This window comes from Erpetoichthys calabaricus, chromosome 15 (genome assembly GCF_900747795.2).
Source record: "Erpetoichthys calabaricus chromosome 15, fErpCal1.3, whole genome shotgun sequence".
Lineage (NCBI taxonomy): Eukaryota > Metazoa > Chordata > Cladistia > Polypteriformes > Polypteridae > Erpetoichthys > Erpetoichthys calabaricus.
The window spans coordinates 12542496-12830853 of NC_041408.2; the positions used below are offsets into that span (position 1 = coordinate 12542496).

Below are 288358 nucleotides of genomic sequence, written 5' to 3' on the forward strand. Positions count from 1 at the left end.
TGGAATTAAAGAGTCGCATAGTGTGGGGGAGGAACGATCTTCTCAGTCTGTCAGTGGAGCAGGACGGTGACAGCAGTCTGTCGCTGAAGCTGCTCCTCTGTCTGGAGATGATCCTGTTCAGTGGATGCAGTGGATTCTCCATGATTGACAGGAGTCTGCTCAGTGCCCGTCGCTCTGCCACAGATGTCAAACTGTCCAGCTCCATGCCAACAATAGAGCCTGCCTTCCTCACCAGTTTGTCCAGGCGTGAGGCGTCTCTCTTCTTTATGCTGCCTCCCCAGCACACCACCGCGTAGAAGAGGGCGCTCGCCACAACCGTCTGATAGAACATCTGCAGCATCTTCTTGCAGATGTTGAAGGACGCCAGCCTTCTAGAAGTATAACCGGCTCTGTCCTTTCTTACACAGAGCATCAGTATTGGCAGTCCAGTCCAATATAAATATAAATATACAGAGCATCAGGATTACACTAAAATGAAGCTAAAATAATGAGTTTTTAGCAGTTGTTTAAAGTGCTCCATTGTATCAGCCTGGCGAATGTTTATCAGTAAACTCGTATTCCAGATTTTAGGTACATAACAGCAGAAGGCCGACTCACCACTTCTTTAAAGTTTAGCTCTTGGAATGCTAAGCAGACCCTCATTTGAAGATCTAAGGTTACGATTTGGAGTGTAAGGTGAAAGACATTCCGAAATATACAGTAGGATGGAGCAGATTATTTAAGGCTTTGTGAACCATAAGCAGGATTTTTGGTGGCTTAAGTGGCACCCCACTCACTGAAGCATTTTGAGTACTGTAGTGAGAAATGTGCTGTATAAATGTAAAGTATTATTATTATTAAAATGCTGTAGTAATGGGAAATGCAAGTGAGTTTCCCCCGCTCTTAATCATCTTTTTTGGTAACCACTTAACATTTAATTTCCAACTATCTGAAAAAATGATGCAAATTTTACCTGGCACTACGCTGCCATTCCAACGTCTTCACCAAAGACTTGTTTTTCATTTTCCTCGGCTGCCAGTCGAGTATTTGATTTTACACGGAGGAAGGCCTTGCGAATTACAAAAACAGATTGGGACTACACAGCCACTGCTGAAAAATCCATCTGTCTGCGCCCACATACTTAAAGAACCTGTTGTTTTAGAAAGCTGCACACTCTGCGGGCAGGTTGGCGATCACAAAAAAAAAAAAAGGCGCAAAAAGATTTAATATTTTGTGTTCCTATTCTATCGGCAAGTGACGGCAACACAGTGTCCTGCCCAGGAGATGCAGTCTTAATGGTTCATGTCTGTGATTTCAGAACACTGGACAGTGCAGCGGTGACTTTACTTCACAACAGTCTGAGGACTTGCGAGGAAATCTGCAGAAAGAAATACGGCGGGATTTTACAAGGCGGGTAACGTCTCTCATAAAACATTCAGCGTGCTTACACTCCATTAATGTGTCTGATGTGGGAAAACTAGCACCCTCTAAACATTAAAGACCATTTGACCTCCTTTATCAGCTGTCTTTGCTGTTTGGCTGAATCTCACGTAACCAGAAGAACCGAACTACCAAAGTGCCATCTTGCTCTCCCAGGGAGTCTTTTTGGGCCTCGGCACTTTGTTTCTTTGGTTGAAATTCTGGTTTTGTATAATTAAATCTTGTGTTTTTCCTGATTGTTTTTTTGCTGGTTCACACAATGCTTTAACGCATTACTTGCACTGCTTTCAGCCTGCTACAGAATTCTGAACTTACTTGTGTCTTTTGTATTAGAAAAAATAGCATTAAAGCATAGTATAATACAATACAATTTATTTTAGTGTAGGCCAAAATCACACAAGAAGTGCCACAACGGGCTTTAACAGACCCTGTCTCTTGACAGCCCCCCAGCCTTGACTCTCTAAGAAGATAGGGAGAAACTCCCCAGGAAACAAAAATGGAAGAAACCCTAAAGGTGGTTCAAAGAGAGACCCCTTTCCAGGTAGGTTGGGCATGCAGTGAGTGTCAAAAAGAATGGGGTCAATACAACGCAATACACAGAGCAGAAGACAAGTAATCCTCAATACAGTATAATAGTAAAATAGAAATATAACAAGTACAGAGCAGAATTTAACAGTAGATGATATCACATAATAGGATTTGGATTTGTTTAGAGTCCTGGAGACCTCAGTCATCAAGCTGCCTCCCCCTATTGGCCATTCCACAGCTGAAACCGTGCTGGGCCAGCCAATCCAATGAAAGGGCCCCTCTAACCAATGACTCCTGTTATCCTCCATCAGGGATGACTTTACCTTAGGCAGGCAAAACAACTTGGCAGGTGGGCTGTGGCATCAAGTGCCACATTTGAGTACCGAGAAGAGAAACAGAATAGGTGAGGGTTAGTAACAAAATAAATAACATGATAGTTATAAGTTTTAGTGCTAATGACTAACAACAGAGATGCACTCTGTACAGTTACAGTGCATCCGGAAAGTATTCACAGCGCATCACTTTTTCCACATTTTGTTATGTTACAGCCTTATTCCAAAATGGATTAAATTCATTTTTTTCCTCAGAATTCTACACACAACACCCCATAATGACGTGAAAAAGTTTACTTGAGGTTTTTGCAAATTTATTAAAAATAAAAAACTGAGAAATCCCATGTCCATAAGTATTCACAGCCTTTGCTCAATACTTTGTCGATGCACCTTTGGCAGTAATTACAGCCTCAAGTCTTTTTGAATATGATGCCACAAGCTTGGCACACCTATCCTTGGCCAGTTTTGCCCATTCCTCTTTGCAGCACCTCTCAAGCTCCATCAGGTTGGATGGGAAGCATCGGTGCACAGCCATTTTAAGATCTCTCCAGAGATGTTCAATCGGATTCAAGTCTGGGCTCTGGCTGGGCCACTCAAGGACATTCACAGAGTTGTCCTGAAGCCACTCCTTTGATATCTTGGCTGTGTGCTTAGGGTCGTTGTCCTGCTGAAAAATGAACCGTCGCCCCAGTCTGAGGTCAAGAGCGCTCTGGAGCAGGTTTTCATCCAGGATGTCTCTGTACATTGCTGCAGTCATCTTTCCCTTTATCCTGACTAGTCTCCCAGTCCTGCCGCTGAAAAACATCCCCACAGCATGATGCTGCCACCACCATGCTTCACTGTAGGGATGGTATTGGCCTGGTGATGAGCGGTGCCTGGTTTCCTCCAAACGTGATGCCTGGCATTCACACCAAAGAGTTCAATCTTTGTCTCATCAGACCAGAGAATTTTCTTTCTCATTGTCTGAGAGTCCTTCAGGTGCCTTTTGGCAAACTCCAGGTGGGCTGCCATGTGCCTTTTACTAAGGAGTGGCTTCCATCTGGCCACTCTACCATACAGGCCTGATTAGTGGATTGAGAGATGGTTGTCCTTCTGGAAGGTTCCCCTCTCTCCACAGAGGACCTCTGGAGCTCTGACAGAGTGACCATCGGGTTCTTGGTCACCTCCCTGACTAAGGCCCTTCTCCCCCGATCGCTCAGTTTAGATGGCCAGCCAGCTCTAGGAAGAGTCCTGGTGGTTTCGAACTTCTTCCACTTACTGATGATGGAGGCCACTGTGCTCATTGGGACCTTCAAAGCAGCAGAACTTTTTCTGTAACCTTCCCCAGATTTGTGCCTCGAGACAATCCTGTCTCGGAGGTCTACAGACAATTCCTTTGACTTCATGCTTGGTTTGTGCTCTGACATGAACTGTCAACTGTGGGACCTTATATAGACAGGTGTGTGCCTTTCTAAATCATGTCCAGTTAACTGAATTTACCACAGGTGGACTCCAATGAAGCTGCAGAAACATCTCAAGGATGATCAGGGGAAACAGGATGCACCTGAGCTCAATTTTGAGCTTCATGGCAAAGGCTGTGAATACTTATGTACTTGTGCTTTCTCAATTTTTTTATTTTTAATAAATTTGCAAAAATCTCAAGTTAACTTTTTTCACATTGTCATTATGGGGTGTTGTGTGTAAAATTCTGAGGAAAAAAATGAATTTAATCCATTTTGGAATAAGGCTGTAACATAACAAAATGTGGAAAAAGTGATGTGAATACTTTCCGGATGCACTGTAATCAGCAGCTCTAGGCAGGGTGTGCTAAGCTGAAGTTGTGAGTCTTCAGCTGGGATTTGAAAGCTGAGACTGAAGGGGCATCTCTTATAGTAGCAGGCAGACCATTCCACAGTTTAGGGGGGTCCTGTAACTACATTTACAACATTTAGCAGACGCTCTTATCCAGAGCGACTTACAACAGTGAGAGCGACTTACAACAGCTCGACCTCCCGCTGTTATCTTATTAATCCTTGGAATCATAAGCAGACCGGCATCTTGAAATCTTAATGTGCGCTCTGGTTTGTAAGTCATGATAAGTTCAGGCAAGTAAACTGGATCTTGGCCATTTAAGGCTTTATATGTTAAAAGGAGGATAGATAGTAATGGATAGATTAATAGGAAAGGTCCCTTACGGACCATAGCTTCTGTCTCAGATTAGAGCAAATGCACCACTCCTGCAAGTGAACTATTATTCTTAGCACAATGAGAGAAGTCGCAAGATCAACTAGAATATTCATGCAAATTATAGGAAAAAAACCTGATCTCGTGAAAAGCGGACAGACATACAGACACATCTCGGCCCACTGTATGTTTCTCAGATTCGTACAAATACATCAGAACCGCAAGCAAACTGTAATACTTCGTGCAATGAAAGAGGTCGCAAAATCAATCGGAATGTTCAAGCAAATTATAGGTCCTCCTCACTCACACCCCAGCCTCTGGGTGTACCTTACCTCCGCTTAGCTAGTGAGCAAGAGAACTACTTAACGGATTTAGATCGGGTTTTTCTCTAAAGTTTGCTGGAACATTCCGAGTTGATTTTGTGACTTCTCTCATCGTGCTAAGAATCATAGTTCTCTTGCAGGAGCAACTTATTTGAGCAAATCCGAGAGAGACGCTGCAGGCCGACGGGAAGGGGAAGCGTGATGTCAGGGGTGGGGAGCTGGGCAGGGTCCCACTGACTCACTCACTCACTCCGGTGGCAGCCTCAGGGCGTGTACCCTACCTCCACTTAGCTAGCGAACAAGAGAACTACTTAACGGATTTAGATCGGGTGTTTTTCTAGAATTTGCTTGCAGTTGATTTTGCGACTTCTCTCATCACGCTAAGTATCATAGTTCGCTTGCTATACCGATTTATTTGTGCGAATCCGAGAGAGACGCAGCAGGCCGAGGGGAGGGGGGCGGGAACCTCCTTTCTCATGCGCCAGCCTCAGGGCGTTCCATACCTCCACTTAGCTAGCGAACGACAGAACTATTTAACAGATTCAGATCGGCTATTTTTCTATAATTTGCTTGAACATTCCGGTTGATTTTGCGACTTCTCTCATCGTGCTAAGAATCATAGTTCGCTAGCAGGAGCAACTTATTTGAGCAAATCCGAGAGAGATGCTGCAGGCCGACGGGAAGGGGAAGCGTGATGTCAGGAGTGGGGAGCTGGGCAGGGTCCCACTCACTCACTCACTCACTGAGGTGGCAGCCTCAGGGCGTGTACCTTATCTCTGCTTAGCTAGCGAACGAGAGAACTTCTTAACCGATTTAGATTGTTCCCCAGAATTTGCTTGAACATTCCGGTTGATTTTGCGACTTCTCTCATCACGCTAAGTATCATAGTTCGCTTGCGGTACCGATTTCATTTGCGCAAATCCACTGTTTTAGACAATTGTCATTGTCTTCTTGTTTCACTGGTTCAGCACAATGTGACAAGAAGCTGCCTTTCAGCAATCCTCTCATTGGAAATCTTCTTGTTGTTGCCACCCCAGTTTTGGAGTACCATGAAGTTAATGATAGAAGAAGTTGAATTTCATAATCATCTCATTGGTAATTCCATTTTTATTCATTATCTGCATATTTTGCGCTTCGTCTCTATATATGTAAAATCCAACGTCTGTATGTCTGTCTGTATTTCAATAGAAAACGGATTTAGATCGTTTTTTTTTTTAATAATTTGCTTGAACATTCCGTTTGATTTTGCGACTTCTCTCATTTTGCTAAGTCACATAGATGGGTTGTGTCACCGATTTATTCATGCGAATCAGAGAGACAGTCTGCGGGGTCGAGGGGAGAGGCTGCGGGGCCTTCCGCTCTCACGTGCCAGCCTCCGTTCGAGTCGCTCTACCTCTCGCCACGTGTTGGAGTGCACCTCGCCTCCACTTAGCTAGCGATATCTGTTTGTTCAGCAGACATTATCATCTACAGATTGTTAAGGAGTAACGTTTGACGTTTTTCAGAGAGAGAGATCAGAGCTCCGTGTGTTTTAGATGGTAGCTGCTCATTGGCAGAGATATCACGGCCACGAGCTCTTCTCCCCACGTGGAGGACGCTGAACACAATCAGATACAGTGGTGACGTTTGACGTGGGAGCGTGCCTACCTTCCCCTTGGCCAGAATTACATTTTTTATTTTTTTATTCATTTTTAAAGTTTGTCCTGTTTCACTACTACCTGGGCAGAACTGAAGGGGACAGCTAGTTACATATAAAACTGCCAGACGCTCTTACCACTGATTCAGATTTAACTGCTTTGTCTTTGTGATACAATTAAGACATGCCACTTGCACGGTGCTGTAAATCTTAAAATACTAAATAGAAACCTTTAACATGAGTGTCAGTAAGATAAAAAAAAGAACAGAAAGCAGTCAGATCAGACACAGCCTACTGTACCGTGAGTGTAAAATCATTTCACTACTCATCAAGCATTTTTTGAGCAGAAAAATCACCTCTGGAAGTCATTAAAGTGTCTGACTCGGCTCGGCCTCGAGGATCTGGAAATGCAAGTTAAGAGCCAGTAAGGGGATTATCAATGTAGATACAGTATTCATATTTCTGTGGTCCATCCATCCAGTCAATTATCCAACCCGCTATACTGTATACTAACTACTGGGTCAAGGGGGTCTGCTGGAGCCAATCCCAGCCAACACAAGGTGCAAGGCAGGAAACAAACCCTGGGCAGGGCGCCAGCCCACCACAATTTCTGTGGTCTTGAATATTAATAATAATAACACCACATTTTATTTATATAGCACCTTTCCCTTAAGGTACTTTTTTAATGTTTTTAAGCGGATTGGTAGCAAATAAGGAAATCTGTCTTGTAAAGATAGAGCTTCCAGGCAAGAAGAAAAGAGGAAGGCCTAAGAGGAGGTTAATGGATGTGGTGAGAGAGGACATGCAGGTGATAGGGGTGACAGAGCAATATGACGAGGACAGGAAGATATAGAGGAAGATGATCCACTGTGGCGACCCCTAATTCATCCATCATCCAACCCGTTATATCCCAACTACAGGGTCACGGGGGGTCTGCTGGAGCCAATCCCAGCCAGCACAGGGCGCAAGGCAGGAAACAAACCCTGGGCAGGGCGCCAGCCCACAGTAGGCAACCCCTAATGGGAGCAGCCAAAAGAAGAATTGAGGAATGGAGACTACCACAAACAGTTTTTTTTTCTTTCTATTGTAAAAAAAAAATCTTGGAAGGAGACGAGACGTGATCTTCTCGGAGAGACACTTATATGTCCCATGAGACGAGTCCATGCCCGGGGCTGGAAATAAAAGACAAAGAGTAGATGACAAAGTAGAACGTCGTAAAGAATTTAAAAACGTCGGCGTGGTACACATGCAGAGCAGGTTAGAGATAATGGAAGTACGAAAATTCGAACGTCTCAAAAAAGGATAGTAAAGTATCTATCTATCTATCTATCTATCTATCTATCTATCTATCTATCTATCTATCTATCTATCTATCTATCTATCTATCTATCTATCTATCTATCTATCTAAAGATCACATTAGTGCAAACAAATGGAAATGATTACTCGGTGAAATAACGGAACAGCGAAAAGAGATCGAATATCTTGTTCAGATTTAAACTTTAAGTCGGAGACTTGTAGATCGTCTGATTTGTATTTGCCATCAGAGAAAAGTAGTGTTTCTTCCCAATGAAGAGGAGTATCCACGGGAATTAAAAGATTTGATGCTTGATGAAAGTGAAATCCCATGAGAGAAAATTTCAAGCCCTGCGAGACGAGACTTTTTGCCAAGAGATTTTGACAAGTCGCGCCATCCTCTCAAACATTTACACCCACACCCGCGGTCCACTCACTTCTCATTCGTGTGGATGCTATTGTCAGTCTCAGTTTCTGTGCTCTCGGCGCCAAGCGGGGTTGGAAATAAAAGACAAAGAGTAGATGACAAAGTAGAACGTCGTAAAGAATTCAAAAACGTTGGCGCGGTACACATGCAGAGCAGGTTAGAGATAATGGAAGTGCAAAAATTCAAACGTCTCAAAAAAGGATAGTCAAGATCGCAATAGCGCTAACAAATGGAAATGATTACTCGGTGAAATAATGGAACAGCAAAAAGAGATCGAATATATTGTCTAATTTCAACTTTAAGTCGGAGACTTGCAGATCATCTAATTCGTGTTGCCAGCAAGAATTAAGATTCCAAAAACGATGGCGCGGTATGAAGACCCCGTGAAACGGAGACTTTTAACATGAGATTCTTTCAAGTCACGCCCTCCTTACAACTATTGTCAAACAAGACCACGGTCGTCTAACCTCTCAGTCGTGTGAATGCGCTCTCAGCTCTTATAAATTTTATCAGGACAATAATTTTACACGTTCTTGATGACACGTCAACAACTAAGCGAAGAAGAAAGGGCATGGACAAACATTTTAAAAAAGTCGTTTTATTTATTAGAGAGAATGAAACGATATCCACTCACGGGCAGTTATACGTTGCGTTGTCACAATGTAAGTCCAAACACTGAATCAAAATTCAATGAGATCTTGAAGAAAAGTTAATTCCAAATATTGTTTTACTTTTAAGTAAAAGTGAAAATAATGCATATGTAACAATTCCCATGAAAATAATCTCTTAAAATTGTATATTCGGATAACCAAACCTGGGGACGGAGCCCCCTAGTTTATTTAATTCATTTTTTCTTAAATTGGACTTTTTGCACCAACATCCTGGTATTTCAGCTCTCAACACCTCGCTTTTCCCTCCATGAGGTTTTTTTTCCACTTGGCTGACTTTGCCGGCTCTCATTGTCTCCATTTCTTTGACCTGCCAACCTTCCTCAGATCCTGTAATTGAACACTCTGAACGGGAGATTTTTGCAGTTTCTTCCAGGTGGAATAGCGCAGCTGTTATTCCTTCTTGTCGGGCTTTCAATCCCCTTCCGACGTACAGTCGTCATCGAGCATAATGTCAAATTTTCAAACCCACTTCACACCATGTAGAGTCACGAGGGCAGCGAAGAGCCCCGGACAGAACACCACAGGACAGTTTTACTGTCGGGAATTTGCTTATCCTGACAGTCTTTGGGAATACAGAGACATAGAGAGAAAGAGAGAACCTTATTTAGCTCCAGGGGAAAACTTTTTACAGAAGCTCATTACATAAATAAATAAATAAATAAATAACTATGCACACACACTTTGGTCTGAACAAAGAAGGTATAAAGGACCCCCAGTTGCATTTCTTCACACATCAACTGAAAAATTCCTTGGCTGACAGTCCTCAGTGTTGGTGTCAGAGAGAGGATGTGCAGCGTTGTTCATAATGGCACTCAGTTTGCTACCTCCTGGTGGTCCCGAGTGCGTCCCATAACTGATCAGGCCTCTTTAGATACATAGATATATATCAAACATTTTTTGTCCCCAATGGGAAATTTGACTTTTTACAGAATCTCTTTGAATGAATAAATACATAAATAGGTAGATAAGTAAGTAACTAAATAAAAATATACACACACACACACACTTTGGTCTCAAAGAGACACCAGAATGACTATAAGGCAAGAACATTAAAAAGAAAACTTTGGACCTGGTTGTCCCAGTCCCTGTGAGGTGCTATACACAGGGCCGGCACCACCATTAACGTGAATTAGGCACTTGCCTAGGGTGCAGATCATGTTGGGGGGGGGGGGGGGGGGTGGCACACAGGTTAGTTATCCAACAGTCGCTTGGCACACTAATAAGCTTGGCCTAGGGTGCAAAATAACCTTTCATTGGCTCTGGATATGCAGGCATATTGCTGTTGGTATTGAATGAGCCCTTCAACACACTTCTGCCGAATAAGTCATTGGCTGAAAGTCCTCCGTGTCAGTTTCAGTAAGGGAATGTGCAGCGTTGTTCATAATGGCACTCAGTTTTGTTTTCATTCTCTCCTTTGCTCTAAGACCTGCTTCAGTTTCAGTTGGGTATAAAATTGGACTTACATTTTATTGTTTACATGCCATTCTGTGTTTTGGTTGAATAGTCTGCCCCACTCATAAGTATTGATGACTTACCATATACTTTTTTTTTGGATTAATTTTCCACCGCTTATCCACAGCTGGGTCGTGGGGCCGAAAATCTTAGCAGTGAGGCCCATATGTCCCTTTCCCCAGCCACATTTGCCAACTCATACTGTGCATTCCCAAGGCGTTCCCAGGCCATCTGAGAGATGTAATCCTCCTGGTGAACCCTGGGTCTTCCCTGAGGTCTCCTCCTAGCTGGTTGTGCCCATAAAACCTCCACAGGGAGGTGTCTGTATCAGATGCTTGAACCACCTCGATTGGCTCCTTTTGATGCTAAGGGTCAGCAGCTCTACTCTGTGCCTCTCGCAGATGCCTGTGCTTCTCATCCTTCCCCTAAGGGTGAGATATTTATTTATTTTTTTGCAGCATGATGTTTTATCCACTAGATGGCAGCAGATCACTGTTTCTGAGTGCTGCTTGGACTAGTGAAGAATACAGCTTAACCTGAGAGACACTCGGGCTTAACCATCTTTACACAAAATTCCGAGCCTGAGAGATTCTTGAAGCTAACAAGCAGAAGTTTTATAACGACTTGCTGTTTAGTGAGTGCCCACTTTTTGATGAGTTACAGTGCATCCTCCACAATTTTCTCTGATTTCCCCCTCTGCTTCACAGTTTAAAATTACAAATCAAACAATTCAGACATAGAGATTAAACTTTACTTATTTAAAGAGCATCTGTAAAAATGCCAAATTTCCACCTGGGGACGAATAAAGCTCAATCTATAATATAGTGCCTTTCATATGTATCTGTCTGTCTATCAATAATATAGTGCCTTTCATATTTTTTGTCTAATATAGAGCCTTTCATATTTTTTGTCTAATATAGAGCCTTTCATATGTATCTGTCTATCTATAATATTGTGCCTGTCATATTTATTTGTCTAATATAGTGCCTTTCATATGTATCTGTCTATCTGTAATATAGTGCCTGTCATATTTATCTGTATAATATAGTGCCTTTCATATGTATCTGTCTATCTGTAATATAGTGCCTTTCATATTTATCTGTATAATATAGTGCCTTTCATATGTATTTATGTCTATAATATAGTGCCTTTCATATTTATCTGTATAATATAGTGCCTTTCATATGTATTTATCTCTCTATAATATAGTGCCTTTCATATTTATTTATCTGTCTATAATATAGTGCCTTTCGTATTTATTTATCTGTCTATTTATAATATAGTGCCTTTCATATGTATTTATTGGTCTATAATATAGTGCCTTTCATATGTATCTGTCTATTTATCTGTAATATAGTGCCTCATATTTATCTGTATAATATAGTGCCTTTCATATGTATTTATCTCTCTATAATATAGTGCCTTTCATATTTATTTATCTGTCTATAATATAGTGCCTTTCATATTTATTTATGTCTATTTATAATATAGTGCCTTTCATATGTATTTGTCTGTCTATCTATAATATAGTGTATTTCATATTTACCTATAAATAATATTGTGCCTTTCATATTTGTCTCTGTCTAATATCCATCCATCCATCCATTTTCCAACCCGCTGAATCCGAATACAGGGTCACGGGGGTCTGCTGGAGCCAATCCCAGCCAACACAGGGCACAAGGCAGGAAACAATCCTGGGCAGGGTGCCAACCCACCGCAGTCTGTCTAATATAGTGCCTTTCATATTTGTCTGTCTGTTTATCTATAATATAGTGCCTTTCATATGTATCTGTCTAATATAGTGCCTTTCATATTTGTCTGTCTGTTTATCTATCTATCTGTATATATATATATAATGAAAGAATTAACAGAATGGAACCAGGCAGCCACTGACCTTCAGCAGGGACAAAGATGGGGAGGTGAGGGGCCGAGACCGCCGTGCGTTTGTGAAACGCGGTATTCAGACACCTGTAAGGAAGGCAGAGCAAGAGACTGTACAGTCTTATTAAGAAAAGATATGTAACATGGCATGCAAAGTATAGCAGTTTTATTTATTTCTTTTGGTTTTTAATTATTTCTTTTTAACCAACAATCCTGGTTTTTCTTTCTTTATGAACTGTAACAGATTATTCAAACTGGGTTTTACAGATTATTCTTATTTTTTTTTTATTATTTCTACTAAACATCACAAAGGTAACCACTGTTTGTTGTATTTTTTTTTCCCTCTTTTGCTTCCTTTACAATTGGTTGTGCTTAGTTGCCTTTTGAATTTTATTTTTTGTTTTGTTTTAAAGACACCGTAATACAGTTAAGTGACTGTCAGGTATTGGTGACATACCATTCATCGAGTAATTAATTAATTACACAGAGCTGAATAGATAATTGGACTTGTACATATTTACATCAGCTGGAATGTATTTCCATACTAGTCGATTAAATCAAGTACATAGAGCAACATGATTCACATGAGATCAAATACCTTTAATATGTTATCACTATTTTAGTAAGCGTTTTGAAAGAAATGCACAACAGCACAGGTTGTCTCACTTAATGCTTAACAGTACTATCATTTTGTTTAAATCACATCTAGCACTTACCTATAGCCAATCCAGAAAACAGGAGACAAAAAAGTTACAAGCATTGAGAACAATCTACTATATGCACTTATTCGTCTGCTAATGCATTAGTGGAGAGTAAGATATATTGGTATATATTTTCTTTTTTTTTTTTTTTTTTTTTTTTTTGAAATAGCAAGTTTACAGTATACAGTCTTTGTTCTAGGCAATAGCAAAAAATCCATGCTTCACATAAAAAAGGCATCCACAACATTAAGAAAAATGTACAATTTATGAAACAGTACAATAAATATTAGTATTATAGAATTGTCGCTGTACACAAAAGCAATTTAATTTCACTCATAGAAAAATATGTTTTAGTGCAACCTCACATATATTGATACTATTTGAACTTCACATCATTCAGACCCAAGTGTCCAAAAAAGAAGGGAAATTACATTTATTACAAAGCAGATACACAAACTCTAAATATTTACAAATTTCCTGCTTAATATGCTTATAAGAATATAAGCAAAAGTAAAGAAAAGGCACAAAACATCTGTACATTTAAAAGTACCAGACTGGACAATAAAATAAGTCCATAAGCAATTTTGGTCAGGCTCATGTATAAGTCAACTTTTTTCTGTGTTTTGTTTTTATTTATTTATTTTTTTGTAATAAGAAAGAAAAATGTAAAATAGCAAACCAGGTTATCAAAGGCATGCTATACTTTTTAAAACTCTAAGGAAACTATAACAAAAAAATGGTTTGTTTTAAAGACCTCTTTTGTTAAATTTTTGACACTTCCATTTTGTATCAATGTAGTTCGCCTTTTTCCAAAACCTCTCTTGCTGGATCTCTTGTGCTTGTTGGCAATTCCCTCGAGCCGAGCTGCCCTGAAAGTCTGTCCTCCGCACTTCGGCTGTAAAATGTGGAATGACCTAATGCCGTTTTTGCCACACTGAGGTTGTCTTTGTCGACGTGCGCGTCCGATTGGGTGGCTGAAGCGCAGGCCGCCTCGTGACTGGCCTCGGGTCCACTAAAGTGCTGAATGCCAAGCGGTGCACTTTCCAAGGGCTTCTGAGGAAGGTCGGAAGCCTTTGCGGGCTCGTCCCTTCCCGACAGGGCTCCATCTTCCGCAGCGATTCGAAGCGACGCGATCGCCTTTGTACAAGTCTGTAGGATTTCTTCTTGTTTTTCCTTCTCCATGATTTCAGCCATTTCCTCTTTTGTCTTCGGGCTCTTTTCTTTCTGGGACGAGCTCAAAGAACTTGGGGAAATCCTTGACACTGTTATCTGAGAGGAAGCTGCTTTTACCTGATGACTCGCGGGGTAATCCGAGGCCTTCATGCTGCAGTCCATCATGGGATACGACACTTCACTGGTGCTGGACTCCTCGGATGTACTCTTTTGCAAAGGCAGCCTGGAGGAATGAGCTAAGCCGGTCACAGAAGCAGGAACTGAGTGAACCATCTGAATGCCACCGATAGGAATCATGGGGAACGGGGCCCGGATTTGCTGCTGTGAATGTAAGGGGAGATGACTGAAGAGATAGCCTTGGTGGTTTCCCGTGGGCAGGGATGAATGAGCAGGTTCATGGCCATTAGGATACTCTCCAGAATAACACAACGGTGGGACAGAATCCTTCCTTTGCTCCTAAAATTAAGAAAAAGGGAAAGTTAAAATCATACTTGTTGATTTTGTACAAACGTTGGAACGTTTTTCTTCACACTGAGAACCACAGACACAGAATTGTGCTGGGGAGAGTGGCGGGGAGTGGGAGGTCAAGAAATAAAATTGTGCATGAAAAGGCATCTGAAGCAGAAACTCTGACGACTGTTAAGAAGAACCTGGATAGGATATTGGGACACCTTAGCTATTGGCTAAATACATGGGCTTGATGGACTAAATGGACTCCACTCGTTTGTTATCTATCTGTCTATCAAGTGCATTGAAGACTAAAGCCAGGAAGCACTTCTTTATGCAAAGCAGTGTGGGAACAAATGACGAAACGTGGAGTTGAAGAAAAAAAACCTTGACAACCTTCAAGGAAAATCTGGATGAGATATTAGGGACAACTTGGCTATTAGCTAAACAAACGGGGGACAAACGGACTGAATGGTCTCCACTCATCTATCTAGAGGACAATACAGACAACCAAGGAGTGTGTCTGGGTGCTGAATTGTACTTATAACTGTGACTGTGGATGAAGTGTGGGAAATTCTTACAAGGAAGAGTTTCAAATGAATAAAAATCCTCTTCTTTATGGAAAATGTGTGTCCAAGCCTGTATGTTGGGTGATTAGGGAGCTGCAGTACCCTGTCGATATCTATCTATCTATCTATCTATCTATCTATCTATCTATCTATCTATCTATCTATCTATCTATCTATCTATCTATCTATCTATCTATCTATCTAGTTAAAGATGAAACCAGGAAGCACTTCTTTGCACAATGGATTGGGGGACTCTGGAATAAACTACCAAGACAAGGAGTTGAAGAAGAAACCTTGACAACCTTTAAGAAGAATCTGGATGAGATACTGGAACAGCTTAGCTATTAGATAAACAAATGGGCTTGATAGACTGAATTGTCTCCACTTGTCCGTCTGTCTGTCTATCACGTCCATCCATCCATTTTCCAACCCGCTGAATCCGAACACAGGGTCACGGGGGTCTGCTGGAGCCAATCCCAGCCAACACAGGGCACAAGGCAGGAACCAGTCCCGGGCAGGGTGCCAACCCACCGCAGTGTCTATCACATTTGCAACTGAAACCAGGAAGCACTCCTTTATGCAAAGCATTGTGAAACTTCGGAACAAACCATGAAACATGGAGTTGAAGAAACCCTGACAACCTTTAAGAAGGATCAGGATGAGACACTGGGACAGACTTAGCTATTAGCTAAACAAACAGAGGACAAATGGAATGAATGGTCTCCTCTCATCTATCTATACGACAATACAGACAGCCAAGGAATGACAGAGTGACTGGGTGCTGAATTGTACTTACAACTGTGACTGTGGTTGATGTGTGGGAAACTCTTACAAGGAAAAGTTTCAAATGAATACAAATCCTCTTCTTTGTGGCAAACTTGTGTCCATGCCTGTGTGTCGGGGGAGCTGCAGTGCCCCGCTGAGGTCGCTCTGTCAGTCTATCTATCTAGTATCCTGAAGACTGAAACCAGGAAGCACTTCTTTACACAAAGAGTTGTGGGACACTGGAATAAACTACCAAGACAAGGAGTTGAAGAAGAAACCCTGACTACCTTTAAGAAGGATCTGGATTAGATACTAGGACAGATTAGCTAACAAATGGGCAACAAATGGACTGAATGGTCTCCTCTCATCTATCTATAACACAACACAGACAACCATGGGATGACAGAGTGTCTGGGTGCTGAATTATACTTACAACCGTGACTGTGGCTGAAGTGTGGGAAACTCTTACAAGGAAGAGTTTCAAATGAACAAAAATCCTCTTTGTGGCAAACTTGTGTCCAAGCCTGTGTGTTGGGTGTTTGGGGAGCTGCAGTGCTCCGTTGAGGTCACTGTGTCTGTCTGTCAGTCTGTCTACCTAGTATACTGAAGACTGAAACCAGGAAGCACTTCTTTACACAAAGAGTTGGTGGGAATCTGGAACAAACTACCAAGATATGGAGTTGAAGAAGAAACCCTAACAACCTTTAAGAAGGATCTGGATGAGATATTAGGAGAGCTTAGCTATTAGCTGAACAAAGGGGTGACAAATGGACTAAATGAAGATTCTCTGGCCTGATTAAACCAAGATTAGCCTCATGTCTGAAGGAAACCAGGTCCCGCTCATCAAATGTACAATACCATTCCATCGGTGAAACATGGTGGTATGGCATCATGCTGTAGGGTTGTTTTTCAGTGGCAGGGACTGGGAGACTGGTCAAGTTTTGGAGCTGAAGGGAGCAAAATCCAGAAATATCTTTAATGAAAATCTGCTCAGAGCACTATAAAAATCAGACTGGGCTGAAAGTTCACCTTCCAACGGGACAATAAGACAAAAGTGGCTTGGGGACAACTTTGGGAATGTCCATGAGTGGTCTGGCCAGAGTCCAAACCTGAACTCAATTAAAGATCTCTGGAGAGCCCTGATAATAGCTGTGCACCGACAATCTTCTTCAAACCTGACAGAGGAGGACGGCAGGTATAAAAAGCTGTCTGTGTCAGAACCATGGAGACTCCAGACTGGCATCGCTTCCACTGAATGCTGAGTAAAAGATCTCAATATGTGTGATATTAAAGTCTTTTATTTTTAATAAATTGGCAAGAATTTTTGAGTTTTGTTTAACGAGGGCAAAAATTAATTTCAACTGCATAAGGCCCTGCAACATAACAAAATGTGGAGGCGAAAAAAAAACGAAGGGGTCGGGACACTTTCTAAATCCACAGTAGGCTGGCACTATTACTGTTTGTTGCAAAATTTGTTACGCTATTACATAGCTTTTTTGTTCATTTAGCACATTGGATATGTGCTAATTTAAAGGAATGAACCAACAATGATATACTTCCATCCATCCATTTTCCAACCCGCTGAATCCGAACACAGGGTCACGGGGGTCTGCTGGAGCCAATCCCAGCCAACACAGGGCACAAGGCAGGAACCAATCCCGGGCAGGGTGCCAACCCACCGCAGGACACACACAAACACACCCACACACCAAGCACACACTAGGGCCAATTTAGAATCGCCAGTCCACCTAACCAGCATGTCTATGGACTGCGGGAGGAAACCCACGCAGACACGGGGAGAACATGCAAACTCCATGCAGGGAGGACCTGGGAAGTGAACCCAGGTCCCCAGGTCACCCAACTGCGAGGCAGCAGCGCTACCCACTGCGCCACCATGCCGCCCATGATATACTTTATTTACTATTTCCCCATGTTTGTAGTGATAGTGACGAAAATTTTTTTAATCTCATGTTTTTATGGAGAACGGAAATAACGTTTCTGACACAACTGACTTCAATAATTCAAGTCATTTCATTGTGTTACACGATGACAAAGTGCTTGAACTTGAATAGCGAAAAAACAGCAATTAATATGAAAACGTTCATGAGAAATTCTCAGTTGCGTATATCATATGTCAGAAATCTAGTCAGAGCAGAGCCGGTCAATCCATTAGGCGACATAGGTGGACAGCTAAGGTGCCGTCATCTGAAGGAAGCCATTTATGAAAGTTAAGGAGCACACACTCCTGATACCGAAGGGGGGGCGCCCCCTCTCCCATCCACAGGTCGTTGAAGCCTAATAATACAGGCTTACCCACTATGGACAACGAGGGGGAAACGTCCATTAAGCGCCTAGGGACTTCAACCAGCACTGAGTTGTAGGCTTACAACGCCCCAAACAAATACACTGTGGCTAAAACCTCATTCAATAAACTGCCCCCACGTAATCCTCTCGTGAACGGCTGCAAAATCGAAAACTATCTTCTGAATTATGGAGCGAATGCACCCCCCAAATACACACCCCTTAGAAATCGTGCTGTTCTCCTACTAGAAGTACTGAGAAGAACTCACACACACAGATACTTGGCAGCTGAACGGATACTCTCGGTTTGCGGTGATGCCCACTGAACGTATCACGGTTTACAGTTACAGACTGGCATGGTGGGAAAAGCAGCAGAATAAATGACTTTATTTACAATCTGAAATGGCACTGAGAAGCTGCTCCACAACTTATTTTTTCCAATATGCTTTCAGTTTTGCAAAATATGTTAATTGCACCACAGTAGTGGGCATTTAAAAAAAAAAAAAAAAAACAAGTTGCAAGGAATGATTCCTGCTAAAAGGTTTCTATTGGAAAATTGGATGTGGTTGAAAGGTATTTTCCAGCTCATTTTACATAATTATACTTCTTGGAAAGCAGAATTTAACGAGACTCTTTAAGTAGTAACTTTCAAGCCACATACGCAGTAAAAAGTAGAAGGCCCAGCTTCTTTCCCGGGGGGCTAATCGAAGAACTCAACAGGCAGCCATCTGTATGTCACCAAAATGGCACACGAGGAGACTGCAAAACCCCAAGAGTTGTCAACATTTCAGAGCTGCGGGGCTTTTGGTATTTCACCGCCATTACCTCGTATTTCAGTCACTCTGTATATCATCCTGCCTTGTTACCTTATGGTATTTTGGGCTGGAGTCTCTATTTGTGTTCTAAAGAAGATTTAGCAGTTGGTTAATGTGAAATGTAATATAACATAAAATTCTTCAACCTGTTTAATATAACTTATATTTGGGGCCAGGATAGGTGGTTTGGGGCACCACCTATCCTGGCAACATCCAGTTCATGGCAGAAACCAAACCTGTGTGGTGTGCCAGTCCATTAATAAGCTCACTCGTAATCGCAATCCGCCAACGTGAAATCATCAAATAACCCTAACCCGAGGGTATGTGGAATCACCACATGGATAAATTCAAATCATGGATGCCGAATCTGTGAAATATGGTATGAGAACCACTGATTTATTAACTTCCTTCCTGTGCATGCAGTGCAAAGTCAAATCAACGGCACCCAAGGATTTTCCGGAGAGACACACATGAAGAAGTCGAGTCCGACATCAAACAAAAAACACTTCTTAAAATCTTAGCAAAAGCGCCCACGCTTTTATTTTACGAGTGATGTATGAGACACTTATTTTTTACTTTTTAGTACACTTTTTAACTTAATATAAGCGTGGGTTTTAAAAAGTATTATATATATATATATATATACAGTCGACCCTTGATATACGACCAGCCTGACATGCGAACAACTTGGTTTACGACCAAAATTTTTGTTTTGAATTACGACCAACATCTTGCGTTACGACCCGAATGCAGTCACGTGTATCCGCTTGTGCGATTGTGAACAAACAGCCGAGAGCGTTTGTCAGCGTCAGTCGGAGCCCAGATACATGTGTTTGTGGACATAATTTCGGTCAGTGCAGTGATTTATATAATTTTTTTCGATAATTGCTAAGGAAGGAAGAGAAGGTAACGAAGGTAAAGAAAGCGATCACAATCGAAACGAAGAAGGAAATTGTGCGGAAATATGAGAGCGACATTTGTGTCACTGATCTCGCTAATATGTACAGCATGTCGAAATCCACCATCTCGACAATTTTACAAAGAAAAGATTTGTATAAGGAGGCTCCTTCCAAACAATAACCACCTTCCATTTCATTCTCCTCCTCCTCCCTTCCTGCAGCCCAAAGATGTCAAATTAAATGGTGAGTACAGTATGAAATTGTTGTTTCTGGTAGGCTAGGCACTTTTTATAACTTTTTGGTTAGTACATTAGAAAAATTATTGGTGTTTTGGTAAATTATGCACATTATACAACCCTTTTTTATTATGAAAAGGTTAAGTAAGTGTTGCTGTGGGAGGTTCGGAACGCATTATGGGTATTTCCATTCTTATGGGAAAAATAGTCTTGACTTACAACCAACTTGAGTTACAGCCAGCGCTCGCGAACAAATCGAGTTCGTAAGTCAAGAGTCCACTGTATATAATATTGTGAGCTGCGAAGCTAATCGTACCCCCAAAAAGACACAGACGCCCCTGGGGAAAAACCCTAGGAAACATAGACAGACTACTCTGTCGCGTAATCTGCCTCCCGCGTGGTACTCCGCTTTGTCAAAAAGCCTGTACGGGCTTCTCTCAGTTGCCTAAAACTGATTTCTTGCTTCTCCTTACCCCTCTCCCAGACATTCTCTCCTCCTGGGGAAACTGTCATCTCTGAATTGTCATGGAGGAGCACGTTTAAACTTTTGAAAAGAGACAAATGTTTGTTTGCAGTGTTTTGAATAAAGTTCCTTTCTTTTCTACAACCTCCTGTGTCTCTGTGCAAATCTGTGACCCAAGCGTGACAATATTTATTATTTTCAACTTTTTAGTCTGGGGTTTGTTTTAGTATAATTTTGTAATCAATATTTTAACACTTCGTTTAATATCTCTCTCTGTTACTACCGCCATCTACTGGTGAAATTGTGAACTATTCCTCATATGAAAATTTAATTTCTTAATTAACATGGATTTATTGATCAATTAGTGAAACTAATTACTGATTCGTGTATTGTCATCAGAAATGAGTTAGTGTGCAAAATTTCAAGTCATTTGGACAATAGGAAGTGGGTTAAATATCGATTACAAGATTTGTACCAGACAACAAACAGGTCAAGTTAAAAGAAATGTGGTAATAATAATAAAATATGACCACAAGGCTGCAACTTATGAATACGTGAAAAAAGTGAAGGGGTCTGAAGACTTTCTGAACCCACTGTATGCATTTTACATTTTCTTTTTCCGCACTGCCCCCAGAATAAAAAATAAGAACAGAGTTTATCCGAAAAGGAAAAAACGAGCCTTACCAAGTCCAGCTCAAACTGCGTCCTGAGCCTCTGCCCCAGTGGCACCAATTCAGATGATAGATTAGGCCCAGCAGGCCAAGAGCTGCTCTGGTGATGAAAGCCCCTCCGGGGTGATGCTGCTCGTATCATGCCTCTGTGTCTGCTCCGGGGTGACATCTCTCGCCTGCTGGAAATGTCTTTGCCTGAAGACACCACCTTTGCTAAGGACACTGGTGATAAATGCCTTCTTGGAGAAAAGTCTCTTCTGGGTGAAACCTCCCTCTTGAATGAAATATCCCTCTTTGGTGAAAGGTGCCTCAAAGGAGAAGCCTCTCGACGTGGCGACAAGTGGCCTCGGGGGGAAACATCTCGCCTGGGTGACAAGTACCTTCTCAGAGTGGGTGATGGTTCCCTATACGGTGAGGAATCACAGCCTGGAGAGGAAAGCCTCGAGGGTGACAGATCTCGAGAGGAGGAACTGTTTTCCGGAGAGAACAGGTAGTCCTCGTCCATCGAGGTTGGCACATCTAACCTGTGCTTATATGGCTCACTGAATGTCCTCTGGAAAAGTCTCTGGTATTCTGTCATTTGGGAATCCTCTCGGGTATCGCTGGGTGCCATGAGCTGTGTTATCTGAATACTTGGTAGGGTTACTAAATAGCTGATGACGGAAGGCTTACTAGAGGAGCCCAGAATTTCGGACGTGTTCTGCGTGGGGGATGCAGCAGTTACTGGCAAAGAGGGAAATCTGCATGGCTGAGGGCTTGTGCTTCTGGATCGAGTCTTTGGTGTTGAATCACCCTCATAGTCCTCATCATCCTCTTCATCGTCGTCATTTTCATCCCCCTCTTCTTCAGCTCCATCCGAGTCTTCGGCATCAGAGAACTGGTGATCTGTAATAACTTCAGATACTTCCACCTTTTCAGATTCTCTTTGGGTATCATCTAGAGAAACAAAATGGAGAAGGTTATGTCTGACATTTGTACATCCAAATACGTACTCGATGTATACTTAAAAGAAAAGGTCTAAAGGGGTACAGAAACTCAATGACCAGATATATACGATATAGCATTCATTCATCTAGAGCAGGTGTTGCCAAGTCCAGTCCTGGAGGACCACCAGTGGCTGCAGGTTTTCATTCTAACCCTTTTCTTAATTAGTGACCTGTTTTTGCTGCTAATTAACTTCTTTGGAATTCATTTTTTAATTGACTTGTTCTTGAAGAGTCAGACCCCTTAATTGATTCTTTTTCCTTAATTAGCAGCCAAACAATAATGAGATACATAATGAGCCAAAACAACTGGTGTCCGTCATACAATATCTGAAAATAAAGAAAGGTGAAGGTCTTGGGAATGTCGATCTGCTCAGGGGGGTATTTTCCGTACGTCACTTAAATCATCCGAGATCAGATGCCTCATCTTGGATGAGTTAATGCCGGTAAAACTCATCCGGGATAAGTCGGTTTTTCAAACGCAGCCGTGTAGTAGATTAGCGGAGCTGGATCTAATCATCCGAGATGAATGCGCGCACCCACGCTGATTGAAAAGCCCATATATATTGAGTCTAGAAAACGTGATCAGCAAGTCTTTGATAGGCTGTGTGATGGATGGCCGGAGAAAGTTTCCGGCCCTCACCCCCAGGCCGCCAGGAGGAGCTCTCCCAACAGCATGGACGTGCCCCGAATTCCAGCAGGGCCTCATGGACTTTGTAGTTTCTATGCACAGCCCTGCTGGATACCTTGGGGACCACTGGGAGTCGCTGTAGGGAGGCTTGTGGACTCTTACGTGCCCTATAACCCGGAAGTGTGTCATGATCACATGATAAGAAGAAACGACGTACTTTCGGGTTGAAGAAAAGGAATTTAACCTGGCCCGGAAGTAATAAGGACTTGTGGGTTATGGAACAGGAACACCTCAGGGGGTATAAAAGGACCCTGGGAAAGCCCAGACATTGAGCTGAGCTGGGAGGTAGGGTGGCAAAGTGTCTGGGAGAGGAGGAGTGATTATTATAGTGAGAGAATTGATTTATATGAGTAGTGTGGAGTGGAGGGTGCTTTGTGCATGTAATTATTTAAAATAAAGAAGTCTTGGACTTTTACCTGGTGTCTGGAGTGGTACCTGAGGGGTCAAGAGGTCGATAAGAGCCTCTACGGCTATAGCTGTAACAAAATGACGAAAGAACGGGCGCATTTTTTTTTTCACACAAGCGGAGCAGGACCGTTTTATTCGAAGGACATGAAGAATTTCAAGATTTAATATGCACAAGGGGTAACACTGCAAAAGCACCCCAAACCAGAAAAGACGGCTGGCAAAAAGTGGCCGACAAATTAAATGCTAAGTAGTGTGCATTGTACTTACTGAAAGCAGCGTTTCATTTCCTATGTGTCAGAATAATCATTATTTAATATGTCATAATTCTAGATCAAACGTGAGCACAAGGAGAACACGGGAACAGGTTAAAGTGAAGTACAAGAATATACTTCAAACTGTTAAATATTGGTACATAACTATTTAAAGAATTGTTGACATAAAGAATCATATATAATGTAAAGAACATTAATTTTAAAGCTAATAAGAAGGCAGACAAGCAAAAAACAGGTGGAGGTCCACACGGTCCAGACCTAACCCCTGCAGAAGAGTTGGCTCTCCAGCAAAATGCCCATCGCCCTGTTTCTGAGGGCATTCCACGGGGAAGCTCCTCCTCAGAACCAGTGGCAGGATGCAGTGGTCACTTCATTTCAGGTAATGGATGGTCATTGCATATATTTGTCCTCCATGTGTGCCATAGGTATGTTCCATATAGCCCTCTTTTTTTCTTGGGTCAGTTGCAGGGAATGTCATATCCCTATTATCTGTGTCTGACCAACGAGATATTGACGAAGGTCAAATATTTGATGAAGACACTGTGTCTGATTATTCATCAGGAGGAGAGGTACATTTTCCAAATAATGTTTGATCAAACTCCACTCTGATCAGTCCCATGTGCCCCAATCACATCTGGGTAATGAGAATGTTAGGCTGATTGTGAGATTCTTTATGGAACTGTGGGTGTTTTTGCCTGTGTATTACCTACCTGCAATGGCATGAAACACCTCTTCTATTGTCTGCACATGCAGGTGTCCAGGAAACACAATGAAAACCCAAAGGAAATATTTCAGAGCCAAACAGACTTTACGAATTGCCTGGCAAACTGCACTTTTAGATAGATCTTCCGCATCGCCTACAGTATATAAAAAAAGTGCCGCTTACAAAAAAGCTCAAAGCACTGCATACTGTCTGTGTGGTTGTGAGAGCCCGACTTTGCCAAGTTTGACTTTGAATATAAGGTCCTAATAAATTTTTCAGGTACAATATTCCCCCTCGGCTAAAGCGGTATCTTTTGAAAAGAATTTCTTCCGGGAGTAATAAAGGATCTTGCCGATCGCGCAAATCCCTCTCTATATGAAATTCTCTTCTTATAATTTGCATACCGATATCAATTGGTTGCTCATTCATGAACGGTGAAGTCATGACTGAATGAATTCCATGCACGGACACTGATTAAGTCCATCCATCCATCCATTTTCCAACCCGCTGAATCCGAACACAGGGTCACGGGGGTCTGCTGGAGCCAATCCCAGCCAACACAGGGCACAAGGCAGGAACCAATCCCGGGCAGGGTGCCAACCCACTACAGGACACACACAAACACACCCACACACTAGGGCCAATTTAGAATCGCCAATCCACCTAACCAGCATGTCTTTGGACTGTGGGAGGAAACCCATGCAGACACGGGGAGAACATGAAAACTCCACGCAGGGAGGAACCCGGGTCCCCAGGTCTCCCAACTGCGAGGCAGCAGCGCTACCCACTGCGCCACCGTGCCGCCCCACTGATTAAGTGTGTGAGCTAATCCTTGTTTACATCGAACAAACCTGCTCCGAGCAGGTCTGAGGATTTGGATGTGCTGCTATGACAACAATTCCAGCAAGAGTTTCGAAAAACCGACAGATCCAGGATCAGGCCAAATCGTCAACAATTACATCCAGCTAAACGACTAATCCATGTCCGAAAAATACCCCCCTGGTCCACAAAACATTTTAACAGAAAAGAGAAAATCAGCAATTTCAGAAATGTCTGCTAATGCACCACGAGAGCAGCAACAAGCCATGGAATTAAAGAACGAGTTTATTTAACAACAAGAATCGGCTCCTAGTTAAGTAACTGGTTGGAGTTTGAGACCCTGACTTAGCTGGTCTTCTGTTGGCTCACTCACGTCACATTTCATTTCTGTTTGGGTGCCATATACAGTAAGGAAAGAAATGAAGCAAATCAGAGGAACAAAGAAGAAATTCAGGGGAACAAATCTTAAAAAAGCAATTCAATTAAAATGAATTCACAAGAAGTTAATTAGCAGCACAAACAGGGCACTCATTAAAAAAAAAGAAAAGGGTTAGAATGAAAACCTGCAGCCAAGGTGGTCCTCCAGGACCGGACTTGGCGACCCCTGATCTAGAGCAGCAGCAATCTCTGCGTCTGTTAGAGACAGTTAATTCCGGCCCTCACCCCCAGGCCGCCAGGAGGAGCTCTCCCAACAGCATGGACGTGCCCCGAATTCCAGCAGGGCCTCATGGCCCTGGTGTGTAATAAACTGGTGTTTGGAATTAAAAGCGGAGGTTATGGCCGACCACACCAGAAACCCAATATACCATCTGGAGGAGCCAAACCCTGAAGGTGCTAGTTGGTGGAAGGTCCAGCTTCACTGTAATTAACACTCGTTTCTATTTGGGGTAACAACTTATTTTTAGTATACGTGTGTTTTGAACACGAACTGCAACATTCTCTTGAATTTGTCACTCTAATTATATGGGTCTACCATGCCTTCATAATGAATTATTTTTATAATGTACAAATCTTTTAGAATGTATTACTATTTACCAGAAGGAGTAATTTTGCAGGTCTTGCGTTTTTAAGTACAGGCAGTCCCCAGGTTACGTACGAGACAGGGACTATAGGTTTGTTCTTAAGCTGAATTTGTATGTAAGTCGGAACAGGTACATTATTTTAATAAATGCTATTGTTGACCGACTGTAACCAAGTGCTCTGTGACCTTGTTATTATTTCTACTTTATTTTCCATGGTGATGGTTTTTCTCTTCTTTACTGTATGATCAGATTTGTGTTTCAGAGACATTGTTGAAGGGTGAAGACAAAAGGTTAAGATGACACAGCACTGTACACGCTCTCACAGCAGGAAGGCACGTCTGGCGTACTGAACGAGAGACAACTTCCTGCTATGTAGGCTTGCTATTGAGAATGAATGGGGGCGGCGAGGGGCGATTCACCACCCGCCCACCACACAGTCAACTCCACTTTCATACCGTATGCTGCTTGCAGCGTCTGCCCACTGAGTTACGAACAGGGTGCAGCCAAAGGCGAGTAGTGAATTGCCCACCACTGCCACCATTCAACAGGCAGCCACCTGAGGCACACTACAATGCTGCCACATGCCGCCCCGTTCACCCTCAATGGCCTCCGTTCAGCCACAACTGGGTCACCGCTTGCAGCATCACCAGCCGCCCACCGAGAACGAACAGGGCAACCATGTGTGGTGGGCAGGCAGTGAAACGCCCCCCTCTGTCCCATCTAGCCAGTCAGGAGCAGTAGCAGCAGCGGCGTGGTGGGCGGGCAGCAAACCGCCCCATCATTTCTCCATCCTGCATACGAGCGGTAGCTGTGGCCCCGGTGACTATGGACCCCGGGTCACCGCTTGCCACCCACTGAGAATGAATGGGGTGCATTCATCAACCGGAGCTGCCCGAGGGACACTACACGAGCAGCGAAATCGCCCCCCTCCAGCCTCAATCCAGCCACCGCTTGCAGCGTCCCCAGGCCGAAGATGACAGAGCGGCAGTTACTGAGGCGCCTGCGTCGCGTCCCCCAGACAGATGAAGGAGCAGCTGTGGCCCCGTTCGTTAGTCATATGTCAGATGTCCGTAACTTGGGGACTACCTGTAATTCATAGCCTTTTAAAAACTATATACACTACCAGCCAAAAGTTTTAGAACACCTAATTTTTCTCAAATTTTATGGAAATGCACACAGTTTAATGTCCTAATGTTTTGTGAAATAAAGGCAGAGAGCAAATAAACTTCTTCTTTTGGCTGCTCCCGTTAGTGGTTGCCACAGCGGATCATCTTCTTCCATATCTTCCTGTCCTTGTCATCTTTCTCTGTCACCCCCATCACCTGCATGTCCTTTCTCACCACATCCATAAATCTTCTCTTAGGCCTTCCTCTTCTCCTCTTGCCTGGCAGCTCTATCCTTAGCACCCTTCTCTCAATTTACCCCTCATCTCTCCTCTGCACATGTCCAAACCAACACAATCTCACCTCTCTGACTTTGTCTCCCAACTGTCCAACCTGAGCTGACCCTCTAATGTCCTCATTTCTAATCCTGTCCATCCTCGTCACACCCAATGCAAATCTTAGCATCTTTAACTCTGCTAAGGCAGAGAGCAAATAAACAGTGGGAAATAAAAAAAATAATAAATCAAGGAATCATTAAGTGTATAAAATTGTATTCAAATTTTGGATTCATCAAAGCAGCCCCCTTGTGCTGATCTATAACTGCGGTAACCCTCTGGATTCAGAAATGCGCCATTTTTGTCTAAATCTTTCTAATATTTTTTCCGCCACCATCTTTGTTTTCCCCGATGTTGATGTTGTTATTGCTCTGATCGGATAAAAGGTCATCACCACGCACTTAAGAGGCTGTCCGAGTTTGCGGATAAATCAAAAGAAATCCCCGGGCATGGTTGCTGGTATTCTGTATTAGCGTTATAGGCCCATTTTGTAGTTTGGTGTAAGTGAAAGATCGAACAGGTTCTCTGTATCTTTTTCCCTTCTGGTCACCTCCATTATTTTTAGTTTGCCCTTCCTACATCTTTGGCAAACATAACATTTGCACCATTTAAATGTTTTAAGTGGTGAAAATCTCTACAGTTTCCGTAAATCTGCAAGTTATTTGGTTTATGTAGCCTCCCATTTGAATTTAGGTGTGGATTAAACAAAACCAGGAACTGCACAAGCCTGAACATATGCATCTAATCTAGTAATGAATAATTTATAAGGAGGCAAAATGTTATTTTGTGATACAGCTTGGGACAGAGGCCTAATATTCCTTGGTTATTATGGGTCCAGGCTCGGCCCCCACAATCAAAGTGTTTCTGTCCTTAATATTTTATTGTAAGCCTGCCTATGTATACAAACATGAATTTCGTATATTATTGCCACTCCCAATGAAGCATAATAGGTAAACCACAATGTTTAGAAAACGGTCCAACCATCTGTGAAAGCCTTGAAATCTCGTTCATACGTTTCCAATTTTAAACAAAAAGGTCAAACCATAATATCTCTGGCTTTCATTATGCTAATTTGTCCTCAAAAACCACACGCTTACTGTTTGCCCTGTGAAGCATCTGTCCCAGTTCAAATATGTCTGTGTTTAACCTGCCCAGTAACGTATTCTTACCGGCTTCATCGGCGTCCACATCGTCTACGGATGTCACGGACACTCCTAACTCGAGGCATTTTTTCATATGGGCTTTTGACTTCATATGTTTAGTTAGGTTTCCTAAAATGTAAAATAAAAAGAGAGAAATAATTATTGATTTCTATTATATGCTTTACTCTTATGCTTTAAAATTTCTAGAATCTAAAAAAGACAGAATTATTTATTAATTATTTTTTTCCCCGTGCACTGACTCATTCTGAAATAATTTCAGCGAGGTTGTTTAATAAATGACAGTCCTCCCCCGAAAATCGAAAAGAAAGAAATCCTAACAGGTCTATTGTAGTCCTCCGCATAATAAGCATTTTATGACTCTAATTACAACTCCTCGAAGTCTGACAACTAGAAAAAGGGCTGCATGGCTCTTAGCGTTCAAGATACATTGACATCGATTGTGGGGGGGGGGAAATAACTTCACCGGAAAAAAAAATCATTTCTATATCCCCTTTGTGTAATTATTATTTATTAGATCATATATATATATATATATATATACACAGTGCATCCGGAAAGTATTCACAGCGCATCACTTTTTCCACATTTTGTTATGTTACAGCCTTATTCCAAAATGGATTAAATTCATTTTTTTCCTCAGAATTCTACACACAACACCCCATAATGACAACGTGAAAAAAGTTTACTTGAGATTTTTGCAAATTTATTAAAAATAAAAAAACTGAGAAATCCCATGTACATAAGTATTCACAGCCTTTGCCATGAAGTTCGAAATTGAGCTGAGGTGCATCCTGACTCCCCTGATCATCCTTGAGATGTTTCTGCAGCTTCATTGGAGTCCACCTGTGGTAAAGTCAGTTGACTGGACATGATTTGGAAAGGCACACACCTGTCTATATAAGGTCCCGCAGTTGACAGTTCATGTCAGAGCACAAACCAAGCGTGAAGTCAAAGGAATTGTCTGTAGACCTCCGAGACAGGATTGTCTCGAGGCACAAATCTGGGGAAGGTTACAGAAAAATTTCTGCTGCTTTGAAGGTACCAATGAGCACAGTGGCCTCCATCATCCGTAAGTGGAAGAAGTTCGAAACCACCAGGACTCTTCCTAGAGCTGGCCGGCAATCTAAACTGAGTGATCAGTGGAGAAGGGCCTTAGTCAGGGAGGTGACCAAGAACCCGATGGTCACTCTGTCAGAGCTCCAGAGGTCCTCTGTGGAGAGAGGAGAACCTTCCAGCAGGACAGCCATCTCTGCAGCAATCCACCAATCAGGCCTGTATGGTAGAGTGGCCAGACGGAAGCCACTCCTTAGTAAAAGGCACATGGCAGCCCGCCTGGAGTTTGCCAAAAGGCACCTGAAGGATTCTCAGACCATGAGAAATAAAATTCTCTGGTCTGATGAGACAAAGATTGAACTCTTTGGTGTGAATGGCAGGCATCATGTTTGGAGGAAACCAGGCACTGCTCATCACCAGGCCAATACCATCCCTACAGTGAAGCATGGTGGTGGCAGCATCATGCTGTGGGGATGTTTTTCAGCGGCAGGGACTGGGAGACTAGTCAGGATAAAGGGAAAGATGACTGCAGCAATGTACAGGGACATCCTGGATGAAAACCTGCTCCAGAGCGCTCTTGACCTCCGACTGGGGCGACGGTTCATCTTTCAGCAGGACAACGACCCTAAGCACACAGCCAAGATATCAAAGGAGAGGCTTTAGGACAACTCTGTGAAAGTCCTTGAGTGGCCCAGCCAGAGCCCAGACTTGAATCCGATTGAACATCTCTGGAGAGATCTTAAAATGGCTGTGCACCGACGCTTCCCATCCAACCTGATGGAGCTTGAGAGGTGCTGCAAAGAGGAATGGGCGAAACTGGCCAAGGATAGGTGTGCCAAGCTTGTGGCATCATATTCAACAAGATTTGAGGCTGTAATTGCTGCCAAAGGTGCATCGACAAAGTATTGAGCAAAGGCTGTGAATACTTATGGACATGGGATTTCTCAGGTTTTTTATTTTTAATAAATTTGCAAAAACCTCAAGTAAACTTTTTTCACGTTGTCATTATGGGGTGTTGTGTGTAGAATTCTGAGGAAAAAAATGAATTTAATCCATTTTGGAATAAGGCTGTAACATAACAAAATGTGGAAAAAGTGATGCACTGTGAATACTTTCTGGATGCACTGTATATATATAAATCACCTTAAAGTGCCAAAAATGATAACAACTGACAAGGCTTACCTTTTGTTTTGAAGGCAAAATTACAGAATTTGCACACATAAGGACGGACATCTGTATGTGTGCGGATATGTTTTTTCAGCATGCTCGGTTTTTTGCAGCGGATTCCACATTCTTCGCAAATATATTTCCCTCTGCCGCGTCCTCTCACGTAAACATAGTCCTCGTTGGATTTATAGCTAGAAAGGTGAAACATATGGGATCATTAACAGAGGAATTCAAAATTATTTAAATAAAACCAAAACAATAAAGAGCCATCCATATCGAATGACAGATCAGGTTGGACAGGAACTCATAAACAGGTACCTGTAGCATGATTTCATTTAATTTGTATTATTAAGATGTTCATTTTTAGACACAGTGGTGGTTTGCTCCACTGCTTGACAGATCTGACAATGAAATTTGACTCTTGGCTGCTTTGCAGGTCAACCCTGTGTTATTTCTCAAACTTGATATGAATGACCATGCAATAAACTACTGTCTTCATCTACAGTATATCTTGGGCAGGTACAATCTGACAGAGTCTATCCCTTTCCAGACAAATACGTGGTTGAAGAATCCAGAAACTCTTCAGCCTAGCCGAAGACTCCGTCCAAGGGGCACTTTCAACACGTGGTTGAAGACTCTGGAAACTCTCCAGCCTTGGCGGAGACTCTGTCCAAGGGAGACTTTCAATACATGGTTGAAGAATCTGGAAACTCTCCAACCCGGCGGGAGACTTTCAATTCGTGGTTGAAGAATCGGGAAACTCTCCAACCTGGCCAGTGACTCCGTCCAAGGGAGACTTTCAACATGTGGTTGAAGACTCCGTAAACTCTCCAACCTGGCCGGTGACTCCGTCCAAGGGAGACTTTCAACACGTGGTTGAAGACTCCGTAAACTCTCCAACCTGGCTGGTGACTCCGTCCAAAGGAGACTTTCAACTCGTGGTTGAAGAATCGGGAAACTCTCCAACCTGGCCTGTGACTCCATCCAAAGGAGACTTTCAACTCGTGGTTGAAGAATCGGGAAACTCTCTAACCTGGCCGGTGATTCCGTCCAAGGGAGAGTTTCAACTTGTGGTTGAGGAATCAGGAAACTCTCCAACCTGGCCTGTGATTCCGTCCAAGGGAGACTTTCAACACATGGTTGAAGAATCCGAAAAAATGGGATGAGAGAAACGGATCAGTCTTAAGGTGAAGCTGAGATTATTACATACCCTGGTCCTTTCAATCTTTCTATAGGCATGTGAATCCTGGACCTTAACAGTAGAACTGCAGTGAAAAAATCAAGCGGTGGAGATGAGGTGCTATAGAACTGTTCTGGAAATTTCGTACTTCAACTGTGTCACCAACAGCGAGATCTGTTGCATTATCCAACAACAGCCAGACAACTATGAAGACCTCCTCATGATCGTAAAGAAGAGTAACCTCAAGTGGTGTGATCATGCCGCAAGATCTGACGGCTTCTCCAAGACAGCCTTGGTAGGCACGGCTCAGAGGAAAAGGAGAAGAGGAAGACATCTCCAAGTGGACCCAGATGATGTTTGCTGAAACCCAAATGCTGGCAGACAACCAGCAAATGTGGCGATCACGCTTCCCTGACTACACCCAGGGAAGAGACTAGACCAGTGACGACTTCTTCTCTGCTGGTTCCTTGCTCTTGTCAATGATGGGCTACAGTATATCACGGACTCCCCATAATGAAGGAAAAAAGTTCTGAATATAGATTAATGGCTGGATGGAGAGTCAAAACACTTTATGAATCTCACTGCAAATCTAAAGTACATGTAAACTGCTTTTGCTAATTAAAGCCGAAACTAGAATTTCTCTACTGTACACATGGACTGACTGGAACCAGAGCTACATTCAATAAGAACTGAAAATCCTGCTTTTCATTGGGGCTTATTTATGTCTGATCTTTGGCTGTGACCTTTGTCTATTTTATCTAACTTGAAGAAATCCTGGTGAAGGAGCCAGAGGTACAGCTAAAGTCGTTGTCAACATTTATTAACTATTTGGACCCGTGAACCAAAAATAGATAATGAATAAAAACACATACATGATCATATCCATCCTTTTTCTTAACCCACTTATCCAGCACAGGGTTGTGTGGAAGCTGGAGCACATCCCAGCAAGCATTGGGTGCAAGGCAGGAACAAATACCTCGACAGGGTGCCAGTCCATCGCAGGGCAAACACCACCACGCCAAACACACACTGTGGCCAATTTAGCATCGCTAATCCACCTAACCTGTACGGGGGCCTGAGCCCACTGCAGGGTGAACACACAAACACACACACACAAATCAGGGGCCAATTTAGTATCACATAAAATACATTTTCCAACACGCTTCTTCCAATTCAGGGTGATGAGACCAAAGAACAGCCCTGGACAAAGCGGTAGACCATTGCAGGGAACGCACACAACTCTGAACCACCGGTCAACACAATCTGCACATCTTTGAGGAAAACCGGACACAGGAAGAAGGTACAAAATCCACAATGACTAGAAGAATTTTACCGAACCATTTTCTACAGTGCAAGGTGGCAGGGGGGCTACAGCCTATCCCAGCAAGCATTGGGCGCAAGGTAGGAACAAATCCCTGGACAGGTTGCCAGTCCATTGCAGGGCGAACAACACACACACGCAAGCTATGGCCAATTTAGCTTTGCCAATGTACCTAACCAGCATGTCCATGAGGAAACTGGAGCACCGGGAGGAGATCCCCGTGCATACATTGGAAGAACATGCAAACTCCACCCAGGGGGGACTCAACATGTGAACCCTAGTCTCCTTACTGTGAGGCAGCGGCGCTACCACTACATCACCATGCTGCCCACTAAGTAAATATAATATAATGTAAACCTCCATTTTCTAAACCCACTTATCCAAAGCACTAAGCTGAAGCCTATCCTAGCAAATATCAGGTGCCAGGCCAGAGTAGACCCTGGAAAGGGTGAGGTGGGGTTTGGGGGGGGGCTGCCCTGTCTATCACGGCATGAGCGCACACATCAGGGGTCCAATTTAGCATCAGCAACCCACCTAAACTGCATGTCTTTGGAAAGCTGGTGAAACCCATTCAGACACAGGAGGAACGCACAGACTGCAGGTGGGGAGCACAGGGGACTTGAAGCCCACTTTTCTTGTTGCGAGGGAGTGGCACTGCCACTGCATACATCACAGTGACAATCTTGTAGTCAGAATGGATCCTCTGCTCCTTACATGGCTTTTTTTTTGGTGGCTCACTGTCCTTAATGGGACCACTCGCCTTTGTCACACTAGACCAGGGGTGGGCAATGTCGGTCCTGGAGAGCCGCAGTGGCTACTGGTTTTCATTCCAACCCAATTGCTTAATTAGACACCAATCCTTGCCAGTCTCAGAACTTATTTAATTTTATGGCTTGTTACTCTGCAATGTAAGGTTCTTATATTGTAGATTTTCACTTTCCAAAGATATCATCCAAATGATCTGGATCATTTTCAGTGTGTCACATTTTTCTATTAAGTGTTTTATTAAGACAAACAGTGCATGATGAACACACACAGATGTAAATGGAAACAAGCTAGATGGAGAACTGCTGGCTGCTTTGTCATTTACACCTTATTGCTAAAAAGGAGCCATTAAAACAGTGAATGCAGCTGTTTATGATTGAAATAAGCAATAGGGGTTGGGGACCCTTAACAAGTGAGACCACTAAAATGAAGAATCAAAATGTCACTTCAGCAATAAGTGCTTCATGGGCAATAATTGACTTCTCATTAAAACAAAAACCTGCAGCCACTGCGGCTCTCCAGGACCGACATTGCCCACCCCTGCACTAAACCGAATTCTGGATGCCGCTGGTGATGGATGGAATGCCAGCTCATACTACGGGTGACTCATCTCTGGCTGATGCAACTTTTCAGTGCCACATATGTTCATCCATCATAAGAGCCTGTCCGAGCAAGCATCGGGCAAAAGGCAGGAACGACACCCAAACAGGGTGCCAGTCCATCACAGTGTTCAGAAGCACATCCATCCATACAGACACGCATCAGTGCCAATTTAGCATCGCCAGTCCACCTAACCTGCATGTCTTTGGACCGTGGGAGCAAAGTGAAACTCCTTGGAGGAAACCCATGCAGACATGGGGAGAACATGTAAACCCCAATGCAGGGGGTACCCAAGACTTAAAACCAGTGGCTACCAGTGTGCCACCATAATATACAGCACAACGCAATACAGGTCTTTACCAAGTGTATATGCTCAAGGCTTTCACTGAATCAGGAAAAGACAAAAACCCTCTTTGGAAAAGGATGACTCATTAACAGATGCTCAGTATAGATGAGTGAATGTCACTAAATGGAGCAGCGCTTCCTGTTATTAATCTTACTGAGCGACTGCTGATATTGATGACCTCCAGCAGGTTCACAGGCTTTGGCAAATGTTCTTAAATGTATTAGCGAGCAACTGCTAAAGTAGAGGCTAATACTCTTGGAACCCTAAAACTCGGATCAATGGTGGCTAACAAAATCATTTAGGGTAAAGAAGACATCATGGCATGGATGAAAAGGCTCAACTGCAATGTAAATAAATACTATCCAGGCACCAAAAATAGTGAAACCTCCACCCTACAAGGTTACTTTACATTTAGGGCTCCATACATTTTGAACCAGCTTGTTTAGTTCTAGACCCCCAGGGAGCAGACGTCTCTTCCAGAGTGGTCAGGTACAAGCCAGGAACCAAAGTTGAATGTTCTGCCAGTTTCTTACGGGGCACTGTCACACGCACGCACATCATACCAGGCCAATTAAGAACCGTCGGTTAACCAAACACATTTGTAGATTTAGGAGACAACAAGTGGCCAGGATGAGAACTGAATGAAGGTCTCTGGTGTTGGGGGGGATAGCAACACTATAAATCACGGTCTGCACAGTCAGTCCTGGAGGGCTGTAGTGGCTGCTGAATTTTTGTTCCATCCTAATTTCCTGGTGGTGTAACATTTTTATGTTTTGTTTTTGTCGTCATGCTTTTTAAGATTCATCCATCCATCATCCAACCCGCTATATCCTAACCACAGGGCCACGGGGGTCTGCTGGAGCCAATCCCAGCCAACACAGGGCGCAAGGCAGGAAACAAACCCTGAGCAGGGCGCCAGCCCACTGCAGGGTGCCCACAACCACACACACACACCAAGCACACACTAGGGACAATTCAGAATCGTCAATGCACCTAACCTGCATGTCTTTGGACTGTGGGAGGAAACCAGAGAACCCGGAGGAAACCCACACAGACACGGGGAGAACATGCAACCTTTAACCTTCTTTGGGTAGGACAATAAGTAACAAGCTGGTTAAGTTTGCAGATGATAACCACGCTAGCTGGATTGGCAGATAATCGAGAATCTGTTGACTCATCACAGAGGGTCTTGGTCAGCATACAGGCTTGGGAAGATTTGTGGACGATGAAATTTAATGTCAGGAAATGTAAAGTGTTACACGTGGAAAGTAAAAATGTGAAGTCTGAATACATAATGGGAGATATGAAGATTGATAAGTACACCTCATGAGAAGGATTTAGGAGTCTTAGTGGACTCGGCACTATGAACAGCCAGGCAAAGATCAGAGGCCATTAAGAAGGCTCACAGAATGTCAGGTTATATAGCGCCTTGATGTGTGGAGTACAAGTCACAGGAGGTTCTGCTCAAGCTTTACAACACACTGGTGAGGCCTCATTTGGAGTCCTGGGTGCAGTTTTGGTCTCCAGGCTACAAAAAGGACATAACAGCACAAGAAAAAGTCCAGAGAAGAGCGACTAGGCTGATTCCAGGGCTACAGGGGATGAGTTACGAAGAAAGATTAAAAGAGCCGAGCCTTTACAGTTTAAGCAAAAGATGATGAAGAGGAGACCTGACTGGAGTGTTTAAAGTTATGAAGGGAATCAGTCCAGTGGATCGAGACGTGACTTTAAAATGAGTTCATCAAGAGCACGGGGATATAGTTGGAGACTTGAGGGTAAATTTTGCACAAACATTAGGAAGTTTATCTTCACACAGAGAACCACAGACACCTGAAAGGAGTGACCAAGTAGCATGGAGAACAATAGGACTGCAGGGACCTTCAAAACTCGACTTGGTGTTATTTTAGAAAAATTAAGTGGATAGGACTGGCGAGCTTTGTCGGACTGAATGGCCTGTTCTCGTCGAGATTGTTCTAATGTCCAATGAGCCAAAAAAGTTGAAATTGTTTCAACGAGAAAAAATGTTATTAGGTGTAACAGAAATATATCCATCTATCCATCCATTATCCAACCCGCTATATCCTAACTACAGGGTCACGGGAGTCTGCTGGAGCCAATCCCAGCCAACACAGGGCGCAAGGCAGGAAACAAACCCCGGGCAGGGTGCCAGCCCACCGCAGAGCACAGAAATATATAAATACCAAAATTTCAAAAGAAATGCAGTGGGAAAGGTCTGTCAATTTTTTTTTTCTGCTGAAGGCACATGAGAGGGTATAATGTCAGGGCCTGATTGATATGTCCTTGTGTTATCACCCTGGAATTACTCCCAGGTGTGGTGGAAGCCCAAAGTAGGGGTCTGCAGCTCCCACCGCACTGTGTAAGCTGTGACACAGCGCAAGGTTCAGGGACTTTTACCCTTTCACACACATTTACAGTTACTGCATTGGCGACAGTGCTTAGGTGGCTGACGTCTTTCTTGTCCTTCCTCTCGACTGTGACCATTTTCCCTTTTTGCTTCGTGCCTACTTGCACCACAGTGAACCTTCAGGAGACTGACTTCACCAGGCATGGCATGGCGGTTCGGATGTATGCATCAGTTTCACTATGTGATTCAATGTCTGATGACCAGTTCACACTGTCATCGTCATCGCTTGATTCAACTAATGGTTTAGTTTCTGTCTCTTCTAAATTTAGATTCACAGATTCTCATTTATAGGCCATTGTGTGTCTTCATTGATGGCTCCATTCCACTCTTAAATACTGATAAATTACCATAGAGAGGCAAAATTAATAGACTCTAGCTGCGGACCACCAGAGCTTCACTCCATTGAGGAGGGTGTCTCTTGATATTAAATGTTGGTGATAACCCCTGGTTACACTGTGGTTAAGATTAGGTTTGGGGAGGGTTATCTGGCTCAAGTCAAGTAAAGCAAGTGATGAAAATCTGCAATCCAGTTGACTGTCCAGCAGAGCTGTGGAGGTCTGCAGTTGGACCCATCTCGGCCAAAATCCATTGAAATATTCTAGATTTGTGGGTTTTTTTTGCAGTATAATGTTAATTTATCCACTAGATGGCAGCAGAATACTGTCCCGAGAGTTATTTGAGCTTAACACTTGTGACATACGACACACTAGAAGGACTGGGGGAGGCAGCGTATCCAGAGCATTACCTTCCCCCCAACCCTAATCCTAAGCCTAACACTAACCCTAACCCTAGGTTACAGCGGTGCCTTGGATTCCCGCAGGGATCCATGGGAGTTGGAGTTTGGTGCAGCCCTGTTGTGGTCTGTGGGCACCGCCAAGGGGGTGCCGCAGCTACTGCTGAGCTCTGGGTTTGTAGCACTTCCGTCACATCCGGAAGTAGGTCAAGAGCCAACAACCACTGCTCCAGGAGACGGTGGATGAAGCTTGCAAGAGGAGGAGTGGAGACAAAGAGAGAGAAAGAGGAGAAGGAAAAGAAAGTGCTGTGGACTGTACTTATTGTGCTGTGAGGTGGGAAACAAGAGAAAGTGTTTCCCACATAGACAAATAAACACGTGTTGTGCCCTGGACTTGTGTCTTTGCCTGTCTGTGTCAGGTTGGGGCCGCTGTATGCCCATGGGTGGTCCACACAATGTATGTCGGATCACAGCAGCTTTGTCTGAGAGACCCTCAGGGTTAACCATTCTTACACAGAAGTCCGAGCTCGAGAGATGCTCGGGGTAACGCCAAGGTGATTAATTGCTTCTTTTAGAGTTAGAGAGCTGTTTGTAATTGCTCTTCTTTCTCTAAGTCTCTAGTCAAGTCAAGTTGGGGAGCATGCACTGGTACAGCGCGTTGCTGCACCCACTACACGACAAAACAACTCGGGATCCCGGTTGGCAACCCCCCAGGCAGACACGTGGTCCAGTCCCAACCTCCGGAAATGACCCTCTATCTGCTGCAGCTAGGTGTTACGTGGGTGACCCCTTGGCCTGGTCCAGCCACTCAGGTCCCCAACGATGAGGATCCTACGAGCCGGATCACCCTCGGGGAAATGCGCCACATGGCCGTAGTGCCGTAACTGACTCTCCCTCACAATGCAGGTCATGTGCCTCATTCGGGACGCCATGAACAAAACCGCTCATTCGACGCAAAGTCTAAGTCCTCACCATTTACACCTGTGCGTGTGTTCACCATGAACGATCTGCGAATGGAAAGTGAAGGACTGAAAAGCCGCTTCAGGAATACAAAAAATTTGGATGATATTCTTGGAAAAGAGAGAGAAAAGAAAAACCTCTATGATGTAAGAATTACCTGACATGACAGAATGAAAACACTAAGAAGCCATAAAAAATTAAAAAGCAAAGATTGGTTTCTAATTAAGCCATTGGGTTGGAACAAAAACCTGCAGGATCGACTTTGCAGACCCCCTGCTATAAAGTGTGCCACAGTCTCTACTTCTGCTTAACCCGCAGTTATCATTTTTATATTTGTGTTTACCAAATGATTACATTTGATTCTAAAAAGGATCATGCATACATTAAAGGCCCCTCATGGACCCCGTGATCATCAGAGGTGACTGTGTGCAGAAGGTGCAGACCTATAAATACCTGAGAGTGCATCTGGATGAGAAATTGGACTGGATTGCCAATACTGATGCTCTGTGCAAGAGAGGACAGAGCCGACTATACTTCCTTAGAAGGCTGGCGTCCTTCAACATTTGCCTCACGCCTGGACAAACTGGTGAGGAAGGCAGGCTCTATTGTAGGCACAGAGCTGGACAGTTTGACATCTGTGGCAGAGCGAGGGCACTGAGCAGACTCCTGTCAATCATGGAGAATCCACTGCATCCACTGAACAGGATCATCTCCAGACAGAGGAGCAGCTTCAGCGACAGACTGCTGTCACCGTCCTGCTCCACTGACAGACTGAGGAGATCGTTCCTCCACCACACTATGCGACTCTTCAATTCCACCCGGGGGGTTAAACGTTAACTTTATACAAAGTTATTGCCTGCATTGTTATCACTCTTTAATTTAATATTGTGTTTATCAGTATGCTGCTGCTGGAGTATGTGAATTTCCTCTTGGGATTAATAAAGTATCCTATCTATCTATCTATCTATCTATCTATCTATCTATCTATCTATCTATCTATCTATCTATCTATCTATCTATCTATCTATCTATCTATCTATCTATCTATCTATCTATCTATCTATCTATCTATCTATCTATCTAAAGTTACAGCATCTTCAAAAGACAGAATAGATCATTGCGCATCAACAAAATTATAAGCAAAACAATTTGAATGTTGACCATTCATTCATTCATTCATTCATTCATTCATTCATTCATTCATTCATAATATTCCTGAACCGTAACAGAACTGAGAGTTTGTGTCGGTGGGGTTGCACTTCTCCGTGTATTGTGCTTGTCATGAGAAAAGACCACCTCATAAAACATTTTATTTTTCACTCCCTTAACCTCGTCGCTTCCAAAATACAAAACAGCCGTCAAAAAATAAAGTCGTTATGCTTTCGAACTTGTGGCTTCCTGCCAGCTCCTGGCTTTGAAGTCACCTACATTTGCAGACAGCCATTATGTAACCAGGGCAGAGCTCCATGTTTAACGCTGGATTGTGTTCAACATTTCATTCGTAAGGCGGCCTCTTTGTGGCATCGGGCACACAACCCAAGCAAGTAGTGGCAGATACGCCTTAACCACAAATGAAATAACTTCAATCCGAGCCAAAGTCCACTTTTTATGACTTCGAACTAAATTACCTTTTTTTGTCTGATATACTGTAGAAGAGCCTGAAAATAGTTTGTGAGAAATATTGGGGTATCTGTATGACAAAACAAAGAGGACAATGATGAAACAGCTTATTTTAGACTACAAAATGATAAGAAAAAAAAATGTTTCTGCATTAGGATTGTTCTAAGAATGGCAGTAACAGCCTTTTGTCTTTTGTTTTTATTGGATGATCAGTATTGCCAAATTTCCCCCTTTGAGACAAATAAAATTCGGTCTGTTTGTTTGTCTATCTATTTATCTAACTATCTATTGTGATGGACCGCCCCGTGTGGGCAGGCGCCCTGGCCAGACCGAACAGGAATCCTTACCCGGCCAGGAGGCCATTCTAAAGGAGGAACAGGGGAAGGCAGCCAACCCAGGTTGGGATTCCTACACAGATACCCACAGGGTATGCTGGGCATTGTAGTCCCAGGGGACAGCCTTGTTAGGGGAAGCTGTGGGGATCGGGAATCCCTACTTCATGGGGCTTCAGACTATCCCGGAAATGCTTCTGAGCCACAAGACCTTATATCACTTGAAGTACTCCCTGGTGTTGGATAAAAGAAGCAGCCGCACTTCAATCTGGAAACCAGAGTCCGGAGGAGGAGGAGGGCGAAGCTTGCTGTGAGGAGTGGAGGTGCTGAAAAGAGGACAATAGAGACAACCAAGGGACAACAGAGTGTTTGGATGCTGAATTGTACTTATAACTGTGACTTTGGTTGAAGTGTGGAAAACTCTTACCAGGAAGAGTTTCAAACAAATAAAAATCCTCTTCTTTATGGAAAACTTGTGTCCGAGCCTATGTGTCAGGTGTTTGGGGGGCTGCAGCACCCTCTGGAGGTTTATCTGTCTATCTATCAATCTAGCTAGCTATCTATCTGGCTATCATTTGCATACTTTCATTGATGTTCCTCTAAATCTCATTTTTATTTTGTCATGTGCTTTAGTCTGGAGAGCACAAGACTCAAGTATCTTACATGTCTTGTGAAGGACCACATCCTCTCTGCTTAGTTTTCTCTATTATCGACTGGTTAAGGGTGTGCGTCTGGAGACAAGCATGTTATTGTATATGGGACTGAACTTGCCTCTCATGAAGCTCTTTTTTGAGATACTGTAACCAGGGATCTACCATCAGGTCGTTCTGGGTGTACACCCATGGGCCACCTATATAACCTCCGGTTGTTTGGGAGGTTTGCCAGGAACAAAAAGCACCTGCTATCATCAAACAACAAACTCAGTCGCTTATGGTTTGTCAAACATTACTGGAACTTTCAATGGTTCTGATAAGACAAAAATAGAGCTGGGTTTGGGTGGGTTTCGAGTAGATGCATGAAGAAAAGTACCTCATCCCCGCTGTGAAGTATGGTGGTGAGTCTTTGATGTCACAGGCCCTTTTATGCTGCCAAAGGCCTTGGCCAACTTGTTAGGATTCATAGCATCATGGACTCCACCAAGTTTCATCAGATGTTAAATCAAAACCCGATTGCCTCCACTAGAAAGCTTAAATTGGGTGTGATTATACCTTCCAGAACGACACTAATTTGATGCACACCACAAAATCAACATAAAAATGACCTACTGAGTATAAAATCATTTTTTTTCTGGGGCCATCCCAGACTAAAACCCCACTGAAACTTTGTAGGATGAGCTAAAGAGAAGAGTCCACAAGCATGAATCTGAAAAATCAAGAAAGAAACTGCATGGAGGAATGGTATCCAATACCTTGCCGTGAATTCTCCACCCTTGTGTGGTGTACGGCTGGGGCCCTTGCCCTGTAGGGACACCTCTACGATGGAAGGACCAGGGGAGGGAGCGTATCCAGAGCATTACCTCCCCTGGAGCGCTAGCTGGCCGCCTTCTGGGTTGCAGTTGTACCTTGGACTCCTGCAAAGCTCCATTGGAGCTGGAATTTGGTGCAGCCCTGTTGGGTTCTGTGGGCACCACCAGGAGGTGCTGCAGCCACTGCTGAGCCCTTATTTGCAGCACTTCCACCACACTCAGAAGTGCTGCCGGAAGTAGGTCAACAAGCACCTGGAGCACTTCCGGGTGCCTTATAAAAGGAGCCAGCAGCCACTAAGTCTGGATGAAGTGGACGAAGCTTGCCAGGAGAGGAGTGGAGGCGAATAGAGAGAAAGAGGAGAAGGAAAAGAAAGTGCAGTGGACTGTGCTTACTGTGCTGTCAGGTGGGAAACAAGAGAAAACGTTTCCCACATAGAAAAATAAACATGTGTTTTGTCCTGTACTTGAGTCAGGTGAAAGAGGACGAAGCTTGCCAGGAGGAATGGAGGTGAAGAAAGAGAAAGAAGAGAAGGAAAAGAAAGAAGGGAAGTGTTCTGTGACTGTGCTGTACATGTGGGAAACGGGGAAGGCGTTTTCCACGGGGTGAAGAAAAAATAAATATATAAAAGCGTGTGCCCTGAACTTATGTCCCACGTCTGTCTGTGTCAGGTTTGGGCGGTGGTGCGCTCCCTGGTGGTCTACGCTCGTCACAAATACTAGGGAAGAGGGGGCGGAGCTACAAAAAGTAGCAAATAAAGGGGTGTCAATAAATGTGTTTGATGATGAGAGTTTCTATTTCCTTCTAAGAATTTTTACTTCAATTAAAGGTCTAAATGAAGATCTCCAAATATATCTTGAAGGTGATTAGTTGATTGTGGGAAAGGCGGAGAAGAGAGCAGCGTGTTAAAATGTAAAGCATCTTGTTTTCAGTGAGCCCTTACTGTACTGAATCTTGGCAGATATGCCAGGTACAGTATGCAAATCCAAGAGATTAAATAATATATAAAATAAAGCCTTTTTCTGTGTCCAGACACATCAGAGAGTGCAACAAAAGAAAGATTAATGTCTGAGAACATTGTGTGACAGCAAAACAGCCTGGTTCCAACTACTAGCACCAACATGAATGTCTCCTTCTCAATATTACCGCTAGCATTCCAACTCTTTAAAGGACAAGCACATAGTTGGGGTTAGGGGGCACCCGAGCTCATGACGCAAAAATCCGTCACCGAGTGTTCGAGCAGGTTTAATCTTGTTGTCTAAACTAATATTTCACTTAATCTCGGTGCCCGAGGCCTCTCCTTACCCAAGCATCTAGGCCAGCATTTATCAACCAGTGTACCGCAGCACAGAGGTGCGCCGTCAGAGCTACCCAGGTGTGCCACGGAAACAAGAGATCAGCACACCTGGGTCTGAACCCGACAGGGACAAAATACAGAGTTAGTCTAGATCTGTCTGAGGGGTACAGGACTACCTGGAGAAGCTGGCATTAGAGCAGCTCCACGATTGCTGTGTTGTAGAAACAGCACTTAGAGCACTTCAGACGTGTCTCCTGGCTGCTAGAGTCCATCTGCCTGGATGTGTAGTCGCTAGCGAGTCTCACAGAGCTGGTGGGAAGTGTGGAAAGAGGGGCGGGTAAAGGGTCAAAGCAGCAGGGAGGTGCCACCTAAGTGCTCACTAAATGCCACACCGGCGACCGCTGATCTCAAATCATCCACAAATTCGATGTTGAGATCCCGCATCCGAAAATATCATTTTTGGAATTATGTCTATGTGTGTATGGGTGTGTGTGTGTAAACATGATAACTTGAGTGCGCTTTCACTTAGGTCAACCAAATTTTACATACCAATATTAAGTTGGCTGCATCAGGAATGGGCAGGAAGAGGAGTATAGGAACCTAATCAAAGACTTTGTGAAATGGTGCAACTCAAACCACCTACAACTGAACACCAGCAAAACCAAGGAGCTGGTGGTGGATTTTAGGAGGCCCAGGCCCCTCATGGACCCCGTGATCATCAGAGGTGACTGTGTGCAGAGGGTACAGACCTATAAATACCTGGGAGTGCAGCTGGAGGATAAACTGGACTGGACTGCCAATACTGATGATCTGTGTAAAAGAGGACAGAGCCGACTATACTTCCTTAGAAGGCTGGAGTCCTTCAACATCTGCAATAAGATGCTGCAGATGTTCTATCAGACGGTTGTGGCAAGTGCCCTCTTGTACACGGTGGTGTGCTGGGTAGGCTGCATGAAGAAGAGAGACGCCTCACGCCTGGACAAACTGGTGAGGAAGGCAGGCTCTATTGTAGGCACGGAGCTGGACAGTTTGACATCCGTGACAGAGCGACGAGCGCTCAGCAGACTCCTGTCAATCATGGAGAATCCACTGCATCCACTGAACAGGATCATCTCCAGACAGAAGAGCAGCTTCAGCGACACACTGCTGTCACCGTCCTGCTCCACTGACAGACTGAGGAGATCGTTCCTCCCCCACACTATGTGACTCTTCAATTCCACCGGGGGGGTAAACGTTAACATTATACAAAGTTATTGTCTGTTATACCTGCATTGTTATCACTCTTTAATTTAATATTGTCTTCATGAGTATGCTGCTGCTGGAGTATGTGAATTTCCCCTTGGGATTAATAAAGTATCTATCTATCTATCTATCTATCTATCTATCTATCTATCTATCTATCTATCTATCTATCTATCTATCTATCTATCTATCTATCTATCTATCTATCTATCTATCTATCTATCTATCTATCTATCTATCTATCTATTTATCTATCTATCTATCTATCTTATCCTGCCTACTGCACTAAATTAAAAATCTATCTATCTATCTATCTATCTATCTATCTATCTATCTATCTATCTATCTATCTATCTATCTATCTATCTATCTATGTACAAAACGTACATTTCTACCAACTTTTGGGCTATTTCCACTACCCGAAAGTGGTACTTTACCTTTTATTCAGTCAGCTACACAGTCCAATTTATTCAACTTTACTTTAATAATAATTATTCAATATATTATTCATTTGATCTGATTTGATCATCCCTCAAATATCCATCCCCGTATCTGAATACTTTATACAAGAGAGTCGAGGGGAGAGACCACTCCTGATTTTTTTCTCTTTGTCCCTACACATGGGCTGAGCACTAGCAACATTCGCAGCACAGCAAAGCAGTGGTGTTCTGTGTATTGTATTGTATTTACCGCCGCACTGCATGCCCAACCTACCTTTGAACTGCCTTTCCCAAGGTTTCTTCCATTTTTTTCCCTGCTAGGGTTTTTTTGGGAGTTTTTTCTTGTTTTCTTGGACAGTTGAGTCAGAGAGGCGAGATTGCGTTGGTTTGGACGTGTGCAGAGGAGAGATGCTGAGTATAGTGGGAGAAGGGTGCTAAGGATAGAGCTGCCAGGGAAGCGGAACAGAGGAAGGCCTAAGAGAAGGTTTATGGATGTGGTGAGAGAGGACATGCAGGTGATGGGGTTGACAGAGAAAGATGACGAGGACAGGAAGATATGGAAGAAGGTTATCCGCTGTGGCAACCCCTAACAGGAGCAGCCAAAAGAAGAAGAAAGAAAAAGAGAGTCAAGCCTGGGGTGAGGGGGGGCTGTCAAAAGGCAGGGCCTGTTAAAGCCCATTGCAGCACTTCTTGTGTGATTTTGGGCTATACAAAAATAAATTGTATTGTATTGTACCCATACATCTCTTGGTGCAGCAGTGCCAGCAATGGCTGACAAAAAACAGCCAAAGCAGAAGCCCCGCCACTTCCATCTATGCCTACTATTGAAAGAAAGGACAATGTCGGATGTCACCGTTTACTCATAAACCTGCATCGGAAGGAGATGGCGCCTCTGTGTGTCCTTGGGAGGCCAAAGAAGCTGAGAAGTGGCCAGCATGGCTCTTAGTAAGTTAGCCATCTGCTAAAGGAAAGCCCTGTCTCTTCTGGTCTGCATGGTATTAAAGGGAAACACTCTCAGAAGGTGGCATCTCATTTCAGAGTGGACCACGACAACGTGCAGACCAAAACTAGAGGGTCCTGTCAAGCAATAGCTAATGGGAGTTGTCCCTGACAAAGAGCGCACACAAGGACATCCTTTTTGTTGCTTTTTCTTTATCTTTTGTTCAGATACAATGGGGTTTTGCCCAGGTGGCACCCTAAGCATTTGGCTTTTGTCCTGGCTCATCATTCACTCCACTACGGAACGTAAAATACAGTAAAGTTACCTTAAGATCTACAAGACTGGCACATACTGTATTGTACACTTGTAGCATATTTACTGAAATATCTTATATTTAAAAATGGAACCGTGATTGATAATTTTGCCATACTGGTAAAATTCTAGTATCTCAAAGGATAGAAGCTACTATTTTACATACAGTAACTGGAATAAAAAAGGATATTCAAATATAGTCAGGACTTCAAAGTAGAAGCCAAATTTGAAAAGGAAATCTGTTTGAGATGAAATCCAAAATAATAAAACAAGAGACAAAGCATACACAGTAAACGGTGCACAGGTGAGCAAGTCGGAAGCCTCCACGCAGCATTATAGATAGATAGATAGATAGATAGATAGATAGATAGATAGATAGATAGATAGATAGATAGATAGATAGATAGATAGATAGATAGATAGATAGATAGATAGATAGATAGATAGATAGATAGATAGATAGATAGATAGATAGATACTTTACTAATCCCAATGGGAAATTCACAAATTTATGGAGGTAAGGACACGAGCAACAGCGCTGGGAGAAATGCGATCGCGAACAGCGTCTCTAAGATGAAGCCCACTGACATCACTTCCAGCCCACCTGGCCCCCCAAGCCTCTTCTACCCAGAAGGCTATTTAAAGTGCCGTGTTGCTAGAAGTTGATGTTCATTGTGAACTGGAGAACAAAGAGCACTGAACTCTGCAGTGACGTCCCCAATAATTCACTTGGAACTTTTGTTTTCTTCTCCCGAATCTTAAGTCCATAATAAAAGGAGTAGCAGCTGGTCCCCAACACCTTATTCACCTTACTCCCTCTTGTCCTTTTTTCATTACTACGGATTAACCATAAGCAAACACGTTGTCCCTTTTGTTGCACATGCAATGTAACAGCATCCTGTTTTTCAGGCTAAGTAAAGTGTGTACGTTAGATTTAAGGGCATGACGACTTCTTTCCTTTTGTCGAATTGGTGCAGGTATAAGTAAGTAAATAAATAAAAACCAAACACTTACCCCCCTTCAAAGATTTTAATTCGGGTGGGCTCTGCTGGCTTTCCTGATATGTCTTTCTCCCCGAGATGTTCCCCTTTTTCTCGCTCCCTCGCTGCAATAGGCTTCGCTTTCTTTTCAAACTTCGTCACTTCCAGTTGTGTCAGCTCTGGTTTCACCTGGCAAGAAGAAACAAAGGGCTTTCCACCAATGTGCATCTGCCAGCATTTTTGTTGTCTTCAAATATCTCAGGTGATTCCACCTAAAATATAGCTAATCATATGCCAAATGACACCAGGATAATGAAAATGGTCATTCTATACTAGAATCATTAAAATCTTCTGGCCAAACCATTATTGTTAGTTATGGTTAGCCAAAAAAAAAGGAGCAAATTTAGAATAGTGGAGGCGAACGGGAGAAGAAACATTAAGAAATACAAGCAAAAAAACTGTTAAGAAAGTCATGTACCTTTCTTTAAAACCTAAACGTTATGCAAAAATTGATTGAAGCCAAAGAAAAGGGTCTTTAACAGTATAAATGTGCAAAAATCAACAACCGCACAGAGCTTTTTTTTTAATTATCCGGAACCTCGGATGCCTAGGAATTGAAAGGTGCTGACTTTTTATTCCATCTGAGTAACAGAAGCCGTTCAATGAAATCCATAACTATCTGAAAACAACATTCCAGCAAGAAAACAATGTCAGAATAAAATTCTATGACCTCAAAAACCTATGATAATATAAAAATAACTGTCCCCCGCGTCTCAGTCCGCATAGTAGTGAAACAATCAATTAAAAAATTACTAATTAAAAATATGTAATAATTTGTATTGAGAAGAGTTTATATTGATAGCTTTCGTATCCGAGAGCCTCTTGATATACAATATTTTTGGTTTTACTATCAGTGGCGAGAATGTAGCTGTGATCTCTTTGCCAAAAATGGTTGGCAAGGTATCTCTGGCCAAGCGGAAGCTCAGTACGCTCCAACATCAAACACTGGCACTGTACCTGATCGTGTTCAGCTCTGACGGGACAGCGTCCTCCGCTTGGGGAGAAAAGCACGTGGCCGTGATATCTCTGGTAATCACCAAGTACCCTCTAAAACACACATAGCTCTGATCTCTCTCAGAGACGTCAGACGTTACTCCTTAACAATCACTAGATGGTATTGTCTGCTGAACAAACAGCTATCGCTAGCTAAGCGGAGGCAAGGTGCGCTCCAACATGTGGCGAGAGGTAGAGCGACTCGAACAGAGGGTGAGTGAGGTGGGCCCCGCCTCCCTCTCCCCTCGGCCTACAAGCTGTCTCACGGATTTGCATGAATAAATCGGTGACACAACCGAACTATGTGACTTAGCACGATGAGAGAAGTCACAAAATCAACCGGAATGTTCAAGCAAATTATAGAAAAAAACCCCGATCTAAATCCATTAAGTAGTTCACTCGAGAAAAGCGGACAGACATACAGACGTTGGATTTTACATATATAGAGATGAAGCGCAAAATATGCAGAATAGAGAATAAAAACGCAACTCTGATTACCAATGATAAGATTATGAAGTACAAATTCTTCCATCCATCATTAACTTCATGGTACTCCACAACTGGGGTGGCAATCACAAGATTTCCAATGAGAGGATTGCAGAAAGGCAGTTTCTTGTCACATTGTGTAGAACCAATATAACAAGAAGACTATGACAATTGTCTAAAACAGTGTTCTTCAACCAGTGTACTGCAGAAATAATAGTGTAGCGCATTGGGTCTGAACCTGAGAGAGACAAGCTCTACAGGTGGTCGAGACCTGTCAGAGAGGGATAGGACTACCTGGAAAAGCTGGTGGTGTTAAAGCAACTCTGCGATCACTATGTTGCAGACATAGCACTTAGGGCACTGTGGACGCATCTTCAGGCTGCTAGAGTCCATCTGCCTGGGTGTGTGGTTGCCAGAGAGTCTTACAGAGCTGGTGGATAGTGGCCATGCGAGTCGCCTCAGTGGGGAAGTGCCACATCTGCGACCCCTGATTTCGGAGCTGCTTTTTTTCCGGCTTCTGCCATAGTCCGGTCCCTTTGGACTGCTGAGGACATGTATGAAATATCCCGTGTTAGTGATTAATAAAAGAGTGGTGTACTTTGGGATGTTCTTGGTTATGAAAAGTGTGCCACCACAGGGAAAAAAAAAAGGTTGTGAAACACAGGTCTAAAAGTTTCAAATCAAGGACCACTTTGGGGAGGTCAATGATACGGTGGAGTACCTGCAGCCAGCAGTAATTGCAACACTACAATTACCACGTTTATTTTGCTACTTGCATTTATGTAAATACTATATAGAGAATTAAACAGCAGAGCTAACCAAGATTCCTTCGGTAAATCAAATTCACAAAACGTTCATTAAGAAAATAATAATTCAAATTTTCCCCCATATACATTAACAAATCTTTTTTTAAGAAATTAGATTCAATCATAACCTCATTTATTTGGAATTCGAAAAATCCACACATTCAAAAGAGGACCCTACAATGACTTAAATCAGAAGGTGGCATGGCACTACCTCATTTTTAATTTTATTACTGGGCGGCAAACATACAAGCTATAAAAATCTGGACATTGACACAAGTAAATGAACACACACGGGCTTGGTCTGCAATAGAAATGAAATCCTGCAGCACTTCTTTATATTCTTTGCTTTGTACCCCAGTAAATACTAATTATCGTCAATATACTAACAACCCGTTTGTCCCAGAATATTTCATCTGTGGCACCTCTACATGATAACCACCTTATTCCACCCTCTCGAACCTACACTTGTTTTTAATATTTGGAAAAAGAATGGGATTAAATCATTTAGAGATTTGTATAAAAATGATGTCTTTGCATTCCTATGAACTATTACCGTATTTTTCGCTCCATAAGACGCACCTGACCATAAGACACACCTAGGTTTAGAGGAGGAAAATAAGAGAAAAAATATTCTGAACCAAATGGTGTACTAATATATTTAATAAAATATAGCAGAATAATATTTCAATTATGTAAAGTCAACAGTGGTATTAAGAACCATCATCACTGTCATTAACAAATGAGGAGAGACTTTAAGGTTCACGCACCCCAAGAACTCGTCACCGCTAGTGTCAGAATTTATGAAGCTCAGTTGCTCACTATAACTGATATCACTTTCTTCGCTATCTTCATATATGATACTATCTTCAGTTCCATCTAAGGCATTGCAGCTATAGACTCTTCAGTACGCGAGCGACTCTCCACGTTAGTGTTTAGATCTGGACGGTGCATGTGCCCAAAACATTAACATTTACATGTTACTTACATAAAAGCTAGATCGAATGTTATTTACCTTGATTAATTTACTTACTTCCTACAGTGTAAAGTCACAAGTAGACTGCGGAGTTTCCTGTGTTTGATCGACATGGGCATGCTCAAAAAATACACGTGTAATGCCACGAAAAGTGCCTGCTGACACTTCAGTACGCAAGCAATGGTACGAGAATGCAGTCAGATTTCTTTTTTGGGCACATACACCGTCCAGATCTAAACACTAGCGTGGAGAGTCGCTCGCGTACTGAAGAGTCCATAGTTGCAGGTGGAAGTTGCCGTCGCTGTACTTTGTATATAATTATTTACCTTGATTTATTTACTTATCTTCCTACAGCGTAAAGTCACAAGTAGACTGCAGAGCTTCCCATGTACATATACAAAGTACGGCGATGGCAAAAGTGAGACATGCATTCTTGCTCCGATGTAGAACCCGAGTCATCATCCGAGTCAGGTCAGGTAATACACATCACGGTCTGTGACGCAATATTTGCTCTATAAGACGCACAGACATTTCCACCCACTTTTGGGGGAAAAAAGTGCATCTTATGCAGCGAAAAATACGATATATTCCAAATTTAATATCCCATCAACACCATTTTTCCACTCTTTTCCACTAAAGTCTTTTATCGAGCATGTCTGTCTCGTTTGAAATCATCTAAAATGTTTCCAGGGTGAGATCCAACCTGTGAACGTTGCAATCGAGCTCCAGCCTCACTGGGTCATGTGTTTTGGACGAGCACCAAATTAACAACATTCTAGACCAAAATTTTTAAATACCTATCAGACAGCCTTGGTGTCACAATTACTCCTAACCAATTACCAGCTGTGTTAGGTGGGCTTCCAAGTGGGCTTAAAGTGGAGGAGGACAAACAAACTGGAATTGAATTTACGTCACTATTGTGACAGATGGCTGGGGCCCATGCCTGCCCGGGACACCCCTTCACCACATCTGCCAGGGGGACAACGGTGGGAAGCCCAGTATCTCCCCCTGGATGCTAGATGGCAGCGTCCATGGGTTGCAGCGGTGCCTCGGACTCCCCCAGGGATTCATGGGGGTTGGAGTTCTGTGCAGCTCTGTGGGATTCCGCAGGCGCTGCCAAGTGGGTGCTGCAGCAGGAGCTGCTGGCCCCTTTTGGGCACCGGTTTCACCTTACCCGGAAGTGCAGCCGGATGTTGCCAATCAACCACCTGGAGCACTTCCAGGTAACCAATAAAAGGGAGCCAGCGATGACCACCACTCAGTGGCCAGAATCGGGAGGTAGAGGACGAGGTTGCCAGGGAGGAGTGGTGGAGGAAGAGAAAGTGCTTGGTTTGTTGTACTGTACTGTGCTTGGGACTGTGTTGTGGCTGGAGGGATTACGGGGAAGACGTGCCCTCTAGCTGAAGAAAAATAAATAGTTTGTTTTATTTTACCCGTGCCTCTGTGTCAATCTGTGTCGGGTCAGGCGCAATATAGCGCCTTTCTTACAGCACAGACTTATCTTGCTCAACTGGAAGAATCCTAGTCCACCTCTGTTAAGTCAGTGGGTAACTGATGTTATATACTATTTGAAACTGGAAAAAATCGAATTCTCACTTAGAGGATTGGTGCAAAACCTTTTAAAAACCTGGCAGGATCTGATCAATAACATTTTAGAATAAGCACTTATACTGCGGAGAAAGACTCCTTTCTCTCTTTACTACTCTTAACAGTTTTGCTCGGGCTGTTGGCCTTCCTCTTTTTCTCATGGCTGGGGGTTGAACTGAATGTAGTTTTGTTACGTTTGACTTGATTGTATGGAATGTTATATGCTTTTAATAAATTCAAAAGAAAATAATCATTCAAATTTTTCCAACTCATTCAAGATATGATATCACTGAGCTAAGTTCTGCTTTTCCTACCTGGTCAAACTTCTGCTTCCAAGACAGCGAAGACACCAGTTTGCCACTCCCAGGTCTGTAAAAAGCAGCCATAGTGTAGGTCTCCGTATTCTTCCTCTGTCTTGACCGCAAAAGAGCCAAAGAAGCCTTTGTACTAAGACTGGGAGGATTGGGATTGTAGGAACTGATGCACCACGAGGCATACACAGAAGAAACTGGAGTGGTCTGGGAGTGGTTTGGCTTTGTATAATTGAGGAAGCACCAGCTGACACTTGTGGTTGTTCGAAGACTAGGAAACTGAAAGAGCTGTTGGACATCAGCAACGTCGGTGAGCAAAATTGTACCTCCAACTGCCGCTCCCCCCTGATTGGCCGCCAGATGGACCAGCATGTTAACTGGGACCTTGCTAGTTTGTTGCATTTGGAGGTCTTCCTGAGTGCTACTTGCTGAGAGGAAAGACCGGGGACTTGCGCCGGTCTCTGGCGTGGCTTCGTCAACTTCCAGCTCTTCCGGTGAATCTCTCCCGCTGCTACTTCTGACTAGCGTTTTTTGCAGCAGAGACACGTTATCACTACTGTCGTCAGAATGGGACACTGGTTTTGGGGAAAGTGCTTTGTTTTCAGCAAAATCTAACGAGGAAGAAGTGACCATTCCTTCCTTGAGTGCACCCGAGCCCTCACGCCGTCCAGCTTCGGACTTCTGATATTTGCACTGGTCTTTTGTTACGCCCGAATTGCTGAGCTCCACGGCGCTGAGTTCCTCAACAATCTGCCCGTACATCTTCTCCTCCTTGACACGTTTTTGCTGCTTAGTTTCCATGAAAAGCTCCAGGCTGCTCGCGGGCGACAGCATACGTTTGCTTCCACCGATACTAGATGAGGCATCCGTAACCGTGATGCTTCCGGATGTCAGACACAAAGGAATTCCCGCTTCCAGTCGGCTCGTTAGCGGCTGAGGAACTTTCCAGAGTGGATATCGTAGCAGTCCTCCATGATGGCCCAGTATGTGAGATAAGTTAAAACCTATCCCTTGCATTGCACTCGAAGTAGAAAAGGTGCCTTGGGAAATATTATCACTCACTTTGCATAGCACCGTAGCTGAGCTTGTGCTCTGCGAATGGGATACAATGATCTGAGAAACACTGGTGTACATGACACTACTGTAAGATGGCACGTGAGTCTGAATCCGGACGGGAACTAACATACCAGGGAGCGAGGGCTGAGAGCTGCCAATGTTCTGAGTGGCAAAGACCGGCTGAACCTGCTGCAGCAAGACTGAGCTCGTTGTGTACGTCTGTGACGAGACGTGCCCGGTGTTCTGGGAGGAGGCTCTAGATACATACTGGAAACTGTGGTCACAAAGGCTCTCCAGGGCTTTTGCATCTGGTTGCTCGTGGATTTGCTGCAGCTGGTGAGATGAATGGCCTTTCTGGTGGACCAACGACAGGTTAGGTGGTCTGATATGCAATTTCTGTAGATGTTGAGCTTGGAAGGCAAGATGCTGCTGTAGATGCCTTGGAGAAGACCCGTGGTGGGACTGCCAGAATAAGGCTTGCTGAATAGGGAGGACAGGGAAAGGCGATTGACTTCCACTGGCATGAAAGGATGAATACTGCATAACTTCCCTGCCTGAATGCTCGTGCGGTTGCCCGTCGTTGTCTGGCATGATCTGCCCAGGGTTATAAGACACCTTTGGAACCGAGGAGTGGCCTTCCTGTTGAGGTTCCTCGGCTACCCCATGGTACTGCAGACTTCGCTTGCATTTACTCGAATCTCCAAACGGAATGCTCTGAAGAGCCGATGAAGAGGAGCCATGCCAAACATTGTATGGAGGATAGTGGCCAGCCTGTAACTGCTCGACGTGATCCTGCTTGGCAGCTTGCTCTGGGCTTTGCTCTTGCGCCGCCGTTTCAGGGTAAACACTTAAAGAGGCTTGCCGGACAAGGAAACATCTCTTCCTCTCCTTAACCGAGTTAACGTAAGGATCAGCTTGGGTGGAGGCGGGCGAGAGGCTGCCATAGTCAAATGACTTGCTGCGGATTTCTGGGATTTCGATCGGCAGAGGACAAGGTGCTTGCTCCGAAGAGGAACGCCGCATCTCCCTCTGCTGGTGCTGACTAGGAATAGACAGGACATGCGCACTGCCCGGCACCGTGAGGAACTCTGATGGCTTGCCAAGCTCATCTTGCTTGGTTGGGGAAACCGACTTCATGTTTTCTTCCCTGTCAAAGGACATGGAGAAGCTGGAGCTGTGGGACAGATTACTTTCTTGGCTAGGACTCCTGGAGAGGCTGGTGCAGGTAGACTCGAAACTGGATTCTCCTGAGGAATGCTCCATTTCAGCCAGACGCAGGCGTTTCTTTTTGGGGGGCAGCTTTTCGGCAGGCAGCTGGGAAAGAGTCTCACTTCTTTGTGGCCACTGAAACTCCTCGACAGGTTTCTCCAGTTCCTTCGCCGGGACGTCCAATTCTTTCTCTGGCTTGTCAGGCTCCTCTGTCACCCGGATTTCAGGCACTTGAATATTGGGTTGGCGCACCAGCCTGGGCGGCATATGATATTGCTGGTGATTTGGGGGCAGAGCGCTTTGCCTGCCTTCAGTCTTCTGGCGCTCCATACTTTCAGCCCAAGGAGTGGTTTCAGTTTGCACATCCTCTGCAGTTTCTGAATCCGACTGTTCGGAGTGTTGACTAACCAGCTTGTCTTGGTAGGAAAGAAGCTCAATTGATTCCGACTTTTCAAAAGAGTTGGGTCTGCTTAACGAATTGGTGTGCTGAATGACCGAAATAACATTACCGGCTGCCCTCCTGTTTTCGGTCATTTTCTCCAAGTCGGTCACCAGCAGAACGTCATCAGCAGTCATATTAGACGTAGCAGCTTCAAAGTTTTCACCTTTTAATTTGGGGTCGTAATCCCCCAATACCAGCATTTCTGCAGGAGCCCGAACTTCTGTACCATATTGGCTCGGAGGATCCTCATCGTCCCCAACGCTTTTTTCCTTCCTCCGTTTGCGGGTTGCAGTCTCCGTGGCTTGCCTTTGCTGAAGGAGCTGTGTCTGGAGGACATAATCTGAGTAAGACTCGACACCAGGGTTCAGGTTGAAAGCACAAAACGATCCACGCAACTCCGGACAGGAAAACCTTTTATGATTTTCGAAATCTTCCCATCTTCGACAACTTGTTTCGCACATCTCACATTCGTACAGGCTCCTGTCCACATTTAACATTTTGCCTTCCGGCATCATTTGACCGAGTTCACACAGCTTGCCCCTTGCAATGCTTTTCGAGTGGCAGCTGTAGCTGTCAGAGTCCACGTGGCCCTCATGCGCCGATGACAGCTCAAAAGCAGCTTGTCGCCTTAGCATGGTCCGATGAGACACACCAGCAGTGCCAGGGTAAAAGACGTCATCAGACGTCATCCGTTCATCAAACGAGTGGCTTCCTCTCAGGCCTTGTGGAACGCTAAGGCTGGGTGCCGACTGCGTAGGCATGGAGTTGCTCCTTATAAGCGGCCCAGAATCTGGCAAGGCTTCCAACAGACCTGTATTAGTTTGGCAAGAACCTGCTGGATACTGTTTGGAGTCATGGCTTGTTAGCAAGTGGGAATTATCAGAACTATCAGAAAATATTGTCATCTTAGTGGTGTTCAGCTTCCGGTGGTCCCCCAATGCTTCTGGACCTGTCATGAGCTGTGATATGTGCTCATCAATTATCTTTGTTATGCCAAATTTGGAGGCAATCATGGGCAAAACTCCCGGTTTTTCCTTAATGTCCACCACACTGGAATCCTGGCTCACCATCCCAGTTACCCCGCTCCGAGGATTCAGCCTGTAGTACTTCCCAAAAATGATCTCCTCGTAGGATTTTGCATTTGTGTTTGGGGGACTGATCTGTTGATCCGCGCTTTCGGAACGGGAAAAGTAACCAGAGTCTGTGCTACCTTTGCTGTGCGGACTTAGGAGATTTAGCGTGGGCTCCGAATCACTGCCCTTCTTCTCATTCAGTCTTAATGCCAGTCTTTGTTTGATGGTGTGAGAGTCGTCCACACGGTAGACAAGAGCAGCGCTCTTGGACGTTTCGGTTTCTGTAAAGGGGGGACACTCGTTCACTGGCTGAATTCCGCTTTTTGGGACGATTAGGATAGGCACTTTCATGGGGGTTATGGCCAGGTCCCCTGGTGGATCCATACCAGTCAGATCACTTCCTTTCTCCAGGGGGTTTTTATCAGATAATAAAGAAATCTGCGGTACGAGGCTGCTTTTGTCCAAATACACAGAACCTTCAGAACCTAAAGCTATCTCTTCATCGGTGTCCGTACTCTGCTCGCCGTCCGAATGCACCTCTGCTTCTCCGACAGAAGACGGCTGGTCCATGTCCGAACGACTAGTCGCGAGGTCCGAGAAAGGAACCAGACCTGCTTTAATAGCATGGGCATGGGATTTCCGGTGTTTATATAAGTTGCTTTTTGTTTTAAAAGAAAAGCCACATGGAATACACGGGTATGGACGTTCCCCGGTGTGGGACCGGATGTGTTTCTTCAAGACGCTGGGTTTAGCGCATGCCCTCCCACAATAGTGGCAGATGTATTTACCGGGCTTTTTCGGCTTCTGCTCTTTCTTGTGCACCTCTTCCGCTGGTTCCATCCCTGCTTGTGAATACTGGCTATAAGCAGCAGCTAAACTTGGAGATTTCCTCCGGGAGAAGACCCCTCCATGACCCCGGGAGTGCACGGACAACAAGTCTTCTGAGGCAGTTGACTGAAGCTTACTCGCAAACGGCCAGGCACTGACGTCAGGGCCTCTCTGGGGCTTGGTGTTGTGCAGAAATCTCTGTGGTATGGATTGTTGTGAAAAGGGATGAGCCATCTGGTATGAATAAGGACTTGGGAAATGCTGTGGGTACTGGTTTTCCTGAGGCGGCTGGCCTACTGCAGTCGACATCTGCAGTTTGCCAGGACTATAAGATCCAGTGGAGCTGCCACTGCTGCTTTGAACAATGGTGTCGCGATGCGAGTGCCTTTTCAGTTCCTGATCGGCAAAAGTGCTTCTCTTTGTACCTGCTGAAGGCTCAGAGCCCCATTTCCTCTGCAGCATACTCTTCTCTCGTGGCTGCTTTGTACTTTTTTGTCCCGCAGCAGGTTTAATCGGTTCCATTTTCTCTGTTGCTGTTTTTACTTCTTCTGGATTTGAGCAGGCAAGGGATTGTTAGATTAGCAAAGCATGCCGGTTGGCGCCCACGCGGGTGGGTATTAAACTCCAGACGCTCTCACCCTCTGCGTCCACCACGCCTTTGCCCAGAAGACATTTCTTCGTGTTCACTATTCTGAAACCTCCCTTTCGCTGGGCCACGGCTAACTCTTCCCCCTGTAGCACCTTAAGGTTTTTATGTTCTTCTCATGCTTAGTTGACAAGAGATCGTTTTCTCAGTGAAACATGGTGAGCAGCTGAATCGTTGAGTGTGCAATTCATTCCTTTGGTTGCGTTACTGTCATTGCGGATGTCGGCTACGATCCCAGTGTCAAAAGCTTTTTGATAATGACTCCACCTTTCTTGATGGCTTTACATCTGGATGAGCTCTGGAAAAGAAAAGAACAAAAGTCAACGTTAGTCTGCGTTCCTTAAAAGAGATCTCGAGCATTCAGATAGTACACTTGTACAGACGTTAGTGTGGTCTCTGCATTTGATTTGTATTCTGCTAACTGTCCGTGTGCAGTTTTCATTTTCTGCCTCTGTCCACGTGCGATTCTCTGGATATTCCACTTTCCAACCAAAAAACTGAGAGACACGTCTGTTTCATTGCCAACCATGTCTAAATCAGAATGATAAAACTAAATGTAGCTGTATGAGTGAGATGGACCTGACATGTACTGGTGGTCGCATCCAGAGTTGGTTCCTTCCCCATGCTGTAATGAAAAGGAGGACACTCAGGAAAAGGATAAACCCAAATAGATTAGAGCAGAAGAAAAGAGACACAACTGAAATATTCAGGTAAATGTGTGTGTCCAGTCCCTCTGAGTAATCTGATTGGTCAGTTTTGCTTTGATCTGATTTGTTAGTTTCACTTTGGTTAAGCAGTCAAAAAGCAATCAAGATAGGAAGCACCAGGCATTGGAGGCTGACAGACGACAATTCCGAGGAAAGGTGTAGGAGGAACGCTGGGAGCCGCCTTCAAATCTGGAAGTTGTGACAGGCAGCCGGGATGCCCCTTCTGTATATGTTCCGGGGGAGCAGCTATAGACATCTCACTACCTCCCCTGGGACGCTTGGTGGCAGTCTACCTGGCTGACGATGGTGCCTGAGTTACCTGCAGGGTTTCCTGGGAGATGGAGTTCTCCACAACCCTGTGGGGAGCTGGGGAGGCCACCAGGGGGTGCTGCATGGAGCCAGGAACCCACCTGGACATCTCTGCAGCCCCACCCGGAGGTGCAATTAGCCGCAGGTGATCAAGCACCCGGAGCACTTCCGGGTGGGCTATAAAAAGGGCCAGCATCCACCACTCATTAGCCAGAATCGGGAGGAAGAGGACGAGGTTGCCTGGGAGGAGTGGTGGTGCCAAGGTGGAGAGAAGAACTGTTGTTTTGTGTTGTATTAGTGCTTGTGGAACTGTGCTGTGGCTGGAGGGATTACGGGGAAGACGTGCCCTCCAGCTGAAGAAAAATAAAGAACCTGTTTATTGTATACGTACCTCTGCGTAAGTCTGTGCCGGGTCGGGCGCTATATAGCGCCTTTTATTACAAAGTACACAAATGATGTTTTCAAGGCGGGTGTGTGTGTGTCAAAGGCTCCTATTTTGAATATTGTGTTTGCTTCTGTTGGGGGATTTTTCAACCCTAAGGTATCCATTGGGTTCGTTTTTGAAATATAGTTTGCTTTGGGCTGTTCTGATGGCACTATTGTTAATTCTAGTTGTTAGGACTGCCCTTTGAGGTTGTGGCCTGTCCATCACGACACAACAGGATAAACGGTCATCCAGGGGTATGCGTCCCCATCCGACCACCAAAACGTTTTAAACTTTTCTTTTGAAAACATTTTCTTTGGTTTGTTTCTCTGGTTTGTCATCTCTCCTTGCTCCTTCTGACTCTGATTCTGTCTTGTGATTCTTGGCTTAGATTACTAATAGTTCTTCTCCTGGTTTTGACCCTCACTATAGTTTTTTGACTACGTCCTCGTCCTTCAGTCATCCCCTGAAGTCTCATAACAATGTGATGGAGGCCTGTCTACAATTGGCAGCAGTGAATGAGTGGACCGCAGGCGAGCAATGCGCCTCAAAATGACACAGCCTGAGAAGGAGACTTGACGGGATCACGAACGAGAGAGGAGCTGTTTTTATTGGGGGTTTGATTTAGTGATTTCTTCATTTTGGGCTTTTGGCCCGTTATTAAGTACTAGCGTTATCTGCTAAAGTATTTTTCACAGTGAATTTGCTGCTAACCTTGCTAGCTAATTTTTTCCCCTGAAAATTTGCTGGGTAAATTTCTTCCCCAGCACCCCATGATGCTTTGCAAGGCCAGCGTGACATCACAGAGCTGTATCAGCTAATGGTGGGTGGAGATTTTACTACCTCATCTGCACTACCTGCCCGATTTGCATCATACATGCCCCCCACGTGTGTAGTTGGCTCCTTTAATAGCCCACCTGGAAGTGCTCCAGATGCTTGATGACCCATTTCTGGCTGCACTTCTGGGTGCTCAGGAACCACTGCAGCGCCCCCTGGTGGCATCCCCGGATCCCAACAGGGTCGTAGAGAACTCCATCTTCCATGGAGCCCTGCGGGAATCCGAGGCATCACTGCCACCCAGGGGGCTGCCATCTAGCATCCCGGGGGAGGTACTGTTCATTCCATGCCTGTTCCCCGGGACCATATACAGAAGACACGTCCTGGCTGGGCAAGGGCCCCGACCATCTGCCACAACGCATAATTTGTTGGTACCAGACTACCTGCTTTACAGCAAATCATCTGCATGTGTCAGGCTCTCGTTGATAGATCAGCCAATTCAGCGAGAATGACATGTCTCGTCTCATCTCATTTTTCTGAAACCGCCTCTTTCCTTTGGTGAGGGTTGCAGTGGCAGCAGGCCAAAGCAGTCAGCCCAGACTTGCCCGTCCTCAGCTACAGATTCCAGCTCTTCCCAGGGAATTCCCCGGCACTCCCAAGCCAGCCAAGAGATATAAATCTGTGCCTTTCACAGGGTCTCTATGCAATGGGACATGCCCAGAGAAGATCTAGGATGAATGGCCTGAGGAAGGCAATCCTGACAACATGCTCAAACTACCGCAACTGGCACCTCTCAGTCCGGAGGGGCAGTGACTCTACTTGGAGGCCCTTCTGAATTGCTCAGCTTCCCAAACCTCTTTCTGAGTATCAGCCAAGTGAAGAAACCTCACTTCTGCCCACTGGTACTCACAATCTCATTCTTTCGGTCATTACAGCTCATGACCACAGGTGAGGACAGAGATGTAGATCGATCAGTAAACCAAAAGCGTTGCCTTTAGAGTCAACTCCTGCTTCACCACCATGGACCGGTGCAGCACCCACAGAACAGCTGATGTCGCTCCACTTCACTTGCCAATCTCACATTCTCGTGCATCTCAAGATACTTTGAGAGCTGCTGTTTCCACATCACCTGGAGAGGGCACTCCTTTCCACACAAGGGAACCAAGACCTCAGACATGGAGGAGCTGATCCTCATCCCAACTGCTTCAAACACAAAGGTGCCGAAGGTCACACTCGGATGAAGCAAAGAAGAGAACTTCATCTGCATGAAGCAACGATGGTACCCCTAACCTCCCCAACTGGACACCCTGACCTCCTCGGTTGACCTTGATATCCAGTCCATGAAAACCACAAACAAAAAGTGGATGACAAGACACGGCCTTGACGGGGTCCGACACCCACAGTGAACGAATTTGACTTGTGAATGACTTGTGTGTACAGAACAGATTTGTCATTCAGCGTATTAAGCACAACATTCAAATATGTCTTTTGATATTGTCACTTTTATCATTTATTTCTGCCTTCAGGAATAAATGACATCACTTGTATACTAGTGTGCCACCAAGGCAGAGTCAGGGAGGGGAAAAAAATAAAAACAAAGTACCTCTTCTTACCAGCGGAGGGCAGCAACACACCAAAAAAGGTTTCCTATTGTCCCTGAACTTGTTCACATCAGAAAAACAGAGCCACTCTGACAGCGACAATTAATGAAGACAAAAATGTGACAACTTCAAAAACAGAAAAGTTCAAAGTTTCCAGCAGCAACATGACATCTTTACCTACAGTACATTCGCGATATTTTGCACGAGAGCATTTTTTTTGGCTGTGAGAACTCCTTTGTGAGACTAAAAATAATGGGTTGTAGATTAGTGAGTAAAATAAAAATAAATAAAACAAAGCGCACGTTCTTCAGCACTACTTCCAATAAAAGACACAAAGCAGACCAACCAGCCATTATTATTAACCAGTTGGTACCAACATTATAGCGTCACTATGTGCACAGACAGAACAAGCTGAACATCCAGCATCATTACACACTACATGGCCAAACGTTTGTGGATACTTGACCATCACACCTTTAGGAGCTTGTTGGACACTCCATTCCAAAAATCACGGGCATTAATATGGAGTGACCCCCAGCTTAAAGTAGCTTATAGTAGATGCTACTGGATGAGAAAACCTGTCAGTTTGAGGCACGGGTGTCAAACTTCAGTCCTGGAGGGCCACAGTAGCTGCAGGTTTTCATTCTAACCATCTTCTTAATTAGTGACCAGTTTTTGCTGCTAATTAACTTCTTTTGCTTTAGTCTTAATCAACTTGACACAGGCCCCTGAGTTGTCTCTTTTTCCTTAATTAGCAGCCAAACAATAATGAGACACAAAACAAGACATATCTGAAAATAAAGAAAAGTGAAGGTCTCAGTAAGGTTGATCTCTCAGGTCACACAAACATCTTGACGGTGTTCTTAGAAAAAACAGAACCATTTCTGTAAATGTCTGCTGTGGCAGAACAAGAGCAGCAACATTGGAAGATTTTCCCAACAAAAGACTCCACTGGTGATCGGTAAATTGGACCATCACAAAAAACTATGTGTTTCATCACCTGCTTTACAAAGTTTTGCAATAATTTAGTTTTAGTGCTCCTCTACGTGAGATATTACGGTAGTTGAGTGAGCGCACGTCTTTTACATCTGGTAAACACAAAGCATTAAGGCGAACTACCATAGAAAGAAGATTGGAAAATCAGCCTTTAAATTAAAGAAAGAGGAGTAATAAATTGAGAAAAAGGAATCGAAGGAGTCACAATCGAACCATGAAATCGACGAGATCTAGTGATGTTCTGATCAATCGGTCATCGATATAAATTGGACAATTTTCCCAACAAAAGACTCCATTGGTGATTGGTTAATTGGACGATCACAAAAAACTATTTGTTTCATCACCTACTTTTCAAAGTTTTGCAATAATTTAATTTTAGTGCTCCTCTAAGCAAGATATTACGGTAGTTGAGCGAGTGCATGTCTTTTACATCTTGTAAACACAGAGCAGTATGGTGAACTAACAGAGAAAGAGAAGATTGGAATATTAGTCTTTACATTAAAGAAAGCAGAGTAATAAACAGAGAAAAAGGAATCGAAGGAGTCACAATCGAACCATGAAATCTGTGAGACCTAGAGATGTTCTGATCGATCAGTCATCGATAAAAGTTGGATTATTTTCCCAAAAAAAGACTCTACGTGAGGTGTTACAGTAGTTGAGCAAGCGCACGTCTTTTACATCTGGCAAACACAAAGCAGTAAGGCGAACTAACAGAGAAGGAGAAGAATGGAACATCAACCTTTACATTAAAGAAAGCGGAGTAATAAACAGAGAAAAAGGAATTTAAGGAGTCACAATCGAATCATAAAATCGGCGAGATCTAGTGATGTTCTGATCGATCGGTCATCGATATAAATTGGACGATTTTCCCAACAAAAGACTCCATTGGTGATCGGTTAATTGGATGATCACAAAAAAACAATTTGTTTCATCACGTGCTTTTCAAAGTTTTGCAGTAATTTAGTTTTAGTGCTCCTCTACACAAGGTGTTACAGTAGTTGAGCAAGCGCACGTCTTTTACATCTTGTAAACACAGAGCAGTAAGGCGAACTAACAGAGAAAAGAGAAGATTGGAATATCTGCTTTTACATTAAAGAAAGAGGAGTAATAAACTGAGAAAAAGGAATCGAAGGAGTCATCTGGTGAAGTTAGACAAATGACAGGTAAAGCTACTTTAATGCATTCCGATCCTTTAACGTTGTCCTTTAATTGAAAGGCACGCTACTCGTCTGAGTTTGGACGGTGAGCGAGTTTGTGTTTAGCACAGCAGCTCACATTCTCGATTAAGGAAAGAAGAGATAGGGAAGAATTTTAAATTGCTGCTTAGTTATTTTGTTACCTTGAGACAGAGAGCCAGTTAGAGACAGGGGGGTGATTAGGGGACCCGGATGGATGAGGCCGGGGTGGGCAGTTTAGCCTGGACATCAAGATACACCCTAGTCTTTACGAGGGATGCCCAGGGATGTTTAATGACTACAGAGATTCAAGAACTTGGTTTTACGTCTCATCCAAAAGATGGTGCCATAAATTACAGCACGGTGTCCCCGTCACTGCACTGGGGCGCATTGGGATCCACATTCAGACCACAGGGTAAGCGCCCCCTGCTTGCCTCACCAACACCTCCTTCTAGCAGCAACCCAAGCTTTTCCAAGATGGTCTCCCAATCCAAGTACTGGCTGGGCCTGAATATGCTTAGCTGCAGGTGGATCACCTATTGTGAAGTGCATGTGGTGTGGCAGATAGCTTACTATACAGTTGGTAGTTACTTACTATACTATTACTATACAGTCGTCATTAACTTACTATACAAGTCAAGTCAAGTCAGGTTGGGGATTATGTACTGGTACAGTGTGTTGCCTAACCCACTACACGACGAAACAACTCGGGATCCTGGTTTGCAACCCCCCAGGCAAACATGCGGACCAGTCCCACTCTCCGGAAATGACCCTCTATCTGCCGCATCCAGGTGTTACGTGGGCGACCCCTTGGCCTGGTCCAGCCACTTGGGTCCCCAACAATGAGGATCTTACGAGCTGGTTCACCCTTAGGGAACCGCACCACATGGCCGTAGTGCTGTAACTGACACTCCCTCACAATGCAGGTCATGTGCCTTATTTGGGACTCCATGAGCAACACAAAGTTAAACCAGCAGTACCCAAGGATTTTCTGGAGAGACACAATACCAAAGGAGTCCAGTCTTCATCTCATGTCACTGGATAGCATCCATATCTCGCAACCATATAGCAAGACAGGAAGCACCAGGACTCTAAAGACTTGGACCTTCGTCCTTTTGCAGATATCAGGAGCACCACACACCCTTTTCCAGTGACCTCATGACCCCCCTATGCTCTCCCAATCCATCTGCTGACTTCATAGGAAGAGTCACCAGAGATATAAATGTCACTGCCGAGGTAAGTAAACCTCTCGATGAGGTCGACACTCTCTCCACAGACAGAAACACTGCTGATGGCCGTGCCCAAGAGGTCATTAAAGGCCTGGATGTTGGTTTTTTATCAGGACACTCACAAGCCCAGACACTCAGACACCTCACTCAGTCTCTCGAGCGCCCCGATCAGAGACTCCATTGACTTGGCGAAGATCACAGCATCGTCAGCATAGTCATGATCCGTGAATCTCTCTTCACCAACAGAATCCCCACAGCCGCTGGACCCCCCTGACCTTGACCAACACCCAGTCCGTATAAGCATTGAACAGAATAGGAGCAGAAAACACTACTGATGAACCCCAGAATCAACTGGGAAAAACGCAGAGGTCCTGCCTCCACTCTGCACATCACTCACAGTACCAGTGTACAGGCCGGCCATGATATCTAGCAACCTCGAGGGGATCCCGTGAACCCTCAGGATGTCCCACAGAGCAGCTCAATCAACTGAGTCGAATGTTTTGCGAAAATCAACAAAGGCTGCAAAGAAACTCTGCCGATATTTGCATTTGCGCTCCATGAGAACCTTCAGTGCCATACTATATAGTCAAGTAAAATTAGTTGAGTGGTGTAAATGTCCAATTCAAGCATTAAAACACAAGTCACATTCAAGTCATATACTGTACACCTTCCTTGGATTTAGTACCACATGTAAAAGCAGTCTGAATCTGACCAGAATAGGTTTATTGCATACGAATTTCTGCTGTTTACACCTCCCTAAACAAGACTGGATCTGGATGAGGGAACAAATTATGCCTGAGCTGCAGCCTGAGTGTAGCCACAAGTTGCAAACCCACCCTGGTAGTAAGCCCTTTTTCCTCCACATACACTGGCATGTTGCACATACGTAGTTGTTGGCATTCCACTGTCACCAAAAAGAAAAGGGACAAGTGCATAGAAAGAAACAAAAAAAAATTAACCATCATCTAACCGGGTACGTGAGAAAGAGCTACGGGCTTACAGCAAATCACTCCATACTGAAATTAACAGACAGCACAGACAAGCATGCCCTGTGTGGATCTTCTGCAAATGCCACAATGGCACCAAAAAGAAAAAAAAGCTTTTGACTGTTCTAACTTAAGCATCAGAGACGTCATGTGAGTCAGTGGCAGAAATCGAGCCCACTCAGTTCCTCAAAAGTCTCCAAACGCCTAAATATAGACACACACAATGAATGATGCTCTCACACTTGTGACGTCTTGGTTACATCACAAAAAGTAAAAGCCACCATTTCAAACTACCTTTTTTAAATGTACTTCATACTCTATTGTGTCAGAGAAGACTTTCACCAGTACTGTAATTAGTAAACGTGTTCTTCATGATGATCAGTGGCACGTCTGGCAGCTGGGACATCAAAATGATGTCATTCTTGATAACCATCAACAACTCTTACAAGGGGATGACCTGCAGGGTGGTCCACAGAGAGCAACGTATGGATGGATGCCTTCCGAGTGCGGACGGGAGTTAAGGCAGAGCTGTTTGCTGTCACCCTTCTTGTTGCTGCTGGTGATGGACCTGCTCATGAAGACATCCACAAAGCAGTGATGATAGATAGATAGATAGATAGATAGATAGATAGATAGATAGATAGATAGATAGATAGATAGATAGATAGATAGATAGATAGATAGATAGATAGATAGATAGATAGATAGATAGATAGATAGATAGATAGATAGATAGATAGATAGATAGATAGATAGATAGATAGACAGATAGATAGATAGACTACTTTATTAATCCCAAGGGGAAATTCACATACTCCAGCAGCAGCATACTGATAAACACAATATTAAATTAAAGAGTGATAACAATGCAGGCAATAACTTTGTATAATGTTAACGTTTAACCCCCCAGGTGGAATTGAAGAGTTGCATAGTGTGGACGGTGACAGTAGTCTGTCGCTGAAGCTGCTCCGCTGTCTGGAGATGATCCTGTTCAGTGGATGCAGTGGATTCTCCATGACTGACAGGAGTCTACTCAGCACCCGTCGCTCTGCCACAGATGTCAAACTGTCCAGCTCCGTGCCTACAATAGAGCCTGCCTTCCTCACCAGTTTGTCCAGGCGTGAGGCGCCCCTCTTCTTTATGCTGCCTGCCCAGCACACCACCGCGTAGAACAGGGCACTCGCCACAACCGTCTGATAGAACATCTGCAGCATCTTATTGCAGATGTTGAAGGACGTCATCCTTCTAAGGAAGTATAGTCGGCTCTGTCCTCTCTTGCACAGATCATCAGTATTGACAGTCCAGTCCAATTTATCATCCAGCTGCACTCCCAGGTATTTATAGGTCTGCACCCTCTGCACACAGTCACCTCTGATGATCACGGGGTCCATGATGGGCCTGGGCCTCCTAAAATCCACCACCAGCTCCTTGGTTTTGCTGGTGTTCAGGTGTAGGTTGTTTGCGTTGCACCATTTAACAAAGTCCTTGATTAGGTTCCTATACTCCTCTTCTTGCCCACACCAGATGCAGCCCACGATAGCAGTGTCGTCAGCGAACTTTTGCACTTGGCAGGACTCCGAGTTGTATTGGAAGGCTGAACAGGACCGGAGAAAGTACAGTCCCCTGCAGCACTCCTGTGCTGCTGACCACAATGTCAGACCTGCAGTTCCCGAGACGCATATACTGAGGTCTGTCTGTAAGATAGTCCACGATCCATGCCACCAGGTATGAATCTACTCTCATCTCTGCCAGCTTGTCCCTAAGGAGCAGAGGTTGGATGGTGTTGAAGGCACTAGAGAAGTCCAGAAACATAATTCTTACAGCACCACTGCCTCTGTCCAAGTGGGAGAGGGATCGATGTAGCATGTAGATGATGGCATCCTCCGCTCCCACCTTCTCCTGGTATGTGAACTGCAGAGGGTCGAGGGTGTAGTGGACCTGTGGCCTCAGATGGTGAAGCAGCAGCCGCTCCATGGTCTTCATCACATAGTCACCCGCCGAACCAGGGGTTGGCAATGTGTTCTAATGCCGTCTTCTCTTCATTCCTCTGCAGGACGGAAGACGGACCGGATGTCCATTCCATCTCTGGTATCATTTCTGTTGTCCGCCCCTTCCTGCCTGGAATCCATATGACTGGAAGTTTGGCCAATTTAAAATCAGTTCTGTATTGGACTCAAATATGAAAAGACGTCGTTTTTATTTTTTTTTTACCTTTGTAAAGAGGATCATTTTTGCTTTCATTAAACGGGGTCACGGGCGAGCCCCCAAACCTCTTCCTATGTTGACTTCTTTTCTTACATTGTAATTTATAATATAGTGAAGTGTAACGCACTTAGAAAGAGAGAGAGGAGGTTGGGAGCACACGCGGATTACAGCACGTTGCCACACCCAGATTGAGGTCCGAGTGCAGCCGTGCAATGGGTGACACCTCAGCACCACACTGGAACAGTGCGAGGCTTTTTATGGTGGCTGGAGTGCCAATCCTGCCACCAATCCCAGAGTCTCCCTGTAAGTTGGCGGGCCTGCTCCAGGACCTGAATGCAGATTAACGTCACACCCAGGACGGAGCAATTGCAGGTTAAGGGCCTTGCTGAAGGTCCCAATGGAGTAGAGGCACTTCTGGTGTTTATGGGATTCGAGCTGGCAACCTTCCGATGGCCAGCACAGATCCCTAACCTCAGAGCCACCACTCCGCCCAGAAAAAGATATAGCAAATAATCAAGTTTTAAAAATATATTATGTTTTTCTTAAATTGTCCCTAGTGTGTGTGTGTGTGTGTGTCCTGCGGTGGGCTGGCACCCTACCCGGGGTTTCTTCCTGCCTTGCGCCCAATGCTGGCAGGGATTGGCTCCAGCGGACCCCTGTGACCCTGTAGTTAGGATATAGCGGGTTGGAAAATGACTGACTGACTGTGTTTTCTTCACAAAAATAGCAATTTGTCATTTTAAACCTTCAGCTCTCAAGGAGAAATGCCACACACAAACCAATAAAGAAGGTCTTGAATTTTTGACGAGAGCATTTTATGTTTCTTCTGCAGGCAATGTAATTATTCGATTAAGGAGGGTTGCCTTTCAGTTTTGAAATACGAACAAAATTTGCATGTCTGGAATGCATTGAATAAAGAATGAGACCTCCCAGATACGAGCCTTTAGCTGATGACACTGTGTTGTGTAACAGCAGAAGCGGGAAGAATGAAGAAAGTCTTTGGAAGATTGAGGACTAAAGATAAACAGGAAGAAGAAGACAAAATATCTGAGGTGTAATGATGATCAAAATTCAGAAGTTAGCCTACAGGGTGAGCTACTGAAAAGAGAGGCAGTCAGTTTCTAACCCACTTAGTCCTGAACAGGGTCACAGGGGATCTTGCTGGAGCCTATCCCAGCTAGCATTGGGCACAACAAACCAAGGACAGGGTGCCAGTCCATCGTAGGGTGAAAACACACACACACGTACTCCAACCGCACATTAGGGCCAATTTAGGATCCGCAATTCACCTAACTTGCATGTCTTTGGACTGTGGGAGGAAACCAGAGCCCCTGGAGGAACCCCACTCACACACAGGGAGGACCCGGGACACAAACCCTGGTTCCTCTTACTGCGAGGCAGCAGCGCTACCACTGAGTCGGTACATTTAAACTAGCCGACGCCCGCCGTAGCATACGGTGGTGTAAGAATAGGAATGAAAAACGGTGAGAAAGGAATTCAGAAATCAAGAAGAAATGAATACTTCTTGAAATACGCAGTGTGCATGTAGAATTTCCGGCCAAGCAGGACTACATGTGAAAAATAAATCAGGCTTTCCGAATTTACGTACTATGGCCATGGCATCCTGATAGTTTTGTTGCATGCATCTTGGACTTCCTGGAGATGTGGACGGTAATATGATCATTTTGCCTACACGTACGTTGTTATTTTCAGCGTTTGCTTGCAGTGCATCTGATAGTTCCACGCGCAGATCTTGTTGATGTAATCGGAGATAGTTCAGACGCGCGCCATCTGTTTTAACATACGCATCTACGACGTACTGTTGGAATAGTTTGCCGCTGGTGTGCAAAATACTAAATGTATTCCTCATTGTGCGTAAAATTGGCATTGAGTAAGCCTTATTCGCTTGCCGCTTCTTTTATCGCCAACATGTTGTAAATCTTTGTGCAGGCCAATGTCTCCGTAAGGGAATAAAAGCGGATAGACCATAGGATCACAATTCATATTGAGCGTGGAAATCTGTTTACAGGAGTTGCCTATGGGATAGATGCAAATGTCTCTTTCGGCAGGCGTTTTGCCATCTTCTCCGACGAAAATCTCTGCAATGTCGGGGCATTGTATCGTCGTAAATCCTGCCTAGGGTTTTTCTTGAAAACCATTCGTACAGATGCTGTTGGATTGGACTGTGCGATTTCATGTGATTTCATGCATGTGTTTGTATGATTTAGCGAAGGGGTTGATGGTTCTGAGCATGGAATCTAGCAGGAGAAGTACATTTTCGCTGCATGCAGAATTTGCTTTATTTTGTAAGCGTACTTCAGTAGCTTCCGCTGTGTCAAAAACTGTCCATATCCTGGAGAGGTAGAAGTGTTAGTGTATAGTGGAGAGATTTGGTGATAAATTTGCCCGTGTATTTTAAAACAGTATGGTCCGTGGCCAGGAGGTTGAGTTATCTGTGCACCCATGGAAGCAAACGCTAAAGAAGAGTTGTATTCTCGAATGTGTTCACGATAATTTTTAGCTTCTGATGTTTGCTGTGTAAGAAGCTGTTGTAAAGACACAGGTGGCTCCCGCAAAGGTGGTAAAGCTACTTTACCGTTGTGGCAGCACCTCGAGTACTTGTTGGCTGTATTACGCTCAGCAGGCCAGTATAGTGCATGACATGGAAGAGGACGAATAGGAATCAAGAAATGCCGTGTCGGCTGCGTGTGGGCGGGACCGGTTTTGAAGTGGAAGCAGGACGAACCAAACGAGAAATATATATAAGACATATCATTGGTAGCCCAAGATGGAGAATGAGATTCAAGGATAAACCCCAGAGTGAAGTCAACAGTTGGAAGAAAGTTTCAGGAGTATTGTACGAGTGAAGAATTAAGGTGGAATTTAAAAGTTAAGGTAAGACCAGCATGTGATGCCCTAGGTGCCCACAGCCATGGTCACCCAGGACTTTGGTAGTCACAACCGTGGATGGACAACGGCAAGTGAAGACACAGCGACAGATGAAGATTTGTTTTTGTGCAAAAGAATGTGCAAACACAAAATGTCAGGGCCTAATAAAATTTCCCACAAATAAGGTGAAAATCCCTAGAGCGATTAATCAAACATCAATAATTAAAAGCAGACGAGACTCACAAAATAATGAAGAACCCACATTTTCAAGTTCAATGTCCTTTAAAGGGTCCCGCCAGACAAGTGTCCTGGGGACTCCCTCACACACAACTTCTGTCACCGCATCCCTCCAATTCACCACCAACTTGCACACAGCCGCCGTGGCTCCAAGCTCAGCCATGATGTAGCTTCTCTGGCTTTGCGTACAGTGAAGCCCATACCCTGGACTGCACCCTTCTGGAAGCTATCAAGCCTTCACTGCTACTTGAGAAATAAATGTTCAGCAGATGCGGAAGTCTCCTTGCAGCTTTCCTCAGCTCCAGGACCCCTCAACTTGTCCCAGGCTCCGCTCCCGCTCTGCTCTGTCCTCAGGTGCTCTCCTGTAACTTAAAGCTTTGTCTTTCCTCCAAGACGCTCTCCTGCTGCTTAAGGCTCAGCCTGTGCTTCAACTATATCCAGCTCATTAGCGCTCTCCTTTTCCACAATCAAAACCAGTGCATGAGTTTCACGCCAATTGGCCTCATTTCACACCGGGTCCAGCTGTTTTTTCAATTTTCTCCGTAACACATGCTACCACACAGCCATGATGTATGGAGCGGGGACACACCAAGTAAAGGGGGCACGGAAATGAGAATGCTGAGATGGATGTGTGGAGTTACGAAGAGGGACCAAATAAGAAAAGATACAATCCGAGGTACAACAAAAGTAATAGAGACATCTATGAAAGTACTGGGAAGTGGTATGGACATGAGATGAGGAGAGACAATGACGACGTGCGCAAAAGAGTGATGGGAGTGGAAGTCCAGGGGAGGAGAAAGCAACAGAGACTGAAGCAGAGGTGGATGGGTAGAATAAAGGAAGTTAGTTACGTAGTTAGCCACACTTCCATTGTCTCCTCTTGTTCTAAAGCTTCCTCCAGGTTTCTGCCTCTTGCTTCCTCTATCTCGATATCTTTCCACCTTGCTCTTCTCCTTCCTACCCGATATCGTCATTCCACTCTCCTTGCTGTCCTTGAGTCATCCATGCGCCATATACTGTAAGTCATACCATTCTCAATACGCCTATTTCACTTGGCTTCATATGACCAGCCCTTTTCTCTCAAACCCTCATTGCTAATCGTCCTCGGCCATCTTTTTCTCCTAATCCATCTGAGGCATCTTCGGTCAAGCACGTCCAGTCCTCTCCTAATTGCTTGGCTAAATGTCAGCTCCACACATGGCTACCGACACCACTAGTGCATTATAGACTCTTAATTCTGTCCAAAGTTTGATGTTTCTTTGCCTCCAAAGTCCTCTTTCTAACCTCACAAATAAAGTAAAGGAAAACTTAAAGGAAAATGGATGGCAAGGAAGTGCAGGACCATGCTGAGCGGAGAGGGTTTGAGGAAACCCATTCACCCTACATAGAAGTGGAAAAAGATGATGATGATTATGATGAAGACCAACATATGGATGCCGAGGGTCTCGGTTTCTCGTAAATTTTATTCCAGCCAGTTTTTAATTCAGAATCGAATTCTACTCTCTAACTAAACTCTTCTTCAAAAGATTTCTGAGTATCTTATTATTGAATACAGTAGGTGGATTTCTCAACAGTTGCAATTTCAATCGTATTTCACCACAACCACGGTCTTCAACGAAAAGTTCTTTTGTGGCTTTACTCAGACGGCTTGCTTGCTGGCTAAGCCATCCAGTTTCCGTATTTCTGCAGGTCAGTGGGTGCGGAAACATGAGTCACCTTTGAATTTCCACATCATTTCATAAAGATATACGGCCTCATATCATGAGTACTTGAACACCAGCACTCTACTCAGTGTCCCGTGTCTACTTCAGTAGTGACGGGCTTCCTTAATTTCAGTGTAACCTGCTGAGGCAACTGAAAATGGCATCATAGTGGTGGCTGGTAACGAGGATGTCATGTGAACCTCTCTGTACAGTACACCGGGATTCGGCTTGCATTGTACAGAATGACGAGATTTAAAGCGAAATAAAGGAACGGCCCTATTAGTGGCAGTACTAATGAAACCAAACCTGCTGACTAAAATGAAACTTGCAAAGTCATCGCAGCGGCTATTTTTAAACTGGCATATTGCTTTGATAAACAGAGAAACAAGAAGCCTCATTAAGATATGAGTTCAGGGTGATGGCACAATTGGCATCTTGTTAAAAGCTTGTTTGGAACAACAACAAAAAAAAAAAACAGCAGCTACTGCAACTCTCCAGGAACTGAATCTGACACCCGTCCTGTAGTTTGTTAAAAGTCCTGCCATTAGAAATCGAGAGGAATAAACCAGACCAGTGTTATTCATAGCAAATGACACGCTTTTAGAAGTAAAGCTGAGTCAGGACATGTTTGTGTCAACAGACTGCCAAGAGTTTAGGACATGAGGGCATCGGACACTCCGTGCCTGTTACTGGTGAAGAGGAGAGCAGGTAGGTGAAATTAGGAGACAATTTGAGTCTTTTTCTTTTAGTCACACATTCAATTTTTTCAAGTTTGGGTCGTTTATTTCATTTCGACCATGAACGTTTAGTGTTTTTGTGCACTGTAACATTTCTGATTTCTGCATTGCCTCCATTTCCCCCTTTTGTTTTTTTTAGAAAATGCTGAAAACAGACCAATCAACCAGAGTAAAACTATCTGTTTTCTAAAAATGATTGTTTTCTGTGCATGAATTGTACCTGCTGCACTAACGTACTTTTATAACATTAGAACAATCTGGACGAGAACGGGCCATTCAGCCCAACAAAGCTGGCCAGTCCTATCCACTAAATTGTTCTAAAATAACATCAAGTCGACTTTTGAAAGCCCCTAATCTCCTGCTGTCCACCACACTACTTGGTCACTTATTCCATGTGTCGGTGGTTCTACGTGTGAAGAAAAACTTCCTACCGTTTATGCGAAACTTACAATTAAGAACTTTCCAGCTGTGTCCTCGTGTTCTTGTTGAACTCATTTTAACGTCACCGTCTCAATCCTCTGGACTAATTCCCTTCAGAATTTTAAACAATTCAGTCAGGTGTCCTCCTCATCTTCTTTTGCTTAAACTGAAAAGGCTCAGCTCTTTTAGCTTGTCAGTCCTATCCACTTAACTCTTCTAAAATAACAAAAGTAGAGTTTTGAAAGTCCCTAAAGTCCTACTGTCTACCACACTACTTGGTCAGATAATTCAATATGTCCACAATTCTCTGTGTGAAGAAAAAGACCTCATGTTCTTGCTTAACTCATTTTAAAATAACAGTCTCGACCCGCTGGACTAATTCCCTTCATAATTTTAAACACTTCAGTCAGGTCTCCTCTTCATCTTCTTCTGCTTAAACTGTTGTGATAGACAGCCAGGAACCCTGCCACGCCGGGAGGAAGGAGGAACCAGGAGAGCAGCACTTCTTTTCCCTGGGCACCCGGCCAGTCCTTGATCCCTGGGGGATAGTACTTCCGGGACACCAGGAAGTGCTGACAGACCAGGGATGGTTTATGCCCGGGGTGCTTCCGGGTGCAAGGGCAGCACTTCCGCCACACTGGGGAGTGCTGCCGGAAGTTCATCACCAGGCACCTGGAGCACATCCGGGACGGGATAAAAGGAGCCGCCTCACTCCAATCAGGAAGCTGCAGTCGGGTGGAAGAAGGACAGAGCTTGCATGGCAGGAGTGGAGGTGGCCAGAAGAACCAAGGACTGAGGACTGTAAATAGTGTTTGTAAATATTGTTGGGAATAAACGGGTGTGTTGTGGACACTGCATTGTTGTGTCTGTCTGTGGCCGGGCTACCTCTTACACTGTAAAGGCTCAACTCTTTTAATCTTTCCTCCTAACTCATCCCCTGGAATTAGCGTAGTCGCTCTTCTCTCGACTTTGTCTTGTGCTGTTATGTCCTTTTGTAGCCTGGAGACCAAAACTCCCCACATTATGTATATTATATATATATATATATATATAACTAGGGGGTTCCCCCCGATCGCTTCACTCGCCAACGCACACCTCAAGTCCCAAAACCGGCATACGCTACCCGCCTTCCACTTTGTGCCTCTGTCGCTCACGTTGTGAAGAGGAGGGGCTGAACGCACCCCAAGGAGAAACGGTTGCTCCTCTGAAACTCGCTCTTAAACGGTGATAAAATGGGAAACAAATACAGTTTTTTTTTTACCTCCTCTTTGCTCGATCAGCTGCTGGCTTGCTGCTGCTGCTGCCATGCCGAGTGATCTGCATCTCGCACAGTGCATTGAACATTTAAAAGCCTGTACAGCAGCTGTCTTTGTCATCTACTCTTTGTCTTTTATTTCCGTGGTTAAATCTTCTGGCACAAAGTCTAGTCTCGCAGGACGTGAGTTCTCGATATTTTTTAGTTTATAATTTAAAAATAGTATAAAAATCTGAAAATCTAACATCATTACATTAATGTTCAATAAATTCTGAAAAGAATGATACCAAACATGTACATGTAGGTTTTAAAATTAAGCCCGATTTAAAGCGTGACAAAAAATGCGATATAAAATCTTTGCACTTTTAGGCTTAGGATTTTATATATAAAGAGTGAATATAATATATATCTTATATATAAACATCAATGCGTGCGTGGAAGTGTGTCTGTCTGTCTGTCTGTCTGTCTGTCTGTCGAGCCCGGAAGTGTAAGGCTGCAGCATGAAGCTCAAAGAGCTGGCAAGGCGGACCCAAGTTAACAAGTCAGGAGAAGAAAGAAGTATATGAGGCTACAGCATGAAGCTGAAAGAAAGCAACTCTGTCGCCAAAGTGAAACCACCGAAGACAGACAAACTCGCTAAGCTGCTAATACACAAGCGAGGCGAGGACAACGGCACAACAAAACCTCCGAGGAGAGAGAAACTCGCTTAGCCGCAAATGGACAAGGGGGATGAGCACATCTGCAAAACAAAACAAAATATATATATATATATATATATATATATATATATATATATATATATATATATATATATATATATATATATATATATTCACGGCATTCGTAGTCTGAATCACAATCTGATTGTATGGGTGGCTACCTACCAGGTAACGCTTATGGTTGGCCAGCAAGTCAGCTAACATCCGCCACGGTGCCTTCAGTTGTGAGAAGCAGATCATAGAATGGTTGAAATAGTTTACTGTCAAATAATGCAAAGAGTACGCGACACGTGTTTCGCCCTAATTCTGGGCTCATCAGGCGTACACACTCACTGCACTCCCTTACGGGAATCGACGTTAGGGGCTTCGTTAGGGGCTTCGCCTCTAGCGCTGACGTCCGAGGTTCGATTCCTGTAAGGGAGTGCAGTGAGTGTGTATGCCTGATGAGCCCAGAATTAGGGCGAAACACGTGTTGCGTACTCTTTGCATTATTTGACAGTAAACTATTTCAACCATATATATATATATATATATATATATATATATATATATATATATATATATATATATATATATATTGTAGAAAAGGTGCTATATAGGCACCCGACCCGGCACAGAATGACACAGAGGCACGTATAAAACACACAAGGACTTTTATTTTTCTTCACCCATGGGCGCACGTCTTCCCCGTGACCCAGAGCCAATACACAGTCCCAAAAGCACAATCCTAATCACAGCAACAACACACTCTTCTCTCCCACCACTCCTCCGCAAGCTTCGTCTCCTTCCTCCCAACTCTGGCTTCCTGAGTGGTGGTGGCTGGCCCTTTTTATACCCCACCCGGAAGCGTTCTAGGTGCTTGATCACCTGGTCCTAATTGCATTTCCGGCTGGGGCTGAAGATTCGACCAGCCGGGCTGCAGACTCCATGCAGCTCCCCCTAGCAGCCATCCGAGCCCCCAACCAGGCTGTGGAGGACTCCATCTCCCATGGAGCCATGCGCCAGGTTGGGGAATCATCGTCCGCCAGGGAGGCTGCCACCAAGCGTCCCGGGGTAGGTATTGAAGTGTCCACGGCTGCTCCCCAGGAACAGATGTAGCAGGGGTGTCCCTGCCGGGCATGGGACCCAGCTGTCCTTCACAATATATATACTGTATATTTACAAGAGACACACACACACACACATATATACTGTCCCAGAAGACACAACATAGGTTGCTCCTTATTCAGCCAAGACACTTTTATAATGGAATGTCAGAGATGGATGTTCTGCAGAAGGGAACTTTCCTTCTGTTCTTCCAACCAAAAAAAACAACAAAAAACTAAAAGTAATGACATAAATGAATTCTCTATTATGCAAAACAACAGTACTAAACAACAAAAGAATAGTACAAAATAAAAATTAAATGCTATCATTATGACACACTGGTCCCAGGTTCCGGATCTGCTATAGGGTTGCAACCAACTCACAGTCCAATACTGAAATAGCAACCAAGAACTGTGAAGGTATTAGTACTCTGTGGCCTAATGTTACAAATGAATTAGATATCCATATAGTTTGGTTTTCCTTCTTTCCGAACACTATAAATTTTATTTTCTTTTTGAAATAATTTATGATTCTTTGTTTTTCTCAAAGGGTCTTGCCATTTTATGGCCATGAAGAAAGCGCATCGCTGGGCAACATTCTACACCACTGCAATTGAAAAGAAGGCGGCAAACACAGGAACATTACAACCAAACTCATGTTTCAAATCACAGAAAGGAAAATGCGTTATTAAGGAATGTCAAGCTTCAAGTCCTGTTTTGACATTCTTATTTCATTTCCTTCACCAGTGCAATTTAAGAGGAAGTGTATTTAGGACTGAAGCCAGGAAGCACTTCTTTAAGCAAAGAGTTGTGGGAATCGAAAAACAAACTACCGAGACATGGCGTTGAAGCAGAAAACGAGAACGTTTAAGAAGAATCTGGTTGAGATATTGGGAGAACTTAGCTAGGAGCTAAACAAACAAACTCAATGGTTCTCATCTAAGTCTATCAAATTTCTAATGCTCTTAATAATAATAATTCGTTACATTTATATAGCGCTTTTCTCAATACTCAAAGCGCTATCCACACAGGGAGGAACCGGGAAGTGAACCCATAATCTTCCACAGTCTCCTTACTGCAAAGCAGCAGCACTACCACTGCGCCACCTGTGAGGACTCTTATATTTCTGGTTTGTGTTTCTTGAGGACTTCACGTGCTTTCCGATCCTTCCTTTGCCTATCCCTTTAAGTAAACCTTTACTAATCTCCAGCACGCTCTAAAAATAAATTACTCGCCTGAATGGATGACTCCATCTGTCCAATTCGTGTTTAACATCTAGGAGGCAAATATATAATTCATAAGACAGATTTCAGAAATTCAGCCATACCATATTTGAGAGAGAAAAAAAAAAAAAAAACGAGAAGTTAACACATGAATCCAGCCTTGTAAAAAATTCATTTAAGGAAAATCAAGGAAAAAACATTATCGCATTTGTTTAGATTTTCCATTGCAATTTTTTTTTTGTTCAACAGAGCAATCCAAAACTATTAAAATATTCTTTCGAGAGAAACCTCATTTGTTAACACCAGTGACTTCTATAAATCGGAGCTTCTGAAGAGCTAGAGGCTTTGATTAAGTTTTTTCGTAATTATAGACCCTCGACTCTTTCAAATTTAAATGTGTGACTCACCCGTCGGAAGCATCCTAAAATTCACAGGCTCACTTCTCACGACAGGCATTGAAATAATCATCAAGGCGCACTAAGCAGCCTGCATGCTCTCCAGCTGTGCTCCTGTCTGCTGCTTGACAACTGCTCCACCATGAAGGGTCGTTTCAAAGTGGAGGGTAGCAGGGGGAAAAAAAAAATGATCATCTGGAGCATGAGGTGCATATTTTACGGCCAGAGTTTGGACTTCCTAAGTGAAGGAGAGGTTCGTATCATTTGTAAGTGGCTTCAAAGCAAAACGTGCCTTCAGAAAGTCTTCAATTTCTGCACATATAACAAAATGTCTGAATAAGGCACTGTAATGAGGCGAATGGTTGGACATTTGAATGCATTTTCTTTTCACACATATTAAATTTCCATACACAATGCACGCCAGGTCTGGCACACACCACACTGATATGTCTTTCACAATCGTTTGAAGAGAAACTTTGGAAAATCCCACTTGGTTTGACCGATGAACTACGATAAACCTTAAACTGTGGCCCACTCTTTTGTTGAAAGCCACAGGAGTCTTTGTTTTAGTAAACTCGCCGCTTTCTGCATCTTCTTCTAAAAATATTCCTTGCTAGAGAAGGGTAAACGCGTACAAAGTTAGACAAACAATGTGAAACCACAAGAACGGTCTTGGCGGATATTCTGGGCTGTTTGAGCTGTGAGTAATGACTGCTTAAGCATCTGAAAACCGGCAAATGTGAGGAGAGTGGGCAAGCTGTCTAAGTGGTCTTTTTTTTTCTTATTCCTCATTTATGCAGGGAACCAGATCTCTGTGCATCTCAGCTCTTTTATGCACATGGAGCACTTGTGCGCTCTGGATTTGAAATAAAGCATCTGTGTCGTGGCAGCAGATTAGAGATTGCCTGCTTATTTCCAGCTTTGTGACTAATTACAAACCCCTGTTTGTAGCAAAACGAAAAATCTGATGCCAAGTTTGTTTCCATGAATTTGTTTTGTGAAGGATCATCTCTATAAATATATATAAAATCCAACATCTCTCTTTCTATATGTCTGTCCGCTTTTCACGAGAGAACTACTTAATGGATTTAGATCAGGTTTTTCTCTATAGTTTGCTGGAAAATTCTGGTTGATTTTTCGACTTCTCTCATCATGCTAAGTATCATAGTTCACTTACAGGAGCAATTCATTCGCGCTAATCTGAGACAGCGGCTGCAGGCCAATGGGAGGGAAAAGCATGACGTCAGGAGTGGGGAGCCGGGCAGGGCCCTACTCACTCATGCGCCAGCCTCGAAGCGGACATTACATCCACTTAGCTAGCGAATGAGAGAAGTACTTAACGGATTTAGATCAGGTTTTTCTCTATAGTTTGCTGGAACATTCTGGTTGATTTTTCGACTTCTCTCATCGCGCTAAGTATCATAGTTCGCTTGCAGGAGCAATTTATTTACGTGAATCCAATTGAGAGGCAGTGGGCCAGGGCTCTCCTCACTCACGCACCAGCCTCGGAGCGGACATTACATCCACTTAGCTAGCAAACATGAGAACTAATTAATGGATTTAGATCGGGTTTTTCTCTATAGTTTGCTGGAACATTCCGGTTGATTTTGCGACTTCTCTCATCGCGTTACGTATCATAGTTCGCTTGCAGGAGCAATTTATTTACGTGAATTCGATAGAGAGGCAGTGGGCCGGGGCCCTCCTCACTCACGCACCAGCCTCGGAGAGCACCTTACCTCCGCTTAGCTAGCGAAAAAGAGAACTACTTAACGGATTTAGATCGAGCTGTTTTCTAGAATTTACTTGGACATTCTGGTTGATTTTGCGACTTCTCTCATTGTGATAAGTATCAAAGTTCACTTACAAGAGCGATTAATTTGCGCTAATCTGAGACAGAGGCTGCGGGCCGAGGGGAGGGGAAAGCGTGACGTCAGGAGTTGGGAGCCGGGCAGGGCCCTCCTGACTCATGAGCCAACCTCGGAGCGGACATTACATCCACTTAGCTAGCGAATGTGAGATCTACTTAACGGATTTAGATCGGGTTTTTCTCTATAGTTTGCTGGAACATTCCAGTTGATTTTGCGGCTTCTCTCATTACGCTAAGTATCGCAGTTCGCCTGCAGGAGCGATTTATTTGCGTGAATTCCAATAGAGACGCAGTGGGCCAGGGCCCTCCTCACTCAAACGCCAGCCTCGGAGCGCACCTTACCTCCACTTAGCTAGCGAACGAGAGAACTACTTAACGGATTTAGATCAGGTTTTTTCTAGAATTTGATTGGACATTCCGGTTGATTTTGCGACTTCTCTCATCACGCTAAGTATCATAGTTCGCTTACAGGATCGATTCATTCACGCCAATCTGAGACAGAGGCTGCGGGCCGAGGGGAGGGGAAAGCGTGACATCAGGAGTTGAGAGCCGGGCAGGGCCCTCCTCACTCATGCGCCAGCCTCGGAGCGGACATTACATCCACTTAGCTAGCAAACGTGAGAACTAATTAACGGATTTAGATCGGGTTTTTCTCTATAGTTTGTGGAACATTCCGGTTGGTTTTGCGACTTCTCTCATTGTGTTAAGTATCATAATTTGCTTGAGGTACAGATTTATTTGTGTGAATCCGAGAGAGATGCAGCGGGCCGAAGGAGGGGGAAGCGTGACATCAGGAGTAGGGAGCTGGGCAGTACCCTCCTCACTCACATGCCAGCCTTGGAGCGCATCTTACCTCCACTTAGCTAGCGAATGAGAGAAGTACTTAAGTGATTTAGATCGGGTTTTTCTCTATAGTTTGCTGGAACATTCCGGTTGATTTTGCGACTTCTCTCATCGCGTTACGTATCATAGTTCGCTTGCAGGAGCAATTTATTTACGTGAATCCGATAGAGAAGCAGTGGGCCGGGCCCCTCCTCACTCATGCACCAGCCTCGGAGAGCACCTTACCTCTGCTTAGCTAGCGAAAAAGAGAACTACTTAACGGATTTAGATCGGGCTGTTTTCTACAATTTGCTTGGACATTCTGGTTGATTTTGCGACTTCTCTCATTGTGATAAGTATCAAAGTTCACTTACAAGAGCGATTAATTTGCGCTAATCTGTGACAGAAGCTGCGGGCCGAGGGGAGGGGAAAGCGTGACATCAGGAGTGGGGAGCCGGGCAGGGCCCTCCTGACTCATGCGCCAGCCTCGGAGCGGACATTACATCCACTTAGCTAGCGAATGTGAGAACTACTTAACGGATTTAGATCGGGTTTTTCTCTATAGTTTGCTGGAACATTCCGGTTGATTTTGCGACTTCGCTCATCACGCTAAGTATCACAGTTCGCCTGCAGGAGCGATATATATTCACACAAATCCGAGACAATAAAATAAAATAAAAATAAAAAGAGGAAGAACCTTGGAGGTCAATCTTCACCCCGAAAGCGGATAGTAGACGTCACGTAGTATATGTGTACCAAATTTTAGGTCAATTGGTCAAATGGTTTGCGAGCTACAGGTGATTTCAAATCCTGGACATACAAACGAACAGCCACGGTTGTGTATTATATAGAAAGATTTTTGATTCTTTACTGGTGGTCCTAGACCTCAAAGAGCCACTCCAAGAAGGTTTCAAATGGCAAATTTCAGACATATGTATGTGTGTGTGTGTGTGTGTGTGTCTGTGTGTGGGGGGGGGGGGGATCGTTTTAAACTATGTCAAGGTCAGTGATTATGAATATAATGTCCTTTTTGATTCTTTACGAATGGTTTAGATCTCTATGAACCTCAGTCACTGGGGAAAAAAATGAAAAATTTCTATTGGTGTCGAGAATATTTACATTGAAGCACACATTTTAATATTTCAAATGTATGAGTCGACTCTTCTTGTTCATTATGTACTTCTGTCTCATGAAGTAAATGATTACGTTACTTACGGCGTATTATGGCGGCTCACGTTAATTCGGACTTCTTCATTTTTTAATTTACTTGATACAACATGAGAAGCACCACACCACGTGGACGAGGACACCTGTAAGAAGAATCCCTGCAGACCACCACATCCAAAACTTTAAAGGATAATTTTGGGAGTTGGTGGCGCATAAAGAAATGCCAATTTTATTATTTGTAGTAGTATTATTTTCTTTCAAAGCTGACTGCAGAGTCATCAGGGTAGTCCAGCATTTGGTCTTGAAACAATGAGGTGTAGTTGCAGGTTCTCCACATACACATGAAGAACAGGCTCACAGAGATAAAAAAAAACACAACACAGTGGACTCAAAGAAAGCACCCCTGGCGGCTCACTTCAAGACCACATTCTTCTCTTCCTCCTTCTCCTCCTGTACTTTCAAGTCGGGGAAGCTGCTTTTCATGAATTTGCAATGTTTAGACAGATGCTATGGCAAACAGAAAGCGACGGGCTTTACTCCCGAGTGCATTGCCAGGCAGATCTGCTCACATGTGGGAAGCACTTTGCCGCAGGCAACGCTCGCTGCGCAGACTGACGCACGTCCTCATTGTCTTTTTTCGGTAAAGGGAAAAACCTACTAAATGGATTTTCAAAATACAATAAAGCACTTATGCAATCAAGGGATTAAAGATTTACAACATTTCGACAGTCTACACCCCCCCCCCCCCCCCCCCCCCCCCGCACCCCCCACAACACTTTTAAGTAATTGACTTTCTCAGGATTGTGGGAGTAATGAGCAAACGAGGGTAATTTTCTCAAAGAATGACACTCTTATTTATGCAAGGGTTCATTATGACTTCTCCTGCTGGCGTGATCTGAAAACACTTTTATTTCGGTCCTTCCGCACGCAGAATTATTTGCAAATAATTTACATATCAAATGACAGACAAAGTACTGCCCAGAGACCACCCTGTTTTTAGTTTTACGCCCTGAAATCAGCCATTCATTTTCAAACCCACTTGATATTTGAACAGGGTTGCTGGGTTTAGGGGGATGCTGGAGCCGATCCCAGCTAGCATTGGGCACAAGGCAGGAACAAAAACTGGGCAGGGGCTCAGTCCATTGTGGATACCTTCATGTTACTTTACTAAAAAGGTGAAGAAAATGAACATGGAACATTGTATATTGTATATGATAGATAGATAGATAGTGTAGTTGTCAGGATTAGTTAGATAGATAGATAGATAGATAGATAGATAGATAGATAGATAGATAGATAGATAGATAGATAGATAGATAGATAGATAGATAGATAGATAGATAGATAGATAGATAGATAGATAGCGTAGTTGGCAGGATTAGATAGATAGATAGATAGATAGATAGATAGATAGATAGATAGATAGATAGATAGATAGATAGATAGATAGATAGATAGATAGATAGATAGATAGATAGATAGATAGATAGATAACTTTATTAATACCAATGGGAAATTCACATTATCCAGCAGCAGCATACTGATACGATAAACAATATTAAATTAAAGACTTGATAATAATGCAGTAAAAAAAAAAAAAACAGACAATAACTTTGTATAATGTTACATGTTAACGTTTACCCCCCCGGGTGGAATTGAAGAGTCGTATAGTTTGGGGGAGGAACGATCTCCTCAGTCTGTCAGTGGAGCAGGACGGTGACAGCAGTCTGTCGCTGAAGCTGCTCCTCTGTCTGGAGATGATCCTGTTCAGTGGATGCAGTGGATTCTCCATGATTGACAGGAGTCTGCTCAGCGCCCGTCGCTCTGCCACAGATGTCAAACTGTCCAGCTCCGTGCCTACAATAGAGCCTGCCTTCCTTACCAGTTTATATAGTTTATATATACTGTATATACAGTAGTGTGCAAAAGTTTTAGGCAGGCATGAAAAAATGCTGTAAACAAAGAATGCTTTCAGAAATATAAATAATGATTGTTTATTGTTATCAATTTACAAAATGCAAAGTGAGCAAACAAAACAAAAATCTAAATCAAATCAATATTTGGTGTTACTACCTTTTGCCTTCAAACCAGCATCAGTTCTTACAGGTCCACTTGCACAAAGTCAGGGATTTTGTAGGATTCTAGTCAGGTGTTTGATCAACCAATTCTACCAAACAGGTGCTAATGATCATCAGTGTCACACATAGGTTGAAACAAAGTCATTAACTGAAACAGAAACAGCTGTGTAGGAGGCTTCAAACTGGGTGAGGAACAGCCAAACTCTGCTACCAAGGTGAGGTTGTGGAAGACAGTTTCATGTCATGGCAAGACTGAGCACAGCAACAAGACACAAGGTAGTTCTACTGCATCGGCAAGGTCTCTCCCAGACAAAGATTTCAAAGCAGACTGGGGTTTCAAGATGTGCTGTTCAAGCTCTTTTGAAGAAGCACAAAGAAACGGGTAACGTTGAGGATTGTAGATGCAGTGGTCGGCCAAGGAAACTTAGTGCAGCAGATGAAAGGCACATCCAGCTTATTGCCCTTCGAAATCGGAAGATGTCCAGCAGTGCCATCAGCTCAGAACTGGCAGAAACCAGTGGGACCCAGGTACATCCATCTACTGTCCGGAGAAGTCTGGCCAGAAGTGGTCTTCATGGAAGAGTTGCAGCCAAAAAGCCATACCTCCAACGTGGAAACAAGGCCAAGCGACTCAAGTATGCACGAAAACATAGGAACTGGGGTGCAGAAAAATGGCAGCAGGTGCTCTGGACTGATCAGTCAAAATTTGAAATATTTGGCTTTAGCAGAAGGCAGTTTGTTCGTCGAAAGGCTGGAGAGCGGTACAATAATGAGTGTCTGCAGGCAACAGTGAAGCATGGTGGAGGTTCCTTGAATGTTTGGGGCTGCATTTCTGCAGATGGAGTTGGAGATTTGGTCAGGATTAATGGTGTTCTCAATGCTGAGAAATATAGGCAGATACTTATCCATCATGCAATTCCATCAGGGAGGCATATGATTGGCCCCAAATTTATTCTACAGCAGGACAACGACCCCAAACATACAGCCAAAGTCATTAAGAACTATCTTCAGCGTAAAGAAGAACAAGAAGTCCTGGAAGTGATGGTATGGCCCCCACAGAGCCCTGATCTCAACATCATCGAGTGTGTCTGGGATTACATGAAGAGACAGAAGGGTGTGAGGAAGCCTACATCCACAGAAGATCTGCGGTTAGTTCTCCAAGATGTTTGGAACAACCTACCAGCCGAGTTCCTTCAAAAACTGTGTGTAAGTGTACCTAGAAGAATTGATGCTGTTTTGAAGGCATAGGGTGGTCACACCAAATATTGATTTGATTTAGATTTCTCTTTTGTTCATTCACTGCATTTTGTTGATTGATGAAAATAAATGATTAACACTTCCATTTTTGGAAAGCATTCTTTGTTTACAGCATTTTTTCACACCTGCCTAAAACTTTTGCACAGTACTGTATATATACACACACACACTAGGGCTTCGCCCCCTGCTCACTTCGCTCACCAACACCTACGGCCTGCACTACATGCCAGCTACTTTGCATCTCTGCCGCTCGTATTGTGAACGCACCCCAAGGAGACATGGTCGCTCCTCCAAAACCCCCTCTTAAACGGTGATACAATGGGAAATAAATACAGTTTTTTTACCTCCTCTTTGATCGATCAGCTGTTGCCATACCATGTGATCTGCATCTCGCACGGCGCTTCAAACATTTGAAGGCATCACCAGTGTGTTATAAAGCTTCAGCAGAACCTCCTTGGACTTGGACTCCACATATCAAGGCACTATATAACCTGACACTCTGTTAGCCATCATAATGGCTTCTGAACTCTGCCTGGCAGTTGATAGTGTCAAGTCCACCACAACTTCTAAATCCTTCTCATAAGGTGTACTTTCAATTTTCAGACCTCCCTTTGTGTATTCACACTTCACATTTTTACTTCCTTACGCATTATTACTTTACATTTACTGATATTAAATTTCATCGACCACAATTCTGCCCAAGCCTTGTATGTTGACCATGTCCCAACGGATTCCCGATTATCTGCCAATCCACCTAGCATTGTATCATCCACATATTTAACCAGACAGTTATTTATAATCCTATCCAAATCCATCCATTATCCAACCCGCTATATCCTAACTAAAGGGTCACGGGGGTCTGCTGGAGCCAATCCCAGCCAACATAGGGCGCAAGGCAGGAAACAAACCCCGGGCAGGGTGCCAGCCCACCACAGCCTATCCAAATCATTCATATAAATTAAAAATAGCAGCGGCCCCAACACTGACCCCTGCTGGACACCACTCTTATTTGCAGGCAAGCCTTCAAGGTCCACCTATGTTGGATGGAGGCCAGTTTGAATGATCATTTGGGAAAGCCATGGTAGATTCCTGGCGTACATACTCTTTACTCTGTAGCCTGTCATCCTTGAGCTCAGATGGAATGGAGTCCTGAAATGTGCCTTCACGGACATTTGAACTCCCCAGATGACTTTACGTCTCAACATTTAGGCAGAGGCGCCCTTGTTTTATTGCAAGCCAGACGGATCGTCTTTTGTGCACGAGATGATTTGTTTGACGGCTCGAGGAGACTGCTCATCAAAAGACTATTCGAACTTGTAAAACTTCCTCTTTCATTTCCTCCTAACATGGAATTTCTCCCCCTTAAGGTGGTTAATGAGAAAAGAGGCAATATTTTACAACATCTACTGTATTCCAGCGTCATGTGGCGGAATAAGAATAAAAACTGTTAGATTTATGGCCAGTGCAATGCTGCAGCATGAAATTTATGGGGTGACCTACTGTACAGAAAAGAACGCCTTTGACAAAATATTTCATTTTTTTTCCTTTTGATGTCAGAGACTTACAACAGCAGGATTTGTATGAACAGCCCCAGAAGACCGAAGTGCTATTATATATTCTTCTAATTTCTGGCACTGTTATATTCCTTAAACTAACAAATGTGTGAGATCAGATATAAAGCTTATATCAAAACCGCTCAAAAAAGAATGCTCGCAAGAATGGACATTTCACTCACTTTTCATAGCTTCCTGGATGGTAATTGTCATCGTAAACCGATTTTCAAGATAAGCTTAACGTGCATCCCAGGCAAATTAATGGAAGGCATTATTAAGGAAATGATTGAGCAGCACGTGGCAATTTTACAAAACAGTCAGCTTGGATTCAGACTAACATGCTGGAATTCTATGAGGAAGCAACAACAGGATTCAACCAAAGTGGAGCATACAAGATTATTTATCTGCACTTTCAGAAAGCAGATTGGGCATCAAATTAAAAGAAGTGGGAGTTCAGGGGGTGGAGTGTAGAAGGGTGCCAAATTGGCTCACATACAGTGATGGGTGAGGGAGATGGTAAGAAGAACCTCATCAGAACTGGGTGAAGTTAGGAGTGGTGACCAGCAGGGGGTCAGTGCTGGGCCCATTGCTATTTATAATATACTAGCTGTGTAAGCCCGGGCTCCTAGAAACCATGGATTCTGACACTTCAATCAATCAATCAAACGCATCGGTTGTGCATTACCGGCTAAGCGAGGTTCACTTTCGTCGGCGGTTTCGTTTTGCCGATGTGCTCACCTCCGTTGTCTATCAGCAGCTAAAAGAGTTTCTCTCTCCTCAGAGGTTTCGTTTTGCCAATGTGCTCACCTCACTTGTGTATTAGCAGCTAAGCGAGTTTCTCTTTTTTCTCGGCGGTTTCACTTTGTCGACAGAGTCGCTTTCTTTGAGGTTTGTGCTGTAGCATCGCACTTCTGGGCCAGACAGACAGACAGACATACACACTTCCACATGTAGACATTTATATATAGGATAAGTGGTCTGGATAGGAATATAAATAAGAAGCTGGTTTAGTTTGCAGATGATTCCAAGATAGGTTGATTCGCAGATAATGGAGAATGAGTTGAATTATCACAGCGAGACTTGGGCAGCATACAGGCTTGGGCATATTTGTGGCAGATCAGTAAATGTAAAGTATTAACATGTAGGAAGTAAAAATGTGAGGTATGAATACACAATGGGAAGTCTATAAATGGAAAGTACACCTCATGAGAAGTATTTAGTAGTCATTGCGGACTCGTCACTATCAACTGTCGGACAGTGTTCAGAAGCCATTAAGAAGGCTAATAGAATGTCAGGTTATATAGCGCCTTGATGTGTGGAGTACAAGACACAGGAGGTTCTGCTCAAGTTTTATAACACACTGGTGAGGCCTCATCTGGAGTCTTGGGTGCAGTTTTGGTCTCCAGACTACAAAAAGGACATAACAGTGCTAAACAAAGTCCAGAGAAGAGCAACTCGGCTGATTCCAGGGCTACAGGGGGCAAGTTATGAGGAAAGATTTAAAGAGCTGAGCCTTTACAGTTTAAACAAAAGAAGATTAATGAGGAGACCTGACTGAAGTGTTTAAAATTATAAAGGGAATCAGTCCAGTGTATCAAGTCTGTGACTTTAAAATGAGTTCAACGAGAATACAGGGACACAGTTGGAAACTTGTGAAGGGTAAATTTTGCAGAAACTTTAGGAAGTTTTTCCTCACACAGAGAACCACAGACACATGGAATGAGTGACCAAGTAGTGTGGCAGACAGGAGGACTTTAGGGACCTTCAAAACTCCACTTTGACGTTATTTTTGGAAGAATTAGGTGGATAGGACTGGTGAGCTTTGCTGGGCTGAATGGCCTGCTCATGTCCAGATTGTTCTAAAGCTCATCTAAGGCCGTGGTTACACTTCTACATTTTCATTTTAAAAACCCCAGACATCAGTCTCCGTTTTCCGTCTTCTGTCCACACTGCCACGAGAAAAAAAAAAAAAACAGTACAAAAAAATAATAATTCAGGGAATTCAGTAGCATCCTTACAAATCACAGAATTCAAAATGCTTAGAGCTCTGGAAATAAAAAGTGTTCTTCAATCTGTTGGGGTTTTTTTTTAAGCCCAGGGAACCCAAATCTACCATGCTGAAAATTAATGAAAGTCGTTCTTCGGGTAGCAATGCTGAGCACTAATTCTAAATACAAATTTTCTAATTTTAAATTCAAATTTTACGGCCAGGATGGGATACGATCATGACTTAGAAAGCGAAAGTGTGTTTAGTTATTATGAGCAACACGGCTTTCACGTTTGGGGTGCAGAAAAGCATCTTTGTGCTGCTCCTACAATACCATAAATAACGGATACCTCGCACCTATCATCTGGGTGTTCAGTTGGAGACTTGTTATGGTAAATTTCACAAAAACATTAGGAAGTTTCTCTTCACACGGAGAACCACAGACACCTGAAATAAGTGACAAAGTAGTGTGGTGGACAGTAGAGGGACCTTCAAAAGTGGACTTGATGTTATTTTGAAAAAGAAGTGGATAGGACCGGCAGGCTTAGTTGGGTTGCATGGCCTGTTCTCTCATGTAGATTGCTCCAATGTTCTAATAATATTCACCGATCGTGGCATCAAGAGTGGCATCACACTGCATGTTGATGAGCACTGTATGCTGTGCCTGTGACAAAACAGCGAATTAGTCCAGTGGATTGAGACTGTGACATTAAAATGAGTTCATCAAGAACATGGGGACACAGTTGGAAACTTGTGAAGGGAAATTTAACACAAACATTAGGAAGTTTCTCTTCACACAGAGAACCACAAACACCGGGAATAAGTGAACAAGTAGTGTGGTGGACAGTAGAGGGACCTTCAAAACTTTAGAAGAACGAAGTGGATAAGACTGGCAAGCTTAGCTGGGTTGCATGGCCTGTTCTCTTGTGTAGATTGCTCCAATGTTCTAATAATATTCACCGATCGTGGCGTGAAGAGTGGCAGCACACTGCATCTTGATGAGCACTGTATGCTGTGCCTGTGACAATACAACGAATTAGTCCAGTAGATCGAGGCTGTGACATTAAAATGAGTTCATCAAGAACACGGGGACACAGTTGGAAACTTGTGAAGGGGAAATTTAACACAAACATTACGAAGTTTCTCTTCACACAGAGAACCACAAACCCTGTGAATAAGTGAACAAGTAGTGTGGTGGACAGTAGAGGGACCTTTAAAACTTTAGAAGAACGAAGTGGATAGGACTGGCAGGCTTAGTTGGGTTGCATGGCCTGTTCTCTCATGTAGATTGCTCCAATGTTTTAATAATATTCATCGATCGTGGCATCAAGAGTGGCGTCACACTGCATGTTGATGAGCACTGTACGCTGTGCCTGTGACAATACAGTGAATTAGTCCAGTGGATTGAGACTGTGACATTAAAATGAGTTCATCAAGAACACGGGGACACAGTTGGAAACTCGTGAAGGGGAAATTTAACACAAACATTAGGAAGTTTCTCTTCACGCAGAGAACCACAAACACCTGGAATAAGTGAACAAGTAGTGTGGTGGACAGTAGAGGGACCTTTAAATCTTTAGAAGAACGAAGTGGATAGGACTGGCAGGCTTAGTTGGGTTGCATGGCCTGTTCTCTCATGTAGATTGATCCAATGTTCTAATAATATTCACAGATCGTGGCGTCAAGAGTGGCAGCACGCAGCATGTTGATGAGCACTCTACACTGTGTGTGCCTGTGACAATATAAACCCCGCTAAGATTTCAAATATTTCGCATTTTAGACACACTGAGCTGTCTGCTTAGGCTTGGCCTCATTCACTTCCACCTTAATTTTGTGTGTTTTTGGGCTCCAATATTTAGCACGGCAAAGCGAAAATTGGATCACAAAAGAATAATTGACAACACAACAAATGTGAATGCTAATCTGCCCCCTTAATGTTTTCCTCTTAAAATCACAAGAAAAAAAAACGCCGTGCCGTATTTTTAGCAGCTGCAGATAATGGACGTGTTTCAGTGCGCACACCAGCCTGCGTGGGCGCGATTCTGCGTCCACGGGTGACTGTGCATGTTATTGAGTGGGATGAGAGCTACAGCCGTGTTGGAAGGGGAACAAGAATATGTTGTAGGTTAAGCCACAGACATAGTTAATGAAATGCTCTTCTAAAAGGCTTAGTTATGCAATGAATCCTTTGAATTTCATATTTCTTTAGTAGAACCACATCCTTTTTGGCTAAATACATTTATCTCTGACATACTAGCAGGGCACATCCGAGAAATTTTTTTTACGCTTCCAGCCCACTCAGCTTTAAAATACCAGCATAATGTAAATAAAAAACAAAAAAATGGCAGCAGCTGCTATAAGCATTCAGCCATGCCAGTCTTTGCACTGTGTGTACTCATCAACAGATGGCAAAGCCTCACTTGTTGTATCAAAGCTGCCTTAACCGTCTCCTAACCTTAAAACGATGGAAAGAAATGTGTTATTGTTTGTCGAAGGTCAAGTGGACAGGGCTGCTCACCTTTTCAGAGTTTCAAAGGCCGGTCTCCTGCTATTGTAAAGTAAGGGTGGGCGACCGGGCAAAAAATGTATCGGCGATTTATGATTTATTTAAACATTGTAACACAGAACCCACTTGCAGCTGTTCTTAAGGTAACAAAAAACTCGAGATGAGAAGGTTGGGCTCAGCTTGCAGATTGAAAAGCACAACGTTAGCCTTCCCAGAAACATAAAAACATACGTACAAATGGGTTGGTCCCCTTATGGCTCGTTGAAAACGTGCAGTCTGCCTCATGAAAAGTGATGAAATGACAAGCCATTGTCCCCCGTACGCCCGCACGCCTTTGAGATGTCATCGAGTAAAGCAAAGGACGTGAGACAAGAGATCAACCATTGCTTATCCTACAAAAATATTCTAAAACGGCCTGGACACATTTGTTGGGACCCCTAATAAAGACCCTAAATAATTGGATTTGAGAGTTTTCTCAGATTGAGACGGAGATTATGACCCAACACATCCATAACCAGATCAAAGAGGAAAGGACTTCGAGAAGCCCCCTTGGTGCAGACCTCCTCTAACTGGGATCTCGTCTTTTACCTGAACCTGAGATTTTTCAAACTAGCCTGTTTTTTTTTGAATTCGTATCACACACACGGGTCCCTAAACGTGTAATCAGTCATTCTGGGCCTTCAAATGGAGAAAAGTCCCCACTCTGCTGTTTGGTGTCATTGTGTCCCCCACACTGAACGTTGACCCGAGAAGAGAGGAGAGAGTCGTCTGAGGAGATCAGAAAGAAAACGACAGGCCAGCATGTGAAAGGCCAAGGCTAGAAGACCACCATCTCCATGCAGCTTGATGTGACAACAGTTCCAAATATTATTAAGAAGTTTAAGGTCCATATGACTGTAGCCAACCTCCCTGGACGTGGCCAGAAGAAGAAAATCGACCCCAGTAATGGACAGAAGAATAGAGAGAATGGTAGACAAAAAGCCAAGGAGAACTACCACAGAGATACAAGTTGGGGTCTCGTCTGTTACCTCAACCCAAGTCCTCCGTCCCTCATGCATATCCTGGACAATTCTCACACACTCCTCTAGTCCTCATTTCTCTCTCATGTACCTCCAGACCTTTTGATGTGGCACTCCATCATAAGTCTTCTCTAAACCAATAGACAAAATATGCAGACCTTTCTGTTTTTCTCAATGCTTCTCTGCAAGCTGTCTCAATACAAGGCATGCACCAGGAGGACTGGTCTTTTATCCCATGACTCAACGCATCCATAGCCAGATCAAAGAGGTAAGGACTTCTAGAGGACCCCTTGGTGCAGACCTCCTCTAACTCGGATCTCGTCTTTTACCGCAACCTGAGATTTTTCAAAGTAGCCTGTTTTCTTGAATTCATATCACACGCAGGTGTCCCCAAATGTGCAATAAGTCATTCTGCCCCTTCAAATGGAGAACAGTTGTCACTGTGCTGTTTGGTGGCATCGTGTGTCCCACACTGAACAGAGAAAGCCAAGGATAGAGTCGCCTGAGGAGATCAGAAAAAAAAAAAAGATAGGCCAGCATGTTCAAGGCCAAGGCTAGAAGACCACCAACTCTAAGCAACTTGATGTGACAACAGTTCCAGATATTATTAAGACATTTAAGGTCCATATGACTGTAGCCAACCTCCCTGGATGCGGCCAGAAGAGGAAAATCAACCCCAGTAATGGACAGAAGAATAGAGAGAATGGTAGACAAAAAGCCAAGGAAAACTTCTACAGAGATACAAGCTGGGGTCTTGTCTGTTACCTCAACCCAAGTCCTCCCTCCCTCATGCATATCCTGGACAATCCTCACACACTCCTCTGGTCTTCGTTTCTGTCTCATGTACCTCCAGACCAGAATGGTAGACAAAAAGCCAAGGACAGGACAACTTCCAAAAATATACAAGCTGAACTCCAAGGTCAAGGTCCATCAGGGTCTGATCGCCACCATCTGTTGCTTTTTGACGGTTGGCTCAATGGACAAAGACTACGGTTGAAAGAAAAACATAAAAAAGCCAGACTGGAATTGGCTAAAATGCATATTGACGAGCCACAATGCTTTCTGTTACCCCAATCCGAGTCAACACTAGTTCAGTTATCTTCTTTCCATTTAACTTGAATGCATTTTGCTAAATTCCCTGAAACTGCCGAACTTGTTAACGTTTTCGCTGAACTGGAGGTTCGTTCACCATTAGTTGCCCGCTCTCTTGCATGCAGGCCCTGCCCTTACGACTTAACAGAAAGTCAAACCCGTTTCATTTTTGTTGGTGTGTAACCAGAGTGGTCACTGGGTATGCCGGACTACACGAGTGGTCCGGCGTACCAACATTCAATAAACAAAGTCTGCAACTGAAAATCGCTGGGAAAATCATGTCGTACGTCAAGGCGCTGGTTGTATTTCATACAATACACCCCCCTACCCAAATGTTCACTTAGTCTAATTTCTTTTGTTCTTTTTCATTCTTCCCATTATCAGTCTGATGCAGAGACAGCGAGAAACGAGGTGTTCATGACTTTTCCAAAACTGCGCTACAAAGGCTTCTCTGATCAGGGAATTGTTGGCTCTTCCAGAAGGCGTTTTCTTCATTTTATTTATTAATTCTTTTTTTTTTTTTTTTCCGTTTGACAAGTCCCATAACAAATCTCTTAGTAAAGTGAAGTTAATTTGCAGATTTTGTTCTGGCTCTCTCCGTAGATTCTTTCATGTTTTAGATATTCCCTAGGTTGTTTCCGCAGCCCCAAAGCAAATATCTTGTATCCTCAGCTACATCATCATGTCTGGAAATGTGAAATGAAAAAAGTCAGTGTGTACGGTACAGAGCCATGCTGCCGACGATATATGGGCTTTCCTGTTTTTGATTTCTTCAGGCAGGGAGCTGGGCTTATCCAAAATGACAGTGGGTTTTTCGTTTTTCCGCACTTTCTCAGCGAGGCTTTCCAACAGCAGGAGTTATTGCCAAACTAAACTGTTAAGGGCTGCTCCTACATTAGTCCTCCATCACTCTTCTGCCCACATCTACATTGTCTCTCCTCATCTTATATCCGTACCACTTCGGCCTACTTTCCTGTACTTACTTTTGTTGTACCTCTGAGTGTCTCATTTCTTATTCTGTCCGTCTTTGTAACTCCGCATATCCATCTCAACCTTCTCATTTCTGCCAACTTCTTCTGCGCTCCCTTTACTGTCCATGTCTTGGCTCCATGCATCATTGCTGGTCTTACCACTGTCTTAAAAACCTGACCTTTATCCCTCGCCTTAATTCTCTGATCACATAATACTCCTTCATCCAATTTTTGTATCTACACTGCACTCTGTGGGTTATCTCTGCCTCTACTTTTAGGACTACCAGAGATCCTGAATATTTAAACGTATCAACTATTTTCAATAGCTCTCCCTGCACGCCAACTTCGAAATCCTGATTATCAATGAACCCCTCGTCTTCTTCCTATTTATCTTTGACCCTCTATCTTCCAAAGCTCCTCTCTATTCTTTCAACTTCCTCTCCACTTCCTTTTTTCTGGTGCTACACAACACAATGTCATCGGCAAAAAGCCTGCACCTGGGAGATTGGTCCTTCGTCCCATGACTCAACACATCAATAACCAGATCAAAGAGGTAAGGACTTCAAGAAGACCCCTGGTGCAGACCTCCTCTAACTGGGATCTTGTCTGTTAACCCAACCTGAGTCGTCACTCCTCACACATCTCCTGGATAATCTTCACATCCTTCTCTGGTGTTCCTTTGTCTCTCTTGCACCTCCAAGACCTCCTGACGTGGCCCTCTATGATAAGCCTTCTCCAAACCAATACGCACCTCCTTTTGGTTTTTCTCAATGCTTCTCTACAAGTTGTCTCAATACAAAGCCTGCACCAGGGGGATTGGTCTTTTATCCCATGAATCAACACAACCATAACCAGATCAAAGACATAAGGACTTCGAGAAGACCCCTGGTGCAGACCTCCTTCATCTGAGATTCTGTCTGTTACCTAACCCAAGTCCTCCCTCCCTCATGCATATCTGGGACAATCCTCACACACTCCTCTGGTAATCCTTTGTCTCTCTTGCACCTCCAGACCTCTTGATATTGCGCTCTAAAATCGATAAACCCCATATTCAAGTCTTTCTGTTTTTCTCAATGCTTCTCTACAAGTTGTCTCAATGCATAGCCTGCACCAGGGGGACTGGTCTTTTATTCCATAACTCAACACATCCATAGCCAGATCAAAGAGGTAAGAACTTCTAGGAGATCCCTGGGATCTCATCTGTCACCCTAGCCTGAGTCCTTCCACCCTCCCTTGTGTATATCCTGGAAATCCTCACACACCTCTCTGGTCCTCCTCTCTCTCTCATTTATCTCCAGACCTCTTGACATGGCGCTCCATCATAAGTCTTCTACTAACCAATAGACAAAATATGCAAACCTTTCTGTTTTTCTCGATGCTTCTCTACAAGTTGTCTCAAATGCAAAACCAGCACCAGGGGGACTGGTCTTTTACCCCAATACTCCACACATCTATAACCAGTTTAAAGAGGTATGGACTTCAAAAAGATCCCTGGTGCAGACCTCCTACATATGAGATCCTGTCTGTCACCTCAACCCAAGTCCTCACAAACTTCTCTGGTGCTCCTTTGTCTCTCTTGCACCTCCAGACCTCTTGATATTGTGCTCTATCATAAGCCTTATCCAAATCGATAAACCCCATATTCAAGCCTTTCTGTTTTTCTCGATGCTTCTCTGCAAGCTGTCTCAATGCATAACCTGCACCAGGGGAACTGCTCTTTTATCCATTAACTCAAAATATCCATAGCCTGATCAAAGAGGTAAGGACTTCCAGGAGATCCCCAGGATTTCGTCTGTTACCCCAACTCAAGTCCTCCCTCCATCATGCATATCCTGGAAATCATCACACACCTCTCTGGTCTACGTTTCTCTCTCATGTACCTGCAGACCTCTTGACATGGCGCTCCATCATGTCTTCTACAAACCAATAGACTAAATATGCAAACCTTTCTGTTTTTCTCGATGCTTCTCTACAAGTTGTCTCAATGCAAAGCCTGCACCAGGGGGGCTGGTCCTTTATCCCATGACTCTATAACTTTATAACCAGTCTAAAGATGTACGGACTTCAAGAAGATCCCTGGTGCAGACCTCCTCCATCTGAGATTCTGTCTGTTACCCCAACTCAAGTCCTCCCTCCCTCATGCATATTCTGGAAATCCTCACACACCTCTCTGATTCTCCTTTCTCTCTCATGTACGTACCTCCAGACCTCTTGACATGGCGCTCCATCATAAGTCTTCCACCAACCAATAGACAAAATATGCAAACCTTTCTGTTTTTTGTCTCAATGCATAGCCTGCACCAGGGGGACTGGTCTTTTATTCCATAACTCAACACATCCATAGCCAGATCAAAGAGGTAAGGACTTCTAGGAGATCCCTGGGATCTCGTCTGTCACCCCAGTCTGAGTCCTTCCACCCTCCCTCGTGTATATCCTGGAAATCCTCACACACCTCTCTGGTCCTCCTATCTCTCTCATGTATCTCCAGACCTCTTGACATGGCACTCCATCATAAGTCTTTCACCAACCAATAGACAAAATATGCAAACCTTTCTGTTTTTCTCAATGCTTCTCTACAAGTTGCATCAATGCAAAGCCTGCACCATGGGGGCTGGTCTTTTATTCCATGACTCCACACATCTATAACCAGTTTAAAGATGTACGGACTTCAAGAAGATCCCTGGTGCAGACCTCCTCCATCTAAGATCCTGTCGGTTACCCAACCCCAAGTCCTCCCTCCCTCACTGATCTTCACTAGGTGAATATGACAGATGAATTTGTTGAGCTGAATGGCGTATTCTTCTCACAACTGTTCTAATGTTATGTTATGTTGGAGGGAGAGAACCGGCCTATCAAATTATCAATAACCACCACGCTCTAAATTGTCGACTGTATTGTGTATCGAGCTCATTGTTCCTTTATTTCCGGTTACTGCCATTTTCTTTCATGGTCTAGGGTGAAATGATGGACCCACACCAGATTTCAGCAGATTACCCATCCAAGTACTGTATGTGAATGTCACTTTCCTTTACCGACGACACTTGTCATCCTGTAATTCAATACTAGCACTTGCAGTAGGACACTTTGATCCATTCATTTTTTTTTTATTTCAAACAGCACCATCACAAGACAGTTTACAAAGCAAACCAGAAACACAAGACAGGAAGGCTGATTACAAGATGACTCAGATAGGAGATAAATAACACAGCGCTCTGAAGAGTCTCCGCACAGACTTCAAATATCCTCTCCTCAAATCTGAAGGCAAACCACAAGTCAAAGGTGAAAGAGGGTAAGAGTTGACAGATAACACAGAGGAAATAAAGATGAATTTAAAGGAGGACTAGCAGCCCCAGTGATATTCCCAGACGTCTGCTACAAGAGTGTTCATGTTTCCAGCCGGCTTTGTCTCAGTGGTCCTGGGGTAATAGTGTAATGGTGTGGGGAAATTCGTCCTTGGCATGCATCTGTAATGAACGACTGGGACCCTTACCCGGCCAGAACGTTTCTGTGATGGACATATTTGGGGCAATATTTCACCCGGAACACTAGGGGGCGCCTAGACAGTTCTGGAACCCCGGACTGCAGCACTTCGGCCACACTTGGAAGTGCTGCCAGAAGAGGATCCGGGTGCACCTGGAGTCCTTCCGGGTGCCCATGCAGCACTTCCTCCACACCTGGGTGCGCTATAAAAGTGGGCGCCTCACTCCATTTGGAGAGTCGGAGTTGGGAGGTGGAGGACAAAGCTTGCGTCGAGGAGTGGAGGTGGCAGAAAAGATAAAGGAGAGAGAAGAAGAAGAAGGGACTGGGCAGTATTGTTATAGGGCATTATTGTTGGTGAATTTGTGCAATAAAAGCGTGTGCTTGCACTTGTGTCTCTGTGCCTGTCTGTGTCAGGTTTGGGGCGCTGTAGGCCCCCTGGCTTATCACACATCATATTAACGAATGCTACAACATACCTACGCATTGTGGCTGACCATGGGCATTGCTGTATGGCCACAATCTAGATATTTCTAAATAAATTATTCCAGCAGGATAATACGCCATACCACAAAGCACATGAACAGGTCCAAAACTTCAGCTTACTCCAATGTGCCCAGGTGCTCAAACCAAAGGAGTAAATTTGGAATCTGGTGGAACTGTATTTGCTTAAAGTAGAAAATGTGGCAGACGGGTTAATAAAAGGACCAGGAGAAAAATGGGAGATCAATCAAACCAAGTCATCCAAAGTGTCAAAATACAAGAACAAGAAGGTCAAACCACCTGAGAAATCGGTTAAAGCGTATCCACGATCTTGGACAACCCAGAAAGTACAGAATGCTGACCTTCATATGGTTGAGGTGATGACGTCCCATGATGGGCACTTCTGGCTCTCCCAGGGTAGCAATGCGGTGGCAACGGCAAACAAATGGGCCACAAAATGGTGCGTCGAAACAAGTAAACCGAGAAATCTGAATACCCGTAATATAGCGGGTTGGATAATGGATGGATGAGCTAGTTCAAAATGAAGGCGGAAATGAAAAATGACAGAATAGGATTCTATGACAAACAAAACCCCTAACTGAGAGCAAAACACACACGCAAAGGGGCAACGAGGAACACAAGAAAAACCGAAAACGATGCCCGATCTTAACAAAGGGGAGGACCGCGGAGTGAACGTGTGGCTGCATACTCGCCGATCTGCAGGACCAGAACGCCTACCACGTCTCGAAGAATTCAAGCTATTTTGTAAGCAACTGGTCGGACGGAGCCATTTTTACAGCACGGTGTCCCCATCAATATGTATTGTGGGGGGGGGGGGGGGCATCCATATTCAGACCACAGGGGTAAGCGCCCCCTACTGGCCTCACCAACGCCTCTTCCGGCAGCAACTCAAGCTATTCCAAGGCCAATACCATCGACAAAATATATCAGGAACACAATTAACTGGCAAAACAACAACCGAAATGGAATCGGGGAGGGGATTTAATGGGAAGATTTTTAAGGACTGGCAACTAATCCCAGCCTGAAAACCTCAATTTGTCATCGTCAAAGTCGTCAGGCGGCCCCCCCACCCCGACTCCGCGTCTATAAATACATTAGAGGGCTGCCTTGAGACGGCCTCAACGCACAGGATACATCTTGATGACTGGAAGTCAGCCTTTCAATGGAGGAAAAAAAAGAAATAAAATAAAAGGAGGACGCTCAAGTGTCGTAATGAGCGATCGATCAAAAAGCTCAACTCCGTTTTTTTTTTTTGTATTATAAACGCGTCCTTCCTTTGTGTTCTGCATTTTAAGGAAATTCCTAACCTTTCTAAATTGTTTTTTTTTTTTCTTCTTTTTTCTGCCTGATTAAATGGCTTGTTAAGGAACTTGGGAATCAATTGCTATTTCACATGAATAGCTCATAAGTAGAGGTCACAAAAGACTTAAGAGAGGAAACAGGAATCCATTTGGCCATTTTGCAAGCAGAGACTAGCAATAGCAAAACCGAAAAACATTCGAAAGTCGGGTTTTGTTTTGGGAAGTTGCTTCGAAAGTGCAAAGTGAGATAGAAAAGAGTACGTTTTGGCTCCAAAGACACACACACACACACACACACACGTTGTAAAAAGTAAACCTATAACAAAATGATGTTTCTCTCTTTACAAAGTCTCGTTCCCCCCTTAGAGGTGCACATCAGGCAGTACGACTTTGCCTATAGAAAGAAAAATTTAAAAAGCCTTCATGTTGTTTCTAATTGTCTATGGAAAGACAACTCAGATTTTCCATTGGCCAAGCTTGAAATCATTACAGAGCTAGCCTTCATTAAATTTTCCACAACATTTTGCAAAAAATGTCAGGAAACAGCTGCCCTGGTGCTGATTAATTGTCTTTATCACTGGCACCCTGGCATATTTGGACTCAATTTATTTCATTCTATAAGGCTTTCTCTCTTAACACACTTTTTTTTTCCCACCCAAGCCTTACTTACCAATTCTGTTCAAAAGGCAGCCTCAGTTGTAAAATAGAAAAAGCATGCAACACCAGGCATTTGATGGGGGTAAAGGAGGGCTGCGGGGGGGGTGTGGGACCTCCTAACGGCATCTCAGCTGTGTCTGTCTTGGACGAAGCTTAACACGCGTGCGAGGTCTGCAGGCAATCCACATCAATCTATGAGCCAACTTTTTCTTTTTTTCTTTTAAACCTTCGTCTTTACTATATGTGTAGGCAAATCCATCAAACAGGGCATTGTGTGTTTTTTGGCTCCAGTTAGTGGAACACTGTACCTCATGATATGAAATCCCAGCACGTAAAGGTGTGAAACCGAGCGCTGCAGTCTGGAAAGAAGGGGACATTCGCTGGAGTCCCGGCGAGACTGATGTGGCAACGAATAAAGAGACGCGCAACCACAGCTTTGAGCTGGTACTGTCAAACTTGGAGTCAGTTCACGACTGTACTGTGTGCTGGACTGAGTATTGTGGCCAAAAATGTCACCAGAGCTGTGAGGCAGACGTGCTAACCACTATGCCGCCATGCCTCAAGCAACAAAAGAGACAGACGGAACTTATAAATCACAAACAAAATCCAACAAATAAATAAAAATTAAAATAAATAAATAAAAATAAGCAAAAAATAAAAAAACAAATATATATACAACTGCGGTGGGTTGGCACCCTGCCCGGGATTGGTTCCTGCCTTGTGCCCTGTGTTGGCTGGGATTGACTCCAGCAGACCCCTGTGACCCTGTGTTCGGATTCAGCGGGTTGGAAAATGTATGGATGGATGGATGGATATATATATATACACACACACATTATATATACAGTCGACCCTTGATATACGACCGGCCTGACATGCGAACAACTTGATTTACGCCCAAAATTTTTATTTTGATTTACGACCAACATCTTGCGTTACGACCTGAATGTGGTCACGTGTATCCGCTTGCGCGATTGTAAACAAACAGCTGAGAGTGTTCGTAAGCGTCAGTCGGAGCCCAGACACATGTGTTTGTGGACGTAATTTCGGTCATTGCAGTGATTTATATAATTTATTTTTATAATTGCTAAGGAAGGAAGAGAAGGTAATGAAGGTAAAGAAAGCGATCACAATCGAAATGAAGAAGGAAATTGTGCGGAAATATGAGAGTGGTGTTTGTGTGACCGATCTCGCTAATATGTACAGCATGTCGAAATCCACCATCTTGACAATTTTACAAAGAAAAGATTTGTATAAGGAGGCTCCTTCCAAACAATAACCACCTTCCATTTCATTCTCCTCCTCCTTCCTTCCTACAAGCCAAAGATGTCAAATTAAATGGTGAGTACAGTATGAAATTGTTGTTTCTGGTAGGCTAGGCACTTTTTATAACTTTTTGGTTAGTACATTAGAAAAATTATTGGTGTTTTGGTAAATTATGCACATTATACAACCCTTTTTTATTATGAAAAGGTTAAGTAAGTGTTGCTGTGGGAGGTTCGGAACACATTATGGGTATTTCCATTATTTCTTTTGGGAAAAATAGTCTTGAGTTACAACCAACTTGAGTTACAACCAGCGCTCGCAAACGAATTGAGTTTGTAAGTCAAGAGTCCACTGTATATTTATATATACATATATATATATATATATATATATATATATATATATATATATATATATATATATATATATATATATATATATTCACGGCATTCGAAGTCTGTGTCACAATCTGATTGTATGGGTGGTTACCTACCAGGTAACGCTTGTGGTTGGCCAGCAATCTGCTAACATCCGCCACGGTGCCCTCAGTTTGTGAGGAGCGGATCATAGAATGGTTGAAATAGTTTACTGTCAAATAAATGCAAAGAGTACGCGACACGTGTTTCGCCCTCATTCTGGGCTCATCAGGCGGATGTTAGCAGATTGCTGGCCAACCACAAGCGTTACCTGGTAGGTACCCACCCATACAATCAGATTGTGACACAGACTTCGAATGGCGTGAATGTAATTAGCCCGATCTACATGCTGTCAAATAAAAAAAACGAACCACACGCTGTGGCGCAACGTTAGGGGCATCGCCTCTGGCGCTGACGTCCGAGGTTCGATTCCCGAGAGGGAGTGCAGTGGAGTGTGTACGCCTGATGAGCCCAGAATGAGGGCGAAACATGTGTTGCGTACTCTTTGCATTTATTTGACAGTAAAACTATTTCATATATATATATATATATATATATATATATATATATATATATATCCATCCATCCATTGTCCAACCCGCTGAATCCGAACACAGGGTCACCAGGGTCTGCTGGAGCCAATCCCTGCCAACACAGGGCACAAGGCAGGAACCAATCCCGGGCAGGGTGCCAACCCACCACAGATATATATATTTATCTTATCTTTCTCTATATATCTTTATAAATAATAATAATAATGTTTTATTTAGGGCGGCACGGTTGACGCATTGGTAGCGCTGCTGCCTCGCAGTTAGGAGATCCGGGTTCGCTTCCCGGGTCCACCCTGCGTGGAGTTTGCATGTTCTCCCCGTGTCTGCGTGGGTTTCCTCCGGGCGCTCCAGTTTCCTCCCACAGTCCAAAGACCTGAAGGTTGGGTGGATTGGTGATTCTAAATTGGCCCTAGTGTGTGCTTGGTGTGTGGGTGTGTTTGTGTGTCCTGCGGTGGGTTGGCACCCTGCCCAGGATTGGTTCCCTGCCTTGTGCCCTGTGTTGGCTGGGATTGGCTCCAGCAGACCCCCGTGACCCTGTGTTCGGATTCAGCGGGTTGGAAAATGGATGGATGGATGGATGTTTTATTTATGTAGTGCTTTTCATACACTCAAGGACACTTTACAATTCAATCTATATATATAAAATTCTTTTCGCGTTTGAAACGGAAATTACGTAACAGGAAAAACATTCTTAATAAACCTGATTCTTGCCGAGAGAGCGAATGGTGACATAGCTCTGGCTGTAGTGTCATCGGGAATCGCTTCTACATTATTAGATGGAGGCCGTACAGCACATTCGGCATTGCAATTACCATTAAACCTCGCTCACGACGAAAATCCAATTTGCAACATACACAAGGGCTCTGGAAAGGCAAAAGTCTTGCAACATTCAAAGGTAATAGTTTGGGATGAGTGCACCACGGCACATAAAAGAGCTTATGAAGTCTTGAACCAAACAATGCAAGATCTCAGAGATCCTACCAAAATAATGGGAGGTACTGTTGCTTTACTCGCAGGAGATTTTCGTCAAACATTACCAGTTATTCCACGAGGGACACCAGCAGATGAACTCAACGCGTGTTTAAAATCCATGCTTCTCCCACGGTCAGTTATATGTCGCGTGTTCTCGGGTAGGTACACCAAAAAATGTATACATCTATGCACGTAATGGGCAAACAAAAAATGTAGTATACCCGAAAGCACTGCTGTAGTACTCAATGTATCTTTACTTCTTAAATGTTAATGTATTACTGTTTAATAATTTATACGCTTCTTATATGTTGTTCAAATTCTTTTATCAAAATTACCAGTATCGGCGCACTGCACGATAACATGGAGTGAATACACTTGACTTGAGCATTCCTAGTATTCATCCTGTTTCTCTGTACGTTTAGCATTTGTTTGCTCAGAGGTTGATGTGCTTGCTGTTTCCTGAGCAGATCTTCTGGGCACAGCCCCCAACCGACCACCACTTTATATATATTTATTTATCTTTCTCAATATATCTATATAATAATAATAATAGTTTTATTTATGTACTGCTTTTCATACACTCAAGGACACTTTACAAGTCAATAAACACATAAAAAAAGACAACAGAAATCGCATACAAGAAAATTAATAATACTCATTGAAGAGATGTGTTTTTAACAGGAGTTTGATATGAATAATAGATTTTTCCTTGCAAAGGCTGGGAGGAAGAGCATTCTAAATTTTAGGGGCCATCACACTGAAAACTCTGCCACCCATAGTCACTAACCTGTATTTAGGTACAATGAAGTAAGTTAGCGTCTGATGATCTCAGTGCTGTCTATATTTATACAAGGGGGCTCTGCCCCCTGCTCGCTTCGCTCGCCTACCCCCGGTGTTGGGTAACCCGAAACACATTGATGAATGTATGCGATATGTGCCTGCTTTGCTTGCTGCATTTCAGACGCGCACTGTAGGCGCCTACGTTCATTGATTATATCCAGGCGGGCTCGTATGTGTATCTCCGTCAGTTGTGGTCTTTTGTTTTGAACCCATGCCTGCTTTGCTTCCGCAGTTTCTGACGCACGTTGTAGGCGTCTATGTACATTGTATTTGTCCGTGTGGGCTCGTTTTTGTAGCTCCGTTAGTTGAGCTGGATCGTTTTGGAGCCGTGACCGTGACTCCATTAGTTATCCGTTGTCTACCGTTAGTAATATGGATAATCGCACTTACTGTTAATACTGAGCGTTTTCTGTGGTTGTACCGTTAATAATGCATCACTGTAATGTGATTCACATATGCTATATGGTTTGGACGTGTGAGGATGCCGTACGTTTAATACGGAGAGTTCGTTTATTCTCATTACCCGGACCATACTGTGTAGTGTGGACGTTTAGTTCAGAAGCGCATTGTAGGCGCCTGGGCCTTTTGTACTTTCTCACGCCTTCCGTACTATTTTTGTGGACCTTTGCGGATGCCATAGTGTCTTACGTGTGACTCTGGGGTTCAGTGCAGAGCTATGGGCGCGTTGTTGCTTCTTGTCCTATTCAGAAGCGCGTTGTAGGCGACTGCGCCTTTCGTACTTTCCTGCGCCTTCCGTACTATCTTTGTGGACCTGTGGGGCCTCCGTAGCCTCTTCCGTTTGACTCCGGGGAGCAGCGCAGAATCCTCTTTTTTGTGTGGCTGTGTCGTTAGTTGTTAGCTATGGGCGCGTTGTTGCTTCATTTCTCATTCACGTTAGTTGAGCTCTTTCATTTTTGGGCCGTGACTCCTTCGTTCGCGGTGGATAAAACTTCGCTTGCAGTACGTCTCATGGTCCCATCGCCGTGTACCTGCGTCCATATCCGGTTTATTCTCGGTTAGTAATATGGATCTCTCTATATATCTGTCTATATGTGAATTGTGTATATTGTGAATTTCCCCTTGGGATTAATAAAGTATCTATCTATCTATCTATCTATCTATCTATCTATCTATCTATCTATCTATCTATCTATCTATCTATCTATCTATCTATCTATCTATCTATCTATCTATCTATCTATCTATCTATCTATCTATCTATCTATCTATCTGTATATCTGTATATCTGTATATCTGTGTATAGACACATGAAATAAGTGACCAAGTAGTGCTGTAGACAGTAGGCCTTTAGGGCCCTTCAAAACTCGACTTGATGTTATTTTAGAAGAAGTTAGTGGATAGAACTGGTAGGCTTTGTTGGGCCGAATGGCCTGTTCTCGTCGAGATTGTTCTAACTGGGTATGGATTCAGCCAGCATACAGAGTTAGGGCGAGATCAGTATCATATATTAGGTGGCAGTACTTATAATATTCTTGTTATGGTCAGCTATGGTCATGCAGGGTGCAAATCCAAGCCTCCAGGTAATGACATCACACTTGCATGAAGTAAATCAGACAGCGACGTTAATTGTGAGGTGGGGTACACTTACACTACATGCACATAAAAGTCCTGTGCATGACTGCTATAGGCCTGTGATGTCATGCTGTTCTCACAAAGCATCATGGGGAACTAGGAAAAAAAAAAAAGGTTTGTCTACGCCAGGAAAATATATGGCAAACAAGGTCACCGGTGAACATAGCATATTCACTATGAAAAACACTATTGGCGAATTTTACCCGACTATGACGGGTTGATTCCAACTTCAAGCCTGTGGAGGAATAAACAGCATTTGGTTTAATGTCTTGAATAAATAAATAAATACGCAGTTGTTTTGCTGTTCTTGACTTTCAGAATTCTGTATGAGACGTTATTTTCTGGCATCAGCAGATCTTGGACTTAAAAATGTTTCTCTTTCAGAAAATCATGTGAGAATGAATAACAAAAAGAAAGGGAAAGAGGAAAACATACTGATTTAATTTCCCCGAACGCGAATGGCGAGATATAACAGGGTGTTCACTCAACAGAAATGTTTTACTGCCGAAGCTGGCAAGTTTTCCCAGGTGATACATACAGTATACTCCTTTATAAGCAGGTCTACCTTGAATTTATCCCTAAAGCTTTCACAACAGTCTGTATGCATCCTTGATTTGAAGCTCAAAATGTAGAAAATAGGGCGGCACGGTGGCGCAGTGGGTAGCGCTGCTGCCTTGCAGTAAGGAGACCCAGGTTCACTTCCCAGGTCCTCCCTGCGTGGAGTTTGCATGTTCTCCCCGTGTCTGCGTGGGTTTCCTCCCACAGTCCAAAGACATGCAGGTTGGGCGCATTGGCGATCCTAAATTGTCCCTAGTGTGTTCTTGGTGTGTGCGTGCCCTGCGGTGGGCTGGCACCCTACCCGGGATTTGTTCCTGCCTTGCACCCTGTGTTGGCTGGGATTGGCTCCAGCAGACCAGTATTAGGATATAGCAGGTTGGATAATGGATGGCTGGATGGATGTTGAAAATAAATATGTTACACAGCAAGATTTCTCAAAGAAGTCATCAAAGTAATCGAAAGGCAACAAGGCGGATATGCGTACCAAATTTCATCCCCAGGTGATTAATACAGTTTATCTAATGTAAATCGGTTGAGTTATCCTTGAGTGATGCCTGCATGCTTGTACAGGACCTCACACTTATTGAACTTCCTGGTCGCCTGGTCAGATAAGAGCAGAAAATCCCACCTCCTTCCCAGAATCCTCAGTAGTTCTTGTGAGTCACACATTCGTTCATTGGCTCTTCCCCCCTCCTCAGAATTGTTCCCAAGAATGTCCTAAAACTAAATCAAATATTTCATTCTACCTAGCCACCTGACCCAGCATTGTGTTTTTTCCCCCAATTAAATGCATTCTTCCGTGTTCTGTTTGCTTTCTTTTTTTACTTTTCTTTTTCGTTAAATTCTGTCACCTGCCCTCTTTCTAATGTTGTCACAGCCTTATTCTTCGTAGGAGCGTGGTGTACAGTTGCACTTAGCTTTTGTTGCCGAGTTTATTCTTGTACCGCGCAGCAAACACACACCTACAAGCATCTTATTGTGTGCTTCACAGTGCGGCCCCCTTTACAGAAGTAAACTGGTTGGGTGAGCCGCTCTTCCGGAATGGCTCTTGGAATACGGCCAACTGTTCACCATTCTGCTTTTTCCTCTTTAGCGTCAAGTTTCAGTCCGCTTTGGTGCGAACGTGGAAAACATCTCCTGTAGCAATACATTCTGACAAATGCATTGTTGGCACCGCCAGTTTCTGCAGTTGTATGTGACAGGAGGTAGGAATGAGAACAACGCAGACATGTCGTATACCTGAATGTGTGGTAGGCTTCAACCTGGAAGAACTTAAACTGGGTCAATTGGGTAAGGTGGTTGATGGTTAATGGACAGTACTCTTTACAAAGCAAATTCATTCACATAATAAACCGGCAAAGAACACTGCCGCCCACTAGATAACTGGGTAAGGCAATAAATAAAGCAGGAGAAACTCCTAAGGAAGCCGCCATAGAGTCTGTGGATGTTCTCTACGTCCAATCAGAACATTGAAAAACGTGTGCCGAGTTGACACAGGTGACAAATTTCCTCAGGCGGTAACTCTCTAAAGCCGATGTCACATTACACAGCTTCTAGTCGGAGGGGTTATCAAACCAGTGACTGCCACCTCTGATCTCCTCGCCAGAGGATGTTAGATTACTCAACCTAGAAATCGAAGAGTACGTCAGAATAGATGAATGCGTAGCTTACAGAACCAGTTTCACGTCTCCAAATTATCGCAAGTTCAACTCTTTTTTCCGACACCAATAACGTGATGCAAATGGGGTTTGGGCTACATGGACATACGGTACTTGGGCTACGTGTAAATTTCTCCATTTTCATAAAACGTGTCGACATTAGTATCCGTTTTCACTTTTCTTCCTCATGACCCCCTTGGTGTTGTAGAGTGGATGGGTAAAAAACGAAGCGTTTTGAAAACACAGACCCTTAATTGCACTCTGATTAGTTTGAGCTTATTATGCAGCCCTTTATTATTACACTAGACAAAGAGCCCATTTTGACAACGTAAAATGAAACGGGCACAAGTGGAATAGTAATAAGTATAAGCACCACAAACCTGATATAGGTGTATTGAATGAATGCGTAACTGAATCAGAATGCGTAATTAGGCCTCGAGCTGTAGTCGAAATCGCCTTTCAGGCCTCTAGAGCTTTAATCGAAGTTGCCTTTCTCTTTGAATTTTCGCGGCCGTAAATCCGCCGCCTGCCGCGATGTCGGTCTCGTAAGGTTTTTCGGGCAGCTGCGCAGAAGGCGACTGCGCATTCGGCTTCGGACGGACGTGAGTGAGTGAGGAGGCTGGCGAATTATGTATTAAGATAGCCGTTATTACATATCAAGCAGCCTTACCACGTGCACTTCAGAACAGGTCACCCACCTGAGGCTAAGCAAGTTCTGGACCAGCCAGAACTTGGATGGATGACTCCTCAAGGAAAGGCTTGGGTTTGCTGCTAGAAGGTGGTGTTAGTGAGGCCAGCATGGACTAACTACCCTGAGGTCTGAATGTGGATCCCAATGCCCCAGTGCAGTGACATTGACGCCATGTTATAAAAATGGTGCCGTCAATCGGATGAGACGTAAAACTGAGGGGCTCACTCTCTGTGGTCATAAAAGATCCCTGGGCACCCTTCGTCAAGAGTAGGGTGTATCTCGATGTTCTGGATAAATTGCCCACCATGGTCCGGTCATTATGGCCCCCTAATCATCCCTTGTCTCTAATTGGCTCTTACAACTTCACCACCTAACGGCGTGCAGGCACAAAACTGGCATGTTGGTGTTACACATTGGTGGTGGTTGAAGTGGCTCTCCACTTTCGTTGTAAAGTGCTTTGAGTAGTGGAAAAACATTATTTAAATGTGAAGAATTATTATTATATGTATTCATAGATATGATGACCACAACCACAATCCCTCCTTTTGTTTTGTCTCTGTTTTTGAGTGTGTGTGGGCGGGTCAAGGCTGGGAGCGTCCCTGGGATCCTCTATAAAAAAATAAATAAATCACCGTCATCTTGATGGTGTGAATCTTAGTGGCACCGGACCGCTACATGCGTATGCATCGGAGAATCGACTTCCGGGCTCAGCTATGGTATGCAATACCACTCCAGGAAGAGAGGGGGCACTGTCTCTAATGGAATTACCTCATTTTTGTCCTCCACATTGCCAAGAAAATGTCCAGTAAGAGCAACTGGGCTTCACCTTTTCCAATTGGGCTGGTATAAAACTCAAATTTTTGGCTTCCATTTATATTTAATGAGTTTCTACCTTGTACAGTGATCCCTCGCTATATCACGCTTCGACTTTCGCGGCTTCACTCTATCGCGATTTTTTTCTCATACACGCTTACGTCACTACGCATGTGCTTTCAGAGAACTTTTATCTAAGCCCCACGATGGCTCCTAAACGTGCTGCTTTTTCTAAGCCTTCTGACAATGAAACTAAGCGCCGGAGGAAGATGCTTACCATCCAGGAGAAGGTGAAACTCTTGGATATGATCAAAGATGGCAATACCCTACAAAAGCCTCCTCACGCATATGAAAAGACAGCGCCAGCAACTGCCTATCAAGATGTTCTTCAGCCGCGCACCCAGACACCCACTGCCTATTCCTAGTACTCCTTCAGCGGAAGAAGACAACGACGCACCTGCTGAAGATACTGCACCACCTGAAGACTCTCCTACTGAGCTTGTGCCTTCATAGGTTAGTGGTTGTGTGTAAGAACTGTGTGTGTGTGTAATTAAATGTACAGTACAATAATAATAATATGATATTTGTAAGGTCTAATATGTCTTATTTTCTCTTATTTTGTCTAATATATTGGGTAATACGAGTGTAATGGTGACTAAAGGGTGTTATTTCATGTCTAGAGGGCTCTAATAATGTTAAAAAACGTATTTAGAAGGTCGTAAACAGGTTTTCTATACTCTAACTGCGAAAATATTCAATTTATAAATAAATAATCCTACTTCGCGAAAAATTCATTTATCACGGTAGAGTCTGGAACGGATTAACCGTGATAAACGAGGGTTCACTGTACTCCTGTTGTTTTAACAAATCTGCATTTACTGTGTAGGTGTACCAGTACTGTATTTACTAATTAGTATAAACTATATTTGTATTTGTGATGATACCAGATTCAAGAGTATTTATTGTCAGTTCATCCATATACAGTAGTACAGCATACAGTGAAACGAAACAACGTTCCTCCAGGTCCATGGTGCTACATAAAACACAGGACAACGAAGAATCCACGACACATAACATAAAGACACATAATATATAATAAGGTGCATGTGAGTCAAATGTGCAAACATGTGCAACACCGCAGAACAGAACACGTATCAGATATCAGTCCGGTCCATGAGTGTTCAGGAGTTTCACTGCTTGGGGGAAAAAACTGTTACACATTCTGGTAGTGAGGGCCCGACTGTTTTGGTACCTTTTTCCCAATGGCAGGAGCATAAACAGTGAATGTGAAGGGTGTGTTGGATCGTTCACAATGCTGGTGGATTTGCGGATGCAGCGTGTGGTGTAAATGTCCATGATGGAAGAGAGACACCGATGATCTTCTCAGCTGTCTTCACTATCTGTTGTAGGGTTTTTGTGATCCCTGACCGTGCAATTTCCAAACCAGACAGTGATGCAGTTGCTCAGGATGCTCTCTATGGTTCCTCTGTAGAATGTTGTTAGAGTAGCTGGTGGAAGATGGGCTTTCCTCAGCCTACGCAGAAAGTAGAGCCGCTGCTGAGCTTTCTTGGCTAAAGAGCTGGTGTTGTGGGACCAGGTGAGGTTCTCTGCCAGGTGGACACCCAGGAATTTGGTGCTATTGACGACCTCCACAGTGATGAGTGGTCTCTGGCACAGTGCAGGTGTTTAACTAAATAATTGTGTCCCATGAAATGCAGGGCTCTAATCGGGTGCAGGTGTGCGCTTCACCTCAGGGATGATTGGCTGATCACATATACACATGCAAAGGTGAGCAGATCAGTCAGGTGCCTCATTCACACCTCATGGGTAGTGGCATATGTCACTTAAACCCAATCAGGTCATATAGAAGGAGCCTGCACGGCAGAAAGGGAGAGAGAAAGAGAAAAGGAAAGAAAAAAGAGACTCAGATGTTAAAGAGATGGAAGAAGAGAGCTGGTACAGGAGAATAGAGGCAGGAGCATGTGGCCGCCACTCAAGAGGGGACTGAGGGTCGCTCCTGCTGAGCAACCTGGGGGACATAGGAGTGACGACTGCTCCAGAAAGGCTCTTTCACAAGGTCAAGAATGGCAGCGAGAGTTGAAGCCCATCAAAGGGGAACTGGTGACGGCAGCAGGACGTAGGACGTCTCCTCTTGCTGCAGGATCCCATAGGGGTTAGACGTCGGATTTTAGAAGTATGTGCCAGGGCTCATGTCTGCTTTTAGAAGAACCGGCCTGTGATTTTAACCTCTTTAATGGATTCTTTATTGATCCGTTTTAATCTCCATGTTCACTTGCTTTGATGGGATTGTTTATTCGTTGTGGATGATGTGCTGCACTGCTTGCACTTTCATTTTTTGTTGGTTTGTAATAAAAGCATTGACACTTTTTATACAACACCTTGCTGGATGTGTGTGTCCTCATTTGCTCGGCTCATCTCGGTTCATGACTATGGATGGTTTCAGGGTGAAGAGGCTCCCTGGCAGTGACAAGAGAAGCATGGAGCTCACCCGGAACATCACAGCATTTCAACTGAGAATTGTTCCCATCGCTCTGCACCTGCACTTACTGGGAATTCCACATTCACGGGAACACTTACAAGTCCCAGTCCCCATCACAAATGGGGTTCAACAGCTTACCCAGGCCTCATGCCACTGGTTAGACACACAATAAACGATTCGATGTTGTGCGCATACAACCCCGAACTTTTAAGGACATCACAGACCTGTTGCTGCTCAAACTCCCATTTTGCTGTTGCACAACAGGCCTCTCAGAATTGTTTATCTGCTACGTATGACTGAGAATAGGTAAGGAGTAGACAGCGAGTGTTACAAAATGGAATTTTGTAACATTTGTAACAGCGGTTAAGCAAATCCATGGCAATGGAATCCACTTTAAGTAAGGATTTACTGTGTATACTTTTTAATGTTACATTTTGGGAATTACGTGCCGCCATTTTGTTTTTTTTAATGGTTGTCGCCATTTTGTGAAACAGTGGCCGTTTGCAGGCAACGTGTCCTGCAAGCTGTAATACTATTTAAACCAGCATCTTGATAAACACTCTATCAAAGATTGTGATTATTTGCTAAAAGACTTTACGTGTGCGATAGAATAAAAAGACTTTCAGAACAGCAACCTTCACTGGTGTTAATATTGACTTTTATTTAGGTTTGCTTTTTTGGGTTTTGTTTAAAAGATTGTCAGTCTTCCCGGTTTCATTGCAGTTTTTATTTCTTGGTTCTTTAACATCCGTGGATGCCATCTTCCTTTCTGTAGTAGGAGCCTGTTGGAGTTTTTAACCAGAAACTAGAATGCCACACATCCCGCTATGGCATTTTAAATATCCTAACCACAGTGTCATCACAGATAATGGAACAAGTCAGCAGTGCTTGTTGTCAATAAACAAGATGGCTGCACAACAGGGTCAACATGGCAATGATAAAAAATAAATCAGCTACAGACAAGAATAAACTACATATACCAAAAATGAAAAGGGGGATTCTGGGTAAAAATCTAAGAACTATTCACTATTCAATCTAACAGTACCAATACCAATGGAAGTTCTTTAATTGCTCTGTTTGTGGACATCCTACTTTCTGAGGGCCCTTGTCATGCAGACGTTGTAAGTTTGTGACTGGATACCAGTAATTACCACACTGCAAGATGTGCAAACTGTAACGGATCACGGTGTGATTCCCCAGCAAAACATTTGGCGTAGTTGGCAGGATTTGTGGATGTTGTGAACTGTAGCGGCGGTGGGGATGCACAAAAAGGAGGAGCTGGAAGGGGAGGTCAGATGATGTCACTGGGGTGCGTTCCGCCTGCAGTGATTATAGGCAGTCTCCGTACGACCGAAAGTCGAAGTTGATTAACTCCTCTCACAGAAGAGAAACTGCCTTTGCAGTCCAGATATTGTGAGTTTACAGCTGGGCACCGGCAGTTACCTCAGTGAAAAAAAGAAAAATGTGTGACAGGGAATTGTTCACGGTGTGCTTCCCAACAGAACACTTGGCGTAGTGGGCAGGATTTGTGGATGAGTGAACTGTAGTGGCGGTGATATACAACAAAGTGGGGCCATGTGAGACATCACCAGAATGCTTTCCGCCCGCAGTGACCATAGGCAGTATCTGTACGACTGAAACTAGAAGTTGTTTTACTTCTGTCACAGTAGAGAAACTGCTTCTAAAAGCCTTTGTAGTTCAGATATTGTGAGTTTACAGCTGGGCACTGGCAGTTACCACAGTGAAAAAAAAATGTGTGACAATGGAATGGTTCACGGTGTGCTTCCCCATCAAAACATTTGGCGTAGTTGGCAGGATTTGTGGATGAGTGAACTGTAGCGGCGGTGATGCACAAAAACGTGGAGCTGGGAGGGGAGGTCAGATGATGTCACTGGGGTGCGTTCCGCCTGCAGTGATTATAGGCAGTCTCCGTACGACCGAAAGTTGAAGTTGATTAACTCCTCTCACAGAAGAGAAACTGCCTTTGCAGTCCAGATATTGTGAGTTTACAGCTGGGCACTGGCAGTTACTTCAGTGAAAAAAAAAAAATGTGTGGCAGGGAATTGTTCACGGTGTGCTTCCCCAACAGAACACTTGGCGTAGTGGGCAGGATTTGTGGATGAGTGAACTGTAGTGGTGGTGATACACAACAAAGCGGGGCCATGTGAGACATCACCAGAATGCTTTCCGCCTGCAGTGACTATAGGCAGTCTCAGTACAACTGAAACTAGAAGTTGTTTTACTTCTTTCACAGTAGAGAAACTGCTTCTAAGAGCCTTTGTAGTCCAGATATTGTGAGTTTACAGCCGGGCACTGGCAGTTACCACAGTGAAAAAAAAATGTGTGACAATGGAATGGTTCACGGTGTGCTTCCCCGTCAAAACATCTGGCGTAGTTAGCAGGATTTGTGGATGAGTGAACTGTAGTGGCGGTGATGCACAAAAACGTGGAGCTGGGAGGGGAGGTCAGATGACGTCACCAAGATGCGTTCAGCTTGCAGTGACTATAGGCAGTCTCCGCACGAACGAAAGTGGAAGTTGTTTTACTTCTCTCACAGTAGAGAAACTGCTTCTGAGAGCCTTTGTAGTCCAGATATCGTGGGTTGACAGCTGGGCACTGGCAGTTACCACGGTTAGCTTCCCCATCAAAACATTTGGCGTAGTTAGCAGGATTTGCACTGTCGAAGGGTGGAGCGTAGTGGTGTTGCTGCACAGAAAGGTGGACACTAAGTCAGGGTGCCCAGCTGACATCACTAGGAAGCATTTCCCTTGCTTACATACAGTCTCTGCACTCCCAAGAATGGAAGGTCATTTATGGCCCTCGTTATAAAAAAACTGCTTCTTGTAATCCAGAAGATATGAATTTGGGGCTGACCACTGGTAGTAACCACTGGGATGAATTGCGGTGAGATTCTATGACAAAACACCCAGATTTACCCAAATAGCATAGCAGGAAGGTCCAAACATTTTTACATATTCAAAGTGTCGAGGGAGCACGTCGATAATACTGTCACCCGCAACCTACCTTAACTTAGCCAATAAAGGACAGACTGGTCTCGCCCAGGAATCCATTTTTGATACACCTTATCTTTTCACTAAAGTCACTTCTTTAAAACTTTCTATTCTGGAACATTTGGTTTAGCACAAGCCCTTGCCATCACCCCTACGGAAAAAGAGCGGGCCAATCCTAATCCCCTAAACTTAACTCTTCCCCTAACCCATAAAGGATGGACTCTTAACTCGTTTCCTTCAATTTGCTACTCCTGCTGCAGTCAGTTCAGCACACACCATCAGACGCTTAACAAGAAAAATTTTCTTCTTTTAAAGATTAAAATGTCATCATCTGTTGCATAACTGGAAAGGCTGACAAGAAACCATGTAGAAAGGTGGATTGACAATTTGAGAAGAAAAACTGTCTTTACCTAGCAAACCCACATTATATTGTGCATTGTTAATGTGGCTGCGACGAGTCTCCCTTAAATAACGTGCACTGTGCTGTACGCTGCACGCAGAGGAGTCAAAGTGTAGATCTGCAAGTCTTCTGTCGCCCACTCATTATAAATGTGACCAAAACAAACATTACATCATAAAAAGACAGGACTAAAAGAGATGCAGGCAAGCTTTCAGAGATACACTCTCCACACATTTAAAAATTATCAACCTTTTCTTGCATGAGTCTCTTGTGAGCTGAAACATAACCTCAGTTTCTCGGAAAAAAGAAATAATTTCTATATATATTGTATGTTTTCTGCAAGATTAGCTTACCTGGCAATGGAGAATGGCAGAGGTAAGATCAAGGCTGCAGGACCAAACCACTTCTTCACTGTGAAAAGAAAAGAAACAAACAATGCACTATTAGTTCAACCTGCCCTATAGTTACGTTGTCACGGAAAGCTATTTTATTCCTTTTATTTTTTGCATTTTCACTTTAGTTTTGGCTTGCCAATTTTTCAGACTTGTTAGATTTCACAGCGAGTACTTTTGCCAGCTTTATAGCTAAACAGCTGCTTCATAATCTAAAAAAAGAAAATGTTCTCATTTCAGATATTACTGAATACTGAAGGTACTCAGCTATGCGATACATCAGGAATTTATTTCCTTGAAGAAAAGAAGGAAAGAAAAAAAAAAATATGGCCTCAGTGGCAGTTTAAACCAAGCAGTCACAAGGTGTCAAAATTTCAGATCGGAACCTGTCTTGACTGGATGCTACATCTAGAAATGTAAAGTACCTTTATACAGAATTATTATTAAAAGTGACAATTAGAAAGACTCCAGTGGGAGCAAGCCAAGGTCTTCTGTCTATAAAGTCATGTATAGAGTGCGTCAAGCCAGATAGATAGATAGATAGATAGATAGATAGATAGATAGATAGATAGATAGATAGATAGATAGATAGATAGATAGATAGATAGATAGATAGATAGATAGATAGATAGATAGATAGCGTAGTTGGCAGGATCAGATAGATAGATAGATAGATAGATAGATAGATAGATAGATAGATAGATAGATAGATAGATAGATAGATAGATAGATAGATAGATAGATAGATAGATAGCGTAGTTGGCAGGATTAGATAGATAGTGTAGTTGGCAGGATTAGATAGATAGATAGATAGATAGATAGATAGATAGATAGATAGATAGATAGATAGATAGATAGATAGATAGATAGATAGATAGATAGATAGATAGATAGATAGATAGATAGTTGGCAGGATTAGATAGATAGATAGATAGCGTAGTTGGCAGGATCAGATAGATAGATAGATAGATAGATAGATAGATAGATAGATAGATAGATAGATAGATAGATAGCGTAATTGGCAGGATCAGATAGATAGATAGATAGATAGATAGATAGATAGATAGATAGATAGATAGATAGATAGATAGATAGATAGATAGATAGATAGATAGATAGATAGATAGCATAGTTGGCAGGATTAGATAGATAGATAGATAGATAGATAGATAGATAGATAGATAGATAGATAGATAGATAGATAGATAGATAGATAGATAGTTAGATAGATAGATAGATAGCGTAGTTGGCAGGATTAGATAGATAGAGTAGATAGATAGATAGATAGATAGATAGATAGATAGATAGATAGATAGATAGATAGATAGATAGATAGATAGATAGCGTAGTTGGCAGGATTAGATAGATAGCGTAGTTGGCAGGATTAGATAGATAGATAGATAGATAGATAGATAGATAGATAGATAGATAGATAGATAGATAGATAGATAGATAGATAGATAGATAGCGTAGTTGGCAGGATTAGATAGATAGATAGATAGATAGATAGATAGATAGATAGATAGATAGATAGATAGATAGATAGATAGATAGATAGATAGATAGATAGATAGAGGCACAAGGTAGGAATTAACCATCATTAATCACAGAGCACTTTTGTTGTTACACCACACCAGTCGACCAAACATCGATTTTTCAAACTGTGTTTAGATTTGGAAACTCATAAAAAAACAAAACTCCATGTAAACACCATGACAACATGCTAACCTTACACAGACAAGGCACCTCAAATGGGAATTGAACTGAAGTGCGAAACCCCAAAAGGCAGAACTTAAGTTGTGTTCATCTTCGAGAAGTTCACAAGTCATGCCTTCCCAAGATATAGTAAGGTCTAATAAAGGATTGGTGTCATAACAATCCCCGGCCTGTTTCTGCTCAGTTTCCCCCACTGTATGACTGGGAAACACTGGCTCTGATACAAAATGATCAGATTGGTGTCTTCACGAGATGGCCTGTCAAGCCTGATGAGACATCAAATGGGCTTAACTTACCTGCTCTTTTATTGTGTTCTGTTAAGGCCGCATCACAATTAGTTACCTAACTAGCGATTTTTAGCCATAGCTCTCATTTACACAATCTTAGCCAGCACAAAGCAAGTGTTATATTTCCTCCAAGGTCTCTTACCTGGATGGCGTTCACGTTCTTGTATTTTTTTTTAGTTCACTTTTGGGTCATTATATAAAGTTGGCGTTACTTTTATGCTCTATATGCGTTGTGTACTACGCCTTGCTTATGTTGCATGTGTTTTATGGGTTGTCCCCCAAGGGGCGAGGCCACCTTCCGAATCATCGCTTGCGAATGACTCGGGAGCATCAAGACTACAGTTCAGAGGGGAAACGCGGTCACCGACCACCTCTTTATCTTTCACTCGCCCGTTTCCGATTTGACACTGGAGGCTCCACCCCTTCTGCCCCACAGGCTATTTAAAAAGAAGAATCGGCAGACGTCCGCGTTCGTTCACAAACTGGATTCCAAAGAGCACAGAGCTCTGAAAACTTTTCTGAATCCAAAGTACAGGCAGCAGTACACCCTGAGCGGTACGTTTGCCTACAGAAGGACATGAAAGCCCTGGAGAAGAGTGGTGCACACTCACCAACTTCAAGTACTAAGCCTTTGGTTTGCATTCAATGTCTGAACCAAAGCTGCTATAAACACCACCACATGCATTCCCATCATTCTTTTTTTTTTTTTTTAAAGTCGTACTTTGTTGGGTGGGGTGGCACGGTGGCACAGTGGTAGCGCTGCTGCCTCACAGTTAGGAGACCCGGGTTCGCTTCCCGGGTCCGCCCTGCGTGGAGTTTGCATGTTCTCCCCGTGTCTGCGTGGGTTTCCTCCCACAGTCCAAAGACATGCAGGTTAGGTGTATTGGCGATCCTAAATTGTCCCTAGTGTGTGCGCCCTGTGGTGGGCTGGCGCCCTGCCTGGGGTTTGTTCCTGCCTTGCGCCCTGTGCTGTCTGGGATTGGCTCCAGCAGACTCCCGTGACCCTGTAGTTAGGATATAGCGGGTTGGATAATGACTGAATGACTGACTGACTTTGTTGGGCTTTCTGAGCAGAACTACCTTGGTATCTCGGCTATACGTTCATCTTGCAGCCTGCTAGGTGATGAATCAGTTAAAAAGAGCAATCCAATTCAATGATGACCATTTAATGGGGTGTTTTATAAAGCACAGCCATGCCGCAATTCCTGTACCATTAACGAACAATTACCGTGTCATTCACTATAATTTGAAAGACTAATGAGAGCCCTCAGCTGGACTGATGATGTTACTAAAAGCAATACCTTTAATTTATTTCCGCAGTTTGCATCACATTTAAGCGCGATTAAAAATAGCCCATCGGATGCTCCTACGTTTTTTTCCTTTGCATCCTTTTCAAAGAAAATGACATTTACGGCACTTCCCACACTTGCCAGAGTTACCTTTTCCTATCTAAAACAACTTCCACGAATTTGGCACCCTCCTGGCTTCTTAGCTGATTTCTATTCAGGTGCAGTGCAAGAAATGATGGGAGGGAAGCGAAGAGAAGGAGAGTAAAATTCTGTGCACAATAAAACGTCCAAAAAGTGGATATAAAATTACAGGATCTGGGCTGCTCCTAATGTGAGTAATCATCTAGCCGTTAATGACACCTAATACTCTATTAAGCTAAGCCAGCGGGACATTTGGAGGGGTTTTTCAATTCATTTTTTTTTTTCCTTTTCCTCTTTCCTTTTCGGTAACAGCTGTGATGGATGGCCAGCAGCTCAACCCGCCCGGGATGCCCAAAAGAATAAAAGGATGTGGGAAGGCAGCTACTTGTGGACACTGACTCCCCCAAAGCGCTAGATGGCAGCTTCCCTGGACTGCATCACTGCCCCGGACTCCCGCAGAGCACCATGGGACATGGAGTCCGACGACATGGCCCTGCTGGGTACCGTGGGTTGCTGCCAAGGGACGCTGCAAGAGTCAAGCCTCACCCATAGCCCGGAAGTACTGTCAAGTCACGAGGACGGAAGCTCCGAAGCAAAAAGCAGGTTCTCCATCTGACACGGAAGTGCTAGCAAGTCACGTGGACGGAAGGACAGAAGCACTTCTGGGTCGAGGACTATATAGAGGACTGCTGTGAACCCAGCAAGCAAGCCACAGCCAGGAAGTAGTAGACAATGCTTGCTGGGAGGTGTGGAGGACATATATAAATAGAGAGAGTCTGCATGTTCTCCCCGTGTGTGCGTGGGTTTCCTCCCACAGTCCAAAGACATGCAGGTTAGGTGCATTGGCGATCCGAAATTGTGCTTGGTGTGTGTGTGTGTGTACCCTGCGGTGGGCTGGCACCCTGCCCGGGGTTTGTTCCTGCCTTGCGCCCTGTGTTGGCTGGGATTGGCTCCAGCAGACCCCCGTGACCTGTGTTAGGATATAGCGGGTTGGATAATGACTGACTGACTGTGTTGTGTGAATTTCCCCTTGGGATTAATAAAGTATCTATCTATCTATCTATCTGTCTATCTATCTATCTATCTATCTATCTATCTATCTATCTATCTATCTATCTATCTATCTATCTATCTATCTATCTATCTATCTATCTAATCTTGCCTACTATGCTAATTATCTATCTATCTATCTATCTTTTCTTTCTATCTATCTATCTATCTATTATATAGTGCCTTTCATTTCTGTCTATCTATCTATCTATCTATCTATCTATCTATCTATCTATCTATCTATCTATCTATCTATCTATCTATCTATCTATCTAGCTATCTATCTAAATAATCCTGCCTACTATACCAATTATCGATCTATCTAATCCTGCCTACTACATTATTATCAATCTATCCATCTAATCCTGCTTACTATACAAATTAACTATATCTGATATTGCGTACTATACTAATTATCTATCTATCTATCTATCTATCTATCTATCTATCTATCTATCTATCTATCTATCTATCTAATCTTGCCTACTATGCTAATTATCTATCTATCTATCTATCATATAGTGCCTTTTCTATCTATCTATCTATCTATTACATAGTGCCTTTCATTTCTGTCTATCTATCTAAATAATCCTGCCTACTATACTAATTATCGATCTATCTAATCCTGCCTACTACATTATTATCAATCTATCCATCTAATCCTGCTTACTATACAAATTAACTATATCTGATCTTGCTGTACTATACTAATTATCTATCTATCTATCTAATCTTGCCTACTATGCTAATTATCTATCTATCTATCTATCATATAGTGCCTTTTCTATCTATCTATCTATCTATCTATCTATCTATCTATCTATCTATCTATCTATCTATCTATCTATTATATAGTGCATTTCCTATCTATCTATCTATCTATCTATCTATCTATCTATCTATCTATCTATCTATCTATCTATCTATCTATCTATCTATCTATCTATCTATTATATAGTGCGTTTCCTATCTATCTCTCTATCTATCTATCTATTATATAGTGCGTTTCCTATCTATCTATCTATCTATCTATCTATCTATCTATCTATCTATCTATCTATCTATCTATCTATCTATCTATCTATCTATCGATTATAGGCCTGGTGCTTTGGACACTGTTTTCAAGAAGACAAAGTATTAAAATACTTCTTGGTGCTTTTAATCTGCGTCCTGTGCATCTGTCTGTTGGGTTAAAAGGGGGAAACAGTGCCACCTAGTGTTCACACGGCCCACAGTGCCACATCTCCTATGGGGTCCCACCTGGTTGGCTGGTGTGCACCATCTAGTCCGGCATTCTGTCATTTCTGCGAGGCTCACAGGATCTGTGTGAAGTTTCCATGGCTTCAACCTCAGTTCATTAAAGGTTATTCTGCTGAAATTATAACTTTTTTTTATTTCACCACATTCTCCTTGGTGGATTGTTTTGTTTTGTTTTTTTTAAACACTTGTATAAATCGCAATTCCACTTGTGAGGAGTACTCCCCTAATGCCAGTCCAAACGATGCAGAAAGAAGCAGCCTAAGACCAGGCAGTTGTAGGCAGGTAAACAAAGAGCTTCTTAGTTCACAGAGTGCTCACTGGGTCAGCGTGGCATAGACATGCTTAAGAATAGCATCCAACCAAAGCGACATCTGCAACATCTGACGTAAGCTGACAAGCGCCACGGCCTTGGATTATATAACAGGTCCTGGAGTTCACAACTTCAGTGGCGCGAGATGCACACGTGGATGCGCACAAGGCCCGCGAGCAGGTAGACACACTGGCATATGCTCAAAGGCATGCTTGCTGGCGCTTTGCCACCCTGAAGCTACACACGCACAAGGATGAATGAATGAACAGACAGGCAGATGATTAATTCCGATCAATGCATTTTTCTTTCATTTTGGAAAACACGGAGATCTTCTCTTAGATAGATAGATAGATAGATAGATAGATAGATAGATAGATAGATAGATAGATAGATAGATAGATAGATAGATAGATAGATAGATAGATAGATAGATAGATAGATAGATAGATAGATAGATAGATAGATAGATAGATAGATAGATAGATAGATAGATAGATAGATACTTTATTAATCCCAATGGGAAATTCACAATTAGCTGTTTCAGGAGAAATGGAATGTTCAGGAGATACTTTTAAAAAGATGACAGCACAAAGTCACACAATAAGTGGCACAACAAGCTATTTGAAGTTAAAACCACCGTATTAAAAATAACTCTTACTAGCCAATGTTGACCTCCAGCAGCAGACCCCTGCAGCCCACAGGACACTAGCATTGTCTCATGGAAGAAAACACAATACATACAGTATAACATAAGTGCATTTTTTTTATATTAAATTGTAACATCATCTATTGCCCTGGAGATGGGAAGAACTGAATGCCTGATTGAAATAGAGTGCTGCATATGACTAATTAGGGTCCTGTGGCTGGAGCGGACACAGAGGGGTCTGCCACTGGAGGTTTGCAGCTGGACTCTATTGTGCCCAGCACATGGGCAAGACTGAATGCCCGATTGATATGGAACACTCCATATGACAAATCAGGGTCCAGTGGCTGGAGTGGACAAAGAGGGTCTGCAGCCCGACTCTATTGTGCCCTGAAGATGGGCAAGACTGAATGCCTGATTGACATGGAACACTCCATATGACAAATCAGGGTCCTGTAGCTGGAGCAGACACAGAGGGGTCTGCCACTGGAGGTTTTCAGCCAGACTCTATTGTGCCCTGCAGATGAGAACAACTGAATGCCCGACTGATATGGAGCGCTCCGTAAGACAAATCAGGGTCCTGTGATTGGAGTGGACAAAGAGAGGTCTGCAGCCCGACTCTATTGTGCCCTGAAGATGGGCAAGACTGAATGCCCGATTGACACTGAGCACTCCATAAGACAACTCAGGGTCCTGTAGTTGGAGCGGACACAAAGGGGTCTGCCACTGGAGGTTTTCAGCCAGACTTTATTGTGCCCTGAAGATGGGCAAGACTGAATGCCCGATTGACACTGAGCACTCCATAAGACAACTCAGGGTCCTGTAGTTGGAGCGGACACAAAGGGGTCTGCCACTGGAGGTTTTCAGCCAGACTCTATTGTGCCCTGGAAATGGGCAAGACTGAATGCCCAATTGACACGGAACACTCCATAAGACAAATCAGAGTCGTATGGCTGGAGCAGACACAGAGCGGTCTGCCAATGGAGGTTTGCAGCAAGACTATATTATGCCTTGGACATGGGTAGTTCTGAATACCTGATTGATGCAGAGCACTGCATAAGACAAATCAGGGTCCTGTGGCTGGAGTGGACAAAAGAGGGGTCTGCAGCTTGACTCTGTTGTGCCCTGGAAATGGGCAAGACTAAATGCCTAATTGATATGGAGCAATCCATAAGACAAATTAGGGTCCTGTGATTGGAGTGGACAAAGAGAGGATCTGCAGCCTGACTCAATTGTGCCCTGGAGATGAACAAGACTGAATACCCAATTGATGTGGAGCGATCCATAATTCAAATCAGGGTCCTGTGGCTGGAGCGGACACAGAGGGGTCTGCCACTGGAGGCTTTCAGCCAGACTCTATTGTGTCCTGCAGATGAGAACACCTGAATGCCCGACTGATATGGAGCGCTCCGTAAGACAAATCAGGGTCCTGTGATTGGAGTGGACAAAGAGAGGTCTGCAGCCCGATTCTATTGTGCCCTGAAGATGGGCAAGACTGAATGCCTGATTGATACTGAGCACTCCATAAGACAACTCAGGGTCCTGTACCTGGAGCGGACACAGAGCGGTCTGCCACTGGAGGTTTTCAGCCAGACTCTATTGTGCCCTGGAAATGGGCAAGACTGAATACCCAATTGACACGGAACACTCCATAAGACAAATCAGAGTCGTATGGCTGGAGCAGACACAGAGCGGTCTGCCAATGGAGGTTTGCAGCAAGACCCTATTATGCCTTGGACATGGGCAGTTCTGAATGCCTGATTGATGCAGAGCACTGCATAAGACAAATCAGGGTCCTGTGGCTGGAGTGGACAAAAGAGGGGTCTGCCAATGGAGGTCTGCAGCCAGACTTTATTGTGCCCAGGAGATGGACAGGACTGAATGGCTTACTGTCATGGAGGGCTTCACAAGACAAAATAGGGTCATGTGGCTGGAGGAGACCTAGAGGGTCTGCCACTGGATGTCTGCAGCCAGACTCTGTTGGATGTTGACAGTTTTGTAAAAGGCTGGATGGTCTATTGGGTTAAGCTGTGTCTTGTGCACCACGTCAGCTACAGCTGAAGAAACTTCCTTAATAAACGCTTTGTAACATTTTAGTAATAAGTAACCATTAGTAACCATAATCAGTAGTTAACCTTATTTAATTGATTCAAAAAATGAAATGGTAAAAAATCCATTTTGGTAAATAGCATAAAAAATATTCCAAGGGTATATTTCTCAAAGAAGGTTTTATTTTTGAGTTACACCTGAAGGTGTCAAAGTCAAGGCCTGGGGGCAGGATGTGGTCCTTGGATCTTTTTTAGGTGGCTTCATCAATGTTCAAAACATGTTGCATATAACCAGTCATAAGGGTTAGTTTTCTCCACGATCCTCTTTAATGTGTGTTTATCGTATCGGTATACAAGAACACGTTTGCATTTCCACTTGTGCTAAATGGGATCGCTATTCATTTCTGATCACTTCTGAGAGCCAGAACAGAATGTCATTTATTAAAGTTAAAGCTAAGACGCCTGACATCTGGGACCTTGTTAACAAGCAATCAGTCAGTCACCCTCTCCAGGAAGCCTCATCTGAAACTGTGACAGAGTTGATGCCAGGTGAAGACTCACTCACCCTCCTCCTCCTCCTCCTACTCGCCTGACTTTCACAAGTCAAACTTACAGTACGTGCAGAAGGTGACATTGGCCGCATTAAAGTGGCACAGCCAAAGAGTCACCCAACTCGCCGGTCCAACTCTTGAGGGACTTCATATTTGCTAATGGGACTTCATAGCTGCACATTGATAACCTTACAGTACTTCATCCACTGGATCACCTCATGCTGTCTGTCTCTTCTTCTAATTTTAATGACAGCAGGAGTTCACATAAGGACAGGCAGATTTTAAACATTTATGAAGAACTCAAAGAAAGGATTTATTTTTGAGTTACACCTGAAGGTGTCAAAGTCAAGGCCTGGGGGCAGGATGTGGTCCTTGGATCTTTTTTAGATGGCTTCATCAATGTTCAAAACATTTTCATTTATGAAGAACTCAGCCACTGGTAACTCTTTTACAAGTTAAGGAGGACAGTCATGGACCAGTTATTGATGAGTTTCTTCAGTGGTGAGATTGTTCCTTTTAATGCAGGGGTGTCGAACTCCAGGCCTGGAGGGCCGCAGTGGCTGCAGGTTTTCATTCTAACCCTTTTTGTAATAAGTGACCAGTTTTCACTGCTAATTAACTGCTTTTCTTTAGCTCTGCATTTAAGGATTCAGTCCCCTGAATTGATTCTTTTCTTCGTTAAATGGCAGCCAAGCAAATGAGATCTAAAATGAGGCAACAGCTGACCAATTAAACTGGGGATTCAAACTCCAACCAATTTCACTAAAGCCAGTTTCTTAGCTAATGTTGACTTTTGTCGAAATTCAGGGGTAGAGGGCGGTAATCGGCTGTAAACTACGTCAAAACTCGCCCTTACATTTTAGTTCGACTCTCTTTGCCAGAAGGAAGGTTAAGCAGCTTTCTTGTATTGACCTTGATTCCTTGTGTGAGTAGCGCAGAGCAAACAATTTCTAAAATGGCATTGACATCTGGCGAGAGACTAAAGCGAATGTGCAAATTAAAATACTCCGTGTGTGTTTTACATATTATCGCTGAATCGGACTCTGACTTGTCGGACTTGGAATTTGATGCAAGTGATCAGGAGATGGATATCGAAAATGAAAGTGAGGTACCAGCATTAGTTGATCAGTCCCCAGCTGATCTCGTGGTGCTGAACACATTTGGGTAGCTGATGCGCCTACTGAGGACCACCACTTATGATGATGACAATAGGTACAAGCCATATTGCGTCACACTGAGACTGCCACCGCTGCCCCATGCATTCCTGCTGGCCATCGAGGTGCCCCCGCGTAGCCACAGTGATGCCAAACATGTGCAGCCACAGTACGTAGCAACAGACATTTTAGGTTGATTTATGTTTGAATCCATTGCTGTGTGTGCTTTTCAGAGTTTTTTGGAAAAAATTTACAGCCCTCAAAGAGTTAAGAGTGCTAAAGATAGATAGATAGATAGATAGATAGATAGATAGATAGATAGATAGATAGATAGATAGATAGATAGATAGATAGATAGATAGATAGATAGATAGATAGATAGATAGGGCACTATATAAAACAATGATAGATAGATAGATAGATAGATAGATAGATAGATAGATAGATAGATAGATAGATAGATAGATAGATAGATAGATAGATAGATAGATAGATAGATAGATAGATAGATAGATAGATAGATAGACTAGATAGATAGATAGATAGATAGATAGATAGATAGATAGATAGATAGATAGATAGATAGATAGATAGATAGATAGATAGATAGATAGATAGATAGATAGATAGATAGATAGATAACAGTTAACAAGAATGTTCAATAAATCATGTCATTTTCTAACCTGCTTAATCCAGAGAAGGGTTGCAAGGGTCTGCTGGAGACTATATCCCAGCTGGCATAGGGAAGGAGGCAGGAACACACCCTGGACAGGGCGCCAGTCGATCTCAGAGCAAACACACACTAGTGCCAATTTAGCATCACTAATTCATGGAACCTGCATGTCTTTGGACGGTGGGAAAAAACTGGAGCACCGGGAGGAACCCCATGCAGACATGGAGAGAACATGCAGACTTTAAGCAGGGCGGACTCGGGACGTGAACCTGGGTATCATTATTGTGAAGCAGCAGCCCCACCAACATGAATATAAGTCTTTCAATATATTCAATATATTATCAAATACTGAAAGTCATATTTAACAGTAAAAACATTGTTTTCTACCTTTTGATCAGACTTTGGGTGTTTCACATCATTTCCTGGCCCTTTCACCTTGTGTGCCATTAAATACAGAAACTCAGAACTGATAGGCACCATCTGAGGCATTTAACTGCTAACTGGAAACCCGTTAAAAATATGGTAGATACAGAAAACAAAGTAGTGCTTATGCTCATGAAACACTGTATACCGTATATACTCGCGGATAAGTCAGGACTTGATTTTACTGTATAATTTCTGCCATTTTATAATGTTGGTCATATAAGTTGAATGCAGAAAACTCACGCTATTGGCATAAGGGATTATGATATGCTAATGCCCACCATGGAGCACACAACCTTATTTTTATATGTGGGTGCGGCAGTGCGCTGTATCAGCGTGTGCTCCTAACCTCTGTCTCTCTCTAATGTGCCTACGTGACCACACGGTGATACCCAAACTATTCCGAAGTGACGTTTGCACTGATTTGTGTTTTTTTTGTATCTCATACACCTTTATCATAAGAGCATCCCTTATCTACAATGGAGCGTTCGATCAGAAGGAAATATGAAGCTGGTTTTAAATTAAAAGTCGTTGAAGTAGCGAAAGAAATCGGTAACTGCGCTGCTGCAACAAAATTTGATGCGTGTGAGAAACGGTGCGAGATTGGATGTAAAAAAATATATATTTTTAAGTGTTGCATTTTTGAACGCGCGGGTGTAATAAGAATGTAAGTTTAATGTCACTGTGCTCTGTACAAAAATTATTTTATAAATCCATTCACATGTATAGGACAGGCCAAAGTTAGCACACAGGGGCTTTCAGCATTTAGAACTGCTAGGCAAGCATTTGAAGAGAGAAGGTACAACTACGAAAATAGGCAGTGTACTATTTCTGTATGTTAGAGATGAAATCGAATCCTCTCCTTTCCTTGTTTGGAACCTAAGTAAGGGCCTGCATGTGGAGAAGACAGTATATAAAGACTTAGACAGCAGCCAAATACTTCAAAGCCGACGGACGGATGGGTGATATCGTCATCCGTCCTGAAAAGCCTTCCAGCGCAGCGACGAAAAATGGCAGACTGTATAGATCAAGAGCCCACCTTGGTATTGCTTCCCGTATGGCTTCCCGTCTGTACTGCCGTGTAAATCGTCAGTAAAGAAAGCCAAGTTATTTTCTCTTATGTGATTTTTACCGCCGTATCACTATGGGAGAGGTATCGCCTTTTAATGAGATGCTGTTTCTTGCTGTTAATTAAACCCGTCATTTAATTCCATGGCTTGTTGCTGCTTTCATTCTGCCACAGTAGACATTTCCAAAACTGTTGATTTTCTGTTTTACTGAGACCATCACCTTTCTTTATTTTCAGCTATTGTGTGATGGACACAGGTTAGCTGGTCATGTGGTGGCTTGTTTTGTGTCTCATTATTGTTTGGAAAAAGAAACAACTAAAGGGGTCTGAGTCACGTCAATTAAAACTAAGGCAAAAGAAGTTAATTAGCAGCAAAAATTGATCACTAATTAAGGAGATGGTCAGAATGAAAACCTGCACCCAATGTGGCTCTCCAGGACCGGAGTTCGACACCCCTGTTTTAATGGGTACATGTAAGACCAAGGATACGGTTGTAGATTTTAGGTGTTCCTCTCCTCACACTCTTTCAACATTTATAAAAAGGCAATCTGCAGAGATGGTGGAGCACGACAGGTATCTAGGAGCCTTCATTGATAACAGGTTCACCTTTAATTTCAATACAGACAGGTCTCGAAGGAGGGAAAACAGTTCTTCTTTCTAAAGAAATTCTAGTTTTCAAGTAACAAAGCTTTAATGATAGTTTTGTTTTTTATTTTTTTAAATACGTTTCTCTGTCTTAGTCGGGCAATTCGCCATGTGGCGGTTACTGTCAGCCAGCCTTGAACCAGCAACCTATAAAGACGTACTCACTAAGCAAAAAGCCGCAGCTTTTAAATCGTAAGCAGCGAACTTCCACGTTTGTGACGTCAAGCTGGACTCCCTTTTCCGATCCCCGGCTCCTGTGTGCACTGCCAGACGATTTCATACGGCGAAGAGTAAAAAGTAGAAGTGCCGAAACAGCATACTGGTGATTATCAGCTGATTTCAAACACTGTTGGAATGCAGGAAAAACTCCGAGTATACCAAACAGAAGTGCCAACATGGAGTATCAGTAAGTACCAACCCACCTCCCGAGTGGTCAAAGGAAACGGGAAATACAGAATCACCTCATAGAACTTCTCACAGCTGAGAAACTCAAGCTGGCAGTGCCTGAATGTTTTTGACATATGAGGACAATGTACTCAAATCGTGTCAGAATGCATTTGATACTGTGCGAGTAGGGACTTTACAACGCCGAACGACTTCTTTGCGATTTTTATGACACTCTGAGAAGGATGCACTAAAATCAAACATCAATGGTTCAAGGGGAAAAAAAAACAAGAGGCAGTATCCCTGGAGTTTTGAAGATATTGGTAGAAATTTTCGGTAGTAGACCAGGGGTTAGGGTTTCCACCTACTACAGTAATCCCTCCTCCATCGCGGGGGTTGCGTTCCAGAACCCCCCGCAAAAGGTGAAAATCCGCGAAGTAGAAACCATATGTTTATATGGTTATTTTTATATTGTCATGCTTGGGTCACAGATTTGCACAGAAACACAGGAGGTTGTAGAGAGACAGGAACGTTATTCAAACACTGCAAACAAACATTTGTCTCTTTTTCAAAAGTTTAAACTGTGCTCCATGACAAGACAGAGATGACAGTTCCGTCTCACAATTAAAAGAATGCAAACATATCTTCCTCTTCAAAGGAGTGCACATCAGGAGCAGAGAATGTCAGAGAGACAGAGAGTAAAGCAAACAAATCAATAGGGCTGTTTGCTTTTAAGTATGTGAAGCACCGCGGCACAAAGCTGTTGAAGGCGGCAGCTCACACCCCCTCTGTCAGGAGCAGAGAGAGAGAGAGATAGAGAGAGAGAGAGAAAAACAAACAATCAAAAATCAATACGTACCCTTCGAGCTTTTAAGTATGTGAAGCACCGTGCAGCATGTCGTTTCAGGAAGCAGCTGCACAAAAGATAGCAACGTGAAGATAATCTTTCAGCATTTTTAGACGAGCGTCCGTATCGTCTAGATGTGCGAACAGCCCCCCTGCTCAATCCCCCTACGTCAGGATCAGAGAAAGTCAGCGCAAGAGACAGAGAAACGTAAGGTGGGTAGCTTCTCAGCCATCTGCCAATAGCGTCCCTTGTATGAAATCAACTGGGCAAACCAACTGAGGAAGCATGTACCAGAAATTAAAAGACCCATTGTCCGCAGAAATCTGTGAACCAGCAAAAAATCTGCGATATATATTTAAATATGCTTACATATAAAATCTGCGATGGAGTGAAGCCGCGAAAGGCAAAGCGCAATATAGTGAGGGATTACTGTACATGTATATGCTAAGCGAAATAGAGATTTTTTGATCGAACCCTCTCACTAGAATTACTAGGAAATAGCTCCCAGTTAACACGTGGCATTATAATACCAAGAGGTTGTGAGAACCGCTGGTACGGGGTATTGAAAGAAAAAGTGACCACACACGCCAAAGAGTATTGGGTAGCAGAGTCAGTACCGCATAGTGGTGAGTACAAGATGACCCCTCTGGATTAATGAATGACCCTTTAACTCCATGTCACATTAGACGACTTTTCCAGTGATTTTCAGTTGTAGCTTTCATTTACTTAAATCTTATCGAGTCAGAAACACTGTCTGGTACGTCAAACACAAAACTGTAGAAGTACTGGCATGGAGTATCAGTGAGTATCGGCACACTTCCTGATTGGCAAATGGGAACTGAAATGTCGATTCGCCTCATGGGACTTCTCATACCTGACAAACTCAAGCCAGCAGTGCCTGAATGTTTTTGACATATTAAAAGCTCATAATGCACTCAGATTGTGTCAGAATTAAACTCATACCTTGCGAGTAGCAATGTTACAACCTTCAGCGACTTTCTTGCGATTTTCAAAAAAGGCCTCAAGAGCTCCAAAACTGGACTAAAACCGTGTAGTGTCTGTCTGCCCCTGGTTCAAGTGGGAAAAAAAGGAAAGAAGGGGCAGTACTCTAAATATTTCAGCATTCATCCACTTTAGGGGGCTTTCCTCATACATATAAGTTAGTAGACTGAGACATTTTAGGAAAGAGACTCTGAGTTAGAGTCTCCCTCTCGTAGATACAGTATATAAGCTAGGAGAATTACAGATTTTCGGTAGGAGACCATAGTATCCTCTCGCTACATTTCCCGGAGAGGACTGGTAAAAAAGCTGGTTAACACATGTGGCACTATAGTACAGAGAAGTTGTGAGAAGTGCAGGTATGTAACACCGAAAGAAGATCAAACACCGAAGGGTAACAAGTAGAAGTGCCGGTACTGCCTCCTGCTGAGTACCAGATGACTTCAAATACTGCCGGTACAGAGGAAAAACTTAATGGTACTACAAACAACAAAATGTAGAAGTGCCGACACAGGGCATCAGTGAGTACGGGCACACTTTCCAATTGGTAAATGGGAACTGGAATGTAGAATCGCCTCAGAGGAATTCTCACACCTGAGAAACTCTAGTCAAGCTGGCAATGCCTGAATGATTTTTACATATCAGAAAACTCACAATCCACTCGGATCGTGTAGAAATGCATCTCATGCCCGTGTGAATAGTCACTTTACAACATTCAGTAACTTTCTTGTGATTTTCTGACGCTCTGAGAAAACGTCTCAGGAGTGCTAAATTTGCACTAAAATCAAATATCAACAGTTCAATTGGAAAAACAAGGAAAGAAGAGGCAGTACTGCAGATGTTTCAGCTTCATCAACTTACGGGACTCCCTTCACATATATAAAATGTGGGAGAATGACAAATTTTAGGTAAGAGACCGGGAGTTTGCCCATACACATATATGAGCTAAGAGAATTAGAGATTTTCGGCAGGAGACCGTAGGACCCTCTTGCTACAGTTCCCAAGGAAAAAAACTGCCAGTTAACACATGTGGCATTATAGTACAGAGGGGTTGTGAGAAGTTCTTGTACGGAGTCCTGAAAGAAAAATAACCAAATGCCAAAGGGTAAAAAGTAGAAGTGCCGGTACTGCATTCTGGTGAGTACCGGCTGACTTCAGACTCTACCGGTACACAGGAAAAACTCCTGGTACTTCAAGTGCTGGTACAGTAGAGTCTCGCTTATCCGACATAAACGGGCTGGCAGAACGTCGGATAAGCGAAAATGTTGGATAATGGAAGGTGTTAAGAAAAAGCCTACTAAACGTCAAACTATGTTATAATTTTACACATTACGAGCATAATACAGTGGAACCTCAGTTCACGAACATCTCTGTACACGTACAAATCGGGTTATGACCAAAAAGTTTGCCAAACTTTTGCCTCTGTGCACGACCACACACTCGGTATAGGAACAAGCCAGTTTCCCTTTCAATTTATGCGCGCCGATGATTTCCGCACATGTTCAGTCTCTCCCTGTGCAGCGTTAGAGAGAGAGCGCGAGAGAGAGACACACGCACACACACACACGCGAGAGAGAGAAAAAGTGACACACACACACACACGCGCGCGAGAGAAAGAGTGACACACGCACGCCCTCACACACGCGCGAGAGAAAGAGAGACACATGCACACAAACACACGCGCGAGAGAGACGCACGCATAGACACACGCACACGAGAGAGATGCACGCACACACATGTGCGAGAGAGAGATGCACGCACACACACACACATGCGCGAGAGAAAGAGTGACACATGCACACACACATGCGCGAGAGAAAGAGAGACACACGCAAACATGTGCGAGAGAAAGAGAGACACACGCACACACGTGCGAGAGAAAGAGTGACACACGCACGCACACACACACGCACGCGAGAGAGAAAGAGAGACACATACACACAAACACGTGCGAGAGAGACGCACGCATAGACACACGCGCACGAGAGAGATGCACGCACACACATGTGCGAGAGAGAGATGCACGCACACACACACACATGCGCGAGAGAAAGAGTGACACATGCACACACACACGCGCGAGAGAAAGAGAGACACACGCAAACATGTGCGAGAGAAAGAGAGACACACGCACACACGTGCGAGAGAAAGAGAGACACATGCACGCACACACACACGCGCACCAGAGAGACACACACGTGGGAGAGACACACACGCGAGAGAGACGCACACACACGCGCACATGCGTGAGAGAGACACACGCATACACACACGCGTATGAGAGAGAGATGCGCGCGCGAGAGAGAGAGAGAGAGACGCACGCACACACGCATTTGAGAGAGACGCACGCACACACACACATGCGCGCACACGCACACACACACGCACGTGAGAGACACGCACGCCAGAGAGGGCCAGCCACATAATCCACTGTAATCATGTTTTACAACAAAACAACAGAAACATTTTACTGAAAAAATGAACTTAGCAACTTGCAGTTCTTGTTGCCGATTGATGCGTTTTTTTGGGGGTTTTTTTTGCTGTGGGACGTCGGATAATACAGAATGTTGGATAAGCGAAAGTTGGATAAGTGAGACTCTACTGTACTGCATTCCGGTGAGTACTGGCTGACTTCAGACACTGCTGGTACGCAGGAAAATCTGGTATTTCAAAACACCAAAATGTAGAAGTGCAGGTGAATACCAACCCACTTCAAGCACTGGCCCTTACGCTTGGAATCTTACAACAATGGCTATCAGTGTAACATTATAATATGTTTTGCACAATTGTGCGGGCACAGGATATCAGTGAGTATGGGCACACTTCCCCGTTGGTAAATGGGAACTGAAATGCATAATCGCCTCAGACGAATTCTCACACCTGAGAAACTCAAGTCGGCAGTGCCTGAATGTTTTTGACATATCAGAAAACTCACAATCCACTCGGATCATGTTGGAATGCGTCTCATGCCCGTGCGAGTGGTCACTTTACAACATTCAGTGATTTTCTTGTGATTTTCTGACACTTTGGGAAAAAGTTTCAGGAGAGCTAAATCTGTACTAAAATCAAATATCAGTGGATGAATTGGGAAAAAAAGGAAAGAAGAGGCAGTACTCCAGATGTTTCAGCTTCATCAACTTAGGGAGCTCACTTCAAATATATAAAATTTTGGAGAATGAGAAATTTTAAGTAAGAGACCGGGAGTTTGGGAACCCCCTGAGAAATTTTAGGTAAGAGACCGGGAGTTTGGAACCCCTCTGAAATTTTAGGTAAGATACTGGGAGTTGGGGTACCCCCTGAGAAATTTTAGGTAACAGACCGGGAATTTGGGAACCCCCTGCAAAATTTTAGGTAAGAGACCGGGAGTTTGGGAACCCCCTGAGAAATTTTAGGTAAGAGACCGGGAGTTTGGAACCCCTCTGAAATTTTTGGTAAGATACCGGGAGCTTGGGTACCCCCTGAGAAATTTTAGGTAACAGACCGGGAATTTGGGAACCCCCTGCAAAATTTTAGGTAAGAGACCGGGAATTTGGGAACCCCCTGCAAAATTTTAGGTAAGAGACTGGGAGTTTGGGTACCCCCTGCAAAATTTTAGGTAACAGACCGGGAATTTGGGTACCCCCTGCAAAATTTTAGGTAACAGACTGGGAATTTGGGAACCCCCTGAAAAATTTTAGGTAAGAGACTGGGAGTTTGGGTACCCCCTGTGAAATTTTAGGTTAGAGACCGGGAGTTTGGAACCCCTCCAAAATTTTAGGTAAGATACTGGGAGTTTGCCCATAGACATATATGAGCAAAGAGAATTAGAGATTTTCGGCAGGAGACCGTAGGACCCTCTCGCTACAATTCCCATGGAAAAAACTGCTGGTTAGCACATGTGGCATTATAGTACAGAAGGGTTGTGAGAAGTTCTTGTACGGAGTCCTGAAAGAAAAATAACCAAACGCCAAAGGGTAAAAAGTAGAAGTGCCGGTACTGCATTCCGGTGAGTACCGGGTGACTTCAGACTCTACCGGTACACAGGAAAAACTCCTGGTACTTCAAACAGCAAAATGTAGAAGTGCAGGTGAATGCCAACCCACTTCAAGCACTGGCACTTACGCTTGGAATCTGATAACAATGGCTATCAGTGTAACATTATAATATGTTTTGCACAATTTTTCCCTCAAGCATTATAAAATTTAGTCTTACCTAACTAATACATCTTCGGAAGTTCCTGGTTCTGCTTTTGCTTTTTTCCCCCTCAGTATAGTTTGCTGGCATTCGCTCCTCTGAGCATAGGTGCTTTATATGTCTTATATTTTATTTTTTGCAAGCACATATTGATTCTATTCGGAATACTTTTGTGATAGAACTAAGAAAGCGAAAGGTACTACACGTTATTTAACTGATTCGGAGAACAGCAGATGGGGAAGTGACCAACAGGGAAAGGAGTTATACCACAGCTGCCTCATTTTTCCGTTTCCATCCCTATTGTCTGTTGTCTGGTGGTGACTGAAACAAACATCACCTGCACGACAAACGATTAAGTGCATGGAAAGTTTCAAGTCTTCCTCTGGGCTACACTACTGCAAAACAAAAAAACAAAAATAACACAGTGAATCACTCACACACACACACATGGAGCAGCAGCAGCAGGTCTCCATGCAGACTGCCGCCCAACATTGTTTCTGCTGCGCTGCTTTGCCATAGGCTGCCGTGCCCTTTATTTTTTTCCGTCAGCTTCTCCCTTGAATGGGAGCGAGAGACCAAGAGAAAGAGAATTCGGCTGTCCAAAACCAAACCAGATAATTACACCAGCCTAGCTTTCAGAAAAGAACACAGTGAGAGGCGCCGCTCATTCATAGAAACATCTTATCAGACAGGTAGTGCGGTCCAGTAGCTGACAAAAATGGGACTGGAACACACGGGTTCCAATCCCACTGCTGACACCCCGTATGACCAAAAAGCAAGTCGCGAAACAAGACAAAACGGAAAATCTCTGTCGACTCTGCTTTGCTGTTCGCGCACATGCAGAGTACGCTCGAGTGGCGATTATAAATAAAGAATGACTAATTGATGCACAGATTTCCTCCCACATCCCCAAAAAAGAAAACGTGCAGATTTGATTCAATGGTGACTCTCCCCTGGTTCCAGTGTGAGTGAGTGTGGGTGTGTGCCCGGTGATGGAAAGGCAGTCAGTCAGTTCAGGGTTGTTTCCTTTTGTCCAGGGATGTCAGGATGGACTATGTACCCTCGCCACCCCAAGTGGGATTAAGTGGGTTTCCTTAAATATCACAAAAAGAGAACTTCAGGTTCCTGCTCTCTGATCATACTGCTCTACTAAGCATTTATGAACTCCTTTATCTTAACTCTTTCAGGGCTGATGTCGACTTCTGTCAAAAGGAGGAGTTGACGATGCTAATCAACTGTAAACTGCGACAAAACCAACCGTTATCTTTTAGTTGGACTCTCGTTGTTAGAAGATAAGTTAGCTTCATTGGTTTGACTGAGATCTCCTGGGCTCGTGTGAGTAGTAAGTTGCATACATGAGCAAAAGTGGCACTGACATAATGGCAAAGCGAATGTGTAAAGCAAAATACTCCAGCGACGAAGCTTTGCCTGTTATCTCTGAACTGGACTATGACTTGCCGGACTCCAATTCTGATACAAGTGATCGAAAAACGAATGTGAGGTTCCAGCTTCAGCTGACTGGTCCCCAGCTAATCGTAATGTAGGCTGACACGCCCATGGCAATGTTTGTAAGGAGGACTGCCACTTAACAATGGCACTGCGACCGTGACCCCTGCTGCTGCTGCCGCCACCCCAGCCACACAAAGACAGCCTGGCAGCAAGCCTGACGCACATTCTAGGCAAACTGGCAGCCGCAGCATGCAGCAACAGATGTTTTATGTTGATTTCTGTGTGAAACCATTGCTTTTCAGAAACTATGTTTTTTGGAAAAAAATATTCAGCCCGGCGACACGGTGGCGCAGTGGGTAGCGCTGCTGCCTCGCAGTTGGGAGACCTGGGGACCCGGGTTCACTTCCCGGGTCCTCCCTGCGTGGAGTTTGCATGTTCTCCCCGTGTCTGCGTGGGTTTCCTCCCACAGTCAAGTATAGGAAACAGAACCCGTGAGCGGAAACGTCTGCACAAACTGACCTGTGGTTCCTGGAAATCCATTAAAACGGATCGGTCTGATCTCAAAATAGAGATCTATTGGCTGATAGATAACCATACAGTTGGTAGTTACTTACTATACTATTACTATACAGTCGGTCATTTACTTACTATACAGTCAAGTAAAATTAGCTGAGGGGTGTCAACTTCCAATTGTGTGGTAAGAGAGAGAGATGAGGGGTCATTAAGGGGCCAGAATGACCAGGCCATGGAGGGCAATTTAACCAGGACATTGGGATACACCCTACTCTTTACAAAGAATGCAGAGACCACAGAGAGCCAGGACCTTAATTTGACTTCTCATGCGAAGGACTGCGACATTTTGACAACACAGTGTCCCCGTCACTGCACCAGGACATTGGCATCCACACACAGACTACAGGGTAAGCGCCCCCTGCTGGGCTCACCAACACCTCTTCCAGCAGCAACCCAAGCTGTTTCTAGATGGTCTCTCATCCAGGCTATATACTGTATATATAAAGTTATCCATCCATCCATTATCCAACCCGCTATATCCTAACTACAGGGTCACAGGAGGCTGCTGGAGCCAATCCCAGCCAACACAGGGTGCAAGGGAGGAAAAAAAAAACCCGGACAGGGTGCCACCCACTGCAGGGCACGCACACACACACACACACACACCAAGCACACACTAGGGACAATTTAGGATCGTCAATGCACCTAACCTCCGTGTCTTTGGACTGTGGGAGGAAACCAGATCTCAAAATAGAGGGGCTACAAACCCGAAAGGACTCCACCGGCAAAATCTCTTGAGCCTAAAACAAACGTGCCAACCTGCCTTTTGCACCCTTACATCATCGTGTGCTTGAAGTGCACCACTTTTGAGGGTGACGCCAGCAACGGGCTCGCTGTGGGTCAGACTAGAAAACATAAGGATGTGTGGCCAAAGTGGAAATGATTCGCATGCTCCATATGACCCACCTTTATTCGAGAACCGATGGTCCATACGTTCACCAGTTAATGTTAAATAAACACATAAAAATAAATAAATAAATAAAAGAAATTTGACATGAATTTTAGTTTGCATACCATAAAAAAAAATAAAAGGAGTGCAGGCTGTGCTGACATTTTGTGGTATTGCAAATCCCAAAAGCAGGGAAGGAAAGCTTTGGGATGAATAAAAAATAAATAAATAAATAAGGGCGGCACAGTGGCGCAGTGGGTAGTGCTGCTGCCTCGCAGTTAGGAGACCTGGGTTCGATTCCCGGGTCCTCCCTGCGTGGAGTTTGCATGTTCTCCCCGTGTCTGCGTGGGTTTCCTCCGGACGCTCCGGTTTCCTCCCACAGTCCAAAGACATGCAGGTTAGGTGGATTGGCGATTCTAAATTGGCCCTAGTGTGTACTTGGTGTGTGGGTGTGTTTGTGTGTGTCCTGCGGTGGGTTGGCACCCTGCCCAGGATTGGTTCCTGCCTTGTGCCCTGTGTTGGCTGTGATTGGCTCCAGCAGACCCCCGTGACCCTGTGTTCGGATTCAGCGGGTTGGAAAATGGATGGATGGATGGATAAATAAATAAAGTTCTTTGAAGACCATGAAGGAAAAAAAAAAAAAGAAAAAAGTTAGCAGACATCATTTGCTTAGTGAAATCAGGTAATGCAAATGCCTTCACACGTGACATTTTGGAAAACGCAAGAGGAGGAAGAAATGCCAGAACTTGCTGCTGCTGATGAATCAGTTGACAGGAAATCTCTCACCTGAACCGCACAGCGGTGGCGGTGGCGGTGGCAGTGGCAGGGACGATGTCGCTTTTGCACATGTTGTTTTCTCATTCACTGTTTCCATGGGAGCAAGGCTGACTATCTTACTAGAGACTGAGCCGAATAGCGTTCGTAGCTGTGCCATGCCAACGTTTATTGAAATTATTATAATACATCACTGGAAACTGTACTAGTAATTCTGTGGGAAGTGGGGGGATGGGGGTGTTTTTTTCATTTGTGCAGACTTTAATGGATCATTTCTTTTAAAATGGTTTTAATATATCTCTTTGCTTTATTTGATCACTCTTGGCTTTGATGTGTGACAGCTTTGACCTTTTTCTTGTTTTTCCCGCACACACCGACATCTGAGGAAGTCAGGTTGGGAGAAGAGTTTGCGCTGCTCGATCGTTCCTGAACTACAGAAGAGCCTCCTTGTGTTTTTCGGAGTATCGACTATTCCTTTTTTTTGCTTCCCAATATTGCTTTGCTTTTAATATTCAGTTCTTCGTGAAAACAACAACACGACCTTCTTAAACCGTCTAGTCGAATTCAAAGTTGTGAGGGTGCTAAACCCTATCCTGGCATCACTGGGTGCATGGCATGAGCCGATTCTGGACAGGGTGCCAATCTGTCACAGGGCCCACTCACTCAGGCATGCACAGACACCTTCATTCGACACAGTGCCAGTTTGGAATCACCAGCTAATCTAACGTGAATGGTAATGGGGATGTGGAAGGAAAATAATTAATAATAATAATAATAATAATAGGGCGGCATGGTGGCGCAGTGGTAGCGCTGCTGCCTCGTAGTAAGGAGACCCGGGTTCGCTTCCCCGGTCCTCCCTGCGTGGAGTTTGCATGTTCTCCCCGTGTCTGCGTGGGTTTCCTCCCACAGTCTAAAGACATGCAGGTTAGGTGGATTGGCAAATCTAAATTGGCCCTAGTGTGTGCTTGGTGTGTAGGTGTGTTTGTGTGTGTCCTGCGGTGGGTTGGCACCCTGCCCGGGATGGGTTCCCTGCCTTGTGCCCTGTGTTGGCTGGGATTGGCTCCAGCAGACCCCCGTGACCCTGTTTGGATTCAGCGGGTTGGAAAATGGATGGATGGATGGATAATAATAATAATAGGGCGGCATGGTGGCGCAGTGGTAGCGCTGCTGCCTCGTAGTAAGGAGACCCGGGTTCGCTTCCCCGGTCCTCCCTGCGTGGAGTTTGCATGTTCTCCCCGTGTCTGCGTGGGTTTCCTCCCACAGTCTAAAGACATGCAGGTTAGGTGGATTGGCAAATCTAAATTGGCCCTAGTATGTGCTTGGTGTGTGTGTGTGTGTGTGTGTGTGTGTGTGTGTGTGTGTGTGTGTGTGTGTCCTGCGGTGGGTTAGCACCCTGCCCGGGATTGGTTCCCTGCCTTGCGCCCAGTGTTGGCTGGGATTGGCTCCAGCAGACCCCCGTGACCCTGTGTTCGGATTCAGCTGGTTGGAAAATGGATGTATGGATAATAATAATAATAATAATAATAATAATAATAATAATAATAATAATAATAATAGAGCTTTGATAACAATGAGAAAAGGAAAAAGAGAAAGTGAAGCCACTGGGGATTCTCCATATGCTGCAATGTTGCATAATTCTGTAAATGGCAGAGTTCTCAGGTTTCTGATTTTGTAATAATAATAATTCTTTATATTTATATAGCACTCTTCCTCACCACTCAAACTGCTTCAGTGAGAGGGGAACCACTTCAACCACCACTAAGGTGCAGCACCCACCTGGATGATGTGACGGCAGCCATTTCTGCACCAGTAGGCTCACCACACTTGAGCTATTAGGTGGTGAAGGGGCGAGACAGAGAGAGCCAATTAGAGACAGGGGGTGTTTAGGGGGCCAGGATGGATGAGGCTGGGGTGGGCAGTTTAGCCAGGACATTGGGATACACCCTACTCTTTACGAGGGGTGCCCTGGAATCTTTAATGACCACAGAGAGTGAGGAACTCAGTTTTATGTCTCATCCGAAAGATGGCGCCATATTTACAGCACGGTGTCCTCGTCACTGCACTGGGACGCATTGGGATCCACATTCAGACCACAGGGTAAGCAGCAACCCAAGCTTTTCCAAGATGGTCTCCCAATCCAAGTACTGGCCGGGCCTGAATATGCTTAGCTGCAGGTGGATCACCGATTGTGAAGTGCATGTGGTGTGGCAGATAACTTACTATACAGTTGGTAGTTACTTACTATACTATTACTATACAGTCGGCCATTTACTTACTATACAGTCAAGTAAAATTAGCTGAGGAGTGTAAACGTCCAATTGTGTGGTGAGAGAGATAGCCAATCAGAAATGAGGGATCATTAGGGGGCCAGAATGACCAGGCCATGGAGGGCAATTTAACCAGGACATTGGGATACACCCTACTCTTTACAAAGAATGCAGAGACCATAGAGAGCCAGGACCTTAATTTGACTTCTCATGTGAAGGACTGCGACATTTTGACAACACAGTGTCCCCGTCACTGCACCAGGACATTGGGATCCACACACAGACTACAGGATAAGCACCCCCTGCTGGGCTCACCAACACCTCTTCCAGCAGCAACCCAAGCTGTTCCTAGATGGTCTCTCATCCAGGCTATACTGTATATATATATATATATATATATATATATATATATATATATATATATATATAAAATTATACATCCATTCATCCATTATCCAACCCGCTATATCCTAACTACAGGGCCATGGGGGTCTGCTGGAGCCAATCCCAGCCAACACAGGGTGCAAGACAGGAAACAAACCCTGGACAGGGCGCCAGCCCACCGCAGGGCACACATACACACCCAGCACACACTAGGGACAATTTAGGATCGCCAATGCACCTAACCTGCATGTCTTTGGACTGTGGGAGGAAACCCATGCAGACACGGGGAGAACATGCAAACGCCATGCACCCACTGCGCCACCCCTATATAAAATTATAAATATAAATAATTATTATATATATATATAAAATTATAAATATAAATAAATTCTTCAACAGCTTGATACTCTTTTGTTAACTGAGTGTGCAATTGTTGCCGACTAGGAGTCCCAAACTCTAAAGATTTCTAAACACACTTCCAATATTGCCCACTAGAGGGGGAAAACGCTGTCAAAAACCCCAGCTAAACACAAAAGGTCCTCATAGAACCTTTATAAAAGACATCTGCCTATTTTTAACGAAAATGCTGTGACCAAACATTTAGTTCTGTAGAGTGCAAAGACGTAACGAAGTTCTCTAAAAGAAGGCAATCCAAAGCGAAGAACATCCAAATACCCCATCAAAAACAGAGCACAGTCCAGTAAATCACAAAAGCACCAGTATTGCAATGCAAGAACTCCAGGGTGCATTTGAAAATGAAGTACCAGGAACAGTGGGAGACCCTCTGGGTTTATAGGGTGGAGGGCAGTTCCTGGTGATAACTGGCAGTTAGCCCCACCCTTCGGGGGACCACCAACAAAACACATGGAACATACTGACATTTACAGACATGGTGCATAATAAAACAACAAACAAATAATCAATCATAATTAGCAAAAAAACAACAACAATAAAACACAACTACACACATAAATAAGAACAGCAATTAGTCCTCCTGTTCTGCCAACAAATCTACGACATTCCCTGTGCTATCATGCCTGCATGGTCTTGCACTTCCATCCATTCCATGATTTTTTCCAGAACTGCTATGTATAATAGAGGGGACATCGGGTCTTGACAGCCATCTCTGACATTTCATACATATATTTTGATCTAATCATCTTTTCTGAAACTCCCAGTCTACACTTCTTACTTCTTAATAATTTTTAACTGTTGTCACAAGAACATCAAGCTGCTTGGAGATGGTGGTCTTCTAGCCTTTGGCTTTCACGTGCTGGTCCTTCATTTTCTTCCTGATTCCCTCGGACGACTCTCTCCTTTGCTTTCTGTGGTCCACATTCAGTGCGGGACACACGATGACACCAAACAGCAGAGTGACGACTTCTTTACATTTAAATAAACTGAATGACTGATGGCATGACTGGAGACATGTGTGATACGGATTTAAGAAATCACTTGAATCCAATTATTGGTGATATTTTCTCGGGGTCCCAGGCCATTTTAGAATACCTTTGTATAATAAGCAGTACTTGCTATCCTGTCACACTTGCTTTGCTTTCCTCGATGACGTGTCAAAGGCGTACAGGTAGACAGGGGACAACGGCAGTTCATTTCATCGCTTTTAAGGTGGCAGACGGCACTTTTGTCAGTGAGCTGTAAGGGGACCAACACCTTTGTCCACGTCTGCAATTAAGTGAGAATAAACGTGACAAACAAAGACCCTCTGTTCTGTTTGTGGCTATGTTACAGATAACACCCATGACTACAAAGTAACAATTTTATGAAGTTATTAATGCGAGGGTGAGCACTCTTTAAGTGACACCTCGGCTTTACTTGTCTGGATGACGTGGTCTTTGAATGGTACTCTTTATTTACGGCTACTTAAAATAAAGGCTGATAGAGACTTCGCAAAAAGAGCTTAAAAGGATACCTTAAATAATCTGAACCATAAAACATGTTATGAAGGATTAGCATTCCGAGTAAAAGCTTCTCTGTGTCTGATTTATTAAGTTGCCCTTTGAATTTCATGATTTAAGGGAGGCAGACAAAGCGGCCCAAGGAAAAAAAATTCCTTAAATTTGGCCGAACGGCAGCACATCTGCAGGATCCTTACCAAAGAATATTAAAGGACAACACGGCTCCGAGTGTTTACTGCATTTAAATTATTGGAAATTAAGGTCAAAGCTGTCTTATTTTCAGTTAAGACTACAAAATGACAACTAAAGTTCAGAAATAATGTCTCAGAGACCGGACAGTTAACTTTGTGAGCTGGAATGTTAAAGGGTTGAATCACGAATTAAAGAGAAAGAAAGTATTTTCTCATCTAACAGGTCTAAATGCTAAAAAAAAACAGGTCTAAATGGTATAAAAAAGTATCACAGTAATGTGACAATAGATTATGTTCCATCCTTTATGCTTCCCCTACAGCTTTATCGCTTTTTCATGGCATTGTAAGTAAAGCACGAGGCACAGTGATTGTTTAGAACCTGGACACCTTAAGAAAGCAGAAGCAAATAAAGTGCATGAGGCCAGACGTGGACCATCTACAGATCTGCAAATGCAAATTTATTATCATACCGTTTAATTCAAATGGCATACTGTGCATGTTGATATTGCAGCACAAGCATAATTTCCTTATGTCAGCATTGTACTACATTAATGAAGGACGGAGTGATATTTCAATTTACTTCACCTGTAAGTAATATACGTGCGTAAGGTGCTTAGCACCATGGTGTCACACTTCTACCTGAACTCTACACCCTCATATCTATAGCTATTCTGCCACAGTGGGGTGACTGGCAGGCCACAAGAACAAAAAGAGACAGACCAAGAGGAGATGCCTATATAATAGAGTAGCAGGTGTCAAAATTAAAAACACTGACGGACTGTGCAATAACGCCAATATGACATCAAAAATACAGTCGTAAACATAAATGGGCTTGAACTCTAAAGTCACATAAAACTCAACATTTAAAATTCTCGTAAGGTACAAACCCCAAAAATGCAGAATAACGTTGTGGTGATAGTGCTGCGTGGGTGGCACGGTGGCACAGTGGTAGCACTGCTGCCTCGCAGTACGGAGACCTGGGTTTGCTTCCCGGATCCTCCCTGCGTGGAGTTTGCATGTTCTCCCCGTGTCTGCATGGGTTTCCTCCCACAGTCCAAAGACATGCAGGTTAGGTGCATTGGCGATCCTAAATTGTCCCTAGTGTGTGCTTGGTGTGGGTGTGTGTGTGTGTGTGTGTGTGTGTGTGTGTGTGTGTGTGTGTGCGCCCTGCCCAGGATTTGTTCCTGCCTTGCGCCCTGGATTGACTCCAGCAGACCCCCGTGACCCTGCGTTAGGATATAGCGGGTTGGATAATGACTGACTGACTGACTGACTGAGAGTCCAGCTGTCATTACCAAGAAACACAGCACTTACACCGTGGAAGTCACTGGGCACCCCCAGAAAGGGAGTTCTCAACAAAAAAATGGAGTTTCTTCAGAGGGCCTTTCTAACCTAGTCATCACAGGTTCATATCTGGCCACTGGTAATTACTACAGTTCAAATATGCAAACTGGGATACGACTAAACACTTGGCGTAGTCGGCAGGATTTGTACTGTTGAAAGATGGAAGTGTAGTAGTAGTGCTGTGCAGAAGGTGGTGGCTGAGTGACAGAGAGAAAGAGACAGAGACGGCTCAACTGATGTTATCAGGAAGTGCTCTCCACACAGTGATTACAGAATGTCCCCGGGCGAACAAGAATGGGAGTTCTCCTGTTGTCCAACCAAAAAAGGAGCTTCCTTTGAAGGCCTTTACAATCCAGACATCACAGGTTCACACTGGTAATCACGGGTAATATGCAAATTGGGATACATTGTGGAGCGATTCCATAACAAAACACTTGGTTCAGTCGGCAGGATTTGCACGGTTAACGGGCAAAGTGTAGTAGCAGTGCTGTGCAGAAGGAGGGGTCTGAGTGAGAGTTAGGGAGGGCTCAGCTGGCATCATCAGGAAGTTCTCCGCTCGCTGAGTTTACAGGAAGTCCCTGGGTGCCCAAGTTTGAGAGTTCTCCTGTTGCTCCACGAAAAAAGCAGCTTCCTCTAAGGGTCTTTGTAATCCATAAATCACAGATTCACATCTGGCCACTGGCAGTTACTACAGTACAAATATCCAAGCAGGAATAGATTGCGGCATGATTCCACAACAAAACATTTGGTGTAGTCAGCAGGATTTGCACTGTTGACGGGTGAAGTGTAGTAGCATTGCTGTGCAAAAGGTGAGAGCTGAGTGCGAGAGAGGTCTCAAAAGACATCATTAGGAAATGTTCCACTAGCAGTGGTTACAGGAAGTCTCTGGGTGCTCAAGAATGGGAGTATTCCTATTGCTCCACAAAAAAAAAAAAAGTTTCCTTTGAGGGCCTTTGTAATACAGGCATCACGGATTCACATCTGGCAACCAGTAATTACTGTACTACAGTGCAAAAATGCAAACTAAGATACATTTTGCCATGATTCCACAACAAAACACTTGGTGTAGTTGGCAGGATTTGCACTTCTTGTGGTGTGAAATTCTGCATATAAATTGATACCGTATATACTCATGGATATGCATAAATTGGGAGTTGATTTTAACATGTAATTTCTGGTATTTTATAATGTTGGTCGTATAAGTCGAATACGGAACACTCACACTATTGTTACAAGAGATTATGATACGCTAACGCCCACGTGAGAGAGGAACCACGGAGCACACGGCCTGTATTATGCCTACATGGCCACATAGTAATACCTAAACTATTCCGAAGCGACGTTTGCACTGATTTTTGCTTTTTGTATCTCACACCCTCATACACCTTTATCGTAAGAGCATCCCTCATCTACGAGGGAGCGTTCGATCAGGAGAAAATATGAAGCTGGTTTTAAATTAAACGTCGTTGAAGTAGCGAAAGAAATTGGTAACTGCGCTGCTGCAACAAAATTTGATACGTCTGAGAAACTGATGCGAGATTGGAGGAGGCAAGAAGATGTAAAAAAAAAAAAATGTATCGTATTTTTGAATGGGCGTATAATTCAGGGTCTAATTTTATGATCGATTTTTCAGGTTTCAAGACCCAACTTATAAGTGAGTATATATACGGTAAATATTTTGTATGTCTTTATTTGTAACTTATAACACTAATGTCTACTATTGATAAGAATAGAAATGGTTTGATGGTTAAGAACCAGTCCTTTGTAATTTTATGACAGGGTTGGGGGAAGTACTTAAGACCAGTTCGGCAAGTGTTTCTCTGCAGAACTCTCTCAATCAACCCTTCACAGGAAAGCCAGACTGCCTAGCTGGCAAACGTCAGCTCAACAAATGGTTTTGGGGGCATGTGTAAATGTATTCTCTGTCCCATTGGTCTGAAGAGTGGGTATTTGAAATTGGCTTGTATCTGAAGACTTTAAGTACCATGACCCCCTATTGGATGTAGGGTGTAGACAGATAATCTATAAATTTGCTTCCTTTACCCCTCCCTAGCTCTCTCTCTCTCACTTTCTTACAAACATCAATGGAGAAGCATCTCTCTGTCACACCATAGCACAGCCATATTGAAACAGGCATGTGGCCTGCTCTGAAGAAAGCTGACCAAAAATGATGTCTTAACTAGAGACATTTTAAGTAACTAACAAGTCTGTGTGCCACCTGAAATTACACATCAGCATATATCAGGTTGTATGGTTGCCAATATTTAAATGTACTTTGAAAATTGTTATTTATAATATTATCAATAATACATTATTTAAAGTGAAACGTAACTCCTGCTTGTCTTTTACTACACCTAATTGCCTGAGGTTACAGATGTAGAAGGGAAGGTGGGGAGAAGTTATATATATATAATTCACTAAGCTCCGCCAGCACAAGCAAGACACCCATGGAAGCACGCAGGACGGAGCCACGCCCACCAACTCTAAGACCATTGGATACGACGACAACTCACAGAGCCTCGCCCACCAACTCGGACGCAGCAACTCACAAAATACGCCGTCATTGGATACGACGACAACTCGCAGAGCCACGCCCACCAACTCGGACGCAGCAACTCACAAAACAGGGCGTCATTCGCATTCGTCTCTGCTACACTCCACATGCACCTCTGAAGAAGCATGTTTGTCGTGGATGTGAATCGCTGTATGCAGCGTGTAAAACAGTTTGCGAGGGGTATCCCATGGTCTTACAGTTGGTGGGCGGGCACATGAGCAGGCAGTGTGTATGCTTCGAGAGCGAGGGTGGACGCGACAGGACCATCTAAGAAGAATCATATTTGTCGCGAATGTGAATCGCTGTATGCAGCGTATAAAACAATTTGTTTGTCGCGGATGTGAATCACTGTATGCAGCGTATAAAACAGTTTGCGAGGGGTATCCTATGGTCTTAGCAGTGTCTATGCTTCAATGTGAATCGCTGTATGCAGCGTGTAAAATAGTTTGCGAGGGGCATCCCATTGTGTTACAGTTGGTGGGCGGGTCTCTGTTAGTTGCTCTTGCGAGCGGGCACATGACCAGGCAGTGTGTAAGCTTTGAGAGCGAGGGTGGACGCGACAGGACCATCTAAGAAGAATCATATTTGTCACGGATGTGAGTCGCTGTATGCAGCGTATAAAACAATTTGTTTGTCGCGGATGTAAATCGCTGTATGCAGCGTATAAAACAGTTTGCGAGGGGTATCCCATGGTCTTAGCAGTGTCTATGCTTCAATGTGAATCGCTGTATGCAGCGTGTAAAACAATTTGTTTGTCGCGGATGTGAATCGCTGTATGCAGCGTGTAAAACAGCTTGGGAGGGGTATCCCATGGTCTTAGCAGTGTCTATGCTTCAATGTGAATCACTGTATGCAGCGTGTAAAACAGTTTGCGAGGGGCATCCCATGGTCTTACAGTTGGTGGGCGGGTCTCTGTTAGTTGCTCTTGCGAGTGGGCACATGGCCAGGCAGTGTGTATGCTTTGAGAGCGAGGGTGGACGCGACAGGACCATCTAAGAAGAATCATATTTGTCGCGGATGTGAATCGCTGTATGCAGCGTGTAAAACAGTTTGCGAGGGGTATCCCATGGTCTTAGCAGTGTCTATGCTTCAATGTGAATCGCTGTATGCAGCGTGTAAAACAATTTGTCGCGGATGTGAATCGCTGTATGCAGCGTGTAAAACAGTTTGTGAGGGGTATCCTATGGTCTTAGCAGTGTCTATGCTTCGATGTGAATCGCTGTATGCAGCATGTAAAACGCTGTATTGTATGTTGCCCTCTCCAGAGTTCCATCTTTTCATTCACCTACAGTCGTATCCTCAAAACCAACCCCATTTGGACAACTGTGTCTTTCAGGAAGTGTTCACCCATCAATACATAATTATGCGGCGTATGCTACGCCACGGGTTGGCTAGTATACTATAATACCTTATAAACAGTAGTAAGTCTGTGAGATTTAAGGCATTCTGACAAAGGCTACATATTAATAATACAAAAGGAGACAGTAGAGTAAAATATTACTCTGCCAAGACAAAACAGCACTTTTGATGGGTGAAGTGTAGTAGCAGCACTATGCAGAAGGTGGAAGCTGAGCGAGAGAAAGCACAATTAACGTCATCAGGAAGTCCCTGTGTGCCCTCTGTGATTATAGACAAAATCAAACCTGATGGATTTTATCGGAGGATGTTACAGAGCAGTTGTACAAGGGGGACCCTGGGGATGTCACATTAGGCAATTGACTTCACAGGAGCGCACCGCCACAAACTGCCTCTGACTTATGTAAATGAAGGCCATGACTTGAAAAATCACTGGAAAAGTCGCGTAATGTGACATGGCCTTTAGTAAGTCAAACCTGTTGGATTTTATCAGAGGAAGTTGTAGACCAGTTGTTGGGGATCCCTAAGGATGTCACATTAGGGCAAGCGACTTCACAGGAGTGTACCGCCACCTACCTGTGACTCACTAAAGATTATGTAAAGGAAGGCTATGACTTGAAAAATTGTCGGAAAAGTCATATAATATGATATGGCCTTTAGTGAGTGTAGGCCTGCAGGCCTTTCTTAGAATATACAGGCCATTGCTTTTTTTTTTTTTTTTTATGCCTGAATCATAACAGCACACAATAGACGTCAAAGAGCAATAACCAGGTTTATTTCCAGTTTTCCATTATCTAAGGATTACTGCACACTTGTGGGAAATATGTGTGGAAAGAGGAGATAATTATTGTGGAAATCGGCCTACATTTGTGTTTCTACTGAAGAGCTGTTTTTGATTCAATTTGATCGCTTCCTCAGCTAAAATAACTTGTCAAACTTTTTTTTCTAATAAAATACGCTCCTCAACCCGATTTATACAAGTTGGCAAATTGTTTGCTTTTTCAAAACCGCAACGGTACGTGTTATGCTCCGTCTTTAATGTGTATATTTTTGTTTGTCTAAGATGGCAAGGAAACCGAAAAAGCAAGGAGGAAAATGTTTTTAATGTGTGTGCTCTTTAAAGCTTTCACAGAAGGCTGGAAAACACCCAGTGAACTGCGGTCTCATTAGTAAGATGTGGCGGTAGAGACACCCAGGAAGTGGAATGTACAGTATGTACACAAGAGGAATGAAGGCAACACCTGATTCCTAAACAATGAGCGCATTGTGAAACAAGGATCCACGGCTTTAAGTCCTCTGGGTTAATTATTCACCGGTGTCTGTGGGCTGGTAGCATTTCACACGCTGCACTGCACACGTCTCCCTGCTGGCTCTCAGAAGTATGGCAACATTTCACAGCAAATCCATCGGCAAAAACAGTGTACGGCACACAGCAAAGCCTACATGTAGTATACAAAAATCAGACAATGAGTTACTCACTTGTAGTCATCTGGCTTCTATTTATTCTTTGCTGCTGACAACTTCAAGTGGGCACAACCCATGCTGGCTGAACGACAAGTCAAGAAATCTCACCAACACCTCTACTTTCGGAGTCTCCATCTATGCTTATCATTTACTACAGGTACGCAATGGAGTTCGTCCTCCCTGGCTGCTTTACATCCTGTTTAAAGTCAGGGCAGTAAGGCACTACGGAGGCTGGTAAAATCAAATATTACAGACACACAGCTGACGTCTGTTTAGGACACACACTACACCTATAAAAAGTATTCTCTCACACTCCACCCCTGGAAGTTGTTACATTCTATTGCTATACAACATTGAATCCCAGTGAATTTATTTTGTTTTTTTTTTCTGACACCACTAATAAGAGTCTTCAAAGTGAAAACAGATCTCTGCAAAGTGGTCTTCATTCATTACAACTATCTCACCTTCTCAACTCTTGTTCCTGATGGGCGTCATGGCCAGTGTTGTGCATGAACTTGTTCCAAAGAGCGCCTTCATTGAACAAGCACATTTTTCTACGGACAGTGAACTTAACGTAACGTGTTTGCAAGTGAAGAACTTGAACATGAGCGAGTTCAGTTTTAGGTGACATTCTGGATCTGGTTTAGGTCCAGATGAAACGTTTTGCCTTACCCTGTAATGCAGGGGTGGAATATCCGCATACGGTATTCGGATAAGCACAAATAGTGGAGTTTTATGAATATTTATTTTGTACGATTTTTTTTGCAGGGCGGCACGGTGGCGCAGTGGGTAGCGCTGCTGCCTTGCAGTTGGGAGACCTGGGGACCTGGGTTCGCTTCCCGGGTCCTCCCTGCGTGGAGTTGGCATGTTCTTCCCGTGTCTGCGTGGGTTTCCTCCCACAGTCCAAAGACATGCAGGTTAGGTGGACTGGCAATTCGAAATTGGCCCTAGTGTGTGCTTGGTGTGTGGGTGTGTTTGTGTGTGTCCTGTGGTGGGTTGGCACCCTGCCCAGGATTGGTTCCTGCCTTGTGCCCTGTGTTGGCTGGGATTGGCTGCAGCAGACCCCTGTGACCCTGTGTTCGGATTCAGCGGGTTGGAAAATGGATGGATGGATGGATGGATGGATTTTTTTTGCCATTTATCTGCTGATACCAGCATAGGAGAGAGTTTACCCCAACCCACAATTACAGCAGCGCAGGTAAGCAGAGAGCTGAGGAGACTTCGTGTCAGCAAAGCAGTGAGTCCAGATGGAGTATCGCCATGACTGTTGAAGGCCTGTGTGTCGGAGCTGGGAAGTCCTCTACAGCGCATCTGCAACCTGAGCCTGGAACGGGGAGAGTCCCAAGGCTTTGGAAAACATCTTGTATCACCCCAATCCCAAAGGTATCACATTCTAGTGAGCTGAATGACTTCAGGTCTGTCGCCCTGATGTCACATGTGATGAAGACCATGGAGCGGCTGCTGCTTCACCACCTGAGGCCACAGGTCCGCCACACCCTCGACCCTCTACAGTTCGCATACCAGGAGAAGGTGGGAGCGGAGGATGCCATCATCTACATGCTACACCGATCCCACTCCCACTTGGACAGAGGCAGTGGTGCTGTAAGAATTATGTTTCTGGACTTCTCTAGCGCCTTCAACACAATCCAACCTCTGCTCCTTAGGGACAAGCTGACAGAGATGGGAGTAGATTCATACCTGGTGGCATGGATCGTGGACTATCTTACAGATAGACTTCAGTATGTGCGTCTTGGGAACTGCAGGTCTGACATTGTGGTCAGCAGCACAGGAGCACCGCAGGGGACTGTACTTTCTCCAGTCCTGTTCAGCCTATATACATCGGACTTCAAATACAACTCGTAGTCGTGCCACGTGCAAAAGTTCACTGACGACACTGCTATCATGGGCTGCATCAGGAGTGGGCAGGAGCAGGAGTATAGGAACCTAATCAAGGGGTTTGTTAAATGGTGCGACTCAAACCACCTACACCTGAACACCAGCAAAACTAAAGAGCTGGTGGTGGATTTTAGGAGGACCAGGCCCCTCATGGACCCCGTGACCATCAGAGGTGACTGTGTGCAGAGGGTACAGACCTATAAATACCTGGGAGTGCAGCTGGATGATAAACTGGACTGGACTGCCAATACTGATGCTCTGTGCAAGAGAGGATAGAGCCGACTATACTTCCTCAGAAGCCTGGCGTCCTTCGACATCTGCAATAAGATGCTGCAGATGTTCTATCAGATGGTTGTGGTGAGCGCCCTTTTCTACATGGTGGTGTGCTGGGGAGGCAGCATAAAGAAGAGAGACGCCTCACGTCTGGACAAACTGGTGAGGAAGGCCGGCTCTATTGTAGGCACGGAGCTGGACAGTTTGACATCCATGGCAGAGCGACGGGAGCTGAGCAGACTCCTGTCAATCATGGAGAATCCACTGCATCCACTGAACAGGATCATCTCCAGACAGAGGAGCAGCTTCAGCGACAGACTGCTGTCACCATCCTGCTCCACTGACAGACTGAGGAGATCGTTCCTCCCCCAAACTATGCGACTCTTCAATTCCACCCAGGGGGTAAACGTTAACATTATAAAAAAGTTATTGACTGTTATACGTGCCTCGCAATCTCCACCTTGCACTTTTTAACTTGCACTGTGTTTTTATCACTCTTTAATTAATATTCTTTTAATCAGTATGCTGCTGCTGGAGTATGTGCATTTCCCATTGGGGATTAATAAAGTATCTATCTGATCCTGCCAACTACGCTATCTATCTATCTATCTGTATTCAGAAACAATAACGTCTAATCAAATCGGCCCTGTCTTTGTTTGCCTGCTTGGCCTGAAGCTACACCACTGCTGACACGAGCATGTGGTGAAGCTCCGCTTTTGCTTTTAGGAAAACGTTGTACTTCGCAAGGCCACTTTATATTTTTCTCCGTTGGACATATGATATATGACGCAAATTTTGCCCGACAGCGTAATGAGTTAGTTCACCTACACGCTGGTCCCACAGTCACCACTTGTGTCACATGGTTGGAAATAAACCAGTAATTTATATGTATACTTGCATCCATTTACCGTATATACTCACGGATAAGTCGGGAGTTGATTTTAATGTATAATTTCCGGTATTTTATAATGTCAGTCGTATAAGTCGAATGCAGAAAACTCAAGCTATTGGTCCAAGAGATTATGATATGCTAACGCCCACCCGAGAGAGTAACCATGGAGCACACGGCCTTATTTTTCTATGTGGGTGCGGCAATGCGCTGTATCAGCGTGTGCTCTTAACCTCTCTCTCTCTATAATGTGCCTACGTGACCACACAGTAATACCCGAACTATTCTGAAGCATCGTTTGCACTGATTTGTGTTTTTTGTATCTCACACCTTCATACACCTTTATTGTAAGAGCATCCCTTATCTACGATGGAGCGTTGAATCAGAAGAAAATAAGAAGCTGGTTTTAAATTAAACATTGTTGAAGTGGCGAAACTGTGTTGCTGCAACAAAATTCGATGTGTCTGAGAAACTGGTGCGAGATTGGAGGAAACAAGAAGAAAATGAAGTGTCGTATTTTTGAACGGTCGTATGAGTCGGGGTCTGATTTTAGGATCGATTTTTTGGGTTTCAAGACCCGACTTATATGTGAGTATATATGGTAATTTCTTTTTTGAGCCGGAGGATATTAGCATATATGGTTATATGTGTTTATTGCTGGGTATAACTCAATAAAGTGCATTGAAATAAGAAAAAGTCTTCATAATTATTGTATTTTATTCAAGAACACTATACTACCCTAATATAAGGCATGCAAAGTTGAAAAAAGTAAACTCATGGGTCATTTATGCTCACGCCTTAAAAAATGAACTGAACATGAACCAGTTCAAAATTGAAATGGTCAACTATGAACATGAATTGATTCATTCTAATCTGTGTGAACTGAACTCTGAGTGAGTTCTTGTGAGGTGTACACTTGCACAACACTGGTCATGGCAGTGGCAGGCTAAGCAGGTCAGCCCAGACATCCCTGTCCCCTCTCCCCGCTCTTCCTGGGGGAATTCCCAGGCATCACCAAGCCAGCTGAGAGACACCATCCCTCCCAACATGACCTGGGCGTGCCACAGGCCCCTCCGCCCAGTGTAACGTGCTTGGAGCAGCTCTAGATGTGTCTTGCTTAATGAAGGTTGCAACTAGTTAGGGCCTCCTTTTGTTCTCAACACAGCCTCAGCTCTTAATGGCATGGATTCCACAACATGTTGGAGAACTTCCTTGGAGTTTCATGTGCAATTAAGGTCTTATGTTGAATGTTTGTGTTCTACCTTATTTCTTCTTATCCTTTCTTATCCTTTTGTAATTATATTTATTTATATTTTGACACCGCAGGGGGTGCACCTAATTTCGTTGTATTTGTTACAATGACAATAAAGATATTCTGAGATTCTGGTCCATGTTGCTGCGGTGGGCTGGCGCCCTGCCCCGGGGTTTGTTTCCTGCCTTGCACCCTGGGATTGGCTCCAGCAGACCCCTGTGACCCAGTAGTTCGGATATAGCGGGTTGGATAATGGATGGTCCATGTTGACATGATTACATCACGTGATTTCTGTAGATTTGCCAGCTGCACATTCACCCTGTAAATCTCCCATCCTACCGCATCCCAAAGGTGTCTGAGAAGTCCACTGAGCTCATTGTCACGTTCATGAAACAAGTCTGGAGCGACTCTTGCTTGGTCCCACGATGCATTATCAGGCTGCAAGTAGCCATTAAAAGATGGGTAAGCTGTGTCCATGAAGGGATGCAAATGGTCAGCACCAAGTCTCAAATAGGTCGTGGCATTTCAGCGATGAGTGATTGGTATTAACATATTAAAGTGTGCCAAGAAAGCCCCACACCATTATAACGCCACCGCCGCCACCACCACCACACAAGGCAGCTTGGGTAAATGGATTCATGCCGTTTTGACCTTACTATCTGTGTGCCTCCGTCCAGTGTAACGTGCTTGGAGCAGCTCTAGGGGGAGTAGCCTGAGGGTATCCTTTATGACATGCTGTATCCAGCAGGGCGGTGCACGCTCCCTGGGAATATATTCGTTAGCAATTACAACTTTTACTGTGGGATAAGTCTCACAGATCACTGTGACCCACTTTAAACCATTGGTTACAAATGCTCAAACCACCAGAACTGGTTCCTCTTGATCCAAAGGAGCAGCAGCTCTTCTCTGAGGCTCTCCCGAATCACAGATCTTCTCATCCCATCATGGAGTTGGGGGACTGGGAGGGCCACAGCAAAGCGTTAGTTTGCACCTCTTGAGGTATTCCATTGTAGATTTTGAGGTATGTTTCAGATCATTATCCTCTTGTAGGCCCCATCCTCTTTTTAACTTCATCTTTTTTACAGATGGTGTGATGTTTGCTCCCAGAATTTGCTGGCATTTATTTGAATCCATTCTTTCCTCTACCAATGACATGTTACCTGTGCCACTGGCTGCAGTACAAGCCCAAAGCTGATCGATCCACCGCCATGTTTAATAGTAGCTCTTTTCCTGGAATTCAGCCCCCTTTTATCTCCAAACACACCTTTGCACTTTGAGACCCTTCTATTTTCACTTTATCAGTCCGCAGGACTCGTGTCCAAAATGCATCAGACTTGGTTAGATGCTCATTTGCAATTTCAGATGCTGAATGTTGTAGTTAGGACACAGGAAACGTTTTCCTCTGCTGACCCGACCATGAAGGTCACATTTGTCGCTGCACAGTAGAACAGTGGACCACCACTCCAGAGTCTGCTAAATCTTCCTGATGGACTTTTGCAGTCAAACCGGGAGCTTTTATTTGCCTTTCTAGAAATCCAATGAGCAGTTCCTTCAGAAAGTTTTCTTCCAGACCTCAATTAACTGCCATTTCTTAATAACAGCACAAACTGAGGAAACAGCGACCTGAAAACGGTTTGCTATCTTCTTGTATCCTCCTCCTGTTTTGTGAGCATCAATTCTTTTATTTTTCAGAGTGCTGAGTGGCTGCTTAGAGGAGCCCATGGCTGCTGACTGTTGGGACGGTTTGAGGAGTCCGAGAAGTCATACAGCTTTACAATTTTTATCACATGGGGTCACCTAATAATGACATAGTCACAACAAGCTAATGAAGGTCTGAGATCACCTTGGGAAAAGTTATCTGAGACCTCAACATCTTGCGGTGCCCAAACTATTGCATGGCGCTCCTTTCCTTTTTTTCCACTGTACAATTGTACAGATCAAAAACAATACACTAATCCTGCATAAAATGCTGAAAGGAAACGTGTCCTCTTCAACTTTACGCCTTTTGCCGATCAGTTAATCTTCTGCTCACTTAACTATTCACAGTAGCAGACATTTTAAGCAGGGGTGCCCTGACTTTTGCATACCACTGTATTTATCTATCTATTTACAGTATATATTTAAAGAGCTTCTGTAAAAAGCCAAATTTCCCCCTGGGAACAAACAAAGTTCTCTCTCTCCATTTACATGGTGTAATCACAGAAAACTGAAGCCAGTTTGACTTTAACTTTTGCAAACGCTGCTCTGTTTGAGAGGACATCCTGCCTTTACCCTCTTCCTATATGGTGAGTATGTGACCAAAATTATTTTAGATAATGGTTAAATAAAAAATATTAATATCACAAAGTAGGCATGACATTTCAAGACGTCGCTCTAAACCAGAATCACAGTGGCTTACATCAAAAGGTGTGGTTTTATGAAACAAGACACAAAGGTGGCATGAACAAAGGCAGAGATATTGTAACAAAAGGAAGACAAAAGGTGATTTACATACGAGAGAGTCGGCAGGTTAATGAGGAGGTAGAAGAGGAGTAGCCACAACTGCACAGAGGATTCACAAAGACAGACAGCCAAACCAACACGGCCTGTTGTCGTTTCCCAATCCTTCACTCTTCTCTCGGCCCACCTTCATTACGGCAAAGCTCAAACAAAATGGCGCCACGGAACTTTCGGAAAAAAATAAGTTGTTAATGACGTAATGACATTTCCAAACTAGTTAGGGCCTCCTTTTGTTCTCTACACAGCCTCAGCTCTTCATGGCATGGACTCCACAAGATGTTGGAGACCTTCCTTGGAGATCCTGGTCCATGTTGACAATGATTGCATCACATGATATCTGCTATGCCTCATTTAAGCGCTGGCAATCAGAAGGTTGCTGGTTTGAATCCCGTAAATGCCAAAAAGTGACTCTACTTCGTTGGGCCCCTTGAGCAAGGCCCTTAAGCTGCGATTGCTCCATCCATTAATCTTCATCCAGCCTGGTATGTAGGCCCTCCAACATGTAGGGAAAAACCTGGGGGTTGGTGGCAGACAACCATAAAAAACCTCCTGCTGTTCCATTCAATCTGAGGTAGTGTGGCGCTGAGGTGTCACCTGTTGCAAGGCTGCACTCGGGTCCTAATCTGAGATCCTGAGTTGGTTTGTCATGTGGTGGGTGCGGCAATGCGCCATATTAGTGCCTGCTCCTAACCTCTCTCTCTAGTCCAGGTCCAGGCAGGACCTGTATGATTTTGGGCTATACAAAAATAAATTGTATTGTATTGTATTGTATTGTATTGTATTTCCACCGTGCTGACTTTGAATACAAGGCGTTACATCTGCATCATGCCAGCAGCACACAGGGATGTGCCTTTGTGCCAATTTCACCAAAATGACGAGTCAAGTATACACGTGACCTGATGTAGCCTTCACTAATCTAACCTAACCTAATATCAGCATAATACATACATCCAATAAATTAATAATTATTATAATACAGTAATAATATATTAATAATATCAATACTGTAATATGACTGCTTATGACGACATTTCAACGTCATTCGATTTCATTTACTGTATTTCTATGGAAGCAACGTTGTTAGTCGATATGTTGTTTGTAACTGTAATATAAACTTCTATATTAAAAAAAAAAAAACGATAAAGCAATCAAACATCCCAAACCGATGATTCGCCATAAAACTCAGGGAAAATGAATTCACAGAGAAAACATTTTTAGGAAAACGCTCTCTGTTTCAACTCCAGAAATGAGCCCCGGTATTTCACTGTAAGAGTCTGCATCCATAAAGAGACTTCAACTGTCTAATTTCAGCCATATGCAATAGCAACGCCAAGCATCCCATAATGAGGCTCACTTGCTACCATCATTTGGCCCAGAAATCCTACCTCCATTCATTACCAGTGACTTTATTGTCAACATTATCAACTTCCATTAGACGTACTGGTATTCTCAACCACTTGTGACACCTTTTTATGCATACTGTGCCACCGTTGTGGTTTTCCTACCTCAGCCAATCCTTTCTCCTTTAAACAATTCACAATTAAACTGCAAACTATGACATCAGACCTACTGTATATAAATGAAAGACCTGTGTGTGTTTGTATGGAGCAGTCCGCTCTGCTCTCGCTCAACCACAGCCGCAAGATGGCACATGCATACACCTCACTTCTCATTACGAAAGACTTGTGTCTTCACCTTCACCTTCTGGACTCTGGAGGTAGGACAGTGTTCTTTATTCATGTTTGTTGCTGAATATATTTCTTCTATTTGAACATTTTTCTGGTGTGCATTGAAAATATTCATGTGTTGGGGTGCAAATACTGTAGGGCTTAAGTGTTGGCCTGATTTCATCTGTCCGTCAATTTAAAAGCCTAGGGCAGGGGTGTCCAACTCTGGTCCTGGTGGGCACCGCAGTGGCTGCAGGTTTTCATTCAAACCCTTTTCCTAATCAGTGACCAGTTTTCGCTCCTAATTAACTCCTTTTCCTTTCATTTTAATAGCCCTGTTTTTAAGGAGTCAGTCCTCTGAACTGATTCGTTTCTTCATTAAATGGCAGCCAAAGAGAAATGAGATGTGAAACAAGCCAACAGATGACCAGCTAAACTGGAATGTCAAACTCCAGCCAATTTCACTCCAACCAGTTTCTTAATGAGAAGCCGATTCTTGCTGTTAATTAAAGCTGTTATTGACTATCATGACTTGCTGCTGCTCTCATTCTGTTGATTCTCTGTTTTTTCTAAGACCAACGTCAAGATGTTTTGGTGACCTGAGCAGACTAACATGGCCGAGACCTTCACCTTTCTTTATTTTCAGGTTAGCTGCTCTTGTTTTGTGTCTCATTATTGTTTGGCCGCTCATTAAGGAAAAAGAAACAACTAAGGGGTCGGAGTCACGTCAATTAAAACGAAGGCAAAACAAGTTTATGAGCAGCAAAAACGGCTCACTAATTAAGAAGATGGTTAGAATGAAAACCTGCAGCCACTGTGGCCCATCAGGACTGGAGTTGGACACCCCTGGCCTAGGGGCTTCATTGCTGCGCAATTCTGTTGCCAACCTCAGTACCCTCTTGTAATCAGAATATAAGTTTAATGCCACTGTGCTCTGTACAAATATTTCAAATCTGTTTTCTATTTTCTTTCTACACGCACACCTGAGCCAGATTTAGTACAAAGGGGCTCAGCATTTAGACCTGCTAGGCCAAGCATAGGACAAGATAGACAAAGACAAATGGGCAACGTGCACTATTTCTGTGTGTTAAAGTCAGCATGAAATTGAATCCTCTCTTTGCCTTGTTTGGAATGGCATGATTCACCTAAGTGGGGGCCTGCACGTGAAGAAAGAGTAGAAAGCCTTGGAACATTGCCCGGCACACCTTTGAAGCCGACGGACGGATGGGAGAGAACTTCATCCGATCCTGAAAATCCTTCCAGTGCAGCGACGAAAATAGCAGACTACCACTTCGATAATAGTCTTGCTATGGCTTCCTCATCTTTTATGCTGCGTAAATCGTCATTAAGGAAAGCTAAGTTATTTTGTCTTACGTGATTTCTTACCGCCATATCACTATGGAAGGGATATTGCCTCTTTAATATTATACGTTACAATAACGGGCGCTAGAACAGTAGTCCATAAACATTAGTAGGAACAGTCTATATTAAATGGCAAGCGACCTTTTACCTCATTACATTTTTTCCGTAAAATGCCTGTAATCTTCTCTGACAGTAATACTGGCTTTGCTGTCCGTAATATGCATTTAATTTTCTGTCACAACAGTGGGCAATCAGCAGATTCTCCCCAGCAACTGATGTAATGTGCGCGAAAATAAATCTAGTTTTAAAAGTCATCGTATTGTAATATCATGAAAATTCGAATATTTAGGAAAACCCCTTCAACGACTGACACTTTACACTTTACCGGGCCAAGCTTCTTAATCGCAAATCTGACATCCTCAGAGTGAACACTTGCACAACAATGGGGAAGCTGGTCTCTGCGTCTCAGTACCCGATTGGATTTATCATGTTTTATGTTTTAGGTCTTACCTCATTTACCGAAATCCAATTGGATCGTCCACGCGATATTTTATAGGTCCCGCCCTCTCTGTCTTGTGTGACGCGTCAGGCGGCCTTTGAAGCAGCACACCGTGCCCCGCGCATGCGCACTTCACTAGAAGACACACACACACACACACACACGGACACTGGACGCACACAGGGGTTTTATTAAAGAGGATAGCTTTGGGTTACTTAAGACGCTGCAATTACAAAGAACTTATTCCAAACCAGGGAGCTAGTGCCCCCTGCTGGATAGACCTCCAGAAGTCGGGGTTCGCTACAAAGTTCCACCCTTTGGTTATCTGACGTCAAACATCTGACCCATAGCACGAGGAGGTAGAATGCACTGATGGGTCTCCTAGCCTTCTTTTGTAATTTTTGGTTAGGGTTAGGGTTAGGGTTAGAACAGCCCATTCAACTCCAACAAAGCTCGACAATCCCATCCACCGAATACCTCCAGCATAATATCAAGTCAAGTTGTAATGCAGTGGCAGCACTAACCACCGCACCACCATGACACCCACAACAGCTTAATACAGTAAAGTTTGGGTTATGACAACTCCTTCTGATGGTTCTTTATTATTAATAGAAATTTTCCATGCAATGACTTTGCCATTTTGTAAGTAAAGGAAAGGTTTGAATTAGATACAAAAAAAAGGTTTTATCGTACAGAAAAAGAAAGCTGGTGGGAGAACTGAAAGCCAAATGTCAGGCCGCTACCATGGTCTCTGTGACCTGTCTGTCTGGCCGCCCGCTTCCGCCTTCCTCTGGAAGGAAACACTGTCTGCTGTTTTTAGTCGCACACATGCACACTCTCCGCTGAAGGGAACTCTGGTTTCCCCCTTCTGACGCACAGAAAGTGTGATTCAGGGCTCTCAGGACCTGCCAATAAGCCAACAGGCAGCACGACAAGAGCAGAGTGCGTCTGTCCATCCATCACAAGCCCAGCGCTCGCCGTGTACACGTCTCTAGAAGGACTACGCCCTGCCTGGCAGGCTGCCACACATTTGTAAACAGGCGGAAGAGAGCTCCGTGTGTTGGCTTCCCTGTCTCTTGTTCCTTGAAGTGTCAACTGAAAACAGACTGAAGGCAGCTGCCGGAAATGAGGTAAGAGCAAAGCTGGTCACCAGGGAGTGCCGGGGAGGTTCCTTCTGATCTACAACATGTACATAGTTAAAAATGTACCTACAGTATGCACCAGTTCTGAGCACCTTCTTTGTTCTGTTTGGAATCACACAGACAGAATTACCTGATAAACACAAACAGACCAAGACAATTGACTCAAAGTCACATCATCTTGGTGTAGAAGTTTAGAATATGACAAATGTGTGGGGTCAAAATGTACCAGCTACAGTCGGGCCGCCTGTGAAGAGGCCTACATAGACGGTGATCAAAAAAAAGAACGCTTTGAAGAATGGATTCCTCAGTAACTACGTATTTGTAATTTGCACCAAATTGTACAGTTACCCTACATTTTATTTCTTTTTTTTCCAGATTTTGTCACTTGAGAAAATGGAAGCCGCGTTAACCATCCAGACAATGCTCAGTGCCGGTCAAAGCCAACTTGGTGCCCTATTAGGTGGGTGCCCCTTAGTATTAGACTCTGACGACCTCTTCTCCTCGCGGTCTATATGGCAGAATTTACAAAATGTACGCCCCTTAGCTTTAATAAGCAACACTCTGTTGGGTGACAGTGCACAAACAATATTACTTGGCTTTGATGATCAGGGGGGCTCATTGTCCAGAGTGCACACCCCTTCAGTTACATAAACGGCACTTCTCTGTGTGAATACCACGGAATTTACGCCCTACTGAGTGACAGCACGCAAGTAGTATTACTGGACTTTGGTGATTGGGTTGGGGGGGGTCCCCCTCATTGTCTGCAATGTGCACCTACATAACTGCCACCTTCTCTGTGTACATAACATGAACTTTCATAGCTTTCATAAGTGATGCCCCTCAGGCAATGCCATGTAAACAGCATTACTGGACTTTGATGATCAGGGGGACTCCCCGCCCCTTGGTGTCTGGACTGTGTGCCCCTTCAGTTATATAAAAAGAATCCCTCTATGTGCATATCATGAAAATTATGGAGCACACACCCCTTAACTTTTATAAGTGACACCCCTCGGGTGATGCCATACAAAAAGTATTACTGATCTTTGGTGATCGGGGTTGGGGGGGGTCCCCCTCATTGTCCAGAGTGAACACCCCTTCAGTTACATAAACGGCACTTCTCTGTGTGAATACCACGGAATTTACACCCCACTGAGTGACAGCACGCAAGCAGTATTACTGGACTTTGGTGATTGGGTTGGGGGGGTCCCCCTCGTTGTCTGCAGTGTGCACCTACATAACTGCCACCTTCTCTGTGTACATAACATGAACTTTCATAGCTTTCATAAGTGATGCCCCTCAGGCAATGGCATGTAAACAGCATTACTGGACTTTGATGATCAGGGGGACCCCCCCCCCCTTGGTGTCTGGACTTTGTGCCCCTTCAGTTATATAAAGAGAATCCCTCTATGCGCATATCATGAAAATTATGGAGCACACACCCCTTAACTTTTATAAGTGACACCCCTCGGGTGATGCCACACAAAAAGTATTATTGATCTTTGGTGATCGGGGTTGGGGGGGGGGGATCCCCCTCAGTGTCTGGAGTGTGCATCTACATAACTGCCTCCTTCTCTGTGTACATAACATGGAATTTAAAGGGCACACATCCCTTAGCTTTCATAAGTGATGCCCCTTGGGCAATGGCAGGACTTTGATGATCAGGGAGATCCCCCCTTGGTCTCTGAACTGTGCCCCCCTTCAGTTACAGGAAGGGAATCCCTCTATGTGCATATCGTGAGAATTATGGAGCGCACGCTCCTTAGCTTTCATAAGTGACATGCCTCGGGTGATGCCACACAAAAAGTATTACTGGTCTTTGATGATTGGTGTCCGGAGCACATGCCTCTTCAGTTATAGAAATGGTATCCCACTGTGTGCGGAATTTATGGACCACATTCCCCTAAACAGCACCCCACAGGTGATGGCGCACAATTTGGGTTTGGCGGGGTGGGTTTCCCTTTCGTGTCTGGAGCGCGTGCCACTTCGGTTACATAAACGGCATCCCTCTGTGTACAGAATTTACAGACCGCATGCCCCACAGCTCTCATAAACAACACTCCATGGGTGAATGTGCGCAAACAGTATTACTGGACTTTGATGATGAGGAGGGTCCCCCATCGGTGTCTGGAGTGTGCGCCCCTTCAGTTACAGAAATGGCTTCCTTCTGTATGCATATCATGGAAATTATGGAGCGCTCAGCCCTCAGCTTCCATAAGCGACACTCCTCAGGTGATGGTGCACAAAAAGTATTACTGGACTATGATGATCTGGGGGGGTCCACCTTGACGTCTGGAGTGTGCACCCCTTCAAGTTACATAAATGGCATCCCTCTGTATGTGGAATTTACAGACCGTATGCCCCTTAGCTTTCATTAACAATGCCCCTTGGGTGAAGAGGCTCAGATAGTATTACTGGATTTTGATGATCAGGGAGGGATCCCCCTCAGTGTCCGGAGAGCAAATCCCTTCGGTTACATAAATGGCGCCCCTCTGTAATACCATGGAAATTACAGAGTGCACACCCCCTTGGCTTTCATAGGGTGAAGGTGCACAAACAGTATTACTAGACTGTGATGATTTGGGGGGGGGGTCCCCCCCTCGGTGTCTGGACCGCACACCATTTCAGCTATATAAAGTGTGTCTCTCTGTGTGCGTATCGCTGAATTTACAGAACACACACCCCCTTAGCTTTCATAAGTGATGCCCCTCGGGTGATGGTGCACAAACAGTATTACTAGACTTTGAAGATTTTTGGAGGGGAGGTCCCCCTCCTCGGTGACTGGACTGCACACCATTTCAGCTATATAAAGTCTGTCTCTCTGTGTGCATATCGCTGAATTTACAGAGCGCACGCTCCTTAGCGTTCATTAATGACATCCCCTTGGGGGACGGTGCTGACAAACAGTACTAATGAACTTTGATGATATCCCCTCTATATATAAGCGCTTGTCCCTTTGTGTTGACGGCATGTGATTGAATGTCAAGTTCGATAAACTATTTTGTTTATGACTACTCCACAGTTTCGCTTACACATAGTGTGTCAAACGGAAGATCTTACGACAATGGCCAATGGAACAGAGAGATACTTAGCCCCCTTTCACACTTAAATGTTCTCCCAAGAATTTTGCTTCAATTTGCTTGCTCGAGTACAGGAGAAGAACAACGAATTCCCAAGAAAATTCGCCTGCCAGTTTTCCAAAGTCAAGATGGACGTTTCTCAGGATAGTGAACATGTGAACAAAATCAAAAACCGGTGGGTGATAATTTATGTGAGTGAAACAAACAAAACGTTTTGCTACTCATATATAACCGACGCCTCTATTTTTTGGATGTCTATTTGCTGGCCACTTATATAAAACGTGTCTGGAAAATAAACTGTAAAATACGGGATCTCTGTGGTCGCTTGGCGCCTTGCTCATAACACTGAGGGGGCTGGATGCAAATCCGAAGCCCAGAAAACAGTAGCCTATCCAGTTGAGCTAAAGGGAACTAAAAAGTCAGCCGTTCAGGATCTTTTACAAAATATTAATAAAACCTGTTGACAGCCATGGTGGTCAGAGCTGTCGACTGTGTGTGATCGCTCCACATCATCTTCGGAAGTCCACCTCTGTACTCATGGAAGCATTTTATAGTTACGTTCCATTCAAAAGGAAAACTCTGAGTGGCACAAGCTGTAATGGCGTCACCGCTTAGCACTGCACCCTCTTGTGTTAAGAGGCAGCAGAGGGTCTCTGACATTTGTCTGCTCATTGATAGGTTCCGGTGACCGTTGCCGTCAGTTATTAGAAGTCTTTAAGAACCACAGCTCCTCACCACTCATTGCCTGTCTATCCTCGGCCCAGTTGAATTCCCCACTGAACACGTACTTAAAGCCACCATTATTGACAGATAATTGCGGTCACCCTGTGTGCGTCATTGTCTGTTAGTGATAATCGGCTACAGGCGGTCTTTAAAATGAGCTGCATGGTTGGCTCTGTCATTCCAGGATGGACAGCAGCAAATCGTTTTTTATTAACGTTTAAAAGTCCACGAGGAATGAAGTCTTTGACCACGGATTCCATTTATAACATAACATAATCCTCAAAGCTACTTTCAGGGCCACAGAGTCCAGCCTCATAGCACAAACTAGTCCTGGGTGGGATGCCAGATCATCTCCGAGCTCAATCACACACACTCCCAATCCACATACATTCAATTTGGAATCTCAAACTTGCCTAACATGCATGTCTTTGAGAACATTGAAGAAAAACTTGAAAACACAACCAAAAAAAGACAAAAGGGACAACTCCAGACAGCTTTCGGATCGCACTTACAGTACCAAAACGAACAACGGATAACTCCAAAGCCCCCCCCACCCATGTCTTATTTCGGTCTCCCTGCTGTGCCACACAATTGCTCGCCTCACTGCTGCACCGTTTCTCTCTTGACAGCCATAAAGTCCCCAATCACAGTGAAGCAATAAGGGGAAGAGGGTGGTCCCCCGTGAACTCCCAATTGTTTCTAAGCAATAATCGCCTGTTAAGTCCAGATTCCGTTGAGGGTCCCTCGTGCAGTCCCAAATGCATCAAAGCACGCCGTTTCAGTTTATGAAGTCTACAAAATGGACGTTTTTCTACACCTGCAAAAGCTCAGAGATCTTTATATAGACAACATATTTGCATCTTTTGAACAATTACGTTCAAAATTCAACCTCCCAGCTATACATTTCTTTCACTATCTTCTTCTATCAAATTAGAAATTTTGTTAAACAGAAATTACCCGATTTCCCCCACCTCGCACCCTCCACAATGCTGGAAAAAATACTGCTCAATTTTGAGGAATTAAACACCATTTCCGCATTATATAAAATCCTATTAGAGTCCCTACCTTTCAAAGATCCAAGAGGACATTGGGAAGAAGATCTCTTAATCAATATATCAGTAAAGGAGTGGAAGGTAGCAAAGCGGAGAATTCACTCGAGCTCCATATGTGCAAAGCATAGAATTATTCAACTAAAAATTATATATCGAGCTCATCTGTCTCGCTTAAAACTGTCCAAAATGTTTCCAGGACAAGATCCAACCTGCGAACGCTGCAACCAAGCTCCTGCCTCACTGGGTCACATGTTCTGGGCCTGCACCCAAATAACATCATTGTGGACCAAAATTTTTAAATGCCTTTCAGACAGCCTTGTGGTCACAATCCCTCCTAACCCACTAACAGCTGTGTTCAGTGTTCTTCCAGACGGACTTGAATTGGAGAGGGACAAGTAAACGGTGATTGCATTCACTACACTTTTAGCACACAGACTTATTCTGTTAAATTGGAAGAATCCTAACTTTCCTCTGATAAGTCAGTGGGAAACCGATGTTTTATATTATTTGAAATTGGAAAAAATCAAATTCTCAGTTAGAGGATCTGTACAAAATTTCTTCAAAACCTGGCAGGATCTAATCAATAATATTTTAGAATAAGAGAAATAACTATTACTGCATTCAATTCCCTTCTCCATCTCCTATTTACCTATATATTTATTTCTCCCTTTCTTTTGTTTATTGTTGCCTTATTAAAAAGCCCTAAGCAATTCTTCTTTGGCTTAGCTCTCCTTCTCAGGGGTGGGGTTTGATTTGTCTTCAATTTTGTTTGGTTATAAATTGATCTATTTGCATGGAATGATTACAATAAAAATTAATAAATAAAAAAAAAAAAAAAAGCGAGTCTCGATGGAAGATCTGGGTTTACTTCCAGTACCGAAAATCCCGAAATGCTAGTAACGTACTGTTTTAAAATTTAGGTTGCTGCCGTGCATCTCTAATGGATTCAAGACCCTGGGCAACAGTGCAAACTTCACACTATGAAAAACAAAGTGAAATGATGGCTGATCAAAGGCCACGTCACATGAGACGACTTTAGCAGCAATTTTCAGTCATAGCCTTCATTTACATAATCTTAGAGAGTTGGCGGCAGCCGGCGGTGCACTCATGTGAATTCAGTCATCTAGCGTGACATACTCTGCGACTCACTCCAAATAGTCCGCAAGCAGGTTTGATTTTTTTTACTTTAGTCATATGGGTGGGCTCTGAGTGCATGAGAGCTGATGACTAATGAATGCTCACCCAGAAGTAAAATGCATACAATGCAGCGATGAGAAATAAGGAAAGCGGGAGTTCTAGATCTCTGGATGTCTGATGTCTTGTGTTTTATGTACCACGGCAGAATGGAAAAAGAAAAAAGACTGGCGCTGAACTCGTCGTACCTGTTAACCCGTTGTACAGCACCGGCTCTGTCAGGCAGCACGCTATTGACTGTCCCAAGTTTGGTGTAAATATGACCCGTCCAGGGACATCCAGTTCTGCAAACTGGCATGGGCCGGTGACAAGATGAGCAACGGCCATTGACAACAACTAGAAGTAGCACAAATGTCACATCTATACCTCAGGTCCACAAAAAAATATTTTTTGTTTGCTACTGGGAACTTCCGACCAGCTCTTTATTAAGTTTTTTACACTGATTTCATAAGTGAAATCGGAATTAAGCTAGCACGTCAGGTTTTTGAGATACACATCATTGATGTTTTGACACGTTTGAATATCAATATATCAAGACAATATCTGGAGTTTGAACTCTGTCCAACCAAAATTGTTTTGATGTGTTTATTCTGAAAACAAACCAGAAGACGATACCAGCATGTTCTCCATAAGCTCAGCATAACTCAATGCTCCGTGACTGCCAAGATAATTCTGGACAACCTGCACGAATGGCCATGCTGCTGATTCAGTTGGCTTCAGTTTCCTTTTGAACTCATCGTCAAGCATCCGTTCATGGATTTCAGGATCAACAAAAACACCTTCCTTAGTGTTGGCTTCACTTTTCTCGAGACCAAACTTATTTCTTAAATGCTGAAACGCATCGACGTTTCTGTCCATCGCCTTGACAAAATTTTCAAAGTAATGGCAAACCTAATGAACAAAATGTCCTGAAATGCAATTTTATGTTAAGGAAACAGTAGAACCGACTACCTAGGGCAGCGTCAAGTCTGAGTTGTGTCATTATGTTTAAGAGTCATATAAGACTTGGTAATCAGTAACAAATATTTCTTCCGCTAATTAAAAATGAATCATCTATATATATAAAATTCTTTTAGTTTTTGAAACGGAAATTATGTATGAGCGTTTGAAACGGAAATTGCGTATGACCACAGAGGAACAGGAAAAACATTCTTAATAAACCTGATTCTTGCTGAGAGAGCGAATGGTGACATAGCTCTGGCTGTAGCGTCATCGGGAATCGCTTCTACATTATTAGATGGAGGCCGTACAGCACATTCAGCACTGCAATTACCATTAAACCTCACTCACGACGAAAATCCAATTTGTAACATACGCAAGGGCTCTGGAAAGGCAAAAGTCATGCAACATTCAAAGATAATAGTTTGGGATGAGTGCACCTTGGCACATAAAAGAGCTTATGAAGCCTTGAACCAAACAATGCAAGATCTCAGAGATCCTACCAAAATAATGGGAGGCACTGACGTTTTACTCGCAGGAGATTTTCGTCAAACATTACCAGTTATTCTGCGAGGGACACCAGCAGATGAACTCAACGCGTGTTTAAAATCCATGCTTCTCCCGCGGTCAGTAATATGTCGCGTGTTCTCGGGTAGGTACACCAAAAAATGTATTAATTTATGCACGTAATGGGCAAACAAAAAATATAGTATACCCGAAAGCACTGGAGTAGTACTCAATGTATCTTTACTTCTTAAATGTTAATGTTTTACTGTTTAATAATTTATATGCTTCTTATATGTTGTTCAAATTCTTTTATCAAAATACCAGTAACGGCACACTGCACGATAACGTACGGTGAATACACTTGACTTGAACATTCCTAGTTTTTCTCCTCTTTCTCTGTACGTTTAGCATTCATTTGCTCAGAGGTTGATGCGCTTGCTGCTTCCAGAGCAGATCTTCTTTACTCCACCCTAGCGGCCCGTTGTTTCTCTTTCGTCAGGCATCTTTTCGCGTTAAAACTGATTAAGTTAGTTTTTGTGTTGCAATTACTTAGTACGTTTTCTTTAACATTTCACTTAAACTGGCACTTAAGTCTTCAATCTGCCTCAAGAATGATTAGCGAAGGCGGTAGGGAATGAGAACTGCGCCGTACGCATGCGCCACACGGTTACCCTGTTGCGCACTGCCGAGAGTTGATACTACAATAAAATAAAATAAAAATAAAAAAAGTGATAAAATCATCACCCCGAAAGCGGATAGACGACATCACGTAGTATATGTGTACCAAATTTCAAGTCAATAGGTGAAACGGTTTGCAAGCTACAGGTGATTTAAAATCCTGGACAGATAAACGAACAGCCACAGTAGCGTATCATAGAAGATTTTACTGTTTAATAATTTTTATTTATCTGCATTGTGCTTCTTATATATTACTTCATATTCTCATATGATAAAGATGTTAATAATATTGTTTATATTGATTTCTATGTTATTGTAAATGCTCTTTATTTGTTGAAAAATAAAATTGGTAATTAACAAACTCTGCGGTGGGTTGGCACCCTGCCCAGGATTGGTTCCTGCCTTGTGCCCTGTGTTGGCTGGGTTTGGCTCCAGCAGACCCCCGTGACCCTATGTTCGGATTCAGCGGGTTGGAAAATGGATGGATGGATGGATGGATGGATGGATGGATGGATGGATGGATGGATGGATGGAATAATGACAAGATAACAACTCACAGCTTGAAAAATAAAATTGGTAATTAACAAACTCTGCGGTGGGTTGGCACCCTGCCCAGGATTGGTTCCTGCCTTGTGCCCTGTGTTGGCTGGGTTTGGCTCCAGCAGACCCCCGTGACCCTGTGTTCGGATTCAGCGGGTTGGAAAATGGATGGATGGAATTAACAAACTTATTTTATAAATACTACATTTTATTTTTTTTTCCTTGCACTCAGTGAGCGAAGCCACTGGGTAATCAGCTAGTTTTTTAATAAAATGAATAATGACAAGGGGTTGGCACCCTGCCCGGGATTGGTTCCTGCCTTGTGCCCTGTGTTGGCTGGGATTGGCTCCAGCAGACCCCCGTGACCCTATGTTCGGATTCAGCGGGTTGGAAAATGGATGGATGGATGGATGGATGGATGGATGGAATAATGACAAGATAACAACTCACAGCTGTTAAGTAGCGTGAGGCATCCCTAGAAGAATTACAAGTATTTATCAAAATGGTTATCCATCTTTATTGTCCAAGACCTGGAACATCATAACTAAAAAATGGGACATTTGGACGAAAACAGTTTTCAGATTTGAAGTCAGCAGGTGAAATCTGTTAAAAGAACAGGTGAAAGAAACCCAATAGCAAATGCTTGTTGACCAGTGTTAATGGATGTCAAAATGTTTTGAAAGGCCTTCTGTTCATTTAGTGGATAATTAATTTTTCTGAATGATTTAATTGATTTCTGGCAGACAAGCAACATAGTTTGATTGATTGATTGACTGAGTATTTAGCTGACTGACTGAGTCACTAATTATTTTAATGGCCAATTTACTTTCTTCCCCACCCCATTATTAGTTTTTATAAGATTACATTGTAGTTTGTACAGTCCAGAACGATTAAGCATACAATACATCAGGCCATAATTCAGATCAAATTCGGCTTCAGCAGCCAATCTCAGGACATCTAGGGAAGCTATGACACCAGATAACCCATCATGTCATTGTCACTCAGAGATAATGAAGCATCTAGAAGGGTTAATGGAGGCCCGGCCTGCTTACTTAAGGATAACATTAATGCATTCCTGCCAAGTTCGAAAGACGCTTTGAACGGTTCCTTGAATGGAAAATTTTATTTTTTTCCCCCCACACTTTAAAAAAAAAAATAGAACATCCTTTTCCCACCGTATTACCGTGGGTGGGTAAGTATTTTTCCAATTAAATTAGATAAGGCGAGCAGCAAGAAATGGAGTGGTAGGTATAGCAACGGATTTTTTTCAGCGTTCGTCCATCCGATTTTAGGGTTAGGGTGCTCCGATACTTTCTTTAAAGTTAAAGATTTCTTCCCAGTGTTGTCTGAGAGGTTAACTTTCCTTGGCAGTGACATTCATGTCTCTGGTGACTCTTCCTATGAAGTCAGTAGACGGATTGGGAGAGCACGGGGGGTCATGAAGTTGCTGGAGAGGGGTGTGTGGCACTCCTGATATCTCTGTAAAAGGACGAAAGTCCAAGACTTATATGGTTGTGAAACATGGACACTATCCAGTGGCTTGAGACGAGGACTGGACTCCTTCAGTGCTGTGTCTCTGTAGAACATCCTTGGGTACCGTTGGCTTGACTTTGTGTTGCTCATGGAGTCCCGAATGAGGCACATGACCTGCATTGTGAGGAAGCGTCAGTTACGGCACTACGGCCATGTGGTGGGTTTCCCCGAGGGTGATCCAGCTCATACTGTAAGATCCTCATTGTTGGGGTCCTGAGTGGCTGGTCCAGGGCAAGGGGTTGCCCACGTAATACCTGGATGTTGCTGATAGAGGGTCATTTCTGGAGGGTGGGACTGGACCGGGTGTCTGCTTGGGGGGATGCAAACTGGGATCCAGAGTTGTTTTGTCGTGTAGTGGATGTGGCAATGCACTGTACCAGTGCATGCTCCCCAACTTGACTTGACTTGTTGTCTGAGTGCCCGACAGTCCCAGGCAATGTGTCAGGTATCTGATGAGATGGCTCAGAATTAGGGTCTTGGCCCGAGCAAAATTTAGATAACAGAGTTGAGGTAACTGGATGATTTTTAAGTGTACAATTTTTTGTTGAATTACGCTATTGTGCTGTCAAGGCACTGAGTAGTGTGAACAGAATTAGTAGTTGGGTCCGGGAAACGAGTAAAGATCAAAATACTGGTTAGCGTGTGGCACCCACCACACGATGAAACAGCTCAGGATCCTGGTTGGCAAACCCCCCAGGTAGACACACAGTCCAGTCCCACTCTCATGACCGCCCATGTTCCCCCCAGAGATCACTGGAGAAGGGTATGTGATGCTCCCGATATCTCTGCAAAAGGATGAAGGTCCAAGTCTTTAGAGACCTGGAGCTTCCTGTTTGCAAGACATGGACGCTATCCAGTGACCTGCAATGAAGACTGGACTCCTTTGGTACTGTGTCTCTTCGGAGAGTCTTTGGGTATCGCTGGTTTGCCTTTGTGTTGCTCACAGAGTCCAAAATGAGGCACATTACTGCATTGTGAGGGAGCGTCAGTTACGGCACTACGGCCATGTGGTGCGACTCCCCAAGGGTGACGGGCTCACAGGACCCTCATTGTTGAGGACCTGAGTGGCTGGACCAGGCCAAGGGGACGCCCGCGTAACACCCGGCTGCGGCAGATAGAAAGTGATTTCTGAAGGGTGGGACTGGACCGCATGTCTGCCTTGGGGGGCTGCCAACCAGGATCCTAAGCTGTTTCGTCGTGTGGTGGGTGCAGCAACGCACTGTACCAGTGCATGCTCCCCATCCTGACCTGACCTGTCTTTGATACGGTCATCCCAAACCGAAGATTAATTCTGAAATTACAAGCTGTAGGCACTGGAGGTGACGTGCAAAACTGGATCTCAAGTTGGTTAACCAGCAGAAGACAAAGAATGCAGATAAAAGGAGGATGTTCGACATGAAGGGAGGTCTTCAGTGGTGTCCCTCAAGGTTTTGTCCGAGGACCATTACTTTGTCTGATTTATATTAATGACATTGATTCTGGTATAGTTAATAGACTTGTGAAATTCACAGATGACACAAAAATTCGAGGAATGGCAGACACTGGGGAGGCAGCACAAAAAATTCAAAAAGACCTGGATGATCTTTAGAACTCAACGAAGTTTTAATGAAGAAAGAAGCAAAGTGCTACACGCGGACAGTATGAAGGTCTATTATAAAAACAAGATGGGAGACATCGTCCTACAAGAAGGAACCCCTGGAAAGGATTTAGAGGTTTATGTTGACCCAATACTCTCATTGTCTAAGCAACGTGTAGAACAATCAAAGGATGTGATGCTCAGACTACATAAGGCACTAGTGAAACCACATCTGGAATACTAAGTGCCAATCTGATCAACATGCTACGAGAAAGACACCGCAGCACTTGAAGCTGTGCAGAGGAGAGCAACTACAGTTAGGTCCATAAATATTTGGACAGAGACAACGTTTTTCTAATTTTGGTTCTGTACATTACCACAATGAATTTTAAATGAAACAACTCAGATGCAGTTGAAGTGCAGACTTTCAGCTTTAATTCAGTGGGGTGAACAAAACGATTGCATAAAAATGTGAGGCAACTAAAGCATTTTTTGAGCACAATGCCTTCATTTCAGGGGCTCAAAAGTAATTGGACAATTGACTCAAAGGCTATTTCATGGGCAGGTGTGGCCAAGTCCGTCGTTATGTCATTATCAATTAAGCAGATAAAAGGCCTGGAGTTGATTTGAGGTGTGGTGCTTGCATGTGGAAGATTTTGCTGTGAACAGACAACATGCAGTCAAAGGAGCTCTCCATGCAGGTGAAAGAAGCCATCCTTACGCTGCGAAAACAGAAAAAACCCATCCGAGAAATTGCTACAATATTACGAGTGGCAAAATCTACAGTTTGGTACATCCTGAGAAAGAAAGCAAGCACTGGTGAACTCAGCAACGCAAAAAGACCTGGACGTCTAAGGAAGACAACAGTGGTGGATGATCGCAGAATCATTTCCATGGTGAAGAGAAACCCCTTCACAACAGCCAACCAAGTGAATAACACTCTCCAGGGGGTAGGCGGGCGTATCGATATCCAAGTCTACCATAAGGAGAAGACTGCATGAAAGTAAATACAGAGGGTGTACTGCAAGGTGCAAGCCACTCAGAAGCCTCAAGAATAGAAAGGCTAGATTGGACTTTGCTAAAGAACATCTAAAAAAGCCAGCACAGTTCTGGAAAACATTCTTTGGACAGATGAAACCAAGATCAACCTCTACCAGAATGATGGCAAGAAAAAAGTACGGAGAAGGCGTGGAACAGCTCATTATCCAAAGCATAGCACATCATCTGTAAAACACGGTGGAGGGAGGCAGTGTGATGGCTGCCAGTGGCACTGGGACACTAGTGTTTATTGATGATGTGACACAGGACAGAAGCAGCCGAATGAATTCTGAGGTGTTCAGAGACATACTGTCTGCTCAAATCCAGCTCAATGCAGTCACATTGATTCATGATACAGATGGACAATTACCCAAAACAGACAGCCAAAGCAACCCAGGAGTTTATTAAAGCAAAGAAGTGGAAAATTCTTGAATGGCCAAGTCAGTCACCTGATCTTAACCCAACTGAGCAGGCATTTCACTTGTTGAAGACTAAATTTCAGACAGAAAGGCCCACAAACAAACAGAACTGAGAGCTGCTGCAGTAAAGGCCTGGCAGAGCATTAAAAAGGAGGAAATCCAACATCTGGTGATGTCCAGGAGTTCAAGACTTCAGGCTGTCATTGCCAGCAAAGGGTTTTCAACCAAGTATTAGAAATGAACATTTGATTTCCAGTTATTTCAATTGTCCAATTACTTTTGAGCCCCTGAAATGAAGGGATTGTGTTCAAAAAATGCTTTAGTTGCCTCACATTTTTATGCAATCATTTTGTTCACCCCACTGAATTAAAGCTGAAAGCCTGCACTTCAACTGCATCGGAGTTGTTTCATTTAAAATTCATTGTGGTAATGTACAGAAGCAAAATTAGAAAAACGTTGTCCCTGTCCAAATATTTATGGACCTAACTGTAAGTGCATCTCAGAGCTTGAGGACATGGCCTACTGTGACAGACTCCGAGAACTAAACCTGATAATTCTCAAGCTGAAAAGACTGCACGGGGGCCAAATCCAGGTCTTCAAAATTCTCAAAGGCATGAAAATCCTGTAAATCTAGCCAAATTCTAAATGGTGAGTCACATACTCAAGGACCCCGATGGTCATCAAAAGGGAAGAAGCCAGGAAGCACTTCTTTATGCAAAGAGTTGTGGGGAATCTCAAACAAACTACCAAGTCATGTAGTTACAGCAGAAACCTTGAGAACCTTTCTGGACAAGATATTGGGACAACTTAGCTATCAGCTAAACAGACAAGCCTGATGGACTGCACGGTCTCCTCTCATTCGTCACACCTTCTTCTTCTTGTGTAAACATGACTAAATAAAGAAACCTAAACCTAAACCTAAACCTAAGGACTTAACAGTTGGTGGAGAAAAACAAGGAGTGCAGCAAATACATTAAGTTATCCTCAGAGGGTGGTCAAACAAACCGAATTGCTAGCAATAAACAAATCATGTCGTAAAACTTGGGCAACATCTGCACATTTTCAAAGAAACGATTTAATATGGGTGGACTCCTATATATCAAGCAGTAATGTTAAGCAGCAACAACTTTCACTCACAACCAGAGCTCCGAGGAGAACAAGTCAGCACTAATTCATTCTTTATTTTCCCAGCAACAAAACTCATCTTGCCATTTTATATCGTTATTACCCATAATAACAACATGGCATACTAATATTCCAGCTGTAGAAGAGCATGGTTAAACTTTCACGCTCATAAAAAAAAAAAAAAAAACAGAAAAGATAAGGGCTGTATCCTCAGCTCACCTTTCATTTTCTAGCTAAATAAAGACGTATGTCATTCAGGATAATCTGGAGAAAAATAAAAAATACTCTGGCGGTGGAACAAATGCACTAAATTCTTTTTTTCTTCATTGCTTTGTAAAACAGTTTTCCAGATATTCTGCCAACTTTAGCATTAGCATTACGCCAAGATAAAACCCGTGATCGATCAATCTACATTTTATAAAGAGCCTTTACTAGCAGGTGTTCGAGATTAGCGATTTTCTTTAAGTAGCATCTTTTCTTAATGCATACCATCATAAATAATCCTTAAGGTGCAATGTTCCTTTCTTTTAACCCCACCCAAAAACTTTTAAAAACACCATTTTTAGTGAGCTTCGCAGTTGCAAAAATTACATGTGAAATTAAATTTGGCATACATTTTTTTTCCAATTTAATTAGACAAGGCGAGCAGCAAGAAATGGAGTGGTAGGTATAGCAACGGATTTGTTCAGTGTTCGTCCATCCGATTTTACTCCAAACGCAACTTTAAGTGGGCGAGGAGCAACAGTGTGCTCGGATACTTTCTTTAATGGTTGGCAAAGATTTTTTTTCCCCAATTTTGTCTGAGTGCCCGACAGTCCCAGGCAATGCGTCAGGTACCTGATGAGATGGCTCAGAATTAGGGTCTTGGCCCGAGCACAATTTAGATAATAGAGTTGAGGTACAGTCATATGAAAAAGTTTGTGAACCCCTCTCAGCCTGCATCATAATTGACTCTCCTTCCAACAATAAAGATAACAGTGGTATGTCTTTCATTTCCTAGGAACATCCGAGTACTGCGGTGTTTTCCAAACAAAGATTTTTAGTGAAGCAGTATTTAGTTGTATGAAATTAAATCAAATGTGAAAAACTGGCTGTGCACAAATGTGGGTCCCCTTGTAATTTTGCTGATTTGAATGCCTGTCACTGCTCAATGCTGATTACTTACAACACCAAATTGGTTGGATGAGCTCCTTAAGCCTTGAACTTCATAGACAGGCATGTCCATCATGAGATATAAAGGTATTTAAGGTGGTCAATTACAAGTTGGGCTTCCCTTTGAGTCTCCTCTGAAGAGGGACAGCATGGGATCCTCAAAGAAACTCTCCAAAGATCTGAAAACAAAGATTGTTGAGTCTCCTGGTTTAGGAGAAGGCTACAAAAAGTTATCTCAGAGGTTTAAACTGTCAGTTTCAACTGTAAGGAATGGAATCAAGAAATGGAAGGCTACAGGCACAGTTGCTGTTAAACCCAGCAGGTATGGCAGGCCAAGAAAAATACAGGAGCGACATATGAGCAGGATTGTGAGAATGGTTACAGACAACCCACAGATCACCTCCAAAGACCTGCAAGAACATCTTGCTGCAGATGGCGTATCTGGACATCGTTCTACAATTCAGCACAATTTGCACAAAGAACATCTGTATGGCAGGGTGATGAGAAAGAAGCCCTTTCTGCACTCACGCCACAAACACAGTCGCTTGTTGTATGCTCATTTAGACAAGCCAGATTCATTTTGGAACAAAGTGTTTTGGACTGATGAGACAAAAATGGAGTTATTTGGTCAGAACAAAAAGCGCTTTGCATGGTGGAAGAAGAACACCGCATTCCAAGAAAAACACCTGCTACCTCCTGTCAAATTTGGTAGAGGTTCCATCATGTTGTGGGCTGTGTGGCTAGTTCAGGGACTGGGGCCCTTGTTAAAGTCGAGGGTCAGATGAATTCAACCCAATATCAACAAACTCTTCAGGATAATGTTCAAGCATCAGTCACAAAGTTGAAGTTAAGCAGGGGTTGGATATTCCAACAAGACAATGACCCAAAACACAGTTTGAAATCTACAAAGGCATTCATGCAGAGGGAGAAGTACAATGTTCTGGAATGGCCGTCACAGTCCCCTGACTTGAATATCATCGGAAATCTATTTGAAAGCTCAGCCAATGAGAAACAAAAATCCAAAGAATTAAGAGGGGTTCCCAAACTTTTTCATATGACTGTAAGGGTACAATTTTTCGTTGAATTCGCTATTGTGCTGTCAAGGCACTGAGTAGTGTGAACAGAATTAATAGTTGGGTCCGGGAAACGAGTCAAGATCAAAATACTGGTCAGCGTGTGGCACCCACCACATGACGAAACAGCTCAGGATCCTGGTTGGCAATGGCAGAAAAACGAGCAGTACAGCAAATACACTGAGTTTTCCTCTGAGGGTGGTCAAACAAACCGAATTGTTAGCAATAAACAAATCATGTCGTAAAACTAATTAAATTTGGCATACATTTCACGTAACTGTGTATGAAAGAAAACTCATCTGTTTTACTCACCACTACCTATTATTTTGTAACATTATATTATAAACGGGTTTAGGAAATGGATGGATGGATGGATAGCACACCCTAACCCTAACCCTACTGTCCATCAACGCTGTCAATTGTATTTATGCCATTCAATGTACAATCTGTGGTCTTATCTATATCGTTGAGACCAAAAACAGCGTAAAGGCTCGATGTATTCAACATCTACGTCTGATGGAGAATCAAACTAGGCGGACGAGATTATATACACATTATGCCCAGTCAGGTCACACACCCCAATTCTTTGCATTAGAACACGAGAGCTACTGGAAGAAAACTTGGCGCTTGAAAAAAGAATTGGAGTGGACAGAAAGTTTAAATACATTTTTTCCGAATGGCCTGAATGACAAATAATGTCACCAAAAAAATAAAGGGTCATATTATATGTATATACTAGCAGAAGTACCCGGCGTTGCCTGGGAATCTATAACTGGTGAATTTCCCAAATGAAAGAAACAGAACAAACATTTTTCTGATTGATATTTCATTGTAATAGGTAATATAAGTGGTCATTTTAGAGGCTTTGGATACAGTATATTTTTTGTGTTGTCTTGGGGTTCCGAAAATGAACAAATTGTGAGGATTGCCCAGTGTAGAACATGTAACGTAGACTTGTCCGTGTGAAAAGCATGGAATTGCCCTTCAGCCTCCAAACGAATAGGAAAATCTAGCCTTTTGAAATTAAAGGATAAATCATTCAGAATCAGCGGAATTCTTTGTATGAAAACATGTTGACGTCTTGCGCAAGGTTTGAGACGGCCTTGAAATAGACTTTACATTTTACATCCATATGGCAGTTCCCCTTCACGCGATGAAAGCAGTCGGCTTTCTCATACTTGGGACACTTCCGCAATGTCTTGGCAATTTAACGAAACATTGGTAAAGAGGCGTGCACAGGGACCAAACGGGCACCTAGATTGCACCGCCATTAACGTCGGAATTCTTGGTATGAAAACATGTTGACGTCTTGCGCAAGGTTTGAGACGGCCTTGAAATAGACTTTTTTGTGGCATCGGAAGTGGACTTTCTAATACTATGTCTTTTTTTTGGTGGCATGGGTATATTAGCGAAAAGCAGAACGATTATAATGTGTCACATGGTATTACGTACGGAATACGCACCAGAGTGAGATGAATGTACGTTATTTACAATACGTTGGAAAGCGAACAAATAGAACCAGTCAGTCAGAAAGACCAAGACTGAAATCTTACTTTGAGTCGGAAAGCGTGCAAATAGCACCACAAATACGGAAATCCAGTCAAGCGCACTGGGTCATTCACATTTTACATCCATATGGCAGTTCCCCTTCACACGATGAAAGCGGTCGGCTTTCTCATACTTGGGACACTTCCGCAATGTCTTGGCAATTTAAAGAAACATTAGTAAAGAGGGATGCACGGAGACCAAACGTGCCGCTAGATGGCGCCGCCGTTAACATCTGTTGTAACGTGCAGCCATCTTGTCGATGATAAGTGCGGGGACTTTTTGCGAACATTGTGTCGGTCAAAAGGTGTCCTGCGCTTGACCAAGGATATTTTTCCCCAGCCAAACATACCCCATGACCTCCTCCTGGTCACAAAGCAACCCCATGCCCAGTTTGGTGGCGATCGGATGCCCAGTGCAGATTTGTATGGTGGACAAACAAACATAGACTCTGCTTTATATATTATTAGATTAGATTGTCTATTTTTCATATGACAATTAAAAAATGAAAATTTAATTAGGTATAATACTGGTGCCAGTGAAGCAGTGTGTGCCAGCATTGCTGGTATCCCCTACCCTAAGCCTAACCACCAAATTGAGATTCGGACCTGCTCCGAGTTTGTCAAACATGCAGATAGGAATTTCACTGCACTATACACATGTGACAGTAACTCTGAAATGAACTACTGACATGATAGATAGATAGATAGATAGATAGATAGATAGATAGATAGATAGATAGATAGATAGATAGATAGATAGATAGATAGATAGATAGATAGATAGATAGATAGATAAGCGTAGTTGGCAGGATTAGATAGATAGATAGATAGATAGATAGATAGATAGATAGATAGATAGATAGATAGATAGATAGATAGATAGATAGATAGATAGATAGATAGATAGATAGATAGATAGATAGATAGAGTGGGTACGGAAAGTATTCAGACCCCCTTCTGAATACTTAGGACCATGTGATATTTCAGTTTTTCTTTTTTAATAAATCTGCAACAATTTCAAAAATTCTTTTTTTTGTCTGTCAATATGGGGTGCTGTGTGTACATTAATGAAGAAAAAAATTAATTTAAATGATTTTAGCAAATGGCTGCAATATAACAAAGAGTGAAAAATTGAAGGGGGTCTGAATACTTTCCGTACCCACTGTAGGTAGGTAGATAGATAGATAGATAGATAGATAGATAGATAGATAGATAGATAGATAGATAGATAGATAGATAGATAGATAGATAGATAGATGTGAAAGGCACTATATAATAGATACAGCTTTATTCGTCCCCAGGGGTAAATTTGGCAATAGCTACTTTTTTCCTTTATTTTCCCCTATAAATATTAATAGTAGTAATACAAGATTTACCGGGAAACACTGTGTGCTCCAACTAGTTTAGCTCAGAGCCATTATTAATTTTTCAGAAATGATGTAATGCAGAGCCATTCATATTTTATTTTATGTAACACCTATTGTAGTAAACATTACTATGAAATTGTATTTAGAACCCTTCTGCAATAACACAAAATATTTATTCAGAACATAACAGAAGGTTCTCTGGCCCACTTAATCCAATTTAGGGTCAAAAGGGTGCAGAAGGCAAAAAAGAATAACTGACCAAAAAATGAGAAAAAAACAGAGGGAAAATGTCCAATAATTTGGCATATGCACTCCATTAAAACTGACAAAAATATGAAGAAAAATAAAATAGTAAGTTTAGACGTCTCAGCTTAAATCACAAGAGTCTGAAGGCTCCAAGTGAGTACTTTATGAAATATCTGTTTCGGAGAATATGCCAGCAGTAAAGAGGAATGTTCAAGTGATAACAGAAGTCTGCTGCAAATGCAAAGCGAGATAAGGCTTTTCGGAGTGGATAAGCATGGCAGCTGTAGGTAACTACATGAGAGGGGAGGCCTTTAGTTTCACTTTGAACGGCAATTTACCCAGTGATGTGGAAATAACACATTAGTAACAAATAATCATTCTGGTTTTGGAGTAGTTTCACGCTATGTGGGCTTTTACCTGCCTTGATTACATCCCGTCACACAATCTCATCTTTGAGCCTGAACAGGCAAAGCTCAAGACTGACACAGGCAGAGTTCAGAGTGCAGTGCTTAGTTTGAAAGGCACTATACATCTTATACAGGTAAGAGCTGCAAACAGCTGAGGCCCTTAAATAATACCAGCAGTCGGTGAGATCAGCACGATACGACTTCTCAAGTTCAGCCCTGGTGGGCTCCTACCGCTGCAGGTTTTGGTTCCAAACGGAGTCATCTTTACCTTTGATTGACCTTACTGTTTAATCAGCTGTCCTTTTTCATTGTCTCTTTGCATTCATACATTCATACATTTACATTTATACAAAATTAAGAACTATTTGCTTTTTTGCCACATTTTTAGACACTAAACTCTGTTGTTTTCTTTTTAAATCCACATTTTCAGTTGCGTTTACTCACTTAATTGTATCTGAATACTGACAACTGATGACAGGAACAGCAGACACCAAAGAGAGTGACACTGACTGCTAAATGGCATCTATTTAGTGTTACCTACTTCTGTGCTTATCCACCTTAATAAATGGACAAGCACCTGTGTGTCTATATATCTGTACATCTGTCTGGTTGCTGTGCTTCTGGCATTCCAACACATCACCAATATTTGTCGCAATCAAAAGCATTGCATTTGTCATTCCAACAGATGGCATATCAAAAAAATGAACACTACTTTTAAGAATCCCATATCAAATGGCACATAACAGAGATATATACATTGCATTTGTCATTCCAACAAATGGTGCATCACAAACCTTTGTCATAATAACATCCATCCATCCATCCATTTTCCAACCCGCTGAATCCGAACACAGGGTCACGGGGGTCTGCTGGAGCCAATCCCAGCCAACACAGGGCACAAGGCAGGGAACCAATCCTGGGCAGGGTGCCAACCCACTGCAGTCATAATAACATGTACTGCTTTTTTCGTTCCAACAAATGGCGCATCACAAACATTAATGCTGCTTTTATGAATCCCATACAAAATGGCATATAAAAGACATATGCATTGCATTTGTCCTTCCAACAGATGGAGCATCATAAACAATTGTCATAATAAAATGCTTTGCATTTTTCATTCCATCAGATGGAGCATCACAAACATTACCACTTTGTCATAATAAAATGAGTTGTAATTTCAATTCCAACAGATGGCGCATCACAAACCTTAACACTGCTTTTGCGAATCTCATACCAAATTGCATTTAATGGAGACATATGCATTGCGTTTATCATTCCAACAGATGGTGCATCACAAACATTAACACGGCTTTTATGAACCCCATACAAAATGGCATGTAACAGAGACATAGACATTGCATTTATCATTCCAACAGATGGTGCATCACAAACATTAATATTGCTTTTATGAACCCCATACCAAATGGCATGTAACAGAGACATAGACATTGCATTTATCATTCCAACAGATGGTGCATCACAAACATTAATATTGCTTTTATGAACCCCATACCAAATGGCATGTAACAGAGACATAGACATTGCATTTATCATTCCAACAGATGTCGCATCACAAACATTAGCACTGCTTTTATGAATCCCATTCCAAACAGCATATAAGAGAGACATATGCATTGCATTTATCATTCTAAATGATTACACATCACAAATATCATAATAAAACACTTTGCATTTATCATTTCAACAGGTAGCACAGCACAAATGTTATGAATCCTAAATGGCATATAAAAGAGATGAACGCATTGCACTTGTCATTCCAACAGATGGTACGTCACAAACATAATCACCATTGATTATCAACTTTTATGTTTTACATGTGGAGTTTACACACACTTACAGATTATGAACTCTGCGATGGACTGGCGCCCTGTCCGGGGTTTGTCCCTGCCTTGCTCCCTATGCCAGCCAGGACAGACTCCAGCACCCTCTGTGACCCTGGTATGGATTGAGTGGGTTAGAAATGAAATGCTAATTATGCAGGATACCCTAGTGATGTAATCGGCTTTCAGGTCCTACTCACAGCAAAAGGCAGCATTTGTGTCAACAGCAGGATACACAATGTAGGGGTGCCATACAGGGAAAGCTGCCTGCAAAAGTGACGATCTCCAATGTGGACAAACTCAAAGATTTCATATGCAATCGCGAGGGCAAACATCTCCAAGGGGTCCATCGCTCATCGATTTTAGTTAAGGATCCAACCACAGCGATCTCAAGGATGAACTCTGTTTTGGATATCTCTTTTGTTTTGGGAGACTCTTTTTGGGCGCTAACAACTGCATATGCCTTGGGGAGGCAAATATACCCTTAAGCCGGCCTTGCTTCTGTATATAGAACGCCCCACAATTCACACTGCAGCTATGAAGTCCAAGGAACTCTCTGAAGACTCTTTGTTGAGGCAAAGATCAGGACAAGGGGAGCAAACCACTTCTAAAGCATTGAGTGGGAAGAAGCCTCACTATGGTCAAGTAAAAGTTGCAAACACCTCTCTGATAGACCAGACACAGTCTTCAGGGGGCCGATGTGGACGTGTCAGAGATGACTATCAGCAGAAGACTTCATGAGCAGAAATAAAGAGGAGGCCACACTGCAAGATGAACACCACAAAAACAGGATGGCCAGATGACAGGACTTCAGAGAGCCTGCAGAATTCTGGGAAAAGGTCTTGTGGACAGACGAGACAAAGATGAACCTCATCAGAGTGATGGCGAGAGCAAAGTGTGGAGACCAAAAGGAAATTCCCAAAGCAGACCACCTCATCTGTTAAACATGGCGGTGCTGGGGTTGTTATGGCTTGGGCATGTATGGCTGGCACAGGTCCTGGTACACTTCTCTTCATTGATGATGAAACTGCAATGAATTCTGAGGTGTGTAGAAACATCTGATCTGCTCAAGTTCAGTAAATAACGACAAACTCACTGGACGGCACTTCATCTGACAACAAGATAATGAGCCAAACAGACTGCTGAGGCGACATGGCGGTTTGTCAAAGCTAAACAATGGAAAATGAATGAATGGCCAAGCCAGTCACCTGATTTCAATGCAAACTTAAGGGGACCAACCCCCCGAAAACAAGCAGGAGCTGAAGATGACTGCATGAGAGGCTTGGCAGAGCATCACCAGAGAAGTCCCTCAGCACCTGCTGATGTCTATGAATGGCAGACTTCGAGCAGTCAGTGCATGCTGGGATATGTGAATATGACAACCTGCCATTGCCATGTACCAAACATGATGGTGTCCTGAAATGGGGGGGACTGGGTAGAAGAAGCGTTGTGTGACCGAAATGTCAAATTCCCTTCAATGAAAGACAGCAATATGCACTTTAATCACGACGTCTGAACTGTTTGTCATTTTAAACTGTAGAGCAGAGGGGCAAATCAAGATAAGTCCCACTCGTTAGGGAGAGCCCCTCTAATTCTGCTCGGTAAACTCCACTATTGACCCCTTGTCCGAAAAGCTAGAAGACCACTCGTCACTCTGTGTCATGTTCTAAATTAAAGCGGCTGGCTGTGAACCTTTGAGCCAGACAGCGTCAGCTTACCCAGTTAAACTAAAGTGAAATCCACAGCTGAAGGGGCTTCTGACTTTCTAACTGCTACTTCGAGGGTCTCATATTATATGGCTAGCATCAGGCCTGAAATTCATACATGACCCTAATATTTTATTTCAGATTAGCGTTTTTTTTAGACTTATTTGGTCATTTTTGGATAACTGAGTTTAACTGGCACCCTGGTCAGGACGGTTGTCAGCTTTGGGTTCAGTGCTGCCAGGATAGGCTCCAGCCCACGCCCCATTACCCCACCGTTAACCTGAACTGAATAATTGCATGCAAGCGACAAAGTCCTAAATACGTACGACGTCTGTCATTGCTGCGTCCCAAACATTACAGTGCCCCAAAATGGGGGGACTGTGCAGAAAAAGTGTTGTGTGACCGAAGCGTCTGCAAATCTGCCATGCGCACTTTAACCACGATGTCTGAACTGTTTGATTTGTCATTTTAAACTATGGAACAGGGGGGCATTGTCCCAAACATTATGGGGGGGGGGGGCACTTTATATGTTCCTGCTGGTCAGACAGTGCAGGTACCATTACCAAACCATTGAAAGAAATGCAAAATGAATCCTGTTCACCATGAAAGGCACTATAAAGCGACACCTCACTTATTAGCAGGGTGTTTGATCTCATTTTAAATAAGAGCAAGTCGAGGTCCGCTAGAGTGCTTTCTTGTTCACAGTCAGAGCCAGAATATCGAAAACGTCCATGCAGGACATCGCTAAAGTGAGTAATTATTAGGTGTAATTTCCAATGCTTGCCACTTAAGCATCTCTTTTTAAAAAAATAATAAATAAATCTCATTCCGGTTCATGTCACAGAAGAATCCGCTCCAGCGATGGCAATTCTTGTGATCGCGAGCCCCTGGGGTACCCGGCGATGACGGCTGCTGCTGCGAGTCAGTGCTCAGGAAAGAACTTGCCAACCAGAGATAATCTTGGAACTTCTTATTTTCAGCGACGCAACTTATATTTCCACCGGGAACCTTTGGGGAAGAAAGTGAAAATTTGAAGGTGGAAAAAAAGTGTGTGTGCGTGAATGTGTGTGTGTGTGTGTGTGTGTGTATTGGGGGGGGGCATTAGTGAGAAAAAGTAGACGAAATAAAAAAAAAACAAACCATACAACAGGATGACTCTGGTTTCCAAGGGTGATGACTAGCAAAGTGTGAAGAGCTGCAGATGATGATTTTCACAGTCTTCACACCGTGCCGCCGATTTGGGCTCACTAAAGGTAACGTCAAGAGAGTAAAACCAAGATGAAAAAATGGGGAGCATGCTGGGTCTGTGTCTATTGCTGTCTGTCAGGTAAGCCTAGACAAAAAGAAAGTGGTATGCTTGTTCAGCCATTAACAAATGTAGCCATCTCCTCAAGTAAAGCCTCTCTCGAATCAGCTTCCGCTCTGCAGGTCGTTACTGCCAATAAACAGAATCCACTGGCAAGCCCGTGGCGTGAAGATGTAGCGTCAAGCAACGCTGCCTCATGGATCTGGGAAGGTCACTCTGGGTTTGCGTTTTCTGTCTAAAGCAGGGATTCTTAACCTGAGGTCCATGGGATGGGTTTTGGGGGGTCCAATAAAAATTAACATTTATATTCACTATACAGCCCAGTACTGTTGATTTAGAGTAGATGTAATAGTAGTAGTATAGTAATGGTAGTAGAAAACCTATTAGTAGTAGATCTGTTTTAATTTGCGCAAGAGGATTGTCTCTCTCAGTCTCTCTCTCTCATATATATAACTAGCCATGTGCGCCCAACTACGTTGCGCGTGTTAAAGTTATCTGTGAAGGGCTCCCTGTTTAAACGCGGCTGCCAGTCGTGAACTGGGCCCTTCGTCGCACAGCATTATGATTTTTTATAAGGGAAACAAAATTACAAAACAAAACCCTTGGACATTGATTCGATAGGAACGGCCTACTCGGAATCACTGTCCGAGTAGTAATTATGTGGTGGTGTAGGAGCATTTCTGCTTCTCTCCGTTCACAGTCCGTCTCGTTTTCACGACGCTGTCGTTTCCTCTCACGATCTCTTCTCAACCTTTCTCCAATCTCACAGGTTGCTTTGTGGCAATCCAAAGAGTAAGGAAGAACCAATGCTTCTTTCTTGAACTCCAAACGCCGACTGATGGAAAATCACAGAAGTGTGTCTGACTTATATACTCTGACTGCTGACTCCAAGAAGTGGGTGAACATTCGATTTGGACGAAGTGCTGCCAACGACGGTCGATAGAAACGCAAAAAACCACAGTCTCGACAACAAAGCAGGTGTTGACGCCAGATCTAAACACAAAGAGTGCTATCGACAGTGTTTGTAAACAAAAGTAACAACCAAGGCAGTGTCAGGGGAACATGAATTCGTGGACAAACAAAGATCAAGATCCAAATGAAGATTATATATAAAGATTAGTTAATTTAAAGCACAACAATTTGTTTAGTTTGAATGTCTGTGTTTTGAGGTGTGACTGGAGTACTACAGTCTTCAGTACTATAAGCCTGGAGGAGATTCTTAATGCAATGCCTATGTTTTAGCTGTCTCTCTCTACTGCCATCTAGTGCTTCTTCTTCTAATTCATTCGCGGACAAACAAAGATCAAGATCCAAATGAAGATATATATATATATATAGTGGTAAACCACAAATTACATAAAAGTGTCCCGCACATGCACAGTGCCCCTGCACCAATCACCCTTCACAGTCCGGGCCTCCTCAATGGTCCTTGTGCCACCGCCTTTGCTCCTCTCTCCCCCGAGCGTTGCCTTCTTCCACCTGACGCCGGTTCCCCGACTGGATGAAGGCGGCCTCTTTTATATTCACCCGGATGTGCTCCAGGTGCCCTCTGACAATCTTCCGGTGGCACTTCCTGGCACCGATTGACCTGAAATTTGGTACACATATACTACATGATGTCTACCATCCGCTTTTGGGGTGATGAGTTTTGTTCCTCTTTTTATTGTAGAATCAACTCTCAGCAGTGGCCCATGCATACAGGCGCCGTTCTCATTCCCTACCACCTTTGCCATCACTTCCCCTACCTCTTCATATCTTAAATCATTCTTGAGGCAGAATGAAGACTTAAGTGCCAGCTTAAGTGAAAAATTAAGGAAAACGTACTAAGTAATTGCAACACAAACACTGACTTTATCAGTTTTAACGTGAAAAGATGCAGATGAAAGATGAGAAGAAGCGGGCCGCTAGGGTGGAGAAAATGAGCTGCTCACGAAGCAGCAAGCACATCAACCTCTGAGCAAACGAACGCTAAACATACAGAGAAAGAGGATGAAAACTATAAGTCAAGTGTACTCAATGCACATTATCGTGCAGTCCGCCGTTACTGGTATTTGATAATGCATGTAGTAACAAAATGCATTGCGTTTTTTAAATTCCAACAGATGGTGCATTACAAATCAGCAAGCACATCAACCTCTGAGCAAACGAATGCTAAACGTACAGAGAAAGAAAGAGGATGAAGGCTATAAGTCAAGTGTATTCACTGCATGTTATCGTGCAGTATGTCGTTACTGGTATTTCATAATTATAATAAGTAGCCATTAGTTTTTACATAAAAAAGCAAGTGTTTTTTTAAATTAGTTTACTTTAAAGTTTAATAATACTTTGTGTATGTCATAAATGTATAAGACAATCAAATCTCGATAAATAAAGTACATTTTATTAATTGCATGCAAAGTTGTGTTTATGTGAGTATTTCTAGGGAAGGGTGTCCACAGCTTTCATCCGAATCTTAAAGGGGTCCGTGACTTTAAAGGTTAAGAATCACTGGTCTAAATAGATCTGCAACATTTCTGACAATTTTTAGCATACCGGTAAAACAGTAAATCCATACCCGATATGGCATACCACCCGCTATTAGGATCTAGTGTTGGATCAGCACTAAAAGTTTGACTCCTGTATCAACACCAGCTTTCAGATCTCAGTACCAGTACCCAAACGGTTCCAAAGTAAATAGCAGATAACTTCAACCCCCCCATCCCACCCCCCAATCTTACTCCAACTACATTTTTTTTTGACCTCCATGGTGCCAGGAGTTGATCGAGCTGCCCTGTGGGACATCCTGAGGGTTCGCGGGATCCTCTCGAGGTTGCTGGATATCATGGCCGGCCTGTACACTGGTACTGTGAGTGCTGTGTAGAGTGGAGGCAGAACCTCTGCGTTTTTCCCAGTTGATTCTGGGGTTCATCAGCGGTGTGTTCTGCTCCTACTCTGTTCAATGCTTGTGTGGACTAGATGTTGGTAAGGGTCGTGGGGTCCAGCGGCTGTGAGGCACCTGCTGGTGAAGAGAGATTCACGGATCTTGACTTTGCTGACGATGCTGTGATCTTCGGGGAGTCAATGGAGGCTCTGATCGGGGCGCTCGGGTCTGAGTGTCTGAGCTTGCGAGTGTCCAGATAAAAACCAAAGAGCCAGGTCTTTAATGATCTCTTGGGCATGGCCATCAGCAGTATGTCTGTTTGTGGAGAGAATGTCGACCTCGTCGAGAAGTTTACTGACCTCGGCAGTGGCATTCATGTCTTTGGTGACTCTTCCTATGAAGTCAGTAGACGGATTGGGAGAGCATGGGGGGTCAGGAGGTCGCTGGAAAGGGGAATGTGGTGCTCCTGATATCTCTGCAAAAGGACGAAGGTCCAAGTCTTTAGAGTCCTGGTGCTTCCCATCTTGCTATATGGTTCTGAGAAATGGACGCTCTCCCGTGACCTGAGACGAAGACTGGACTCCTTTGGTACTGTGTCTCTCCGGAAAATCCTTGGGTACCGTTGGTTTGACTTTGTGTTGCTCGTGGAGTCCCGAATGACGCACATGACCTGCATTGTGAGGGAGCGTCAGTTATGACACTACGGCCATGTGGCACGTTTCCCAGAGGGTGATCCAGCTCGTAAGATCCTCATTGTTGGGGACCCAAGTGGCTGGACCAGGCCAAGGGGTCGCCCACATAACACCTGGCTGCAGCACAGAGAGGGTCATTTCCAGAGAGTGGGACTGGATCGTGTGTTTGCCTGGGGGGTTGCAAATTGGAATCGGAGTTGTTTCGTCATGTAGTGGGTGTGCCGACACGCAAAACCAGTGCATGGTCCTCAACTTGACTTGACTTGATGGTGCGCCAGTCCCAATCACTTTGAATCAAGGGGGGGTTGGGGGGGGGGGGATTGTCCTTGTGCAGTTCCGACCGTATTGAAGCAATAAGGGTGGGGTCCCCCTGTGAAGTCCTGTATGCATCAAAGCCATATGGGGGTGTACTTTTGTTTACTGAAATCTACAGAATGGACATTTTTCCACAACTACTATACTGACTATTGAGGATAGGAGCGGACTGTGAGCAAAGCAGACGATGATGTACTGAACATCCTAAAACACTGGTAACCATACCCTTTTAAAATTTGTGTTTTTCCCAGGATATACTCCGAGATGGACTGTCCCATCCATTATTGGCGGCTACAAGTCTGTGATGTCATACTGTTCTCACAAGGCATCATGGGGTGCTGGGAAAAAAAAAGAAGTTTGTCTAAGCTGGCACCACAGCGACTTACTAAGAATCCAAGTTACCAGCGTATTCACTGCAAAAACACTTTGGCAAATTCCGCCGATCCACACTACTCATAACTGATTAACGTGCATTCTATGAGTCGCTCTTGTCTGGATTGTCTTCGAGCGTTGCTATGTCTTTCTTGTAGCTCAGAGACCAAAAGTTCATGCAGTACACCAGCTGAGGTCTCATTAGTACGTTATATAAATTAAGCGTAACCTCCATTGCCTTGTTTTTCTACACATTAAGCTGCTATATAACCTAACACCCTTCTGTACGCTGTCTGAATGTTGACAGTGATGAGTCCACTAGGACTCCCCCACTTCCTTCTCATAAGGGGTCCTTTCAAGTTTCAGGCCTCCCGTTGTGCATTCAAATCTAACATTTGCACTTCCCACGTCTAATACCTTCCATTTACAAACATTACATTTTATCTGCCCTGAGCCTGTATGCTATCCAGGTCCCTCTGTAATTAGCTGGCTGATTCTAGATCGGGTTATTTGCGGCCATAATAACAAGCACCTCAGTTGGACAGCTTGTAAAGAGTGGAGAACCAATTAAAGAAAAAAAAATGTACGGGAAATGCTTTCAAGGTAGCAAAGCTAAAACCCCGACACTCTATAAATACCCTGTGTGGCTTTCTTCCTTCAGCCACCAAGTCTGCTTCAACAAATCAATCGAAATAATTGCCTTTTTGGCTTTTTTCCCTTTTATCAATTAATAATGAACTTTACGTTCGGCTGAACATCTTTGTGAAACCTTTTTTGGGCCCATCTCTTCATAATCACCCTGGTCGACTGCACCCCTGTGCCCTGGGACAGTATTTTACGAAGCATTAAGTAGAAATAAAGTAAATGCCTTTGCATTGAACATGCCAGCTGCCCACACTCATGCCTATATTTCCTTCTTCTTCTTCTTCTTCTTTCGGCTGCTCCCGTTAAGGGTCGCCACAGCGGATCAACTTGTTCCATATCTTCATTCCTATACTTCCTGCCCTTCACTAAATTAGGATGAGTCCCATTATTCCTCTACTTGCAATTTCTTCGGGTTTCTACTTGATATTGAGGGCCAACAGTTTTTCTCCCTATAAAAATATCCACCACTTGTTCAACCGTAATGAGTTTCTTTCTTAACCAGTGTGAGATCTTTTAAAAGTTTTCCTTTGAAACAAGCTTAGTCAGGGGGTCCCCCTCGGCAAAATGAGCTCAGTTAGAAATGGGGAAACACAGCTCAGCACTGCAATCCACCGCGACCTTACATGTATAGAGCACTGTCATACCCCAGAGTCAGGAACTTGGGGACACGAAGTATCAGGAGTGAGAGTCACGGGGACAAAAAGGAAGGCAGACACGGCTGATGTAACAACTAAAAAGAAATCTCTGCATATAAAAGGCAAAGCCCTCACTGACTCCTCACTAATTCTCCCGCTTTTCATGAAGGTGGGAAGCTGAAATTTCGCATGCTCATTCCTTACAGTGTACTTACAAAAGTTGAGTATGGTTCATGTCCTATCTCCAGGCTCCTGTCAATCACGGAAAATCCACGGCATCCACTGAACAGGATCATCTCCAGACAGAGGAGCAGCTTCAGCGACAGACTGCTGTCACCATCCTGCTCCACTGACAGACTGAGGAGATTGTTCCTCCACCACACTATGGGGTAGGTGGTAAATATTAACATTATACAAAGTTATTGACAGTTATACCTGCCTCACACTCTCCACCTTGCACTTTTTAACTTTCACTGTGTTTTTATCACTCTTTAATTAATATTGTTTTTATCAGTATGCTGCTGCTGGAGCATGTAAATCTATCTATCTATCTATCTATTATATAGTGCCTTTCCTATCTATCTATCTATCTATCTATCTATCTATCTATCTATCTATCTATCTATCTATCTATCTATCTATCTATCTATCTATCCTGCTAACTATGCTATCTATCTATCTATCTATCTGATCCTGCCAACTACGCTATCTACCTATCTATCTGATCCTGCCAACTATGCTATCTATTTATCTATCTGATCCTGCCAACTATGCTATCTATCTAAGTATCTATCTATCTATCTCTCTTTGACATCTGTGGCAGAGCGACGGGTGCCCAGCAGGCTCCTGTCAATCATGGAGAATCCAATGCATCCACTGAACAGGATCGTCTCCAGACAGAGGAGCAGCTTCAGTGACAGACTGCTGTCACCGTCCTGCTCCACTGACAGACTGAGGAGATCGTTCCTCCCCACACTATTGGGGGGGGGGGGGTAAATGTTAACATTACAAAAAGTTATTGTCTGTTATACCTGCCTCGCACTCTCCACCTTGCACTTTTTAACTTGCACTGTGTTGTTATCACTCTTTAATTAATATTGTTTTTATCAGTATGCTGCTGCTGGAGCATGTGAATATATCTATCTATCTATCTATCTATCTATCTATCTATCTATCTATCTATCTATCTATCTATCTATCTATTATATAGTGCCTTTCCTATCTATCTATCTATCTATCTGATCCTGAATTTCCCCTTGGGATTAATAAAGTATCTATCTATCTATCTATCTATCTATCTATCTATCTATCTATCTATCTATCTATCTATCTATCTATCTATCTATCTATCTATCTATCTATCTATCTATCTATCTATCTATCTATCTATCTATCTAGCTGATCCTGCCAACTATGCTATCTATCTATCTATCTATAATAAAGTATCTATCTATCTATCTATCTTTGACATCTGTGGCAGAGTGACGGGCGCTGAGCAGACTCCTGTCAGTCATGGAGAATCCACTGCATCCACTGAACAGGATCATCTCCAGACAGAGGAGCAGCTTCAGCGACAGGCTGCTGTCACCGTCCTGCTCCACTGACAGACTGAGGAGATCGTTCCTCCACCACACTATGCGACTCTGCAATTCCACTCGGGGGGTTAAACGTTAACATTATACAAAGTTATTGTCTGTCTGTATACCTGCATTGTTATCACTCTTTAATTTAATATTGTTATTTATCAGTATGCTGTTGCTGGAGTATGTGAATTTCCCCTTGGGGATTAAGAAAGTATCTATCTATCTATCTATCTATCTATCTATCTATCTATTGTAACACCCAAGGGGGGGGAACGGGTGTACCCCCTAAACTGTATATATAGATAGGGGAGACCCTTCCTCACTATTTCTGTGACTTCCAATATACGTAGGAAGCCCAAATTTCCCATTCTCATCCTTTACACTGTACTTACAAATGTTAGTTACGTTTCACTTTGCACCGTTCCCCGTAACAAACTTTCAAAAATAACGTCTTCTTTTTGGCGGCTCTCCCCATTATGCTGTAAGGAACTTTCGGAACTGACCTCTCCTTTCGGAACTGGCGGGTTTCATTCCTTATTTCCGTTAACAGACGATTTATTTCACGGCAGAGACGCACAAGGGCCGCCGCTGGTCCCCCTTCCTTTTTCCGTGCACCTACCACATGGTTGGCTCCCTGCCTGTATACATGAACGACATCCCGTGCTCATGTGCCTCCTCACTCGCTTCCTTACTTCCTTTACTTTCGCTCCCTTCTTCTTTACTCCACCGCATCAAGCCTGTTATTGTTGGCCTTCCTTCACGTCTTCCTGCTGGTGGCTCCTGCCTTTTCGTTACAATCATCAAATTCACTCACAATACTAAAATAAGCCTACGACAATTACATTGACAATCATGTTACGGTATTTTTAAAATGTTTCCTTTTCTTTTTCATAACTTCTTTAACACACTACTTCTCCACTGCAAAGCACGGGTATTTTGCTAGAGATATAGGGTAAAATGAGGTTTACTAATGCAGATCTGTTGGTATCCTGCACTGTACATTAACGATTTTATTTTGTCCACATTATCATTCATTCATTCTTTTTGCACCGTTTATCCGAAGCCAGGACGAGGGGGCAACAGTCCTGGCAAGGAGGCCCTTACGTCCTTTTCCCCAGCCACATTTGTCAACTCATACTGTGGGGTTCCAAGGCATTCCTGGGGCCATCTGTTCTTCTTCTTATTATTATTATTATTACTGGGGGCGGCACGGGGCGCTGCTGCCTCACAGTTAGGAGACCCGAACCTGGGTCCTCCCTGCGTGGAGTTTGCATGTTCTCCCCGTGTCTGTGTGGGTTTCCTCCGGGCGCTCTGGTTTCCTCTCCCAGTCCAATGACATGCAGGTTAGGTGCATTGGCGATCCTAAATTGTCCCTAGTGTGTGTGTGTGCCCTGCGGTGGGCTGGTGCCCTGCCCTGGGTTTGGCTCTAGGAGACCCCCATGACCCTGTAGTTAGGATACAGTGGGTTGGATACTGGATGGATGGATGGATATATATATAAAAAAAACAAAGAACAGAAACACTGCAATGATAAATTAAGATGAAACAAACAAAAAAAAAAAAGAACGTTCTAAAAACTGTACTCAACACATGGCACGCACCAAAAAAAAAATGTTCCAAAAACTTAAAAAAAGAAATAAATAAAAAAATAAGGATCAACTCCCTTTTTATTAAGCTCTTCAGTAAAAGAAAAATTGTTAGCCTGCTTTCTCTCCCTATCCAAAAGCCAGGGATTAAAGCTGACTTCTCCTGGCAAACACTGAAACCTTGGATTGCGAGTGTTTTGCAAGATGAGCTAAAATTTTAAATAAATTTTAACTTGATAAACGAGCGAGCTCTTGCAATATGAGCAGTACGTATACGCTTTGTCCGCCGAGCGTCACGTGGGGATTGTGGGTAATCGTCTCCCATGCTCGTTCTCAGTCGGCGTGCCTCACTCATATAGCCAACATCTGTATGAGCGTATACTGTTAACTATAGCATGGTGACCACATGTGTGTGTGTGTGTGTGCTGTAACGTGCGAGTCCCCGTCATGCACCCCAAAACGCGAGGCTGAGTCTCAGCTTTATTCAGTCGTGAAACAGGAACAGCGCGGTTATTTATTGTAGTGGGATCTACCGCTCTCCTGTACAGAGACACAGCAGTCAGGCAGAGTCATGACCAGGTTAGTGGCTAAGTAATAGTGTGCTCTTGCATTTATAATGTTCCTTGCATCACCCATCAATGGCAGGCACTTATAGCTTGACCGCAATCTTTTCTGATTCTCTTTTATGGCGAAATGCTACAGCGCTGGGAGCCTGCGGTTGCTTCAGGACGCTCTTCCGCGTGTCGTCCCGTTGGGTGGAATTATTTTGTGTCCAAGTGTAGTGACTCTTCAGGCAAAAGCAGCCAACAGAGAGCATGGATTCTGTTAGTTAGAGTGAGGCTTTTGTATTAATCATTTTTATATAAATATTTGTGCGTTGTGAAACGATTTATCTGAGTTTCCATTATTTCTTATGGGGAAATTCACTTTGATATACGAGTGCTTTGGATTACAAGCATGTTTCCGGAACGAATTATGCTCGCAAACCGAGTTTCCACTTTACCAGTCTATTCCCTGCTGATACATCCCCCTGTGGTCACATATTGACCTTCTCCCGGGCTGAACTGAACTCCCCCATTACTAGATAACAGACTGACCCGGGGTCAAACACCCCTCATGCTCCCTAGCCTAAATATTTAATGTGCCGACTGCGCCACGCGTTGCCTACGTTGCAGACACACCACCCCATGTCCTTCTCTTATGCCCGTGACTGGTGTCCCCCAAGTGCCAGTCTGTTACAAACACCACGGCCGCACCACAAAAACGCCAGGATGAAGCATGACAGGAAGCAGGCACACGCCCCCACCTGAATGGAAACACAAGCCACCCCGTCAGCTCCAAGCCCGACAACCCACGGCCACTCCACTTATGCACCCGAGAAACAAACTGGTAAGTAACAAAGTTTTGTTTTTTTTTATTATAATTTATTATATTTATTTATTATATTTATTAACCAACAATAACGGATCAAAGTTTCCTCACAAGGACTTTTCTTACTATTTAAAGCACTTCAGAGAGTGGAGAGTCACGTCAACCACCACTAATATGTAGCATCGACTTTGATGATGCAATGGCAAGCATTTTTGTGCCAGCACACTCGCAGGTGATTGGTGGTGAAGTGGTGAGATAGAGGAAGAAATTAGAAACAGAGAATGATTAGGGGGAAGAACAACTAGGCTGTGGTGAACAATTAGGCCGCATGGGTATCGGGGTACACCCTACTCTTTACGAAGGATGCCTAGGGATCGTTAATGACTACAGAGAGTCAGGACCTCAGATTTACATCTCACCCGATGCATGGGCATCGGGGTACACCCTACTCTTTACGAAGGATGCCTAAGGATCTTTAATGACTACAGAGAGTCAGGACCTCAGATTTACGTCTCACCCGATGCATGGGCATCGGGGTACACCCTACTCTTTACGAAGGATGCCTAGGGATCTTTAATGACTACAAAGAGTCAGGACCTCAGATTTATGTCTCACCTGAAGGACAGTGTCATTTTTACAGCGCGGTGTCCTCGCCACTTCACCAAAGCATTGGGACTATCACTCAGTCCACAGGCTAAGCGCCCCCTGCTGGCCTCGCCAACATCTCTTCCAGCAGCAACCCAAGCTTTCCTAGATGGTCTCCCATCCAGGTATTGGCCAGACCTGAACATGATTAGCTTCCAGTGGATGATTTTATAGCTACTATTGATTTTTTTTTGTTTTTTTAATTAATAAAAATCGTTAATCGTTGAAATTTGCCAAAGCATTTTTGGCAGTGAACTTGCTGGGTTATTCACCAAATTTTTCCCTGAAAATTTGCTGTGTGGTTGGTTTAGGCAATTTACCCCCCCCCCCCCCCCAACACCCCACAATGCTTTGCAAAGCCAGTATGACATCACCGAGCCGTAGCAGCCAATATTGGATAGCGTTGTCACTACCTGATCTGCGCTACATGCCGTGCATATGTACTGTATGTGAACTTCCCCTCACAGTTTATGTCGCTGCCCGATCTGCTTGGCGCATGCATGAATAATTTACGAGGTGTACATGCGTGCGTGATGTCACTACATATTCACTACTCTAGACAGACTTACACCCCTTTCAAAAAAGCTCCACTCAAAATTAAACTTTACATCAAGGCCCAATCTGAACTGCACATGCTGATACACAACTCTGGGTGTTTTTATCTGGGGGGTACATTAGTGGACCATAATGAGAATATTATGAAAATACTTTGTTGCTCAGCATAGATTCAATGTATGTTGTGTCTTCACTCTGGATTAAGCATGTTAGGCTCTTCACTATGTATCTTAGATCGGGGTGCGACAGGGACAGCCCCCCACAGTACATAATGCTGGTCCCTTGCACCACAGACTCTGTAGGTGTTAGTTAGTCGCAATGATAGGAGCAATAAAGCAATAAAGGACTCGGAGTATTGTGGACGCAGAGTATAAATTTATCTCAGGGAGGCACCACTGCCTAACTGCTCAGGTCCCATTTTTGGCAACAATAATTGGTCCAGCATCGTTGGCAGACGCTTCCCTAGCCCTCGGGGACACTTCAGAGTCCATTGTGCCACTGTAATCCACTTCAGTTTTTCCTTCCCTCATTGATTTCAACGCATTTCGCCGAGTTTGAAGAAATTCCGGAACCTTTCTGTTTTTTCAATGAATTCAAGGTGAAGCAAATTCAGTGGGGTTCACTCCTCACTAGTCATTCCTCTTTTAATTAGGCATCGGGGTTGAGAATTAAAGACACTATAAATACATAATTCTGAAAAATATGATTTAGGGACAAATTAGGACAGAAATACGAGTTGACGAGCGCATAGAGTTGATAATCCGACAGCTTTTAAAAACCAGCAGGATGAGACATCAGGCCAACTTTGTGTTTTTACTAACTTTACAAGCCTGGTGGAGGGAATAGACACTTCTCATCTCAAGAATTTCTTCAAGAGATGGCTAGCGCGTCTTGGATTATCTTAACAAATTGAACATCATGGTTCATTTCTCCAAACAAAAAGCAGATGAGTGACGCACACATTTTCAAACTTCACGCAGCCCACAGAGCGGCAGAACGCGAGCAGAAACACATCAGCAAATAAACTGAGAGCCCTTTGCTGACTCTTTAAGTACGCGCACAGCTGCAGCCCAAGTTTCCTGCACATGTGGAGGCTTCTTGCCGAGCTTTCTAACTGAAAGGAATGCAGAACTCTCATAACGCACCTCTGATTTTTTCCACTCCTGCTGCGAGCACATCCCATTATCAAACTTTATATGAAAGTAGGAAATTCCTGTAAGTCAAACTATAATATGACCCTGAGGGTTGTCTCTTTAATTGTTTCAGCGTTTGACTACTAGGGCAGCAGTAGGGCCGGATTTTAGCTTTTAATTGTGAGATCGAACATAGATTAGAGACTGGCCAAGTACAGTAAGTGGAAAATTTTTAGGGAGGTCTGTGCTTAATTGTATACTTTAGACTAAAGGCCGAGTCCAGGGTCCTGCAGTGTTACAACATTAGCAACAGGAGAATTCCGCCTGTCCGAATTAGTGGTGGTTTTAAGGCAGCCCCTTTCACAGAGGCCGCGTTTCTAACCTGAATGCTGTGACCACTAGGGGGCGCTGCAGCAGCCTAAACCCAAGTCCCGGGTGCAAATATATGTCTTACTTATACCAATACTGTACAAAAAGGATTCTTGTAGTAGTGGCAAAGCACAATTCTTTCTTTCTTTCTTTCTTTCTTTCTTTCTTTCTTTCTTTCTTTCTCTTTCTTTCTTTCTTCCCACCTCTCCACCTAGGCAAGATGTATTCTCTTCCATCCGATTCCAATTTGCAAATATATGTTTTACTTATATCAATACCTTATAAAAAGGATTCTTGTAGTAGTGGCAAAACACAATTCTTTCTTTCTTTCTTTCTTTCTTTCTTTCTTTCTTTCTTTCTTTCTTTCTTTCTTTCTTTCTTTCTTTCTTTCTTTCTTTCTTTCTTTCTTTTTCTTTCTCCCCCCCCTCCTAAGCAAGATTTGTTCTCTTCCACCCAATTCCAACTTGTAAATGTATGTCTTATTTATACCAATACCTTACAAAAAGGATTCTTGTAGTAGTGGCAAAGCAAAATTCTTTCTTTCTTTCTTCCCCCCTCTCCTCCTAGGCAAGATGTATTCTCTTCCATCCGATTCCAATTTGCAAATATATGTTTTACTTATATCAATACCTTATAAAAAGGATTCTTGTAGTAGTGGCAAAACACAATTCTTTCTTTCTTTCTCTCTTTCTCTTTCTTTCTTTCTTTCTTTGATCTCTTCCACCGGATTCCAACTGAGCAGCTTCATACCAGACCCAGTAGTGACAGAAGGGCCTGCCTCCATCTGCTCCTCCTAAAAGCACCCAAGCACCCCAGCAGAGCTGCCCACCAAAACTACAACTCCTATACAGCCCTGGGGAAGCACATGTCTTTGGGAAGCGGTCTCCGCCCCCCCCACCCCCCCCCAGTCCATCCACTACAATAGCCCCCCAACCAGGAAATGTATCACTGACCAACCTAGTAGCGATGCTCGCCCAACCTTCCATTAAAAAGACCTCCCAGCAGGTAAAGAGACATCCATCCTGATTGGGATGCCAGCTAACCAATGTTGTCTATTAAAATGCATTTCATATTTTTACGTATTGTCACGCATGCACGTCGGAAGTAACCTTCGTTAAGGTATATCTGAAACAGTAAATGATTAAGTCATTGTTGTCACACTCCCGTATTGTAAGGTCGTGACCGTGTCCATTTCCATTTAAAGCTATCTATGCATATGCTATAAAACAGGTACAAACCAAACCATGTCTCCGCTGCACTTCATGGACAATGTAAGAGGTTGTTTTAGGGACATTTCTCCATTCCCAATTTCATAATGTACACAGTGCCTAGGAATGTATCCCATGCATAAAATGAGGCCGCACTATAATTTTCACGACTTGGACTGACACAAGCAGGAAGACACTTCAAACACAAGGTAATCAAGCACAAAGTTTAATAATAAACTCAAAATTGATGCAAATACTTGTGACACAATAAAATCCAACACAAAAAGAGCAGCAGCACTCTTATTAGAGGAATCAGATTGTAGAGCCGTGTTGACATTTCTGAGAACACAACAGCGTGGTAAGGAGCAATGCGGTGGTCCTATTGTGATTCTTTTATTTTCATATAAATTGGATTTTACACTTTCTTATTTTGCTATTCAAAACTGATGTTTCCTTGCATTTTTTTAAAATATTATATTAACTACTTGAACACGAATGATGCGGAGTCCTGGCAGGCCTAGGCCATCTTCTTTGACACAATGGTGTGTCCATGTGTGTTTTGCACATCGTATCACTCTTGCTCTTGAACATCATCTCTCTTTTTTATTTTCAAAGTGTTTCCAAAGAGCTATGCCATCTTTTAGAGGCAACAGCTGTTGGCAGTTGCGTAAGCGTCGTCAGGAGCCATTTTTAATTTTGCAAAGCCAACGAACTCCTACACGAAAGATGGCTGTTAGGTTAGCAGGCTGAGTGCTAATGATCTGATTAGATGTAATATGTTGTGAACATGTTCACATGAGGCAACCTTAATTCCACCACTGACATTTTTTAAGCCAACTCACGTAGCCAGTCTTTAGTAGGTGCTCTGTTGTTTATTTTAAAGAACGTATTACAAGGACCGTCATAAACATCACATTCTCAAACCTGCTTAATCCAGTCCTGGGGTGCTGGAGACCGACTCCTAACTGTAAAGATGGACTATATAATGAGCTAGTGAGACTGCTTCTGAAAAATTGTGTCCCATTCCAGTCATCATACTACAAAAAAAAAAAAAAAAAAGACTTATCAGCTCTAGAAGCCGCTCAGAGGAGAGCATCCAAGTGCATCCTGGGAGTAAGGGGCATGTCCTGCTGTGACAGGCTAAAAGAGTTAAACCAGTTCAGCTTTCAGCTGAGAAGACTGCATAGCATGCTAATCCAGCTCTGCAATATACAGAGACCTGATTCACCCTACGCATATGCAGAGGTGAGTTTTCTTTAGTTTTATTTTTTGTACAGTTACACGCAGTGTTTATCTAATTGCACGTTAAGTTTATACGTTCAATGTGCTACTTTCTCTTATATTACAAGAACAAGAAAATACGAACACATAACTCCAGGTCTTAAATCCTTATACTTGTCCCGGTTAAGTTTAGGGCAGATTTCAAAATCCTCCTTTTAACATATAAAGCCTTAAATGGCCGAGGTCCGGCTTACTTGTCTGAACTTATCATGACTTACAAACCAGAGCGCACATTAAGAGCTCAAGATTCCAGTCTGCTTATGATTCCAAGAATTAATAAAATAACAGTGGAAGGTCGAGCCTTTAGTTACAGGACCCCCCTAAACTGTGAGAGTGGTCTGCCTGCTACTATAAGAGATGCCTCTTCGGTCTCAGCTTTTAAATCCCGGCTGAAGAATCACAACTTCAGTTTAGCACACCCTGCCTAGAGCTGCTGATTAACTGTACAGACTGCATCTCTGTTGTTTAGTCATTAGCACTAAAACATAAGGAACATGAGAGTTCTAATTTGTTACTAACGCTCACTTATTCTGTTTCTCTTCTCGGTACTCAAATGTTGCACTCGGTGCCATGGCCCACCTGCCAAGTTGTTTTGCCTGCTTAAGGTAAAGTCATCCCTGATGGAGGAGCGCAGGAATCGTTGGGTAGAGGGGTCCTTCATCCTGTGGAATGGCCAATAGGGGGAGGCAGCTTGATGGCTGAGGTCTCCAGGACTCTGAACAAATCCAAATCCTATTATGTGATATCATCTACTGTTAACTTCTGCTCCGTACTTGTGATATTTTTATTTTTATAGTGTATTGAGGATTTGTTCTGTGTATTGTATTGTATTGTATTGTATTGACAACCTTCTTTTTGACACCCACTGCACGTCCAACCTACCTGGAAAGGGGTCTCTCTTTGATCTGTCTTTCCCGAGGTTTCTTCCATTTTTTCCCTTCAAGGATTTTTTTTTGGAGTTTTTCCTTGTCTTCTTAGAGAGTCAAGGCTGGGGGGCTGTCAAGAGGCAGGGTCTGTTAAAACCCATTGCTGCACTTCTTGTGTGATTTTGGGCTATACAAAAATAAATTGTATTGTATTGTACTTTCTCTACCTGCCATTTTGGAACTGAGATTCCAAGGCAAATAAATTGGTGTAGTCAGCAGGATTTGCAAAGTAGATGAGTAGAATGTAGTGGCGGTGCTGTACTTTCTCTACCTGCCATTTTGCGTTTAAACAAATGTATGTCGTGGAAAAGAAAAAGAAAATCACTGGAGTCATCTCCTGCTATATGTACTGTGCACTGTACAGTTCTGGTAGTATGCTGCCCGCTTTGCCATTTGTGATGGTGCAGTGCAGAACGTGGGAGCTGAATGAGAACGAGAAAGAGAGAGAAAGAGCTCAGAAGATGCTACCAAGGAGAGTTGCACTAGCAGTACACCCCAGCATAAGAGTTATCTTACTGGTCTCTCCGAAAAAAGGACCTTCTCCTGAGGCCCCTTGTAGTCCTGACACGTCTGGTTCGCAACTGACAAACCAGCAGTTACCAGATTGCATAATGCACAAACTGGAAAGAATTGTGTTAAGATCCCATGATAAAGCACTTGGCATAGTTGGCAGGATTTTCTCTGTAGAAGGGTGGAGTGTAGTGCCATTACAGTGAAGAAAGTGGGGGGATGAGTGTGGGAGATAGAGAGATAGAGAGAGAGCTCATCTGACATCACCAGGATGCGCTCCTCTTCCAGGGCTTACAGAGCACTCCCTGCACACCCGAGCGTAAGAGTTCTCAAGCTGGTTTTGCTGTAAAGGAACTGCTCCTAAGGGTCCTCGTAATGCTGACACCACTGTGTTTCTGCTGATGATCTCTTGACATTAGTAAAGTGCAAATTATGTGAACTGAGATTTCAAGGAAAAACAATTGGTGTAGTCAGCAGGATTTGCAAAGTAGATGAGTAAAATGTAGTGGCGGTGCTGTGCAGAAGGTGGTGGTGGAGGGGGTGAGTGTTCAACTAAAACATTTGGTAAAATTCAGATGTTTGGGTGGACCATTCCTTTCAGGTGCAGCCTAAACACAAAGACTCCTCAGTAATTGTCCTAGAAGTAATGCAAAGACGGTTAGAGAGTGTTGCTTTCTTGGAAGTGCATTTGAGCTTCGTGTTGGTAGGAAGTGGACAACAACTCCTGTACAGGAGGAAGACAGTGTCGCTGGAGAAGAAAGTTGAGCTACAGAATGTGGAAGAAAAAAGAAAATGAGGCCAGCTGGCCTTTCTTCTACAGGCTGGAACTCATCTAGGAAGGCCCACGTAGGGCAAATGGGTGTTGGAGTTTGGGACTGATAGTTGTTACTCTATCTATTATCATTCCATTTTTTTTTTAAAAACTCACGCCAAACAGTCCACAGCAGCCCAGAACTGTGGGCCCGGCACATACGCAGTCTCTGTGGGCGCCTCCTCTTTAAACTTTTCATTCAAGGCTTTGAGCCCAGGTAGGCCCTGGGTAATCATTACCCTTTTCCCCTCCAACCACAATCGATAACAAGCAGTGTTTTACATTTATTTTGAGTTGAAAACTAGCAACATTGCTATTAAAAGGGGGGCCTCTTGGGGGCCCCAGCATTTCATCCTGTACTGTCTATTTTGTCCTTGCACTGGTCACAAACCTGGGGCATCCTATTGAGTAAGTGGCAGCTTGTTTGTCATATGAGGACATCAACTGCAGAGGAAAGAGACCTGAGGCATTTCTTACTGGTCCCATTCAAGGGTTTTGCTCATGGAGGGGCAACCGGGGTGGTAAAAGGACTGAGAGAAAGACGGAACGAGCCTAAATGAAAAGGGCATGGGGTGTACGGCCCACTGCATAAAGAAACACTTAGCGTAGTCGGCAGGATTTCCACTACGGACAGGGAAAGTGCGTCGGTGCTGTGCAAAAACGGTGGGGACTGAATGAGCGAACGCTCAGCTGGCATCGCCAGGAAGCACTCTGCTTGCAGTGTTTAGAGGCCGTGCCCATCAGTTTCAGTTTAGCAGTCTGCTTATTCACTTTGAGGGGAGGGAATTTCTACTTTTTAGCTTGGATACCCCAAGATCATGCTCATCCTCTCCATAGGATGCCATGATGCATGTGACAAGGAAACACTAATCAGAGATGGAGATTATACACTTTTTAAAATACTTTTCATCTCTTCTGGGAGAAAAACACATCATCTGTGCTAGCTAAGAGTTTAATAACAATTTCTAATGCTGTATGCATAGATCATTTAGATATAAAAGGAATAAAACACAAGTGGAACAGCTAATTAGGTTGGGAATACAAACTTCATCTCTTGGTCGCTGTATAATTTCTGATGTGAGGGAATAATAGGAGTGATTTTATGCATGTTTGGGCATTTTTTAATTTTCAGCATTGTAATGAGCAGATTAGTCCACAAGCCATGCTGGCCATCCAGGGAACCAAAGTCCCCATTGGAATGACAACATAAGCTGCTAGTGAACACTTTTAGATGAAGCTTTGCAGAATTTAAAGTTTAATGTATCTACTGTGGCGACGCCCAGGAAGACCGGAGGAGGGCTCATTCCTCCTCCAGACCTCGAGGGGGCGACCGCGGGTACAGAGCTGGGAAGCTCGACCCTGTAGGGGCCGGTGGTCACCACCAGGGGGACCCCAATACCTGGAGGACCCTGGACCGCAGCATTTTTGCCACACCAGGAAGTGCTGGGGGGAAGAGGAACAGGGACACCCGGAGTGCTTCCGGGGAGACAGCTGGCACTTCCGCCACACTGGGGCGTGTCGGTGGGAGATTGCCGGGAACACACCTGGAGCACATCCGGGTGGTTATTTTAAGGGGCCGCCTTCCTCCAGTGATGAACTTGAGTCGGGTGGAAGAGAGGACAAGGTTTCTGGAGGAGAGAAGGAGGTGGTCTGAAGACACACACACAGAGAGAGAAAGAAGGCATTGTGTTGGCCTGGACTGTGGGGTATTGGGGGTCTGTGAGTAATGATGGTTTGTATTATGGAGACCCTAAATAAACGTGTGTGGGGTAATACTAACGTGTCTGCCTGTCTGTGTCCGGGTCATATTCCACATTACCCAGTTTTACTCAAAAATACAAATCTGGGGTCCTTCGAGATGCGTCACCTACTTCAATGATTTCCAATGACTGTTGTGGCTGTGCAGTATCTTCAAAACATGTGGCGGCAGTTTTACATGGGTAGGGAATCGGAAAAAGTTGCAGAGTAAAAAATAAAAATAAAAAAGCCAAAGGTCGTAACTATGAAGTCAGGACAAAGCTCAGAAGGTGGCCCAAGAACTGGCAAAACAGCGTTGGGATTTCAACGTTAAATGGAGTCAAGTACAGAAAAACAAAGTAATCAGAAACTACTAATAACAAATAGCACTAAAGGTCTCTGGAAGAATATGAAATCTCATGTTATCATGAAATGCATGATGCCAGAGGCGGCCTTAGGAGTACGCGGGTCCTTGAGCGAGTGTCATATGCGGGGCCGAGAGCCATAAATGTAGGCTATATACCGTACCACCACGCTCACGGGCTTGTCCGCCTCTAATGCTGTACACCTTATTATTGTTAAAAAACATGGTGCCTTATGTAAGTACCATTGGCCGTTTGATTACATTACGTATTGTAATTGTTCTTATATTGGTTTAGTGGCCTTTAACCAACTTAATTAATGACTCAGAAACATTTTGCATGCAAGATTAACAAACCAGATAACAGTCGTTTCTGCCGAACCCGCTGGAGTCGGCAAATTTATTTAATTATGGAGAACCAGAACACTTGTAATAAAACGAACACTTGCCAAACAGCTTTTTTGACAGTCACAGACGGAAGTCCACTTTTCTGGCTTTTCGCTGAGCAAAATCGTTGACAAGATCCTCGTAGTCCAATGTTGAGGCAAGTTCCTTTTCGATTGACAAAATAGCTAAACTGCACAGTCTGTTTTGCAACATTGTTGATCGTAGATCATTTTTGATTAAGTTTCAACTTTGAAAAGCTTCTTTCCGCACTCGCAGCGGTCACAAGAATTAGAAGAAATCCACCACGTACCGTATTTCAGTCTATAACAGATTTGAATGTCTTGCAGAGGCCCCGGAGGCGATTGCCCCCAAAGGCCACCTGTGATGATGCTGACCTTTAAGAAGTTGTGATGATGACGTCACTGTTCTTAAAGACTGAAGAACAGTCGTAGACTACTAAGCACTGTTGTAAGTCGCTCTGGATAAGAGCGTCTGCTAAATAATGTAAATGTAAATGTAAAATGTAAATGTAAATGTCACGTGTCAAAAGCTGCCGGTTGTCTTGTCTGGTAACGGCATAAGAACTGTCAATGGATATGGCAGTCGGAAGCAGTGGCGTAGCGTAGTGGGGGCGGCAGGGGCGGCCCGCCCCGGGCGGCACATTTAGGGGGCGGCAAAATTTCACAATAAATAATAATAATATCTTGTAAAAATTTGAACCATACCTAAATAATGGGGCGGCAGAATTTTCCTCCGACACGGGCGGCTGACACCCACGCTACGCTACTGGTCGGAAGATGGTATCAAAGTCAGAGATAAAAAGGGTCAAAACTGGGAGATCATAAATTAACAAAACAACAAGGAATTAAAAGGCAAGAAGCTAATCACAAGTTGTGGGGAAAAAAAACAAGAGTCGAAAAATCCAAAAACAAAACCAACGTTAGGGCCTACATCTATTATTACAGTTTACATAATAAATAATTTAACTATGCTATGAGAGCTGAGACACCAGCAGGTAGTTAAAGAGTCCCAATAATGACGACATCGATGTGATGCATCTCAATGCTGCCATGTAAACAAATGGCATAAAATTTAAACAAATGACTCGGTACGTCTCTGAGGATCTCCTCACGGGCTCAACGGAGGTATGTGATAACCTGCCAGGGAGAGAGGGGGCGCTGTCACTAACAGTCTCTTCTCCCTCCCAGTGAGGACACTTAGCCCCGCCCCTTCTGGTTTGTCCGCTATAAGAAGCCCAGCTGCCTGGAAGGAGGCGTCACTTTCCTGTTAGTGTGACCCTCCAGATGGAGCTCCAAGGAACGACCCTTACTTCTGACAGCCGAAGAGCTTATTCTTTTGTTTATTATTGTGCCCAAGTGGCCTTTCCTTTATCTTCTTTGGACTTTCGCATTAGACGGGATGACCTGGTTGGTGTCCGAACTTTTCATTGTTGCCCGATCTGTCACTCCTGTACCCGGCCACAACATATAAAATTTGACAAAGAAAACCTGCCTATGACACCCTTGAAGTCCGATCATGTCGAAGCTTGTAGTTTTGTTTCATGAAATCTATGAGATGGACTTTTATTTCCGTAACTGTAATAGTGAGTGTCGATTGAGAGAAAAACTGATGCTCAGTCAGGTACCAAAAATCCCAAAAGGCTGGTAACTGTTTTAAAATTTAAGTTTATCTGTATTATTCCAGGAGCGGCACGGTGGCACAGTGGTAGCACTGCTGCCTTGCAGTTAGGAGACCCGGGTTCGCTTGCATGGAATTTGCATGTTCTCCACGTGTCTGGTGCTCCGGTTTCCTCCCACAGTCCAAACACATGCAGGGTAGGTGGATTGGCGACCCTAAATTGTCCCTTGTGGGGGTGTGTGTGTGTGTGTGCCGTGCGGTGGGCTGGCGCCCTGCCCAGGGTTTGCCTCGCAGTTAGGGGACCCGGGTTCGCTTCCCTGGTCATTCCCTGCGTGGAGTTTGCATGTTCTCCCCGTGTCTGCGTGGGTTTCCTCCGGGCGCTCCGGTTTCCTCCCACAGTCCAAAGACATGCAGGTTAGGTAGATTGGCGATTCTAAATTGACCCTAGTGTGTGCTTGGTGTGTGGGTGTGTTTGTGTGTGTCCTGCGGTGGGTTGGCACCCTGCCCGGGATTGGTTCCTGCCTTGCGCCCTGTGTTGGCTGGGATTGGCGTCAGCATTGGCTCCATGACCCTGTAGTTAGGATATAGCGGGTTGGATAATGGATGTACTATTCCAGTTTAGGTATACAGCACCTCCCCATGACGGGCACAAGATTTCAGGTGGCTACCAGAAGGAAAAGACAAAGTCAAAGACTGATGCGAGGGTCAGAACCGGGAGAACAATTATACGGCAACCAAACTCAAGAACCATGAGAGTTAAGAACGCCTGGCGAGAGTTCAAAAACCAGAGAAACATAAGGTCTAAAGGTTTGAAGGGTTTGGGACTTCGTGTAGTCGGATAAGGAAGCTTTCCCTTAGATGGCCTTTTATCCCACTGTATTGTGGTTGACAGGGTCACAACCTCTGAGGACACGCCCACTCCAGAATCAAAATGAGGCCATTGGAAGGAACAAAATTGTTATGATAAAACATCCCAAATCAAAAATCAACCTCATAACTAGAGGGATTTATGAAGAGTATCCATCCATCCATTTTTCCAACATGCTGTATCCTAACTACAGGGCCACGGGGGTCTGCTTGGAGCCAATCCCAGCCAACACAGGGCGCAAGGCAGGAAACAAACGCCGGGCAGGGTGCCAGCCCACCGCATTTATGAAGAGTATATAAAGCTAATTAATTCTTTGAGGTAAAAAACAGCCAAAACAGGCAGGAGTTAACAACAAGAACCCCTAGGTGAGATGCCTCAACGGCGCCATACTGAAGGTAAATTAATACCTATGATTAAGCTAACCTTTGGGATCACTTTAACTCTCCACGGTAAACTAAACTAAGTGGACACGAGCCGCTAATGTTAGAACTGGGCTCTGTGTGAAACTACGTAAGCCTCCATAACGACACAGACGTCAAGTCACCCCGCTGAAGCAGCGCTAAAACGCTAGCGAAAGCGTCGTCCTGCCTTCGCTACTGCTGAACAAAAAGGTAAATCCCTTTCTTTGTTGTTTTCTCTTCTCCTTTCCTACTTAAAAAGTCATTTTTCCTTGGTAAGGCCTGACTAGACACATTACCTCACACCACTGCTAACATTTGTTTCATCTGTTCCCTTTAGAATGGAGGAAGTAGAAAACCACAGAGGTTACGTCTCGTACATCCAAAGCCTTGAGCCTTCCAGTGTCACCAATTTATAAGTCAGAAGACAGCAGGTCAGGTCAGGTTGGGGAGCATGCATTGGTAGAGCGCATTGCCGCACCCACCACACAACCTGGTTGGCAGACATGCAGTCCAGTCCCACCCTCTATCTGGTGTCCCTTTGGCCTGGTCCAGCCACTCGAGTCCTCAACAATGAGGATCCTGCGAGGTGGATCACACTCGGGGAAGTGGCCGTGGGGCCGTAACTGACGCTCCATCACAATGCAGGTAAAGAAGACAAGCGGGAGTCGAAATTCAGACACGGACCACTATCCGAGGACTACGGAGCTCCACTTCTCCTGAAGATTCCTTCTTGTGGCATCAGCCAATCGCTTGTTTTCTGCCCCAACTTCATCCTTTGAACAATTTCATTAAACGGGACCTCAATCCTCATTATTTTTACCACACGTAGCAACAGAGAGGGCTCTGAAAGTAAATCCTACAAAGGACGTGGAATCAAATCCAAGTGCTGCCTGTGAGACTTAGTGGAATATCTTAAAAGAAGACTCTCATGACCTGGAATATCACTGTAAATACTGTGAGCCAGGCAAGAGTTTAGAAATGCATTATCCTGAGGGAAAGGAAACGACCTGCTGGGATAAGCCGTCCATATGTCGCATTCAAGACGTGCTTGTCACTCGGCCGGCCTGGCCTTGGTATTAAATTGTCCAAAACCAGAGGCTTATCGGGGATTCCAGTGAAGCCGAGGACCAGCCGCATGCCCCTTCTATTAGTAAACGTGATCTGAAATAAAACACGATATCATCAAACAGAGCTACAGTCTGTCTGCAGAACATGCAAATAGGCAGCCCACAGATAAGCGAAGCCCAGGTGACAAGGTGATTATTGTCACCTTCACGAGAAGCGACTCCTTTACTCTTGTTATTGCACTCTGTTTTTTTTTGCTGTCGTTTGCTAGATTTTCAATTCATCAGCCCAGACTGAGCTGCATAATTTTTAGGTCATGAACATTTCTATGATCAATAAAGTGATGCTCTCGAGACCTGGGAAAACAAGTACCAACGTGCAACGTGTGCAGCCCTGTGAGCAGCCGAGACGTAAGCAGGTCTCTTAGTCATCTATTACCTGCGTTGTGTTCTGGTAAACACCCAAGCAATCCTGATGACTAAAGGCAGATTTACATAGGGCATATCTGTGTGGGTTTCCTCTGGGGCTTCTGGTTCTCACCCAAAGAAACGCTGACAGGATGCAATTACTTTGAGGCCATTAGAAATATACGGGCGTGTGCATCTCAGTGACCTGCGACACACCCTCAAGATGCGTCAAAAGTTTAATCTTGAGCAAGACGGCAGCCAGCCTTTGTTAAGGCCCTTAAACAGACCGGTTATCCAGTCCTGCACAAGTCAACACAACCCCCGGGCATGCTAAAAACTTTCAGATTGTTTCGAGATATCTTTGAAACTATTTCCACCGACGTGAGTTCAATTCTTGGGCCGCTCGTCTGGCCATTCCCTGTGTGGAGTTTCTACATTTTCCCCCCAGGATCAAAGTATTTCCATTTCTTTCCATATCCCAGGAGGAGTGAGGTGTGCCCATGCCATGCTTGTGTCCCGAAATGGACTAACATCCCTTTGCCTTACAGCTTTGGCACCAGTTCTGTGCCAAACTGTTGTAAATAAATGTGCTTCAGAAAGCTGAGTTACATACAGTGGGTACGGAAAGTATTCAGACCCCCTTCAATTTTTCACTCTTTGTCATATTGCAGCCATTTGCTAAAATCATTTAAATTAATTTTTTCCCTCATTAATGTACACACAGCACCCCATATTGACAGACAGAAAAAAGAATTTTTGAAATTGTTGCAGATTTATTAAAAAAGAAAAACTGAAATATCGCATGGTCCTAAGTATTCAGACCCTTTGCTCAGTATTTAGTAGAAGCACCCTTTTGAGCTAATATAGCCATGAGTCTTCTTGGGAAAGATGCAACAAGTTTTTCACACCTGGATTTGGAGATCCTCTGCCATTCCTCCTTGTAGATCCTCTCCAGTTCTGTCAGGTTGGATGGTAAACGTTGGTGGACAGCCATTTTTAATTCTCTCCAGAGATGCTCAATTGGGTTTAAGTCAGGGCTCTGGCTGGGCCATTCAAGAACAGTCACAAGAGTTGTTGTGAAGCCACTCCTTCGTTATTTTAGCTGTGTGCTTAGGGCCATTGTCTTGTTGGGAGGTAAACCTTCGGCCCAGTCTGAGGTCCTTAGCACTCTGGAGAAGGTTTTTTGTCCAGGATATCCCTGTACTTGGCCGCATTCATCTTTTCCTCGATTGCAACCAGCCGTCCTGTCCCTGCAGCTGAAAAACACCCCCACAGCATGATGCTGCCACCGCCATGCTTCACTGTGGGGACTGTATTGGAAAAGTGATGAGCAGTGCCTGGTTGTCTCCACACATACCTCAGTGCAAGACACATGACAGCCCGCATGGAGTTTGCTAAAAGACACCTGAAGGACTCTGAGATGGTGAGAAATAAGATTCTCTGGTCTGATGAGACCAAGATAGAACTTTTTGGCCTTAATTTTAAGCGGTATGTGTGAAAAACTTGTTGCATCTTTCCCAAGAAGACTCATGGCAATATTAGCTCAAAAGGGTGCTTCTACTAAATACTGAGCAAAGGGTCTGAATACTTAGGACCATGTGATATTTCAGTTTTTCTTTTTTAATAAATCTGCAATAATTTCAAAAATTCTTTTTTTTGTCTGTCAATATGGGGTGCTGTGTGTACATTAATGAGAGAAAAAATTTATTTAAATGATTTTAGCAAATGGCTGCAATATGACAAAGAGTGAAAAATTGAAGGGGGTCTGAATACTTTCCGTACCCACTGTACCTATTGAATTTTGATGGTGTTTTTGTCGTGATGTTCGGTAGATCAAGTTAAAAAAACATTGGATCACACCTTGTGCGTATGTAATGTAACACAAGAAAATGTTCTCAAACCCACTGAAACCAATCTTAATACATAATTCACCTGCCTCCTCACTCACTCACTCACGTCCGTCCGAAGCCGAATGCGCAGTCGCCTTCTGCGCACGTCCGAAGCCGAATGCGCAGTCGCCTTCTGTGCAGCTGCCCGAAAAACCTTACGAGACCGACATCCAACCCCAACATTGCAGCAGGCGGCGGATTTACGGCCGCAAAAATTCAAAGAGAAAGGCGACTTCGATTAAAGCTCTAGAGGCCTGAAAGGCGATTTCGACTACAGCTCGAGGCCTAATTACGCATTCTGATTCAGTTACGCATTCATTCAATACACCTATATCAGGTTTGTGGTGCTTATACTTATTACTATTCCATATTGTACTGGAACATTCATCATTCAATATTATACTATAGGCCTGGAAAATTCATCAACTAACAGTTCAAGCCTGTACAGTAATGAGTAAAGCGGACTACAATCATTACAAAACAACTTCTTCGTTACTTATCATTTGTTCTTCAAACACTGCTGACACAAACTCGTGCCCGTTTCATCTTACGTTGTCGAAACAGGCTCTTTGTCTAGTTAATAATAATAATAATAATTCTTTACATTTATATAGTGCTTTTCTCACTACTCAAAGCGCTCAATTCAGAGTCATAGACTGCCAGTCCACTTCAGCACACCTTTTTTGTCATGGAGTGGGGTCTCACAAACACACACACATATCACGATCTATCCCACTCTAGACATCTGTGGTAACTGCTAGCTACAAACCCAAAATGTCGACATTAAAAAGGCCCTTGTGGGCAGCTCCTTTATGCTGTTAGCAATACCAGAATTCCAATGTTCCTATGTGCGGGACCAGCCTCTTAACCTTCCTGGTGACATCAGCTGAGCTTTCCCTCATTCAGCACACGGCCTTTTTTGGACAGCACCAACAAGCCACTACACTTCACCCATCCACAGTGCAAATCCTGCCGACTACGCTAAAAGTTTATTCAAGTGGCGGCTCCCACACTCCAACACAATACATAGACAAAATGATGCATCCTGGACTTCATTTCCCAGGATGTCTTTATAGGGCTGGGGTGGTCCCTTAACGGTGATGGATGAGTGACTCAGCTTCTGGGGAATCCACCCACAAAATACAAGCAACATGAGAGAACTACAAAACACACATAGAAACTATAAAAAAAACAGAATAAAATGAACAGATAATACATAATTAGACAAATAATAAATCAACAGAACAATAACATAATGAACAAATCTCTCTATTATAAAAATAAATCTGGGGAGGGAGACGAGACGTGATCTTCTCAAAGACAATTTGACGTCCCGCAGTGAGACAAAAGGACAGCTACTGTACAGGTTTTTCAATGATCGACGCGCAGCGCGACAAGCAGAACACGCAGCTCGGCAGCAGCAGCAACCCAGCAGATGATCCGACCGCATCTCCTTAGCATGCGTTCAGCCCCACCCCTCATTCACAACGCGAGCAGCAAAGTGGCAAAAGGACAGCTACTGTACAGGCTTTTAAATGATCAACGCGCAGCACAACAAGCAGAACACGCAGCTCATCAGCAGCTGATCTGACCGCATCTCCTTAGCGTGCGTTCATACGTCCCAAGAGAAAGAGATTTAACCACACCCGGGGCTGGAACTATAGGATAAAGAGTAGATGACAAAGTAGAACGTTGTAAAGAATTCAAAATTGTTGGCGCGGTACACATGCGCAGCAGGTTAGAGATAATGGAGGTATGAAAATTCCATCCATCCATCCATTTTTCAACCCGCTGAATCCGAACACAGGGTCACGGGGGGTCTGCTGGAGCCAATCCCAGCCAACACAGGGCACAAGGCAGGAACCAATCCTGGGCAGGGTGCCAACCCACCGCAGGACACACACAAACACACCCACACACCAAGCACACACTAGGGCCAAGTTAGAATCACCAATCCACCTAACCTGCATGTCTTTGGATTGTGGGAGGAAACCGGAGTGCCCGGAGGAAACCCACGCAGACACGGGGAGAACATGCAAACTCCACGCAGGGAGGACCCGGGAAGCGAACCCAGGTCTCCCAACTGCGAGGCAGCAGTGCTACCCACTGCGCCACCGTGCCGCCTGGTATGAAAATTCCATTCTCAAAAAAGGAGAGGAAAGATCGCATTAGCGCAAAGAAACGGAAATTATTACTTGGTGAAACAACGGAGAAGCGAAAAGAGATCGAATATATTGTTCAGACTTAAACTTTAAGTCGGAGATTTGTAGCTCGTCTAATTCGTGTTGCCAGCAAGAATTGAAAGATTCCAAAAGCGCTGCTGCGGTATGAAGTCCCGTGAGACGGAGACTTTTAACATGAGATTCTTTCAAGTTACGCCCTACTTACAACTACAGTGATCCCCTGCTATATCGCGGTTCAGCTATCATGCCCCCACTACATCGCGGATTTATTATTATTATTATTACTAGAGGGCTCTGACCCCTGCTCGCTTCGCTCACTAAACCCCGGGTTTGGTTTACCGGATAAACAATTTAAAAAGATTGTTATTTTCATGGGAATTGTTACATATATATTATTTTCATTTTTAATTTAAAACTTTTGTAAAAACAATACTTGTCCTTTATGTCCTGCCCCGGGCGTGGTTAAATCTCTTTTGTGCTGGACTTATAACGTTGCCCGTGTTGTGAAGAGATGCGATCGGTTCAGCTGCTGTCTTGCTGCTGGTGTGTTCTGCTTATCGCGCTTTGCGTCAATCAGCCTGTACAGCAGCTGTCCTTTTGCCACTCCGCATCTCTACCACTAGCATTCTGAAGGAGGAGGAGGAGAGGGCTGAGGGCTGAACGGGTGCTAAGGAGAAGTGCTCGGATCATCTGCTGGCTTGCTGCAGCTGCTGCTGGCTATCTGCGTGTTCTGCTTGTCATTTTTTTAAGAGCTGGGAGCACATGAAGTGTGTCTGCCAAAAGCATTCCAACAACTGCGAGGTTAGATGTCCGTGAACTTGTTTTAAATTGTTTGTAAGTACGGCGTGACATGCAAAAGTCACCGTCTCACAGGTTTTGCTTCATAAGGTTGTAATGTCTAGTCTTGCGTGTCGTCAAAGTGTCTCTCCAAGATGATCTGGTCTCGATCGCTTCGCTCAAGCGTGAGTATAGTGGATGGATGGATGGATGGATGGATGGATGGATGGATGGATGGATGGATGGATGGATGGATGGATGGATGGATGGATGGGTGGATTTGGATGGATGGGAGGGTAGATGGATGGTTGGATGGATGGGTGGATGGATGGCCAGCTGCATTTCTCTTTCTGCATTAATCAATATGTTAAAAGATGCCAGAAAAAGCAAAGAGAGTCAGATTTCTGCACTCCCCTCTCTCTGAACGCCAGTTTTCACCTTCTGGTATGAGAACAGTATGCATAATTCAGCAGATAAGTACCCCTTGCAAAATATTCAGTCCTTTCTCTGCCTTGGCAAAGCAGCGTCATATCGATGCCCAAAGCTTCTGGCAGCAAAGCCAAGAGATTCACATACTGCTCTGCTAGCACTGGGCACTCTGAACAGCTTTACGGTCACTGATGCTGGGGTGGGGTGGGGTGGTGGTGGGGATCAGCACTAATCTTACTTAAGTAGGCCAACCGTACAAGATTGGAACACCAGGACAAACGGTCAAGTTCAGATGAAGCCACTGAAACAGCAGGATCGTCAACATGCCATCCTGGATGAGTGCCCTTGTAAAACCAGCAAAAAAAAAAAAAAAGAACCAGGCCAAGAGCTGGGCAGGATCCTCACGTAATGCCACCAGGAGCAGAGGATGTCATGAGAGAAGACATCTGCGAGCCAAGCCCAGGCCGAGCCTCTGCACAAGTATGCAGTCGTACTTGAACTGACATCTGGTCTGGCAGAAGGTGTTAGAGCCACGGGATGCATTTTGCTAGAGGAGCGACGAGAGTGCCATCGACTTCCGCACAGACCACAGGCGAACCTGCAGAAATGCAAACACAGACTGACGTGCAGCTGCAAGGACCCTGCAAGATGCTCGGCGCTCTTTATTCTCAGGATGTTTAACATCACTTCCTATCACGAGATGTGCTTTGAAGAGGCCTACATTTAGAGAGCAGAGCTTCGCACAGCTCACCCATTAAGACCGGGGTGCCATCATCAGCAATCCGCTCAAGTCTCCACTGCACTGAAGATCTGTTCTCCCTGTCCTTAACATTTGGTTTATTCATTATTATTATTATTTTTTTTTACATTTTCAAATATTCTCTGTAAATAAAGCTCATTTCTGTTCAATTAATGCCACTTTACATAACGGTTGCCATATCAAATACAGACTGGCAGAGAGACTATCCCACAAAATTAAGAAATTAATTTTCTACCGGTGCCTTATAACAAGTTTTCCCCCTCCATGGGTGTTTTCACATTTTATTATTATTATACAACAATAAATCACAGTGGATTGAATCTGGCATCTGATCAACAGAAAACAGGCTCACACTTTAAAGTGAAAACTGATCTCTGCAAAGTGAACTAAATGAATTATAAATATGCCAGCTGTGCTATCCGCCTAAGATGGGATAAGTCACCAACGCAGACCTCATGTTTTATAATTTGACCCGTGGCTTGTCCGCTTGGTCTGGAATAATTATACTCTCCCAATCCCGAGTGGCACTCTTTTCCTCATCGGATAGGGTTGCTTGTTTTTGTTGCTTCCCCTCGGGGTCGTTCGTCAAACTGGCCACTCTTATAGTCAAAGAGTTTTGTTGAGAAAATGGTCGCTCCCACATTGGCCTGGTCTAGTGGCTCCAGCCTAATCATGCTGAGGCTTTTGTTTAGCATCTTGAACGATGATTTATCGTTATTTTCACTCATCAAATGCCCACCATGCAAAGTTATTAGTCACCAGCATTAGAGCGATAAATCTCGTTCACTTGACCCAAACAGGGGCAAAAGAATTGCTGACACACTGTTGTTACCAGCCTATAATAATATAATATAATATAATATAATATAATATAATATAATATAATATAATATAATATAATATAATATAATATAATATAATATATCCATCCATCCATCCATCCATTGTCCAACCCGCTGAATCCAAACATAGGGTCACGGGGGTCTGCTGGAGCCAATCCCAGCCAACACAGGGCACAAAATATAATATAATATAATATAATATAATATAATATAATATAATATAATATAATATAATATAATATAATATAATATAATATAATATAATATAATATAATATACTAAGACAACAGAACAGGCCAATAAGGTCAATTTTCTTATTCTATAAGACCCTTATTTGATATTATTATTTCTATTACTGATTTTATCACCAATCTTCTATATGTTTTGAATACTTACATTTATTATTTTTGTAACCCTAGCAACCAGTCACACACACAGATACACAGACACTTGTCCTTTCATTGAGGTGAATAAGCTGATTTCTGTCTGTCCGGCAGCTAAACTCTGTTGGACGTATTCAGCTTTGACGGTTCCAGTGCACCATCTATTAAAATGTAATAAAATACATTGCTTTTTTCTTTCATTCCAACAGATGGCACATCAGACACATTAGCACTGCTTTTACAAGTCCCACAACGAATGGCATATAACTGAGACATATAGATACACAGATAGATACTTTTCCTTGCATTATGGTGGAAAAGCTGATTTCTGTCCGTCCAGCAGTTACTCTCCACAGGACATATTCAGCATTAAAGTTTGCAGTGCCTCCATCTATGGACTTGATAATGCATGTAGTAACAAAATGCATTGCATTTTTTATTCCAACAGATGGCGCATCACAAATATCGGAACTGCTTTTACATATACCATACCAAATGGCATAGGGTGGCACAGTGGCGCAGTGGGTAGTGCTGCTGCCTTGCAGTTAGAAGACCCGGGTTCGCTTCCCAGGTCCTCCCTGTGTGGAGGTTGCATGTTCTCCCCGTGTCTGCGTGGGTTTCCTCCGGGCGCTCCGGTTTCCTCCCACAGTCCAAAGACATACAGGTTAGGTGGATTGGCGATTCTAAATTGGCCCTAGTGTGTGCTTGGTGTGTGGGTGTGTTTGTGTGTATCCTGAGGTGGGTTGGCACCCTGCCCGGGATTGGTTCCCTGCCTTGTGCCCTGTGTTGGCTGGGATTGGCTCCAGCAGACCCCCGTGACCCTGTGTTTGGATTCAGCGGGTTGGAAAATGGATGGATGGATGGAAGTTTGCAGTGCCTCCATCTATTAAAACGTATTTGATAATGCATGTAGTAACAAAATGCATTGCATTTTTTATTCCAACAGATGGCGCATCACAAATACCAGAGCTGCTTTTACATGTACCATACCAAATGCCACATAATGGAGATGTAACGAGACAGTCACACAGATACACAGACACTTGTCCTTTTATTAAAGTGAATAATCTGATTTCTGTCTGAACGGCTGGTAAACTCTGTTCGACGTATTCAGCTTTAACGATTCCAGTGCACCATCTATTAAAATGTAACAAAATACATTGCTTTTTTTTCATTCCAACAGATGGCACATCAGACACATTAGCACTGCTTTTACAAGTCCCATACTGAATGGCATATAACCGAGACATACAGATACACAGATAGACACTTGGCCTTGTATTATGGTGGAAAAGCTGATTTCTGCCCATTTGGCAGTTAAACTCTGTTGGCCACGTTCAACATAAATGTTTGCAGTGCACCATCTGTTAAAATATCTGCTGATATAATACGCTACCGTGGCTGTTCGTTTGTCTGTCCAGGATTTCAAATCACCTGTAGCTTGCAAACCGTTTGACCAATTGACCTGAAATTTGGCACACATATAGTACGTGACATCTGCTATCTGCTTTCAGGGTGATGATTGACCTCCAAGGTTATTCCTCTTTTTATTTTTATTTTTATTTTATTTTATTGTAGAATCAACTCTCAGCAGTGGCCAGCAGGGCAGCCATGCAGTGCATGTGTACGGGCGCCATTCTCATTCCTACCACATTCGCCGTCACTTTCCCTACCTCTTCATATCTTAAATCATTCTTGAGGCAGAATGAAGACTTAAGTGCCAGCTTAAGTGAAAAATTAAGGAAAACATACTAAGTAATTGCAACACAAACACTGACTTAATCAGATGCCGACGAAAGAAGAGAAGAAGCAGGCCGCTAGGGTGGAGAAAAGAAGAGCTGCTCATGAAGGAGCAAGAGGATCAACCTCTGAGCAAACGAATGATAAACGTACAAAGAAGGAGTAGGAAAACTAGAAGTCAAGTGTATTCACTGCACGTTATCGTGCAGTCTGCCGTTACTGGTATTTGAAAACGCATATAGTAACAAAATGCATTGTGTTTTTGTATTCCAACAGATGGTGCATTACAAATATTAGCATTGCTGCCGTCTACTAAATACTAACTTGAACGAGGTGAATATTTATGCAATCAATTATTTTGTGTTTTATTTTGGACCACTTTGCAGAGATCGGTTTTGACTTTGACATCAAAGACACTTTTCTGTTGATCAGTGTCAAAAAAAGCCAAATTAAATCCACTGCGGTTCAATGTCGTAGGACAATAAAATGTGAGAAAACCCAAGGAAGTGAAAACTTTTTATAGGCACTGAACAATAGATGAAAACTTTTTAGTTTTTAATAATATATATATATACATATATACACACATATATATTTATATATACACACACACCCGCATATATACAGTATATATACACATATATACATATACACACACACACACATATATATATATATATATATATATATATATATATATATATATATATATACAGTATATATATATAGAAATATATATACATATACAGATATATATTTATATTTAAACACATATATACACACATATATATTTATATACACACATATATACATACACACACACACATATATATACATATATACAAATAAACACATATATACAATAGATATACATATATATATATATACACAAACACACACATATATAATAATAATAATAATAATAATAATAATTCTCACTGCAAAATCTGTTTGTGAATGAAAATGTCTACTTTTCTTGTGTACATCACGTTGCAGTCATTCAGATTAGCCAGCCTTGCTTTTTACTTATCAAAAAAGGGAACTACTGTACATATAAAGCTGCAACCAGAGAAAAGCTGATCCAAAAATAAGCAGAACTGGCTGATTATGAATCAAATAGCAGACGTTTGGGATCGCTAAGCACAAATCGGAGACCTTTACACCGGCAGGGGTCAAAACGGCTGGGCAAACAGGATAAGGCAGATCCGTCACAAGCAAATATGGAAACTTAAAATTCTTTATTGTTAAGTGTTTAGTTAAAAATGTTTATTGGCTGGAAATGTCGACACCTCATCCTTAAAGGAGAACACACATCTTTTTAACAGCAAAAAGCACTCTTTTACGTGAGAGCGCTGAAAAAATCCACAATGTGAAACGACGCTACCGTTTTCGTATAAAACTAGAAAAGAGCGAACCGACACACAACGTCTTTGTTCAGAATTCAGGTGGTGGTAGAACTCAAAAACTGTAAAGCCACAGAAGTGGATCTCTTAATGCGCATGATAGTCACTAAATGAAAATATTAAAGAGCGGAACAAACTGCAAAAGCTGTAAGAATTAGCAAAGGGATCTTTACATATGATTGAAACTGACGACAAATACAGCGTATCGGCTTAACTAAAGGACAGCTTCTGATACTGCGTGTAGATTAACCATCGGGCTTTTCTTCTGTCCGGAGCCTGAAATAAGGCTTTAAGTTCAAGGTAAAGTTTTGTAGAAAGAGAGTTACATTCAGCTGTACAGGCAATAATCAATAATGTGAATGGCAGCCCAGAAGAACTGTGTGCCGAAAAGACACCAGAAGAAACCGAGGAGCTCAGCGTCTGATCATCCCATGGCATCGACAATTCTACTATTCTGGATGGAATGCCAGAGTGGTCCAAAAATAAGAAGAAAAATTATAATTACTGCCCTGGATGGGATGCCAGTCCATAATAATAATAACAACAATTACTGCCCTGGATGTAACGCCAGTCCATAATAATAATAATAACAACAACAACTACAACAAAAATTAATGCTCGGGATGGAATGCCAGTCTATAGTTATTAAGGCAATAATAATAATTACTGATCTGTATGGGATGCCAGTCCATTCCTATAATAATAATAATAATAATAATAATTAATGCCCTGGATGGAATGCCAGTCCATAATAATAATAATAACAACTACAACAAAAATTAATGCCCTGGATAGAATGTCGGTCTATGGTGATTAAAGCAATAATAATAATTACTGTTCTGCATGGGATGCCAGTCCATTCCAGTAAGAACAATAATAATTACTGCGTTGGATGGGATTGCAATCCATGTCAATAATATTAAAAATATTTACTGTCCTGGATGGGATTCATCCATCCATGATCCAACCCACTATATCCTAACACAGGGTCACGGGGGTCTGCTGGAGCCAAACCCAGCCAGCACTGGGCGAAAGGCAGGAAACAAACCTCAGGCAGGGTGCCAGCCCACCACAGGGCACACACACACACACACACACACTAAGCACATACGGGACAATTTTGGATGGCCAATACACCTAACCTGCATGTCTTTGGACTGTGGGAGGAAACCCACACAGACACAGGGAGAACATGCAGACTCCATGCAGGGAGGACCCGGGAAGCGAACCCAGGTCTCCTTACTGCGAGGCAGCAGCGCTACCCACTGTGCCACCATGCCGCCCCTGGATGGGATACTAGTCCATAATAATAATAATAATAATAATAACAGCAGCTATTTGGGATCTGATACCAGTCCATTCCAATAAGAACAATAATAATAATAATTACTGCCCTAGATGCCAGTCCATTCCAATAATAATAATAATAATGTTTACTGTCCTGGATGAGATGCCAGTCAACAATAATAATAATAATAATAATAACTATTTGGGATGTGATGCCAGTGAAAAATAATAATAATAACTATTCTGGATGCAATGCCAGTCTATTCTAATTATGATAATAATTTCTTCTCTGGAATGGATGCTAGTCCATTCCAATAATAATAACAATAGTAATAATCATAATAATAAATTGGCAGGACCTTAAATGGGTAGTTCATAGTTGAAAGCCCTCCAATGTAAATGAATTAAAAACAAATCCCGTGGTGAAGAGTGGGCCAAACTTTCTGCACAGCGATGCCAGAGACTGGTCTCCTGCTACCGGAAGTTTTTGACTGCAGTTGTTGCTGCAAAAGTTGGCACAGCCAAGTGTTTCATTTAGGGGGGCACTTACTTTTTCCCATGGGTGATATAGGTGTTTGTGCACTTTTTCCCTTCAATAAATCAAATGATACATTTAAAATCTGTGTAGTGTGTTTAACTCTTTTCCATTTTACTAAATTTTATTGGAGAGCAGAAACAATTTTTATGAATATGCAAAAATAGGGAACATCTGGGAAGGGGGCAAATACTTTTTCACAACACAGTTTTCTCACCTTGTGCCTGTGTTGTGTTTTTTTTTTTTCTTTTCATAATTGCAATGTTTCTCTTTATATTGATTTAATAATTTAGGACTCTTATTTATTGCTGAAAAAAAAATAATTTAAGGTCAAAGTGGACTGCAATTTCAAATCATAATTGGCATGCAGCTGAGCATGGAACAGAGAACTGACAAAAAACAAAAAAAAACAAATGAATGCTGAATATTGATGAAGTTTTATTACTAGACTCGCATTACTTTTTAAGCCGGAATGTTTCCCCCATTACCTCTCACACTTTGCCAATTGTGTCTCAGGAGAAACAAAGGAATGGCGGCGGGGACAAGAGAGGCGTCCTTAACAGCTGGCACAACTGCACACAAGTGCTGCTGCTCTGCTATCAGTGCCATTTAGCACCCAAATAGAAAGAAAGAAACTCTAAATAAGATAAGGTTAATCCCTTTCAGAGTCTAGAGGCTGTACTGGTATGGTTTGTGTGTGAAGGGGGGGCTGATAAAATTCATAGCCAGGGGAACTCATTTCAAGGTCGCATTATCTCACCGCTGGGTTTCCTAGCCTTGCAGGGAAAAGGAGGGAATTATAAATGCAGGGAAAGTGGAAAATAAGCTGCTGGGAGCCAAAGTGTGCACGCCTGCCTTTGCTTTAAAGTACAGCAACACAGATGGGCCTGAGGGCATGGCGACCTGAATCGTAAAGTATGGGGACTTGTTCAAGAGAAGAAAGAGAAAAAAGAAGAAGAAAAATATTAAACGACGTGCCGCACTGATAATAAACGGCTACTTCTGTTTGCACTTAGATACATGACAAAAAAAGGCTTCATCCATTTTGTGGTTGTGAGGACTGAGCATCATTGGGGTCAACACTGGACTCGGTGCCACCTTCTTCAAAATGACAGTTCTGTAATGGCACTTTGATTGACGAAGAACCGTTTCACTCTGGGAAGGCTTCTGTGAACATGAAATTGGTTCTTGGGGGCTTTGATGAGGTCCCCCATTTGTGGACGGAACAGAAATCATTATCGTCTAGTCGGCGACCGTGCAGAATACGGAGAGATCAAGAACACCTGAACGTCACCTGTGCGACTGAACGCAGCCACGAATTGTTTAAAAATGAGGAACTCGTCGATATTACACAAAACTGCTATCATCAGGTCATATTCATTTATGGGGCCTGTTACGACTCTAAATAAATCAAGATTCACAGGAATGGTTCTTTAGGCAATCAAAAAACGGTTCCTCCATAGAAGAACCACTTGGGAGAGGGCAGGTCACCCCCTCACGCACTCCCAGTTTAGAACTGCAGAATCAACTGGAGGACATGGGAGGAAAATCAGCGTATTAGGAGGACATGCCATGCAGGCATAGGGAGAACATGCAGACTCTTCTAATGGATGACGTGTGTGGACTGGCATTCCTGAAAGGTTTGAGGGAAGAGCCTTACCTGGCTGAGAGGCCACAATATTTCTTTGGGGGGTAGTGGGAGTAACCGTTCTGGAGTGCAGACTATTCCTAATAAGTTAGATGATAACACGCCAGGTAATAAAAATGATAATAATTACGGCCCTGGGTGGAATGCCAACTCAACATATATCCACACACAGAGCATGCTGGGAATCATAGTCCCGTGGGACAGCCCTGCTGGGTTCCATGGGTGCCACTCCTTTTAATAATAATGAAAATAATTACAGCCCTGGGTGGGATGCCAACCCACCATATATCCACACGCAAAGCATGCTGGGAATTGTAGTCCCATGGGACAGCCCAGGCTGGGTTTGGTGGCAACCAACATTCGCCCAGAAAGTCCATAGGATGAAGGGGTGAAAATAAGAAGAAGCAGAACCCTTGGATGGGATGTCAGTCCACCCCAATAATAATAATAATTACAAAAATAATAATAATAGTAATTACGGCCCTGGGTGGGATGCCAACCCAGCATATAACCACATGCAAAGCATGCTGGAAATCGTAGTCCCGTGGGACGGCCATGCTGGGTTCCATGGGTGCCACTCCTATTAATAATAATGATAATAATTACACCCCTGGGTGGGATGCCAACCCACCATATATCCACATGCAAAGCATGCTAGGAATCGTAGTCCCGTGGGACAGCCCAGGCTGGGTTTGGTGGCAACCACCAATCGCCCAGAAAGTCCATAGGATGAAGGGGTGCAAATAAGAAGAAGAACCAGCAGCCTTGGATGGGATGTCAGTTCACCCCGATAATAATAATGAAAATAATTATGGGATGGGATGTCAGTCTCATATATCCACACGCAATTGTAGTCCCATAGGACAGCCCTGCTGTTTTTCATGGGTGCCACCAGGGGCAGCTGCAGGGACGGACCATCCCTAATTAGGGAACCCTGGGGGCGGCTTAAAAGGAGTCCACCGCCTCATCTCAGGGAGTCAGAATCGGGAGGCGGAGGACAACACTTGTTTGCAGGAAGAGGAGTGGAACAGGAGAAGAGGACGAGGAAGAGTTTATTCACTTTGTTGTGTGGTGCTGTGCAGGACACTTCATGAAGAGTCTGTAAAGGTATCTTGGAGAATGCAAAATCACTTCATCTGAGTGTATACTTCCCCAGTATTCTAGATGGCAGCATTCCTGTACTGCTGCCCCCATATATCCACACACAGGGCATGCTGGGAATTGTAGTCCCATGGGACAGCCCTGCTGTGTTCTCTGGGTACTGCCAGGGGAAGCTAGTGAGATGGATCATCCCAACTTTGGGAACCCTGGGTCTGGCTTAAAATGAATCAGCCACCCCATCTCAGGGAGTCAGAGTCGGGAGGCAGGAGGACAATACCTGTCTGGAGGAAGAGGAGTGGAATGGGAGAAAAAGACGAGGAAGAGTTTATTCCATTTGTGGTGCAGTGCTGTGCGGGACGGTTCATAACGACTCTTGGAGAATAAAAATCACTTAATTACAACCCATACCAGTTCTCCTGGGTGGGATGCTAGTCCATCCCATAATAATAATAATAATAATTGGTGCCCTTGGTGGGGTGCAAGTCCATGGCAATAATAATAATTACTACTCTGTGTCACTTGTGACTAGAGTTTGGGGCTCAGTGGCTCCCCCCAGTGTCTACACTCTGCACCCACAGCAAGCACCGGGCGAAAGGCAGGATCTGTGCTGCCCAATTAAAAGATATTATGCCTACAAGTTACACAAATAAAGGCACAAATGTAAGAATAACATTCAGTGATAAATATAATACCAAAAACGAAACACAACTTTAATGCTATACTCCCACCAAACCAAGTCAAGTTTACGCAGTACATTGAAATTCTTCTTTGTGTTGCTCCTCAGGACAAGCAGTTATAACACAATCAGAACTTCTTTACTTATTAAAAAGGTGACAATGAAATAATCTCTCTATTATAAAAGAAAATCTTGAGACGAGACGAGACTCTTGCCAAGAGGTTTTCTCAAGTCCCGCCCTCCTCTGCACTATTTTCGGTTAACGGCCCACGCCCACGGTGCTCTCGCCTCTCATTGGTGTGAATGCTTTTGTCAGACTCAGTTCCTGTGCTCTCTTAGCTCTTGTAAACTTTTGTTTTCCTCACTTTATGTTCCCAATAAAAGAAGACTCATTATGTCCAAATCTTATCGAAGAATTTCATCACAAAGGGTTATCAACAGAAGAAATGAGTACACGGGCAATCCTAGCACAGAGACACAATGAAGTCAAACGAATTAATGTGAAAATTGTCGATCGCCTACACGGCAAATTAGTTAAATGCGTATCAATAGACTCTGCTGAAACAGTTGGTGGTGATGGTGCGGAAGATGAAAACATCAACTTGCAATGTCATGAAGAATATCTATAACCGTTAACACTGTCCGGTCTTCTACTGGCCGAATTACTGTAGTAAGAAGGATGTATCGTAATGTTATTGCGTCATTTATGGACTACGCAATTGGACAAGATAAGTTGTATTCAAAATTGGTCGAACAATTCTGACATGTAAAATTTTAACAGGCAACAAGAAAGGTAATGTAGTCCATCTTCATGGGATAACATTAGACATCAAAGAAAGATCTTGATATGCCATTCATATTAAAACGTTTACAGTTTCACAGTCGAATAGCTTTGCAAAGATAATTAACAAATCACAGGGACAAACATTCGAAAAAGTCGATTCATTTACTAGAGAGAAAGAAACGATATTCACTCACGCGCAGTTATACGTTGCATTGTCACGATGTAACTCCAAACACGGAATCAAAATTCAATGTGATTTTGACGAAACGTTAATTCAAAAAAATTGTTTTTACTGAAGTTTTACAGTAAAAGCTTAAAAAGTATTTGTGTTTTCCTTTCAAAGCCAAACAAAACGAAAACATATAACGCAACGAATACCTCGAACGCGACATGAAACATAATTTTCTTTCAATTTATTATGTTTTCCTATTTTTTACTAAGGTTACTTACTCGCTGTAATGTAAAATAGTTAGGTCTGTTATGCATACATGAAAATAACAGTCTGTTTAAATTGTACATCCGCTTTCCCCATACGCGAACGGCAGAGCTCCGAAGTGGCTAGCGTGTAGCGCCCGCCCGGGGGTTGACGAGCGAAGTGAGCAGAGGGCAGAGCCCCCTAGTTTGTAAGAAAAATATAAGAGCAGCATGGCACAGTGGTTAAGGCTATGGACTTCCTGAGGTTGTGGGTTCAAATCTCAGAACCTTCTTTTGCATTTTCAATGAAAGGTCGAGTCGAGACTCGTGACGATGGCATCTTTTGACGCCCCAAAATGCTGTGGTAAAGGGGTGGAAGTCTGCGAATCATTTCCACGTGTATCATGAGAAGCAGCTCTAGGCAGGAGACAAAGCGTCATTCAGTGTGGCAGTCTCGAAATTACCTGCCAATGACCGCTACTGCAGAAGGACAATTTCAGGAGATCCTCGCCACACTGCAACTTGTGGGCCAGTGCCACGCGGCACAGACACGTTTGGTAGAAAGAGAACAACGACAGTCGAGTGGACGTGCCCTGTTGTAGGCTTCGCAACATGAAGGACGTGCATCAAAAAAAGAATGAAATTAACAACGTAACGTTTATCAGACCCACTCAATGGTGTCAAGGGGAGGCAGGAGCTCACCCCTGCTGTGCCAAGTGAGAGGCAGGATCAAGAACTGGATGGGATGTCATTCCATACCAATAAAAATAATAATAACTGCCCTGGATCAGGTGCCAGTTTATCCCAATAATAACAGGAGTGTGGTGACAACCTCAGATAACAATTGCAGTGTGGAAGTGCAACAGAGAATGAGAATAGCGGGCAGTGCCATTGCAAGCCTGACCATCAACAGGGAAGACCAAACTAAGAATAACAGACACAGACGCCACGTCTATGCGGCTACATGCATGTGAGTCTTGGACTCGGAAGAAAGTCAACCTCCTTAAGTTAAATGCGCTTGAAATGAATGGCCGTAGAAAAGTCGTGGACATCGTTTGGAGGGGCCGTGGTGAGCAGTGAAGAGATTAGAAAGGTCTCTGAAGAGAAGAGTGAGAGTAGAGGCCAAGGTCACCGTCAGGACCCTGCTGAGGTTTGGACACGTCTGACAGGACTGGAAAAGACGGTAAGGCCCAGAAGAGCTGAAGAAAACAAGGAAAAGAGGAAGGCAGAAATGGAGAGAGACAGTTGGATGATATCCGGCAACGGACAACAATGGACATCCAAAGTGCAGGACATTTGGCTGAAGAGAGGAAAGGAGGCCGGTCGAAAGAGTAGGGTGAAGGGGTGCAAATGAGAAGAAGCAGCAGCCTTGGATGGGATGTCAGTCCTCCAGAATAATATTAATGATAATAATTATGGCCCTGGGTGGGATGCCAGTCCACCCAATAATAATAACTATACTACTAATAAAAATAATAATAATAATAATTACTGTCCTGGTGGGATGCCAGTCCTCATCAATAATAATAATAACTGCCCTGAGAGGAATGCCAGTTCACCCAATACAACAACTATACTACTACTACAACTAATAATAATAATGATAATAATAATAATAATAATAATAATAATTACTGCCCTAGGTGGGATGCCAGTCCTCATCAATGATAATAATAAATGCCCTGGGAGGAATGCCAGTTCACCCAATACAACAACTATACTACTACTACAACTAATAATAATAATGATAACAATAATAATAATAATAATATTAATAATAATAATAATAATAATTACTGCCCTAGGTGGGATGCCAGTCCTCATCAATGATAATAATAACTGCCCTGGGAGGAATGCCAGTTCACCCAGTACTACTACTACTACAACTACTACAAATAATAATAACTACTGCCCTAGGCAGGATGTCAGTTCTCCTCAATAATAATAATAATAATAATAATAATAATAATTACCTCCCTGGGTAGGATGCCAGTACACCCAATAATAGCAACAATACAACTACTACTACTACTACAATAATAATAATAATAATAATAATAAATGATTACTACTCTGGGTGGGATGTCAGCACACCTCATAATAATAATAATGATAATTGCTGCCCTTAGTGGCATGCGAGTCCCACTGAATAATAATAACAATACTACTACTACTACTAATAATAATAATATTATTAACTGCCCTTGGTAGGAGGCCAGTCCTCACTAATAATAATAATAATAACTGCCCTGGTGGGATGCCAGTCTACCCCAGAATAGTAATAATATAATTGTTGCCCTTAGTGGCATGCCAGTCCACAACTGCCCTGTGCAGGATGCAAGTTCATGGCAATAATAATAATAATAACCGCTGCCCTTGATGGAATGCCAATCCACCCAATAATAATAACAATACTACTACTAATAATAATAACTACTGCCCTTGGTGGGATACCAGTCCTCATCAATAATAATAACAATAATAACAACTGCCCTGCCCACCCCAATAATAACAATACCAATGCCACAGTTGCCATGTGTGACCATGAACAAGTCACTTCCACTGCCTAGAAATACAACTGGCTTCATGGCTTTTGTTTATCTCTCAGATGTTGTAAGTCGCCATGGCTAAAGGCGTCAGCCCAATATTAAGTAATAAGAAGAAGTCCTAATATCAGCGGTCAACAGAATAACATAAATATTGCACTGGACATAAACATTGCCAAGACAAGTAACATAAAGAATGCGAAAAATGTCAACTGCGCTGTACAATTAATAGCGACAATCATAACAGTAAAAAACAGGAATTGTTTGATTTTAATACTTTAGTGATATTAATGCCACCAACAATACAATACAAGCAAAGCAACTATTTCTCAGTCGCCGCACTGCTGATAAAAAACAGAAGTCACTTTCAAAAAGCAGCCCTACTGTGTCAGTCACACCAATTTCAAAAGTAGTTATTCCGTGACAAAGCGACATATCCATTTGTATACTCGACTACTAATAAAAACATAAATAAGCAAAAACTTTCCAATATCATCTTGCTTTGTTGCCGGTGCCCACAATATCAGCCGCAGCAGCAGTCGCTCCAGCGCACTGGCACTAACATAAGAAATGACCACGAGCTGCCATGCCATTAACAAAGCTGGTAAGAAGCGTGTGCACATCTGACCGCGGCCGCCGCTGCAGGTTCAGGGACACCGTCAAGGTGATCCCATCGTTCCGCTGTTGGTACTCCGGCGCCGCGGACCCGTACGGCAGGGTAGCGCAGCGCGATTCTCCCCTCAAGCCGCAACTGGAAGCTCGTAAAGTGAGTAAGGGGGATCGCACGGAGGATCCTTCACAGTCACCGGCTACCGGAACAGCCGTGGTTCAACAACAACAACAACAAAAAAACAATCCTCCTTTCTCTTTCTTTAGACAGATACACGCGATGTCATTTATGCCACTCGGCTCTTTGCACGTAGCCGAGTCTTCGGTATCGGAAAGACAGAAACTTCACAGCAGCTACAGTGATAAGGAAAAACAGCTCGAGTCCATATGCTGCCTTACTAACCTGGCTCGGCCCGATCTCAGCCCCACACCTCCAGCCATTTGCAGCATTCCACAACTTGGAAATTCCGGTTGTCCATCCTCTGAGGTCACCAATAAAGCTAAACAGCAGCCGTGCCTCCCATCAATCATAAGGCAGGCACTGACAGAGCGCGGCGTATGCTAGGAGACCTACTGATGTAAAGTAGTCACCAGAGAAAATACCCACTGATGACGCATATCCAGGAACAAAAATAGCTCTAGGGCCCCCAGCGGGATTACTCAACAGCCCACATTTAGAGGCACTTCGAGTGGCTCCGATCGAGTCTTCGCAGGCTGCAAAGGCCGGGTGTCAAAAAAAAAAAAGCGCGGTGATTTCTTTGCTCGGCAGAACATGACCACAAATAGCGGGGTCGGTCGAACAGCTGCAGTCTGGAGAAATTACAGGAGACAGCTCGGGAACATCGGGACACGGGTCGGCGAGCAGCACGCAGCCGCTGTCTAGTAGTGCACACTCGGCATGGCAGTGCCCGGTCTCTAAAAAGATTTAGTCTTGTCATCCATCAAAACTTTCGCCGACTGAGATGCGCCCCCCTCAAACCCACACACACACAAGTCCAGCCGATTGTTTTCACTTCAAATGAGGCGCTGTCATTCACTTCAAGACGGACCGTCTGCACCCACATCAAAGCATCGCTGACAGGTGATTAGGGCTGAAGGACTGCAGGAGACACGAGGATGGCTGCGGCAGCAACGAATAAAAAGAAGAAAAACAGTAATACACAGAGCAAAATGAAATAAAATAAAATCCGATGCACAACCCCAAATTCCCCGTTCTCGACCCCTAGGCGCACCTACTTCCGGTACTGCCTGGTAAATGCCCAAATCTGGACTGAGTGATGCACTGTCCCCTACTGCGTCAGTACTTTATGACGGACTGGCCGGCACCCTGTCCGGGTCGGGGTTCTGGCCCCGAGGACCATCAGACACCTACGACAATGAACTGGATTAATCTGCTTTAAGTACGTTTCGTTACATCAATAACTAATAGTAATTTGAATTGGAAGTGCGGTGGCACGGTGAGCGGAAAATACTGCTGCCTCACAACTCCAGCGGGTCCCGTTCAGTTATCAGGCCACTAGTTGACTCTACGTGGGCTCTGCACATTAGCCCCGTGTTCACCAAGGTGTGATGTGTGCACCTTTAACCCCGTCTTCATGTAGGTTCGTGTTACGTGTTGTCTGCAGCAATTCCCCTTATCGTTTTACATGTTAGGTGTGGGGTCTGCTCATTTAACTCAAGTTTGTCTACGCATTAGATGTCAGGTCAGGGGTCTGCACATTCGGCCGGTGTCTGTGAAAGTTTAACACTTTATAGGCAGGGGTTTGCACATTAATTTTAGGATAGATAGATAGATAGATAGATAGATAGATAGATAGATAGATAGATAGATAGATAGATAGATAGATAGATAGCATAGTTGGCAGGATTAGATAGATAGATAGATAGATAGATAGATAGATAGATAGATAGATAGATAGATAGATAGATAGATAGCGTAGTTGGCAGGATTAGATAGATAGATAGATAGATAGATAGATAGATAGATAGATAGATAGATAGATAGATAGATAGATAGATAGATAGATAGATAGATAGCGTAGTTGGCAGGATTAGATAGATAGATAGATAGATAGATAGATAGATAGATAGATAGATAGATAGATAGATAGATAGATAGATAGATAGATAGCGTAGTTGGCAGGATTAGATAGATAGAATAGTTGGCAGGATTAGATAGATAGATAGATAGATAGATAGATAGATAGATAGATAGATAGATAGATAGATAGATAGATAGATAGATAGATAGCGTAGTTGGCAGGATTAGATAGATAGATAGATAGATAGATAGATAGATAGATAGATAGATAGATAGATAGATAGATAGATAGATAGATAGATAGATAGATAGATAGCGTAGTTGGCAGGATTACATAGATAGATAGATAGATAGATAGATAGATAGATAGATAGATAGATAGATAGATAGATAGCGTAGTTGGCAGGATTAGATAGATAGATAGATAGATAGATAGATAGATAGATAGATAGATAGATAGATAGATAGATAGATAGATAGATAGCGTAGTTGGCAGGATTAGATAGATAGATAGATAGATAGATAGATAGATAGATAGATAGATAGATAGATAGATAGATAGATAGATAGATAGATAGATAGCGTAGTTGGCAGGATTAGATAGATAGAATAGTTGGCAGGATTAGATAGATAGATAGATAGATAGATAGATAGATAGATAGATAGATAGATAGATAGATAGATAGATAGATAGATAGATAGATAGCGTAGTTGGCAGGATTAGATAGATAGAATAGTTGGCAGGATTAGATAGATAGATAGATAGATAGATAGATAGATAGATAGATAGATAGATAGATAGATAGATAGATAGATAGATAGATAGATAGATAGCGTAGTTGGCAGGATTAGATAGATAGATAGATAGATAGATAGATAGATAGATAGATAGATAGATAGATAGATAGATAGATAGATAGATAGATAGCGTAGTTGGCAGGATTAGATAGATAGATAGATAGATAGATAGATAGATAGATAGATAGATAGATAGATAGATAGATAGATAGATAGATAGATAGATAGATAGATAGATAGATAGATAGATAGATAGATATTGAAAGGCACTGTAAGAGATAGACAGACAGAAATGGGGTCTGCACATTTGCCCCCCATGATCAAGAAGGCTTTAACTGTTACCTGTAAGGTCTGCACCTTTCAGCCCAAGTTCCCCTAACATGAGCTGCCAAGATGACAAGAATGAAACCTTGTGAAGGTAACTGAGTTAATAAAACAGCCTTTACTTGTACTGGAAATTGTGACTGGAGTTTTCTGTGATGCTACTGGCCACACCATCCATCCTTAATGTCCTTAAGCCATGTGTGGGTGGACCACTTGTGGACATTTAGGCATATGTAATTCAGCGCTAAGCAATTTTGTGACACCAGACAGCCATGTCTGTCACAGAAGAAACAGCGAGCAAAAAAATCAACTACTGGAGACAACAACAAAAGGCAACCTGCCTAAGCCCGGAATCCCACAATGGCACCTTGTCACTGTCATTCTTTCCCTTACGTTTCCAACTGTATTCACTGAGCAAACAGAATCCAACCAGAGGATAAGATACTCGTGTGAAACCAGGCAAAATACAAAATTCACAGTTTATCCTGTTGAAAGTAATTTCTTTGGGAGATAAATTCTTGGCATTTCATTAATCACGTCAAGAACATCTGTGCCCGTATTTATCAAGCATCTCAGAAAACTTGTAGGAACTGCGGCAAAAGTCTGACTAGAATAAGAATTCCTCCTACCTCGCAACAACGTCACTATATATATAAAATCTGATGTCTGTCTGTCTGTCTGCTTTTCACGTGAGAACTACTTAACGGATTTAGATCGGGTTTTTTCTATAATTTGCTTGAACATTCCGGTTGATTTTGCGACCTCTCGCATCGCGCTAAGTATCATAGTTTGCTTACAGTACCGATTTATTGGCCTGAATCCGAGAGAGACACAGTGGGCCGAGGGGAGGGCGGGCGGGGCCTCCTCAGTCATGCGCCAGCCTCGGGGCGTACCTTACCTCCACTTAGCTAGCGAACGACAGAACTACTTAACAGATCGTGTTTTTTTCTATAATTTGCTTGAACATTCCGGTTGATTCTGTGACTCTCATCACACTAAGAATCAGAGTTCACTTGTTCACAGGAACGATACTTTCATGCTAATCTGAGACAGAAGCTGCGGCCCGAGGGGAGGAGGAAGTGTGACGCCAGGAGTGGGGAGTCGGTCTACCTCTAATTTTGGAGCGTAACTTGCCTCTGTTTAGCTAGCAATACCTTTTTGTTCATTGATTTTTAAAGTTTGACCTGTTTCACTACTACACGGGCGGAGCCGCGGGGACCACCTAGTTAAGAATAAAACAGTTTGCATCCATGACCACCTGTGTGTTGATGCAGCTTATCCACTGTTATAAAAGTATCTCATTTCATGGCACCCTTGTTCTAATCGCACCTTCACTATTTTATTTAGGTCCTTGGTCTTGAGGGACGGGGCACTAATGGATCGCAGATGGTTATACTTGTGGCCATGTGCAGCAGAAAAAAAATTCTGAAAGGCCTATCGTGCATTAAGTGACACGCGAGATCGAACAATAAGAGGTCAGTGATGTGCGGTACACTGCACGAGTTGACTTGCACTGAGAGGTGCGGATAAGCCATTGAACCTCATTTGTGATGGGGAACACGGCAGGAATTCCCAGTAAGCGTGGGTGATAAGCTCACACTGATAAAGCCCCTGTCATTTGTACACACTGCCCGTCATTACTATTGATTGGATGGTTTAGTGAGAGGTCCTGGAATTGGACCCTACTGCGTTGTAGTTGTTCAGGGCCTCTGGTGGAGCACATAGAAGGTGATCGAACTATAGAAGAAGTAAAAGTTGTAGCAAGATTTCCACAGGTGAACCAGTGGAAGGATCATCACCAAGCCTTGAGGGGCAAGAGCGGAGGGCAAGCACGTCCAGATCCTCCCAGAACCTAACTCCATTTGTCCCATAGGATCAAGTACATCAGTATCTGCATTTTCCATATCTGCGAGGGGTTTTCAGGAACGTAACCCGTATGGATAACAAGAACAGACTGTACTGTGATAATCGTTTGCAATTCACATACGTGTGCCCATCCACACTTGGGGCGTTGATCTTTATGTTCATACCGTCCATCACACCAACCCCGCCAGGAAAACCAGCGAATTGCATGAATGCTGCTTTGCATTAACAAGACATCAAAAGGAATCATGGGTAAAAGTATAAATCTCGCATATTACTTCATGCGTTGTAAGGCTATTCCAAGTTATTGTAAAATTTGAGAATGGTTGGATATGACATGCCCAAATCATCTGACCAGACATGGCTTCTTCACTTAGGTGGAACATTCACGTGGCGAATATGATTCCATTTCTGTCAGATCGGTAGCTTTTTATGAGTTCGCCGTTATTCCTTTCCTGGAATGTGCGTAACGATTTCTGCCTGAATGCCATCTTCTAATGAGTTAGGACAGCACAGGAGCTCTCCGAAATCCTGGTGAAGTTAGGAGTAGTTTCCTAAATTAGGAAAGATTGATAAAATGCTGTTACCCCTGAGAGAAGGGGCAAGCTGTGAGATTTGCGAGCCAGTTAAGATCATTTTCCTACCCTGCGACGTTTCATAAGTTCGAGCCGTGAGGTCTGATTTTCTGAAATGCCAGTACTGACTTTCACTATGTCTTGGGGTCACATACCGTCTCCCGATCTCCTTACGGATTTGTTTCGTCTTGCTACTCGAGGCACGTGTCCGTGGGCAAACGTTGCTCAAGGAATGCCACGCATTTGGTGTCACGTCCATAGAAATTAAATTGATGACTTGAAAAGGATGAAGTACGAGGGGTGCTCAATTATAAACAGGAATTTTCGGGCTCTGTTCTTATAAAGAGTGCAAGGTAGGCCTGACTCATTGGACAAACACATGCATATATGAACTTGTCGTTAGTAGTGCTAGCTGCTCTTTCTCCTTTTTCCTGTCAGTTGTAATCAACATGTCGGAGCAGGAGGTACACTGTAGTGTTGCGCAGTGCATTATTATTCAATTTTTGACAAATGAAGGAGTCATTCCAAGTCGGATATCTTCGAGACTTAGAAAACAGTTTGGAGATGAGTGTCTCTCTCTCAGTCTAGAGCAGGGGTCGCCAAGTCCAGTCCTGGAGGACCACCGTGGCTGCAGTTTTCATGGTTTTCATTCTAACCCTTTTTTTAATGAGTGCCATGTTTGTGCTGCTAATTCACTTCTAGTGAGTTCTTTTTAATTGAATTGCTTTTTGAAGATTTGTTCTCCTGAATTTCTTCATCGTTCCTCTGATTTGCTTCATTTCTTTCCTTAAATGGCACCCAAACAAAAATGAAATGTGAAGCAAGTGAGCCAAGAGAACACCAACTAAGTTATGGCCTCCAAATCCAACCAGTTGCTTCATGAGGTGCGGAGTCTCGTCGTTAATTAAACCCGTTCTTTAATTCCATAGCCTGTTGTTGATTTTCTCTTTTCTGTTAAATTATTTTATGGACCTGAGCAGATCAGCATTCCTGAGACCTCCACCTTTCTTTATTTTCAGATATTGTATGATGGTCACATTTTGGTGGTCCTGTTTTGGCTCATTCTGTATCTCATTATTGTTTGGCAGATAATTACGGGGTCTGGGTCTTCAAGAGCAAATCAATGAAAATGAATTCAAATAACGTTAATTAGCAGCAAATACAGGTCACTGATTAAGGAAAGGGTGAGAATGAAAACCTGCAGCCACCGCGGCCCTCCAGGACTGCAGTTGGACAACCCTGGGCTAACGGTATCATAGAGCAGAGGGTCCCCAACTCTGGTCCTGGAGGGCTGCAGTGGCTGCAGCTTTTCATTCTAACCCTTTTCTTAATTGGTGACCATTTTTGTGGTTAATTAACTCCTTTTCCATTCACTTTAGTTGACTTGTTTTTTAAGATTTGTTCCCCTGAATTTCTTCATCGTTCCTCTGATTTGCTTCATTTCTTTCCTTAAACGGCACCCAAACAGAAATGAAATGTGAAGCAAGTCAGCCAATAAAAGACCAATTAAGTCAGGGCCTCAAACTCCAACCAATTTCACTCCAAGCAGTTGCTTAATGAGGTGCCAATTCTTGTTGTTAATCAAACCCGTTCTTTAATTCCATGGCTTGTTGCTGCTCTCGTGGTACATTAGCAGACATTTCTGAAATTGTTGATTTTCTCTTTTCTAATAGCATAGTGAAAATGTTTTGGGGATCTGAACAGATTGACATTCCTGAGACCTTCACCTTTCTTTATTCTCATATATTGTATGATGGACGCCAGTTGTTTTGGCTCATTTTGTATCTCATGATTGTTTGGCTGCTAATTAAGGAAAAAGAAACAATTAATAGGTCTGAGTCTTCAAGAACAAGTCAATTAAAATGAATTCAAAAGAACTTAATTAGCAGCAAAAAACAGGTCACTCATTAAGAAAAGGGTTAGAATGAAAACCTGCAGCCATGGTGGTCCTCCAGGACCGGAACTGGTGACCCCTGGTCTAGAGTGTATGATTGGTGCAAGTCATTCAGAGAGGGACTATCATCTCTTTGGTCCAAGTCAAGTCAAGTCAGGTTGGGGAGCATACACTGGTACAGTGCGTTGCTGCACCCACTACACAACAAAACAACTCGGGGTCCCGGTTGGCAACCTCCCCAGGCACCCTGTGGAAATAACCCTCTATCTGCCACAGCCAGGTGTTATGTGAGTGACCCCTTGGCCTGGTTCAGCCACTCGAGTCCCCAACAATGAGGATCTTACGAATCTGGATCACCCTCGGGTAATCGCGCCACATGGCCATAGTGCCGTAACTGACGCTCCCTCACAATGCAGGTCATGTGCGTCATTCGGGACTCCATGAGCAACACAAAGTCAAACCAACGGTACCCAAGGATTTTCCGGAGAGACACAGTACCAAAGGAGTCCAGTCTTCATCTCAGGTCATTGGATAGCATCCATGTCTCGCAACCATATAGCAAGACAGGAAGCACCAAGACTCTAAAGACTTGGACCTTCATCCTTTTGCAGAGATATCAGGAGCGCCACACTCCCCTCTCCAGCGACCTCATGACCACCCATGCTCTCCCAATCCGTCTACTGACTTCATGGGAAGACTCACCAGAGACATGAATGTCACTGCCAAGGTAAGTAAACCTCTCGATGAGGTCGACACTCTCTCCGCAGACAGACACACTGCTGATGGCTGTGCCCATGAGGTCATTAAAGGCCTTGATGTTGGTTTCTATCTGGACCCTCACAAGCTCAGACACTCAGACCCCTCACTCGGTCTCTCGAGCGCCTCGATCAGAGTCTCCATTGACTCCATGAAGATCACAGCATCGTCAGCAAAGTCAAGATCCGTGAATCTTTCTTCACCAACAGATGCCCCACAGCTGCTGGACCCCACGACCTTGCCCAACACCCAGTCCGTACAAGTATTGACCAGAGTAGGAGCAGAACACACCGCTGATGAACCCCAGAATCAACTGGGAAAAACGCAGAGGTCCTGCCTCTACTCGGCTGGCCATGATATCCAGGCTGGCCATGATATCCAGCAACCTCGAGGGGATCCTGCAAACCCTCAGGATGTCCCACAGAGCAGCTCAATCAACTGAGTCGAACGCTTTACAAAAATCGACAAAGGTCGGTCCACTTAAGGAATTTTTAAAAGCAAAGAAATGAGGAAGATATTGACGCTGTGCAAGAACGGGTCAACCTGCAGTCAAAAGACTTCTGGGATTAAGAAGCTTCCTGAACGCTGGAACAAGTGGATTGCAGTGGCAGGCGACTATATAGAAAAACTGTGTAAGTCGTTTCATTGTATTCAATAAGTAAAGCATAGCTCATAAATTCCTATTTATATTTGAACGCCCCTCCTATATTTGAGATAACAAACTGCCCAGCTCTAACTCCCATTACCACACAAATACAAAAAGATTCAAAGCCGAGAAACCAGGTAATGACAATGCCACACTCTGCTGTTACCCATTTAGCGTCCATCCAGAAGTAGGGGGGTTATATGTTTTTGGGTTGCTTGCTGAATTTTAATAAATGCTGTGTCCCCTGAAATTCTGCACCAATGGGACCTGACAATGTTAGATACCGACCTGCCTTTGAACATCACGCTATTATTAAGTCAGTGGAGACCAAGTCATTGCGTGTTGAAGAGTAGAATAGAGGACATGAACAGGTGTGAGTTAAATCTATCAGGGATTAATTAAAATTTATACGGACATCCAGAAAGGAAACGCTGCACTATTTAAAAAGTACAAGCAAATTTATGGCCGCTGTATCTGATGGCAGTCAGATGAAAATGAGGAAAAAGCCCAGAAGTGTGTTTTAGCTGAATGTAAGTGTGCTCTTAGTCTTATAGACATGGCCACTGACTTGTTATAACCATTTAGTTGGGACAAAAAAATGATGGGCAACATCCCAAATAGTAATCCAAGAAAACCAACAACAACATTAGGGGCTTTCCAACCACTAGAACTTTCTTCTCAGGAATCAATGAGTTCCTGTACAATGTGGGCCCTTGACCACTGGTGGTCCCTGGCCACTTTCATGCATTGTGTTCCCTCTTCGCAACAGGACCGGTAACTTGGTGATGTGCAAAGATGAGTGATGTGATGTATTGATGCGGATTCATGGGGGACCCCCCCCCCCCAGCCCACCCACTCCACCTTATTGCTTTAAAGCCACTGGGAAATCACAGAGGGGTGGTGGGGTATTGCTTTGATGCGATGCACGGTGTGGCACAATCAGGAGTTCACGTGGGTCCCCCCTCACCTTTTTTGATTGACACACTCTGGTCTTGACAGAGGAGATTATTGTGAAGCAAGGCATGTTCAGGATTTCGGGGGGGGGGGGGCCTCACCTTATTGTTTCAAAGCAGAGCAGAGCATGACATGGCACACCAGGGTGGGCAGCTATGAAGAGAGATGTGGTGCAAAGTGCGGCGCGTTTGGGACCCCCCAAACCTTACTGGTTCAAAGCAATCGTGACTTCACGGGAGAGATTATTGCTTCAATGCAGTGCATGGCATGGGGCACCATGGCGATGACTATGAAGAGTGATGCTGTTTACCTTTAAATGTTCCACTTTTCAACTTTGATTGCTCATTGTGTGAAGAACTACACGATTTTACAATTGTTTGGCACCGAATAAAATAAAGATCTTATTTGTTTTGCACTACTCTACGGTGTTCTGTGTCCCTCTTTTCCTCACTGGCACTCACTCATGAACTATAAGATGCTCATGGTGTAATCGTATGCCAGCTTATGGTGGTGTGGGGCATCACAGGGAGCTGGAGAGGCCCAATAGCATTTGCTGTCGCTGTTAATAGCAGATTAAGGCTATGACACATTGCACAAGTTTTCCAGCGATTTTCAGTCATAAACTTCATTGATTGTGAATAACCTTAGTGAGTCGGAGGCAGTCGTAGCATCTTCATGTGACTGCTAGTCGTGTAGTGTGAAATGCCCAGCAGCTCAGTCCAACCATTCTGTGACTCGCCCCAACAAAATCAAACATCTTAAACTGTATGGGCAGGCTTATGTACAAGTGAGAGAGCAACAACCTATGAGCGGAAGAGTAATAAATATAACGAAGCTACAAAGAATTAAGAAAGAGGGAGTTTTGGAGCCAACAAACATAAGAGAGATTTGTCTGTGTGATGTTGCGTGTTTTAGATAGATAGATAGATAGATAGATAGATAGATAGATAGATAGATAGATAGATAGATAGATAGATAGATAGATAGATAGATAGATAGATAGATAGATAGATAGATAGATAGATAGAAAGGCACTATATAATAGATAGATAGATAGATAGATAGATAGATAGATAGATAGATAGATAGATAGATAGATAGATAGATAGATAGATAGATAGATAGATAGATAGATAGATAGCATAGTTGGCAGGATAGATAGATAGATAGATAGATAGATAGATAGATAGATAGATAGATAGATAGATAGATAGATAGATAGATAGATAGATAGATAGATAGATAGATAGATAGATAGATAGATAGATAGATAGATAGATAGATACTTTATTAATCCCAATGGGAAATTTTATGTACCACAATAGAATGGATAAAACAAAAAAGGGCTGAGATTGCGGCTGAACTCGCCATACCTGCATACTTTTGGTTGTCAGAAAAAAGGGTGAGCTTGCGATACTCTGGAAATGTCAAGCTTGGCTGGAAAGTCACTACTCCAGGATCTAATTCAGCATTGTTATGATTGCCCTGGCAGAACAAAATAACAAAGAGGTGACACCTCCAAAACAGCCTGCAAAACAAATCTCACCCCAAGGCTGTAGCTATCCACTCACTCAATAAGCCAAAGTGATGTGAGGCCTCCAAACTGGTCAGGAAAGCAGGCCTGAATCTCCACCAGTCTGCACAGAAGGGGGTGCACACGACAGCAGCCTGAGTTCCACCAAGACTAGCTGGCTTCAGCCGACACCAAAATGCACTTCTAAACCCAAGCTAAAAAAAAAAAATTCTTAAATGTCCCAATGATATCAAAAATGCTTAACTAGAGAAGGGATAACCATAAACCTTTGGCAAAGATATGAAAAGGTCATGCAAGGAACCTTCATAAATGAAAGATTTCTTTGAAAAATGCTGAGCCAAAAGAAAGAAATGGACTATAAAAGAGCAATTCAGAAACAAACAGAGACCTAATATACAGTGTGGTGAAAAAACAGAGCAAGAAGGTCAAAAATCCAATTAACCAATCATAACAATAAGCAAAAACACAAGCAAACTGCACCAACACCAAGTACATATGATGTACCGCACTCAACTGCCTGTCTCCTCAGCTTTTATAGAGATGGGGGTGGTCTCTAGAGGGAGATGGACAGGTGGCCCCGCCTCTTGGAGAACCTCCCACAAAACACAAGGAACTTGGTAAAACAAATTCTCACACATAGAAACTAAATAATAATCAAAATGGAGAAAAAAATGGAAAAATATCTATCTATATCTCTATCTCTATATATACTGTATATCTATCTATCTATCTATCTATCTATCTATCTATCTATCTATCTATCTATCTATCTATCTATCTATCTATCTATCTATCTATCTATCTATATCTATATATCTATCTCTCTATATCTCTCTCTCTATCTACCTACCTATCTATATATATATATATATATATATATATATATATATATATATATATATATATATATATAATTGATTGATGGGGAAGCTCAGGCTAAAGCATAACAGAGGAAAACAGGAGGAATAAGGCCTCACTACTACTAAAGAAGTGAGGTCAGACTTTTAAATTTAAAATATCAGCAAAAGAGTCTAAGAGGCTTTAAATATGTCTCACAAAAGGAAGACCCGTGAAAACTCCAGTTAGAACAGGGACACAAATAATCTTCATAAAAGAGAAGTTTTATTAAGAAAAAATAAAAGGGTCTGAAAAAGACAATCCAAAGCAAACAATATTCCATAAATCACAATCCATAAGAGAAACCAAAATCCACAGCAAAAAGGTCAAAAGCCAATAATCAGAATTAAAACAAAGAAAATAGGAACAAAATACTTACAATAACAACCAAACAGCAGAGCACACTCAAATGAACCGCACTGGACTTCAATTCCCAGCTTTGCTTTTCAGAGGATGGAGGCGGTCCCTTTACTGTTATGAATGGGTGGCCCCACCCCTTGGGGAATCCACCTACAATATACAAGAAACATGAGAGGACAGTTTAACATATGTAGAAACTAAATAGCCTAGAATAAAATGAAGAGAAAATACTTAATTAGACAAAAAAAAAAGTATGGAAAATAATAAACAATAAGGAAAAAAGAACAAAGAAGATAAAAAGAAGCACTTTAAACAGGAGCCAAGTAGCAACCCTGGCTTGACCATAACAGACATACCCTGCAATTTTTTCCCCTTGTAATCCGACATACTGCAGCAACTAGATCAGCAACTGCCGTCGTTAAGTTTGACATCCCCTTTGGATAGAAATTCTTCCACCTACACTTCAGAATCATGTAATACAACAAAGGCTGAGCATGTTTGGGCACGGCCAGTACTTGGATGGGACACCATCCAGGTAAAGCTTGGAATGCTGCTAAAAGAGGTATTGGTGAGGCCTTCAGGAAAGGGGTTACCCTGTGTGCGGATTCCAATGCCGCACTACAGTGACGGGACACCATGCTGTGAAAATTGCCGCCATGCTTTGCTATGGCTATCTCTCATACTATTTCAGCAACTAATAGCTAATGTGTGGTGTGCATACTGGAGCATACATGGCTGGCGTTGCATCATCCAGGTGGATGCTACAAATTGGCGGTGGTTGACGTGGTTCCCCACTGATTACGATTATAATAGCACTTTGAGTAGGTGAGAATCGCACTATATAAATGTGATAATTATTGTTAATCTCAGCAGGCAAAAAATTAGTCACCACCCACGTAAGAAGTGATACGTATTGCACACATCAACAGAGGGCACCCAAGTATGAACACCATATCGTGTGCTACACGGTTTGTACAGTGAAGAAGTAGTGGTGTGCCATGTGTGTTTGGTTGTGTCCTTGAAAAATGGGTCACACAGCAGACGTGAATGATTCACAATAAGGGCTTATTGTGTTCAGGAAATTGACGACTTTGTGGGTCTCTCAAAGCATACCAATTCATAGATAGATAGATAGATAGATAGATAGATAGATAGATAGATAGATAGATAGATAGATAGATAGATAGATAGATAGATAGATAGATAGATAGATAGATAGATAGATAGATAGATAGATAGATAGCGTAGTTGGCAGGATTAGATAGATAGCGTAGTTGGCAGGATCAGATAGATAGATAGATAGATAGATAGATAGATAGATAGATAGATAGATAGATAGATAGATAGATAGATAGATAGATAGATAGATAGATAGATAGATAGATGTTTCTAGCAGTGGTGTACAACATAATCAACTGCTAGATGTCACCAAAACTGCAATCGAAAGTTGTTGCTCACAAATAGGGACTGTCTCCATGTATCACACATTGTGACATCATACAATTCCTACAGGTGTCCCAACTTTTGTTGATTACTTATAAACCTTTTGGGTTGTGTAACAGCAGCATTGGGACAAACTGTGTTACCTTTTGGGCTTCATCTCCACTGTAAACACAGAATGGCTACCCCAGCTAGACTGTATGTGATGGAAACATTCTGAAGCCTGTAAAAATCCCCAGATTTAAATCCCATGGAAAATCTGTGGGACTATTTGAAGCTATGAGTGAAACCAGTCCGGCCATACTGGACGATTTGGTGCTGGAAGAGTAGATGAAAATTGATATTATCTACACTCATAAAGTGCTGACATCCATGCCAGACAGAATTGCAGCTACCTTTCGGTCCCGCAAAGGAACAGATTAGATTACATAAAATCCATCCATCCATCCTCTTCCACTTATCTGAGATCGGGTCGCAGGGGCAGCAGCTTGAGCAGAGATGCCCAGACTTCCCTCTCCTCTGCCACTTCTAGCTTTTCCGGGGGAATCCTGAGGCGTTCCCAGGCTAGCCGAGACATAGTCCCTCCACCTCACCAGGAAGACGCCCAGGAGGCATCCTGATCAGATGCCAGAGCCACCTCATCTGACTCCTCTCGATGCGGAGGAGCAGCGGCTCTACTCTGAGCACCTCCTGGATGACCAAGCTTCTCACCCTATCTTTAAGGGAAAGCCCAGACACCCTGCAGAGGAAAATCATTCCAGCCACTTGTATTCACAATCTCATTCTTTCGGTCACTACACACAGCTCATGACCATAAGTGAGGGTAGGAACATAGATTGACCGGTAAATTGAGAGCTTTGCCTTTCGGTTCAGCTCCTTTTTCACCATGACAGACCGATGCAGAGCCTGTATCGCATCCGCCTGTCGATCTCCCGCTCCATTCTTCCCTCACTCGTGAACAAGACCCCGAGATACTTGAACTCCTCCACTTGAGGCAGGATCTCGCTCCCAACCCTGAGAGGGCACTCCACCCTTTTCTGGCTGAGGACCATGGTCTCGGATTTGGAGGTGCTGATTCCCATCCCAGCCGGTTCACACTCGGCTGCGAACCGATCCAGAGAGAGCTGAAGATCACGGCCTGATGAAGCAAACAGAATAACATCATCTGCAAAAAGCAGTGACCCAATCCTGAGTCCACCAAACCGGACCCCCTCAATGCCCTGGCTGCACCTAGAAATTCTGACCATAAAAGTTATGAACAGAATAAGTGACAAAGGGCAGCCCTGGTGGAGTACAAATCTCACCGGAAACGGGTTCGTCTTACTGCCGGCAATGCGGACCAAGCTCTGACACTGGTTATATAGGGACCGAACAGACATTATCAGGGGGTCCGGTACCCCATACTCTTGGAGCACCCCCCGCAGGATTCCCTGAGGGACACGGTTGAACGCCTTTTCCAAGTCCACAAAACACATGTAGACTGGTTGGGCAAACTCCCATGCACCCTCCAGGACCCTGCCAAGGGTGTAGAGCTGGTCCACAAAATAAACTTTATTAATCCCAAGGGGAAATTCAGAAGCATAAAAAAACAAGAATACAGACTAAAAGGACAAAGAATACAGCCAATCAATCAATAAGTAAATAAATAAATAAATAAAAATTAACTTAGCGAGTGCATCGGGTGGAGGCATTGAATTGCCTGATAGTAGTGGGCAGAAAAGACTCCCAGAGGCGCTTCTTAGGCCGGGGATATACTTAATGCTACGTGATGCATGAGCTTGAGGATGTTGCTGCTATGTAAGGAGTGTATTGTCTATACTTGCGCGCGTACTTTTAAGCAAATCTGGAGGATTCCACCAAGTGTCAGTGCAAGAACTCATCACGATGAGAAAACGACGTCCGATTTCACTATGTTGTGAGTTGAGGCAAGAAAGACATTAAAAATAAAAATTATTTGCATTCTGATGCTGTTGTGAAGGTGCAAAAAAAAAAAAAAAGATGGCATCAGCGACCCAGAATGTTGAGACAGCACACGATACCTTTAAACGTATCACGTCATTAGGATGGGGAATAAGCGACGCTATGCGAGAATTGGATGAAGAAAAGCACCATGAAGACATCTGCATGTCAGCATATAAGTTTGATGAGTTGCTTCACCTCAACGAACCATTCATCAAACATTAAAGCACGCAGATTGATCCTGTTGGAGCTGCAAACCTACTATCACCAAAACTTGAACACACACGCAATCTGCATTTTCGCTGGTACTGCAACTTGCTCATGTGTCACGTCAATTTCTGAGGATGCGTCAAAAGAACGCTGGGAACGCGTGGCAGCCATGATGCATGCATATACTCGTTCTGAGCGTGAAGCATAAACCGGCCCTTAGCAAACCATGGTGGCTAGAAATGCTCCAAGAGAGCACCTCCTGGAGGAGATTTTTCATGATGTCATTCAATTTTGCCTCCATCCACAGCTTCCAGTGTGTCCAGGGTTGGCCCTGTGATGGTTCAGGATCTCCTGATAAGTTTGTTCAGACGTTGTACTTCTTTTGAGCTCAAGTTGCTTCCAAAGGAGACTACAGCATAGACCACCACAGTGGCTACTATGGACTGGTAGATCATTTCCATCAGCTCACTGCACACAACAAAAGACCCAGGTCTCCTTAGCAGGTCCACTCTGCTCTGGCCCTTCTTATGTTGTCAGACCAGTCAGGTTTGTTGTTTGTTCAGCCATTGTTCTTCTTTTGAGCTCAACTTGCTTCCCCAGGAGACTGCAGCATAGAACGCCACAGTGGCTACTATGGACTGGTAGAACATTTCCACCAGTTTGCTACCCACATTAAAAAAACCAGAGTCTCCTTAGCAAATCCAGTCTGCTCTGGCCCTTGTTGTCCAGCACCACAATGTTTGTTATTCCTATGAGTGCCCAGGCACTTGCCACTCTGCACCATTTCTAAGTCCTCTCCATGAATGGTGACTGGTCGCAGAGGCTTCTTGGCTTGTCAGAAGTCCACCACCACCTCTATTCTTGCTGATGTTGAGTTGCAAGTTGTTGTCGCTGCCCTGCAGAGATGAAGTCCTCCACAACGTTCCTGTACTCTGACTCATCTCCATTATTAATGCAGCCTTATGACGGGCGGAGTGGTGGCTCTGGTGAATAGGGATCTGCGCCGGCCATCGGAAGGTTCGAATCCCTTAAACGTCAGAAGTTACTCTACTCCGTTGGGTCCTTGACCTGCAATTGCTCGGTCCTGGGTATGACGTGAATCTGCATCCAGCGCCTCCATCTTGCAGGGAAAACTGAAGGGTTGGTGGCAGAATTGGCACACCAGCCACCGTAAAAAAAACAACCTCCCACTGTTCCAGTGTGGTGCTGAGGTGTCACCCGCTGGAGTCGGGTCCCAATCCAGGGTGTTCATTGTGTGGTGGGTGCGACAACAACGTGCTATCAGCGCATCCTCCTCCTCCTTATGACAGTTGAGTCATCTGAAAATTTCTGTAGATGGTAAGCGTGTGTATCTTGCTGGAAGTCTGTTGTGTGGAAGGTAAACTGGAAGTTACGCCCTACTAGATCAAATTTAACCGGGGTGACTACTTTTCTTTTGTCCGGTGAGTTTATTTTAAATGTGAGGTTGTGTTTGAGGGTAGGTGTTAGGGTTAGACATTGACTACCCTCCTCTTCTCTTTGCAGCACTTCACGCCCTGCTCAGTCCTTGTTCTCCTGGCATCCTTCAAATGCCTGCTTATCATCTTTGGCCTCCTCTCAGTGTGTAACATGACCTGTTCTTTCAGTTCCTCCTAGCTGACAGTCAGGATTTCACAGGGTCAGTTCCACAGCTGACCCCGCTATGAAGTAATTCTTGTCAACTGTAAAGTGGAATCTGCCATTACGGGCCTTTACACTTTGGCCGAGTTGACGTCACATGTTTTAACACTGCCAAAGCAGAGAACAAATGTGTTTTACATTCCTACAATCTCTTACTAATCACTTCTAATATCGTCACATATATCTGTATCTACAAAAGGTCAAGTGAAAAAACAATGATGGAGTCTTCTGGCTTGAGCAGAAAGTAAAAAGGTCACGGCGTGGCACCCAGCAGGTGTTTCTGTTGAGAGGCAGCTAACCGCTGAGACTCATTTGCCTACGATCCTCAAATCGGTTGGCTGCATATTCTAACTGATACGCAACGCATTCATTACCTTACTTAGCCTGCCCCTCTAAAAATATTTCTTCACTTTCATATTTCAGTTCGTGTCTCATCTAAATATTCAATTTGTTGAACACCAATTTAGGCAAGAAAGATGAATGAAAATTACCCTTAACTGTGTGACGTGCAAGCACTAGATGGGCCGTCCTTGACTTTTTACAAGACAGAACAATCGCAGGATGAATCTGACATCTTCATTTTCTCACTGCTCAGGCCCAATCACAATCAAAGTGCCTTTACTTTATTTAGTCACGTTAGCCTCGTAAACACAATCAAATACTTAATACAACCACTGGAACTACTCATGCCAAAATATAACAACTTCCACATTCTCTTCTGCTACTTGACAAAACATATTTATTCTGATAATTCTGGATGATACCAGAATACCTGATCAAACCATCGATGTCCCTAAATCATAAATTAGAGCACAAGAGAGAGAGGGGACACCAACTAGAAGCCTGGAGGAGTCGGCAGTGACTTGGCCACCACAGCTGACCCGCTATCTGGAGAGCGTTGTGGTTAAAAGTCGAGACCCTCGGAGCTGACACCCGATACCCGCTGATACTCCTGGCCACGGCTACTGCCACAAAATCATCTTTGATGTAATACTAGTCCCTCTCTCTTACGCCCTGTCCTGCTAGGAGCACGCAATATTCCAAACTGCAAAATTAGTCTGGCGTCCGCGCCCAAAATCATTTGTTTCTAAACTTAGGTGGCCAATTGACATTGTAAAGAAAATGGAAGCAGTTAAAAGCTCAACAGCCTGATGATCTAACAGATCAATAAAACAATCCCAGCAGGACTTGTGAACATCGGAGACGAGCAGAAAAGGAGCCGAGACAGACAGCAGACTTGAGTCTTTAAAGCTGTTCTTAGTAATGTGGGAGTGGGATTGGTTTGGTATAAAGGAGGATTGGTAGGCAGCATTAAAAATTAAGAGTCAAATGACAAAACGTATTGTTTGAAATGTACTTATAATAGATAGATAGATAGATAGATAGATAGATAGATAGATAGATAGATAGATAGATAGATAGATAGATAGATAGATAGATAGATAGATAGATAGATAGATAGATAGATAGATATGAAAGGCACTATATAATAGATAGATAGATAGATAGATAGATAGATAGATAGATAGATAGATAGATAGATAGATAGATAGATAGATAGATAGATAGAAAGGAACTATATAATAGATAGATAGATAGATAGATAGATAGATAGATAGATAGATAGATAGATAGATAGATAGATAGATAGATAGATAGATAGATAGATAGATAGATAGATAGATAGATAGATAGATAGATAGATAGATAGAAAGGCTCTATATAATAGATAGATAGATAGATAGATAGATAGATAGATAGATAGATAGATAGATAGATAGATAGATAGATAGATAGATAGATAGATAGATAGATAGATAGATAGATAGATAGAAAGGCTCTATATAATAGATAGATAGATAGATAGATAGATAGATAGATAGATAGATAGATAGATAGATAGATAGATAGATAGATAGATAGCGTAGTTGGCAGGATCGATAGATATTAATTTTAGAATAGATAGATAGATAGATAGATAGATAGATAGATAGATAGATAGATAGATAGATAGATAGATAGATAGATAGATAGATAGATGACATGAGTGGACTGGTGTTGGAGACAAGACCCTTACCTGGCTGGCAGGCCACAATAATGGAAGGTCCATGGGAGGTAACTGCTCTGGAGTTTATATCCACCCCGTTATCCTAGATGGCAGCACTTCTGTATTGCTGCTTCCATATATCTGCCCACAGGGAATGCTGGGTACCATAGTCCCATGGGACGGCCCTGCTGGGATCCATGGCTGCTGCCTGGGGGAGCTGCAGGGTATGAGCGTCCCTAATTTGAGAACTCTCCGCCTGACCTGGAAGCACTTCCCTTCAGACATTGTCCTGACGATGGAAGCATTCCTGCCTGCCTGCCGCCTCACATCAGAAGGGTGGAATTGGAGGACAGCACTTGTTTGGAGGAAGAGGAGTGGAATGGGAGAAAAGAATGAGGATGAATTTTTTTTTCACTTTGTGACGCAGTGCTGTGTGGCACGGTTCGTGAAGAGCATTTAAAGGTATCTTTGGAGTATAAAAATCCATTTATTTGAACATGTGACTTAGGGTTTGGTGCTCAGGGGCTCCCTCTAGCGTCCACAGCACATTATTTGTCCCTGGGGGAAATTTTGCATTTTACAGAAGCCAAATAAATAAATGCGAATAAAAATGGTTAATGCCACTTAATACATTAATCAGTCCAGCTGATTACCAAAGCTGCTTTTTTTGTCTATCCTGCCAGCAACAGCCCACGAGTGGACACCAGTTCATTTCAGGGCACTTTCATTCACACAGGAGCAATCAGTGCTGTTTGTGATTGGGGGATTAAATGGAGTCTTGGGAAAAAGTGTATATAAAAATAATAATAAACTGATTAAGACTGAGATTTTCAATTTTACAAATTGGTGACCAGTTAAGCAATTCACATGGCTGCGTGAGGTGAGTGTACATAACAGACCAGCAGATGTACGGTGTGGACTGAATGACACCACATGTGCAGCTCGGCTGTCTAAATGGACAGGTACGCGCTGCTCCATATAAAGGTGTACTTTAATGCATATGGAGAGGGTTGACTCAAAGCTTTAAAAGGCTTGTCTACATTGTGCAGTTTAACTCACGCAGCACAGAATTTGGAAATTCTGTGGTTAGCCCCAGATTCTAATATTAGCTCCAGATATGCTGAGTGATAACAGATGTTTACATATTTTTGCTCAGCTTAGGCCTCTTTATGCAAATTGTTATTATTTACATATAAGAAATATGTATGGGCGAAATTTGAAAAGCATTTGATTGTCAGATCAGCAGAACAACTCCAAAGAGAACACGCTCAGTGCCCTGGTCTGCTGGAGCCCCTCAAGGCAGTGTGACCCAGTGGCTTGCATTGTCCTCATGAAGGGAAGCATTTTGGAGCTCTGCTCAGTGTGAACTTTATGGAGTACAACAAATTACGGATGACGTAATGCATGCCATGACAGGTGGCAAACCAATTCATTGCTGATAATCCAGTTGGTTTCGTGCTAAGTGTGCAGAGGACTTAACAGCTCTGTGGTGCAGCTGATCTGCTGCCTTCTTTTTGTGGACGCAGCTGAATTGTTTGAGCCTAATTTCTCAGATAATTTTGGAAAAACGTGTTTAAGATAATTGAAAAAAATCATAAATATATATATATATATATATTGTGGCAGGTGGCCAGGGTATTTAAACTCCTCCACCTTCACCAACTCTACTCCTTGAATCCTCACCATTCCACTGACCTCCCTCTCATTCACACACATGTATTCTGTCAGGGTGGTCCTACTGACCTTCATTCCTCTCCTCTCCTCTCATATCTCCACCTCTCCTCAACCTGCTCCGTACTCCGTGACACAGTCTGGAAATAAACCTGATCCACGTCTCCAGTGCTCATTCGTCCACCGGTCGCACTTTCATCCACTGCAGGATTGTCACATCCATCCCATTTCACTTCAGTTGTTGAATGCTCTTTGCAGACAAAGTCATTGCAAGAAGAACATCTCATCGTTGTCACACATCCGTTAAGCACCAAATGCACTGTATGGAACTTGCGACCGTGCATCCACTCATAAAACCAGCCTCACAATGGAAGGAAACCACTGCAACATGGTACTTGTAGTGAATCCAGCTGAGGAGAGATGGTGGATGGTGCTGGTAGGTTCAAAGACATTGGACAATAAATAAGTGAGGTTGGTGTAACTGAGTCGGGGCTAACCAGACTTGTAGGCACACGACACCTAGTGGTGCAGTCGATAACTACACACCGTGAGATTTACCGATTACAGGATTTTTGGCACCCCCCCCTTATATATGTTACCTGCTGTTTCCTGATGAAGGTCAAACAGTTTTTGTTTTTAATCTTCTTTCCTTTTCAGCATGAAAACATTTTTTCCTATAAAAATATCACCTGCTGCACCCCTCCGTATAGCTCAGTAATGGCGCGGTCTCTTATATACAGTCCTCTTTTTTATTCATCATTATCAAGGGTAGCAATATTTTTAGAGGGGACTTTAAGCACAAAAACAAGTCAAAAAATAACTTGGTTGCCACTCATGTAGCATAACAAGTTGAGGAACAGGAGTTTGCTTAATGACAGAAACCTCCGCACTCCTCTCCTCTCCGCACGTCCTGGCGGTCATTTCAGCACAGCTCGCCATTCTTGGTGCTTTCAAGTTTAATCTTTTCAGCTCACATTGCTCCCTGCACCTGTTTCCCCTTGAGCATGGTCTAATGGTCCAACTGGCAGGCTCTCAGCCTCCATGGTAACTTAATTGAGTTGTGGTGGGCGTCTCCGCCCTGCCGACTGGCAGAGCGTGTCATGTGAGCCCCACTTGTGGCACTGTCCCCTGTTCTAAAGGTGTCCGGCGTTTTCCGCCTCTCTTATGCTGCAGTGTGCTTTTCTGCCTTACTGAGACTGAACAAATAGAAGAAGGCACAGCGGCTGCCAGTGCTCATTACGGGATCTGCTGGTTTTAGCGAAAGGGGGAATCCAAGAAAACACCAATTAGAGCAGTCATTAGGGTCAGAGTGACATAGCATGACACAGAAATCATTCAGGCTTTCAGCTAATGGACGACGTGTTTTCCAAGCCTTAGACGTGATTTACTTGTAAAAAGACAATGAGGCTCGCTCTGCTCCTGAAGCATCTCTGTGCCTTATGGCTCCGTCACCGCTCTTGCTAATGAAAAATACATCAGTAGAGTGGGCTCTTGCAGTGAGAAGCCCTCACCTTGGCAGAGCCATATTGACTAGGCACACTTGCAATTAGAACCCCCCCCCCCCCCCCCCCCCCCCCTTAGGATTAATCATTCTTCTTTCACGGGTGATTTGCTATCAGGCCCGTATTTTAAATTTATGGACAGCTTCGTGTTGGCACTGTAACCGGGCCACTAGAGGAGCTGAATGTCACTTTGACAACAGGCAAAGCCACTTTGAATGTGAGCAGAAAATCATGGAGGAGGGTGTAGAAGATAGAGCTTATAATGAGCAGGTCAGAGATGTCACTGGATCAAGGAGATCTTCAAGGGAGGTCGGTCTCTTGCCTCCTTCACTTCCTTTACTATTTTACTGCAATCAATTGTAGAAAAAAAAAGCTCTAATTTTAGTCCATTTCTCAGGTGAAACTGGCAGGCCAAGCTGTTAACGAACCATAACCTTCCACAAAGGAAGCACATCACAAATATTAATACTGCTTTCACTAATCCCATACCAAGTGGCATATAACAGAGACATATGCATTGCATTTGTCATTCCAACAGATGGCGTATCAAAAACATTAACACTGCTTTTACGAAGGCTTCCTTCAACATCTGCAATAAGATGCTGCAGATGTTCTATCAAACAGTTGTGGCGAGCGCCCTCTTCTACGCAGTGGTGTGCTGGGGAGGCAGCATTAAGAGGAAAGACGCCTCACGCCTGGACAAACTGGTGAGGAAGGCAGGCTCTATTGTTGGCATGGAGCTGGACAGTTTAACATCTGTGGCAGAGCGAAGGGCGCTCAGCAGGCTCCTATCAATTATGGAGAATCCACTGCATCCACTAAATAATGTCATCTCCAGACAGAAGAGCAGCTTCAGCGACAGACTGCTGTCACTGTCCTGCTCCACAGACAGATTGAGGAGATCGTTCCTCCCCCAAACTATGCGACTCTTTAATTCCACCAGGGGGGGTAAACGTTAATATTTAACATTATACATAGTTATTGTCTGTTTTTTTCACCTGAATTATTAACATTCTTTAATTTAATATTATTTATTGTATCAGTATGCTGCTGCTGAAGAATGTGAATTTCCCATTGGGATTAATAAAGTATCTATCTATCTATCTATCTATCTATCTATCTATCTATCTATCTATAAAATGGAAGATAACAGACATATATGCATTGCATTTGTCATTCCAACAGATGGCGTATCAAAAACATTAACACTGCTTTTACGAATCCCGCATAAAATGAAAGATAACAGACATATATGCATTGCATTTGTCATTCCAACAGATGGCGTATCAAAAACATTAATACTGCTTTTACGAATCCCGCATAAAATGGAAGATAACAGACATATATGCATTGCATTTGTCATTCCAACAGATGGCGTATCAAAAACATTAACACTGCTTTTACGAATCCCGCATAAAATGGAAGATAACAGACATATATGCATTGCATTTGTCATTCCAACAGATGGCGTATCAAAAACATTAACACTGCTTTTACGAATCCCGCATAAAATGGAAGATAACAGACATATATGCATTGCATTTGTCATTCCAACAGATGGCGTATCAAAAACATTAATACTGCTTTTACGAATCCCGCATAACATGGAAGATAACAGACATATATGCATTGCATTTGTCATTCCAACAGATGGCGTATCAAAAACATTAACACTGCTTTTATGAATCTATACTAATTAATAAAAGGCAAAGCCCTCACTGACTCACTGACTGACTGACTGACTGACTGACTGACTCATCACTAATTCTGCAACTTCCCGTGTAGGTGGAAGGCTGAAATTTGGCAGGCTGATTCCTTACAGCTTACTTACAAAAGTTAGGCAGGTTTCATTTCGAAATTCAACGCGTAATGGTCATAACTGGAACCTCTTTTTTCACAATATACTGTAATGGACGGCAGCTTGATGGCCGTGGGAGGAGCAGTTGAGTGTCATGTCATCACGCCTCCCACGTAATCACATGAAAAGACTGTGAACGCAGTAGGGAGAAATGAAGGAGGAGCCGCAAACAGCGAAGAACATTTAGGTATAAACGAACCACACGCTGTAGCGCAACGTTAGGGGCTTCACCTCTGGCGCTGACGTTCGAGATTCGATTCCTGAGAGCGGATGCAGTGAGTGTGTACACCTGATGAGTCCAGAATTTGGGAGAAACACGTGTCGCATACTCTTTGCATTATTTGAAAGTAAACTATTAAAACCATTCTATGATCTGCTTCTCGCAACTGAAAGACAGCACATGGCGGATGTTAGCCGACTTGCTGACCACAACGTTAGGGGCTTCAACTCTGGCGCTGCAAACAGCGAAGAACAAAAAATTCATTAAACAATTGAGAAGGGAGCGAAACAATAAGAAGCGAGCGAGTGAACCATACAAGCATCTTCATAAGGGAAACAAAGCACGGTGTAAAACGTAAGTTTAAATTAAGTTTATAGAAACGCTCCCACTGCGGATTGCAATAACATATTCGCGAGATAAAAGAACGCAGTAGGGAGAAATGAAGGAAGAGCCGCAAACCGTGAAGAACAAAAAATTCATTAAACAATTGAGAAGGGAGCGAAACAATAAGAAGCGAGCGAGTGAAGCATACAAGCATCTTCATAAGGGAAAAAACCACGGTGTAAAACGTAAGTTTAAATTAAGTTTATAGAAACGCTAACGCTGCGGATTGCAATAACATATTCGCGAGATAAAAGTTTAATGAGAAGACACGAGGTATAAACGAACCACAGGCCGTAGCGCAACGTTAGGGGCTTCACCTCTGGCGCTGACGATAGAGATTCGATTCCCAAGAGGGGATGCAGTGAGTGTATACGCCTGATGAGCCCAGAATTAGGGAGAAACACGTGTCGCATACTCTTTGCATTATTTGAAAGTAAACTATTAAAACCATTCTATGATCTGCTTCTGGGAACAGAAAGAGGGCACGTGGCGGACGTAAGGCGACTTGCTGACAAACCACAAGCGTAAACCTGGCAGGTAACCACCCATACAATCAGATTGTGATTCAGAAAATGAATGCCATGAATGTAATTACCACGATCTACATACTGTCAAATAAACGAAACACACGCTGTAGCGCGACAGCTGTGAAAAGGGGGCTTCACAAAAAAACAGATCCTTAACAAATTGTTATTGGTATATTTTCGATCCGTTTAAAAAGGTTTTCTTTTCTTCTTAATAAAAAATTAAAAGCAGTACTTTGCCGCAACAAAACGCGAGAATTTGGCTGTATATATCTGCTTCTCGCAATTAAAAGAGGGCACGTCGATCTACATACAAGGCGAAAGTCTTGCAACATTCAAAGATGATGGTTTGGGATAAGTACACCATGGAACATAAAAGAGCTTATGAAGCCTTGAACCGAAAAAAGCAAGATCTCAGAGATCGTAAAAAAAAAAAGGAGGTAATGTCGTTTTACTCGCTGTACATTTTAGTCAAACATTACCAGTTATTCCACGAGGGAGACCAGCAGATGAACTCAACGCGTGTTTAAAATCCATGCTTCTCCCACGGTCGGTTATATGTCGCGTGTTCTCGGGTAGGTACACCAAAAAATGTATACATTTAAGCATGTAATGGGCAAAGAAAAAATGTGGTATACCCGAAGGCACTGCAGTAGTACTTAATGTAACTTTACTTCTTAAATGTTAATGTTTTACTGTTTAATAATTTAAACGCTTCTTATATATTGTTCAAATTCTTTTATCAAAATACCAGTGACAGCGCAATGCACGATAACATGGAGTGAATACACCATACGCATCCGCCCACGGCCGCCCTGGTGTGCGCAGATAGGAGTTGATTCTACAATAAAATAAAATAAAGATAAAAAGAGTAATACAATCATCACCCATAAAGCGGATAGCAGACGTGACGTACTATATGTGTACCAGATTTCAAGTCAATACGTGAAACGGTTTGTGAGCTACAGGTGATTTAAAATCCTAGACAGACAAACGAATAGCCACGGTAGCAAATTATAAAAGAACATTTTACTGTTTAATAATTTATATTTATATGAAATGTGCTTCTTATATATTACTTCATATTCTCATATGATAATGATGTTAATGTTGTTTATATTGATTTCTATGTTATTCTAAGTGCATGTATGTGTGTATATGTATATATGTATGTATATATATATATAAATATATATATATATATAAAATATATGTGTATATGGATATATATAATATATGTATATATATATGATATATCTGTATATGTGTGTGTATATATATATATATATATATAAATATATATATATATATATATGTGTGTGTATGTATATATAGATGTATATATATATATATATATATATATATAATATATGTGTATATGTATATGTATATATATATATGACAGCAACACTCATAACAATGACAACACAATTACATTGACAATCATATTACGTTATTTTTAAAATGTTTCCTTTACTTTTTCATAACCTCTTTAACACACTACTTCACCGCTGCGAAGCGTGGATATTTTGCTATATAATATATGTGTATATGTATATATAATATATGTGTATATGTGTATATATATCCATCCATCCATTTTCCAACCCGCTGAATCCGAACACAGGGTCACGGGAGTCTGCTGGAGCCAATCCCAGCCAACACAGGGCAGGAACCAATCCCGGGCAGGGTGCCAACCCACCGCAGGACACACACAAACACACCCACACACCTGGGCCAATTTAGAATCACCAACCCACCTAACCTGCATGTCTTTGGACTGTGGGAGGAAACCGGTGCACCTGGAGGAAACCCACGCAGACACGGGGAGAACATGCAAACTCCATGCAGGGTGGACCCGGGAAGCGAACCCGGGTCTCCTAACTGCGAGGCAGCAGCGCTACCACTGCGCCACCGTGCCGCCCTATATATATATATATATATATATATATATATATATATAAATATATATATATATATATATATATATATATATATATATATAATGTGTTTATGTATATTTATATAATATATGTGTTTATGTATATATATATATATATATATATATATATATATATATAATATATGTGTATATATATATATATATATATATATATATATATATATATATATATATATATATATGACAGCAACACTCATAACAATGACAACACAATTACATTGACAATCATGTTACGTTATTTTTAAAATGTTTCCTTTATTTTTTCATAACCTCTTTAACACACTACTTCTCCGCTGCGAAGCGCGGGTATTTTGCTAGTTCCACATAAAATGGAAGATAACAGACATATATGCATTGCATTTGTCATTCCAACAGATGGCGTATCAAAAACATTAACACTGCTTTTACGAATCCCGCATATAATGGAAGATCCATCCATCCATCCATCCATTTTCCAACCCGCTGAATCCGAACACAGGGTCACGGGGGTCTGCTGGAGCCAATCCCAGCCAACACATGGCACAAGGCAGGAACCAATCCCGGGCAGGGTGCCAACCCACCGCAGTTCATAACTATTTATTATACGTAAAATTTCAAATCTATTATATAGTACATCTGTCTATTATACATTGCCTTTAATACCCACCAATGTACCAATCATATAGTGCTTATTATAATTATGTATCTTTCTATCATATAGTGCCTTTCACATCTGTCTATAATATAGTGCCTTTCATATCAACTTATAAATTTATTAAATATAGAGGTTCATATCTATTTATTATACCGAAAATTTCAAATCTATTATATAGTACATCTATCTATTATACATTGCCTTTAATACCCACCAATGTACCAATCATATAGTGCTTATTATAATTATGTATCATTCTATCATATAGTCAGTCATTGTCCAACCTGCTATATCCTAACACAGGGTCACAGGGGGTCTTCTGGAGCCAATCCCAGCCAACACAGGGCACAAGGCAGGAACAACCCAAGGCAGGGTGCCAGCCCACCGCAGGGCACACACACACATACACACCCACACACCAAGCTCACACTAGGGTCAATTTAGGATCGCCAATGCACCTAACCTGCATGTCTTTGGACTGTGGGAGGAAACCCACGCAGACACAGGGAGAACATGCAAACTCCACACAGGGAGGACCCAGGAAGCAAACCCAGGTCTTTTTTGCAAGGCAGCAGCGCTACCACTGCGCCACCGTGCTGCCCTCTATCATATAGTGCCTTTCATATCTATCTATTTTATAATACCTTACAAATCTATTATACAGTGCCTTTCTTATTTATCAGTCTATCTGATAAAATGCCTTCCATATTTCTCTATCTATCAAGCTATTATACAGTGCCTTTCCTATGTACCTATTTTTTCCACAGTGTGCTTCACTTTTTAAAAACATAACATTTTGCAATTAATAAATATCTTAGGCTGCAAACATCATTTTGGTAAAGGTACATTTTTGCGTGATATGCAGTGATATGCTGTACAGTACAAAGGCAGCTTGTCAGGATTTTCTGTAAGACAATGGCCATTCTGTCGTCCTTCTCTGAGGACAGCCTTGAAGTGCAGGCTGCTGCTGCTGCTGCTGCTCAGAGAGAAGGTCGGCTGTTCTGTGAACAGCGTTAGCCGCATAAGCCACTGCTGCTAATGACCTTGTGCGGACATAAAAATAAATCTTTGCAGTTCTTTACAAAATATGCCATTCTAGCCAGAGCTGGACATTGTGTAAACTCAGATGTGTTTGCCATAACGTTCTGCTTTGTGCGTCTCACCCTTTTTACTAGTTTATGGCCTGGAAATGTGCTTTACTTTAACTACTGAGATAAGAAGACCTCCAAACGCTGCTCATCAGCCTTGTTTATTTCAAGGTTTAGGTGTGCAAAGCTACTTCAGCCAAAAAAAAAAATATTAATGGATGTATTTGGCAAGTTTTTAACCGTTTCCTCCATGCCCAATAGCCTCCCACATGTCAACATGATATTCCAGTTTTTTCATTTTTAATACATTTGCAGTTTAATCCTATTTTCACTCTGTCATCCTGAGGAATTGAGTGTTGTTTGACGAAAAGGGAAATAAAAATCAAATGGAAAGAATAAGGCTGCAACACGGCAAAATATCCACAAGGAGAAGGGGTCTGAATACTCCGTGTAGGCCCACTAGACATGGAGTGAAGGTGTAGACGCCACACCGATGGAGACGAGTCATTTCCATTTACTTACTTGGCCGTCGCCTTTTACAACATTTGACACAATTGGTTGCAGTTTTGCGTTTTCCAATTGGAGCACCGGCAGGTCATGTGACTCGCTCGGGGTCGCACAGTGGTGTCAGCAGTGGGATTCGAATCCACAAATCTCAGAATCCTTGAGGCAGCCACGCTAACCTCTGCACCAGCGTGCTGCCTGCTGTGGCTGGGTGTTACACAGAATCGGTTAGCAGTTTTACAAAATGACATGACGCCGTTCCTTTCTTCTGTCGTAATTGTGAAACGGCGAGAAAGTCACCGAGGCGCCAAAATCCAATCCCTGGACACGTTGATGGTAATTTAGATTTTTGTTTTGAAATGCACAACCTCCTTCACATTTCACTTAAAACCCCTTCCTGCGGTGTGAACTGAAAATGTGCAAAGTTCTGAAGGATGAATTGCAAATCTTAGCTGATGTTGGCTCCGAAAAAAAGAAAATAAACTGCAGGGCGATAAGAGCGAAAATGCAAAACCGTCCGTCTCTTCAAACAGACGATGCAAAGCAGTGTCACCTCCATGAAGGGAAATGCAAATCAGTTTCTTCAGGTTATTATTTCTGTGCCAGCAGAGAAATGTCTCACATAATGGGATTTTTTTTTTTGACATTATTAAAAGCGTGTACTTCATTATATCCCTTAAACCCGGAGAGGACTTATAAGATGTTTGAGGAAATATGCAAAAATGAATGACAACGTACCATTGAGAACGGCCGCTCCTTCACCGCGCAGATTGCTGTCGAATGGTCTTACTGGCAACAAGACGGACATCCAAAACAGAAAACGACGACCCCTGATCAACTCCCACTGTGCTGACTCGGTTTACCATAAGCAAATTCAGGCCCGGCCTGTACTTGGGTGGGAGACCAACAAGGAAAAACGTGGGTTGGCGAAGCCAGCAGGGGGCGCTTCAGGGGATCCCGATGCCCCCCCCAGTGCAGTGACAGGGGACACCCATGCTATAAAGATGGCGCCATCTCTCAAATGAGACATAAAAACCAACCACTCTCTGTGGGCATTAAAGATCCCTGGGCGTCCTTCATAAAGAGTAGGGGGGCAGTTCAGGGTGATGTTTTTAGATGGGTGCAGAATTGGCTCAGACGCAGGAAGCAGAGGGTGATAGGAATCAGAATTGGGTGACATTAAGAGGGGGTGTCCAGCAGGGGTCAGTGCTAGGGCCGCTGCTGTTTTTAATATGTATAAATGATTTAGATAGTGCTAGGGTGTTGTACCGTGTTAGCCATTATGGATGCTGTGAGAAGTCAAGCAAAATGAGACCTTTGATTGGCTGACTAAAGAACATTACAACATGCAAGCTTTTGAGGCAACTCAGGCCCCTTCTTCTTCTTCTTTGATCACATCTTGTCTGAAGAAGGGGCCTGAGTTGCCTTGAAAGCTTACATATTGTAATCTTCTTAGTTAGCATTTTGCTTGACTTCTCAGTGATTTAGATAGGAATATAAGTAACAAGCTGGTTAAGTTTGCTGATGATACCAAGATAGGTGGATTGGCAGATAATTTGGAAACCGTTATATCATCACAGAAGGACTTGGATAGCAGACAGGCTTGGGCAGATTTGTGGCAGATGAAATTTAATGTCAGGAAATGTAAAATGTTACATGTAGGAAGTAAAAATGTGAGGTTTGAATACACAATGGGCAGTCGGAAAATCGATAGAACAGCTTATGAGAAGGATTTAGGAGTCGTAGTGGACTCAAAGCTCTCGACTTCCAGGCAGTGTTCAGAAGCCATTAAGAAGGCTCACAGAATGTCAGGTTATATAGCGCCTTGATGTGTGGAGTACAAGTCACAAGAGGTTCTGCTCAAGTCTTTATAACGCACTGGTGAGGCCTCATCTGGAGTCCTGGGTGCAGCTCAGGTCTACAAAAAGGACATAACAGCACTGGGGAAAGTCCAGAGAAGAGCGACTAGGCTGATTCAGGGCTACAGGGCATGAGTTAGGAGGAAAGAATAAAAGAGCTGAGCCTACAGTTTAAGCATAAGAAGAATAAGAGAAGACCTGACTGAAGCGTTTAAAATTATGAAGGGAATTATACCAGTGCTGCGGTGGGCAGGCACCCTGCCCAGGGTTTGTTTCCTGCCTAACGCCATGTGTTGGCTGGGATTGGCTCCAGCAGACCCCCGTGTCCCTGTAGTTAGGATATAGTGGGTTGGATAATGGATGGACGGATTGGCCCTAGTGTGTGCTTGGTGTGTGGGTGTGTTTGTGTGTGTCCTGCGGTGGGTTGGCACCCTGCCCGGGATTGGTTCCTGCCTTGTGCCCTGTGTTGGCTGGGATTGGCTCCAGCGGACCCCCGTGTCCCTGTAGTTAGGATATAGTGGGTTGGATAATGGATGGATGGATTGGCCGTAGTGTGTGCTTGGTGTGTGGGTGTGTTTGTGGGTGTCCTGCGGTGGGTTGGCACCCTGCCCAGGATTGGTTCCTGCCTTGTGCCCTGTGTTGGCTGGGATTGGCTCCAGCAGACCCCCGTGACCCTGTGTTCGGATTCGGCGGGTTGGAAAATGGATGGATGGATGGAACATAAAAATAAAATGGGGGCTAAAACTTTAGCCAAAATGTATATGCTGCCTACGAGTTGGCACAATCCAGTGCCCATAATAATCAAGAATCAACAACAATGGGAGTTTTTCAGTTTCAAAATCTGCTGCTGAAGGAAGGGTGTCACAGCAGTGATGGCTGCCACTTTGCAGTGTTTGGACAGTCACTCTATTGCGGGCTACGGTGCCTTCTGTGTGAAGCTGACTTCTAATTTCCTGCCATGGCTGAAGGGCATGCTGTTATGTTGATTACTGCCTCAGATTTGGCCCGGTGTGCTGTGAGAGACTATGGGTGTGTGCCCTGAGAAGGAATTAGCGGGGTTCAGGCTTTGCTCACTTCATAGGTTCCTGGATCGAGGCCAGGGTCCTACATGGGCCGTACCACCAAAGATGTAATGTAATATTTTCTTCCCGGGATAGGATTTGGCTTTCTGCCACTGCTTATAAGGAAAGCATGGATGATGGATGAATCTGTGTTGCTGTGAAAGGTGCAAATCCAAAATTAGTTTGATCAAAAATGACAAATTTAAAGCTAAGAATGAAAGCATTCCAGCTATAGGCTCAACGCCAGCATACAGTATGAAAGGTGCATTCAACCATACGAAACTCGTTTAATCCAGTTTAGGGCCACAAGGGGGCTGGAGTTTATCCTGGAAGCGTTGGGCAGATGATAGGAACCCGACCAGTGAGAGGAGTGGCGGCCTTGTGCAGATTTTTTCCACAAGGCTCCTTGAAAATTGGAGTGTAAGTGAATATCGAGTAAGCTGATTTGTGTTTTCAATTCCATAAATTAAGTCTATCATGGCATGATGGTTGAACATGAACTCTGTACACATGACAATACTACTACTTTAGGAGTATGGGAGGAAACAGAAGGGTCAATTGGAAGGCGGAGAATAGAAGATGATTCTGCCAGGGCTGGAAGCTGGAAGGGCACAAAGGCAAAAGGTATGACAGACGGGGGGCGCTGCCGTCCCCTTGAACCCTCAGACCACTCGTCAGACACCAGATAAAAGCCCGAATTATTATTTTATTGATACAAATAAGTGCACAAAGCACCTCCACCTCCACTATACTCAATAAACAATCAATAATCTTCCAATAACAATTCCTCCACTCCACCCAGCAGCTCAGTCACCCTTCTTCCCAACTCGGCTCACTGCTGGGATCTCCCAGAGTCCTTTTATATATCTTAACCCGGAAGTGCTTCTGATTCCCCAGTCCATGTGATTCCCCAGCACTTCCGGGTCAGGTGAAAACTCCTCTTTTTCTTCAGCGCGAAAGTACTTTATTTCTTCCGTCCTTGTGACAATGTAGTACTTCCGGGTTATAATGAAATATATGCCTCCCTGCAGCGTCCCCTGGCAGCCCCCATGGTATCCAGCAGGGCTGTGAAGGAAAACTCCAAGGTCCATGATGCCATGCTGGAATTTGGGTCATCTCCACGTTACAGGGAGGGCTCCATCTGTCGGCTTGGGGGTATTGGCCGGGATAAACTGCCGGTCATGTATCACAAAGGACATAATACAATACAATACAGTTTATTTTTGTATAGCCCAAAATTACACAAGAAGTGCCGCAATGGGCTTTAACAGGCCCTGCCTTTTGACAGCCCCCCAGGCCTTGATTCTCTAAGAAGACAATGGAAAAACTCCCAAAAAAACCACTGCAGGGAAAAAAACGGAAGAAATCTCAGGAAAGACAATTCAAAGAGAGAGACCCCTTCCCAGGTAGGTTGGGCGTGCAGGGGGTGTCTAAAATAATAAATACAATACAATACACAGAACAGAACACAAGTATTTCCTCTATACGATATAAAAGTGCAACAGAAATATTACAAGTACAGAGCAGTTATCGACAGTAGATGATATCACATCATCAGATTTAATACGGGGCCTCATGTATAAAACATTCTAACACTCTGTGACAGCACGTGCCGCTCAGGGCAGCCAGATGTTCAAAAGACAAATCCTGAGTCCCGCATTGCCTCTGAAAATCCCAATTGAACAAAAATTGTATGTAAGAAAAAAAACAAAATATGTCTTAATTCAAGTTTTACTTTCTCGTATATGAAGTATGGAGAAAGTATAGCAATTGTGAAAAAATTCGACCTCGAGATTTTGTTGAATCTTGACGTTTTAGACCTCCTTGAGCCCGAAAATACCGTTTTTTGGAATTATGTCTGTGTGTAAACACGATAACTCAAAAACACAATGAGACAGATGGATGAAATTTGGCATGTAGCTGCTACACCAAAATTGTAGATCTGTATTAACTTTTGGGCCAAATCCAGCAACCGGAGGTGGTACTTTACCTGAACACATACTCAATTGTTTTTTTTATTCATGCAGCTGCAGAGTCCCATTTATTCAACTTTACTTTTATAATAATTGTTCAGTATATTATTAATTTGATTTGATTTGTTGTTGATGGTTCTGTCATGTACATGATATGAAAACAGAATCACTCTCTTGCGGTTTACATCTCAAATATCCATCCCCATATCTGAGTATACAAGAAAGTCAAGGGGAGACCACTCCCGATTTTTAATATTGAATATCTAATTAAAGAGGCTCACTAAATTCTCGTAGACAGCCTGGCGTACCACCATTTATGAATGAAATGTGTAACTGTCAGCTGAATCCGAAAGATTGAATCATGTGTGTTCGTGTTGTTGTATGTTTCTAGTGCTCATCATGGCTGCTCAGATAGATAGATAGATAGATAGATAGATAGATAGATAGATAGATAGATAGATAGATAGATAGATAGATAGATAGATAGATAGATAGATAGATAGATACTTTATTAATCCCCAAGGAGAAATTCACAAATTCATGCTCATGACTCGTGTGTAATTAGTTTTGAAACTGAAGTGATACTGATGAAGACTTTTCAATTAATGAGGTAGGTCGTATCTGCATATCTACATTCTATTTACATATATCGTGTCATATTGTATGAAACATTAGTTAAATTAAACATACCCGTACCAAAGTTTTGAATGAAACAGAAATGATAAGTGAGGTCATATGTTCTCTTCTATATATGTATTTATTTACATATACTTTATACAGTTAGGTCCATAAATATTTGGACAGAGACAACGTTTTTCTAATTTTGCTTCTGTACATTACCACAATGAATTTTAAATGAAACAACTCCGATGCAGTTGAAGTGCAGACTTTCAGCTTTAGTTCAGTTCTCCATACGCTCCTTTTTAGAGACAGGCAGCCACTCCTGTAGTTTGTGCATCTGTGTATATTGTTAAGTATACTGACTCACAAAAGACAGTAGAAAGGAAACGAAAACTGACCAGGAGATTCGTAAGTGAAAATCAGCAGTGAAGGAAATCCTTGGTCAAAGCCAAAATGCGATCAAAAAACAATAGTGGGAATGCGAAAAACCAGAAGGACTAAATGATGATAATTTAATGCAATGTATCCATCAAGCTTGGATATCCTAGAAAAACCTGGGGTGACCTTTGTATTGTCGCCAGGTTGATGTCACAAATGAGCTCATCCCAGGGAATTCTGGGGAAAATCTCAATGGAAATGGCAAACATAGAAGATTAACATATCAGCACCTCAACAGGAAATAAAAATGGCATTATGTCAAAACACGATTACATAATGAACTTTCTCAAAACAGGTTCTAGACAAAATCATACTCCATATTTGAATTCATTGAGACTCAAAAACATGTAATCCCTATAATAATAATAATAATAATTCATTACATTTATATAGCGCTTTTCTCAGCACTCAAAGCGCTATCCAGATTGATAGGAACTGCTCAGGAATTTACTCAGGAAAAAATTTAAAGCAGGACATCACAAAATTAAGTGTGCTTTGGGATGCAGGGAGAGGTGGGGCCTCCAGGGGGAGCTCTGGGCAGAAGATCACAGGTCTTTATGGAGACCTTCCTGGTCCTGTAATTGGCTCTGAGGTTAGATCCAGAATGGAGCCTTAAGGTTGAAGCCAGGGTTCAATCAGATAAAGAGTCAGTCATCGGGGTGATAATAATTGATTTAACTTGCCATATACAATTTCTTGCATTAGAAACTTGTCATTTTCCGCATAGCCCAACTTACTTACGTAAGCTTCAGGTCAGAGTGCTATTTATACATCACTCCTGGAGCAACTGCAGATTAAGGGCCTTGCTCAAGTGCTCAACAGAGAGGCATTCCTTCTGGCACTATCCGGAACTGGAACTGGGATCCTTCCAGTTACCAGCACAGGCCCTTTAGCCAGAGAGCCACCGCTACCCTTTTAATTTAATAGAAGTATTTGGCGGTGAGTCAGGGATAACCTTTTACTTGTATGCTTGTGTTATGTGTTTTTGACAGTGGGTACATGGGCACCAAATAGATAGACATGTTTAGCTTGGCACAGTGTGGCAAAGAGGGTTTCCCTTTCGGTTGATTTTATATGTTACTTTTCCTTCTCCCTCTGTATAGCCCTCTTTTATGATTATTATATATAATAAAATCGTTTATACTTTATAAAAGAAATTCCACTGACATGTTGCTTCACATAAGGGTGCAAGTTCAGTTCCCTGTAAAGGCACAATATGTCATTCGTGCCCTTTAAAGGCTTTCTTCACAAAGGTGTATTCCCCTTACCACCTGAGACCAGCGCTCAGTTCTTGTGCCTTATATTAGAGTTTAATTAACATTGAGCTAAACATGGAATTATGCTTGGGAACCTCTAAGGTGGCAAGGGGCAGCAAAGGGGTTGCACTGAAGGGAAATTAACGGAAGCCAGTAGATTCGTAAACACATTGCCACGGGGGAACATGATGCACATGGTTCCGTATTTGCCAAGATTCAAATCAAGCCCTGAGGGGGCTGAACTGTGCTCAGCTGCTCCCAACTGGCAAAATACCCAACTTCGATACTGGCATTTCAAAGCAAATAAATGAGGTGGGCCCAGCCAGAGTTACTATGGAATTCTCCTTTAATTTTCACCCAAAGAATTTTCAATGACGCATTCAGAGCCGAAGCTGTGGCTCTTGCTGACGGTAGCATCCAAAAACGAACTAAGCGGCGTACAGCAAGGCAAAACACAGTCAGGGGAATTGCTAAATTTAGGATGCCTACACTTTGTTCTGTGCAGCCACATAAAGATCAACTGGGGGAATAAAATGAAGCCGGGAAGCAATAGTCCTAACAATTCATAAGAAAACACAAAAGTAAAAAGGAGACATCGTGTCAGCCTACCAAGAAGCATGATGGAACTGACGTATTCATTACACAGAGTGCAGTCCTACCAAGAGAAGCATATGCTCAGAAAGTGAGGGGGTCCGAGTACCTTCCGAATCCCCTGTATGTGCAGCTTTTGCTTCTTCACGCTGCACGGTGGGCCACAATCTATAGCAGGGGTCGCCAAGTCCGGTCCTGGAGGACCACCGTGGCTGCAGGTTTTCATCTTAACCCTTTTCTTAATGAGTGACCTGTTTTGTGCTGCTAATTAACTTCTTTGGAATTCATTTTAATTGACTTGCTCTTGAAGACTCGGACCCCTTAATTGTTTCTTTTTCCTTAATTAGCAGCCAAACAATAATGAGAAGTCAATAGACGGATCTGGAGAGCATGGGTGGTCATGAGGTCGCTGGACTAAGGGTGTGTGGCACTCCCGATATCTCTGCAAAAGGATGAAGGTCCAAGCCTTTAGAGTCTTGGTGCTTCCTGTCTTGCTCTATGGTTGTGAGACATGGACGCTACCCAGTGACCTGAGATGACGACTGGACTCCTTTGGTACTGTGTCTCTCCGGAAAATCCTTGGGTACCACTGGTTTGACTTTGTGTTGGTCATGGGGTCCCAAATGAGGCACATGAACTGCATTGTGAGGGAGTGTCAGTTACGGCACTTCGGCCATGTGGCGTGTTTCCCCGAGGGTGATTCAGCTCATTGTTGGGGACCCGAGTGGCTGGACCAGGCCAAGGGGTCGCCCACGTAACACCTGGCTGCGGCAGATACAGGGTCATTTCCGGAGGGTGGGATTGGACTGTGTGTCTGCCTAGGGGGTTGCAAACCGGGATCCCGAGTTGTTTCGTCGTGTAGTGGGTGCGGCAACGCACTGTACCAGTGCATGCTCCCCAACTTGACTTGACTTGATTTGGACCGAAGAGATGATAGTCCCTCTCTGAATGGCTTGCACCAATCATACACTCTAGACCAGGGGTCGACAGCTCCGGTTCTGGAGGACCACCAGTGGCTGCAGGTTTTCATTCTCACCCTTTTCTTAATCGGTGACCTGTTTTTTGCTGCTAATTAACTTCTTTGGAATTCATTTTAATTGACTTGCTCTTGAAGACTCGGACCCCTTAATTGTTACTTTTTCCTTAATTAGCAGCCAAACAATAATGAGAAGTCAATAGACGGATTTGGAGAGCATGGGGGGTCATGAGGTCGCTGGACTAGGGGTGTGTGGCGCTCCCAATATCTGCAAAAGGATGAAGGTCCAAGCCTTTAGAGTCTTGGTGCTTCCTGTCTTGCTCTATGGTTGTGAGACATGGACGCTACCCAGTGACCTGAGATGAAGACTGGACTCCTTTGGTACTGTTTCTCTCCGGAAAATCCTTGGGTACCACTGGTTTGACTTTGTGTTGCTCATGGAGTCCCAAATGAGGCACATTACCTGCATTGTGAGGGAGCGTCAGTTACGGCACTACGGCCATGTGGCACGTTTCCCCCAGGGTGATCCAGCTCATTGTTGGGGACCCAAGTGGCTGGACCAGGCCAAGGGGTCGCCCACGTAACACCTGGCTGCGGCAGATAGAGGGTCATTTTCGGAGGATGGGATTGGATTGTGTGTCTGCCTAGGGGGTTGCAAACCAGGATCCCGAGTTGTTTCGTCGTGTAGTGGGTGCGGCAACGCACTGTACCAGTGCAGGCTCCCCAACTTGACTTGACTTGATTTGGACCGAAGAGATGACAGTCCCTCTCTGAATGGCTTGCACCACTCATACACTCTAGACCAGGGGTCGCCAGCTCCGGTTCTGGAGGACCACCAGTGGCTGCAGGTTTTTATTCTCACCCTTTTCTTAATCAGTGACCTGTTTTTTGTTGCTGATTAACTTCTTTGGAATTCATTTTATTTGACTTGCTCTTGAAGACTCGGACCCCTTAATTGTTTCTTTTTCCTTAATTAGCAGCCAAACAGTAACGAGATACAAAATGAGCCAAAACAACTGGTGTCCGTCATACAATAGCTGAAAATAAAGAAAGATGAAGGTCTCGGGAGTGTCGATCTGCTCAGGTCAACAAAAATTTTAACGGTGCTCTTAGAAAGAGAAAATCTACAATTTCAGAAATGTCTGCTAATGTACCACGAGAGCAGCAACAAGCCATGGAATTAAAGAACGACTTTAATTAACAACAACACTCCTCATTAAGCAACTGGTTGGAGTTGGAGGCCCTGACTTAACTGGTGTTCTCTTGGCTCACTCGCTTCACATTTCATTTTTGTTTGGGTGCCATTTAAGGAAAGAAATGAAGCAAATCAGAGGAACGATGAAGAAATTCAGGGGAACAAATCTTAAACAAGCAATTCAATTAAAATGAATTCACAAGAAGTGAATTAGCAGCACAAACAGGGCACTCATTAAAAAAAAGGGTGAGAATGAAAACCTGCAGCCACGGTGGTCCTCCAAGGCCGGACTTGGCGACCCCTGATCTATAGTGTCCCATGCCAGAAGGGTTATTCCCTTATATCACAGACACTCCATCTGATCGGTTGGTTCAGAAAAAGGTGCCACGTTGGCACTACTTGCTTTACAACTGCAGGAATTCGGCTTCCCTGTCTGCACAGAGGTCGCACTTTTCCACGTGTGGAGGTCCTATTCGTATATAAATGTAAAGAATTATTATTATTATTATTATTATTACTTTAGTAATAAAAGACTCATTAAGTTAACTGGCACCTCAACATGAGCCCAGTATGAGTTAGTGGAGACGTAGACTTATGCTTATTCTCTTCATCGACTCGCAAATGGGGCAGACTACACTTGTGCTACTGGTGGGCAGCCCTAAAGTGATTTTGGTTTTTACATTCCTAAAGTGTGTAAATGTATTTCTATTTATACACTTAGGTTATTTTTAAGATTGTAGATGGAGTCATATCTTCACTTATAAAAAAAAATCGATTTTCTCGTATACTCAGACATAGGGATGAGTCATTTATATAGGTAAACTGAAAAAAATGGTCATATTATCATTACATGTATAGGTATAAGAAGTTATTTTTGACAATTTTATGGTTTCTTGTATTCAATTTCAGGTAAAGTACCACTTCCAGTTAGCAGAAGTGGCCCAAAAGTTAATAGAAGCTTCAGTTTTGGATGTAAGATACTCTATGTATGCAAAATTTGGTTGACCTGTTACTCTGACTGCTTTCGTTTGTTTTCTTTTCAACATTTGCCAGTATTGTTGCTGTTAAATGGGGTACTCGGAGAAGACCCCAACCCTATTATGTTGTATTGTGTGTTCTACTCCCACAGTATATATACAGTGGCAAGCTGTCATGCATGTGCATCAGAGGGTCACCCTCCGAGTTCTTCCCTGGTATGTGCCACCACCCCGAGCTGAGAGGGGGTCTCTGCCACTACCCTACCTGTGTTGTGTTCTTTTTCCTCCACAATGCAGAAAAACCTCCCAGTGAGAGCAACTGACTCTCCCCCTTTCTGGTCCCATTAAAGCAAGCCCACCGGAAGGAGGCGTCACTTCTGCTTCAAACGGGCTAAGGAGAGGAGCTCCACTGCCTGCTCATAATTTCTTGCTTTGTTGTAACTGAACTAACCCAAGTGTTATGGGGCAGCCTCTTTATTTCTCTTTTTGGGTGTCAATTTTATTATCCTTTTCCTGCAAATGGGGATAGCCAAGTCGACACCCCATAATTCGTCACTGCATCAACCTGTCATTCACTCAGCCACAAAGCACTTTGCTTGTTGTATAAGAGAAATAATGTATGAAAGCACTGAATAATCTACATTTTACAAAATAAAAAGAGTTTGCCAATCACTAGTAACTGGGGAGAGAGAATCATGGAAACAAATGGCTTGACTCTGTTACAGAGTTTACGGATCAGGGTGCAGTGTCATCTGGTGGCCATAATATTTCCAATCTAGGCAGTAGGATCTGTTTTAGAGTTTATCCAGTGTCACACACATGTGTTTGGGTGACAGTTTACAGGCTGAAATAGATACCGTTACCCGTCGAACCAGGGGTTGGCGCTGCCCTCTAACTCTTTTCACTTTCTCCCGGCAGAACAAGTGAAGAATCCACCCAGTAACATCACTTTTGGTTTCAACCCTTATGACGTCAGTTTCGGTTCCAATCCTCAAGACGTTGCTGCCGGTTCCAGTTCTCAAGATCCCGTCTCTTCATGAGATCACTTCCGGTTCCACACTTTCAAGACATCACTTCTGATTCCAACTCTCATGATGTCACTTCCGGTTCCAATCCTCCAGATCCCGCCTCCTCAAGACATCACTTTCAGTTCCAACCCTCACGACGTCACTTCCGGTTCCAACCCTCCAGATTCTGCCTCTTCATGACATCACTTCTGGTTCCAATCCTCAAGACCCCACCCCTTCATGACATCACTTCCATTTTCCAACCCTCACAACGTCACTTCCGGTGCCAATCCTCAAGACCCCGCCTCTTCATGAAATCACTTCCAGTTCCAACCCTCATGTTGTCACTTCCGGTTCTAATCCTCAAGACCCCACCCCTTCAGGACATCAATTCCATTTCCCAACCCCCACGATGTAACTTCCGGTTCCAATCCTCAAGACCCCGCCCCTTCATGACATCACTTCCAGTTCCAACCCTCATATCGTCACTTCCGTATCCAATCCTCAAGATTCTACCTCTTCATGACATCACTTCCGGTTCCAATCCTCAAGACCCCACCCCTTCATGACATCACATCCATTTTCCAACCCTCACAACATCACTTCCGGTGCCAATCCTCAAGACCCCACCCCTTCATGAAATCACTTCCAGTTCCAACCCTCATGTCGTCACTTCCGGTTCCAATCCTCAAGACCCCACCCCTTCATGACATCACTTCCAGTTCCAACCCTCATGTCGTCACTTCCGGTTCCAATCCTCAAGACCCCACCCCTTCATGATATCACTTCCAGTTCCAACCCTCATGTCGTCACTTCCGGTTCCAATCCTCAAGATTGTGCCTCTTCATGACATCACTTCCGGGTTCCAACCCTCATGTCGTCACTTCCGGTTCCAATCCTCAAGACCCCACCCCTTCATGACATCACTTCCATTTCCCAACCCCCACGACATCACTTCCAGTTCCAATCCTCAGGACCCCGCCTCTTCGTGACATCACTTCCCATGTCAAGCACTTTGAGCTACTTTTTTGCATGAAAATGTGCTATACAAATAAATGTTATTATTATTATTATTATGTCATCACTTCTGGTACCAGTCCCCAAGATTCTGCCTCTTTGTGACATCACTTCTGGTTCCAATCCTCATGACATTACTTGTGGTTCCAACTCTCATGATGTCACTTCCAGTTCCAATCCTCAAGACCCCGCCTCATCATGACGTCACTTCCGGTTCCAACCTTCACGGCGTCACTTCCGGTTCCTGCCCTCAAGATCCCGCCTCTTTGTGACATCACTTCCTGTAATATCTACTACATACACTGCCATCATTTTCTTTTTTGTCAGTTCCGATTTGAACTCTGTCTGTAAAGACGTTGTTTCCTTTGCTTGTCTTACAGTATATGGGGGACCCCCCCAAACCTTTGACAGTGTTTTTGTCTTTATTTTACACCAGATAAGAACTCCATAAAAAAGGAGATGCAAATAGCTGTGGCAACACTTCCCAGAATGAAAGACAACGGTGAGGATTTATTATTTTTGCATTTTCTTTACCATTCTTTTATGCGTGTTTTAGGAAGCCTTTACTTTCACATATTTTCCAGCCTGAATGCTGAGCAGTGCCTGTCTGAAATCGACAGCATTCGTAACTAAATGAAGGAATCCACAGCCATCTGTTCTTAAGGGCGTCAATGAAAATGCTAACAGGGACATCACACACTGTAAGCTCTTGCTGACCTGGCTAGAGGAAACCCAGAGGGCGTGTTTGGCGGGAGCCTCAATGCCAGAAAATATAAATCAACTCAACAATATTTCGCAAAAGGACAATGTCGAAGGAAACATCAGCCCGGAATAACAACAGAAAGGAAGTCATAGGCAAAGGGCAACCGTGCTGAGTAGCAATTCATTCAGAGTCATGATGTCCGTGCATTAGTGTGAGGGACGAGACTAAATGACATTATGAATCAGGCACTTTTACATTTCAAGTCTCGGGCCGTGAGCAGGCACCCTCAAGGATGGTCCATCGAAAGCTCTACATAGCCCTGATCCCAATACCAGCTGGTATAATAAAAAATCGGGCGTGGTCTCCCCTAGACTCTCTCGTATACTCAGATATGGGGATGGATATTTGAGGAGTAAACCATAAGACAATGAGTATATTTTTATATTACGTACAGACCATCAACAACAAATGAAATCAAATTATTAATATATTGAACAATTATTATAAAAGTGAAGTTGTATAAATCGGACCGGAAAGTACCACTTCAGGTTAGCGGAAACAGCTCAAATGTTGATAGAAATCTAAGTTTTGTACCTGATACTTATATGCAACATTTGGTTGATCTAAGAGAAACCATACTCGAGTTATCGTGTTTGCGTACACACACAGAGACACACACACAGATATGATTCTAAAAATGCCATTTTCAGACTCAGGGAGGTCTAAAACATTGAAATTCATCAAAATCTCGAAATGGAATTTTTGGACGATTACAATACTTTAGCGATGAGAAAGTAAATCGGACTCAGGGAGGTCTAAAACATCGAGATTCACGAAAATCTCGAGGTCGAATTTTTGACGAATTACAATACTTTCCCTATACCTTGTATACGAGAAAGTAAAAATGATATTTTCAGACTCAGGGAGGTCTAAAACGTTGAGATTCATGATAATCTCGAAAAGTGAATTTTTGAACGATTGCAATACTTTAGCGATGAGAAAGTAAATCGGACTCAGGGTGGTCTAAAACATCGAGATTCACGAAAATCTCGAGGTCGAATTTTTGCCGAATTACAATACTTTCCCTGTATATGAGAAAGTAAAAATGATATTTTCAGACTCAGGGAGGTCTAAAACGTTGAGATTCATGAAAATCTCGAAAAGGGAATTTTTGGACAATAAACTATCCCTACGAGAAAGTAAAAAAAGGGGTACAAAAAGAGCCCTGGTAATGGACAGGTGAGCAATGGAGACACACAGTTAATGTCTGATGCATCACCTTCTCTACACTTGCAAGGACGCCTTGAGTACTTCGTCAAATTAGCGGCTGCTATTAGCAGCTCTGTGATGGTGTGAGGTGTATTTTCCTTGAAAGAAAAGCTAGCTGGTTCCTCAGCCTGAGGGATTATAACAAATCGCAACATTTGTTTTAAGGCCAATGTCCTTAGATACTCGGCAGGTGTGTGAGGTCGGCAACATCGTGACAATGAGGTAAGCCATACTGTATGTCAGGACCCTCTCAATCACCTGATGAGAACTCATTTAAGCAATTTTAAGGATCCTGGAATGGTTCCTAATAAGAAGAGCGATGCCACCGCCCTCCTGCAAAATTCCACACCTAACATCTCTGGTGACGTTGCTGTGTTCAATGACTTCATACTGGCATTTGTATTCAAACTCCTTGACGCCACGTGAATTTCAGAAGTCAACTTTTCCAGTTTCTGTAATGGTACATGCAACAGTGAAAACATAACAGAATAAAATTGCAAAACTTCAAGAACGATGCGCCATCTGTTGAAATATTGTATTACTATGTGGATTACAAAATACGTCCCAACAGATGTCACATCACAAGTGCTAAAGCTGTATACACCCAACAGAGTGTAACTACCGCCAGATGAACAGAAACTGCCTTCTATGTGTGGAAGGTTGCCAGTTCAAATCCCATTTCAGCCAGAAGGGATCCTACTCTGTTGGGCCCTTGAGCAAGGCCCTTTACCTGAAACTTCCTCCAGGAGCGCTGTACAATGGCTGACCCTGCGCTCTGACCTCCACAGGTCAGGTGAAATGATAATGTCCCCTCAGGGATTAATACAGTGTAACAACGGCACATTATGTTAATATACTGTCCATCCATCCATCCATTTTTCAACCTACTTAGTCTTCTTCCCCCGAGTACTTCCGCCACACCCGGAAAGGCCAGGGCTCCTCAGGCATCGGGGTGCCCCCTGGTGGTGACCACAGGCCCCTATTGGCTTGAGCTTCTAAGTTCTGTTTCCGTGGTCCCCAAAGCCACCAGGGCGGTTGCTCCCTCGTGGTCTGGAGGATGCGTAAGCCCTCCTCCGGTCCTCCTGGGCGTCCTGGCTGGGTACCACCTCCAGCCACTCGCCACAATAGATAGATAGATAGATAGATAGATAGATAGATAGATAGATAGATAGATAGATAGATAGATAGATAGATAGATAGATAGATAGATAGATAGATAGATAGATAGATAGATAGATAGATAGATAGAAAGGCACTATGTAATAGATAGATAGATAGATAGATAGATAGATAGATAGATAGATAGATAGATAGATAGATAGATAGATAGATAGATAGATAGATAGATAGATAGATAGATAGATAGATAGATAGATTTTTGCTATTTAAATCTGTCTTTATCTTTTGTTTATCTGTTGTCTCAGTTATACAGCATATAGTGTAGAATTCTCAACAGCAGGATTCCCAACATGTCTAAAGTGCACCGTCTGTTGGAATGAAAAATGCAATGCATTTTGTTATTACATGCATTGCAAGATATATTCCAATAGATGGTACATTGCAAGCATTAATGCTGAATACAAGCCACCCAATACAGTGTGACTACTAGACAGGCAGAAATTGGCACGGATGGATTGGTGCATTTTTTCTATTTTAATTTTTCCTCATGAAGTAATAGTGTCATTTGTTGTCTCAATTATACACATAGGATTCTCAACAGCAGTGCTAATGTTTGTGATGCGCCGTCTGTTGGAATGGAATGAATCTTATTGCTACATGTATTACAAAATACTTTCAAATAGACAGAGCATTGCAAGCGTTAATGCCGAATACGCCCAAAAGAGTGTAACTACCAGACGGACAGAAGTCAGCTTGTGTTACATGGATTGTTGAGAGTGGTGAGATGTTACCTGTTGGTCGGTGATGAAAGTGAGAATGTCACTGCACTCCGTACACCTCACAATACTACTACTACTACTACTGCTGCTGTATAATGTATATATTGTTGCACACAAGCACATGGGAGACAACTTCCGGGGCACATCAAAGGGTAATTCTGCCCTGAGTCAAGGACTGGCACTGCCTTTAAACGTCTCTTCCAGAAGATTGACGGCCTCTGATGTCACTTCCGGTCACCTGAGCCCCGCCTACTCCCACTTCCCTTGCTGTATGACCATCTCTGCCGCCATCTTGCTTGAGTTCAGTCTTAGAAAGATATTGTCGCGATTGCTGTTTATTCATATTGGTCATTTTGCCAACAATTATCCGGGGGTTCGCCATCTTGTGCCCCCAGCTCTTTGTGATCTTTCACTGTCTTTTTGTTACAATGCACATGAACGAGCAGGCACATACGCAAAGCACAATAGGCACGCTTATTCATTCAGAGACTTTCTGAGTTAAAGCACAGCCTGTCCGTATGCATAGCTGCGGCACGATAACGGGTGTGTGGGGTACAGTGGCGGGGTAGCCTGAGGCTCCCCGCTCAACTCCGGGTCTTCCGGAACTGTGGGCCACCTTGTCAGACAGCCAGGACGCGGTGACGGATGCCACATCAAACAATTCACTCCAATGCCTACAAAGCAGTTCACAAGAATTCATTCTCTCTGCGGGGCAATGACAGAATCCACGTCAACGCCTAAAGAGGCTGCCTTTATACCAAATGGAAAGGAAAAAAAGAGCGTCAAAAAAATAAAAGGAAAAGGCTGGGAGGAAGAGCAAGTAAGTATAGTTTGCATAATTTATCACCCTGACTGTAATCTTGAAATGAAAATTGGTTGGTTAGGTTACTGTAACTGAGGTAAACAAAAACCCCTCACAATGCCCTCCGTGCACCGCGAGCTGCCGCCAAAGTAAACAAATATCTGCTGGCAGGAGCAGAGAGCGGACTCAGTCTGGGAGGTTCATATTCTGCTCTTACTGTGGTTATGACTCTCATCAAAGTTTATGATTTATCACGTGGCTCAGGCCGACTCCAGGGGGCACAACGGGGCAAAAACAACCAATGAGGCCGTGTTATCAGGTCTGGTTATGGCGGCTCTTTGTTTTTTTTTTTGTTTTTTTTTTAATTTAAAGGACAAAAGAAAATGACAAATCAGAAAACACAGTGACGTGTTTCAAGGACAAGCCATCAAACAGAACTCCGCATTCCACTTATTTTTTTTGTTTTTTAAATTGGACGTTTTGTTCAAGCAAATATAGAAAGCGTCATTGTGGGAATAATAAACTGCCAGACAGCAGATTTTGGGCTACAGACTTGAATAACAAAACCAACTGTTTGCTTAAACCCTCCAACCTTCACACTGCTTGCTTTCTTTTCTTTTACAGTCTGTGCTCAGCAGCCGTAGTTGTCACCTTCTTACATCACAAAAATATAGCATCTCTTCTTCAATGGCTGTCACTTCATTTAAACACTACACTTGTAAGAGGCAACGAAAAGGTAAAATAAATAAATAAATAAAACATAAATGCTCGTCTGGATCCTAGAGACGTTCACAGACTGGCGGCTGTACTAGCAGCTGAGAAAAGAAAAGGAAAAAAAAAAAAACAAGCCAGAGGCGCTCTTCTGATTTCACTATGAAGTCTCAAATCGTCCAAAGAGGCAGAATGTTGTAGTGCCGGCCTCGAGTGTGAAAGCCGCCTGCTCCTCTCTACTCATCAGCTTCTCGACTCGAAGCACTCGCTGGAAGTGAGATCTGCTCTGGTTTTTTTTTTTTCCTTTTTTTTCTCTTTCTTTAATCCACCCCCTCATGCAAAAAAGTACAGTACACAGTGTATGTGGGAGCTGTGCAAAAGACACGGCTTCATTATGTCATTATTTGAATTAAAGTATACTTACATTCATACACCGCATCTCAAACCCATGCAGTCCAATCCAGGGGCGTGTGGTGTCACCGCCTGTCCAGGCCTGAATGAGACACATGGCCACCTCACGACCCACTCACACACACACACCAAAACTACACTCACAAAGAGGCCAGTAAACTGTACTTCACTGCGGATATGGAAAGAGGACCAGACTACATAGTGGAAAAGCAATGGAGACAGAGACTCAGGGAGAACAGGCAGAGTCTGCAGGGCAAGCAACAGCAAATTAATGGAAAACCTTGAAAATGAAGGCTGATTTGAAAGTTTGGCCATTGGTAACCTTAGCAGTACAAGGCAGTACATGACAGATAGATAGATAGATAGATAGATAGATAGATAGATAGATAGATAGATAGATAGATAGATAGATAGATAGATAGATAGATAGATAGATAGATAGATAGATAGATAGATAGATAGATAGATAGATAGATAGATAGCATAGTTGGCAGGATTAGATAGATAGATAGATAGATAGATAGATAGATAGATAGATAGATAGATAGATAGATAGATAGATAGATAGATAGATAGATAGATAGATAGATAGATAGATAGATAGATAGTGTAGTTGGCAGGATTAGATAGATAGATAGATAGATAGATAGATAGATAGATAGATAGATAGATAGATAGATAGATAGATAGATAGATAGATAGATAGATAGATAGATAGATAGATAGATAGATAGCGTAGTTGGCAGGATTAGATAGATAGATAGATAGATAGATAGATAGATAGATAGATAGATAGATAGATAGATAGATAGATAGATAGATAGCATAGTTGGCAGGATTAGATAGATAGATAGATAGATAGATAGATAGATAGATAGATAGATAGATAGATAGATAGATAGATAGATAGATAGATAGATAGATAGATAGATAGATAGATAGATAGCATAGTTGGCAGGATTAGATAGATAGATAGATAGATAGATAGATAGATAGATAGATAGATAGATAGATAGATAGATAGATAGATAGATAGATAGATAGATAGATAGCGTAGTTGGCAGGATTAGATAGATAGATAGATAGATAGATAGATAGATAGATAGATAGATAGATAGATAGATAGATAGATAGATAGATAGATAGATAGATAGCGTAGTTGGCAGGATTAGATAGATAGATAGATAGATAGATAGATAGATAGATAGATAGATAGATAGATAGATAGATAGATAGATAGATAGATAGATAGATAGATAGATAGATAGATAGATAGATAGATAGATAGATAGATAGATAGATAGATAGATAGATAGATCTAGTCAAAGTCATAAGTCAAAGCAAACTTTATTGTCATCTCAACCATATACAAGTATAAAGATAGACAAAATTGCGAAGCTCAGGGTCGACAGTGTAACAACATGAAGTGCAAATAATAAATTCAAAATAGAATTAAAATTTAAATTTAAATTTAAAATTAAAACACAAACAAGACAAGACAAAGAAGTAGCAGCACTATTAACGTGCAGTAAGCAATATGAACATTGATGCAATGTATGGTATTTGCAATCTAGATACATAAATATCTATCTATCTTTTATCATTATCTATGTATTTATTTATCTAACCAATAATAACAATAGTACATTTTATTTATATAGTGCCTTTCTTTATCTTTCTATCTATTTATTGTAACCCGTAGGGGCACCGCTGAGCCCCAAACCCCAGACACCAACACACCTAACACATTCTCAGATTCAAATAAAGGATTTTGTTTATTAAACACAGTACCTTCAAAAGTGAGGAAGATCAGATTTCCACAACCACAGATAATACGTATATCTCTCTTTCCCCTCCTTCAGGTTGACCCTGACCTCCCCTGTAGAAGGTCAAGCAGGTTTTTTTTATGCCTGACCCAAGAGTATTTCTGGTGCCACCATACTGCATCCAGGAAGCGCCTGAGGTAGAACCTCCTTAAAATAAGGACTCCTCCTGTTCTGCAGCACCTCCTGGCGTCCTCCAAGACATTGTCACTAAAATTCCCATGTCACCCTGCAGGTGTGCACCTGGGAGATCCACCTGAAGGATGTTACCATCTAGTGTAGTGGAAAAGGAATGGTTCTAGATAGACAATCTCTCTCCCTGCTCACCCATTATGGCTTCCCATCCAGGAAAGGAAAGGCAGTGGCAATCAACTTGGCTGGTATGGCCATCCACCCATGTCCTTCCACTATGGCTTCTGTTCGGGCAAAGAACCACCCTCACTCCTCGGGATGCCAGTCCATCAACCATTCTCTATCATAACAGTAATTAATTATATTTATGTAGTGCCTTGCTTGCTACTCAGAGTACTTTTCATAGACCACCACCAATGTTTAGCATCCACCTGGATGATGGAATGGCAGCCATTCTTGTGCCAGTACGCTCACCACACATTGGCTATTAGGTGTTAAAGACGTGACAGAGATAGACAGCCAGTTAGAGACAGGGGATGATTAGGGGGCCAGAATGAGCAGGCCGTGATGGCCTACTCTTTACAAAAGATGCCCAGGGGTCTTTAATGACCACAGGGAGTCAGGACCTCAGTTTTACGTCTCATCTGATGGGCCGCACCATATTTATAACAGTGACCTGGGCACTGCAGTCCACATTCAGACATCAGGGTTAGCACCCCCTGTTGGCCTCACCAACACCTCTTCCAGCAGCAGCTCAAGCTTTTCCAAGATGGTCTCCCATCCCAGTACTGGCCGGGCCTGACCATGCAGGCGGATGGCCTGCCTTGAAGTGCATTTGGCATGGCTGCCGTCTATCTATCCATCAATCTCAGTGCCCTTAAAACCAAAAATACAGTGTGCATGCCCCCCCTAAATAATGATGTTTTGTTTTACTTCAATTCTAAACTAGAATGGAAACGGGTAGACACTGAAGATCAAAGCTTGGCCCAATTTCCAACCCGCCAGATTAAAGCACAGCAAAAGAAAAAAAAATAGCTTATCATGCAAAAAAGAACATCACAGTTTACGGGGGAAGTCATGATTTTTAAAAGGGGGGATGGAGGGGGGTGGGGGGCATGCCTGGCATATCATTCTTTTAGCAGAAAAAAAAAAAGAGGTGCAAACAGAATGCAAGTCTCCGAGTGAGCCGCGTCAGATGGCGAGTGCTCCTTAAATTAGACAACTCTGCCCACACACTGATTGATTAATGGAGACACGCTAGGCTGGGCCTTTATTAGGGCCTGTGGACTGGCACGAGCCGTCAGCCCAGCATTCTGACATCTCCGGGGCTGTGTCACGTCAACGTGTGCGTTGAGCAGATCTTCCTCGGCCTTCTCCGATTTCCTAAATGGGCACACGTGCCTTAAGAATGGTGACGGATTGCTCCTCAGCTACACGAGCCGCCGCTGTTCGGTTAGCATGTTGTCAGGCTTTTCGGCGGCAGATCCTCTTCTTCACTTTCTCGTTTTGTCACTTTTTAATAACGCATACTAAGACACGTGCAGCACTTCGGCAGCTGAATTCACACAGTTGTCAACCCTTGATTTTTTGGTCTCATTTTCTCCCTGGTACTCTGTTTCTTGCTGCGGTTACTGATCACTGCATGAAGGTGCCAGTGTTGTATGCGTTGGTATTGTGCTAATCTAGTGCTAATTTAGTGATTGGCAAAAATGAATATAATTAGGGTATTAGAAATAAACGTGATGCATTAGGATTAAAAGTCAAGACAGAGGTAAAGAATTTAGGGGTAACTATTGACTCTGACCTGAATTTTAAATCACAGATTAATCCGATTACCAGCGCAGCATTTTTTAACTTAAGAAATAGAGCAAAAGTTAGACCTCTTATAACATTGAAAGATGCTAAGAAATGAGTTCATGCTTTTGTTTTCAGTCGACTAGATTACTGTAACGCACTCCTCTCAGGACCACCCAAAAAAGACACCAATCGATTGCACCGAGTGCAGAATGCAGCTGCCAGAATCTTAACTAGGAAAAGAAAATCCGAGCACATCACACCAGTTGTGATGTCACTACACTGGGTACCTGTGCCATTTAGAATTGACTTTAAAATACTGCTTATGGGGTGGCACAGCGGAGCAGTGGGTAGCGCTGCTGCCTCGCAGTTAGGAGACCCGGGTTCGCTTCCCGGGTCCTCCCTGCGTGGAGTTTGCACGTTCTCCCCATGTCTGCGTGGGTTTCCTCCCACAATCCAAAGACATGCTGGTCAGGTGCATTGGCGATCCTAAATTGTGCTTGGTGTGTTGGCGCCCTGCCCAGGGTTTGTTTCCTGCCTTGCACCCTGCGTTGTCTGGGATTGGCTCCAGCAGACCCCCATGAATCTGTAGATAGGATATAGCGGGTTGGATAATGGATGGATGGATACTGCTTATGGTTTACAAGCCTTCAGACACAGACATTTCAGAATGTCTTACACCTTACACTCCAAATGGTAACCTTAGATCTTCAAATGAGGGTCTGCTTAGAATTCCAAGAGCTAAACTTAAAAGAAGTGGTGAGGAGGCCTTCTGCTGTTATGTACATAAAATCTGGAATAGCTGACCGATAGAAACTCGCCAGGCTAATGCAGTGGTGCTAAAAACACATTACTTTAACATGGCTTTCTCAAAGCTTCATTTTAGTTTAATCCTGATGCTCTGTATATTCAATTAATTATCATTATCATTCTTGGTGGCGGGTGGCACGGTGGCGCAGTGGGTAGCGCTGCTGCCTCACAGTTGGGAGACCTGGGGACCTGGGTTCGCTTCCCGGGTCCTCCCTGCGTGGAGTTTGCATGTTCTCCCCGTGTCTGCGTGGGTTTCCTCCCAAAGTCCAAAGACATGCAGGTTAGGTGGATTGCCGATTCTAAATTGGCCCTAGTGTGGTCTTGGTGTGTTTGTGTGTGTTCTGCGGTGGGTTGGCACCCTGCCCAGGATTGGTTCCTGCCTTGTGCCCTGTGTTGGCTGAGATTGGCTCCAGCAGACCCCCGTGACTCTGTGTGCAGATTCAGTGGGTTGGATAATGGATGGATTCTTGGTGGCTCCATAATCAGTACTAACCCCGACTTTCCCTGCTGTTCTTTTTCTAGTTTTCTGGGGTCACGATCTGCACCCCTACCACCCGATCAAAGCACCATGATGTCCCTACATTGATGGATTGAAGCCCAGAGGTCCACCTGACCATCATCATCATCAAGTTCTTCCATGTGAACCCTGAATACCATGAGGACTGATTGTGAGGTCATTTCTGTTAGGTAGAATGCCTAGAGGGGGCTGGGTGGTCTCGTGGCCTCGGAACCCCTGCAGATTTTTTTTTCTGTCCTCTCCTCCCTGGCCATTGGACCTTACTTTTATTCTATGTTGATTTCCATCCATCCATTATCCAACCCGCTGAATCCGAACACAGGGTCACGGGGGTCTGCTGGAGCCAATCCCAGCCAACACAGGGCACAAGGCAGGAACCAATCCCGGGCAGGGTGCCAACCCACCACAGTCTATGTTAACTTGAATTGCCTAATTTTATTTTCTTATATATTTGGTCTTTTTTCTCTTTCTTCATCCTGTAAAGCACTTTGAGCTACATCATTTGTATCAAAATGTGCGACAGAAATAAATGTTGTTGTTGTAATCTCTCTACTCTGATAAGAATTTCATTGTATTGCAGACACACAGGACGAAACATTTGAGCGTCAACTTGAAAATGATTGTCTTTTAAAGACTATTTAGTGCTTTGTCCTGATACCAAAAATATGGCTGGAAATCAATCAGTCAAGCACCTCTAGCACCTTACTACGGCTAAACACCATCTCAAGGTCCTTTACAAGCGTGGCGCTATAAGGAAATGTTGACACAGTGGATTTAGAACCCGTCACTTTGTGCGCATTTTATTGTGTTGTAGACTTCATTGTAAATGGATTCATTTGCCATTATTGGCCCCGTACTTAATTTAAGTACTTGGGACCAACAGTACAGAGTAAAGGGTATTGTGGGAGAGAGGTGAAAAAGAGAGTGCAGGCCGGGTGGAATGGGTGGAGAAGAGTGTCAGGAGTGATCTGTGACAGACGGGTATCAGCAAGAGTGAAAAGGAAGGTCTACAGGACGGTAGTGAAACCAGCTATGTTATATGGGTTGGAGATGGTGGCACTGACCAGAAAACAGGAGACAGAGCTGGAGGTGGCAGAGTTAAAGATGCTAAGATTTGCATTGGGTGTGATGAGGATGGACACGATTACAAATGAGGACATTAGAGAGTCAACTCAAGTTGGACAGTTTGGAGAC

At 43.3% G+C, this 288358-nt stretch overlaps 1 protein-coding gene across 1 annotated transcript; it reads right to left on the reverse strand.

The window, feature by feature from the left end:
- Positions 1 to 12959: 12959 nt before the first annotated feature.
- On the reverse strand, positions 12960 to 233677 carry hivep2a (HIVEP zinc finger 2a). The gene is made up of 8 exons (XM_028792422.2): positions 233422 to 233677; positions 117265 to 117322; positions 53062 to 58610; positions 47877 to 48031; positions 30902 to 31077; positions 28673 to 28774; positions 21181 to 22103; positions 12960 to 14457 (listed from the first exon to the last, which is right to left on the reverse strand). The coding sequence occupies exons 3-8, from the start codon at positions 58186 to 58188 to the stop codon at positions 13618 to 13620; spliced, it is 7323 nt and encodes a 2440-aa protein (XP_028648255.1). The 5' UTR covers positions 58189 to 58610; positions 117265 to 117322; positions 233422 to 233677; the 3' UTR covers positions 12960 to 13617.
- Between the last annotated feature and the right edge of the window lie 54681 nt (positions 233678 to 288358).

Excerpts from the sequence above, each read along its gene's own strand:
- hivep2a (XM_028792422.2), bottom strand. The coding sequence starts at position 58,188 with ATGGAACCGATTAAACCTGCTGCGGGACAAAAAAGTACAAAGCAGCCA. Across the intron at positions 22,104-28,672 it reads TGTGGACGCCGATGAAGCCG|ATGATACCCAAAGAGAATCT; the intron begins GTAAGAATACGT and ends TTGTTTCTCTAG. Across the intron at positions 14,458-21,180 it reads CGCAGTTTGAGCTGGACTTG|GAGCAAAGGAAGGATTCTGT; the intron begins GTAAGGCTCGTT and ends TCTTAATTTTAG.